Here is a 288,358-nt window from a genome sequence, read left to right on the forward strand (position 1 = left end):
ACAATGCTGATCACTTGATTACCACCAACTTTACAATTGTTTTTTCCCATTTTTGTTCCAAGTTTTAAATTTCCGAACTTTGTTCGTGGAGCTTTTAAAGTAAAAGAGAGTAATGTACTTAGCTGAGAGCTGTCTGATAGTGTCATAGTTGGTGATTTTTTTTTAAGTGGTACTAAGCGCCAATGATATAGATTAAGATATTTTAGATAAGTGAGGAAAAAAAAAAAAACACTCTAAAATTTCCAGCTGTGGACTACCTTTGTGAAGTACCTCGTGTGTCCAACGGTATTACTATACAAGACACTGAGCAATGCACTCCATTAACCAATGGTATATCCCGCTAAGACATAGTTACCACCAATTCGTTATTTTCTTTTGGATTTATATTCCTTATGTAGGCTTAGCTGTTTGTGGCTTCTACTGTCTTCACAAAAACTGAATTGATGTATAGTGCCAAGATGGGTGTGTGATTTTAGAGAGTGCAAGTTTTATAAAAGGTAGATCTTGGTGTTCTAAACTACAAATGTCAAAACTGTTGAATAACATTCCTCAAACCAAAATCTGGGCTCACAAAATGTTTCTACAGTTAAATTGTTAAGCAGGATAGATGAAAAATTGAGTGAAAACTATAATTATCATGAATGTTTCCGTTTGATTCCCCAGAAAATAAACTTTGAGACGGAAATTCGAATGTAGGAAGTTTGTTAGAAAGTATTCCTGGGATCAACACCTGTTGAGAGCAAAGGAAGCAGGATCGAGCAGGAGACGAACTGCTGCATTTGCAACAAAGGCCTCAGCCAATCCCCGCAGAGGTTCTGGAGCTGGGATGACACTTCAAGGTTTCTCTGACCTGGGATGGGAAGGTTGGGCCTTTGCAAAGCTCATCAACCCGTCATTAATGTGCGCTGCTCCTGGTAAAGTGGTGGGACATTAGGCAAAGTGGTTCTCTTCAGCTCAGTCCTGGAGAAGGACTTAGCTGAGAATTGCCAGCCATCTACTCTCCCAGAACCTGGGGCGTGAAGGACCTGGAGGGGGATGATCTGGGCAGCACACCACAGAAGCCACTAGAGGGTGAAATTGGCATGGGAAAACATAACGATAGACATTTTGTGCAATAAAAATAGCTATTATATCCCATATCATAAACATCACAAACCTGCCCAACACCCTACAGTAGCTCGCCACTGCTTCCATGTCTATTCTAAGCCTCAACTAGTTATATAAGTTGATTGGTAAGGTAAGCCTTAGGCTACCTATCTAAAACCTTACTTCCCACGAATTCCCAACTGAGATCTTCAAGTTCAGTCAGGTAAGTGAACTCACACCTTTATTTCTGCCCACGTTATTCTTCTCTGTCTAAATCTAGCTCAGGTCCACTCTCTTCCTCCACGAAGCTTCTATACACATATTATCACAACTTCCTTCTCTGGATTGCAGCCCACAGGCTATGCCAGAAAATTCAACCCTTAATTATAAATGATCTCCATCTCCAGTGGGTTTTGTTTGTTCACTTTTTGTTTTGTTTTGTTTCAGTAGCTGTGTATAGACTAAGCTCCCCAGTAGACTGAAAATTCTCCTAACCAGGCATGGTTATGCATGTGTGTAACCCCCAGCTACTTGGGAGGCTGAAGTGGAAGGATCACTTAAGCTCAGGAGTTCAAGGCTTCAGTGAGCTAGGATTGCACCACTGCCCTCCAGCGTGGGTGATAGAGCAAGACTCTGTCTCTTAAAATAAACAAAAAGCTAAAAAAAAGAAAGTTCTTCTAAAGTAGGGGTTGTGCCTTTCTTTCCACAGCATCTACCACATTAATGGGCACATCGTAGATATTGAACAGATTCAAAGGTTTACAGACAAATGTGACTTCAGAGATCACTTAGTCCAACCTAATTTTACAGATGAGTTAACAGAGACTCGGAAAGTTTAAGTTGTAATCCTCCTCTGAACTCCCACATTACTTTGTTTGTACCTTTTTTATGGTATTTATTGCTTTCTGTTTAGCATTTTAATTATCTTCCTACCTGTTCCCCGCCTCCCCATCTTTCTCTGTACTTTTATGGGCTATTTCTCTTCTTCTGTCCATTGCTTGAATGCTGGTGTTCCCTAAGGCTCTGTTTTGGGCCAGCTAATCTGAGCAATCCATTCCCATAGCCTTTAATTACCACCGATGAAGTGGATGGCTCACTAATCTGTATCTTTAGCCATATCTCTCTCCCCAGCAGTATTGCAACTGACAGCTCCACCTGGATGCTCTGCAAGATTCTCAGACTTGACTTGTTGTCCTTGACTCTTCTCTAATCCTTACATCCAACTGGTCACCAAATCCTATTCATTTACTTTGGAAATGGCACACTAATCCTGATCTCTGTATTCACTGCCACCTGTCGTGAATTCAGGTCCTCCTCATCTCTGAATCATGGGAATAGTCTCTTCCTTGTTCTCCTTGTAAACTTTCTTTTTCTACAAGTTAATCCTCAAAGCTGGTAGCAAAGTAATCTTCCCCAATAATTAATCTAAAAGTCATTCTTTTGCTTAAAAATCATTGGCTCTTTGTTCCTAAATTATTTTTCTTTTGAGACGGAGTATTGTCCTTTAGCCCAGACTGGAGTGCAGTGGTGCGATCTCGGCTCACTGCAACCTCTGCCTCCCGGGTTCAAGTGATTCTCCTGTCCCAGCCTCCTGAGTAGCTGGGATTACAGGCACCTACCACCACGCCTGGCTAATTTTTTGTATTTTTAGTAGAGACAGGATTTCACCATGTTCGCTAAGCGGATCTCAAATCCCTGGCCTCATGATTCACCCACCTCAGCCTCTCAAAATGCTAGGATTACAGGTGTGAGTCACTGCAGCCAGTCATCTTTATACAAATTTTTTAAGTTTCAGACATTTATCTCAAAATAGACTAGGCTGGGCATGGTTACTCACACCTGTAATCACAACCCTTGGGAGGCTGAGGCAGATGAACTGCTTGAGCCCAGGGGTTCAAGACCAGCCTGGGCAACATGGCGAGATCCTGTCTCTACAAAAATAGAAATATTAGCCAGGCCTGGTGGTATGTGCCAGTAATCCCAGTTACCTGGGAGGCTGAGATAGGAGGATTGCTTGAGCCTGAGAGGTCAAGGCTGCAGTGAGCCATGATTGTGCCACTGTACTCCAGAGATGCTCTCTCTCAAAAAAAAGAGAGAGAGACGGCCGGGCGCGGTGGCTCAAGCCTATAATCCCAGCACTTTGGGAGGCCGAGGCGGGTGGATCACGAGGTCAAGAGATCGAGACCATCCCGGTCAACATGGTGAAACCCTGTCTCTACTAAAAATACAAAAAATTAGCTGGGCATGGTGGCACGTGCCTGTAATCCCAGCTACTCAGGAGGCTGAGGCAGGAGAATTGCCTGAACCCAGGAGGCGGAGGTTGCGGTGAGCCGAGATCGCGCCATTGCACTCCAGCCTGGGTAACAAGAGCGAAACTCCGTCTCAAAAAAAAAAAAAAAAAAAAAAAAAAAAAAAAAAAAAAAAAAGAGAGAGAGACAGAGTATTACCAAAACAAAAACAAAAACAAACAAACAAACAAAATTTGAGATATATGCTAGTAACAGAAAGATTTGTGGTAGGCAGTTTCTACAATGGCTCCCAGTTCCTGCCTCTGATATTCACACCCTTGTGTCATCTGTGTGTGTGGGGGCCAGACCTAGTGACTTGCATCTAACAAATAGAATATGGCAAAAGTGATGGAGAGTCACTTCTAAAAGTTAATGATAAAAGAATGACTTTCACTCTGCTCTCACTCTCTCTCTGACTCATGTGCTGCTTCTGATGAAGCAAGCTGCCACGTTGTGAACTGCCCTATGGAGAAGTCCATGTGGCAAGGAACTGAGGGTGACCTCCAGCAAGCAGCCAGAGCAACACTGCACCCTTGGTCAAACAGCCTGGAAGCGAATGAATCCGGCCAACAACATGAGCAAGCCACGAGTCTACGGAAGTCCCAAGCAACACATTTTCTTCTTTTTCTCCCCTCCTCTCCTTTCCTTTCTGCCCTGCCCTTCCCAGCCTCCTCTCATCTCACCCTCCCTCCATCCCTCCCTCCCTCCCTCCCTCTCTCTCTCTTTCTTTCTTTCTTTTTCTTTTCTTTTGAGACACAGTTTTACTCTGTCACCCAGGCTAGAGTGCAGTGGCATAATCTCAGCTCAGTGTAACCTAATCCTCCCAGGTTTCGAGTGATTCTCTTGCCTCAGCTTCCCAAGTAGCTGGGATTACAGGTACCCGCCACCACACCTGGTTATTTTTTTTTTAAGATGGAGTCTCTCACTCTTGTCGCCCAGGCTGGAGTGTAGTGGCACGATCTCAGCTCACTGCAAATTTCACCTCCCAGGGTCAAGCAATTCTTCTGCCTCAGCTTCCCAAGTAACTGGGATTCCAGGTGCGCACCACCACTCCCAGCTAATTTTTGTATTTTTAGTAGAGATGGGTTTTCCCCATGTTGGCCAGTCTGGTCTCGAACCCCTGATCTCAAGTGATCCAACCACCTCAACCTCCCAAAATGCTGGGATTACAGGCATAAGCTACCACACCTGGCCTAACTTTTATATTTTTAGTAGAGACAGGGTTTTGCCATGCTGTCCAGGTTGGTCTTGAAATCCTGGCCTCAAGTGATCCGCCCGCCTTGGCCTCCCCAAAGTGTTGAGATTACAGACAGGCATGAGCCACCATGCCTGGACTTTTTTTGTTTTTTTTTTTAAATTGACATGGGCTCTCACTTTATCACCCAGGCTAGAGTGCAGTGGCATGATCATAGTTCACTACAACCTTAAATTCCTGGTCTCAAGCAATCCGCCTGCCGTGGAACCTTTTGACTTAACAGCCTTTTGAGAGATCCCGAAATAGGAGCCCCAACAAAGCCACATCCAGATTCCTGCACCATAGAAACTATGAGCTAATAAATGTTGTTTTAAGCCACCAAAGTTTGGAGACAACAGCAAGACACTGGAGAAGATGGAATGCAGATGGAATTTTTATGCAGCATTAGGTAACCAATCATATTATATTGCTAAGTGAAGAAAATCAAATTGCAAAATAGCATATGTATGCTGCTTATATATATACACATAGCATCATCACATTTGTACATAAAAACGCAAATGTATGGTTTTTGTATATAGTCACATCTTTTATTAATTTTCACATTAACTCAGAGGATATTTGCATTTATATGAGGTCCATAGGGAAGACAAATTCATAGAGACAGAAAATGGAATGAGAGTTGTCAGGGCTGGGAGAAATGGGAAATGAGGAGTTGTTTAACAGGTAGAGAAGAGTTTTAATTAGGGATGATGAAAGTTATTTGGATGGTTGGTGGTGATAGTTGCACAATATCAATGTATTTAATGCCAGTGCACCATACACCTAAAAATGTTGAAAATGGTAAACTTTACATTATGTGTATTTGACCACAATTTTTAAAAACTACAAAATGGGGAAAACATTTAAAATGAGACAACTTAATAATTTAAAAGGTTCTTATATATTACATTTTTTTTAAAAAAGAAAAGATCCTATTTGCCCTTTTTGCACAAATTCTAGTGTCTACATTGCAAAAGTCATCCTCTGACCAACTTAAAACTTAGGCTTTTAAGAGGGATGGTATGCCTGAAAATCAACCTTCTTTTCTCAAATTCACATTCAGGAATGCCCTGGAGTTATCACCAATTATTTGCACTTAGTGAGCAGGCAGACACATAGCTACCATTTCCAGCACTGGAAGGGAACCAAAGCTAACCCACCCCCTCCCAAAAAAACCCTAAGAGAACGGCAAGAGAGCCTCTGGAAAGATCTGATGGTGTCTCAGCCCTTATCAGGTAAATTCAGCAAAAGCCATCTGACCTCGGGGGCAACCTGTGCAGTAGGGAAGCCGACCTCTCTGAATACGCCGCTGTGTCCTCTGTGTCTTCAAGCTGTTAAAATTCTTGGTGTTTACCTACATTAGAGGAACTTGTATCGTTGGCTTGACTCTCTTGATGTCTTTTAGGTTAATCATACTGCCATTGCTTTTTTTTTTTTTTTTTTTTTTTTTTTTTTTTTTTTTTTTCCTTGAGAAATGGTCTTGCTCTGTCACCCAGGCTGGAGTGCAGTGGTGTGGTCTTGGCTCACTGCAACCTCTGCTTCCCAGCTCAAGCAATCCTCCAGCCTCAGCCTCCTGAGTAGCTGGGATCATAGGGGCAAGCCACCATACCTGGCTCATTTTTTCATTTTTTTGTAGAGACGGGGTTTTGCCACATTGCCCAGGCTGGTCTCCAACTCCTGAGCTCAAAGCTATTGGCCAGCCTTGGCCTTTCAGAGTACCAGGATTACAGGCAAGCCACCATGCCCAGTCCATCATTACTTGTTTACATCTATACATACTGGTATCAGAAATGAAATTGGCTCAAAGTCCTAGCTCCTAAAGTAATTTGGAAGAATTTTTTTTTTTTTTTTTTTTTTTTTTTTTGAGGCGGAGTTTCGCTCTTGTTACCCAGGCTGGAGTGCAATGGCGCGATCTCGGCTCACCGCAACCTCCGCCTCCTGGGTTCAGGCAATTCTCCTGCCTCAGCCTCCTGAGTAGCTGGGATTACAGGCATGCACCACCACGCCCAGCTAATTTTTTGTATTTTTAGTAGAGACGGGGTTTCACCACGTTGACCAGGATGGTCTCGATCTCTCGACCTCGTGATCCACCCGCCTCGGCCTCCCAAAGTGCTGGGATTACAGGCTTGAGCCACCGCGCCCGGCAATTTGGAAGAATTTTTATGAAATGCAAGCAGAGATGGATGCTGCATGATTTCTAGAATAGTTCCCAGATCATCCCTGGAGCAGGATCCCAACATGTTATGACTGTTTATAGTGGAGAGGTATCAATTCACTGTCCCATGAGACCGAAAACAATCCATGGGTGCTTCTTTCAGTTTTTGCCAGAGTAGCCCAGGTTCTTGGGGTTTTCTTGAGTTCCCAAGGTTTTCTAGACAGGCTTATAAGAGAATGAAATTATTGGCTGGGCATGGTGGCATGTGCCTGTAATGCCAGCTACTTGGGAGGCTGAGAGGCAAGAGAATTGCTTGAACCCAGAAGGCGGAGGTTGCAGTGAGCCAATATTGTGCCATTTCACTCCGGCCTGGGCAACAGAACAAGACTCCATCCCTCCACCGTCCCCCCCCGCCTCAAAAAGAAAGAACAAAATTTAAACCAGTGCACACTGTTATCTGGGACAAAAATACCTGAGTTGAAATACTAGTAATTTAAAGAAAGACTGAAGATGCATTCAAGCCACAACTAACACCAGATTGAGCAACTTCTCAGGGTAACTGCTGACGCTGTGGAATTGAGAGGGGATGAGGGTGAAGCCAAAGTATGCTGATTCTCACTGGCCCCACCTTCCCTGGCAGAGTAGAGAACACCAAGCAGGAAGGAAAGTGAGTAAGTTATAGCTAAGGGGAAAATATGAAGTTAGAACAGCAATGGGACATTTGGGGGACTCTCAGGTACATAATTTACATAATATTGCATTGATTTCTTATTTCATGGATAAGATAAAGGTATTGTGGTTAATGTTCTTCAAAGATATGTGCTGGAGTTTTTTAAGGATGAAGTGTTATGATGTTTCGGACTTATTTTCAGTGGTTTCAGCAAGAAAAAATATGCATAAATAGAAAGATAGATATTAGATGATAAACATATACACACACACACACATACACATAAATGTAGCACAATACTAACAACTGGATAAATGTAAATGAAAAGTATGTGAGTATTCATTATACTATCCTTTCATCTTTGCCGGAGGTTTAAATTTGTTCAAAAATAAACGTTTTTAAAAAATTAGGCCGGGCGCGGTGGTTCAAGCCTGTAATCCCAACACTTTGGGAGGCCAAGGCGGGTGGATCACGAGGTCAAGAGATCAAGACCATCCTGGTCAACATGGTGAAACCGCATCTCTACTAAAAATACAAAACATTAGCTGGGCATGGTGGCACGTGCCTGTAATCCCAGCTACTCAGGAGGCTGAGGCAGGAGAATTGCCTGAACCCAGGAGGCGGAGGTTGCGGTGAGCCGAGATCGTGCCATTGCACTTCGTTCGGCCTAGGTAACAAGAGTGAAACTCTGTCTCAAAAAAAAACAAAAACAAAAACAAAAATGAGCTGGGCATGGTGGTGCTCACCTGTAGTACTAACTACTCAGGAGGCTGAGGCACGAGAATCACTTGAACTTGGGAGGTGGAAGTTGCAGTGCGCCAATATTGCGCCACCGCACTCCAGCCTGGGCAACAAGGCGAGACTCCATCTCAAAAAACTAAAAAATAAAAAAAATAGTGGAAAGCTTCAAGTTAAAGAAAGTGAAGTGAATGTTTACATTTATTTCTACTCCCTCCCAAAATCACATTACGACATTTAGTAAACATTTCTTGTTTGTTTTAAGGCATAAATTCACAAAGACAAAGAAAATGGGAAACGAGGCAACAGCAAGAAATTGGAGAAGATGAAATGCAGATGGAAGACGGGTAACTGGTTTAACAGATGCAAAGAAGCTGCACCCTAAACAGTGGGAAAGCAAACTACGAAGTTACAGAGCAGTTTTGTTTATGCACACAGCCCCTCTGGACCCAGGATTTGGTAGCACCAGTGACCTCCGGGAGCTGGGGTAAATGTGAGGTGAAATATGAAATTAGGCCAGGCGTGGTGGCTCACACATGTAATCCTATCACTTTGGGAGGCCGAGGTGGGTAGATTACTTGAGTTCAGGAGTTTGGGACTAGCATGGCGAAACCCTGTCTCTGCTAAAAATACAAAAATTAGCCTGGCGTGGTGGCTCACTCCTGTAGTCCCGGCTACTCCAAAGGCTGAGGCTGAAGAGTTCAAACAATTCTCCTTGAGAGTGAGCTGGGATCGTGCCACTGCACTCCAGTCGAGGTGACAGAGCAAGACTCTGTCTCAAAAAAAAAAAAAAAAAAAAAAAAAAAAATTAAACCCTGATATAATATTATTTCAATGTATTGTCTCAATGTCCCCCAGATATCTTTATGGCTGTTGTAATTTAACTTTAAGAAAGAGTTAGACCCTGTTCTACCTTAACTTTAAGGAAGCAGCGAAAAGCTCAAATCCTCATCTTCAATCCCAGCTGGCTGGGCTGACAGAAGGCAGAAAGTATGTTTTCCAAAGAGAGGGAAAACAGAGAATTGCTTAATGGGGAACACCTAGTACCATCAAGGGCAAGGATTCAATATTAAAAGAAGGAAGATTAAGTGAGAGCTCATACACTTAGAAAGAATCCCTCAGCCATCTTTCCCCATTCTGCTAGCAGCCTCCTTCCGGAAGGAGATTAAGAGTTTTTGCTGTCAAAATCTGTTCTGGCCAAGAGAAAAGATCTAAAGATATCATTGAAATGACCCAGCCAGATTACCTTACGGTGAAAGGCAGAGCTGACAGGCCCCATGCACATGCACAGGGATTTCTAGAAATGTTTTTGTGCTCCCTCTCTAAAAGTTGAATAAAGAATATGTATTATTAGATGGCCAGGCACTGTGTCTCATTCCTGTAATCCCAGCCCTTTGGGAGGCCTAGATGGGAGGCCAGGAGTTTAAGACCAGATTAGGCAAAATAGCAAGATCTTGTTTCTACAATAAATAAATAAATAAATAAATAAATAAATAAATAAATAAAGTGTATTATCTACAGTATTGTATCAATGTTAAATTATCAGAATGTGAAATTATAACATGTTTGCCTCAATTCCTAGCCAACCAGGAAGTCAGAGGGAATCGTATCTATGAAAGACCACTCTCACTTCTGACACCAACTGCAAGTCTGGAAGTTCCCAAAACCATCCTCAGGTTGATAACCCTCCAGAAGGACTCACAGAACTCACTGAAAACTACTATATTCACGGTTACAGTTTGTAACAGGAAAAACGAACAGTACACATTAAATTCAGCTAAGGGAAGAAGCACATGGGGCCAAGTCAGGGACGTACCCAATGTGGAGCTTCCCTCATCCTCTCTTCATAGAGTCAGAACACATTATTCCGTGAAAGGATAAGATAGTAAACACCCACATACTTTTCACTGAGATTTATCCAGTTGCTAGTACTGTGCTACATTTGCCATGTCTCTCTCTCTCTCTCTCTACATATGTATATATACAAAATCTATCATCTACCTGTTATCTATCATCCTATCTATCTATGCATGTCTGTTTTTTTCTTGCTGATACTATCTTCCAGTGTTGACGTGCACAGTATGCACCAAGTATTGCTAACCAGGGCAGCTCACCCAGGCGTAAGTGTTGAGAGTTTTACTGGGACTTCATTACATAGGCATGATTGACTAATTGTCCATGTAGTTGATCTCAAACTCCAGGTCAACTGATACCACGTGACCCAAAGCCCCCACCCTTCAGATGACAATATGGCCTAGAGAAAAAATAAAAATATAAGAAAAAAACTAAAAACTAAAAACCAAAGCCCCTAACCTAAGTAACATGTTGGTCTTTCTGGTATGGCCAACCCTGCCCTAAATCACATTGTTAGACTCTCCAGTCTGACACAATGCACCCTGACACTCTCCCATCAGGCATAACATTCCAAGTACCCAGAGATTACATCCTTGAAGCCTAGGGCAAAGGCCACAACTTCTACTTGGGCAAAGCCAAATTCTTTACTGCATAGTGTTTATAGAAGGTAACATCCTTGTTATTAGAAATGTGCTCAAGTTTTTCAGGTGAACCACCGTATTGTCTACAGCTAATTTCCAAATACTTGAGCAAAAATGTGTGTGTGTGTGTGTGTTTATGCATGTGCATGGGTTGATGGAAAGAGAAAGAAAATGTGTCAAAATGTGAGCAATTCAAGAATCTAGGTCAGGGGTATATGGATATTTATTGTACCATTACAACTCTTCTGTAGGTTTTTAATTTTTTCAAAATGAATATTGGGGAGGGATTTTAGTAGGTTTTTCAGTTTAATGGAGGGTACCTTTAATCTGTCGGAATAAGAGATAGAAAGGTCTCACCTTTAATCTGATCTCTGCTCTGAAGGCTTTATTCAAATGACAGGTTTTACTGGGCGTTACACCTTTGATCTGAATTTGCCCTGAGGCATGTTAGAGCACTAAGGAGCTTTAATAATAGGTATGAAACCACCTCCTTCATGTGATCTTTGCCTGGAGACATTTTAGTCAAGTGATAGGTTTTATGGGGTACTTTTTTTTTTTACTCAAAACCTTTACAAAATCTCATCTTTTTCGGTTTAGGATCTAGAAGCTCAAATGCTGGTGAGGATGTGGGGCAAAAGAAAGTCTTATTCATTGATGGAAGGAATGCAAAATGGTACAACCACCATGGAAGACAGTTTTTAACAAAACTAAACATACTCTTTTAATGCCATCCAGCAATTGCATTTCTTAGTATTTACCTAAACAAGTTGAAAATGTATGTCCTCACAAAAACCTGCAAATAGATGTTTATGACAGCTTTAATTATGATTGACAGAACTTTAAGGCAACCAAGCTGTCCTTCAAGTGAATGGATAAATTAACTCGGATATATCCAAAAAATGGAACAGTATCCCATGCTAAAGAGATATGAGTTACCATGTTGTAAAAAGACATGGAGGAAACTTAAATATGTATTACTATGTGAAAAAACAGCCCGTAAAGGCTATATACATATTGTACTGTATGATTCCAACTACGTGACATTCTGGAAAAGGAAAAACTATGAAGATAGTAAAAAATTAGTAATTTCCAGGATTTGGGAGGAGGAAGAGATGAATAGGTACAGAACAGAGGATTTTTAGAGCAGCGAAACCATTCTGTACAATACTATAATGATGGACACGTCCTTATACATTTGTAAAAACCCATAAAATGTATAACGCCAAAGTGAACTCTAATGTAAACTTTGGATTTTAGATGATAATGAGGAGTTAGTGTAGGTTCATTGATTGTCACAAATATACCACTCTGGTGTGGCATGGCGGTAAAGGGGGATGCTGTTCATATTTGGGGGTAAAGGGCATACAAAAAGTCTCTGTACTTTCCACTCAGTTCCTTGGTGAACCTAAAACTGCTCTAAAACATAAAGTTCATTTAAGAAAAAGTTTTCTGGGCCAGGTTCAGTGGCTCATGTCTGCAATCTTAGCGCTTGGGAAGCCGAGGTGGTAGGATCATTTACGGTCAGGAGTTCAAAACCAGCTTGGCCAACATAATGAAACCTCCTTTTTACTAAAAATACAAAAAAAAAAAAAATTAGCTGTGTGTTACCCGGCTGCTTGGGAGGCTGAGGCAGTAGAATCACTTGAACCCAGGAGGTGGAGACTGCAGTGAACCGAGACCATGCCACTGCACTCCAGCCTAGGTGACAGAGCAGGACTCTGTCTCAAAAAAAAAAAAAAAAAAAAAAAAAAAAGAATTTTCTGAACGCTAAACCCTTAAATGGGAAAGCATACTGTACCCTATTCCAAGGCAAACTGAGCTTGAGAAATCAAGGCATTTTCAGTTTCTTACTCTGGGAGACAATCTAGACCCTTTAGAAGTAGTCTCTTCCTTGTGGGTTAATGTAATTCAGAAGCTAATTAAGTCTCTACTGTCCATCCTGGTGGCCACTAATGTTATGTGGCTATTGAATATTTGAAATATGGCTAGTATGAATTGAGATGTGGTTCAACTGTAATGCACACTGGGTTTTGAAGGCTTAGTAAAAAAAGGAATGTAAAATACCTCATTAATATATTTTTGTATTAATTACATATCAGAATGATAACATTTTGGGTTTACTGGATTAAATATAGCCAATTGAACAAAATATGTAATTACAATTAATTAATTGATCTCACTTTTTTTGGCAGGGGGATGGAGTCTCACTCTCTTGCCCAGGCTGGAGTGCAGTGGCACGATCTCAGCTCACTGCAACATCTGCGTCCCGGGTTCAAGCGACTCTTGTGCCTCAGCCTTCCAAGTAGCTGGGATTACAGGTGCCCACCACCACATCTGGCTAATTTTTGTGTTTTAGTAGAGATGGGGTTTTGCCATGTTGACCAGGCTGGTCTGGAACTCCTGACCTTAAGTGATCTGCCCCACTTGGCCTCCCAAAGTGCTAGGATTACAGGTGTGAGCCATTGCACCTGGCCTGATCTCACCTCTTTAAGAACTTTTTTTTTTTTTTTTTTTTTTTTTTTTTTTTTTTTTTAAGGTGGAGTCTCTCCCTGTCTCCCAGGCTGGAGTGCAGTGGTGTGATCTTGGCTCACACAACTTTTGCCTCCCAGGTTCAAGTGATTCTCCTGCCTCAGCCTCTCGAGTAGCTGGGACTACAGGTGCATGCCACCAGGCCCTGCTAATTTTTTGTATTTTTAGTAGAGATGGGGTTTCACCATGTTAGCCAGGATATTCTGACCTCGTGATCTGCCCGCCTCAGCCTCCCAAAGTGCTGGGATTACAAGCGTAAGCCATGGCACCTGGCCAATTTAAAAAACTTTTTAGATGGTCCGAAGGTAGTGAGTTATCTCAACTGATTGTTCTCAGTCAGTTACAGATCGAACTCCTTGTTTGACTCTTTCCCCCTTCTCACTACTGCACTTGACTAGTCTTAAAAAATAAAATAAAATAAAAACTTTAAATGTGGCAACTAGAAAATTTTAAATTATAGATGTAGTGCATATTATCTTCTATTGGACAGTGCTGTTCTATGCAGAAAATTCCTGCTGATTACTTGGCAAGAGCAATTCACTAACAAACTTGGGCAGCTAAAAACGTGTTATGACAAATAAAAAGGTGTCACTAACCTTGGCAGAATGAAGGTTCTGGAGGATAACGATTGTTTGATACCTACTTATATTTTGGAAGAACAGTATTGCACCCAGGGGAATCTTCCTGGACCCTTTCCATCAAGTTATTTAGAAGAAATGTATTTTTTTTTTCTATTCTAGTGACTACAGTGTAGTTGCCCCAGATAATAAAATTGGGATTATAGGCAGAGCATGTATTTAATCCATGCAAGGATGGATTTTTTTTTTTTTTTTTTTTTTTTTTTTTTTTTTTTTTTTTTTTGAGACAGAGTGTCGCTCTTGTTACCCAGGCTGGAGTGCAATGGCACGATCTCGGCTCACCGCAACCTCCGCCTCCTGGGTTCAAGCAATTCTCCTGCCTCAGCCTCCTGAGTAGCTGGGACTACAGGCACGCACCACAATGCCCAGCTAATTTTTTGTGTTTTTAGTAGAGACGGGGTTTCAACACGTTGACCAGGATGGTCTCGATCTCTCGACCTCGTGATCCACCCGCCTCGGCCTCCCAATTTTTTTTTTTTTTTTTTTTTTTTTTTTGCGACTGAGTTTCGCTCTTGTTACCCAGGCTGGAGTGCAATGGCGCGATCTCTGCTCACCGCAATCTCCGCCTCCTGGGTTCAGGCAATTCTCCTGCCTCAGCCTCCTGAGTAGCTGGGATTACAGGCACGTGCCACCATGCCCAGCTAATTTTTTGTGTTTTTAGTAGAGACGGGGTTTCACCATGTTGACCAGGATGGTCTTGATCTGTTGACCTCATGATCCACCCGCCTCGGCCTCCCAAAGTGCTGGGATTACAGGCGTGAGCCACCGCGCCCAGCCCGGATGGATGTTTTATGAAAGGATAAAAACCTCTGGAAGTTAGTAAAAAAAAAAAAAAAAAAAAATCTGGAAACTACTTATAAATATATTGGGGAATATCTACATCTAATGTGAAATGAAATTGTAACTTAAATAGACTGTAATCTATAAATGCTGTGGCTTTTACTAGCCGATTTTTCAGAACCTAGACAACATTATAAAAATATAAATCTAGGCCCGTTGTGGTTGCAGTGAGTGGAGATTGCACCACTGCATTCCAGCCTGGGCCACAGAGTGAGACTTTGTGTCAAAAAAAAAATCATATCTATATCTATATAGATAGATATATAGATAGATTTATAGATGTACAATTTTAAAGAACTATGATGATTCTTTTATCATGGTGGTAGACTGTATCTTCTAAGTTCTCATAGAGCTTTTCAAATGTTGAACTATATAATTATACAAGAATTAATAACATATGATAACATATGTATTAGTAATAAGATGCTATTTATCCAAACACTTACAGTAAAGAAATTGGATTGCAAAAGAAAGGTGTTTGGGATGAAATGTAAGCAGAGACACTAGCGCCAAGAAAAACAAAGACTTTAAACAGAGTTTTCATTTTTTTTTTTTTGGAGGTGGAGTCTCACTCTGTTGCCCAGGCTGAAGTGCAGTGGTGCAGTCTCAGCTCACTGCCACCTCAACCTCCCAGGGTCAAGAGATCCTCCCATCCCAGCCTTCCAAATAGCTGAGACTGCAGGTGCACACTACCAGCTAATTTTTGTATTTTCAGTAGAGACAGGTTTCTCCACCAGGCTGGTCTTCTGACTTCAGGTGATCTGCCCACTCGACCTCCCAAAGTGCTGGGATTACAGGCATGAGCCACCGCACCCAGCCTGTTTTTTTCTTTCATGTCGCTGCCTAGTGAAGGTCTATAAAATAGAGTTAATGGGGGCAGGATGATTTTGAACCAGGTTGACAATACGCTTAAAAGGTCAGTGTGAAAATCTTTGGCCTCTGTCTTTATTCTTGGCAAAGCTCCTTTCCAGTAATTTCAGTGCCATGTAGGGCAAAGGAAACAGAACAGTCATCAAAAGAACTCCTAGAACCAATAGTTAGTAAATAAATTCAAGGAAAAAGTAAATTTATACAAATTTCAAGGAATAATTATTTGGTAAGCCAGGTAGAAAGACGGACCCTTTATTTATTTTATTTACTTTTTTTGAGACCAAGTCTCACTCTGTTGCCTAGGCTGGAGTGCAATGACACGATCTTGGCTCACTGCAACCTCCACCTCCGGGGTTCAAGTGATTCTCCTGCCTCAGCCTCCCAAGTAGCTGGGACTACAGGTGTGTGGCACCACATGTGGCTAATTTTTTACAATTTTGATTAAGATAGTGTTTCACCATGTTGGCCAGGCTGGTCTTGAACTCCTGACTTCAAGCGATTAGTCCGCCTTGGCCTTCCAAAGTGCTGGGATTACAGGCATGAGCCACTGTGCCCAGCCTAAGATGGGTCATTTAAAATGGAAATTAATACATTTCCCAGCAGTGAAATTGAATACCAGAACACAGAAGAGTAATACCTTCACTATACTCAAGGAAATAAACTGAGGCAAAGATTTTTTATTCATGCAAACTGTCCTTCTAACATAAAAGTTACAGACAACCACTTTTAACCTAGCAAAAACCCACAGAATATTGACTATATAAACAATACTCTTGAAGAAACTACCAGCAAACTACAACCAGCCAAGAGAAAATGGGCAAACTTTAGCCACAGGACTAAAGATTGAGACTAAGAATCGAATATTTTTAACCCAGATCTAAAACAAACAAAAATAAAGTTAGAATCAAGAAAAAATAAAGGTGAGAATGAGGATGGTAGAATGCTACATACTATGACAATGTAGGAAAATTTGAACGGCCAAAAAAAAAAAAAATGTGAGAAAGGAGAGGTAATTTGGAAGTAGCATAAGTTTTGAAAGCTTCATCTATAATCGCTCAGAATCTAAATGTATCTTTAAGGGCGACAAGTCAAGTAGAAGGATAAATGTATTTAATGGCACAAAGGTAAGCCCTGAGTCAGTGTTATTTACTAAAACTGGATGGAGAAAGAGAAGGAGGCGAGACAGGAGGAAGAGGATACAAATTCATGTTGCACATGGCAGGGAAGCAAAAAATATTGCCTAAGAGACAGACACTTTACAAAAGAAGACATATATGAGGCCAACAAACATGTGAAAAAATGCTCATCATCACTGGCCATTAGAGAAATGCAAATCAAAACTACATTGAGATACCATCTCACGCCAGTTAGAATGGCGATCATTAAAACATCTGGAGACGACAGATGCTGGAGAGGATGTGGAGAAATAGGAACACTCTTACACTGTTAGTGGGAGTGTAAACTAGTTCAACCATTGTGGAAGACAGTGTGGCGATTCCTCAAGGGGCTAGACATAGAAATTCCATTTGACCCAGCAATCCCATTTCCGGATATATCTCCAAAGGATTATAAATGGTTCTACTATAAGGACACATGCACATGAATGTTCATTGCAGCACTGTTTACAATAGACGTGGAACCAACCCAAATGCCTATCGATGATAGACTGGACAGGGAAAATGTGACACATATACACAATGGAATACTATGCAGCCATAAAAAATGATAAGTTCATGTTCTTTGTAGGGACGTGGATGAACATGGAAACTGACACAAGAGCAGAAAATCAAACACTGCATGTTCTCACTCATAGGCGGGTGTTGAACAGTGAGAACACATGGACACAGGGAGGGAAGCATCACATACTGGGGTCTGTAGGGGGGAAATAGGGGAGGGACAGCAGCGGGTGGGGAGTTGGGGAGAGAGAACATGGGGAGAAATGCCAGATACAGGTGAGGGGAGGAAGGCAGCAAATCACACTGCCATGTGTGTACCTATGCAACAATCTTGCATGTTCTTCACATGTACCCCAAAACCTAAAATGCTATGAAAAAATAATAATAATTAAAAAAAAAACAAAAAACAAATATTGTCTAAGAGGAAATATAATATGTAAAGGTGTCATTGTAAAAATAACCATGAGAAAAATACAACAGAGCATTTAAATAGCGGAATGACAGAAACAATAGCAAAAAAAAGCAAAATCAAACTTCTTCATTATTAACTACAACAGACAGATAAAAATCATAAAATGTGAATTACAGAATAATCAATAATTACACAGCACATACGTATTAAGCACTACTCACATCAGGAAATACATTACTAGCATTCCTTTCTGATCATAATCTCTTCCCCTATACCAGGTGTCCCCAAACTTTTTACACAGTGGGCCAGTTCACTGTCCCTCAGATCGTTGGAAAGCCACCACATACTGTGCTCCTCTCACTGACCACCAATGAAAGAGGTGCCCCTTCCTGAAGTGCGGCGGGGGCTGGATAAATGACCTCAGGGGGCCGCATGCGGCACGTGGGCTGTAGTTTGGGGCACCTGTCCTATACAGATAGCCACTATCCTGACTTTTATAGTATTACATGCTTTTTATTTGTTTATAGTTTTATAATCTATTCATGCATTTCAAGTTTTGCCTATTTTTGGACTTTATATAATAAAATCATACTGTATTTATTCTTTTTTGTTTTATTTGTTTTATTTAAAAATTTGTTTCAAGGTTTATGCACTATATGGTGTGTATCTTTAGTTCCTTTTCTTGGAAGGATAGTATTCTGTTGTTTGAACCTAACAACAGTTTACAAGACTATACTTTTTGTAAAAAAATTTATTTATTTTACTTTAGGTTCATACTATATCTGGCATTTCTCCCTATGTTATCCCTCCCCACTGCCCCTCCCTCCCCACCCCCCGCTGTCTCTCCCCTCCTCCCCAACTGCCCCCAGTGTGTGATGCTCCTCTCCCTGAACCCATGTGTTCTAGTTGTTCAACACCCACCTATGAGTGAGAACATATGGTGTTTGGATTTCTCTTCTTGTGTCAGTTTGCTGAGAATGATGGTTTCCAGATTCATCCAAGTCCCTACAAAGGACATGAACTCATCTTTTTTTATGGCTGCATAGTATTCCATGGTGTATATGTATCACATTTTCTTTGTCCAGTCTATCATTGATGGGCATTTGAATTGGTTCCAGGTCTTTGCTATTGTACACAGGGCTGCAATGAACATATGTGTACATGTGTTTATATAGTAGAATAATTTATAGTTCTTTGGGTATATACCAGTAATGGGATTGCTAGGTCAAATGGAATTTCTGTTTCTAGATCCTTGAGAAATTGCCACACTGTCTTCCACAATGGTTGAACTAATTTACACTCCCACTAACTGTGTAAGAGTGTTCCTATTTCTCCACATCCTCTCCAGCATTTGTTGTCTCCAGATTTTTTAATGATCGCCATTCTAACTGGTGTGAGATGGTATCTCAGTGTGGTTTTTTTTTTAATTGCATTTTAGGTTTTGGGGTACATGTGAAGAACATGCAAGATTGTTGCATAGGTACACACATGGCAGTGTGATTTGCTGCCTTCCTTCCCCTCACCTATATCTGTCATTTCTCCCCATGCTATCTCTCCCCACCTCCCCAAACCCCATCCCTCCCCCATTTCCCCCCAGTGGACCCCAGTGTGTAGTGCTCCCCTCCCCGTGTCCATGTGTTCTCATTGTTCAACACCCGCCTGTGAGTGAGAACATGCAGGGTTTGATTTTCTGTTCTTGTGTCAGTTTGCTGAGAATGATGGTTTCCAGGTTCATCCATGTCCCTACAAAGGACACGAACTCATCGTTTTTGATGGCTGCATAATATTCCATGGTGTATATGTACCACATTTTCCCTGTCCAGTCTATCATCGATGGGCATTTGGGGTGGTTCCAGGTCTTTGCTATTGTAAACAGTGCTGCAATGAACATTTGTGTGCATGTGTCCTTATAGTAGAATGATTTATAATCCTTTGGATATATACCCAGTAATGGGATTGCTGGGTCAAATGGGATTTCTATTTTTAGGTCATTGAGGAATCGCCACACTGTCTTCCACAATGGTTGAACTAATTTACCCTCCCACCAACAGTGTAAAAGTGTTCCTATTTCTCCACACTCTCTCCAGCATCTGTTGTCTCCAGATTTTTTAATGATCGCCATTCTAACTGGTGTGAGATGGTATCTCAATGTAGTTTTGATTTGCATTTCTCTAATGACCAGTGATGATGAGCATTTTTTCATATGTTTGTTGACCTCCTGTATGTCTTCTTTTGTAAAGTGTCTGTTCATATCCTTTGCCCACTTCTGAATGGGCTTGTTTGTTTTTTTCTTGTAGATCTGTTTTAGTTCTTTGTAAATTCTGGATATCAGCGCCTTGTCAGATGGGTAGACTGCAAAAATTGTTTCCCAATCTGTTGGTTGCCGATTCACTCTAATGACTGTTTCTTTTGTCGTGCAGAAGCCATGGAGTTTGATTAGGTCCCATTTGTCTATTTTGGCTTTTGTTGCCAATGCTTTTTGTGTTTTGGTCATGAAGTCCTTGCCTACACCTATGTCCTGAATGGTTTTGCCTAGATTTTCTTCTAGGGTTTTTATGGTGTTAGGTCTTATGTTTAAGTATTTAATCCATCTGGAGTTAATTTTAGTGAAAGGTGTCAGGAAGGGGTCCAGTTTCTGCTTTCTGCACATGGTTAGCCAGTTTTCCGAACACCATTTATTAAACAAGGAATCCTTTCCCCATTGTTTGTTTTTGTCAGGTTTGTCAAAGATTGGATGGTCGTAGATATGTTGTGTTTCCTCTGAGGCCTCTGTTCTGTTCCATTGGTCTATATCTCTGTTTTGGTACCAGTACCATGCTGTTTTGATTACTGTAGCCTTGTAGTATAGTTTGAAGTCCAGTAGTGTTATGCCTCCTGCTTTGCTCTTTTTGCTTACAATTGACTTGGCTATGCGGGCTCTCTTTTGGTTCCATATGAAGTTTAAGGTGTTTTTTCCAGTTCTGCGAAGGTCATTAGTAGCTTGATGGGAATAGCGTTGAATCTGTAAATTACTTTGGGCAGTATGGCCATTTTCTGATGTTGATTCTTCCTAAGCATGAACATGAAATGTTTCTCCATCTGTTTGTGTCCTCTCTTATTTCGTTGAGCAATGGCTTGTAGTTCTCCTTGAAGAGGTCCTTTACGTTCCTTGTTAGTTGTATTCCTAGGTATTTTATTCTCTTTGTAGCAATTGTGAATGGCAGTTCGTTCTTGATTTGGCTCTCTTTAAGTCTGTTACTGGTGTATAGGAATGCTTGTGATTTTTGTATGTTGATTTTGTATCCTGAGACTTTGCTGAAGTTGTTTATCAGTTTCAGGAGATTTTGGGCTGAGACGATGGGGTCTTCTAGATATACAATCATGTCATCTGCAAATACAGACAGTTTGATTTCCTCCTTTCCTATTTGAATACCCTTTATTTCTTTTTCTTGCATGATTGCTCTGGCTAGAACTTCCAGTACTATATTGAATAAAAGTGGTGAGAAAGGGCATCCTTGTCTAGTGCCAGATTTTAAAAGGAATGCTTCCAGTTTTTGCCCATTCAGTATGATATTGGCTGTTGGTTTGTTGTAAATAGCTTTTATTATTTTGAGATACGTTCCATCAATACCTAGTTTATTGAGAGTTTTTAGCAAAGAAAGCTATTGAATTTTGTCAAAGGCTTTCTCTGTATCAGTTGAGATAATCATGTGGTTTTTGTCTTTGGTTCTGTTTATGTGGTGAATTATGTTTATGGACTTGCGTATGTTGAACCAGCCTTGCATCCCTGGGATGAATCCTACTTGATCATGGTGGATAAGCTTTTTGATGTGCTGTTGCAATCAGCTTGCCAGTATTTTATTGAAGACTTTTGCATCTATGTTCATCATGGATATTGGCCTGAAGTTTTCTTTTCTTGTTGAGTCTCTGCCGGGTTTTGGTATCAGGATGATGTTTGTCTCATAAAATGATTTGGGAAGGATTCCCTCCTTTTGGATTATCTGAAATAGTTTCAGAAGGAATGGTACCCACTCCTCTTTGTATGTCTGGTAGAATTCGGCTGTAAACCCATCTGAACCTGGGCTCTTTTTGGGTGGTAGGCTCTTAATTGCTGCCTCAACTTCAGACCTTGTTATTGGTCTATTCAGGGTTTCGATTTCTTCCTAGTTTAGGCTTGGGAGGATGCAGGTGTCCAGGAATTTATCCATTTCTTCCAGGTTTACTTGTTTATGTGCATAGAGTTGTTTGTAATAATCTCTGATGATGGTTTGGATTTCTGTGGAATCTGTGGTGATATCCCCTTTATCATTTTTTATTGCATCAATTTGGTTATCCTCTTTTTTCTTTTTTATTAATCTGGCTAGTGGTCTATTTTGTTGAACTTTTTGAAAAAACAGCTCCTGGATTTACTGATTTTTTGAAGAATTATTTTGTGTCTCTATTTCCTTCAGTTCTGCTCTAATCTTAGTTATTTCCTGTCTTCTGCTAGGTTTTGAGTTTTTTTGATCTTGCTCCTCTAGCTCTTTCAATTTTGATGATAGGGTGTCAATTTTAGATCTCTCCTTTCTTCTCATGTGGGCACTCGTTGCTATATATTTTCCTCTAGAGACTGCTTTAAATGTGTCCCAGAGATTCTGGTATGTTGTGTCTTCGTTCTCGTTGGTTTCGAAGAACATCTTTATTTCTGCCTTCATTTCATTGTTTATCCAGTCAACATTCAAGAGCAAGTTGTTCAGTTTCCATGAAGCTGTGCGGTTCTGAGTCAGTTTCTGCATTCTGAGTTCTAACTCGATTGCACTGTGGTCTGAGAAAGTGTTATGATTTCTGTTCTTTTGCATTTGCTGAGGAGTGATTTATTGCCAATTATGTGGTCAATTTTAGAGTAGGTGTGATGTGGTGCTGAAAAGAATTTATATTCTGTGGATTTGGGGTGGAGAGTTCTGTAAATGTCTATTAGGTTTGCTTGTTCCAGGTCTGAGTTCAGGTCCTGGATATCCTTGTTAATTTTCTGTCTGGATGATCTGTCTGATATTGACAATGGGGTGTTAAAATTTCCCACTATTATTGTGTGGGAGTCTAAGTCTCTTCGTAAGTCATTAAGAACTTGCCTTATGTATCTGGGTGCTCCTGTATTGTGTGCATATATATTTAGGATCGTTAGCTCTTCTTGCTGCAGTGATCCTTTTACCATTATGTAATGTCCTTCTTTGTCTCTTTTGATCTTTGTTGCTTTAAAGTCTATTTTATCAGAGATGAGAATTGCAACTCCTGCTTTTTTTTTTTGCTCTCCATTTGCTTGGTAGGTCTTCCTCCATCCCTTTATTTTGAGCCTTTGTGTATCCTTGCATGTAAGATGGGTTTCCTGGATACAGCACACTGATGGGTTTTGGCTTTTTATCCAATTTGCCAGTCTGTGTCTTTTGATTGGGGCATTTAGTCCATTTACATTTAGGGATAGTATTGTTATGTGTGAATTTGATACTGTCATTTTGATGCTAGCTGGCTGTTTTGTTGGTTAGTTAGTTGATCAACACTTGATTGTGTTGATGCTCTTTACTATTTGGTATGTTTTTGGAGTGGCTGATACTGGTTGTTCCTTTATATGTGTAGAGCCTCTTTCAGGAGTTCTTGTAGAGCAGGTTTGGTGGTGATGAAATCGCTGAGTACTTGCTTGTTTGCAAAGGATTTTATTTTTCCTTCACTTATGAAGCTTAGTTTGGCTGGATAGGGGATTCTGGGTTGAAAGTTCTTTTCTTTAAGGATGTTGAATATTGGCCCCCAATCTCTTTTGGCTTGTAGGGTTTCTGCTGAGAGATCTGCTGTGAGTCTAATGGGCTTCCGTTTGTGGGTAACCTGACCTTTCTCTCTGGCTGCGCTTAGCATTTTCGCTTTCATTTCAACCCTGGTGAATCTGACAATTATGTACTTTGGGGTTGCTTTTTTTGAGGAATATCTTTGTGGTGTTCTCTGTATTTCCTGGACTTGAATATTGGCCTGCCTTGCTAGGCTCGGGAAGTTTTCCTGGATAATATACTGAAGAGTATTTTCTAGCTTGGATTCATTCTCTTCGTCACATTCAAGTACACCTATCAAACATAGATTAGGTCTTTTCACATAGTCCCACATTTCTTGAAGATTTTGTTCATTCCTTTTTGCCCTTTTTTCTCTGTTCTTGCCTTCTCTTTTTATTTCATTTAGTTGATCTTCGACCTCTGATATCCTTTCTTCTGCTTGGTCAATTCGGCTGTTGAATACCTTTATTTCTTTTCCTTGCCTGATTGCTCTGGCTAGGACTTCCAATACTATGTTGAATAGGAGAGGTGAGAGAGGACATCCTTGTCTAGTGCCTGATTTCAAAGGGAATTCTTCCAGCTTTTGCCCATTCAGTATGATATTGGCTGTAGGTTTGTCATATATAGCATTTATCATTTTATGATATGTTCTGTCAATACCTAGTTTATTGAGAGTTTTTAGCATGAAGCGCTGTTGAATTTTATCGAAGGCCTTCTCTGCATCTATTGAGATAATCATGTGGTTTTTGTCTTTGGTTGGATTACATTTATGGATTTGCATATGTTGAACCAGTCTTGCATTCCCAAGGTGAAGCCTACTTGGTCATGATGGATAAGCCTCTTGATGTGCTGTTGCAGTGGGTTTGCCAGTATTTTATTGAAGATTTTTGTGTCTATGCTCATCATGGATATTGGCCTGAAGTTTTCTTTTTTAGTTGAGTCTCTGCCTGGTTTTGGTGTTGTACTGGCCTGAGCATAGAAAGTCAACACCAAGATAAAAGTATGCCAAATTGCAGGGTCTTTATTGCCAGCGGCCATGGAGGACTCGCATCTCTCCAACCCATGGCCCCAAAAGGAGGGTGTCAAGACCTTTTATGCCCGTAAAACCACCTCGGGAGTGAGGGTGAGGGGCAGGGGTGGGGTGAAGGGGCTTCAGACGTTCTGAGGGCTAGTGGATTCTGTAAATCACCTCCTGGGCAGAGATGAGGGTGAGGGGTTCCGGACTCTCCGAGGGTCAGGGGACTTTTTGACATTCTGTTTGTTACTTAAGTTGTTTGCAAAAGTCAAGATTAGCATTTGTTTACACATTGTCTGGGTTGGGTGGAAATTACAGCCTTTAATTACTTATTCACATTTATAAGTAATTAAATTATAGAGAGCAATTTCAACAGAAAGCCGAAGTGTGGTTGAGGTATGCAGTTTTATGGGGCTTTTACCATGTTTGTCACATTGGTATCAGGATGATGTTGGTCTCATGTAATGAGTTAGAGAGGATTCCCTCTCTTTAGATTGTTTGATACAGTTTCAGAAGGAATGGAACCAGCTCCTCTTTGTATGTCTGGTAGAATTCGACCGTGAACCCATCCGGACCTGGGCTTTTTTTGGTTGGTAGGCTATTGATTGCTGCCTCTATTTCAGCCCTTGTTATTATTGGTCTATTTAGGGGTTTCAACTTCTTCCTGGTTTAGTCTTGGTATAGTACAAGTGTCTAGGAATTTATCAATTTCTTCCTGGTTTACTGGTTTATGTGAATAGAGCTGTTCATAGTAATCTCTGATTGTAGTTTGTATTTCTGTGGAATCTGTGGTGATATCCCCTTTATCATTTTTTATTGCATCTATTTGATTCTTCTCCCTTTTCTTTTTTATTAATCTGGCTAGTGGTCTATTTTGTTGATCTTTTCAAAAAAACAGCTCCTGGATTTACTGATTTTTTGAAGGGTTTTTTGTGTCTCTATCTCCTTCAATTCTGCTCTGATCTTAGTTATTTCTTGTCTTCTGCTACCTTTTGAGTTTTTTTGATCTTGCTCCTCTAGTTCTTTCAATTTTGACGATAGGGTGTCAATTTTAGATCTTTTCTCTCTTCTCTGGTGGACACTTATTGCTATAAATTTCCCTCTCGACACTGCTTTTAAAGGTGTTCCAGAGATTCTGGTAAGTTGTGTCTTCATTCTGGTTGGTTTCAAAGAACATCTTTATTTCTGCCTTCATTTTATTGTTTATCCAGTCCACCCTCAGAAGCAAGTTGTTCAGTTTCCAAGTGGTTGTGCAGGTTTGAGTGTGTTTCTTGATCCTGAGTTCTAGTCTGATTGCACTGTGGTCTGGTAGACTGTTATGATTTCTGTTCTTTTGCATTTGCTGAGCAGTGATTTGCTTCCAATGATGTGGTCAATTTTAGAGTAAGTGCAATGTGGTGCTGAGAAAAATGTATAATCTGTGGATTTGGGGTAGAGCATTCTGTATATGTCTATTAGGTCCGCTTGGTCCAGCTCTGCATTCAAGTCCTTGATATCCTTGTTAATTGTCTGTATCATTGATCTGTCTAATATTGACAGTGGAGTGTTGAAGTCTCCCACTATTATTGTGTGGGAGTCTAAATCTTGTTTTAGGTTGTTAAGAACTTGCTTTATGTATCTGGGTGCTCCTGTGTTGGGGGTATATATATTTAGGATACTTAGCTCTTCCTGTTGGATTGATCCTTTTACCATTATGTAGTGTCCTTCTTTGTCTCTTTTGCACTTTGTTGGTTTGAAGTCCATTTTATCAGAGACTAGGATTGCAACCCCTGCTTTTTTGTGTTCTTCATTTGCTTGGTAAATCTTCTTTCATCCCTTCATTTTGAGTCTATGTGTGTCTTTGTATGTGAGATTGGTTTCCTGAATATAGCGCACCAATGCGTTCTGACTTTTTAATCCAGTTTGCCAGTCTGTGTCTTTTGATTGGGGCGTTTAGGTCATTTACATTCAATGTTAATGTTGTTATGTGTGAATTTGATCCTGCCATTTTGTTACTGGCTGGTTTTCTTTCCCATTAGTTGACTCATTTTCTTCATTGCATTTTTTGGTCTTTGCCAACTGCTTTGCTTTTGCAGTGACTGGTACTTGTTCCTTTCCATGCTTAGTGTTTTTTTCAGGAGCTCTTGTAGGGCCGGTCTGGTGGTGACAAAATCTCTCAATAATTCCTTGTCTGTAAAGGACGTTATTTCTCCTTCACTTACAAAGCTTAGTTTGGCTGGATATGAGATTCTAGGTTGAAAGTTATTTTCTTTAAGGCTGTTGAATACTGGCCCCCATTCTCTTCTGGCTTGTAGGATTTCTGCCAAGAGATCTGCTATAAGTCTGATAGGCTTCACTCTGTGGGTGACCTGACCTTTCTCTCTGGTTGCCCTTAGCATTTTTTCCTTCATTTTAACACTGGTGAATCTGACGATTATGTGCCTTGTGGTTGCTCTTCTTCAGGAATATCTTTGTGGAGTTCTCTGTATTTCTTGAATTTGAAATTTGGACTTCCTTGCTAGGCTTGGGAAGTTCTCCTGGATAATTTCCTGGAGTGTGTTTTCCAGCTTGGATTCATTCTCCCCATCATATTCAGGTACACCTATCAAGCATAGATTAGGTCTTTTCACATAATCCCATATTCCTTAGAGGCTTCGTTCATTTCTTTTCACTCTTTTTTCTCTTGTCTTGACTTCTCTTTTTATTTCATTGAGTTGATCTTCTATCTCTGATAGCCTTTCCTCTGCTTGATTGATTCAGCTATTAAAACTTGTGTTTGCTTCATGTAGTTCTTGTGCTGTGTTTTTCAACTCCATCAAGTCGTTTATGTTCTTCTCTAAGCTGGTTATTCTAGTTAGCATTTTGTCTAACCTTTCTTCAGGGTGTTTGGTTTCTTTGCATTGAGTTAGAATGTGTTCCTTTAGCTCAGAAAAGTTTGTTATTATCCACCTTCTGAAGCCTGTTTCTGCCAATTCGTCACACTCCTCAGTCAACTTGTGATCCTGTGTTGTAGAGGAGTCGTGATCTCTTGAAGGAGAAGAAGTGTTCTGGTCTTTGATGGTTTCATCTTTTTTGCGCTGTTGTTTTCCCGTCTTTGTGGATTTACCTGGCTGTGGTGTCAGGGAGCTGCTTGATGAGGTCACTTTCCTGTCTGTGGAGGTGCTACTGGGTTTCTAGGGACTCCTTCAGGTTACTAGGGAAGCTTTCTGTGTCTTTTTTGTTTATGCTGGGAGATTAGGCCCTCCTCTTCCATTGATCTGTAGGTGCTGCTGGGTTGTCAAGAACGCCTCCCCGTTGCTACGTAGGCCTCCTGTGTTTTCTGTTAAAACATGTAGCCCAGTCCCACCCCTCTAGTGGTGGGCTGTGCCCTTCCTCCACTGGGCTGGACCATTCAAGGTTCATCTCAGACTGTGGCACTGGCTGTGCAACCCACTAGAGTCAGAGCTTCAGCCCTCTGGGGTTTGTGGGGGAGGGTAGGGACCCGCCCAGCTGCACCCAGCCATCTCCCCCATTCAGCTTTCTCTCTCTCTGGTCTTGGGGTAGGTACCCGCCCAGCTGCTCCTGCTTACAGCTCCCTCTCCCTCCAGGCGGTGGGAGGAGGCGATAGCTAGTCCGCAGGCTCTTATTCACCTCCACGCTTGTAATTCTCAGCGCTTGGCTTTGGGGGAAGTGCTCTATCTGGACTGGAGTGCCAGAGGGGAGCCTCTGACTCACGAGTCAGATGCACTTTCTGGGTGAAGCAGCACCCCTCCCTGCCTCGGTCTGCCCTGAGTGGGCTTTGCTCACCATGGGACCAGACCCATTAAAATGCACCTGGTACCTTGGTTGGAGCTAGGAGATCTGTGGATTTCTGCATCTCTCTTGCTGGGTGTTGTGCCCTGGAGTTGTGTCTAATTGTCCATTTTGGATCAAAAAGCCAAGACTATACTTTCAGAGATCATTTCTTATTTTATTTTATTTTATTTGAGGCAGAATCTCGCTGTGTCACCCAGGCTGGAGTGTACTAGTACAATCTTGGCTCTCTGCAGCCTCTGCCTCCCAGGTTCAAGTGATTCTTGTGCCTCAGCTTCCTGAGTAGCTAGGACTACAGGCACACACCACCATACCTGGCTATTTTTTGTAGTTTTAGTAGAGACAGGGTTTTGCCAATCTGGCCATGCTAGTCTCAAACTGCTGACCTTAAGTGATCCACCTGCCTTGGCCTCCCAGAGTTGGAATTACAGGCGTGAGCCACAATGCCTGGCCTGTACTCTTTTAATAATGTTTTCAGATAAACAAAAGTTCTTATATTTAATGTAAACTAATTTATCTTTTTTTTTTTATAACTAATGAGTTTTGAAAGTAGATTAAGAAATCTTTCTCCTTCCTGAGGTCATAAAGGTATGCTTTTTATTATCCCCTATAAGTTTTATAGCTTTCTCTTTCATGGTAGATCCATATCTTCTGGAGTTATTCTTGTGAGTAGCACTGGTTACTTTAAAAGGTGAGAACAAGAATTTAGGTTTAAAACAAGAAAAATTATTGAAAATGGTATATACAAAGCAGTTAGACTCATCAGGTCTCTTTTGCAGCTGGGCATAACCAGGCAACAACCTCTCCAGATAAATAATCCCGGAAGGGCTTCAGACTTAGGCACATCAGGTGCACCAGATGACGGGGATTTGTAAGGGGGATAAAAAGAAAAGAATGTTTAAAAGTTTGGTTCTCTTCTCTAGCTCTGGACCCTGAACTCATGCAGCCAGGCATATGCTACCTGGGAGATTGGAAAGTTCTTTTCTGAAGAAATTGAATGACTCTGGAGAAAAGACCTTCAGATAAAAATATTTGTGGATACCCAATACATAGGTCTACCAGATCACCTTATATTGTAGCCCAGTGTGTAACAAATTACCTCAAATGTAGAGGCTTAAAACAACAAGCATTTATTATCTTTTTTTTTTTTTTTTTTTTTTTTTTGAGACGGAGTTTCGCTCTTGTTACCCAGCTGGAGTGCAATGGCGCAATCTTGGCTCACTGCAACCTCCACCTCCTGGGTTCAGGCAGTTCTCCTGCCTCAGCCTCCTGAGCAGCTGGGATTACAGGCACATGCCACCATGCCCAGCTAATTTTTTGTATTTTTAGTAGAGGCGGGGTTTCACCATGTTGACTAAGATGGTCTCGATCTCTCGACCTCGTGATCCACCCGCCTCGGCCTCCCAAAGTGCTGGGATTACAGGCTTGAGCCACCGCGCCCGGCCTAAGCATTTATTATCTTACAGTTTTCTGGGTCAAGAATCAGGGCATGGCTTAGCTGGGCACCTGTGGCTCAAGGTCTCTCACGAGATTACAATCAAGCCATCCACCAGGGCTGCAGTCTTGTGTGAGGATTCAACTGGGGTAAGGATCCACTTTCAAGCTCAATTATGTGGTTATTGGTCCCAGGATGAGTGGGCATCTCCACAGGGCCACCTCAGGAAATGAATGCTGTCATCTCCCAGGACAAGCAACACAAAAAAGAGCACCCACAGGGGAAGACTAGGCTTCTTTATAAACTTATCTCAAAATGGACATCCCGTCACTTCTGTCACATTTTATTTGGTACAGGTAGGTCACTAAGTCCAGCCCATACTCAAGGAGACATGAATATATAAAGGTATTGCAAATGTTGAGAATCCCTGAGACCACCGTCATTTTTGACACCAACTGCAAACTTGGGGTCCCTGAGACACTGTCATGTTTGGCCATTTGTTAGGACTCACAGAACTCACTGAAGAGGCACGTAGGACAGTGTCCAGGAGAGTTCTAAATGCAGAGCATCTAGTTGTCCTCTCCCAGTGGAGTTATGCAGACAATTCTTACTTCTAACAGTAATAATGTGTGATAATACACATGCAATATTCCCAGCCAGGGAGGCACTGCTGGGACTTGGTGTCCAGACTTTTTATTGGTCATGTAGACATGGCTGACTGCCTGTGTAGCTGGCCTTCATGTCCAGCCCCATCCTGAGGTTGAGCTGACACTGCATGGTTCAAGCCCCCACCATATATCACATTGTTAGCATAGACCAACTGGCATGGTCCAAAACCCCCAGGAAAACAAAGAACATTCCAAGAATGTAGAGATTACCTCCCAGAAAGTGAGGGTAAAGGCCAGATACTACTTGAGGCAAGTTAATCCTTTGTTGCACAGCCATGAATACCAGGAGGTGAGGATCACTGGGTGCCGTCTTTCAGGTTTCCTACCACACTCACCATTTAGAAAACTTCCCAACCTGAGCTTTTGATTAGCTTTTAAGTGCTTCATTCTTATTTTTAAATTAGTTTATTTTACTTTTTTTTTTTTTTTAGAGACAGGGTCTCGCTAGAATGCAGCGGTGTAATCATAGCTTGCTGCAGCCTCCAACTCCTGGGCTCAAGTGATCCTCCCACGTTAGTCTCCCAAGTAGCTAGAACTATAGGCATGTGCTACCATGCCCAGCTTTGATGCGCCCTTCTTAAATATGGTTGGATGGTCACCCATTTTAGGAAAGCCTCCAATATAAGAGAGAGGCCAAAACAAACCGTGAGGAAAAAGGAACTTAAAAGAAACAGAGACAATTGACAAAATAAAACTAAACTAAAAAATGAACCAACCAGCTGGGCAGGTGGCTCATGCCTGTAATCCCAGCACTGTGGGAGGCTGAGGTGGGCAGATCATGAGGTCAGGAGTTTGAGGCCAGCCTGACCAACATGACTTGACAAGATGGTAAGTAGATCTCTCCACTGAACAGGTATATCTCCTTGTAATCATTCAGTAATCTGTAGGGTAATACTTTGAGACCATGTGAATATCTCGTTCCCCATAAACCTTTCACTCAGTGATTTTAGCATAAAATTAATGGCCCTTGCGAAAATCCATTTTTACACTGGGGTTGTAAAATGGCCATGTTCCTAATTCTCTCATTTCTTTGTATATATTAGTTGGCATTTGTCTATAAGAGGACTTCAGCCTTTCTTCTTTTCCTGATGTTCTTTAACTTTTTCAGTTTTGATGTCCCCACACCAAAGCAAACCCTGACACAAGAAACCTGGGTGTGAGTAGGGCATATGGGAGATGATACCAGAAAGCACAGAATTAGCAGGGCAAGTGACACAGGGCAGAGAGAAAATCCAATAAAGGGTATATTGACAGACATTTTTGCTATGGGCAACTGGGTCTCAGTCTCAATGAGGCCATGCTAAGAAACCATGTGAAATGCTTCCAAATCTTCCCGATTCCGTCACCCCTTGGTTGACTGCTAGGAATACCTATACACCAGCTTTCAAACTTTATGTTGTGCAGCAGCCATGTGCTGGAGGTGGTTCTTTAGAAAGACTCCAGACAGAGAAGGAGAGAAACACGGGCACTTGAGGTCAGGGTGCTGGGAACTGTTGACAACTGTGAGAGAATTCAAGAAGGCTGAGGGACATGGAGAGGGGCCTCGCGACATCTGCTTCTTTCTCCTTTTAATATTATGATGAATCCACGGAATTAGAAGTTTTCAAAAGCAGTGTGTCATAATCCTTTACCATCATTATGCTTTTTGATCCTCATATTGACCTTTGACCCTGGCTCCTTTGTCTTTTCGCTATGTTCCCAAGAGTCTTTAACATTTGTTTTCTGGCACAACCAGACATTCCAGGCTCACCTTGTACTTTTTCTACGCCTGACCTGGACTCACCCATTCCTCTAAAGAGTTCTGGTTCTGCAGCTCTATTTTCCATGGTGATGAGATGTCGCCTCCCCTTAATATACCATCCCTTCTCATGAGATGAGGGTTTGTTTATGCTTCAAGCATTGGGCAAAGAAAACTGAGGTGGCTTAATGTTGCTGTATTTCAGCAAATGAATGTTTTCATTATTTATGTGCCCTTTTTGGTGGTTTTTTTTTTATTTTTTTTACATATTTGGTACCATGTAGATATTTGGTACTGTCTTCTCTCAAAAGAATATGTATATAACTTTTTTTTTTTTTGAGATGGAGTCTTACTCTGTTGCCCAGGCTGGAGTGCAGTGCTGTGATCTCAGCTCACTGCAACTTCCGCCTCCTGGGTTTAAGTGATTCTTTTGCCTCAGCCTCCTGAGTAGCTAGTCTAGGCTGTTACTTTTGCTATATATGGAATTAAATAAAATGCAGGATGTACTATTTTTAAAAGATAGTTCTGGTTCTTGAGAATGAAGAATGGTGGCCGAGGCGGGTGGATCACAAGGTCAAGAAATCGAGACCATCCTGGTCAACATGGTGAAACCCTGTCTCTACTAAAAATCCAAAAAGTTAGCTGGGCATGGTGGCGCGTGCCTGTAATCCCAGCTACTCAGGAGGCTGAGGCAGGAGAATTGCCTGAACCCAGGAGGCAGAGGTTGCCGTGAGCCGAGATCATGCCATTGCACTCCAGCCTGGGTAACAAGCTGCATATGTAATCCCTGAGTAGCTGGGATTACAGGCACATGCCACCATGCCCAGCTAATTTTTTGTATTTTTAGTAGAGACGGGGTTTCACCATGTTGACCAGGATGGTCTCGATCTCTTGACCTCGTGATCCACCCGCCTCGGCCTCCCAAAGTGCTGGGATTACAGGCTTGAGCCACCGTGCCCGGCCCAGCAGCTGACTTCTAATTAAGACTCATTAAGACAGAATTGAGTCACATGGTCACACTTAGCTACAGGAGAGTCTGGGAACATACTTCTCCATATTAGAGTAAAACAAGCAAAAAAAAAAAAAAGGGATTGGAATGAAGGCTGACTGAGCCAGTCTACTGTATCTGCCGTTACTTATGCAAACAGACAAGAATTTAAAGAGCTAGCAACAACATTTTTCCAAGTTGTTGAAGTAGTTGTAATAAAATCAGCCTATTTATGAAGCAGAAGCTAGATAAGAAGAAAATTTGATATACTATATTTACTATACAATGGATATCTATTAAAATTATTGTGACATGTCTCAAATCTTACACAAATCGATCAACATCTGTCTTTCTAGCTATGTAGTTATTTATCTGATTCATGCTTCAATTTATAACTACTATTATTGATATCAGGTAGACCTGTTTTTCTCCCTCGAGCATGTTAAAAGCATATGGTATGCATAGATGACTGCTTGTCCTGATTTTCCTAGGACAATTCCAGTGTAATTATTAAGTGTTTTTAAATTCTCAGGTGTTTTTATTTAGGTAATACATTACATGGTTTTCCTCCATATAAAGAACAAGGGCAAATAAACTGGTCCAGGTAGAGCTGTTACTTATGACCTGAAAGGCTGGGTGTAGTGGCTCACAGCTATAATCCCAAAACTTTGGGAAGCCAAGGTGGGAGAATCACTTGAGGCCAGGAGTTCAAGAACAGTCTGGTCAACATAATGACACCCCTATGTCTTTAAAAAAAATGTAATTATGATTTGAAATGGTTCAGTAGTCTGTTCTCCCAAAATGTGTAAATCATCTATTTGCATTTCATCTGGAGCCCACAAGGATGCCCCTTGTGCGTTACAGAAGATCAAGAGGAATTCTTTCATGTGGGCACTCCTTAGGGCCATAAAAAAGGTCAAAATTTCTGTAGACTGAGAAATCCCACTTCTTCTCTTTGCTTTCTTTCTTCTTGTTCAACTTCGATACTACTTTCTTTTGTACTTGTTAAGAATAGCTAACCAAGGCTGGGCACATTGACTTAAGCCTGTAATCCCAGCACTTTGGGAGGCCAAGGCAGAAAGATCACTTGAGGTCACCAGCCTGACCAACATAGCAAAACCTGGCTCCACTAAAAATACAAAAATTAGCCGGGCATGGTGGCACATGCCTGTAATCCCAGCTACTAGCGAAGCTGAGGCAGGAGAATTGCTTGAACCCAGGGGGCGGAGGTTGTAGCCACTGATACAACAGCCAAGATTGCACCTCTGCTTTTCAGCCTGGGCAACAGAGTGAGACTTTGTCTCAAAAAAAAAAAGAAAAGAAAGAAAGAGAGAATAGCTAACCAAATTTCCTGCAACTGAGGCATAGTTGGGGGTGGAAGTGGGTGTTAGGGGGCAGTGAATGACCTAACAATATAGGCGTTAAACAAAGAGGCAGTCTTAGAACTCCCATAAATGTGGAAGGCATAGTTAATCCACTGTATACGTGAATCATACACATTTTTTAACAATACTGTAACAAATGTTTTCATAGTTGGGAATTTGCCCAATTATTTTCTTATTTTTGTATTTTTTGATAGAGACAGGGTTTCACCATGTTTGCCAGGCTGGTCTCAAATATTTGACCTCAAGTGATCTGCCCACCTTGGCCTCCCAAAGTGCTGGGATTACAGGCATGAGCCACCACACCCAGCCTGTCTATTTTCTTAAATTAAACAAATACACATATTAAGTTTGTATACATAATGCCAATTTGTTTTCTGTCTTATAGAATATGGAACTACAAGTTTTCTCACATCTTCTGCAACAATCAATAATGTTATCTTTGATCATCTGATCTATGACAAATGATAGCTCATTTTATTTGTATAGTGTTTTTGATTACTAATGCATTTTAAACATTCTAAATATATTTAATGGTCATTTATTTTTATTATTCTGTATTTGGTTAGTCATATCCTTTGCCCATTTTGTATTGAATGCTAGTTTTCTTCTTGACTTTTTAAAGAGTTCTTTCTATACTAGTGTAGCTACTATGATCTGCTCCACAAACTTAAGAAACAAATGTGGTCGGTTACAGCTGTTAACTTTCTCAATTATAGTTTAAGCTTCCCACATGCCCTATCAGAAGTCATTGTGGTTTGCCCTCTGAATGTCCAAGAATCCTAGTTGCAGGGGGTGGGGCTGGGGCTTACTCAGCCCAAAGGGCAGCAGGGTCCTCTTCTAAATGCAGAGAGAACTAAAACTGGTGTCTCCTCAGTCCTCCTTTGCCACTGGGCCTTAAAGATAAGATAAAGTCTCCTTAACTTCGGATCTGGGTGAGCAGAAACTGGATTCTTGGTCCCCCTTATCCTATAAGATTGAGCCTCCTAAGGCAACTGATCCACTGCCTCTCTAGTGACTAACAAGACCAAAGGATGAGGCAGGTTTTTTTTCTTTTTCTTTTTTGAGACGGAGTTTCACTCTTGTTGCCCAGTCTGGAGTGCAATGGTGCAATCTTGGCTCACCACAACCTCCACCTTCTGAGTTCAAGGGATTCTCCTGCCTCAGCCTCCCAAGTAGCTGGGATTACAAGCATGTGCCACCATGCCCAGCTAATTTTGCATTTTTACTAGAGACGGGATTTCTCCATGTTGGTCAGGCTGAGTCTAAAGCTCCAGACCTCAGGTGATCCACTCACCTTGGCCTCCCAAAGTGCTGGGATTACAGGCATGAGCCTCTTCACCCAGTGGGATGAGGCAGTCTTTACTAATCAAGAAAGAAACACTCAGCTGGTTATGGTTCATGACTGTAATTCCTGCACTTTAGGAGGTCCGTCAAGGTAGGAGGATTGCTTAGGGGCAGGAGTTCTAGACCAGCCTGAGCAACAAAGCAAGATACACCTCCCGCCACCCATCATCTCTTAAACAAAAAATTTTAGCCAAGTGTGTTGGTGTGTGCCTGTAGTCCCAGCTACCCAGGAGTATAAGGTGGGAGAATCACCTTGAGTCCAGGAGTTTGAGGCTGCAGTGAGCTATGATCATGCCACTGCACTCCAGCCTGGGCAACAAAGTGATATCCCAACTTCAAAAAAGAGAGAGAGAAACACACACGCTCTACAAAAGGTTTTATTATTACAGAATCTTTCTGCAGAACCACAGTGCCTTCATAAATTATATTTGCATAACCAAGATAGTCATTCAATTGACTATGGAGCAAAGAATATCAACTTCATTTGATTTTTTTTTTTTTTTTGAGATGGAGTTTCACTATTCTTGCCCAGGCTGGAGTACAATGGAGCGATCTCTGCTCACTGCAACCTGCGCCTCCCAGGTTCAAGCCATTCTCATGCCTCAACCTCCCGAGTAACTAAGATTACAGGCATGTGCCACCATACCCAGCTAATTTTGTATTTGTAGTAGAGACAGGGTTTCTCCATGTTGGTCAGGCTGGTCCTGAACTCCTGACCTCAGATGATCCACCGCCTTGGCCTCTCAAAGTGCTGGGATTACAGGTGTGAGCCATTGCACCTGGCCCTGTAAAAAAAAAACTTTTAAATAAACAAAAATATATACTGTTATATTAGAGATGTAACCGTTGATCATGTGTGTTGTAATTTTTTCCCCACCTGTTGACTGCTTTTTAGCATTGCTCTTGTTGTTGTTGTTGTTAGTTTTTAAGAGGAGATTATTATACCAGGTTTTGTTTTTGGTTTTGTTTTTGAGCACAGAGTTTCACTCCATCACTATAGCTGGAGTGCAGGCACAATTGCAGCTCATTGCAACCTCTATCTCCCAGGGTCAAGCAGTTCTCTGCCTCAGCCTCTCAAGTAGCTGGGATTGCAAGCGCACACCACCACACCGTTTAATTTTTGTATTTTTAGTGGAGACGGGGTTTCACCAGGTTGGGCAGGTTGGTCTCCAACTCCTAACCTCAAGAGATCTGCCTGCCTTGGCTTCCCAAAGTGCTGGGATTGCAGGAGTGAGCCACCACACCCAGCCCAGTTTTACCTTTTTAGAAAGTCAAATCTAGAATCTCAGGTTTTGTTTCTTAGTTCTTCATGAAGTTTAAAGACATTTTCCATTCCAAAATAAAAAGATATATATTTACCCAAACTTTCTTTTGTTCCTTCTTTCTTTCTTTCTTTTTATTTTTTGAAACAGGCTGGAATGCAGTGGTGCGATCTTGGCTCACTGCAACCTTCACCTCCTGGGCTGAAGCCATCCTCCCACTTTAGCCTCCGAAGTAGCTGGGACTACAGGTGTGTGCCATCATGTCCAGCTAAAATTTTTGTATTTTTAGTAGAAGAGGGATTTTGCCATGTTGCCCAGGCTGGTCTTGAGCTCTGGACTCAAGTGATTCGCCCATTCCAGCCTCCAAAAGTGCTGGGATTACAGTTGTGAACAATCTCACCCAGCTTCTTTTGGTGTTTTAATGTTTCTGTTCTTTCACTGTTAAATTTTTCAACTATTCAAAGTTTATTTGGCAAAGGAACAAGGTAATGATCTACATTTCTTCTTGCTGTATATGACTAGCCCATTTATTTAATAATTTAACTCTTTCCATGATTAGAACTGTCCCTTTATCAGATACAGGCTGTTCCCACAGCAGTTATTTCGGAGCTTTACAATTCTTCAGCCACGGTCAGCCACTTTTCCAACATCCTCAGAAGACAATTCTTTACAAGTCATTGTCTATCAAGAAGTCCTTTAACTTTTGCCATTTCTCCATTTTGGACCATCGCCTGCTTCTAGACCAGAGTTTGGCAAACTTTTTCTGTAAAGGACCATATAATAGATTGTTTAGACTTTGCGGGTCAAAGGCAAAATCAAGGATATTGTATAGGTATTTATGCAAAGGAGGGAAATCAAATTTCTACCAAATTTTTGTTGACAAATAACTGTGTACAATGTTTTTTGTACAAAAATGTCTACTAATGTGAGAAGATTTGGTTTCTTTTTTGGTTTTGTCTTTTTATTTCTGGAATAATATTTTACTTAATTGGGGCTCAAGTTAGTGTTCCCTATCATATTGCAAATATTCATCCATTAAAACAATTTTTGGCTGGGTGTGGTAGCTCACATCTGTAATCCCAGCACTTCAGGAGGCTGAGGCAGCTGGATCACTTGAACTCAGGAGGAGTTCAAGACCAGCTGGCTAACTTGGTGAAAGACCGTCTCTACAAAAAATACAGAAGTTAGCCAGGTGTGGTAGCCCATGCCTGTAATTCCAGCTACTTGGGAGGCTGAGGCAGGATGATTGCTTGAGCCCAGGTGGCAGAGGATGCAGTGAGCTGAGGTTGTCCCACTTCACTCCAGCCTGGGTGAGAAAGTGAAACCCTGTGTCTAAAAAAACAAAGGCTAGGCTTGGTGGCTCACACCTGTAATCCTAGTACTTTAAGAGGGTGAGGTGGGAGGATCACCTGAGGTCAGGAGTTTGAGACCAGCCTGACCAACATGGTGAAATCCCACTTCTACTAAAAATACAAAAATTAGCTGGGCATAGTGGTGGATAGCTGTAGTTCTAGCTACTCGGGAGGCTGAGGCAGGACAGTTTCTCTTCAACCTGGGAGGCAGAGGTTGCAGTGAGTCAGGATCATGCCACTGCACTCCAGCCTAGGTGACAGAGCAAGATTCCATCTCAAAAAATAAATGAATTAATAATAAATAAATAAACCAAAATGAACAAACAAAAATATAAACCATTCTTTCCTCCCAGAACCATGAAAAAATAGGCAGCAGCCCGAATTTGGCCTGTGAGCTGTAGTTTATTGCCCCTTAACCTTTGACATCTTCCCTTGGCCCCATTAAATGGGGAAAGGATTCCCTGTTTAATAAATGGTGTTGGGAAAACTGGCTAGCCATGTGCAGAAAGCAGAAACTGAACCCCTACCTGTCACCTTACACTAAAATTAAATCTTTGATGGATCAAAGACTTAAACATAAGGCCTAACACCATAAAAACCCTAGAAGAAAACCTAGGCAAAACCATTCAGGGCAAAGGCATAGGCAAGGACTTCATGACTAAAACACCAAAAGCATTGGCAACAAAAGCCAAAATAGACAAATGAGATCTAATCAAACTCCAGAGCTTCTGTACAGCAAAAGAACCAATCATTAGAGTAAATCAGCAACCAACAGAATGGGAAAAAATTTTTGCAGTCTACCCATCTGACAAAGGTCTAATATCCAGGATCTACAAAGAACTAAAACAGATTTACAAGAAAAAAACAAACAAACCCATTCAAAAGTGAGCAAAGGATATGAACAGACACTTTTCAAAAGAAGACATATATGAGGCCAATAAATATATGAAAAATGCTCATCATCACTGGTCATTAGAGAAATGCAAATCAAAACCACATTGAGATACCATCTCACGCCAGTTAGAATGGTGATCGTTAAAAACTCTGGAAACAACAGATGCTGGAGAGGATGTGGAGAAATAGGTACACTTTTACATTGTTGGTGGGAGTGTAAATTAGTTCGACCACTGTGGAAGACAGTGTGGCGATTCCTCAAGGACCTAGAAACAGAAATTCCATTTGACCCAGCAGTCCCGTTACTGGGTATATATCCATAGGATTATAAATTGTTCTATTATGAAGACACATGCACGTATATGTTCATTGTGGCACTGTTTACAATAGCAAAGACCTGGAACCAACCCAAATGCCCATTGATGATAGACTAGACAAGGAAAATGTGGCACATATACCCCATGGAATACTATGCAACCATAAAAAAACAATGATTTTGTGTCTTTTGTAGGGTTGTGGATGAATCTGGAAACAATCATTTTCAGCAAACTGACACAAGAACAGAAAATCAAACACCACATGTTCTCACTCACAGGTGAGTGTTGAACAATGAGAACACATGAACACAGGGAGGGGAGCATCACACACTGGGGTCTGTTGTCGGGGAATAGGGGAGGGACAGCGGGGGGTAGGGAGGTTGGAGAGGGATAACATGGGGATAAATGCCAGATACAGGTGACAGGGGGATGGAGGCCGCAAACCACAATTCCATGTACGTACCTATGCAACAATCCTGCATGTTCTGCACATGTACCCCAGAACCTAAAGTGCAATAAAATATGTATTAAAAAAATTGTGAGGAACTGCTCCAGCACTGTCTCTTTTACTGCTGAGGCCAGCTCTGAATCTCAGTTCTTCCCTTCTCTTCAGGGTCATTAGCCCTAAACCTGCTCAGCAGTTCTATTCCAATCCCAAACCCACTTCCTGGACCGTTCTTTTCAGTGATTAATTTGTCTATTTACATAATAAAAAGACAATATTATATGGCCAAATAAAACATAAAAGTCATCTTAAAAAGACAGGCTGAGCCGGGCGCGGTGGCTCAAGTCTGTAATCCCAGCACTTTGGGAGGCTGAGGCGGGTGGATCACAAGGTCAAGAGGTCGAGACCATCCTGGTCAACTTGGTGAAATCCCGTCTCTACTAAAAATACAAAAAATTAGCTGGGCATGGTGGCGTGTGCCTGTAATCCCAGCTACTCAGGAGGCTGAGGCAGGAGAATTGCCTGAACCCAGGAGGCGGCGGAGGTTGTGGTGAGCCGAGATCGCGCCATTGCACTCCAGCCTGGGTAACAGGAGCGAAACTCCATCTCAAAAAAAAAAAAAAAAAAAAAAAAAAAAAGACAGGCTGGATGCAGTGGCTCCTGCTTGGAATCCTAACAGTTTGGGAAGCCAAGGCAGGAGGATCACTTGAGCCCAGGAGTTTGAGACCAGCCCAGGCAACATAGAGAGACTTTGTGTCTACTGAAAAAAAAAATTACTCAGACATGGTAGCTCATGCGTGTAGTCCTAGCTACTTGGGAGACTGAAACAGGAGAATCCCTTGAGCCTGGAAGGTTCGAGGGTTCAAGGGATTCTACAGTGAGCTGTGATCATGCCATTGCACTCTGGCCTGGGTGACCGAGTGAGACCCTGCCTCAAAAAAAAAAAAGTCAGGCAGCCTTTCCTGTTTGACCGTAGTATATTTCCAACTAAAATAAATTATAATACATATCCTCGGGCCGGGCGCGGTGGCTCAAGCCTGTAATCCCAGCACTTTGGGAGGCCGAGACGGGTGGATCACGAGGTCAAGAGATCGAGACCATCCTGGTCGACATGGTGAAACCCCGTCTCTACTAAAAATACAAAAAATTAGCTGGGCATGGTGGCGTGTGCCTGTAATCCCAGCTACTCAGGAGGCTGAGGCAGGAGAATTGCCTGAACCCAGGAGGCGGAGGTTGCGGTGAGCCGAGATCGCGCCATTGCACTCCAGCCTGGGCAACAAGAGCGAAACTCCGTCTCAAAAAAAAAAAAAAAAAAAAAAAAAAAATACATATCCTCTAGCATATCTACACATCTTTCTGACAAACATAATAGAAAATATTTTAAAAATTAAAAGGAAAACTTGTAATTAGTTTCAAAATGCAGAGACACATTTTATTTTTCTTTTTTGGAGACACTTTTTTATCCATCAGACTTGCTTTCTTATTTCCATTCTCTTTGCCTGTTAATTTATAGCTATTTTTCCTAAGGATACATGGTCTGGAGGATGGTAATTTATAACACAATAATGTTCTAGGTAATTATTAATAGACAAAGCCAGCCTTTAGCAAAGAAAATCCCATGTATCTAAAATACGTAATGTACCACAATGAAGTGTTTATTATATTAGCATTGCATTGATTACATGGGAAAGTGCTCCAGGTTGTAATCCAGGTGACCTGTGCTCAAATCCCAACGCTAACACTATCCCAGGATTCAGTTTTCTCAACTGTTTAACAGCTGACTGTTAATTTCCATTTTTTATTTTACCTTAAACATTTTTTTGGAAACAATCTCAATCCTGCCGAAGAGTTAAAAGCACAGCACAAAAGTGTTTTTTTTCCCAGGGTCATTTCAGAACAAATGCAGATATGATGCCTTGTTATTGCTGAACATTCCCATGTATTTCCTACAAATAAGAATATTCTCCTGGCCTGGTGTGGTGGCTCATGCCTTTAATCCCAGCACTTTGGGAGGCCAAGGTGGGCAGATCACTTGAGGTGGAGTTCAAGACCAGCCTGGCCAACACAGCCAACCCCTGTCTCTGCTGAAAACATAAAATTAACCAGGTGTGGTGGCACATGCCTGTAATCTCAGCTACTCAGGAGGCTGAGACAAGAGAAATGCTTGAACCCAGGAGGTGGAGATTGCAGTGAGCCAATACTGTGACATTGCACTACACTCTGGGTGACAAGAGTGAAACTCTGTCTCAAAAAAAGAATATTCTCGGCCGGGTACGGTGGCTCAAGCCTGTAATCCCAGCACTTTGGGAGGCTGAGGTGGGTGGATCACAAGGTCAAGAGATCGAGACCATCCTTGGTCAACATGGTGAAACCCTGTCTCTACTAAAAATACAAAAAATTAGCTGGGCATGGTGGTGCGTGCCTGTAATCCCAGCTACTCAGGAGGCTGAGGCAGGAGAATTGCCTGAACCCAGGAGGCGGAGGTTGTGGTGAGCCGAGATCGCGCCATTGCACTCCAGCCTGGGTAACAGGAGCGAAACTCCGTCTCAAAAAAAAAAAAAAAAAAAAAAAAAAAAAGAATATTCTCCTGTGTAGTCACAGGTCACAGTATGACCATCAAAATCAGGAAATTATCCTCAAGATATTACTGCCACCTAACTCTCAGACTGTTTAAGTTTTACCAATTGTGCCAGAAATGTCCTTTGTATCAAAACAAATTTGCCATTTTAAGCATTTTAAAGTATACAGTTCAGTGGCACACAGTACATTCACATTGTTGCGCAACCGTCACTACCATCTGTTTCTGGAACCTTTGTATCTTCCCAAACGGAAACTCCGGACCCATTAAACAATAATTTTCTATTTTTCCTTCTCTGAACTCCTGTCGGTCACCTTTCTATTCTATCACTCTGAATTTCTACTCTAGGTAGCTAATTTAAATAGATCCATACAATATTTGATTTTTTGTGCCTGGCTTATTTCACTTACTATAATGTCTCCAACTTCATCCATGCTGTAACATGTATCACAATTTCCTTTCTTCTTAAGACTCAATAATATTCCATTGTATATATATACCACATTTCATTTATCCATTCATTCATCAATGGTCATTTGGGTTGTTTCTACCTTTTGGCAAGTGTGAATAATGCTGCTATAAACATAGGTATACAAATGTAATGTATGTTTGAGTTCCAGCTTTCAATTCTTTTGGGTATGCACCCAGAAGTGGAATTGCTGGATCATATGGTAATTCTCCTTTTAATTTTTTGACAGACTTTGATACTGTCTTCCACAACAGCTGCAATGCACAAGGGTTCTAACTTCTCTACATCATGGCCGACGCTTGGTATTTCCTATATTTGTTATTATAGTAGCAATATTTTGCTACTATTTTGTTATTAGAATATGTATAAAGTTGTATATTACTGTTTCTTTTTTTCTGAGATGGAGTCTCATTCTGTCACCCAGGCTGGAGTGCAGTAGCACAATCTCTGCTCACCACAACCGCCGCCTACTGGGTTCAAGTGATTCTTCTGCCTCAGCCTCTTGAGTAGCTGGGAATATAGGTGTGCACCACCACGCCCAGCTAGTTTTTGTATTTTAATTTTTAAATTTTATTTATTTATTTTTTGAGACGGAGTTTCACTCTTGTTACCCAGGCTGGAGTGCAATGGTGTGATTGGCTCACCGCAACCTCCGCCTCCTGGGTTCAGGCAATTCTCCTGCCTCAGCCTCCTGAGTAGCTAGGATTGCAGGCACGCGCCACCATGCCCAGCTAATTTTTTGTATTTTTAATAGAGACGGGGTTTCACCATGTTGACCAGGATGGTCTCGATCTCTTGACCTCATGACCCACCCTCCTCGGCCTCCCAAAGTGCTGGGATTACAGACTTGAGCCACCGCGCCAGGCAGTTTTTGTATTTTTAGTAGAGATGGGCTTTCACCATGTTGGCCAGACTAGTCTCAAACTCCTGGCCTCAAGTGATCTGCTCACCTCAGCCTCCCAAAGTGCTGGGATTACAGGCATGAGCCACTGCACCCGGCCGATCTGTGTTTTTTTAATGTTAGGTTTGGTGAAGTGTATAGTCATGGAGAAGTATGATTGGATTAAAAAGCATGACCTAATAATAATAAACTAGAGAGAATTTACTGAAGCCTGCTTTGCTCAGATTCTTTTCTATGTCCCTGTGTTTTCAGAGCTAATGATGTTCCTTTTTCCAGGAATAGGAAGAGCACCTCTCAAATGAGGTTCTTATGAGCTGCTTCCGGAGAAAGGGAGACACAAGAGTGACCTACCTGCTTTTGCTGTTTTCTCAAATGCTAAGGTGCTATATTTTGGGGGTATCATGGCCTGAATTCCATTACTTTCAAATCATTCATCAGTTTGGACTCATTGTTTTCTGTTTTATTCACTGGGTTATAATCCGTTAGAATCACTATTTATTTTGATACTCAAATTATTCCAGATTTGGCTAATGGGAATCCATTCAAGCTGACTTCTCTGATCTTTTAACTTGTTGCTGTCATTCTGTAAGGACTTCCTTACTTTCTGCAACAAGATATACCGGGCTCATCCAGTATTTTCCTTGCTCCAGACTTGGAATCAGTTATTTCACCAAAAGTTTCTTTTTAAAGGAGGATGTTATTCAAAAGCCAAGATCTGGGTACTAGGTGTATTTGTTGCTATTGGGATATTGTTGCCCCTAAGCCACTCAGTGGACAAGCCTAAGGAATACATGTATTTATGTACATACAAACATATACATACATACATGTACATCGATATTATTTATTTCTATAACTATCTATGTATTGACAGCCACAAGGATGCAGAGATACCAAAACTCCACTCCAGCATTACAAGATTCATTCTAATTTTCTCTTTCTACATTTGTAGTTAAGGAGAATATTTTTTTTCTTTTTTGAGTTGGAGTCTTGCTCGTCGCCCAGGCTGGAGTGCAATGACACGATCTTAGCTCACTGCAACCTCTGTCCCCCGGGTTCAAGTGATTCTCCTGTCTCAACCCCCTGAGCAGCTGGGATTACAGGCACCCACCACCATACCTGGCTAATTTTTCTTGTATTTTTAGTAGAGACGGGTTTTCATCATGTTGCCCAGCCTGGTCTTGAACTCCTGACCTCAGGTGATCCACCGGCCTCAGTCTCCCAAAGTGCTGGGATTATAGGCGTGAGCCACCGTGCCTGTCTAGGAGAATATTTTTTAAAAATTATTCGCTTATTTGATCAATCTGCCTGTATGTAAACAATCTCTCCTTGTCGCTGCTACATCTGCCCCTTTGCGGATGTCCTTTTCACTGTACTGGGACTCTGATGTGTAATGAAGGGTCACACGCCTGCACTGATGCCCTGTTTAACCTTCTTGGGCTATCCGTGCTGGGATAATCCTTCCCACAAAAGGCTGTTTCGCTGGGCCTCTTCCTTACCCTATTCTGGCTTGAACACCCTGCACTGGCCTCCCTCCCACAAAGATGCCCTCTTGGCTGCTGCTACTCGGGACCAGGCTATCCCTCTGTTTGGGCTACATTTCTCACCCTGTACTCTGATGTCCCATGCTGGAGGGTTTCTGCCCCCACCTCATGTTGACCCCATGCCCTCACCCTGCTCTGGCTTTCACTGCCTCTGCTAGGTAATAGCCCCTGCACAAATCCCCTCCTCACCCTGCTTATGCTGCAATACCCTGTGATGGACACCCCCATGCCCTTCTCCTCACCCCACATAGACTTGGGCACCCTGTCCTAGACTGACCCTTCTCTTCCCAGGGATGCCCTGCTCAGTCTCTGACTCTCCACTCTGGATCACAGTGACCCTCCACGACAGGCCCTGATACCTATATTTTTGATCCTATGTTATTGCTTTAGGATCGAATTGTTGGGGAAGGGAAAAGGAAAGGGAAGGAAGAAGAGCTCAGTGGCTATTTTAAATATTTATCAGCCATAGCAGATAATGTTCATTGCCTTCTCAATAATTGTTTCTCCCACAAATTTTGCTTCTTGCAGCCAAAATAATTCTCATGCCAAGCTAACCCTATTGGTGTCCACTCTCCCAGCACACTGCCTTGCATCTATCACAGAGGTTATGCAGCCTCTTCCTATTCTTCTTCCCCTCATCTGCCAAGCCACAGAATTCTTCGCATCACTACAGTGCTCCTCTGTCTTCTTTGCCTTCATTGGGAAGCAGTGATATTCTTCCTATTACTCAAGGCAAATTGACTCATCTGTGTTCTACACCCTATTTTCTCCCAGATTCCTAGGGTATATGCTTTGTTAAAAGTTTCCTTTCTTTATTTTCAAACTCTGCATTATTCCTCGTTCTTTTTCCTTAAGCAGAAACATGATCAAATTTCTCCTATCTTTTAAACAAAATAAACTCTCTTCAGAGGACTTGCATAACGTGTATCAGAAAACATTTAATATGTGCAAACTCTTTTATTCACCTTTAAGAGTCTTCATTGTAACTTGGCACGGTGGCTCATGCTTGTAATCCTAGCACTTTGGGAGGCTGAGGTGGGCCGATTGCTTGAGCCCGGTAGCTCCAGACCAGCCTGGGTAACATAGGGAGACCTTGTATCTACAAAAAATAAAAAAAAATTAGCTGAACATGGTGGAGTGCACCTGTAGTCCCAGCCACTTGGGAGGCTGAGGTGGAAGAATTATCCGAGCCTGGGTAGGTCAAGGCTGTAGTGAGCTGTAATCTCACCACTGCACTCCAGCCTGGGTGACAGAGTAAGACCCTGTCTCTGGCTGGGCAGGCTGGCTCACACCTGTAATCCGAGCACTTTTGGAAGCCGAGGCTGGTGGGACACCTGAGGTCAGGAGTTCGAGACCAGCCTGAGTAATATGAAGAAACTGCCTCTCTACTAAAAATTAGAGAGAAAATTAGCCAGGCCTGGTGTCTCACGCCTGTAATCCCAGCTACCTGGGAGGCTGAGGCAGGAGAATCACTTGTACCTAGGACGTGGAGATTGCAGCAAGCCAAAATCACACCATTGCACTCCAGCCTAGGCAATAAGAGTGAAGCTCTGTCTCAAAAAAAAAAAAAAAAAAAAGACCCCCATCTCAAGAAAAAAGAATTGATTAATTTTTTGAATATTTAATAAGCACCTGTGTGCCCAACACTGTGAATTATATTCACAGTAAAAATAGATTTCGTCCCTGCTTTCATGGAGTTTAATGAGACAGATAACTATAAATCAGATAATAACACTTATCAATGCATTATTACAAATCTAGACATTAATGATAAAAAATATTATGTGCTTCTGTGTGTAAGACCTTTTTCTAAATATTCCCCATGTATTAATTTAATCACTAACAACTTACATGCATTATAATATGAGTATAGTTGGTAACTATTATACACACTTACAGATGATGAAACTGAGGCAGAAAGAGGTTAAGCTGTCCAAGGTCATGAAGCCAGTAGGTAACAGAGCTGGAATTCAAACTCAGACAGTCTTGCCCCTACTTTTAACCACTAAACGTTACTGCTTCTCACAAATAGCTCTGAAGGAGAAAAACGGGGATCCATGAAAACATCTAACAAAGAAAAGTGATTTAGAAAGGAGTTTTTTTGAGTACTACTTGAACTGAGACTCAAAGTTTGAGTAGGCATTAATTCTGTGAAGTAGGTGGTGGGGAGAGGGGAGGGGGTGGAGAAATGATCATTCCAACTAGAGAATAGCATGTGCAAAAGGGCTGAGGGAAGGGGGAGCATGGCACAGAGAAGAAATGGAAGGCCAGTGTGTCTAGAATGTAGAGAGCGAGTGGACAGTAGGGCATGGTGTGGTTGAAGAGGCAGTCCAGGTCAGATGATCGTCATAAACCCTTAAGGATTTGTTCTTCGTCCCAAGTGGAAGACAGGGGAATGGTGGCTGGGGGAGCAGGAATCAGTTCCTTTTTGAAAAGATTACTCTCATTACAGTTTCACAATGGATTGCAGGGGAGTCACAGTGCACTCAGAGATAAGGGGGTGCTACCCTGAGGGTGTTAAGTTGACATAGGGTGGTGACATTGGAAATGGAGACAAATGTGGAGGGATTTGGACCAATATTTAGGAAGTCAAATTGACAGGACTGGGTAATAGGTTAGATACAAGGAATCAGAAGTTGTAGGTTTCAAGGATGACGCATCCTATATTCAATCTGCCAGTGAAAATCAGTTGTTTTTTTTCTTTTTTTGAGACAGAGTCTCACTCTGTTGCCCAGGCTGGAGTGCGGTAGCATGATCTCAGCTCACTGTAACCTCTGTCTCCCAGATTCAAGCAATTCTACTGGCTCAGCTTCCCTTGTACATGGGATTACACGCCTGGTTAATTTTTGTATTTTTAGTAGAGCTGGGTTTTTGCCATGTTGACCAGGCTGGTCTCGAACTCCTGACCTCAGGTGATTGCCCACCTCAGCCTCCCAAAGTGCTGGGATTACAGGCGTGAGCCACTGCATCCTGCCCAGTTGATATATTTTCTAAACATTTTTCTTTCTAGTGCAACTAAGTGAATATACTACCATTCACTGAGATAGGGAATGTGGAAGAAGATCAGGAGGTTTGGGGGAAGGTTACTGAGTCTTGGACCTGCTGAGTTTGAGGTGCCTTTAAGACATTCACATGGAAACATTAAATAGGCAATTGTCAAGATGGGTCTGGACCTCAAAGAACAGACCTGGGCTGAAGATAACACACTTGGGAGTTATCATTGCATAGACGGTAAATCAACCTGTGGCAAGGATGAATTTGCCTTGGGAAAGAAAATTGATTAAGAGAAGGGAATCTAATGTTGGAACCTGAGAAAGTCCAACATATTATAATTCTGTGCTCAGGAAAGGGTTAACTGAATTGCTCAAATCCTGCATAGTCCAAAGAAAGGCTTGTCTTTAAACCTGACTTTAACTCCTGGGAAATAACTTCCAAGTCCTTGGAATACTCCATCTAATGAGTATTTTTATACGTCTGATGCCTTGGTCCACACTGTATCAGTTTGACCTCTGAGGGCATGGAGTCTGAAGAGTTGAGGTGAATCATGTGGGTGTTGCATGTGTATGTGACTGAACCCCAGTTAAAAAACTCTGGACACTAGGTCTTAGGTAAGCTTCCCTGGCTGGCAATGCTTCACACATGTAGTCACACTTCATTGATGGGAGAATTAATGCTCATGCAGCTCTAATGGGAAGGGACGTTTGAGTTCGTTTTTTCCTGAATTTTGCTTCGTGTGTTTTTTCCCTTTGTTGATTTTAATCTGTATCCTCATACTTTAATAAATCATAAACACAGCAGCTATTCTGAGTCCTGCGAGTTCTTCTAGCAAACCATTGAAACTAAGTGTGATTTTGTGACCACTGACAGTGTGTAAAAGAGAAACAGCAGTCCAAGGGGCAGGAGGAAAACCAGGAGACAGTGGTATGAGAACCAAGGAAGTATTTCTAGAAGGGGGAGTGGCCAACAGTGAGGTTAAGAAAACAAGTAAGGTTAAGGATAAAATATGTTCACTGGATGTAAAATTATGGAAGTAATTAGTGACCTTAGCAAAAGCTGCTTTGGTAAAGTGATGGGAGTGGAAGCCAGGCCAGAGTGGATTGAGGGATGAGTGGGATGGGAAGAAAGAGACTTTTATTATTATTTTTAGAGATAGGGTCTTAGTCTTTCACTCAGGTTGGAGTACAGTGGCACGGTCACAGCTCACTGCAGGCTCAAACTCTTCAGCTCAAGGGATCCTCCGATCTCAACTTCCCAAGTAGCTAGGACTACAGATGTGATGACACACCTGTCTAATTTTTTAAACATTGTTTTGTAGAGATGGGACTCTTGCTATATTGCCCAGGCTGGTTGCAACCTCCTGGCCTCAAGTAAACCTCGGCCCCCCAAAGCACTGGGATTACAGGCATGAGCCACAGCACCTGGTCATGGAAATAGAGATCTTTAAAAAAATAATAATAAATTGAAAAAAACTGCACGTTAATTTCACTTTTTTATTAATAGTAGCAAAATACATCAAAACAATTTAATAATCCATATGGAATACTTTAAATTTACATATTAAAAACTTTTACAATGGGCATATTCTTTGAATTAGCAATTCTACTTTTAGGAATATTCAGAAGAAATAATTATAGACATGCAAATAATTATGCATCACAATGCTTATCATTGTATTGTTTATAATAGTAAAAAATTGAAAACAACTTTGTCTGTAAATAATACATTACAGTACATTCATATAAAGAAGTCTATTTATTGTTGAGCTATATTTTACTGGTTGCAAAAATTAAGAGATAATGTGTGTGAAAGCACTTTGTCAACTGTAAACTGCTGTTCAAGTGTGGTTTATTACCAGAATTACACTGTGCCCCTGAAAGGTCCTAGAGACATAGAAAAACCAATAGATAGTAATTAGACTCAGAACTCTGCTATTCGTCTTGCTTTTCTTGGTACTAACAGTTCTCAAACTCATTCAGACCACAGAGTACCTAGAAGTCAAAGTATACTTGGTATAACATGGAATGATGAGAAGTAAACTTTATATTATTATTATTATTATTTTTGAGACGGAGTTTCGCTCTTGTTACCTAGGCTGGAGTGCAATGGCTCGATCTCGGCTCACCGCAACCTCCGCCTCCCGGGTTCAGGCAATTCTCCTGCCTCAGCCTCCTGAGTAGCTGGGATTACAGGCACCATGCCCAGCTAATTTTTTGTATTTTTAGTAGAGACGGGGTTTCACCATGTTGACCAGGATGGTCTCGATCTCTCGACCTCGTGATCCACCCGCCTCGGCCTCCCAAAGTGCTGGGATTACAGGCTTGAGCCACCGCGCCCGGCCTATTTTTAAAATTTTTTTTTTTTTTTTTTTTTTTTTTGAGACGGAGTTTCGCTCTTGTTACCCAGGCTGGAGTGCAATGGCGCGATCTCGGCTCACCGCAACCTCCGCCTCCTGGGTTCAGGCAATTCTCCTGCCTCAGCCTCCTGAGTAGCTGGGGTTACAGGCATGTGCCGCCATGCCCAGCTAATTTTTTGTATTTTCAGTAGAGACGGGGTTTCACCATGTTGACCAGGATGGTCTCGATCTCTCGACCTCGTGATCCACCCACCTCGGCCTCCCAAAGTGCTGGGATTACAGGCTTGAGCCACCGCGCCCGGCCTTATTTTTAAAATTTTTATTAAACAATTTTTTTTTTTGTAGAGATGGCAATCTTGCTATGTTGCCCAGGCTCGTCTTGAACTACTGGCCTCTAGTGATTTTCCTGTTTTCCTCCAAAGTGCTGGGATTACAGTTGTAAAGCACCACACCCACTGAGAAGTGAGCTTTAAAAGATAAAATGTCACCTTCAGATCTCCCGGCCTCAACCATTGGTCAGTGCGAGTAGTGCACATTTTTTTTTTTTTTTTTTTTTTGAGATGGAGTTTCGCTCTTGTTACCCAGGCTGGAGTGCGATGGCGCGATCTCGGCTCACCGCAACCTCCGCCTCCTGGATTCAGGCAATTCTCCTGCCTCAGCCTCCTGAGTAGCTGGGATTACAGGCACACGCCACCATGCCCAGCTAATTTTTTTGTATTTTTAGTAAAGACGGGCTTTCACCATGTTGACCAGGATGGTCTCGATCTCTTGACCTTGTGATCCGCCCGCCTCGGCCTCCCAAAGTGCTGGGATTACAGGCTTGAGCCACCGCGCCCGACCGCGAGTAGTGTACATTTACAGAAATGTCCTAGATTTCAACTGCAGCTCAGCATCCTTTTGCTGGTTCTCGTGTACTCTTCTGTTCCTGCTGTTCAGCATGGCTGCTCTGTCCAGAAGGCGCAGAACAGCCTTTGCAAAACTTCACTCTACCCTTGGGCTACTGTCTTGCTTTTGCCAACCTCCTGTGCCCAGCCAATGGACACACCATGTACTCGCCATTGCTTACCTACCTGGGTGACAGACTAAGACAGACTAAGACTCACCTCCAATGCCCTTTCTCTTTTCTGGAAAACTGGAAAACTCCTTCCACTATTGTTTACCAGCAACTTAGAGGAGTTTTCTTCATAGCAGAATTGCTATGAACCTACGAAGACCTCTTTCCTTTATTTCAGAACTGTGTTTTTCTGATGATGCTCAGACCGGAGGAACAAGGGATAGTAGCCTAGGTCAGGAAAATGGCTGGACACAGCCTCTACCTCAGCAATTATGCTGCTCAGTTCAGGCCACAGCATAATTCCTCTTCTTGAAATTTTCTCTCAGTGGCATGTGTTTTTCCTGCCGGTTCTGTTTTCTTCAGGGATTTTTGGGTCTACTTTAACAATCATGTTTACCATGTGCTGAGTGCTGTTATTAACATTTTACAAATATTGTTTGTGAGACAACCTTGAAGTAGGTCCTACCAGTAGCAAACACCCTTTTATGACTGAGGAAACTGAGGCAAGCTAAGTAAGTTCCCTTAACTCACATAGCTAGTAGGTGGTGGAACCAGATTCAATCCAAGCATTTTGTTCCAGGGCATACTGAACCCCATGGTATGCAGTCTATTAGACAGCGTTGTGCAATATCATATCTCAGCCTCATCTGTGGACTTACAGTTTCTCCTGCAAGATTTCTGAGCCTCCACAGAAAATCAAGGATGTAGCTGTGTCTGTTTCAATGATCTTAAATATTCCATGACTTATACTCCAGGTACTATCTTCTCAGAGCACATAGTGAACTTTGTGGGGGCTGCTCCTTCCTATAAAAATTACCTAGTTTTCAAAAAACAATTTTATTCCAGATTTTAATAAACGCAAGCAGTAGCAGGCATCAAAAGGTTAAGGAAAAAAAAAACTCATGAAAGTAAAACTTTTCATTGAGAAATTCAGTTGATTAGTGAATTTGAAGAAAAGTGTTTATGATTTAAACTCCGTATTTTTCACCACCTTTACAGATTCCAACCTGGTCCAACCAACCGAGTTATTACCCTATTAACCCCCTTAAAGTGGTCTTCCTTATTCCACTGACCCTCTACAGGTTATTCCTCTAGGAAGTAGCTACAGTGACTCTTCACAATTCTGCTGTCTTTGCTCAAAACCCATCCAAGACTTCCTGTCTGACTCAGTGGTGCTAAGGTTAGGGTATGAGTACTCCTGGGTACTTCAGTGAAGGAAAATTTTCCAAGGGGTAAATAAGTAAGGTTAGTTTTAAGGGGATTAATCCATCATATATGTGAGTGTGTAGATACACACATGTATACGTATATATATATATAGTTTATAATGCAGTAGTTCAGTCTGTAACAGTGAAAAATGGAGTTGACACAGGGCCTTGTCTTATTCTAGCGTTATATGCATTCATGTCTACTCAAACTAATTGGGAGATGGGGAAAGACTCCTAGCCATCTCATTAAGACATTCCCAATGCTTTTTCATGTTTAACAAAAGACAACATTTTAAAATACTTTTATTTATTTATTTTTGAGACCCAGTTTCGCTTTTGTTGCCCGGGCTGGAGTGCAATGGCACGATCTCAGCTCACTGAAACCCCCCACCTCCCAGGTTCAAGCGATTCTCCTACCTCACCTCCCGAGCAGCTACAATTACAGGCATGCACCACCACACCCAGATAATTTTTTTGTATTTTTAGTGGAGACAGGGTTTCTTCATGTTGATCAGGCTGGTCTCGAACTCCTGACCTCAGGTGATCCACCTGCCTCGGCCTCCCAGAGTGCTTAGATTACAGGCATGAGTCACCGTGCCCAGCCTTAATATACTTTTAAAAATGGATAGTATTAAGCCACATTAGTGTTTCCTATTAGATTTAAAATAACAATTTTTAAATGTCAGTATTACAGTATGTCACAAATTACACTTTGCAACTATTTAAACTTCGGAAAAAATTTAGTCAACTTACAATGTTTGAAGGAAGAAAACAGTTTTCTAAAATTATTTTAAAGGGCAAAAAAGTAAAAAAAAAAAAAAAATTGAAGACCATTTCTGTACATGACCTGGCCCCCTTCATAACCCTCTTATCTCATGTGCTACTATTGCTCAAGCCACTGGAGCCACACTGACTCTTCCTCTAACAAGCCAAGCATCTATTTCGCTCAGGCCCTTTGCACTTGCCATGTGTTCCTCTACCTGCTCTTCTCCAAGACAGGTTCCTTCATCTGATCAACAGTGGCCTTCTTAATCACCTCTAATTCAAAAGTAGCTCGATTACAGCTTTTACCCCGCTTATTTTTTCTTCACAGAACTTACCACTCCTTGGCATTTATTTGTCCTCAATCTTTCTCTATCGGACCGTAAACTCCTTGAATGCATGGAGCTCCTGTTTTGTAATCCCAGCATGTATCTAAAACACTATGACAATAAAGAGGTCAGAAAAAAAAAAAAAAAAAAAAAATATATATATATATATATATATATATATATATATATATATATATATATTTTTGAGACGGAGTTTCGCTCTTGTTACCCAGGCTGGAGTGCAATGGCGCGATCTCGGCTCACCGCAACCTCCGCCTCCTGGGTTCAGGCAATTCTCCTGCCTCAGCCTCCTGAGTAGCTGGGATTACAGGCACGCGCCACCATGCCCAGCTAATTTTTTTGTATTTTTGGTAGAGACAGGGTTTCACCATGTTGACCAGGATGGTCTCGATCTCTTGACCTCGTGATCCACCCGCCTCGGCCTTCCAAAGTGCTGGGATTACAGGCGTGAGCCACCGCGCCCGGCCCAGAAAATATTTTTGAATAAATTTTAAAAAAGTTTTCAGGAGGCTGGGCGCGGTGGCTCATGCCTGTAATCCCAGCACTTCCAGCGGCTGAGGCGGGCCAATCGCTCGGGCCCAGGAGTTCCAGCCTGGGCAGTATAGTGAGAGCCCAGGCTCTTCAAGGCAAGGGTGAAAAAAAAATTAGATGGGTGTGGTGGCGCACACCTACGGTCCCAGCTACTCGAGAGGAGCATGGCCTAAGACTGGGAGGTTGAAGCTGCAGTGAAATGTGATTGCCCCACTGCACTCCAGCCAGGGCAACAGGGCGAGGTGGTCTAAAAAAAAATAATAGTACGTTTTCACATGGTTTAAGGACTTACAGCACCTCACAAATAACACTTTTTTGGGAACACTAACAGGAGACCAAAGCATTTTATGATCTTAACACTAAAACAGTTGTTGCACTACATAAAATCACCCCAATTTTTTTTTTTTTTTTTTTTTAAATAAAAAGGCAACACTCTGAAAGCTGCTTTTTTTTTTTTTTTTTTTTTTGAGAGGGAGTTTGGCTCTGTTGCCCAGGCTGAAGTGCAGTGGGGCAACCTCAGCCCACTGGGGCCTCTGCCTCCCGGGTTCAAGCCATTCTTCTGCCTCAGCCTCCTAAGTAGCTCCGATTACAGGCACGCCGCACAACACCTGGCTAATTTGTGTATTTTTAGTAGACACTGGGTTTTGCCATGTTGGCCAAGCTAGTCACGAACTCCTGACCTCAGGTGATCTGCCCGCCTCGGAGGCTGAAAGTGCTGGGATAACAGTCGTAAGCTACAGCCCCCAACCTGAAACCTTCGATTACCGCTGTTGTTAGGGCATCTGATACCCAGCTCAACCCAGGACACTTAAAGTGGGACCTCGGAAGGACGCAGTATTGGTTATACCCGTGGCTCTCCAAACTGACATACATTAAAACGAGCTGAAGGAACTTTTCCTCCCTCTGTCAACCCTCTCCTTCACTTCCTGATTCAGCTCTGGGGACTGGCCCTGGCATCTATCTCTGCTTTGAAAAACTCCTCCGTTTATTCTGATAGTAGCAACTCTTGAGAATCACATTAAGAAGATAAAAATAGCTGTTAAGAGTTTCTTCCTCAATCGGTCTTTTCAGCCTATTTCTGGTAGATCCTCAGTTCAAAAATAAAAAGCAAAAAAAACCCCAACAACAACAACAACAAAATACAAAGCCCCGCTTTACTGCTCCACGGGTACCCGAAGGAACGCAGCTGGTCTATGCACAGCAGAGACCCAGGAGGCCCCGGCGCCCCAGCGCGCGGCGGAGACGCCCGATACACGCTCGATGGGGACGGAACCGGTGCGGTTCCTACCCTTCTGCGTGCAACCCTGCTGTGTAGGAGCTCATAACCAACCCCAGCCAAAAGCTACCCAGCGTCAACAGCCTCCGGCTTTGAAACCTCCTTTCCAGCTAAAGAGCCGCGATACTGACGCAACGAACTGGCTCCGGCCCGGGACCCCTCCGCGCCCGCGCCCCGAGTTCCCGCCTCCCTCGGGACGACGTCCGTGCGTACGTGCGCGTGCCGCACCCGCCCTCCTTCAAACGCGCGACGCGAGGGCGGGGGCGCCGTGTGCGCGCGCGCTCTCGTTGCTTCGCTCTCTCGCTCGCTCTCGGCTGCCGCTCTTGCTGCGGCTGCGGCTGGGGCTGGGGGCGGCGGCGGCGACGCGGGCGGCGGGCGGCGCGGGGCGGTCCGGCGGGTTCAAAGAGGAAAACATGGCGGAAAACAAAGGCGGCGGCGAGGCTGAGAGCGGCGGCGGGGGCAGCGGCAGCGCGCCGGTAACTGCCGGGACCGCCGGGCCCGCGGCGCAGGAGGCGGAGCCGCCTCTCGCCGCGGTGCTGGTGGAGGAGGAGGAGGAGGAAGGCGGCAGGGCCGGCGCGGAGGGCGGCGCGGCCGGGCCCGACGACGGGGGGGTGGCCGCGGCCTCCTCGGGCTCGGCCCAGGCTGCTTCATCCCCTGCGGCCTCAGTGGCCCCCGGAGTTCCCGGGGGCGCGGTATCGACGCCGGCTCCAGCTCCAGCTTCGGCTCCCGCTCCGGGTCCCTCCGCAGGGCCGCCTTCTGGACCGCCAGCCTCGCTCCTGGACACCTGCGCCGTGTGTCAGCAGAGCTTGCAGAGCCGGCGTGAGGCGGAGCCCAAGCTGCTGCCCTGTCTTCACTCCTTCTGCCTGCGCTGCCTGCCGGAGCCGGAGCGCCAGCTCAGCGTGCCCATCCCGGGGGGTAGCAACGGCGACATCCAGCAAGGTGAGCCAGAGGCCCTGCTCCGCGTCTGGGCCGCACGGGATTTGCGCAACCCTACAGGAGCTGGGGACGGAGGTGCTGGGTCCTGGGGCTGCTCAGACAGCTGCGATCTCGGGGGGTCTCTGAGGTGAAAGACTCGCCCCTGGGACACTTTCCAGAGAAGCTGGACCGCAGGAGATAAGGGGAGCATGAAGGGAGGGGTGCCGGCTGCAAGAGGCTGGGGGAGGGGACACTGGCTGCGAGGAAGGTTTGTGATGTGCGGAACCCAGCCGAGCACTGGTTCTGGAGCTGGTAGACCCGCACAGTGAGAGAAGGGGGATTTGGGAAACACGTTGTGAGAAGCGTTTTGGCTGGAAGCGCCCTGGCCAGAGAGGTGTTGAGGGAGTAGGTAAGAGGTAAGGGCAGTAAAGATGGATTGCTTTGGAGGGAGGGGACTTGGCCTGTTCGCAGACAGGAGAAAGGAGGACTGTGGATTAAATGGAGGTGGTTAAAAGATGTTGGAGAGCTTGGGGTACAGAGAAGGCGCCTGTGAGAAAATTGTAAGATGACATTGGGAAGGAGAAACTTAGAAAGTGGACTGCATGGTTAGGGAAAATTCTAAGGTTTGGGAATGAAGGAGAAATTAACTTAGAAGGAAATTGAGTTAGGGAAAGCTGGGCATGAATTTTAGTTCATTGTACGTTCATGAGCCCCTAGTGTTGGGGCATTGTGCTAGGATTGAATAAAGTACTCAACGAAGACTTCATTCACAGTCGAGCAGGGGAAACATATATAACTTGCAGCAGTGGAGGTGGGTATTCAGTACAGTGGCTGTGGCACAATAGAGGAAAGGTCAGGGAAACTTCACAAGAAAGAAAATCCGTGAGCCGGTTTCTTGAAGAGTACCACTGGGTTGGAGGGTATTCAGGGCCCAGGGCACCCTTCTTCATCCCTGGAACTAAAGAATGTGTAAGGTGATTGGTGGAAATTAGATTGGATTGATGGACTGAATTGATAAGGGTTTCACAATCTCTTTTGTCAAACTCTTGGGATCCAGATGTATTTTGGACTTCAGAATATTTTGGGATTTTTCTTTTTATTGGCAAGGTCTCTTAGGTAAGACTTTATCAGGGTCTGAGTTAACTTTTTATCAAACACGATAATGTTCTGCATTGACACACATGAATATCACACTAATGGGATAAAGAGACTAAATAGCCTCCCATCATTCACAGTGGGTTCCGTTGCAGATTTAGGAAAAAAATTAAAATTTCGAAGCTTTTGAATTTCAGACCTGTAGGTAAGGGATTGTGGATCTGTACTAAAGGGCTTGGAATTCATCCTGTAGAGTATATCCTGGACATTGTGGACTAAAGGATGTTTCTGGAACACTTTTATGCCAAGGTGATAAAAGGATCAGATTTCTGATCCAGATTGATTTAGGGCACTTGAGGGATGAGGGAAAACAAGGCTGGAGACAGGGAGACCAGTTAGGAGAATCCTGGCAGTTATCTAGGTAAGAAATTATCATTTGGAATGGGTATTAAAGGAATGATAGCACAGGTATGACAGAATGAAGCATTTTGGTTTGGGGGAACTGTAGGGTTTGGAAATCTACTTTGCCTTCTCCTGCTTATGACTTGGACAGATGACCTTTTCTTAGCCTCAGTTTTCTCATTTGTGAAATGGGAAAAAAGTACGTAACCTCATAGGGTTATTGAGAGAATGAAGTAAGATAAAATGCGTAAAGTGATTAGTACTTGGTAGTTACTAATGAAATGGTAGTGTATTATTAATAGTAACTAATAGTAAGTGGCCATGGGAATGGAGGTGAGGGGAGTGTATTGAGATTGGTGTGAGGGAGACAAAGTTGTAGAATTCCACATCTTTTTGTTTGGTGGATGGCAATGCTATTAATACATATTCAGACCCAGAAGCAGGGCTGGGGTGAGGGCTAGGGTGAGGGTGAGGGCTGGGCTGGAGGGAGGATAAAATGATTTCAGTTTGGGATATTTTGGGTTTGTAGCATTATTGGAACATGCAGGTAAGAATACTAAGAATAAGGTTTTGGTTGTTGGAGAAACTACCAAGTGTTAATATGTGTTTAGAGAATAACTGCTCCTGGTCTGTGTACCCATGAGTATAGTAAGACACATAGGATTCAGTGTTCTTGTGGGAACCTGGGTTAGGTGAGAGATTTAAAGGGAACCCAAAGATGCAGATTATATTTGAGTGATGTTGCTGAGGGACTAAGGTTATGAAACTAGTTACCTGAAATTTATGTAGGAGAGAGAATAATATGTAAATCTCCTCTTCATTTCTTTATCCTTTCATTTTGAAGGAGGAGGAAGTGGAAGGGACTAACTTAAATGCTGTCAGTTTTAAATAATAGTGCTTTCTAACCAATATCTAAAACAAATTGAGTCTGGAATCCACCATGTTTTTTATTAAAAATTTTATTTTGAGACAGTCACTTTGTCGCCCAGGCCAGAGTTCTGCCTCCCAGGTTCAAGCAGTTCTTCTGCCTCAGTCACCCGAGTAACTGAGATTACAGGTGCACGCCACCCTTGTGGCTAATTTTTAGTAGAGATGAGGTTTTGCCATATTGACCAGACTGGTCTCGAACTCCTGGCTTCAAATGATCTGCGTGCCTCAGCTTCCCAAAGTGCTGGGGTTATAGAGGTGAACCACTGTGCCAAGCCATCCACCTTGTTTTTAGATAGTCTAGAAAATAATTTGTCAATATTAACTCCTATATGTACCCTTTGCTTTGCTCTTCAAAAAGATCAAGCTGTGCTGGAAAGAACACTATTAGATTGGGTGTTAGAGGAAATAGTTCAACTCCTTAACTGTTTTACTTTAAAGGAAGTTCATACTGTTTTTGTCCCTCGGGTTACCTCTAAAATGTAGCTAGTAGTTATTTACTTATATCTCACTAAGGTAAATAATAAATGTAAAAACGCTTTGTAACTGAGAAATGCTTCAACAATACAGGATATTATTGATCAACCTCAGATTTTATCTTCTCTGCTCTGGAGATCATAGCTATTGGTTTTAATTCACCATCTTTTTCAAGTGATTTTGAAACAGTCATGAGTATCATGCCCTCTTTTCTAACTGACCTTTCCCCTGTTTCTCTTAATACATTTATTCACACTCTCTTGGTGTTCTCTCTAGATCAGCAGCTCTCAGAGTGTGGTTCCTGGACCAGCAGCATCAGCATCATCTGTGACCTTGTTAGGAATACAGATTCTTGGGCCCCATTCCAGACCTTCTGACCAGTAGTCTCATTTAACAAGTTCTCTAGGTGATTCTGATACACGCTTAATTTTTGAGAACCACTGTCTTGAATGAACGGCTCCTCACTTTAGATGTCTCCTCAGAAAGACTTTGACATCTCATTTTAAAGTAGTCCTCCAGGTCGTTCTCTGAAACATCTTTTTTTCTTTGTAGCACAGCTGAAATCCAAAATGTTTATTTTTGTCTGCTTACCTGTCTCATTTTGCACTAGGATATTGTAGGCCAGGCATCCCCCAACTGCGGCCCACGGGCCGCATGCGGCCCCCTGAGGCCATTTATCCGGCCCCCCGCCGCACTTCAGGAAGGGGCACCTCTTTCATTGGTGGTCAGTGAGAGGAGCACAGTATGTGGCCGCCCTCCAGCTGTCTGAGGGACAGTGAACAGGCCCCCTGTGTAAAAAGTTTGGGGACGCCTGTTGTAGACTGTTCAATAAATAAGTTTTGAGTAAGAAAGTATCACTAGAGAGCTTATTAAAATGCTCACTTGGGAGTTTATTTAGAGACTGGTTCTATTGATTTGGTGATGACTCCATGTGCCTGCATTTTTAACAAGTGCCCCGTGATTTTGATACTGGTGGTACCACCACATTTTGAGGAACATGTATTTAAGTATTTGAGGAGAAAGTATGATCTATTTACCATTGGAGTATCTGCAAAATGAAAATATATAAATTAGTTAATATTGCATCTTGATAGCATTTTAAAGTGCTTTTGTGATTTTTTGGGGGTCCTTTTTCAGGCTGAGGCAGAATAGCTGTCAGTACTGTATATAAATAAATTTATACTTTATCAATAAAAATACAGCTACTCAGAAGGCTGAGGCAAGAGAATTTGCTTGAGGCCAAGAGTTCAAGATCAGCCTGAGATACATAGCAAGACCCTGTCTCTAAAAAAATATTTAAAAAAATAGGAATCATATTGATTCATCTGAACAAACTCTCAGATGAACTCTAGAAGGAGATGAGGCTGTCTCTGAGATGGACGCAGTATTGGTTATCCCAGCACTTTGCGCCTCCGAGGTGGGCGGATCACTTGAGGTCAGGAGTTCGTGACCAGCCTGGCCAACATGGCAAAACCCAGTACCTAGTGAAAATATAAAATTAGCTGGGTGTGGTGGGGCGTGCCTGTAGTCCAAGCTACTCAAGAGGCTGAGGCAGGAGAATGGCTTGAACCTGGGAGGCAGAGGCCGCAGTGAGCTGAGATTGCACCACTGCACTCCAGCCTGGCCAACAGAGCAAGACTCCATCTCAAAAATGAAACAACTTAATATGAAAAGTCTGAGATGGCAACAGTCACGTGTAAGTGGGAGGGGAAACCTCTGAGTGTAGTGTGAAGAACACTTCCTCATAGTGTTTCTGTTTATTACAAACCATGCTGAGCTACTCTGAGAGTCTTCTGTTTGAGCCCTTGGAATTTCTTGTCACTGGAGTGTGTATACCATATGACAATTCTAGCCTCTGTGTGTCTTAACTGTTTGGGGACTTTTTAGGCTTTACTTTCTCTGACCTGATTCAACAGAAACAAGCTTGAGTGTTCGAATGATCATGTGGTACCACACCAATAGCCAGTCATTAAATATGTGTCCAAGATTGCTGAAACAGTTCTTAGCAACTTCTGTCTAGCATGTGGTCAAACTACCTGAATTCATTTTTGAGTACTACTGGAATGACATGGATAAGTTACTTAACATCTGTAAGTTGGGAGTAATAATTATACCTACGTTGTAGCATTTTTGTGAGAATTAAGAGAGTTAATGTATTACAAGGTACGTTTATTGGAAGCATACATGGGAAGCCCCCAATAAATTGCAGTAGTGTTATTTCAGTAATTTTTCATTTGTCCCCCCCATTGTCTTTGTGACTGTATCTCACAGTAAACAGAAAGAAGAGGCAGGGGGATAAATTGTGGTTTTACAGACTTTCCTGATATCTACTGATATGTACAGCATGCTGATAAATCATTTGAGTTCCAAATCTCTCTAGCTACCTAGAACCTTAAATGTAAAAACTTATAAACTAATGTCCTAAATCCTAAGTCTTTGTAATATCTAGTATCTTTACATGAAAAGTTCTAGTTAGGGGACTCTAATTACTTTCACTTTTCTCATATAAACAGCTCTCAGTGGTTCCTAAGTGACAGTACCTTAAAGCAGTGATTCTCAAAGTGTGGTCCACAGAATGCTGGGATGGGGGTGTTGGTGGTGACTGTGTCACTGAGACCCTTTTAGAGGTGCATGAGTTTAAAACTATTTCCATAATTACACTAATTTGACATTTGCCTTATTCTCTATACTGACATTTATATTAATGGTGCAAAAGCAGTGATAAAACTGCGGTCAACTTGGCGTGAATTAAGATGGTGAGTGACTGACTACATTTGGGAGGCTGACGTGGGTGGATTGCTTGAGTCCAGGTGTAGGAGACTAGCCTGGGCAACATGATGAAATCTTGTCTCTACAAAAACATACACAAAAATTAACCAGGCATGGTGGTGCATGCCTGTAGTCCCAGCTACTCAGGAGGCTGAAGTGGGAGAATCACCTGAGCCAGGGAGTGTTAAGGCTGCAGTGAGCCGTGATTGCACCATTCTACTCCAGCCTGGGCAACAGAGCGAGACCCTGTCTTAAAAAAAAAAAAAAGACAGTGGCTTCAAGTTATACTAAAAATCATTGCATATTTACTTTCACACACTTAGAGAAAAAAACAAAAATAAACTTATGCCATTGTCTCTTAATGTGATTGATGGAACAGTAAAAATTACTCTGTTGAATTTTGATCTTTAAAGTTCTGTGTGATGAAATGGGAAATGTGCATAAAATGCTTCTGCTGCAGACGGAAGTGCAAGAAGAAAAGTACTTGTGTAGTTGTTTGAGTTCCAAGCTGAATTTGCTTTTTTTCATAGAAAACTATTTTTACTTGAAATAATGATTGACAAACTGTGGTTTTTAGGCATGGGTACTTGGCAGCCATTTTCTTGAAAGTGAATGAATTGAGCCTGTCACTCCTAGAAAAACAACTGACATATGTTGCCAGTGATAAAAATTGAGATTTTTGCCAGGCGCGGTGGCTCAAGCCTGTAATCCTAGCACTTTGGGAGGCCGAGGCGGGTGGATCACGAGGTCGAGAGATCGAGACCATTCTGGTCAACACGGTGAAACCCCGTCTCTACTAAAGATACAAAAAAATTAGCTGGGCATGGTGGCACGTGCCTGTAATCCCAGCTACTCAGGAGGCTGAGGCAGGAGAATTGCTTGAACCCAGGAGGCGGAGGTTGCGGTGAGCCGAGATCGCGCCATTGCACTCCAGCCTGGGTAACGAGCAAAACTCCGTCTCAAAAAAAAAAAAAAAAAAAAAAAAAAAAAAATTGAGATTTTTAAATGAAAATTCGAATTTTGGAAAATTTGTATTTGTTGCCATTAGCTAGTGAATTTCTCAATATTTAAAGACGTTCCTGAAGAGATTGGTAGTGATATTAATGAATGTGAGTTTTTTTGATATTGTGTAATGAAATGTCAGCATTTCAAAGATGCATAGCTTATTGCAATATATTCTAATTGACCAATGCATGATGTTAAATGCAAAACAGAGCAATAATAAATAGTTTGTATTTTATTTATTTTATTTACTTTTCAAGATACAGTCTTGCTCTGTTGCCAGAGCTAGAGTGTAGTGGCGCAGTCTCAGCTCACCACAACCTCTGCCTCTTGGGTTCAAACAATTCTCCTTCCTCAGCCTCCCAAGTAGCTGGGATTACAGGTGCATGCCACCATTCCTGGCTAATTTTTTAGTAGAGATGGGGTTTCTCCATGTTGACCAGGCTGGTCTTGAATTACTGACCTCAGTTGATAACCCACTTCAGTCTCCCAAAGTGTTGGGATTACAGGTGTGAGCCACCACGCCCAGCCAATGATTAGATTTTAATGCAAGAGAGTAGTAAAGTTTATTTTTAAGGTTTGAGAGACCACATTGCAAATGATGTTTAAAAAATAAATGTACTTCTTTAGTTTTTGTGTTATGTCAAAGAAAAATATCCACACAATCTAAAAAAGCTATTAAAATCTGCTCTTCCCTTTTCTTAGCTGTATGAGGCCAGATTTTCTTTATATTCTCCAAAGAAACAACATACCAAAACATTAAATGCAAAAGCATATATACAGCCATATTATATTAAACAACATGTTAAAGAGGTCTTTAAAATATAGCACAATGACTCTTTATTTTTTTGAGGTGGGGGTGGGGGCGAACAGAGTCTTGCTCTGCCACCCAGGCTGGAGTGCAATGGCATGATCTCGGCTCACTGCACCCTCTGCCTCCCGGGTTCAATAGATTCTCCTGCCTCAGCCTCGCCAGTATCTGGGATTATGGGCATGTACCGCCACACCCAGCTAATTTTTGTATTTTTAGTAGAGTTGGGGGTTTCACCATGTTGGCCAGTCTAGTCTCGGACTCCTGACCTCAGTTGATCCACTGGTCTCTGCCTCTCAGAGTGCTGGAATTACAGGTGTGAGTGACCATGCCTGGCTCTATTAATTTTTTTTTTTTTTTTAAGGAAATAGAGTTATTTCTGATTTTTAAAAATGTTGTTTAAACATGTCATGCTGGCATGGTGATTCATGCCTGTAACCCCAGCACTTTTGAAGGCTGAGGTGGGAGGATCACTTGAACCTAGGAGTTCAAGACCAGCCTGGGCAATATGGTGAGACTTCAACTCTACAAAAAATAAAAAAATTAGTCAAGTGTGGTGGTCTGTGCGTATAATTCCAGCTACTCAGGATGGATGGGACCTACCTTCCACCTCCTGCTCAAGTGGGAGGATCACTTGAGTCTGGGAGGTTGAGGCTACAGTGAGCTGTGATCATGTCGCTGCACTCCAGTTTGGGTGACAGAGTGAGAGCGTGTCTCAGGAAACAACAGAACTAATAATAAAATAAATGTCATTTAAACATTTTAAAATTTAAGATTCATTTTTAATTCATTATGTAATGAATTAAAATATATTTAAAATACCAATTTTTATGACATTTGATGGTCATACCCCATCTAAACAAAAGCTCTTTATGTTCCTCAGTGACTAAGAATGTAAGAGAGATCCTGAGACCAAAAAGTTTGAGCCCTGATCTGTTAAAGGATATTAAGATGATAATGTAGAGTCATTGTGCTAGTGGGAAGAATGTCAGATCATAAAATAGTAGGTGGCAGATTTACACATTTATAGTCCTTCATTTTGGAGTACCCATAACAGTTCAGAAAGAGTCTGGCCTCAATAAAATGTAAAAATGAAGAAAGTACTTACTAACTGAAGTTAAACTTTTAAAAATAGCTCACTGTAGATCTACTGATTTTTTTCATGTTTATGACAGTGAGTTCTATTGCTGTACTTTCCTAAGCCAACTTCAGAGATTGGGCTCAGGATGCTAGATAAGTTAACCTCTGTCTCTTCTTTGGCCACAAATTGCACCTCTATCCTTAGCCATTGGACTCAAGGGGAAGTGGGAAAAAGAACAAGGATGAATAAACAGAAATATACCATTTTTAGAAAAATATTTAAAGCCTATGGTCCAGTGTTGAGTAAATAGCATACACTGTGTGGTACTATTGAGTACGTATGAATGCTTATTATATGCAGTTTATGTTCCATTTGTGAATTATTTGTCCATTTGTTTTATGTTTTTCTTTAGATTGCTTACATTTCCTGCTGTGGAATTCTTTGATTTACAAGAATTCTTGACAAATTTTGTATACTAATCCTTTGTTGATATAAGTTGAAGCTTTATTCTGAGCCTATGGCTTGGTGTGGTAGCCATCCTCTAAGATGGCCCCTTGTTCCTTGTTTCCTGTTATTCACACTGATCTATGATTTCTGTCCTGTTGCTCAGGGCTGGTCTCCAGGACCAAGAGAATAGAATAGAATTAATAGTGACTTCTGAGCCCAGGTTATTAAAGGCATATATACAGCTTTTTCCTTGCTCTTTGGATCTCTTGTTTTGGGTGAAAAACAGCTGCCATTCTGTGAAAGATATTCTAGTAGTCCTTATTTAAAGAGGCTATATGGAGAAAAATTGAGGTCTTCTGCAGAGATCCAGCACCAACTTGCCAGCCATGTGAAAGCTACTTTTGAGGTAGAGTCCCTATCCTAATCAAGCTTTCAGATGACTGCAGTCCTGGCTGATATGTATGCTTCATGACTGTATGCTTCTTAGAGGCACTGAGCCAGAACTGCCTGCCAAGTCCCTCCCAAATTCTTGTTTCAAGAAAGCTATGAGAAGTAGTTATTGTTGTTTTAAGTTATTAATTTTGGAGGTAATTTGTTACATAGCAATAGATAACTGATACACTTTTACTTTTTAGAGAGCTGTCTTTTCCTTCTTTTTTTTTTTTTTTACTGTTCACAATAGCTTTATAATAAGCAGTAATTTTGCTCGCTAAGGTAATTTCACTGCCCTCCCTCTATAAACCTTGGTCATCTTCAAGATTATCTTGACTGATCTTGACCTTTTGCTCCTTTTTTTTGTTTAATTAAAAAATTTCCTTTTTCCAAGACAAACCTTGGCATTCACCTTTTGCTCACTCTTACACTAAAATGTATCATCTTGTGAAAGTTCATCTTGTGAAACTTCATTTTAAAAACTTACTAAGCTGTGTGTGGTGGTGTGTACCTGTAGTCCCAGCTACTCAGGAGGCTTAGGCAGGAAGAAGGCTTGAGCCTAGGAGTTTGAGGCTGTAATGTGCCGTGATTGCACTTGTGAAAAGCAGCTGTACTCCAGCCTGGACAACACAGAGAGATGCCACCATCTCTTTAAAAAAGAACAGAAAAACAGAGAAAAAAAATTGTCAGTGTTTTTGTTGGAATTGTGTTGAATATATAAATCAATTTGTGAGAAAATGTCTTTATGGTGTCTGCCTGTTTATAAACATGGTACGCCTCCACATTTGCTTAAATCTTCTGTGAATGTTTTGAGTTATATCTTTTGAGATGGAGTCTTGCTTTGTCACCCAGGCTGGAGTGTAGTGGCACAATTTTGGCTCACTGCAATCTCTTAACTCCCGGGTTGAAGCAGTTCTCCTGCCTCAGCCTCCCAAGTAGCTGGGATTACAGGTGCATGCACCATGTCTGGCTCGTTTTTGTGTTTTTAGTAGAGACAAGGTTTCACTGTGTTGGCCAGGCTGGTCTTGAACTTCTGAACTCAAAAATGATCTGCCTGCTGCGGCCTCCCAGGTGCTGGGATTACAGGTGTGACCCACTGCGCCAGACCTATTTTTTAAGTGTCTCAGAAATACAGATTTCACATACATGTTTGATAATTCCATTATCTGACGTTCTTGATGTCTTATTTTACTACTTGCTTCAGCCTGCTCTTGTTTGTTGTAGGTGATGTCCTCCTGTGTTTTATAGTTTTAGATCGTGAGCCTTTTCACCAGGGCTCTATGAAGTCTGACAGACTGGTCTTAGGAAACAGGCTTCCAAAGGATATTTTGTATTTGCCTCTGTCACATGCCTCCAATACAGAAATTACTAAAGTGGATGTTTAGTTAACTGTATCATGGAATTGTCAGATGTTGATTTAGCATTTACCTTATAGGCTGGCTTGTTTTTTTTTTTTTTTTTTTTGAGGAGGAGTTTCGCTCTTGTTACCCAGGCTGGAGTGCAATGGCGCGATCTCGGCTCACCGCAACCTCCGCCTCCTGGGTTCAGGCAATTCTCCTGCCTCAGCCTCCTGAGTAGCTGGGATTACAGGCACACGCCACCATGCCCAGCTAATTTTTGTATTTTTAGTAGAGACGGGGTTTCACCATGTTGACCAGGATGGTCTTGATCTCTTGACCTCATGATCCACCCGCCTCGGCCTCCCAAAGTGCTGGGATTACAGGCTTGAGCCACCGTGCCCGGCCTTAGGCTGGCTTGTTTTAAAAATTCTCAGAATTATACACAATGCGGATGTGGACAAAAAAAGGAATTTCTCAGGAGAAAAATTTTTTCCTTACCCTGAACCCAGACAGTGACAGATTTCTTCATTTCCATGCTGTTGCTCAGATTTATATATTTAAATTTCACTGTTCTTTGCTTAATGCGCCCCAATAACTGAGGTTGTAATTGTTCAAGTAATTTTTATGAAGGTGAGTCTTGAATCTGATTAATACTTCACACAGGCCCTGGGCTCCATGTCTTCTCCATTCTTTGTTTACTACCTTGTTTGTATATCCTAAAGAAGAGTCACTAAGATAATAATTTCTGAGCCTTTGCATTTTTGAAGTTCTCTTTATTCTGTTCTCTTCTTAAATGATAGCTTGGCTAGTTATGAAATTCTGGGTAAAAACTTTTTTCCTCAGAACTTTTAAGGCATCTCTTCCAGCATTTTAAATCAGTGCTCCTGATGCTAGTCTGATTTGCTCCTTTGTACAACCCCCGTTGGGTTTCGTTTGTTTATTTATGTCTTCTTGGGATCTTTTTATGTCTTGGATCTCTTCGTCTATTTATCATTATTTTGAAATATAGTGTTGTGCTTCTGTTGATTTTTTTTTCCTGAAAGTTTCTAAAAATTCATTGTGCTTTTTCATTTAGTCTTATAATTTCATTTATAGTAAAAGAACTTTACAGTTTTTTCATAAGGTCCTTCGCCACCTCCCACTCTGAACTGTTAGTATTTGAATGTTGGCTCTCCTAAGTTCATATTCTTCCCTATCTTTTGTGTTTTCCTTCTCTTTGTTTTCTTGCTCAGCTGACATTTTGAAAGATCTTCTTTGTCTTTATCTGTAACCCTTTTGTCCAATTTATTAATCAATTCCTTCTTTCCTTCCTTCCTTCCCTCCCTCCCTCCCTGCTCCCTTGCCCCCTTCCCCTCCCCCTCCCCCTTCCCTCCCTCCTCCCTTGTCCCCTTCCCCTCTCCTCCCCATTTCCTCCCTCTCCTCTCTTTTCTTGCTTTTCTTTCTTTTTGATACGGAGTCTCACTCCCACCCAGGCTGGAGTATAGTGGTGTGATCTCAGCTTACTGCAACCTCTGTCTTCCAGATTCAAGTGATTCTTGTGCCTCAGCCTCCCAAGTAGCTGGGACTACAGGCGTGTGCCACCATGCCTGGTTAAGTTTTTATATTTTTAGTAGAGATGGTGTTTCATCATGTTGGCCAGGGTGGTCTTGAATTCCTGACCTCAGGTGATCTGCCCGCCTTGGCCTCCCAAAGTGTTGGGATTACAGGTGTGAGACTGCGCCTGGCCTACATGGTACATTTCTAAGAGCTTCCTTGCTTAGGTTACATTTTCTATAAGATTCTGTTCTTTTTCTGTGGACTTAATATCTTCATTCTCTGAGGATACAAATGTTTTTCTTTAGGCAAAATATTTTAGTTTTCATTTTATTTTTTACTTTTGAAACATTTCAGGTAAGCCGATTCTATATTTATATTTGATAATTCCATTATATAACTTTTTTTTTGTTTTGAGATGGAATCTTGGTCCGTTGCCCAGGCTGGAGTGCAGTGGTGTGGCTCGGCTCACTGCAGTCACCATATCCTGGGTTCAAGCGATTGTCCTGCCTCAGCCTCCCTAGTAGCTAGAATTATAGATGTGCATCACCATGCCCAGCTATCATTACATAACATTTTTGACATCTTATTTTACTGCTTCTTGCTTCTGCCTACTCTTGTTAATCTTATATTCCATTATCTGTTTTACTTTTTTTTTTTTTTTTTCTCTTTTGATCTTCGTGTTTCATAGGCTTCCTCAAGCAATAGATGATCCTTGGCTTTCTTCCCATTTGAATGAAGTAGTACAGTTCTGTGCTTGTTGTGGGGTATGTTAAGTGCTGGGCCTTGCTTTAGATCAGGGATTGGCAAACTGGCATGAACTAAATACAACCAACTGCATGCTTTTTATATGACCAGTGAGCCAAGAATGATTTTTACATTTTAAATGGCTGGGAAAAAAGAATGTTTTGTCATTTGAAAATTATTTGAGGTCGGGTGCGGTGGCTCATGCCTATAATCCGAGCGCTGTGGGAGGCCAAGGCAAGCAGATCATCTGAGGTCAGGAGTTCGAGACCAGTTGGGCCAACATGGTAAAACCTCATCTTTACTAAAAATACAAAAAAAAAAAATTAGCTGGGCATGGTAGTGGGTGCCTGTAATCTCAGCTACTTGGGAGGCTGAGGCAGGAGAAGCTATTGAACTGGGAGGCAGAGGCTGCAGTGAGCCGAGATCATGCCATTGCACTCCAGCCTGGGCAAAAAGAGTGAAAACTCCATCTCAAAAAAAAAAAAAAAAAAAGAAATAAAATTATTTTAAATGTAAATTTGTGTTTAGAAATCTTTATTTGAACACAGCCATGCACATTCATTTATGTGTGGTCTGTGACTCCTTTCATGCTACAGTGGCAAAATTGAGTAATTGTGACAGACTGTGCACTCTTTTGGTGCATTACAAATTGCAGCAATGCAGCCATAACTTGATAGGGATATGTGTGGGCTGTAGCACAACATTTAAAATTTAAAGTTTCCAAAATGTTGCATACCTATCATTTCAAAGAAGAAGAGTGAATAGCAAATGGATTTTAAATGTCATGCTTTTAAAGCAGACTACATTCTGTTTTGAGTTAGATGGCAAAGCATGGTGTTTATTATGTGCTTATACTATAGCTGTGCTGAGAGAGTACAATGTTATGTTGACAACACCAGACTAAGTACTGATTACATTATTTCCAACTCACAGAAAGGAAAAATCAGAATTAAGAAAGTTCAAAGTGGAATATCTGATCACAGCAGAATTTCTTAAAAATAAAAAGTGAAAATGAGGCACTTTAAACAAGCGAAGCTTTTGAGTGGCTCATTCGTTAGATAAACAGTGATAGCTCTTCACCTATGGTGAGTTAATTAAAAATTTCTCAATTAAACAAAATACTATCTTCCAAAAAGAATTGCATTCTTCTCATTAGTAGACCTGTATTACCAAAAAACTACTAAATTATTCTTAATTTTTGGATTTGTAGATAAAAGTTGTGGAAATTTTTCTTTTATTATGTAAATACCTACATAATATCCTTGTTACTGTCTTTTCCTAAACAACCTAAGATATTTACTCTGCCTCCTGACACCATGTTCCGCATTTGCGTTTGGTGGGACCTGTTAGGCATTGGTTATGAGTCAGAGTTCAAGCACTGTGGTGTGTACAGCCTGACCTGTTGTCCACAATAGATCTGGAAGAATGAGAATTTCGGGGGTTCTACTTCTGTATCACAACTGATTGCCAGAATGAATTCCCCAAATGAATTTTGGGACAGTCTGGCCTGTCATCCATTTGTAGTTTATTAATAGAATGCTAAAGTTCAAATTAATACAGCTTATTTCTTTCCCATCACTGAGGATTGGCTTAAATACTAACCCTCACAAAGCAAATACTTACGCGAAAAGCTAATGTCAGTCAAAAGATCCCCATCAGTTTTTTTTTGTCTGCATTAGAGCAGATATGAGGGTAGGATATTGAGAATCATTTCACTGTATTACTATGCTTATGAATCAGAAGTATTGAAAGTAGTAAGTTAGAGCACTGCATTTCAGCTGTCCTTCATACATTAAATTTTCTGCTTGTGTTGAACATTACCTTCATGTGTTGTTAGGCATATAAAAGGAATATATGTAATGAACCTTGGACCCATTGAATCTTGCTGAAGAAGTAAGACATTGTATTAAAGAATAAGACATTTTATAATAAATTTGGTTACAATAAACTAGATGCTTATTGAAATATGGTTCAAAAGGAGGTTGGTCATAGCTGAAATTTACTGTTTCTGCTCTTAATGTTGGTTTGGAGGTGATTCCCTGTTTTTCGCTTGTGTATTATATGATTTTTGTCCTTAAGCTTTTGGCTGTAATTTAGGCTACTCTTGACATCCATCCAATTTTCCCTTCTCTGTTTTCCTTCTTTAGTTTATGTTGAATACTTTCAAAGTAGATTATCTCAGTTAATAATGGCAGGAAAGAATTGGCTGTGGATATGTTTATTTGAATCTGTCTAGACTTCTGTTACTTGTCTGTAAAATAACATAAGTTTCAAGGTAAAACTTTTTCATGTTATCTTACTTGCTTGTAAAAATCCTCTCAGAGGGAGCACTCATTCTGTTTTGCAGAATGAAGTTTTGCCCAGTTAAAAGGAATTATCTCAGGGTGATAATATTATCCTTTTTTTTTTAAAATGAGGCCACCAAGATAGTGTGGTAAAATTACACCTAAATGTGGCTTTTCTATGTGGAGCTGATAGCACAAACTCCGATGCCTTCAGGAACTAGGCAAGTAACTAGTGTAAGATATTGAGAGTAATGAAACCTGCCTAGCCCTTTTGCATTTAAAAAATATTCTATTCTGGCAGGCATGATGGCTCATGCCTGTAATCCCAGCACTTTGGGAGGCCAAGGTGGGCAGATCACCTGAGGTCAGGAGTTCAAGACCAGCCTGGCCAACATGGTGAAATCCCATCTCTACTACAAATACAAAATTAGCCAGGTGTGGTAGTGCACACCTGTAATCCCAGCTACTCGGGAGGCTGAGGCATGATAATCGCTTGAACCCGGGAGGCGGAGGTTGCAATGAGCCGGGATGGTGCCATTGCATTCCAACCACGGCAACAAAGTGAGACTGCCCCCCACCAAAAAAACCCCAAACAAACAGAATCTGTATTCTGGCCAAATATAATACCAGTTAGGTTGTCAGGTTTTTTTTGTTTGTTTGTTTTGTTTTTTTGAGATGGAGTTTCCCTCTTTTTTTTTTTTTTTTTTTTGGAGACGCAGTTTTGCTCTTATTGCCCAGGCTGGAATGCAATGGCATGATCTTGGCTCACTGCAACCTTCACCTCCTGGATTCAAGTGCTCCTCCTGCCTCAGCCTCCTGAGTAGCTGGGATTACAGGCATGCGCTACTACACCCAGCTAATTTTGTACTTTTTAGTAGAGACTGGGTTTCTCCATGTTGGCCAGGCTGGTCTCAAGCTCCTGACCTCAGGTGATCTGCCTGCCTCAGCCTCTCAAAGTGCTGGGATTACAGGTGTGAGCCACTGAGCCTGGCTAGGCTGCCAGTTTTCTGCCTTTGTCCTGACTCAGTAGAATCTGATTAGTCACTTTTAAGGTGGATATAATTAATTTATAATTAGTTTGATTTATAATTTTAGAAGTTAAGTTTATTTAAGTACTTAGGTAAGCTAGCATTATAGTTTAATTTGCATGTCTGTGAGAACCAGTAAAGTCCAACATCTTTTTATGTGACTATTGGCCTTTGAATATCATTTTTTGTAGTTGCCTGTTGAGGTTGTGCTCACATTTTCCCCTTTTTTCCCAGTGCTTTTGTAGGATTCTTTTTTTAAATGTCTTTTTTTTTTCTTTTTGTAGTATCCTTTATATATTACAGTTGTGAGTCCTTCGTCAGATATATGTTCTATTCTGTGGCTTGCCTGGCAATTGTATTTTAAAATTTTAAATTTATTTTAGCTTTTGGGTAAGCAGTACTTTCACACTGGTTCAAAAGTTAAATAAGCATACAAAGCTGAATAGTGAGAAGCCTTCCTCCCACTCCTTATGCTCATCCAGTTCCTGTCTCCTCCAATACATAACCTGTGTTAATACTTTATCTGCCCTTCCAGTATATCCCAGTGATACTGGACAATGGTGCCAAATCCATTTAGTGGCAGAAAGATTGATATCTTCAAAAAATGACATTGGGCCTGGCACGGTGGTTCGTATCTGTAATCCCAGCACTTTGGGAGGCTGAGGCAGGAGGATCACTTGAACTCTGAGGTTCAAGGCTAGCTTGGGTAACATAGTGAGGCCCCATCTCTAAATAAAGTTAAAAATAAAAATAGCCAGCTGAGTGTGATGGCTCATGCCTATAATCCCAGTACTTTGGGAGGGTGAGGTGGGCAGATCATGAGGTCAGGAGATCGAGACCATCTTGGACAACATGCTGAAACCCCGTCTCTACTAAAAATACAAAAATTAGCTGGGTGTGTTGGTACCCGCTTATAATCCCAGCTACTTGGGAGGCTGAAGCAGGAGAATTGCTTGAACCTGGGAAGCGGAGATTACAGTGAGCTGAGATGGCACCACTGCACTCCAGCCTGGCGACAGAGTGAGAGTCAGTCTCAAAAGCCAGATGTGATTCACATATGTGGTCCCAGTTCTTGGGAGGTTGAGGCAGGAGGAGTGTTTGAACCTGGGGAGGTTGAGGCTGCATTGAGCTGTGATTGTGTCACTGCACTGCAGTGCACTGACAGAGCGAGACCCTCTCTCAAAACAAGAAAAAAGGTTGTTGGTACAACTGGATTTTCACATGCAAAGGAATAAAGTCATACTTCTGCTTCACACTGTGTACAAAAGTTAACTCAAAATATGTGGACAGGTTGGGCATGGTGGCTTATGCATGTAATCATAGCACTTTGGTAGGCTGAGGTGGGGGAATTGCTGGGGGCCAGGTGTTTGAGAACAGCTTGGGCAGCATGGTGAGGCCCTGTTTCTACAAAACCAGAACCAAACCAAAACAAAGACAAGTAAAGCATGAGCAACTAAAGAAAAAATAGTAAATCGAACTCGAACAAAATTCAAAACTTTTGTACATCGAAGGCCATTATTCAGAAAGTGAAAAGAAAACCTGCAGAATGGGAGAAAGTATTTGTAAGTCTCATATTGGATAAGAATGCTGTATCCAGAATATATAAAGAACTCTTACAACCTAATAATAAAGACAAATAACCCAGTGAAAGGTTAAAAGATTTGAATAGACAGTTCCTTAAAGAAGATATATATGGCCAATAAACAAATGAGAAGATACACTTGATCATTTGTTATTAAGAGAAATATAAACAAAACTACAAGGAGATAACACTTCACACCTGCTAGGATGGCTCCAGTTAAACGACTAAGTGTTGGCAAGGATGTAGAGAAATTAGAGTCCTTCTGTATTGCTGGTGAAGTGTAAAATGGTGCTGCCACTGTGGGAAACAGTTTGGTGGTTCCTCAGAAAGTTAAACATAAACTTAGCATGTGACCTAGCAAATCCATTCTTACATATCTGTGTACCCAAAAGAATTGAACATTGGAACTCAAACAGATACTTGCCAGTATTCATTGCAGCATTATTTACAGTAGCCAAAAGGTGGAAATAATGTTAAATGTTCAACAGATGAATTAATAACAGATGAATTACTGCAACATGGATATTATTTGGTCCTAAAAAGGAATGAAATTCTGATACATGCTGCAATAATGAGTGAACCTTGCAAACATAAGTGAAATAAGACAGACACAAGAGGGAAAATATATGATTACACTTATATGAAATGACTAGAATAGGTGCATTCGTAGAGACAGAAAACAGAATAGAGGTTACCAAGGGCTTGCAGGCAGAACAGAGAGGGAATAGAGAGTTATTTAGGATGAGAGTGGGGGAGGAATGGGCAGTTGTTGCTTAATGGATATAGTTTCTGTTTGGGATGATAAAAGGTTTTGAAAATTATGGTGATGGTTGGATGATTATACAACATGCTGAATGTAATTAATACCATACAACATACCTAATAATTGTATATGTATATATAGTACATACACATAATAGTTCAAATGGCAAATTTTATGTTACATGTATATACCACAACAAAAGTGTTAAAAATATGTTAAAAATGTTTTTCCTTCGAGAGATTTTCAGTCGTGTATTTTAAAGTACATTTTATTATATATTTAAAAAATTGATTCTCATTATTTATGGATTCAGTTTTGTAGAATTCACCCAAACACTAAAATTTATTTGTAACCCCAATATTAATAATTGCAGTGCTTTCACAGTCATTCTCGGACATGGGCAGAGCAGCAAAATATTTGACTCACTCTACTCATATATTTTCAGCTGAGGTCAAACTAGGAGATGCTATGCCTTCTTTCAGCACTCGTAGTATAAATATGTGTCCTTGTTGCAGTCTGTTTAGTGCCATCGTTGTGCTTTTTGTTGACTTCACTGCTTAAAATGGCCCTAAATTAAAGCTGAAGTGCCCTGTAGTGTTCCTAAGTGCATGAAGGTTGTGTGTGCTTTATGGAGAAAAAACGTGTTAGATAAGCTTCATTTATGTATGAGTTACAGTGTTTGGCTGTGAATTCAGTATTAATGAACCGACAATGTATTTTTTTTATTTATTTTTTTGAGACAAGGTCTTGCTCTATTACCCAGGCTGGAATGCAGTGGCCCAATTTTGGCTTACTGCAACCTCTGCCTCCTGGGCTCCGGTGATCCTTCCTCCTCAGCCTTCTGAGTGGCTGGGACTCCAGGCCCATGCCACCACACCCAGCTAATTTTTTGTATTTTTTGTAGAGACAATTTCATCGTGTTGCCCAGGCTAGTCTTGAAGTCCTAGACTCAAGCTCTCTGCCCACTAGCCTCCCAAAAGTGCTGGGATTACAGGCTTGAGCCACTGCATCCAACCCTCAGCAATGTATTTCAAAGTGGCTTTAAATATAAATGTGCATAATGTTATGTATTGACTGGTTGATGAAAATTCTGTGACCAGAGGCTTGCAGGAACCGAATCCTGCATTTCCTCTAGGAGCAGTGATTTTTTATTTGGTAATTTATTGTTTGGAGCAGCTTTATAGAATATAACTACTCTAAATGATGAGAGTCAACCCTATGTCATGCAAATAAAATCATTTATATAAATGACAACACTTCAGAATCTTTCTCTGAAAGTACATAGTTTCCTTACTTTGTTTTTTGTTTTGAAGTCTATTTGATCTTATATTAAAGAGCCAGTCATTAAAACTTAATTCACAAATGATATATTAATAATTCACACATTTGAAGTATATGGTTCAGTAGTTTTTAGTATATTCAGAGTTGTGTAACCATCACCATAATCAATTTTAGAGCATTTTTATTACTCCCAAAAGAAACCCTGTACCAATTAGCAGTTACTACCCACTTACCATCAAGCCATTCCCCAAGACTTAGGCAACCATTAATCTATTTTATGTCTCTATAGATTTACCTATTCTGGACATTTCTTACAAATCTAATTATACAGTGTGTGGTCTTATGTGGCTGACTTTCACCTTCATCTGTTCTGTACCATGTATCTGTGCTTCATTCTTTTTTTAAAATACTTTTTAAAAAAAACTAGTCAAGTGCAGTAGTGATAAGAGGAGAGAGTAGAACAAAGACTTAGATCTGTAACTGACTGAAAAATCAGTTGAGATAACTCATTACTTTCAAGTCAGCCGGTATGGTTTTAGGCCTGAATATTATACCCTTTTATGGCTGTACAACATTTTGTTTAACCATTCATTAGTAAATGGACACTTGAGTTGTTTCTCCTTTTTGGCTATTATTAACAGTGCTGCTATGAACATTTGTGGATAACTTTTTACATGAACATATGTTTTCTTTCTCTTGGGTGTATACTGGAGAGTGCATTTGCTGAGTTGTATGGTAAGTTATATTTAATCTTTTGAGGATCGGCCAACTGTTGTCTGAAGTGGCTTTAGCATTTTTCTTTACTGTCAGCAATATATATGAGGGTTTTGATTTCTTATAATTTTGCCAACAATTTTTGTTAATCTTTTTTATTATAGCCATCCTGGTGGGTGTGACATAGTATTTCATTGTGGTTTTGAGTTGCGTTTCTCTTGTGGCTAATGATGTTGAGTATCTTCTTAGACGCTTTTTGACCATTAGTATATCTTATTTCTTTGGATATTCTACCGCTTTTTTTTTCTTAATTTTTTTTTTTTTTTTTTTTTTTAAAGAGACAAGGCCTTGCTGTGTTGCCCAGGCTGGTCTTGAACTTCTTGGCTCTAATAGTCCTCCCATTTTGGCCTCCCAAAGTGCTCAGATTACAGATGTGAGCCGCCATGCCCAGCCCTGGGCGCTGCATTCTTATATCTGATTTATCTATAGAAGACTATTTGTGGGTTATCCTTTACTTTCTTTCTGGAATTATTTGCAGCATAAAAGTTTTGTGTACATGGAAAAATACATGTAACAAAATTTAACCGTTTTATCCATTGTTAGTGTGTTTATTAGTTGTAGTTATATTCACAGTGATGGCAGCACAAAAATTTTTATTTTTTACTTATTTATTTTTTGAGACAGGGTCTTGCTTTGTTGCCCAGGCTGGAGTGCAGTGATGCAATCACTGCACCTTCAACTTTGTGGGCTCAGGTAATCCTCCCTCCTCCCACCTTAGCCTACCAAGTAGCTGGGGCTAAAGGTACACCACTGCACCTGGCAAATTCTTTTTTTTTTTTTTTTTTTTTTTTTAAAGAAAGAGGGTTTCACTGTGTTGCTAGGCTGGTCTCAAACTTCTGGGTTCAAGCACTTCTCTTGCCTCAGCCCTCCAAAGTACTGGGATTACAGGTATGAGTCACTGCACTTGGCCACAAAAGTTTTTAAGTTTGATGAGGTCCAATCTATTTTGTGCTTTTGTTTTTGGCACCATATCTGAAAAATCATTTCATAACTCAAGGACATGAAGATGTAGTCTTATAGGAACTTTACAGTTTTAGGTTATAGATTCAGATTCTGTGATAAAGTTGAGTTAATTTTTGTATGTGAAATTTGTGTGTGAGGTAAAGATCTAGTTTCATTCTTTTGCACAAGGATATCCATTGTCCCTGTATCATTTATTGAAAAGACTACTCTTTCCTCCATTTAATTGTCTTAGCACACTGTCTAAAATCAGTTCACTTAGCACCCTGTCTAAAATCAGTTGACTCTAAATGTGGTGGTTTTTTCCTGGACTGAATTTCATCCCATTGATCTGTATGTCTGTCCTTATGCCAATAACAAGTTGTTCTTAAAACTACAACAACAAAACAAAAACAGCATCTCAGTTCCTCACCCAGGCTGTAGTGCAGTGGTACAGTCAGGGCTCACTGCAGCCTCCACCTCCTGGGCGCAAGCGATTCCCTCACCTCAGCTTCCCCAGCTAAGACTACAGATGTGTGCCACCACACCCAGCTAATTTTTTATTTTTTGTAGAGATGGGCTCTTGCTGTGCTGCTGGGGTGGGTTGTTCTTTTTCAAGACCATTTTGGCCCTTCTGGATCCCTTGAGTTTTTTTTTTTTAATTTTTTTTTTTTTTTGAGATGGAGTTTCACTTTTGTTACCCAGGCTGGAGTGCAATGGCGCAATCTCGGCTCACCGCAACCTCCGCCTCCTGGGTTCAGGCAGTTCTCCTACCTCAACCTCCTGAGTAGCTGGGATTACAGGCATGTACCACCATGCCCAGCTGATTTTTTGTATTTTTAGTAGAGATGGGGTTTCACCATGTTGACCGGGATGGTCTCGATCTGTTGACCTCGTGATCTACCTGCCTCGGCCTTCCAAAGTGCTGGGATTACAGGCTTGAGCCACCGCGCCCGGCGAGTTTTTTTTTTTTTTTTTTTTTAAGAGATAGCTCTTACTCTGTTGTCCAGGTTGGAGTATGGTGATGCGATCATAGCTCACTGCAGCCTTGACCTCTTGGGCTCAAGCAGTTCTTTCACCTCAGCCTCTTAATAGCTGGGACTACAGGCACATGCCCCACCGTGCCCGGCTAATTTTTAAATATTTTGTAGGGATGGGGTCTTGATTTGTTGCCCAGGTTGGTCTTGAACTCCTGGGCTCAAGCAGTCCTCCTGCCTCAGCCTCAAAGTGCTGGGATTACAGGTGTGAGCCACTGTGCCTGACCTCCATCTTCTTTTAATCTATTAATATCATTGTGTTTGAAGCTTCCTGTATTAATAGATAGCATTACTGATGGATTATGGTTTAAGTTTATCCACTCTGCTGGTCTTCCATTTAATTCATGTATTTAGGAGTATTTAAGGTATGTAGATTTATTTAAGATAATTATTGATGTGTTTTGGCTTAAATATGTTATTGTTTTCTGTTTGTTTTCTTTGTTTTTCTTGCCTTCTTTTGAGTTACCTTAAGTTCTTTTTAAGATTCCATCTTTATGGTGGTTTTTTTGTAGTTTAATAGTTTTTTGGAGTGCTTTGAATAGCTTCTTAGTGGGTGCTCTAGATATCGCAACATTCGTTTGTAACTTAAAGTCTTTGTTTGTATTGATGTTTTACCATTTAGGTCCCTTTACTTTTCCTAGTTTTAAAATGATTATCTTTAATTTTCTGCCTACATAGTACCAGATAGTGTATGATCTTTTTTTTTTTTTTTTTTGTAAACTCTCACATAGTATTTAAGAAATCCATGAGAAGAAGTCTGTTTACTCTCATTTTAATCATTCCAGTGTTCTTTTCCAAAGATTCAAGGCTCCTTCTATGAACATTTTTTTTTCTGTTACGGTGAATTTCCTTTAACCATACTTTTAGGTGTATTGGTGACAAATTTTTAAGTTTTCTTCCTCTGAGAATATCTTTAGTTGTCCTTCATTCCTGAAGTTTGTTGAATATAGAATTTGCATTTCAAGTTACTTTCAGCCTCTGAACAATGTTGAGCCAGGTTTTTTTTTTTTTTGGCCTGCATGGTCTTACATGAGAAATCACTGTCATTTGAATAGATGTTCCTCTGCATGTAAAGTGGTTATTGTCTGCTTTCAGGATTTTTTTCTTTACTTTATGATGTATCTTGGTATGAATTTATTTGGGTTTTTGTTATTTGGCATTAACTCAGTTTTTAAATATGTAGGTTTATGTCTTTTGTCCGATTTGGGACATTTTCAGTCATTATTTAAGTAATTATTTTGTTTTTGTTGAGTCTTGCTCTGTTGCCCAGGCTGGTGTGCAGTGGCGTGATCTTGGCTCACTGTGGCCTCCACTTACTGGATTCAAGTGATTCTCCTGCTTCAGCCTCCAAAGTGGCTGGGACTACAAGTGTGCACCACCATGCCTGGCTAATTTTCTGTATTTTTAGTAGAGAGGGGGTTTCACTGTGTTGGCCAGGCTGGTCTCAAGCCTTGGCCTCCCAAAGTGCTGGGTTACAGGTGTGAGCCACTGCACCCGGCCTGTTTAAGTAACTTTTAAGTTTTATGTACTCAGTCTTCTCCTTCTGGAACTCTGCAGCTCTGGTGATAGGAATGTTAGCTAGCTAGTTTTTTATTGTTCTACAGGTTCTTGAGACTGTATTCTGTTTTTCTTTTCTTTTTTTTTTCTGGTCTCTTGATTTTGCCTGAATATCAGTTATTCTCTGTCATCTTCTCTTGTCTATTGAGCCCATTTACAAGTTTTAAATTTTTGGTTATTTTTTGTTTGTTTGTTTTTGAGACAGGGTCTCACTGTGTTGCCCAGGCAGGAGTGCAGTGGTGTAATCTCAGTGCCATGAGACTGGCCAATTTTTGTGTATTTTAAAATATATTGTATATATTTTATATTTTATATACATTTTGTATATTTCTGTGTAAATATATTTCTATACTATGTATAATATATAAATTAAATATATAAATATAAAATATACTATATATTATATATATATAAATTTAATGTAATTTTTGTATATTTTTTGTTTTACCGTGTTGGTCAGGCTGACCTCGAACTTTTGACCTCAAGTGATCTGCCCTTCTCCACTTCTGAAAGTGTATTTTTTAATCCTATAATTTCCACTTGTCTTTTTTCTATAACTTTGTTTCTATTTTCTATTTTCCATTTGTTTTAAGGACATTTGTATTCCTTTTTTTTTTAAGACAAGGTTTTTACTCTGTCACCCAGGCTGGGGTACAGTGGCACAATCTTTGCTCATTGCAATCTCCTTTTCCTCCCAGGTTCAAGCAATTCTCCTGCCTCAGCCTCCCAAACTGGGACTACAGGCGTGTGCCACCACACCCAGCTAATTTTTGTATTTTTAGTAGAGATGGGGTTTCACCATGTTGGCCAGACTGGTCTTGAACTTTGCACCTCAAGTGTTCCACCTGCCTCAGCTTCCTAAAGTGCTGGGATTACAGATATGAACCACTGTGCCTGGCGTTTATTGCTTTTTGAAGTATTTTTATAATGATTCCTTTAAAGACTTTGTCAGATAATTTCTAATACCTGATCATCTTGTTTTGGGCATGTACTGATTGTCTTTTGTCAGTTAAGTTATGCTTTTCCTGGTATTTGACATACAGTTTTTTGAGTGTGTTGCAGATATTTTGAACATCATATTCTGACACTTGAGACTATTGAATCTTCATTTTTTTCCAGCAGTCTTTCTACTGAGATGTAACATAATGGCCAGGTAGGTGTGTATGCTCCCCTTACTCTTGGGCCCTCCTGACACCACCCTGGCAAAAGTGGAGTGCTGACTTTCTCTGCCTTGTTGCAGAGGAGTAAGATGAAAGTTCAGTTTCTCCCCTGGTCCTTCTCGATGAAGTAGGGGTACCAACTCATACCATCTTGACACCACTGAGTTAGGGTTTAAGTTTGGTTCCACTGAGCCCTTGTGACACCAGGGAGGGAGGAAGTATAGGGCTAACTCATCCCACCTGATTGCTGCATAAAGGAAAGCAGTCTCAGCTTTCCACTGAGATTTTATCATACTAGGGAAGGGGATAGGAAGTGATGACTTGCCTGGCCTCTTACCCGCTTATTCCTTGTTATTGCCAGGTGGAAGTAGAAGGTTAGCTCCCTGCTATTCCCTACTGGTATTGAGGAGTAGGAGATTTTTTTTTCAGTAGTTTTTAGTTTTTTTAAAAAAAATGGGGGCTTCAATTAAAGTCTATTTAAGATCTTAGCGGTGGAAATACAGAGTTCTTTGGGTCCTAACATGTTACAGGTTATAGGCATGTAATTATAGAATCATAACTCACTAAATTCATGCTTTTAATTCCTATTCTGTGTAAGGCAGTGTTAGATTATCTCCTTATCTCCGCCTTCAGGAGTTTGGAGTTTGGGAGACTTGAATAAACACATCCCCCCCAGTCCCCGCTCTTTTTTTTTTTTTTTTTTTAAAAAGAGTCTTGCTGTGTTGCCCAGCCTGGAGTGCAATGGCACAGTCTCAGCTCATTGCAACCTCTGCCTCCCAGGTTCAAGTGATTTTTATGCCTCAGCCTCCTAGGTAGCTGGGATTACAGGCATGTGCCACCATTCCCAGCTAATTTTTTTTGTGTGTGTGGAGATGGAGCCTTGCTCTGTTGCCCAGACTAAAGTGCAGTGGCATGATCTAGGCTCACTGCAACCTCTGCCTCCTGGGTTCAGGCAATTCTCCTGCCTCAACCTCCTGAATAGCTGGGACTACAGTCGTATGCAGATTTGTTTGTATTTTTAGTAGAGATGGGATTTCACTGTGTTGCCCAGACTGGTTTCAAAACTCCTGAGGTCAGGCAATTCACCCGCCTCGGCTTTCCAGAATGCTAGGATTACAGGCATGAGCCACTGTGCCCAGCCTAATTTTTGTATTTTTAATAGAGATGGGGGTTTCACTATGTTGGCCAGACTGGTCTTGAACTCCTGATCTCATCTGATGCACCCGCCTTAGCCTCCCAAAATGCTGGGATTACAGCTGTGAGCCACTGTGCCCAGCCTACACATATGCTTTTAAAGATGAAAAGGATGACCAATATAATTCTTGCAAATTAAACAGTTTGCAGGTCAGAGTCTTGATGGTTACTTAGTCAAGATTTTTTTTTTTTACCAGTTCAATTAAAAAATAGTATTTAGAAAAAGTAAAACATGGACATGTTTAGAATTTAAAACAATATAAAATAATGTAAAATAATTCATTTAAGTCCATAAGTTTCCGAAGTATGAAATGCTGACTATGACTATATCATCTTTATTATAACATTTTAAACAACCCACTGACTAGCAAGCCCTGAAGAGGCTCTTTGAATCTTGTCTGGTAGACCATTACTTCAAAATAAGACATCTTTATGCAAACTCAGTTATATACATTTTTATTTAGCACAACTGCCTCCTTAACATCTTTTCTTGAGTGACCCAGATGCATCTCAAATTTACTGTCTCTAAACTTGAACTAATTGTAGTTTTGAAACCTCCACTTACAAACTGGAACAATCATCTCATTGCTCCAGTTTCCTAAACCAGAAATTTGGGCATCATTCTCATCTCCTCTTCTGATACTCCTCTACTCGGTCTATAGTTTTCTAGTGATATTTTATCTGTGGTATCTTTGTCTTATGTCTTTTGTAACAGGGTAATACTGGCCTCTTAAAATACATTATTTTCTTCTCTGTTTTCTAAAGAGTTTGTTTGAGGTTTGTATTATTTCTTCCTTGACAGAATTCACCATTAAAATCAACTGGGACTGGGTGCAGTGGCTCACGTCTGTAATCTCAGCACTTTGGAATGCCAACGTGGGCAGATTGCCTTAGCTCAGGAGTTCAAAACCAGCCTCAGCAACATGATGAAACCCCATCTCTACTAAAAATAAAAAAAAATTAGCCAGGCGTGGTGTTGAGCACCTGTAGTCGCAGCTACTTGGGAGGCTGAGGCAGGAGAATCACTTGAACCCAGGAGGTGGAGGGTGCAGTGAACCAAGATCGTACCACTGCACTCCAGCCTGGGCAACAGAGGGAGACTCTGTCTCAAAAAAACAAAACAAAACAAAACAAAAAACCGAGTCTAGGCTTTCCTTTTGTAGAAGACTTAAAGTTACTAATCCAGTATTCAGACTCAGTTTTTCTATTTCTTCTTCAGTGTGTTTTGGTCAAAAAAAATTTTTTTTTAGACAGAGTCTTGCTTTGTGCAGTGGTGCAATCACAGCTTGCTGCATTCTTCACTTCCTAGGCTCAAGCAGTCCTCCTGCCTCAGCTTCCTGAGTAGCTGGGACTGCAAGTGTATACCATCGTATCTAGCTAATTAAAAAATTATTTTTCTAGAGACAGGGTCCCACTTTGTTACCCAGGCTGGTCTTGAACTCCTGGGCTCAAGTGATCCTTCCGTCTCAGCCTCCCAAAGTGCTGGGCCACCATGCCTAACTGGTAATTTGTATTTTTAAAGAATTTGACCTATTTTATTTAAGTGGTGTAACTTGGCATAAGAGGTTCATAGTTGTATTAGTCTGTTCTGACACTGCTATAAGGACATACCTGAGACTAGGTAGTTTATAAAGAAAAGAGGTTTCTCTGGTTCTGCTTGCTGTACAGACTTCTGCTTCTGGGGAGGCCTCAAGAAACTTACAATCATGGGAAGGGGAAGTAAGGGAAGTAAGAAGTAAAGAAGGGGAAGGGGAAGTAAGGACATCTTCACACGGCTGACAGGAAGAAGAGACAGTGAAGGGGGAGGTGCTGTACACTTTCAAACAACCAGATCTCTTGAGAACTCACTCACTTTAATGAGAACAGCAAAGGGGAAATTCATCCCCGTGATCCAGTCACCTCCTTCTAGGGCCATCCTCCAACATTGGGGATTACAATTCAACATAAGATGTGAGTGGGACACAAATTCAAACCATATCAGTTACGTTTTTTGCAGGGTCTCTTGTTAAGTCTTATGTTTCATTTTTAGATCAATGTCAGTTTGTTTCCTTTATCTCCCCCCATCTCCCTCCCTGCACCCTCTTTCCCATCTAGGTAATTGGTTTTTTTTTTTTTTTAATAAATTCTTGCCTGCTTACCACTGATCTGGGTAATTGTTTATCAGTTCTTTGAGTTTCATTCCCCTTTCCCCCTATTCATAGCTACTCTGATCTTTATTTCATCCTACTTAATGTTTTAATTTGCTCTTCTTTTTCAAGATTAACGAGGGGCATGTTGAGATGATTGTTTTTTTTCCCTTTCTAGTATATAGAAAGCTATAAATTTCTCTTTAAAGCTATAAATTTCTCTGTAAGCTCATGCTGTTAAATGTGATACCTAATAGCCACATGTGACAAATAAAATTGATGATTTACATCCTCAGTCACTATAGTCATATTTCAGGTATTCACTAATGTGTCTGGTGGCACCATGTTAGACAGTGCAGATAAGGAACATTTTGTCATGGCAGAAAGTTCTATTGGACTCATGCCTGTAATCTCAGCATTTTGGGAGGCCAAGGTGGGCACATCACCTGAGGTTAGGAGTTCAAGACCAGCCTGCCAACATGGTGAAACGCCATCTCTACTGAAAATACAAAAATGTTAGCTGGGCATGGTGGCGCACCTCTGTAACCTCAGCCACTTGGGGGTTGAAGCAGGAGAATCACTTTAACTGGGGAGGTAGAGGTTGCAGTGAGCTGAGATTAATGTCGCTGCACTCCAGCCTGGGTGGTAGAGTGAGATTCCATCTAAAAAAAAAGTTCTGTTAGAGTCTAAGCACTCTAGTGTATCCCATGGGGAGGAAAACACACACACACACACACACACACACACACACACACACACACACACACAGAGAGATTTAATTTTGTGTTTGGTTCATATACATGTATAATTGTTACCTATTTCTGATATATTCTTTAACATATAAAATGCTTCATTTTACTTAGTGATATGCTTTGAGAATCTTTTTCTTTTTTCTTTTCCTTTTTTTTTGAGACAGAGTCTCGCTCTGTTGTCCAGGCTAGAGTACAGTGAACCAATCTTTGATCTTTGCCCACTGCAACCTCCACCTCCCAGGATCAAGCTGTTCTCCTGTCTCAGCCACCTGAGTAGCTGGGATTATAGGCATGGTCCACCACACCTGGTTAATTTTTCTATTTTTTAGTAGAGATAGGGTTTCACCATATTGGGCAGGCTGGTCTTGAATTCCTGACCTTAGGTGATCCACCATCCACCAGGAATCCTTTTTTTTCCTGATGTTAACATAGGTACTCTAGCTCTCTTAGAGCAACTGGTTTCATGATTTATCTTCTCCTCTCCTTTTTCTTTCACCGTATTTATGTCTTTGAATCTAAAAATGTTTCAGGGATGTATAGTTGGATTTTGTTTCTTATCCAGTCTGTCAATCTCTTCTTTTCATTGAAGTATTTACTCAGTGACATAGTTGGATTTAGGTATGCCATTTTGCTAATTGTTGTCTATATGTCATGTCATTTTTGTTCTTCTTTACTGAGACTTTTGCGTTAACCAGTATTTTTAGTGGACTTTAAAATTTTCTTTGATTTAGTTTTTGTTTTAGTTGTAACTCTTGCAATTATGATATATCTTTAACATCACAGTTCACTTTAGGACAACGTTCTGTTTCTATCTTTTGTACTGTTATTGTCATATAATTATGACATGTAAATTACATTTACATGATTTAGGAAACCATCAATACAGTGTTGTTATTACTTTAAGTAATCTTTTTTTTTTTTTTTCCCGAGATGGAGATTTGCTCTTATTGCCCAGGCTGAAGTGCAATAGCACGATCTTGGCTTACTTCAACTTCCGCTTCCTGGGTTCAAGTTACTCTCCCACCTCAGGCTTTCGAGTAGCTGGGATTACAGGCAGACAACACCAAGCCTGACTAATTTTTGTATTTTTAGTAGAGACGGGGTTTCTCCACGTTGGTCAGGCAGGTCTTGAACTCCCAACATCAGGTGATTTATCCGCCTTGACCTCCCAAAGTGCTAGGATTAGAGACGTGAGTCACTGTGGCTGGCCTTAAATAATCTTTTTTTTAAAGGGAGAGAAGAAATTTTTTATGTCTTCCTCACATATTTACTATTTCTCATGTTTATTATTTCCTTCTTAGGATCTGAGTGATAGTCTGGTTTTATTTCCTTTCAGCCTGACAGACATCCTTTAGAATTTTTTGTGATACAAATGTGCTAAGTGTAACATTCTCTCAAATTTTGTTTACCTGTGTATGTCTTTATTTTGCTTTAATTTTTGAAGACTATTTTTGTTGCATATGTAATTCCTGGTTTATAGTCTGTACTTTGAATATGTTATTTTATTGCTTCCATTATTTTTAATGAAAAGTCAGATGTTGATGGTATTGGTTCCCTTGATGAATTGTTTCTCTACTGGTTTTCAGCAATTTGACTGTGATGTGTTTGTTTTGATTCATTTTGTGTTTGTGATTCTCTCCCCTTTTTGAATCTGCAGATTAATGTATTTCATCAGGTTTTGACATTTTCCCCCATTATTTCTTGAAACATTTTTTCCTATTTCTTTGTTCCTATCTCCTGTGACTTTTATTACATTTATGTTTGGAGCTTGACATTGTTCTACTGGTTTCTGAAGATCTGTTCTTTTCAGTGTTTTTTCCTCTCTGATTTTTTTTTTTGATTGGATTGAAATTAAATTTTAATTTATGCATCTACAAGTTCACTCAAATCTTTTTTTTTGACATGGAGTTTTGCTCTTGTTGCCCAGGCTGTGCAACCTCTGCCTACCAGGTTCCAGCTTCAGTGTCCGAAGTAACTGGGATTACAGGTGCCCACCACCAAACCTGGGTAATTTTTTTTTGTATATTTAGTAGAGACAGCGTTTCACATGTTGGCCAGACTAATCTCAAACACTTGACCTCAGGCAATCCATCCACCTGGGCCTCCCAAAGTGCTGGGATTATAGGAGTGAGCCACCGTGCCCGGCCTCAAGTGTATTATTGAAGCCTAGATATGTAGTGAACTTTTGCATGTATTTTAAATCTGTGTGGGTTCTTTTTATAGGTTACTCTTGAGACTTCTTATTTATTGAGACTTTGCCATAGCATATTTTATTATTTGAACACTGGTTTATTTTTATCCTTGGAAAATATTTATAATAGATGCTTTGAAATCTTTGTTTTTATTCTCACTTGGCCTTTAGTTTTTTAGGGCTTTCTTGGGTCTCCATTTTGTATGTGTGGTGTCCCAGTTAGCCATGTCTGTATAGAGAGTTGATCTTAGCCCTTCTATGACTCTCTCATTTCAAGTTTCTTTGTATTAATTTCGTGTATTAATATTAATTATTTGTATTAATTTCTTTGTATTAACTTTGTATGAATTCTGGTGCTTGCTTTGTGACCCCAACCCAGCTATAGCAAAATCTGTTCTTTCCAAACCGATACCAATTTATAGCTGGCAAATCTCATGTTTTTGCATTCAACTCTCTCCCCAACTGTGCCCTGTATGACAGCAAAGCTGCTGTTTTTGGTCAGCCCCATTCTAGTAAAACTACTGATTTTCAGACCGGATGTTTGGAGTGAATGGGGGTCATGGGAGCATCCTCAAACAAAAGGACCAGTGTCTTCCATTGTTTTCACCTGAAACTTTAGCAGTGTTTGTAGAGTAAGTGTGTCTCATTTTGCCTGACAGTAGTTGATTCCCAGTGGTCTGAGTTAGTTGTTGCTTTTTTTGTTTTTGACGGTTTTGCACAATTTTATACTTTGTCTTTGAAGAGAGAATTTGCTTTCTATTGTGCCATTATTGAAAGTAGGACAGCTGTTAATTTTTTCTTTTGTACCTTCATTTTGTTGTAAATTATCTTTTTAATTTTAGTAGTCTTAAAAAGTAAGTAACATCTCAGGTATTCTGCATTTTGTAGAACTGCAGTGCCCTGTACATAGCAGCTAGTCACTGGTGGTGATTTAGTTTTTAGTTATCTAAAATGAAATTTTAAAATTTAGTTTGTTCTACTAGCCATTTTCTAAGTGCTCAGTGGCCAGTGATATTGAGTACTGCATTGAACAGTGCACATACAGCATATATCCATCCATTATTGCAGAAAATTCTGTTATACAGTGACACTCTACTTTGAGACAAATAGTAACTTGTAATAATATCTTACCTTATCTGAGTACTTACTGTGTGTCACATTTTATATGTATAAACGTCTTCCCAACAACCTTTGAGGTAAGTATATTATCTCTATTTTGCAAATGGGAAACTAAGACTCAAAGATTAAGGAATTAACAGCTCTGAAGGGGTAGAGGTTTAAATCTGTGTAGTCTGGCTCCAGAATCTGTGCCATTAACAATTTTATATATTGTCTTTTTGATAAATGATGCCTTGTTTCTGCCTTAAATAGAGAAGTTTTTTGTTTTTTATGTTTTGCTAGCTTTAAATGCTATTTTTTGGTAAGTGATTCTTTTCATATTTAAGTTGTTTGCTTCTCTTTTTTAGTGTTCTTACTAAAAATGTCTGAATTTTATCATATGCCACCTTAGTGTCTGTTCATATAACCATATAGTTTTCTCCTTCTGTTGTTTTGATATGATTATTTTGTTAAATTTCTTTCTCTTGAATAATCCTTGAATTCCTGGTAAACCTTATTGATCATAACAACTATTCTTTTGACAGATTGACAGAATGTTTGCTAATATTTCATTTAGAAATACAGAGTCAGTATGCTAGAGTGGTCTGCAGTTTTCTTCTTTTGCATTGTCTTTGGTAGGTTTTAATAGTAAATCAATGTTGGGCTCTGTAAAATGAATTTGGATTTTCACTGTTTTGTTCTAGATTGGTTCAGATATTAATGGCCTGCTGGTTTGTTCTTTAAGCATTACTCTACTGTATAACTATCGGATATTGTATTTTTTTTAATTGGCAACTTCTTCTAATATTTGTATGCTAATATGTCTGTTAGAGTTTAATTCTTGTTTTGCTTTTGATGAATAATATTTTACTAGAAAATTTTCCATTTATGCCAGATTTTAATATTGCTTGCTCTGGAATTACATGGAGTATTTTCGATTTAGGCTTGATAATCTTTTAAAATTTTTTTGCTTTCTCTGTTTTCATTCTGGCTTCTTTATGTTTTTTTCTTCTTCATTAGATTCCTAAAGATTTATTTTACTTTTTCCTCAAAAAATTATCATTAGGTTATCAATTTTGTTTTCAGTAATACATGTATTTCAGCTTTCATATTTAATTCTGTTCCTATGCTTAGTTTTTTTTTTTTTTTTAATTTAGCAAGGAAATAACTTATTTTTAGTTTTACTTTTAAACATTTAAGGCTACAGATAGAAATAATACAGTCAAATATGAACTGTTTCTGCTGCATTTTTTTCTAGATAACTTGTAATTTTAGTTTTGATTTCCAGCTGGAATCCATTTTCCTTTTGGGTTGTATGTAGTCATGTTTTTATTTACTTTTACTTTGTAAAGTTTTAAACTTTTACAGGATGTGGATGGTAAAAATCGATACCTTTTTCATTGAAAGAGTTTTTTTTTTTTTTTTTTTTCTTTTTCTTTTCTTTCTTTTTTTTTTTTTTTTGAGACAGAGTTTTGCTCTTTATTGCCTAGGCTGCAGTGCAATGGCTCGATCTCTGCTCACTGCAGCCTCTGCCTCCCAGGTTCTGGTGATTCTTCTGCCTCAGTCTACCGAGTAGCTGGGATTACAGACGCGTGCCACCATGCCCAGCTAGTTTTTTTTTGTATTTTTAGTAGAGACAGGGTTTCACTGTGTTGGCCAGACTGGTCTTAAACTCCTGGCCTCAGGCTATCCACCTCCCTCAGCCTCCCAAAGTGCTGGAATTACAGGCTTGAGCCACCACCCCTGGCCCATTTTTTTTTTTTTTTTCTTATTTGTTTTTGGTAGCTGAATACAAGATCAAATTTTTGGAAATATTTCACAGGCATACCCAAAATGTATATATTCTGTTCCAGGAATATATAATAAATAGCTCTTAAATTATATCATCCATTCTTTCATGTTTTGTTTTTTTACCTCACTTGAAAACTGTACTTCTGTTTTTGCGTGATCTCCTTTCATTTTAAAAATTTTTCTTTAGTTAATATCATTTTGAGACAGAGCCTCTCTCTGTCACCCTAGCTGGAGTGCAGTGATACGAACGTGGCTTACTGCAGCCCTGATCTCCTGGGCTCAGGCAATCCTGCCTCAGCCTTCCATGTAGCTGGGACCACAGATGAATGCCTACATGCTGAGCTAGTTTTTAAAGTTTTTGGAGAGATGAGCTCTTGCTTTGTTGCCCAGGCTGAATCCTTTTATTTAACCATTGTTTTTGTTTATAGATTTCTTTTGAAATTATTTTCATGCTGGTCTTTTTTTGGTCATACTAAGTGGCATTCTCGTTTGCTTTATTAAACGTTTATGTTTAATGCATTTTATATCTGAAATGTATTTTTATTTTTTTCCAGTCATTTGTGACTGTGGTTGGTTGGTTTGTTCTCATATGTTTTCCTTGTTTGCACTGCTTTAAAGGTTGTCGCTCTACTAACATCTGGTACATGTAGTTTCTAATGAGAGGTCTGCTGTCTTTGTTATCATTGTTCCTACGTATGTAATGTGTCTATTTCTCACCTCTGCCTTTTTTTTTTTTTTTTTTAAAGATGGAGTCAAGCTCTGTTGCCCAGGCTGGAGTGCAGTGGCACAATCCTGGTTCACTGCAATCTCCATCTCCTGGGTTCAAGTGATTCTGCTGCCTCAGCTTCCTGAGTAGCTGAGATTACAGGCACATGCCACCACATCTGGCTAATTTTTGTAGTTTTAGTAGAGACGAAGTTTTCACCTTGTTGGCCAGGCTGGTCTCGAACTCCTGACCTCAGGTGATCCGCCCACCTCGGCCTCTCAAAGTGCTGGGATTACAGGCGTGAGCCACTGTGCCCAGCTGCCTCTGCCTTTAAGACTTATTCATTACTGTTTTTTGTTTATTTGTTTGTTTGTTTTAAGAGATAGGGTTTTACTGTGTTAGCCAGGATGGTCTCTGTATGCTAACCTGGGGATCCACCCACCTTGGCCTCCTAAAGTGCTGGGATTACAGGTGTGAGCCACCACGCCCAGCCTTCTTTATTACTGTTGTTGTTGTTTTAGCAATTTGTTTATGATATGCTTTTGCATGACTTAGAAGTGCTATCCTCAGGAATTATTGTGATTCTTACATCTTTGGCTTACAGTTTTTATTAAAGTTGGAAAACTTGATCATTAGTTCTTAGAATATTTTCTGATTGTTTTTATTTCTTCTCCTGGGAATTCAGTTATACGTGATGAGACCACTTGATAATTGTCCTTCCTGCAGGTAGTGAGCCTCTGTTTTGTTTGGGAGGAGGGCATATTTTTTTATTCATCTTCATGTTCATTTTTGTTTGTCTCCCTTCAGTTTTGCCAGATTTTTCTTCATGTATTTTGAAGCAGTCTTGTTAGCTACATGTATGCTTATAATTGTATCTTCTTGGGAATTGATATTTTTATTATTATAAAAATTTTGCTCTTGTCTCTAATGATTATTTTTGTGTAAGCGTTTATTTTATCTGATATTAGAATAGCCACTCCTGCTCATTTTTTGAGACAAAGTTTTCACTCTTGTTGCCTAGGCTGGAGGGTAGTGGCGCTATCTCTGCTGACTGCAACCTCTGCCTCCTGGGTTCAAATGATTCTCCTGCCTCAGACTCCTGAGTAGCTGGGATTACAGGGATGCACCACCACACCCAGCTAATTTTTGTATTTTTAGTAGAGATGGTATTTCTCCACTGCAGTCTTTGAGACCGGTTGGTCATGCCGGTCTCAAAACTCCCAGCCTCAGCTGATCTGCCTGTCTTGGCCTCTCAAACTGCTGGGATTATAGGCATGAGCCACTGCCTAGCCTTTTTTTTTTTTTTTTTTTTTTTTTTTTAATAGAGACAAGGCCGGGCGCGGTGGCTCAAGCCTGTAATCCCAGCACTTTGGGAGGCCGAGGTGGGTGGATCACAAGGTCTAGAGATCGAGACCATCCTGGTCAACATGGTGAAACCCCGTCTCTACTAAAAATACAAAAAATTAGCTGGGCATGGTGGCGTGTGCCTGTAATCCCAGCTACTCAGGAGGCTGAGGCAGGAGAATTGCCTGAACCCAGGAGGCGGAGGTTGCGGTGAGCCGAGATCGCGCCATTGCACTCCAGCCTGGGCAACAAGAGCGAAACTCCGTCTCAATAAAAAAAAAAAATAGAGACAAGATTTTGTTCAGCTCTGCAGGCTGCAATAGAGTGGCATGATCCTAGCTCGATGCAGGCTTGAATTCCCGGGCTCAAGATCCTCCTGTTTCAGCCTCTTAAGTAGCTGGGCCTGCAGACAAATGCCATCACACCTGGCTTAAATTTTTTTTTTTTTTTGGGTAGGAATGGGGCCTTGCTATTTTACCCAGGCTGGTCTTGAACTTTGGCCTCAGGTGATCCTTCCACCTCAGCCTCCCAAAGTGCTGGGATTAGAGGTATAAGCCACCGGACCCAGACTCCTGCTCTTACCTAATTACTGTTAAGGTGACTTGACTTTCTGTCTTTTTTCTTTTATCCTGCTTTGATTTATGGTGTATTTCTGGGCTGGGTGCAGTGGCTTATGCTTGTAATCCCAGCACTTTGAGAGGCTGAAGCGGGAGGATCTCTTGAGGCTGGGAGATTCAGATACCTTCTGGTTGACATAGACCCTATCTCTACAAAAATTTTAAACAAATTAGCTGAGTGTGATGGTGTATGCCTGTATTCCTAGCTACTTGGGAGGCTGAGGCAGGAGAATTGCTTAAGCCCAGGAGGTTGAGGCTGCAATGAGCTATGATTGTGCCACTGCTCTCCAGCCTGGGCTACAGAGATCATAACTGGAAAGAATAAATAAAGTGTGTCTCTGGTAAACAGTTTATACTTGATCTTACCTGCTCATTGGCAGATAGGGTGTTTAATTAATTCTCATTTACTGTCATTATTGATATGGTCAGATATATGTTGATTGTTTTGCTCTTTGTTTTCTGTATAGTTCATCTATTTGTTGTTTTTCATTGATTCTTCTTTATTTGGCTTCTTTTGCATTATATACATATTTCCTGGTATATCATTTTAATTCGTTCGTTGATCTTTTTAACCATGATTTTTGAGTTAATTTCTTAGTGATTACAGTATGCATATTAATTTATCACAGTCTACTTCAAATTATGCTAACTTCAGTAAAACCCAGAACCTTTGCTCTGTGTGGCTCTCCCTTCTCCAGTCCTTTGTGTAATTGTTGTGTGTTATAAACCCAGCAATACTGTGCTAGAGTTACAGTTCTATACACTTTTATGGTTTTTGAAGAAGTTAAGAAAGGAAAAAATATATTTGTAGAGTTTCTTATATTAATTAGCCTGCATGTATTTACCATTTCTAGTACTCTTTAATTGCTGTGGATTCCAGTTACTGTTTTGTGGCGTGTCCTTGTTCTAGTATACCTCCATTCCCTCTCCTGTTCTTTTTGCTGTTAATTGTCTTAAGCAATTTTCATTTTAATAATTTAAGAAAGAGAAAAAGTAGGTTCCTATGTGTTTTTTTCTTATATTTATTGGCATTTTCACTTAGTCTAAGTTACTAAAGTGATATAGGCAGAATTTTTAAAACTACTTTGAATTACGTAATTCCACTGCCTTCTGAACTTTTTTTGTTTCTGCTCAGCTCATTGTTAATCATAATGTTCCTGTGTATGTCATCAGTTTTTCTCCAGTTTTTTTTGTCTTTGACTTTTAATAGTTTAGTTGTAATCATGTATATCTTTAAAGTTAAGTTCATGCTTGTGAATTTTTATAAGAGCCACAAAGGCCAAATCATTTCCTCTGTGTTTTGTTTTGGTTTTGTTTCTGTTTTTGAGACAGGCTGTCACTCTGTCTCTCAGTGGCCCAGTCAATGCTCACTGCAGCTTGATCTCCCAGCCTCAGGAGATCCTCCCACCTCAGCCTCCTGAGTAGCTGGATTTACAGGTGGGTGCCACCACGTCCTGCTAATTTTTATTTTTGTAGAGACAGGGTCTTGCCATGTTGCCCATGCTGGTCTCAAATTCCTAGACTAAAGCGATCCGCCCACCTTGGGCTCCCAAAGTGTTGGTATTGCAGGCATGAGCCACGGTGCCTGGCCACCTCTGTATTTTGTTTTCAATGTTTTCAACGGTGCCTGGCCACCTCTGTGTTTTGTTTTCAATTACTTTATTATGAAATGAGATACATGGTTATAAAATATTTTCCATTTTGATAATTCTTAAACATTGCACTTAAATATCCTGCTTGAACCACATTATTGTTCCTTAATTAGCAATTATTTCACTTTGTGTGGGGAGCTTGTCATTTTAAAAATTTTATTTCTTAGAGTTATTTGGATTATGCACATATATGTTGTCAGTAAAATCATTTAATTTTTGGAATTTAAAAAAGCAGCCAGGTTACATGATTGATGTGGACATAGGAAAACAAAATATTTTTCTGTTTTTAAGTTTAAAAGCTTTATCCATATATTCAGTGTTTGCAATACATAAGTGTTCACATTTTAGAAAGGCAAGATGGTATTTAGGTTTCCAGCATGGTCTGTGGTCGTACTCTGTAATCAAATGCCTTAATATTTCTGTAGCAGTATTTACACTAAATAGGGTAACTAAAGATAGCTTTATGCCAGTTCAGGTCAGGTTTTTTTTCACTAAATGTGTTTTGTAGCTAAACATACCATAATTTTCTGTATTTCAAAAACTGGGTAAGGAAATGTGATCTTGACAACCCCTAAATTTTTTGTTTTAATAACATGTTTTGCCTTTTTGTTTTGCCTTTTGTTTGTGGCTACTATCCTGTTTGCATAAATTATTTTGACAGTTTGTGGACTGTGTCCTTCATTGTTGCGCAGTCCTATTTAATGCTTTTTTTTAACTTTTACTTTGGTTTATCTAATGCTAATATTCTTCCTGGTTTCTTTTGTTTGTTTTGCCTTTTTGTTTTGTTTTGTTTTGTTTTGCATTTGCTGCTATATGTTTGTTTATCTTTTTCTTTTTCAATAGGTATGTCTTAAAGTTTTATTAGTAGCAGACTACTAATTTGCTTCTTAGGATTACTGATCTTCAGGTTTTCTAATTTTTTAAATGTGGAAATTGTGTTTATTTAAATCTAACAGGGCACATTTCTTTTTTTGAGACGAGTCTTGCTCTGTTGCCATGCTGGAGTGCAGTGGTGCAATCTCGGCTCACTGCAACTTCCGCCTCCCGGGTTCAAGCGATTCTCATGCCTCAGCCTCCCTAGTAGTGGGGACTTCTGGCATGTGATACCATGTCCAACTAATTTTGTATTTTTAGTAGAGACGGGGTTTCACTGTGTTGGCCAGGATGGTCGCGATCTCTTGACTTTGTGATCTGCCTGCCTTGACCTCCCAAAGTGCTGGGATTACAGGTGTGAACCACCATGCTCAGCCTGATTTGCTTTCTTATTCATAGGTTCACTGGACTAGCACTTTTAATTTCCTTCAGGATCTTTCCAGGCTGGGTGCAGTGGCTCATGCCAGTAATACCAACACTTTGAGAGGCTGATGCAGGAGGATTGCTTGAGCTCAGGAGTTAGATAACAGCCTGGACAACAATATGGGACCCTGTCTTTACCCAAAAAAATAAAAAATTAGCTGGGCATGGTGTCATGAGCCTGTGGTCCAAAGTACATGGGAGGCTGAGGTAGGAATATCACTTGAGCCCAGGAAGTCGAAACTTCAGCAAGCATTCTTCATGCCATTGCACTCCAGCCTGGTTGACAGAGCAAGACCCTGTCTCAAACAAAACAAAACAGAACTTTTCCTTTGCATTCACAACTATGCTAACTTGCACAAGATGCCTGTGTTGGCTTCTGACATGGCTTCTCACTAAGCTTAATAATTTCTAACTTTTAAAAATGTAATGTGGGAAGATGTTTAACTTCGTTGTTGCTGTTATTGACCAAGTCCTCCTGAGCTGATTTGTCTTTCAGCTGGACACTTAGAGGCCGTTGTAGGGTCATTAATTGGTCCAGTTTTAATATTGTTGGGTCTCAGGGATTAGGGTAGCTTGCAAGAGGGAGAGATAGAGGGAATGGCCAGTCAGTGAAGCACCCAGAGTACGTTTATTAAGTTTGCTTTGTTCATGGGGCACAGTTTGTGGGGCCTCAAAACAATAACAGTAGTAACATGAAAGATCACAAATCACAGGTCACCATAATAGATAAATAATAATTTATAAGTTAGGAATATTGCAAAAATCAACAAAATGTAGCAGAAAGATGCCCAGTGAGCACCCTCTACTGATTTGGTTAATGCAGGGTTGCTATAAACCTTCAATTTGTAAAAACTCATCTGTGAAGTGGTATAAAGCTAAATGCAGTAAAACAAGGTATTCTTATATAACTTCAAGAATATAAGAAGCCCTAAGAATAGCAACAAGCTTTATGATAATACTTGTTATTATATTATACTTAATTTATTATAACAGACATTAGTGTTCTTCATATATGATTGTATGTGCACATATATGGCCATATATGACTATGACTTCAGCTTAAGCCATCTGCATTCTTAAGTGATAAAATTAACTTTGGAAATATTTACATAATCTAAATATATTTTAGTCTATGATAACTGTTTTATAGAATTTAAGCCATTTTATAAATTATTTCAGTAATTTTTTTGTATCATATCTCCAAGTTTTCCCTGTATAAAGCAGTCTTCTTCTTTATTCTCCCTCTATTGACAGGTCATTTTGTCTCTTTTCTTCATTGCCAAGCTTTTTTTTTTTTAAATTGCATTTTAGGTTTTGGGGTACATATGAAGAACATGCAAGATTGTTGCATAGGTACACACATGGCAGTGTGATTTACTGCCTTCCTCCCTATCACCTATATCTGGCATTTCTCCTCATGCTCTCTCCCCAACTCCCCACACCCCGCTGTCTTTCCCCTATTTCTCCCTGACAGACCCCAGTGTGTGATGCTGCCCTCCCTGTGTCCATGTGTTCTCATTGTTCAACATCCACTTATGAGTTAGAACATGCAGTGTTTGATTTTCTGTTCTTGAGTCAGTTTGCTGAGAATGATGGTTTCCAGGTTCATCCATGTCCCTACAAAGGACACGAACTCATCGTTTTTCATGGCTGCATAGTATTCCATGGTGTATATGTGCCACATTTTCCCTATGCAGGCTATCATCAGTGAGCATTTGGGTTGGTTCCAGGTCTTTGCTATTGTTAACAGTGCTGCAGTGAACATTTGTGTGCATGTGTCCTTATAGTAGAACGATTAATAATCCTTTGGATATATACCCAGTAATGGGATTGCTGGGTCAAATGGAATTTCTATTTCTAGGTCCTTGAGGAATCACCACACTGTCTTCCACAATGGTTGACCTAATTTACCTTCCCACCAACAGTGTAAAAGTGTTCCTATTTCTCCACATCCTCTCCAGCATCTGTTATCTCCAGATTTTTTAATGATCACCATTCTAACTGGCGTGAGATGGTATCTCAATGTACTTTTGATTTACATTTCTCTAATGACCCGTGATGATGAGCGTTTTTTCATATGTTTGTTGGCCTCATATATGTCTTCTTTTGAAAAGTGTCTGTTCATATCCTTTGTCCACTTTTGAATGGGGTGTTTATTTTTTTCTTTTATGTCTGTTTTAGTTCTTTGTAGATTCTGGATATTAGCCCTTGGTCAGATGGGTAGTTTGCAAAAATCGTTTCCCATTCTGTTGGTTGTTGATTCACTCTACTGATTGTTTCTTTTGCTGCGTAGAAGCTGTGGAGTTGGATTAGGCCCCATTTGTCTATTTTGGCTTTTGTTGCCAATGCTTTTGGTGTTTTAGTCATGAAGTCCTTGCCTATGCCTAAGTCCTGGATGGTTTTGCCTAGATTTTCTTCTAGGGTTTTTATGTTATTAGGTCTTAATGCTTAAGTCTTTAATCCATCTGGAGTTAATTTTAGTATAAGGTGTCAGGAAGGGGACCAGTTTCTGCTTTTTGCATGTGACTGGCCAGTTTTCCCAACACTGTTTATTAAACAGGAAATCCTTTCCCTATTGCTTGTTTTTGTCAGGTTTGTCAAAGATCAGATGGTTGTAGATATGTGCTGTTGCCTTCGAGGCCTCTGTTCTGTTCCATTGGTCTATGTCTCTGTTTTGGTACCAGTACTGTGCTGTTTTGATTACTGTAATCTTGTAGTATAGTTTGAAGTTCGGTAGTGTGATGCCACCCGCTGTGTTCTTTTTGCTTAGAATTGACTTGGCTATGTGGCTCTCTTTTGGTTCCATATGAAGTTTAAGGTGGTTTTTTTCAGTTCTGTGAAGAAGGTCATTGGTAGCTTGATGGGGATAGCGTTGAATCTGTAAATTACTTTAGGCAGTATGGGCATTTTCACGTTAACTGATTCTTCCTAACCATGAGCATGGGATGTTTCTCCATCTGTTTGTGTCCTCTCTTATTCGTTGAGCAGTGGTTTGTAGTTCTCCTTGAAGAGGTCCTTTACATCCTTTGTTAGTTGTATTCCTGGTTATGTTATTCTCTTTGTAGCAACTGTGAATGGCAGTTTGTTCTTGATGTGGCTCTCTTTAAGTCTGTTACTGGTGTATAGGAATGCTTGTGATTTTTGCACATTGATTTTATATCCTGAGACTTTGCTGAAGTTGCTTATCAGTTTCAGGAGATCTGGGGCTGAGACGATGGGGTTTTCTAAATATACAATCATGTTGTCTGCAAATAGAGACAGTTTGACTTCCTCCTTTCCTAATTGAATACCTTTATTTCTTTTTCTTGCCTGATTGCTCTGGCTAGAACTTACAGTACTATATTGAATAAGAGTGGTGAGAGAGGGCATCCTTTTCTAGTGCCAGATTTCAAAGGGAATGCTTCCAGGTTTTGCCCATTTGGTAGATATTGGCTGTTGGTTTGTTGTAAATAGTTTTTATTGTTTAGAGATACGTTCCATCAATACCTAATTTATTGAGGGTTTTTAGCATAAACAGCTGTTGAATTTTGTCAAAGGCCTTCTCTGCATCAATTGAGATAATCATGTGGTTTTTGTCTTTGGTTCTGTTTATGTGGTGAATTACATTTATAGACTTGTGTATGTTGAACCAGCCTTGCATCCGCGGGATGAAGCCTACTTGATCATGGTGGATAAGCTTTTTGATGTGCTGATGCAATCAGCTTGCCAGTATTTTATTGAAGATTTTTGCATCTGTGTTCATCATGGATATTGACCTGAAGTTTTTTTTTCTTGCTGAGTCTCTGCTGGGTTTTGGTATCAGGATGATGTTTGTCTCATAAAATGATTTGGGAAGGATTCCCTCTTTTTGGATTATTTGGAATAGTTTCAGAAGGAATGATACCAGCTCCTCTTTGTATGTCTGGTAGAATGCCAAGGTTTTTGTAAGAGTGGGCAACATACTCAGCATTTCACATCTTCAGCTCCCCATATTCATACTAATGTCTGTCTGCCACTGCCTCTATTGCTGTAAAATTTCTTTAGTAAAGATCAGTGACTTGTTGCTCTGGAATGTAATTATTAATTTTTGCCTTCATTCCTTTCAGCAAATACATACTGTTTTCTAGGACTCTCTTTTAAAATTTAATTTTCTTAACACTGTTATAAGAACTGATTTGTCTTACAGATGCCAATGAACAATTTCGAAAACAACTCCTTACCCCATATCACATTTCTCTGACAAAGAGAGAGGAGGCAGTCATTATGTCAACAGTTTGAACAGTGGCATTTTGCAAGGATTTCAGACCAACTGGCCAGTCATCAAAGAACTTGGCAGCTTTTTAATCTTGTTTTTTATTACAATAGTATATCCATTCTGATGACAAACCTGTCCTGCCAAATCTCTACAACACACTTCGTAAAGTCAGTGCTGAGCACATTAGTTAGCTTTGGCACAGAGCTGTGCTGGCTTTCCTGTGACAGCCTGGAAACTTGTTTTGTACTTGCAACAGAATATTGAGAATAAGTTTGTCACTGTAAGACGTAGAGTGTCCTTCAGGTTTGTGTCTGGTGATCAACATGTGTGACAAGTAAAGTGTTTCCTCATATATCTTTTGAAGACTTTTTCTGTTTCTGTTGGAATCTTCTTTGATTACAAGTTGGTTATTACCATCTATAGAACCACTTGTACCCAATTAAGCCAACAAAAATGCAAGGAGATGTTTGGGCTGATGATGTAATAGTTTACAGATATCTGTAAAGTTGACAAAATAAGTTTTCTTAGTTCCTACTCGAATGACCTGTGGAGGTTTGATGACAAATTTCCTTTTCTCTTCTGCAAACATGTCTGGCTTCTTTTCCCTCATGGTGTTGAACACTTTCTTCAGTAGCTCCTCATGTGTAATCTCTTTCTGAGCCCACCCTAGCAGGGACTGTATTGTTACTGAATGAGATACCGTCATCTTTTTTGCTGTCTTCATCTGCTAGAGCTTTGTCTTTCTATAGTATTTCATACTTACCTGGGAACTTGGTATTCTTATTTTTCTTCTTTTTATTGCCTAGCATAATAATTAAGGTCATACTCCAGTTCAGCTGGTTCTTGAATATCACTTTCAATCTTAAGATCCTTTATACCTTCTTCTGCTTCATCAGTATCAAATATCTTTATGTTTTCCTTTTTTTTCTTTTGATTAAAGAAGTTCAAGTCATCTAGATCATCAGAAGCATCTTTTTCTCTACTGTTGTCTTTATCACCTTCCAAGTCTTTGTCCCCAGTTTTGTTTCTGAGGGCTGGGTCTCCTCTGTTTGGGTATCCCCTTCATCTAACTAAAGGACTGCTGCTGCTTATTTTTCTTCTTGCTCATAGTAGGATAAAAAATCATCTTTTCCCCAGACATGGCTGCAGCTGGAATGGGCTAGGCACAGCCAGGAAGTCAGATCAGTCCTAGGCCCTAGCAGCAGCAGCAGCAGCGCGGCTCCTGCTGTTTGTTACCTCTCCCACGACTGCACTCTCGAGGTCTTTATTAATGTGTGCACATAGGGTGGGAATAGAGATGAGTAGGAGACAGGTGCATGGTGGAGAGAGGAATTAAACTTAGGCATGGTTATACTTCTTTAGTTTGAGGCTTTTGGCACCACTTGACAATCTTCCTCCAGTGTCTTTCTCCCATTCCTTGGGTAATTCATTCCAGTCTTTCAACACTTAGCTTACAGGACTCATCATTTAGACTGGGCTCTGACTTAAGTAATTAGAGGCTATAGGTATAAATTCTCTCAACTGCCATCTGTACCTGAAAACATATCTGTAATTTTTCATTCATAATTATTTTCTAAGGGAAAGGAGAGCAGTGTTGATGACTGAAGCTTTTGAGTGACTGCTTGAGAGTATTGGAAAGAGAAGCTAGGGCTGAATGAAAAGACTGTTAGGTCATGCTAAGAGTCAGCTGGCTTTAAGCATGTTATGTAATTTAAAAAGTAAGTTGGTACAGTAGTAGCAAGTTAATCATAAATGGTTAATGGAAAAGTAGTTGACCCCTGTTTTACTCGTGTTTGTTCAGTTAGACAGGTATGTATTTGTGTCCTGGCCTTTGATGTAAAATGTACTTCTTGTGGTTTGCAGATGAAAATGTTTGAAAGCCGTCTCCTAAATTTGAGAGCTCTTTTTCTTGTTTGACTTGTAAATTTGGTGTAACAAGCATTACTGTCCTTGATAATATTCTCCTTAGCAGTTATAACTGCACTTGACATTTGAGTTATTTACATGCTGGTGACTCCATCCACACCCTTCAGTTCCAGAACTATGCTACGTAAACACTATCTATTCTGGCTAAAATAGTTTTTCCTCATTTTGAGTAGTTATGTAGGAACTTGGGAATCATCTAGAATTTCTAATTTGTTCCCTCATTGTAACTTCAAACTTCTCTGAAATTTTTTTCAGCAAGTAAGTCTTACTCAGGTGTATCCTGTCCTTCCTATGTTACTATGGACTGGGTTTCTTCTGCACTGTTGAGTTATTCTTTTTCATCTAAATTCGCTAAAGTCGCTTGTGTACTGATTTATGTGCCTTGCTCTATCCTCTACCCTCATTTTTTGGATGTTGTGTTAATTCTCTAAATTCTTTAATATAATTTTAGTGGGGATTTAGACTGAGAAAGACATAAATTTTTGTCGCCATCAGCTGTGATGTTGGCCTGCTAGATTGAGGTAGAAATTTATAAGAACCTAAGAATTAACTTCTTGTGCTTCAGAAAGTGTAACATCCGATGGTTCCAGATATGTAAGGAAACATTCATTTACACAGAACAGACACTTTTAGAATATTGAGTCTTTCTTGCTTAGAACACAGAATGTCTCCATCTTTGATGTCTTTCAACAAATATACTCCTTCATTTAGATGTTGCACATTTCTCATTAATTTTCTCAGTATTTTACGTAGATGTAATTATATACATATAGATAGAAGGAAAGCTAAATATATTTTCTGCTATCTTTTGTAGCCTCCTATTCTTTTTTCTTTTAATTGGTAAACTTTGTACTTGCTATTGTCAGTTTCCTTATTTCTTGGTTGAGTTGGGGGTCCCCAAGATTAGCCTCAGGAACAGCAATTAACCAGAAGGACCCATAGGACTGAGAAAATTTGTTATATTGTGGTTGCATTTTATTATAGTTGAAGACATTGTAGTTGAAAGATACAGATTAAAATCAGCAAAGAGGAAAGGTACATGGTGCAGAGTCCAAAAGAAAGTGGACCCATGCTTCCAGATGTCCCAGCATCAATATGGGACAATACACTGGGTGTATTACCAAGCAGGGAATCTCATCTGAGCCTTGGTGTCTAGGTTTTGGAGATCAGTCTTACTGCCTTGCAGCCCCCACAGGACTGATAATCAGCTACCTGGACTTCAGTGCACCCAGAAGTCAAACTGAACATAGTATGGCCTAAAGCCCCAGGTCTACAAAATACTCTTATCAGGCAGAATTTTTCACATGCTCAGAGGTCATCTCCCAGGAGCCTGTAAAGGGCCAGTTCTGAAGACAGGCCTTTCTTAGGAATGTGTAGCATTTGAGCAACTCAGGCCTGCCAGGTAAACCCTTTCTTGCACACTAGTATATTCGTGTTCATTCTTCAAGACTCTATTAAAAGTGTTATCTTTTTGGTGAAAACTTAACTGATTCACTCTAAGAAGAGTTAGTTGCTCCCATATCTTTGTCCCTACAGTTACTTAAACTTAATTCTTTGTAGTTTTACATTATACACTTTCTCAAGAGGTTTTTAATTCATGCTTTCCTAAATTTGAAAATATTTTTCCTTTTCCCCTTTCTTTTTACTTTACTATTTCTTCCTTTGGTTTGCAAAATTGTTTTTATGTGTTTTCTTTGACCAAGATATTTTTATTTATTTTTATACAGTGTTTTCGATAAAATAAAGAGAAAACCTGTGATTAGAACAATATTTTAAATATCTAACACTAGTTATTTTAAAGCTTTATTTTATTTTAAAATTAGAGATGGAGTCTCACTATGTTGTCCAGGCTGGCCTCAAACTCCTGGGCTCAACTGATTGTCCCACTCCTTTGCAAAGTGTTGGGATTACAAGCATGAGCCACTTCACCCTTCTTTTAGAATGACATGCTTTATTTGTTTTCATTTTCCATCAGAATGACTATATATGGTGCTAGAGTTTGTGTGCTATGTGGGGACTCAGTTTATATCCCAGTCTTTGGTGCTTTCTGTAGTTGTGTACATTATAAAAAATTTTATACTAATCTAGAACCCTTCATGAAGGCATGGATTGTTCATTTATGCTGTATACTCAATTTCAGGGCTGACATATTAGTCAATTTATTTTGTTGACTCTGGTGCTATTTTTAGATCTTAAGCCTCTGTGTGTTATGTCAACAGTTTGTCCATTCTGATAGATTCTAGAACACTAGCAGGTGAAGGCACAGATGATCTTTCTTCTCATATTAGCATAAATTCAAGTGTCTGTATACCAAAAGTCAGAATTTATAAGATGATAGATTGTATATTTGTGTTCTGTTGCTGCTGTGACAAAATTATCACAAACTTGGTGTCTTAAAACAGCATGTGTCCAAAAAAAAAGACATTCAATTTTGGGGGAGGGAAAATAAAGGAAAAACAGCATGTGTCTTACTGTTTTACCATTATGGAGGCTAGCAGTTTGAAATCCCTTTCACTGGGCTCAAGTCAAAAGTGTTGGCAGAACCGGTTCCTTCTGGTGGCTCTGGGAGAGAATCCATTTCCTTGTCTGTTTAAGTTTTTTGTGGTTTTGGCTACTGGCTTCTTCATCTTCAAAGCACATCAGTCCAGTCCCTGTGTCCATTATTATTATAATTGCCTTCCAGTCTTCTATAGTCTTATCTTCCTCTTCCTCCCTCTGATAAGGTCACTTGATCACCTTTAGGACCCGCTGGACAAACCTTCTCAAAAGCCTTAATCCCATCTGTAAAATCCCTTTTGCCATGTAAAGTAATATTCATAGTTTCCAAAGATTAGGATCTGGATTTCTTTTGGGGCAATTATGCAGCTAACCACATATTGTAATAAGGAAGCACTTTTTGGGAGGCATCATAATACTTGTTTTCTTTTCCTAAATTGCGTTATCACTTTTACCCCAAAGAACTAACCCACTGGGTTATTTTACTGAGCTCTTGATGCTCATTTCTTTGGTCTTCTCTGTGATGAATGAATGTTTTCATATGGACATCATGCACAATTTCTTTGTTTGTTCCTGAAGAATATTTTAAAATGTTGTTATTTTATGTTGTAGTTGGTGTAATACGGTGCCCAGTATGCCGCCAAGAATGCAGACAGATAGACCTTGTGGATAATTATTTTGTGAAAGACACATCTGAAGCTCCTAGCAGTTCTGATGAAAAATCAGAACAGGTATGCTTCTCAGTTTTTCTTTATATTCCTATCTTGATATCAAAGTATGAATTTTAAGAAAAGCATGTTTGGTTAGTTAAGTAATTTAGGGTGGTTCTGGTAATGGATTCCTGTTTCAAATAGAAAGTTAAAGATAACTTTCTTACACATTTTCAATCTTAGTTAAATGAGACTAAGGTCATTACTTAATATGTCAAATCTGGGCCAGGCATGGTGGCTCACGCCTGTTATAGCACTTTGGGAGGCTGAGGTGTGAGGATTACTTGAGCCCTGGAGTTGGAGACCGGCCTGGGCAACATAGCAAGATCCCATCTCTACAAAAAATAAAAAAAATTAGCCGGGCGTGGTGGTGTGCACCTTTAATCCCAGCTACTCGGGAGGCTGAGGTGGGAGGATTGCTTGAGTCCAGGAAGTTGAGGCTGCAGTGAGCCATGGTGGAACTACTGCCGTTCCAGCCTGGGTGACAGAGCCAGAGCCTGCCTCAAAAAATAAATTAAAAAAAAAAAAAAAAAAAGTCAAATCTGCACAGACTTTGTGTTCTGAGCCTTAGATTTTTTTTTTTTTTAAAGACGGAGTTTCGCTCTTGTTACCCAGGATGGAGTGCAATGGGGAGATCTCGGCTCACCGCAACCTCCGCCTCCTGGGTTCAGACATTTCTCCTGCCTCAGCCTCCTGAGTAGCTGGGATTACAGGCATGCACCACCATGCCCGGCTAATTTTTTGTATTTTTAGTAGAGACGGGGTTTCACCATGTTGACCAGGATGGTCTCGATCTCTTGACCTCGTGATCCACCCACCTCGGCCTCCCAAAGTGCTGGGATTACAGGCTTGAGCCACCGCGCCCGGCCCCTGAGCCTTAGATTTTTACCTACATGAATGATCTGTAAGGAAAAGGATTTTGTTGAAGATAAATGGATAATAAAATTATTTTATTCTGTATACAGTGAAATAGACAGTATATTTAAGAACAAGTTTTTTCTTTTTATTTTTTGGACCTACATTTTATATATTTAATTTAGATTAGTGCTTATTTCCTTTTTTAGGTATGTACTAGTTGTGAAGACAATGCAAGTGCAGTTGGCTTTTGTGTAGAATGTGGAGAGTGGCTGTGTAAGACATGTATTGAAGCACATCAAAGAGTAAAATTTACTAAAGATCACTTGATCAGGAAGAAAGAAGATGTCTCAGGTAAGATAGATGCAGTTGTAATAATTACAGTTTTTTTTGCCCCTGTAGCATTTTCTGCTTATTCTTTATAAGCTTTGGATGTCAACATCAATAGCAATTTAGAAAACTAGACAAAAATTTCATGTTTAGTTAAAAAATATTTGTTTTATTTTGCTACAGAGTCTGTTGGAGCATCTGGTCAACGCCCTGTTTTCTGCCCTGTACACAAACAAGAGCAGTTGAAACTTTTCTGTGAAACATGTGATAGACTGACATGTAGAGACTGTCAGCTATTGGAACACAAAGAACATAGGTACAGAAATCCTAATTGCTTACCAAGAAATACTATAAGTGCTTGTAAAATCATTCTTCTTCTTAAAACAGATATTGATTTTATAAGTTTGTCTCTTAATCTTTTAAATCTAAATTTTATATATTTTAATTTCTCGAAGCAGTATATGTTTTGGTATTTAATGATTTCCATATTTATATCTAATTGTCTTATGAATATTTGTTAAAATATGTCAGTTTGGGCTTACAAGAATGGAGTTGTATTATTCATTTGTTTCCTATTCCTGTGATTTAAATAAGCTTTTACTTAGTGTCCTATAGTATTTTGGCTGCAGTCTACAAAAGCAGTATTCCCATGGGTATAGCTGATACTCTTAACATCAAAGTATAAATACACTGATTTCATGTTACATGTAAAATTTGTGGAAAAACTAGAGACTTACGAACAACTAAGCAGAGTTACTGACCCTTTAATTACTGACCTTTGTATTTTAACCTTGTACCCTCAGAATTCAGTAATATTCATTTATTGTCAGTGTGTTTGAACTGTTTGGGAACTGTACTAAAATTTCTAGTCAGTTGTGTAACAGTGTTCTTCAGCTTCCATAGCATCTATTTATTACACGTAAAAGATGGTCTTGCTTACCCCTAGTTCAGAATTTTCCAACTGTTTCTCAAACAACCGTTTGTATGGATGAATGGGAGTAGATCTTATTAATCTATTGCCAAAAAACTTTAAGAGAACTTGAGTTAAGCACACTTAAATGTATTTCTTAACTGTATGATTTCTTAGAGTTTTTAATTTACTAGAATTCATTGAAGTTTATTAGAGTCTTCTTAAAGTGGGGATACAGTAATCCTAATTGCCAACAATTATTGCATCCTTCCTTTGTGCCAGGTACTTTTCTGATTGCTGAATATGTATTTAATTCATACCAATTACCCATGGAGTTTAGGTATTGGTATTATGACTGTTTTAAATGTGAGAGAGCCTATTCACAGAAACCCATAGTAATCTGTACAAAGTCTCATACTAAGTGGTAGAACTAGAATTTGAACACAGGTAGTCAGACTCCAGATCTCTTCTTAACACATATGCTCATTTTCTTCCATAGGGTATAGAGAATATAGAATGTAGAATGTCTCAAATTTGACTGTATGAAGGTAGTGCTTTTTGTTCTTTTTCAAGGCATCTCTCACAGCTTTACAATATATTTATAAAATTTTTGTACTCTTAATTTGTTCAGAAATGTCTTAACCTATAACTTGGCTGAAATTTTAGATTGTCTTCTAACAGTTTCAGTAAGACATTAGATTACCTTTTTCACAGCTGCAGTCAGATCTTTTTTTGAGTGTTAGATTTCTTATAGCATTTTAAGTTGACAGTGAGAGGCAAAAAGAAAAGGAAGATGTCATACTTTTCCTCATTAAAAAATAGCTTCAGCTGCATTGCCACTTCAAAGTGTAACCATTATTCTTCCCTTATTTCACCATCTTCCTTTACCACTTATATCTGAGTCCCTATTATCTCTTGTATAATAAAAAACAACAGTTTTTTTCTCTTCCTATATTCACACAACACAGAGCACTTCTGTGACCATGTTCCCTCATACTGACTGATTCTCTGATGCCAGCTTGGTGTCCAGTAATTCCTTACAATTCTGTCACTATCTATCTGGAGTTAGAGTCAGGTCCCACAAATTAAGGGCTCAGTCCTGCAGACCACTATTCCACTTCAAATACCAGTCATAAGTCCCACCTTCTGGTAATTAAAAACAAACAAAAAAGAAATATATATATATGTATATGTATAATAATTATTATTATTTTTTAAAGGACAGAATTCTTGCTCTTTCTCCCAGGCTGGAATGCAATGACAGGATCATAGCTCACTGCAGCCTCAAATCCCTGGCCTAGAGTTGTCCTCCCTCCTCAGCCTCCCAAAGTGCTGAGATTACAGTTGTGAGCCTTTGAGCTTGACCCTTGGCCTCTGGTATTCTGACTAACTTACTGTAAATTGGGGGTGGGATGGGGAGGGTTCTCATCACCCCTTCCTTGAGTTTGATCATTTTCTGGAATGGGTCACAGAGCTCAAGGAGTCATTTAACTTACTACTGCCAATTTATTACAAATTACAGCAGTTACAACAATTTAGTTTACAGGTCTTAATTGGTTTTATTTGTGATTTTAGATTTGAGCAATACTTCATTTCATAAAATAAAACAGGTATTTCAGTGAACTGAGCAGAGGAGGTTGATTTTATAGACAGAGAGAGACTGAATAAAGCAAAAACAAAGAATAAAATAGATTGGTCATTTCAAAGTTACCTTCCTAGTAAGGCTGGAGCAGGGCAGAATAGAGAAATAAGTGATTGTTTAACATCAGATTACCTCAGGTTACCTTTTGTTGTAAGGATTAAAGACATCAGCACCTTAGGAGAGGTTTACCAAAAAAAATAAAAAAGTTAAAGACAGGAAATCTCATTATCATGCCAATTGAAACTGCCTTATTTGGGAAATTAGATTGTTATCTCTCTCCTGATACCTTGAATGGTCTGATAACTCATTTTTAGTTTGATGAACTCAGCATGAGAGACTCCATTTTGATTTTTTTTTTTTCCATTTCAGCAGTTTCAGCGAAAGTTTGTATATAAGATTACTTTATTCCTGCATCTTCTCAATTGTTTCTTTCGTGTATTTGGCCTTTTCCTTTCTTTCTTGGTGAGATTTGACTTCCTGTTCAAAGATCTTTTTGTGGTCTTTGTCCAGTTTTAGCTTGGTGATAACCACCATGCTGGGGTGAATGCCATTAGCTTTTCCACTCTACCTGTTCAGTGTTGATGATATATTTCTTCCTGTAAACCTAGATTAAACCACCAGTTTGCTGACCTTTATAGTGTCCTCACACAACGTGAACTTTATCATCCTTTTGGATGGGCATGGATTGAACCTTGTACTTCTGTCTCAGCTCTTTGGAAAGAGGGAAGACAAAATCTTCCTATGAAAGTGGGAAGGTGCTTTGAAACAACTTTTGTGGTTCTTGCTTCAGTCAGAAGTCACAAAGGGATTAAACTTCATTTTGGCCACTCTTGCTTCAGCAATGTCCACAAAAGGGAAGAGAACTATATCCTGCTTCTGGTTCTGTCTCTCTTTTGATTTTTAGTCTGATCTGTTTGGAGCTTAGTCCAAAACAATGTTCTCTTGTAATTTTTCTTTATATATAAGTATGGAGAGAGAGAGAGAGAGAGCGCGCGCACGAGAGTGTTAGCGAGTTTTTCTTATTTTTTGAAGAGATGGGGTCTCTGTTGCTTAGGCTTGACTCAAGCTCTTGGGCTCAAGTGATTCTCCCACCTCAGTGTCTCTCGCATAGTTGGGACTAGGGATGTGTAATGCTGTGTCCCACTGTCTCCCACTTGACAATATTTTATTTAATTTTTAAAAAGAGAGTAGGTCTTGCTGTGTGGTCCAGGCTGGATTTAAGTCTTGGGATCAAATATCGTCTTGCCTAAGCCTCCGCAGTAACTGAGATTACAGATGTGCCTCACCATGCCCAGCTCAACAACAATGAAGCAGCAATCCTTGCTGTTCTATAGCCCCCATGGGTGATTCCCAGACAAACAGGATCTGGAGTGGCCCTCCAGCAGTCCTGCAGCAGAGGGACCTATTAGAAGGAAAACTAAAAAACAGAAATAGCTTCAACATCAGCAGAAAGGATGTCCACTCAGAGACCCCATCCGAAAGTTACCAGACCAAAGGTAGATAAATCCAAGAAGATGGGAAGAAAGCAGTGCAAAAAGGCTGAAGTCACCAAAAACCAGAATGCAGTTTCTCCTCCAAGGGATCACAACTCCTCACCAGCAAGGGAACAAAACTAGATGGAGAATGAGTTTGACAAATTGACAGAAGCAGCCTTCAGAAGGTGGGTAATAACAAACTTCTCTGAGCTAAAGGACAGTGTTCTAACCCTATGCAAAGAAACTAAGAACCTTGAAAAAAGGTTAGACAAAATGCTAACTAGAATAACCAGCTTTGAGAAGAACATAAACGACTTGATGGAGCTGAAAACCACAGCACAAAAACTTCTTGAAGCATACACAAGTTTCAATAGCCAAGTTGATCAAGTAGAAGAAAGGATATTAGAGATTGAAGATCAACTCAATGAAATAAAATGAGAAGGCAAGATTAGAGAAAAAAGAGTGAAAAGAAGTGAACAAAGCCTCCAAGAAATATGAGGTTTTGTGAAAAGACCTAATCTGTGTTTTATTGGTGTACCTAAATGTGATGGGGAGAATGAAACCAAGTTGGAAAACACTCTTCAAGATGTTATCCAGGAGAACTTCCCCAACCTAGCAGAGCAGGCCAACATTCAAATCCAGGAAATACAGAGAGATACTCCTCAAGAAGAGCAACCCCAAGGCACATAATCATCAGATTTACCAGGGTTGAAACTAAGGAAAAAACGCTAAGAGCAGCCAGAGAGAAAGGTTGACTTACCCACAAAGGGAAGCCCATCAGTCTCAGGGTACAAAATCAATGTGCAAAAATCACAAACATTCCTGTACACCAGCAACAGACAGCCAGCCAAATCATGAGCAAACTCCCATTCACAATTGCTACAAAGAGAATAAAATACCTAGGAATACAACTAACAAGGAAGGTGAAGGACCTCTTCAAGGAGGACTACAAACCACTGCTCAAGGAAATAAGAGAGGACACAAACAGATGGAAAAACATTCCATGCTCATGCTTAGGAAGAATCAATCATGAAAATGGCCACACTGCCCAAAGTAATTTATAGATTCAGTGCTATCCCCATCAAGCTACCATTCACCTTCACAGAACTGGAAAAAAACCACCTGAAACTTCACATGGATCCAAAAAAGAGCCCACATAGTCAAGACAATCCTAAGGAAAAAAAAAAACAAATTGAGGCACCACGCTATCTGACCTCAAAGTATACTACAAGGCTACAGTAATCAAATCAGCATGGTAGTGGTACCAAAACAGATACAGACCAATGGAACAGAGCAGAGGCCTTGGAAGTAATGCCACACATCTGCAACTATCTGATCTTTGACAAACCTGACAAAAACAAGCAATGGGGAAAGGATTCCCTCTATAATAAATGGTGTTGGGAAAACTGGCTAGCCATATGCATAATTCTTCTGGAACTCCTTGACCTCTAGTTTTTCTCTTCCAGTGTCAGCTTTATAGCAGAAAGCTGAATCTGGACCTCTTCCTTACACTTCATACAGAAATTAACTCCAGATGGATTAAAGATTTAAACATAAGACCTAACACCATAAAAACCTTACAATTAAACCTAGGCAATACCATTCAGGACATAGGCATAGTCAAGGACTTCATGGCTAAAATGCCAAAGGCAATGGCAACAGAAGCTGAAATAGAGAACTGGGATCTAATTAAACTTAAGAGCTTCTGCACAGCAAAAGAAACAATCATTAGAGTGAAGCAGCAGCCAACAGAATGGGAACAGATATTTGCAATCTACCCATCTGATAAAGGGCTAATATCCAGAATCTACGAAGAACTTAAATTTGCAAGAAAAACCCCATCAAAAAGTGGGGAACGTATATGAACAGCTACTTTTCAAAAGAAGACATTCATGCAGTCAACAAACATGAGAAAATGCTCATTGTAACTGGTCAATAGAGAAATGCAAATCAAAACTACATTGTGATACCATCTCATGCCAGTTAGAATGGCGATCAATGTAAAATCTTCAGACAACAGATGCTGGAGAGGATATGGAGAAATAGGAATGCTTTTACACTTTTGGTGGGAGTGTAAATTAGTTCAACCATTGTGGAAGACGGTGTGGCGATTCCTCAAGAAAGTAGAAGTCAAAATATCATTTGACCCAACAATCTCATTGGTATATACCCAAGGGATTATAAATTGTTTTATTATTAAGACACGTGCACGTATGTTCATTGTGACACTGTTTACAATAGCAAAGACCTGGAACCAACCCAAATGCCCATCAGTGATAGGCTGGATAAAGAAAATGTGGCACATATATACCATGGAATACTATGCAACCATAAAAAAGGATGAGTCCATGTCCTTTGCAGGGACATGGATGAATCTGGAAACCATCATTCTCAGCAAACTGACACAAGAACAGAAAACCAAATGCCACATGTTCTCACTCATAGGTGGGTGTTGAACAATGAGAACACATGGACACAGGGAGGGGAACATCACACATTTGGGCCTGTTGGGGGGTGGGGAGACTAGCGGAGAGATAGCAGGGGGTGGGGATTGGGGAGGGATGACATTAGAGAAATACCTAATGTAGGTGATGGGGGATGGATGCAGCAAACCACAGTGGCATGTGTATACCTGTGTAACCTGAATGATCTGCACATGTGCCCTAGAACTTAAAGTATACTAAAAAAAAAAAAAGTGCAAATGAATAACTGGATGAAGAGATACATAGGGTGAAGTATGTAGGAAGGGGTGCAGCAAGAGTTTCCACACACTCGCTGGTGGATGCCTTATCCTCCATGTGCTAAGTAACCTGGAAGCTCTCCAACCCTTGCCCTTTTATGGTTTTTACAGAGGTTCATTATGTAGGCATGCTTGATTAAATCATTGGTCGTTTGTGATCATCTCAGCCTTCAGACCTTCCCTCCTCTTCCTAGGTTAAGGAGTAGGGCTAAAAGTTCCACCTCTCTAGCTGATTGATTCCCCTGGCAACCAGTACCCATTTTGAGGTTGTCTGGGAGCCCCCAGCAACTGGTCATTTCATTAACATACAAGAAGATACTTATCATTTCAGAGTTTCTGGGAGTTTTAGGAGTTGTGTGCCAGGAATAGGGAGAAGACCAAAACAATTATATACTAAAATATTACACATTTCTTTTTTGTTCATGCTTTCATTTTATTTTCTCTGGATGGACTGTTAGAGAAGCTATGTCACTGGACTCAAAGCCAGCCTCCCATTACTACAACATATTGACAACTATTCACCCTACTTTGAGGTTTACTCTTGCATTGCTGCCAGGGTTATTCTGCTAAAGTATAGTTGAGCCCCCATTAAAAGAAATAGTTAACAGTAGTCAAAGTTTAAGTGTTCAGTATGTTATCACCCAGCCAAATTCTCCTTTCCTCCTGTCCAGAAAAATTCAGTACACTGAGACAGCAGAAGTTGCAGCAGAGAAAGAATTTAATAATTGCAGAGTGGCTAAGTGAGGATGAGAGATATTTCTCAAATCCAGCTCCTTCAGAATTTGGAGATGAGGGTTTTAAAAGGATAGTTTGGTGGGCAGGGGCTAGGATACTGCTGATTGGTTGGGTCAGGGATGAAATTATAGAGGTGTCAAAACTGTGTGCAGTGAGTTATGCTGAGTCACTTCCTGAATAGGGGTCACAGGACCAGCTGAATTAGTTTCTAGGTATGGGTCACCAGCCTAGGTGGTATCAGTTAGTCCACCAGAATGCAAAGTCTTGAAAAATATCTCAAATATTAGTCTTAGGTTTCACAATAGTGATGTTATCTGTAGGGGAAGTTAGAAATCTTGTGACCACCTGCTAGTGACTCCTGAGCAATAAGCAATTATAAAAAACAAGCCAGGGAACAATGACTGATTTCTGTTTATGCCTAAGTCTTAGCAGAATTTAGAACCCCACCATGATTCTAACCTTATAGCCTTCCATTAACTTTACCAGAGGTGGTTCAGTCCCTGAACAAGGAGGGTATTTGTTTCAGGAAGAGACTATTATCATCTTTGCTTTAAACTGTAAAATAAATTCCTCTCATAGTTGGGTTGGCCCATGTATGGGAATGAGCAAAGACAGCTTATGAGGTTAGAAGCAAGGTGGAGTCAGTTGTGTTAGATTTCTCTCAGTTATAATTTTGCAGAGGCAGTTGCAAGTATAACATACATTATCAAATTTTACCAGTGTCTTTCTCTTCATCATCTGTTCAGAGTCACGAAACAGTCCGCAAGTCACCATTACTTCTCACATCAACTGCAGAGTTCGGTGAAAACCCAAACGTAGGAGAAAATTGGATGCCCACTGAGTTAACTGTTTTATTCTCCGTAATCAGAGTGATGGCTTTCCAATCAAGATGCTGTCCGTTCACCTTGGAATTGTCCGTAAACCAAGCTACTCTTTGCTGATTAAGGGAGAAAAATTTATAGTGTAGCACTCGTCTGATCGGAGGATCAGCAGCTCCTCAGGTAGTTTCAGAGTCAGCCTTAGGGAAAAAGAAGCTACCTGCTTATAAGTATAATGAGGGCCTCTCTGCATTCTTCTGGTTGTATGTTCCTACACAAACAATTTCTATTTTACAGGGAACTCTTCTGGACACTGCCTTCCTTATTAGAATGTTTCTCTCACATCACTTAAGATATTACGGCTATTTTATAGCCATAGCAGAAATTGACTCTGAGGGCTTAGGCAGTTCTAGTGGTTCCTATAGCATTGTTGATTAGCATTTCTAAACAACACTTGCCTTAAGGTAAACTTTCTGCTGTTTTACAATATTAGACAGGTATACTTTTCAGTCAGACATACTGTCTATTCCAATAGTACATGTAGGTGATGAAGACGTAACCACTTCACATAAAGGCAACTGAGACATTCCAGTTTTAATCTAAACTTTTATCTTAATCCCATCAGCCATCACCTCCTCCCAATTTAACCTTAACACCTGTTAGGACTTCAACAAGATTTAGAATTATAGTGCCTTGGGTCTCCCTGTCAAGGAGTTCTAGTAATGTCTCTTATCTACCCCTGGCATTTGTACCCACACATGTATATTGCTTTAGTTCCCCAGCTGCTGGTTCCCTGGCCTCTCTGTCTTCATCTTGAGTAATCTGCTAGACTATTGCCCCAGGCAATTTGAGGTCAAGTTTCTTATTGTCATCTTTGTCCCCTGGCTTTTAAATCTTTTCAAATTGGGGTAAAATACAGCATAATTAGTTTAAGGCCCTATAATGTTGCAGACTAGCCAGGGCTCTCATTGGTCTACCCAGTCCTGTGGTAACGCTACATTAAGACTTTTGTTTCAACTCCATCAGTGTTCGGCTTATCCCATTTTAAAACAACCATCTATACATGTCCATCTTTCTAGGATAAATTTCTTTACCTCTACTCTACTGTTTTCCCTGTTTTCTTATGACTTAACTCTGATTTTCTTAGCATCTCTTAAGACCCATAAAGGAAAGCTTAGACAATACATCTGATAAGGCTTCTCAGATGATTGTTATATTTTACAGCAGTAAAGTTACATGTGGGTACCCATGCAAAAGGGGCCTCCTCAATCACAGTATTTACCATATACCATGATGCATACTGAATCATAGTCATGTCACTCATAGTCATCTACTGACTATCCCATCATTATGCCAGTTCATTGTGGCTTGCGTAAGAAACATATCAGCTACTTATTCTGGGGGGTTCCATTTGGCATTTATAGGAGGAGGAGGAGGAGGATGGTTGCCCTTTTCAAGGTAAACACACTTGACAGTGACTTTTCTATCTAGTCCACTGGGCTAGCTCTCTCCTTGGGAATAACCTGCTTGTGTGTCTGGATCATGTATAGACATACCTGGTTGTACAGTAGTATGCTGTGGGTCTCACATCAACCCAGACACACACTTCCATTGTACAGCATTCAAAACCAAAGATACCGTGCCTCTAAATCAATCACTGTCACAGTCCATTTTAGTAAAGGTTTTTCTTCCACAAGCAGTGTTGATCCAATAAAATGAGAAAATTTGTACTATAATCCCTGGTTTCAGTAGTTTCTTGGTTTTGTCTTTCCCATACCTAGACTACCTCCTTGTAACTGGAGGTCATAGAGATGCTGTCTAATGTCCCAGCATAAACTTTGCTTTTGGAGTGACCCTGAGACTAGTGATTGTAGCCCAGACTGGCTGAAATCTGAGTTTGGCCCAGTGTCAGGATTTGTCCTGACATTATCTTGTATTTTCATTTTAGCTAGTATAGATAAAAGTTAACAAAAGGATTGTTTCATTAACTTTTTTTTTTTTTTAGATGGGGTCTTACACTATTGCCCAGGCTAGAGTGCAGTGGCTCATTGAAGGCTTGAACTCCGGACTCAAGCAGTTCTCCCACTTCAGGCACCTGAATAGTTGGGACTACAAGCATATGACATCACACCTGGCTAATTTTTTATTTTTTGTAGGGATGAAGACTTCCTATGTTGCCTAGGCTGATCTTGAACTCCTGGGCTCAAGCAGTCCTTCCGCCAAGACCTCCCAAAGTGCTTGGTATATAGGCATGAGCCACCATGCCTGGCCTACTTTTTATCTTATTAGTTTTCATTTCCTTATTTATCTGGTGGTTCAACTCCTCGGGAATTGGGTCTATCATTTCTACATTTCATTGGTAATTTTTACCTCTAGTAACTGCATGACTGGGTACCCACCTAAGAATTAAAGACTTACCAGTTTCCACCTTCTCATCCTCCCTCTTCACAAATCACCTGTTTTAGTAAGTTTGGGTTATTCAGGTGATCCCACTTCTGATGCTAACTATAAAATTAAGGAGTAATTCATGAGATTTAAATTCTGACACCATTTGTAAAATCAAGATTCCCTAAAACTATATTCAGGTTCGGTAATTAGCTGGAATCCATAGAACTCACTGCAAGTTGTTATACTCACAGTTATGTGTATTACAGTGAAAGGATTCAGACTAACATCACCCAAGGGAAAGATTCACAGGGCAGAGTCCAGGAGAGTTTCCGTTGTCTTCTCCCAGTGGAGCCATGGACATCATTAACACCTTATGACAGTGTGTATAGAATGTTGCCAGCCATGGAATCTCACCTAAACCTTGATGTCCATAATTTTTAGTGGGTCTCTGCCACATAGACATGGTTCACTGGTCACATGGCAGACCTCAGTCTCTAGGACAGCCCCTCCTGAGATTGATCTGAGACTGTGACCCAGAGCTCCCACTGTGAATCAGATTGTTGACACAGACTATCTGGCTTGGCTCAAGGTCCCCAGGCAAACAAAGATAATTTTATCAGGCAGGACATTTCGGGGGGCTTAGAGATTACCTTCCAGGAACTGAAGGCAAAGGCTAGACCTCTCTTTTGGCAAGGTTATCTTCTTTACTGAACAATCTCTTTATCTTTTACTCGTACTCTGGTAGCAGGAACCCTCTACCTAACCTTCCAACTTTGTACATGGAATTTTTGTAGACCTGTATCTGTTAGGAGAGCTATTTAACCTTAAAACTAGTTCCCCTCTGTGTATCCTCTTTTTTTTTTTTTTTTTTTTTTTTTTTGAGACGGAGTTTCGCCCTTGTTACCCAGGCTGGAGTGCAATGGCGCGATCTCGGCTCACCGCAACCTCCGCCTTCTGGGCTCAGGCAATTCTCCTGCCTCAGCCTCCTGAGTAGCTGGGATTACAGGCACGTGCCACCATGCCCAGCTAATTTTTTTTTTTTGCACTTTTAGTAGAGACGGGGTTTCACCATGTTGACCAGGATGGTCTCGATCTCTCGACCTCGTGATCCACCCGCCTCGGCCTCCCAAAGTGCTGGGATTACAGGCTTGAGCCACCGCGCCCGGCCTCTTTTTTTTTTTTTTTGGGAGGCAAAGTTTCTCTCTGTTGCCCAGGCTGCAATACAGTGGCATGATGTCAGCTCACTGCAGCCTCTGCCTCCCGGATTCAAGTGATTTTCATTCCTCAGCTTCCTCAGTAACTGGGATTGCAGGTACACATCACCATGCCTAGCTAATTTTTGTATTTTTAGTAGAGATGGGATTTTGCCATGTTAGCCAGGCTGATCTTGAATTTCTGGCCTTAAGTGATTCGCCCACCTTGGCCTCCCATAGCGCTGGGATTACAGGCGTGAGCCACTGTGCCCAGCCACTTCTGTGTATCTTAAGTAACACTTTCTGCTCTATCCTTTTCCCTCCCCACCAACACCACCTGCTCCTCTCTCTGGACTTAAGGACTTTTAGGGCTAGTTCTTGGTAAGAATCTCAATTTCTTGTATGCTATTGATGGAGTCAGGTTTCCTATCTCTTCTGGGTTTTTTGTTTGTTTTAGGAGACAGGATGTCTTGCTCTTGTCACCCAGGCTGGAGTACAGCGAGTGGCGTGATCATAGCTCATTGTAACCTTGAACCTCCTGGGCTCAAGTGATCCTCTTGCCTCAGCCTTCCAAATTGTTAGGACTACAGGTATGTGCTACCGTACCTGGCTAATTTTTATTTTTTATTTTTAGAGATGGGGACTTGCCCATGTTGCCGAGGTTGGTCTTGAACTCCTCGCCTCAAGCAGTCCTCCTGCTTTGGCCTCACAAAGTGTTGAGATTACAGGTATAAGCCACTGCACCCAGCTCCTGTCTCTTCTTGAGTCAACTTTGCAATTGTGATAAATTATATTTTCTTAGAAAATTATTTAGTAGAGGTTAAAAACATTAGCTTTGAATTAAAGAGCATTGAAGTTTTATGAAGATCTATAGTTATATCTTTTGGTGATTTATGATGTTTTATAGCTGAGTTTATTTCCTTTTCTTTATTAGCTTGGCCATAGGTTTGTGGTCTTTATTTGTCATTTTAATGACCCAGTTTTAAATTCATTTATTCTGTTCTAAGTGTTCTGACTCTGGCTGGGTGCAGTGGCTCATGCCTGTAATCCCAGCACTTTGGGAGGCCAAGGCAGGTGGATCACATGGTCAGCAGTTTGAGACCAGCCTGGCCAATATGGTGAAACCCCGTCTCTACTAAAAATACAAAAATCAGCTGGGCATGGTAGCATATGCCTGTAGTCCCAGCTACTCGGGAGGCTGAGGCAGGAGAATTGTTTGAACCTAGGAGGCGGAGGTTGCAGTGAGCTGAAATTGTGCCACCGCACTCCAGCCTGGGTGACAGAGTGAGACTCCGTCTCAAAAAAAAAAAGTGTTCTGATTCTTAAAATTTTCTTTTAATTTTTTGCTTAGTCTGATTTTGCTGTATTTTTAGAATCTTATGTTGAAACCTCAGTTTATCAAAAAGATGTGAATTTTCCTCTGAATTTAGCTTCATTCCATAATTACCCCCGTAGTCTGCAACTGTATTTTGTTTTTTTCTTGCCTCTCTCCTCTGCTTTTTAAATTTTTCATTTAAATTTTTAAAAATTACTGCATAGTGAAAAGCATGATGAGCTATGTTTTGTGTGTGTACCTTTTAAGTGAAAATATACTACCAACTTTATAAGGTTGTTATGAGGATTACAAGTACTGAGAATTGTACCTATAAAGTGCTTAGCATAGTAAGCACTCAGTAACAATTTAGTTATTATTGACTGTTATTACAGTTGCAGCCCACGTTTTATTTTTTTCTATTTCTTTTTTTTTCTTTATCACATCAAAGGACACTTCAGTGCTATTTTTTCTCTTTTTTAAAAAAAAAAATTTATTGAAGTCTTTGCTTTACTTTGTGACTTTGGAAGTTGTCTTGATAAAGGAAAGCAACTAAAGAACTGCATTAAATTTTGTGCCTGAGAACATTACTAGGTTTCTAGATAAACCATGGAGTTTTTCCATCTCCCTCTAAAAATTCTATTCACATTAAAGGAATAAAAAAATCTATAGACTTATAAAGACTAAAAATTAAAGAGGAGACACCAATGGGGATTTCAGTCCTTTTTTTAAAAGCAGGGTAATGAATGGAAGATTTGTTGGATCTGATATTTGACCTAATGGGTTGAATGATCTAAGGCCATCCAAAGGAGATACGAAGGAAGCCAATCAGTATATTTCTCAGGAACCTGTAATACTCAGCACCTAGAGATGACGGGTGTCACAAAAGTTGGACCTCGTCTCTGGAGAAATAAAATCAGAGAGGCACTGAACTTGGGATAGTAGGTCCACATGGGGAGGAAGTACCGGGCTGAAATCAGAGAGATTAAGTGTAAATCTGCCGACTAAAGTCTGGGGACCTTTGTTCTCCCTGACTTGCTTCCATATTGCCAGTAATGATGCTTCCTACCTCTCTTTTAGGATTTCGAGACCTTTTCACCCTCACAAGAAAATTTAAAAGAAAAAGAAGTATGAGTTCTTGAGCAGACAACCAGTATAAATTACAGAAAAAAGAAAACAAAATGTTGGGACTTTATTAGAAAACTATTGCAAGAAATTCATGTAAGAATGTAGAGTCACCAGAATAAAATGTCCCATTTCGTGTCCAGGACAATGGTTTTAAAAAAGACCCATATCAAGGTGTATAGTATCATAAAATGATAGTATGCTGTGGATTAAAATTAAGATCAACAAAGTTTCTAATGATTCCAATGAAATAGGTATCAAAATAGGATCGTTAGGGCTGGGTTTGGTGGCTTGCACCTGTAATTCTAGCACTCTGAGAGGCTGAGGCAGTCAGATCACTTGAGCTCAGGAGTTCAAGACCAGCCTGAGCAACATGGTGAAGCCTCATCTGTATTAAAAATATAAAAAATTAAGTGGCCTGGTGGCACGTGCTTATAGTCCCAGCTACTCGGGAGGCTGAGGCATGAGAATCACTTGAACTCGGGAGGTGTAGGTTGCAGTAAGCTGAGATTGTACCACTGCACCAGCTTGGCGACAGAGTGAGACGCTGTCTCCAAAAAAAAAAATCAAAATAGCATTGTTAAAAGAAAGTTGGGAAATGAAGGGCAAAGATTTTCAATCTAGAATTTTTTATTTATTTTTTATTTTTGAGATGGATTTTTGCTCTTGTTGCCCAGGCTGGAGTGCAATGGTGCGGTCTTGACTCACTGCAACTTTGCCTTCCTGGTGCAAGAGATTCTCCTGCCCCAGCCTCCTGAGTAGCTGGGATTGCAGGCACCTGCCACCACGCCTGGCCAATTTTTGTATTTTTTTAGTAGAGATGGGGTTTTGCTGTGTTGGCCAGGCTGCTCTCGAACTCCTCACCTCAGGTGATCCACTCACCTCAGCCTCTCAAAGTGCTGGGATTACAGGCATGAGTCACCACGCCCAGCCTCGATCTAAAACTCTATAGCTAAAGTATAAATCAATGTGAGAATAAAATGTAGACATGTTTCATCATCCAGGTATTGAGGAGCTTTGCCTCTTATGTACCTCTTTTTGGCAAGCAATTACAGAATATGATCCACCAAAATAAGTTAGTAAACCAAGAAAGGAAAAGATAAGGGAATGCCTAAAATGACAGCCATGCGGTAGATAGTTTAGACTGAGGATCCTGTGAAGGAGGTCTCCAGGGAAAAATGGAACCATTTCTATTAAATTTCTTATATTGGGTCATTTGAAAAATAATGTTTACAAGTTTGACGTGTGGTAGTTCATGAGAAACGTTAGCAATTGCAGCATGGGGCAAGGGAATAAATTTGGAGAGAATCTATTTTAGAGAAATGTATTTCTTTCTCCTGAAATGAATAGTCACTTTAAGACCACACCATCTTATTCTTCAGTCCTCATTTGAGGTGAAGATGGAGTTGACTCACTGGAACTAGAATTTCTTTTCAATTGACTAAGTTTCACAGGAGGAAGACCCAAACTGCATCCTTCGTTACCACCACCATTTGCAGCCTCTCCATCATTATCAGCCTTATATCTAACTAGACTAATATTGTTGCATCTTTTATCCTTGTCAGTTACCCGAGAGAGTGCCACAAGTGCCACACTCCCAGGTATCCCTTATATTTCATACTTTAATTTCATAGGCTCTACGTGTACTCAATTCTCCCACTTTCTGCTTTGGAATTCTTGGCATTGTCATCAGAATCTGTATATCCCCAGCCTCTTTTTGACCCATTTCTGTGCTTGCTTTGGCGTAATGGACACTGTTTCTCTTGGAACTGTCATGACTGGTGACTTGTGTTTTTTTTTTCACATCTCATGTGTGACTGAGCCTGGAGATAATGAGATAGGTCTTCTATTTACTGTTTTTTTGGACTGTTCTTTCTCTTTCCTCTCTAAAATCTTCAGATTTTAATTTTATGCCATCATCCATAGCTTCTGATTGCTGCTGTCATCTAAAAACCCTTGGGTCATTCCACTTCGTCTCTCAGAGGTTTTTGTTCCTAACTCAGTGGCAAACTGTAGAATGTTACAATTAAGTTCTAGCAATTTTAATATACATAGATTTGGTTCTTCAGACACTCTAGTTGTTGTGTTCTTTGACCTCCTTTCCAGTGTTCTTGTCCTTTATGCTGCCGTAGCCACTCACATGCATGGTCATATACTAGAACTTGTCATTTGTAATAATTCTATTCAGTTTTAAGCATTCCTCTCTCTGACGACATCTCTCATCATTCCAGCTCATTCTGCTTGGTACGAAACTTCTACAATTATTCAACCACACAGTGACTTTTATTTTAATCCATTGATCCTACTACCCTTTCATTTTGCCTCATCCCTTTGTGTTCTTATTTAACTCTTTCCTTATTTAATGTCATGGCTAATTAGTTTAATCACTCCCTTGTATTGAGCCTTGACTCCCATATCCCACTTTTTGAATTCACTTGGCATAACTATGGCCCTGGTTAAACTCGACTTCCTTTCTATCATATTTTGTTTATCTAGCTGAACGTCACAGGAGAAAAACACATTCTAGCATAATGATACCAATAGGTCACATTCTCAATTCCTGACCACTTCCTTCAAGTAGACCCTTAATGTTGTCTGGAAGTCATGTTGTATATCCACACTTTTTCGTCTTTTAAATGTCAGATACTTCATCCTCACTCTGAGTTATTGGCATTTGCTTACAGCTTCACTGAGAAAATTGAAGCTATCAAAAGAGAACTACAGACTCCCTCTACCACATCTACTTTCCCAACAAGCACTTGTACCCATATTTCTGCAATTTCAGTTATCTTAGCTGAACTTTGTTCCTTTAGAAAGCTAGTTTTTCTCCTTATATACTGAGTTCCATCCCCCTCATATAGCCAGTGACATTGCTTCAGAAATTTGCCCTTCTCTCTGCTAAACTATCAGTTTTTCAGCCTCTGACAATTACTCCTGTATTTCAGTATGCTGCTACTTTTCTACCACTTTTAAAAACGAAACACAAATCTTTAGCTTTCTTTCTCTGCCATCAGAGCTGTCCCTGAAAAACTTCTTGAAAGAATTGCCTATAATCATGGTCTCTAATTCCTTCTGTACCATTCTATCTATACATACTTTTGACTGTCAGCATTGTGCCAAAATTGCTTACTGTTTTCAAGGTCATGAATAACCACTACATTACTAAATTTAGAGGTGATTTCTCAGTTGTCATCTTAATACCTTATCGAACTAGCAGCATTTGACGTGTTTAATGTTTCTTTTACACATTTATGTACTTGGCTACCAGAACACATTGTTTTCATTTTCTTCCTACTAATTACTGATTACTTCTTCTCAGTCTCATTTGCTCATTTTCTTTGTTCTTCCAGGTTGGATGTGCCAGGGCTTACACCGTTATCTATACCTATAATCTTAGGGCTTGGAATACTATCTATATGTTATTGATTTCCACATTTATATTTCTATCTCAATGTTCATTCCTAAACTCTCAGATTTGTCTGTCCTATACAGACTCTGACATCTCCCACTTGAATGTCTACTTTTTCAAACATAACACATCTAAAACTCAACTACTGATCACCTTCTCTAAATCTTTTTTCACTGGCAGCCTTTCCCCTTCTCAGTTTGGCAGTTACATTTTTTTTTCAGTTGCATGGGCCAAAAATCTTGGCACCATCTTTGACTCTACTCCTTTCTCATACACAAAACCAAACTTATCAGGAAATCCTTTTGGCTCCACCTTCAAAATATATCACCAAATCCTACTACTTACTACCTCTGTTGCCTTTAGCCTGGTCTCTACTACCATCATTTCTTGCCTAGATTACTGCGGTGGTCTCTATGCTTCTAATACTGCCTTCTTTCATTTATTCTTAATACAACTGCTAGAGTTAATCCTGAGTTGGGCTGTATTACTCCCCTGCTCAAAACCTGCAGTGAGTCTTCTGTCAGTCTTCATACTGGCTTATAAGAGCCTGTACATGCATTTTATCTACTACTCTGCCTTTTCCTCCATCTCTGCTACAGCTACACTGGCTTTCTTGCTATTCTCAAACGTTTCAAGGGTGCCTGCCTATTTGCTCTCCAGTTTCTTGCTCTACTTGTTTACATAGCTAACATCTTCATGCCTATCAAGTCCCTGTTCTAATCTAACTTTGTCAATGAGACCTACTCTGATAACTCTATTTAAAATTGCAAGTTGTACCAGAAGTATCAGAAAATAAAAAGTAAATAAAATTACAGTTTACTCCTTCACTCCTGATCTTCCTTATCTTGCTTTTTTTTCTTATACAGCAATTATCACTGTCTAAACATAACCTATGAAAGAGTTGTTTTTGCATTCTTCCCATTCAAATGCAGACTTTAGGAAGGAAACTTTCTTTTGTTTAGTTATGACTCTCAAGGATGTAGAACAATGTTAGACATAAATTTACACATTTCATCTATTCAACAAATACTAAGATACAGAAAAAAAAAACAACAAGTAGTGGAGCTGCCTAAATATATATTTTCTTTTCTTTGTTTTTTTTTTTTTTTTTTTTTTTTTTGAGACAGAGTTTCGCTCTTGTTACCCAGGCTGGAGTGCAATGGTGCCATCTCGGCTCACCCCAACCTCCGCCTCCTGGGTTCAGGCAATTCTGCCTCAGCCTCCTGAGTAGCTGGGATTACAGGCATGCACCACCATGCCCAGCTAATTTTTTTTGTATTTTTAGTAGAGACGGGATTTCAGCATGTTGACCAGGACGGTCTCGATCTCTTAACCTCGTGATCCACCTGCCTCGGCCTCCCAAAGTGCTGGGATTACAGGCTTGAGCCACCGCACCTGGCCCTATATTTTCAATTATGTTTGCGTTTTTATAGAAAATCAGTTTTAAGTTGTATAAATAGTTGAGGGCTTTTTGTTCTGTCTTATAATTAGAGGCTTTCTTGCTTGTGCATTCTCTCTCTCTCTCTCTCTCTCTCTCTCTCTCTCTCGACAGGGTCTTGTTCTGTCACTCAGGCTGGAATTCGGTGGTATGATCACAGTTCGCTGCAGCCTCAAACTTTGGGCTTAAGTAATCGTTCTGCCTAAGCCTCCCGAGTAGCTGTGACTACACTCAGCTAACTTTTGTCATTTTTGGGGTCTTGCCATCTTGCCTGGCTGGTCTTGAACTCCTGGACTCAAGTGTGATCCTCCCACCTCTGCTTTCCAAAGTGTTGGGATGACAGGCATGAGCCACCATGCCAGGCTCCTTTCTTTGTTTTTAATTGGATTGTATAAACTTGTTATATTTAATATAACTTGTGATATGGTTAGGTTAAGTCTGCCATTTACTATTTGTTTTTTATTTTTCTTTTTTGTGTTTTGTTCTTTTGTTGTCTATTTCCTGCATGATTTTTAGTTTATAAATATTTTTTTGGTATTCCATTTTATATCTACTTTTGGCTTTTTAGGCTGTACTTTATTATTTTTAGCAATTGCTGTAGGGATAGTGATACACGGCTTTAACTTAATGTCTACTTAAAATATTGTATGCTTTTAGTAACTTTACAAAAGAATTATTCTTTATTCAATTATTATCCTTTGTACTATTGCCACATCATTTATTCATGCTTTATGTACCTTAACATACAATACTTAAAAAGAAAGCAAGCAAGCTGTGTTTCAAGGAAGTTACGAGAAGGGAAAAGGAAGTTACCAGAAGGGAAAATAAAAGCTGGTGTTTCATATTTACCGATTTATTACCTTTTCTGTTTGACTTTATTTCTTCTAGCATATGAGTTTCTATCTGTTATATTCCTTTGGCCTAAAGAATATTCTCCAGCATTTCTTGTTTGCAGGTTTGCTGTCAGTGAATTATCTTCTTGTCATATGAAAATCCTCAATTTAAGCTGGGCGTGGTGGCTCACACTTGTAATTCTAGCACTTCGGGAGGCCGAGGTGGTGGGATTGACTGAGCTGAGGAGTTCAAGACAACACTGTGAAACTCTGTCTCTACTAAAATATAAAAAATTAGCCAGGCATGGCAGCATGTGCCTGTAGTCCCAGCTACTCGGGAGGCTGAGGCAGGAAAATTGCTTGAACCCAGGAGGCAGAGGTTGCAGTGAGCTGAGATCATCCCACTGCACTCCAGCATAGGTGGCAGAGCAAGACTCTGTCTCAAAAAAAAAACAAAAAACAAAAACAAAACAAAAAAAACCACCTCGATTTAGAAGGATAGTTTGCTCTAGAATTGACAGTTTTTTTTTCTTTCTGCATTAAAAAGATACTGATATTGCTACTTTGTATCTGGCTTCCGTTGTTTTGGATGTCATTCATATTGTTCCTTCCTGAATGTTTTATGACTTTTCTCTGACTACTTTCGGGATTTCCTCTTTTTCTTTGGCCTTTCCTGTTTGACTGTGAAATTTTTAGATATGTTCATTTTCTCTGAAGTTCATTGAGTTGATTTTCATCAAATTTGGGAAATTGGCCATAATTCTCCAAACAGACTTTGCAGGCAGTTGTGGTGGCTTACGCCTCTAATCCCAAAAATTTGGGAGGCTGAGGTGAGAGGATCACTTGAGCCCAGGGAGTAAAGATCAGCCTGAGCAACTTAGTAAGACCCTATCTCTACCAAAAATTTTTAAAAATTAGTCAGGCACGGTAATGCGTGCTTATATTCCCAGCTACTTGGGAGGCTGAGGTCGCAGAATTGCTTGAGGCCAGGAGGTTGAGGCTGCAGGGAGCTGTGATCGTGCCACGGTGCTCACTTCAGTGGGCAACAGAGTGAGAGCTATCTCAAAAAAACAGAAAACACACCAGTCCAGGACTTCAGTTACACATGTTAGACTATTTGATTTTGTCACAAGGGTCCCTGATGATTGTTCATTTTTCTTCAGTTGATTATCTCCCTCTGTTTTTCAAACTGGATACTTTTTATTAATGTGTGTTCATGTTCACGTACCCTTTTTCAAACGTCTCCCATTTGCTATTAAGTCCATCCAGTGAATTTTTTCATTTCAATTATTGTACTTTTCTAGAATTTCCTTTTTTTCTTTTAGTAGTTTTCATCTATCTATTTAGGTTTCCTGTCAGTTGTTCACTAAGAACCTATGTTCATTTAAAGGTGTGAATAAATGTACAATAGCCCATTTAAAGTTTTAGTTTGTTAGAACATCTATATCATCTTGGTGTCAGTTTCTATAGGGTACTTTTTTCTTTGCTATGAGTTAGGCTTTCCTATTTCTTTGAATGCCTGGTAATCTTTTATTGTGACTTGGACATTGTGGACAATATAGCAGAAATTCTGGAAATTTTATCTTCCTCTGAAGACTTAGGATTGTTTTGGAAGGCATTTAAATTACTGTAAGCTTGTGTAACCTTGGTTTTATGCTTCGTTAGGGAAGATCTGTGGAAAGGCCAAGTCATTTCCCAAGCCTTTCTAAGTTGGTGTTACCCAGTTTCTGAACCTTGTTTCTTAGAAGATCTTGTCAAGGGTTGGTTTTATTTAGGTTTTGTTAGGAAAGGACAGGCCTAAAGTGTAGTCATTTAAGGGTGACCTTTCTGGTTTATCAGGTAGATGCCAGGGAGATTAACAAAGTTTTCCTTCATTCAAGCAGAATTCTTCTGGAACTCCTTGACCTCTAGTTTTTCTCTTCCAGTGTCAACTTTATAGCAACTGCTGTCTGCTAAACTTTGTGTGATCTCACCCTGTCATGTATAGCCCAGACTCTGACCAAGGACTTTTGAGGAATTCACACATGTTCTGTGTCTTCTCTTCCCTTTATCTACCCTGTATTCCCCATCCTTACCCTGTATCATTCCTTTCATTCCAGCGCCCTGCCCCATGGATTGCAGTCACTCTTGAGCCCAAACCCTGATTTCTGCCTGTGCTGTACTTGGTCTCTAGCTCTCTATATTAGTTATCATAAAATTGTCTACAGACAGAGAGGTAGGATGATTATGATGCTCTCTAAAGGAATCTAGATTTTGTCTACATGTGGTTCAGTGACTGAATACCTTGTTGCCTCATGTATTTCTGTCTTATTTTATAGTTTTTGGTGACAAGGGCTAGTTTGGTACCAGTCACTGTGTCCTGGATGAAAGTGAAAGTCACCTTTGTTCTACTTTAATAGGTTAAGGGTTTTTTTATTTGCTTGTTTGTTTGCTTGTTTTTTAAAGAAACAGAGTCTCACTGCGTTGCCCAGCCTGGTCTTGAACTCCTGGCCTCAAGTGATCCTCCAGCCTTGGCCTCCCAGTGTTGAGGTTACAGGCACAAGCCACCACACCTGGCTCCACCTTAATATTTCTTATACCCTATTGCAGTTTTGTGTGTAGTTAGAGAACAGTAATTTTGGATTGTTTTTGAGGATACTGTTTAAGAGGGAGTAGCTACTTAAAACCTAATATCAGATATTTTTATTAAAGAGTAAGACAGTTAATGATGGTAGTCACTTGAATGATATAAGTTAAGCTTCTCTAAAATATTTTCCTAAAGAAATAGCTTTTCATCAGGGTGTGGTGGCTCACACTTGTTGTTGGAGCACTTTGGAAGGGCGAGGCTAGAGGATCGCTTGAGTCCAGGAGTTGGAGACAAGCCTGGACAACATGGTGATACCCCATCTCATTCTATTGATTGATTGATTGAGATGGAGTCTCACTTTTATTTATTAGTTGAGATAGGGTCTCACTCTGTCACCCGGGCTGGAATGCAATGGCATGGTCTTGGCCTACTGCAACCTCCGCCTTCCGTGTTCGGGTGATTCTCCCACCTCAGCCTCCTGAGTAGCTGGGACTACAGGCATGTGCCACCACACTTAGCTATTTTTTTTTTTTTTATATTTTTAGCAGAGATGGGGTTTCACTATGTTGGCCAGGCGGGTCTTGAACTCCTGACCTCGTGATCTGTCTGCCAGAGCCTCCCAAAGTGCTGGGATTACAGACTTGAGCCACTGTGTCCAGCCTCCATCTCTACTATTTAAAAAAGAGCGAGAGAGAGAGAAAGAAAAGAAGGAATAGCTTTTCTTGGAATTAGGCTTTTGAATTAAGATTTTTTATGGATAAACTTTAGAGCAGATATTCACAATTCTAAATTCATATTAAAACTACCTAGAGAGATTTAAAAAATATATTGATGCCTCATTCCTATTCTAGACTAGTTAGATAAGAATCTTATATTATGGTCTGGGTATAAAAAATTGTTTTTATAATCTTTTAAGAATACTGGTAAATCATCCCAGGTGGTTTGCATTACTCATAGCTTTAGAAGAACCTCTGCTGAAACTCATTTTTTAGTTCTTCTGTAAATTCTTCTAAAAATTCTTTTTAAATTTTTATTTATTTATTTATTTATTTATTGTTTTTGAGATGGAGTCTTGCTCTATTGCCAAGGCTGGAGTGCAGTGGCTTGATCTTGGCTTATTACAACCTCTGCTTCCTGGGTTCAAGTTATTCTCCTGCCTCTGTCTCCTGAGTAGCTGGGATTATAGGTGTTCACCTACCATGCCTGGCTAATTTTTGTATTTTTAGTAGAGATAGGGTTTCACCATGTTGGCCAGGCTGGTCTTGAACTCCTGACCTCAGGTGACTTACCTACCTCAGCATCCCAAAGTGCTGGGGTTACAGGTGTGAGTCACCATACCTGGCCCTAAAAATTCTTTCACATGCAATCTAAGTAGTTTAAGAATCCCAATACATTTTTGGTAGAAGTGATGTATAAATACATATCTACTATCAGTCCTCTTAGGGTGCTAGATTCAGAGCTATGGCAACAAATAAAGATTTCCTATCTAATTTTTTCATGGGGTACATTTATTGTCAGACAAAAGGGTTTATTTATTGAACTTCACTCAGCAAATGAGTATTCATTGGTCTCATTTGTTCAGTAGATATGGAGTACACCGTATACCAGGTACCTTGCTAGGTGATAACTTCATAATAATGAAAAAAATGTATGCTGTCCTTGCTATCTTGGAGTTGTGTAGTCTGTATGAGATTGAGATAGAATACATGGTTCCATAATAGTTTATCTTAGTGCCTTTAAAATTTGAATTAATTCATTTAGATATTGCTGAAACATAGCTTCATTAATTTTAATATTCTAGTTTATGAGCCTATCAGGATATCAAACTATCTGAAGAGCTCATAGGTTCAATGAGTCAGTTACCCAGCAGAATCATTGCTATGGCTAGAAAGAGAATAATTCTTTATGGCTAAGAGTTAACTTGAAAGAGAAGAATATCAGGAGAGAAGACTTGAGGAAGAAATAGATTCAGTGTTGTTAGTTCCACAGATAAAAGTTACCCATTTGGCAGGGCGGGCAGATGGGGTGAGAAGTATCCCATGTGAAATTTTATTAATTGGTGAAATTATTGCAAAGAGTAAGACTGATTGGTCATTTTCCTTTGCAAAAATGCAGATTTACCTCTGATCATTTACAGCTCATCTCTGATCTCTCTGCATGCCTAGTTCCTATCTTTGAGATAACTGTATGTGTCATCACATCTTAAAGAGCTCCCTTGTATGCGTATACCCAGTGTAGAATGTTTAGCCACTTACGTCCTCTGTGGCTACGTCCTCACATCACCCTATTCAAATTTTTGTTTTCTCCTTAATTAAAATGTAAGGAAAGAAAGAATGGGACCTAATTTTATCTTATTTACTGTGGTTCCCTACCCTTTGAAGACTTCCTGGCAAATAGGCAAATTTAGTGTATATTAATAAAGATGACATACTTTTTTATTTTTATTTATTTATTTTTGAGATGGAGTTTCGCCCAAGCTGGAGTGCAGTGGCGTTATCTCGGCTCACTGCAACCTCCACCTCCCAGGTTCAAGCGATTCTCCTGGCTCAGCCTCCTGAGTAGCTGGGATTACAGATGTGCGCTATCACACCTGGCTAATTTTTGTATTTTTAGTAGAGACAGGTTTTCACCATGTTGGTCAGGCTTGTCTCGAACACCTGACCTTGCAATCCACCCACCTCAGCCTCCCAAAATGTTGGGTTTGTAGACGTGAGCCACCATGCCTGGTCACCTTTTTATTTTTAAAGGGATGAGGTCTCACTCTGTCACCTAGGCTGGAGAGCAGTGGTGTGATCATAGCTCACTGCAGCCCCAAACTCTTGGACTAAGGTGATCCTCTCAAGTAAGTGGAAGCACAGGCATGTGCCACCACCCCCAATATTTTTTTTTAATTTTTTTGCCTAGACAGGGTCTCGCTTTTTTATCCCAGCTGCTCTTGCACTCCTGGCCACAAGTGATCCTCCCACTTTAGCCTCCCAAAGTGTTGTGGATTACAGGCATGAGCCACCATGCCTGACCTATGTACTTAAGAGTCTTAAAAATCTTTAAGAACCACAAGATACGTACTTTATACACAGAAGTATACCTAAAGAAACTGTGTAAAGAATAACAAGATGTCTTTTAAAATGTGCATTATGATTGTGTCTTTCAATCAGTAATCTCTTCATATATGGCATTCTTTGTTGGCCCTTCTTCTGGAATTCCAGTTAGATATATGTTAGACCTCCCTCAGTCCATTCTCCATTTCTCTTAATGTTTGTATTTCCCACCTTTTTTACATTGAAAATGCAAAACAGGGAGACACTTTTCTCTGAACAATCTCAGATCACAAATACTCTTTAGCTATGTCTAAACTGCCATTCAAACCTATTCATTATATTTTAAATCAGTCAGCTCTTCCCCCTTTTTAAAATTTTAGATAGCAAAAAAAGTTCAAAAAGGTCTTTTGTCTTCTTCTTCTAAAATTTTAGATAGTTACCTAAACATTTTACCTTGTGTTTTATTCTTTCAATAGAGTATATATAGTTATTTTGCCTCTGTTAGTGGGTCTGTTCTTCCTGTTATTTCTGTTGATTTTTGCTTAGGGTGCCATATTTCCTTATATATGTATAGTCTTTTTAAACCGTGAACTTTCTGCTTTCCTTGAAACATTATGCAATTTTTTTGGCTAAAATTATGATGCTTTCCACAATAAAGGATTGAATTTCCTGTTGCTATTACCTGGAAGCACTACCAGTTTTGGATAGGTAAATTTTGAGCCACCAAGATGTGCTCTTGGTCTAAAAATTCACAAGTCTGAAGTGCTTTGCGGATACAGCTTCTAAGAGTCTCCCCTCTCCTCTTCCACAGCATCATTGTAATTTTCATTCAGTCTTTTTGAGGTGATAGAGGGGCAGGTTACTCTTACTATATATACCCTATGGTAAGGTCACAACACTTTTGGATCTCTTGCTTTATAGTGATACAGGTTTTTGATCTCTTCTTTGTGGTAACAGACTATGTGAATCCATCATCACGGTCAAAATCATGAACATCTTTATCACTCCCAAGAGTTTCACCTTCATATTAACTTTTCTGGATAAATAATTCTAGGCTGAAAGTTTTCTTTGAGTAATTTAAAGATGTTGCTCCACTCTCATTGTTCCCATCAAGAAATCTGTTTTATCTTTGTTCATTTGTTCACACTGTATCATTTTTCTCTTCTGGTTGCTTTTGATATTTTTTCTTTATCACTGATATTAAGCAGTTTGGAAATTATAAACCTTAGTGTAGTTTTCTGAATGTTGCTTGTACTTGGGGGGATGTTGAGTTTCTTTGAGCTGTAGATCATCATATCTGAAAAACTTTTGTCCGTAACTGTTTTTTCTAATACAATTTTTCATTCTGTTTTTCTCCTTTGGGGATACCAGTTATACATATGTTAGTATATTTATGACTTTTCATTGCTCACTTTTTTTTTTTTTTGATGGGGGATTTGTTTTTGGATAGGATTAACAGAAGGTTAGCTATTAACAGAAGAAAAGATAAGTGATTTTGAAGACAGCAATAAAAAGTGACATCCTGTTCTACTGATGAAATCTTAGGTAATTGAAATATCAGGTGATGTCAGTGTGACCTTTGAGATTCATTAAAGTTTAGCTTTTGGTCCCTGTTCTATTTATGTGAGGATTTTAATGTTTTTCCCTTACTTCATAGAAATTTCTGCCCTTTTAGGTTTTCCTCATGGTTGCTCATTGCTCGCATTTGCTACTCTCTGTCAGTTTCCTGAACGGTTACAGTTGTTATCATCTCCCTTTCACATATAGCTTAAATAGGAACAATGTAAGTTTGCATCAATATAAATTCTAACAATTTAAATCCTTTAACATTACTGCTAAGAATAACAGTGATGTTAAATCCTTAGTATGCATTAAATCTTTGTATGCCTTAAGTACTTTGTGTGTTTTGACCAGTTTAATTCTTTTTTTTTTTTTTTTTTTTTTTTTTTTTTTTTTTTTTTTTTTGAGACGGAGTTTCACTCTTGTTACCCAGGTTGGAGTGCAATGGCGCGATCTCGGCTCACCGCAACCTCCGCCTCCTGGGTTCAGGCAATTCTCCTGCCTCAGCCTCCTGAGTAGCTGGGATTACAGGCACGTGCCACCATGCCCAGCTAATTTTTTGTATTTTTAGTAGAGACGGGGTTTCACTATGTTGACCAGGATGGTCTCGATCTCTTGACCTCGTGATCCACCCGCCTCAGTCTCCCAAAGTGCTGGGATTACAGGCTTGAGCCACTGCGCCCGGCCCAGTTTAATTCTTAGGACAGCCCTGTGCATGTATAAATGATGATTGTTGTATGTTTTACTGGAGAAGAACTGAGACACAGAGGGTTGTCCAAGTCATCCAACTTTAAGTGTGAAAATAGGAGTAGTAGTATCTAAGTCATTAAGTTTTTCTAAAGGTTAAATGAGATAATCCATGTTAAGATACTTAGCACAGTGCCTGAAAATGTAGTAAGTTATAGAATAGCCTAACTGTTGCTATCTGTAGATGGATAAATGTTTAGATAAAGTATGATGTTTGGAATTTTCTTCACAGTAATCTAGGGGATGGAGCGGGTGGGTATATAGATAAAATCAGCTATGAAAGGACACTTTTTGAAAATGGGTGATCAATTCAGTGGAATTAGATTTCTAATATATGTTTGAATTATTATTGTTATGATTTTGGAGACAGAGTGTCACTCTGCTGCCAGGCTGGAGTGCAGTGGCACCATCTCAACTCACTGCAACCTCCGACTCCCTGGTTCAAGAGATTCTCCTGCCTCAGCCTCCCGAGTAGCTGGGACTGCAGGCATGTACCACCACACCCAGCTAATTTTTGTATTTTTAGTAGAGATGGGGTTTCACCATATTGGTCTGGTTGGTCTTAATCTCCTGACCCTCGTGATCAGCCTGCCTCGGCCTCCCAAAGTGATTACAGGTGTGAGCCACCGCGCCTGGCCTATATGTTTGAAATTTAATGTAATTTTAAAAAATGGAATAACTGAAGAAAAATGAAACTGAGTCAGTTTTATTAAAAAGGTTCTCTTAGATATTCAGATGAAGTGCTTTTGGATATAATAGTACTTTGGATACATAAAAATGTATTGTAGTGCTTTTGGATATAAAGCACTACGATACATTTTCCCCTAGATGTGCCAAAAGCAAAACTTATTATATACAGTGACTGTTACTAAGTATAGTACTGTTATCACTTGGCAAGTAGAGTAGTAGAGCATAGGACTTAGTAAGACCATAATGTACTTTCAGAAGTTTGAAGTTATTAGCTAAGTGATTCTCAACCTTTTAAAAAGCACCCAACCTAGATGAGCATGGCGGCTCATGCCTGTAATCCCAGCTCCTCGGGAGGCTAAGACAGGAAAATTGCTTGAACCCGGGAGGCGGAGGTTGCGGTGAGCTGAGATTGCACCACTGCACTCCAGCCTGGGCAACAGAGTGAGACTCTGTCTCAAAAAGAAAACAAAACAAAAAAAGCTGGAACATTTTAGAAAGAATGAGTAATTAGGAAGATATTGTCCTACCAGATATTTAAAAAAAATAGAAAAGTAAAAAATCTCAAAACACTGTTATACTAGTGAAATCAACAAGAAATAGGAAAAATAAACATACTAGACCAGGCGTCCCCAAACTACGGCCCGCGTCCGCATGCGGCCCACTGAGGCCATTTATCCGGCCCTCTGCCGCACTTCAGGAAGGGGCATCTCTTTTCATTGGTGGTCAGTGAGAGGAGCACAGTATGTGGCAGCCCTCCAACGGTCTGAGGGACAGTGAACTGGCCCCCTGTGTAAAAAGTTTGGAGACGCCTGTACTAGACTATCCAGAAACTGAACTTAAGATATATTTTATTTTATACGTAATGGGTTATATTTTGTTGAATATAAAATACATTATTGATTGTATGACCCAGTATTATACTATGCACCAATAACAGAGGAAAAACTCCCAAGATGGAATTTAATAGAAGTACTGTGACAAGGGCCATCTCCTCGGTCTAATGGTCCATAAGAAAGACAAGCACCACACAGAAACAGATCACAAAGAAATGCATTTGCATCTTAACCTTTGCACTGGGTGGAGGGAAGAACATATGTCTCCCCTGAGTGCCAGTGCCCACACACTGTTGCAGTGTGAAGTCCAAAAGATCTTCAGGCTGGAAACCTGAAGTGGTCTCAGGTCCATAGTGTTCGCAGATGATAGCATAAGCAAATCCAAAACTTCCCTGGAAGAAGTGGCCTGCACACCAAGCCAACAAAGATCTTTAGGCACTGGAGACTGAAAGGTGACCCAGATCTCAGAGATGCTAACAAAAAAATTTTCATTTTAGAAGCTGTGGAGTATGGTAATGGCACCAGATATTTATGGCTAAAGATGAAGGGTCATTCAGTAAATGAGAATGGAAACACAGCTTAGCAACTTGGGATATTAAATAACTACCACCTAGCCTAAGGATAGAACTGAAAACAAGAATCCTTATGAGCACTAGAAGAAAATAGGAACTGAGACTGAGAATCACCCTTCTGGCCATGGAAGAAAAAAGTGATAGAGAAGCATTTATCTCCTGGAATAAGACAAAATGCAAAATTTCCGTACGTCAAAAGGGACCCTGAATAAATTAAAGGCAGGCAAAACTAGGAAAAAATAATAGTAACCTTATTACATCCTAACAGTTTGATATGTGCATGAATTTTCTCCTTGACCATTTTTATACTAGTGAAAAAATTAGAAACGTTAAAAAGGGGAGGAATTGAAGAAATTGTAACTCATCTATACTATAAAACGTGTTTTTGAAGAAAACTTATTGGCACCAAAAAATTCTTTAAAAATGTTGAATGAAATAAAATGAATCTAAATTATTAAAAATAAAAAGCACCCAGCATGTATGTATGTTGCCCAGGCTGGCCTTGAACTCCTGGGCTCAATTGGTCCTCTTACCTCAGCCTTCCAAGTGCCTGGGACTTACAGGTGTGGGCCACTGTGCCCAGCAAAAAACACCCTTTTATCTCCCACCCTTTACTCAAGAGCACCATATTTTTATAAACTTCTTATGAAACTGAAATAAATATATTTTTTCAATAATTAAAAAAAACTGAGCATGCTGATTAATTCTGATCAGAATCAGATAATTATACCAAGTTTATATAATTTTAGCCAGAAGCACAAAAAGTTTTACTTAGCCTGTCCTACATAATTTTTACTTTATTTTACTCATTTGAAATATGGAGAATAGTTCACTGGGACTAAGAAAGCCCACATTAAGAATTACTGCTTTAGGCTGGGTACAGTGGCTCACGCCTATAATTCCAGCACTTTGAGAAGGTGAGGCAGGCAGATTATAAGGTCAAGAGATCGAGCCCATCCTGGCCAACATAGTGAAACCCCCGTCTCTACTTAAAATATAAAAATTAGCTGGGCGTGGTGGCGAGCATCTGTAGTCCCAGCTCCTCAGGAGGCTGAGGCAGGAGAATAGCTCAAACTCAGGAGGTGGAGGTTGCAGTGAGCCGAAATCACACCACCGCATTCCAACCTGGTGATAAAGTAAGATTTTTGTCTGTGGGGTGGGGGGCAGGGGGAGGAAATTACTACTTTAAAATGCAAGATTAAAATCTAAGAAATTACTTTGAGATATTTACATATTAATCAAAACAACATTTAATTCATTTGTTGGTTATTCCTCCTCATTTCAGCTGTAATTTTGATTACGTAAAGAAAAATCAGTTTACCTAGGTATATCATATTTAGGAAAATGATGTGTTTGCTTGTTTCTTGTTCATATGAATGTAATTAGATATATTTAGAAATAGGACTTTGAAAAATACTTATTTTAGGATAAGAAGAATTTATACAAGGTTAAATTTTTATGAGTTAGAATTTTGTGAATTTTGATACTAGTTAACCTTTCTACCAAATGTCTATTTGTTGACATAATCAAATTCTCCTTCAAAAAGGTTGCTTTTTCATCACAATGTAAATAAAGATTAAGTCAAAAGGGTTAGCATGGAATCCTCATATTTCTGCTTTATTTGTTCAGATTCAACATAGGAATAGTTTTTATTGGATGTAGAGAAATCATAGTGTATGGGATGAATCAAATGTTACTCTTTAATGAAGGAAAAAATTTTGGTTCCCCTATCCAATAGTAAAGCCTCTTTAAAAGTTTCTTGCTAGGTGTGATGACTCACACTTGTAATCCCAGCACTTTGGGAGGCCAAGGCCAGCGGACCACCTGAGGTCAGGAGTTCAAGATCCGCCTGGCCAACATGGTGAAATCCCGTCTCTACTAAAAATACAAAAATTAGCCAGGTGTGGTGGTGTAGGTCTGTAGTCCCAGCTAATCAGGAGGCTGAGGAGGAGAATTGCTTGAACCCGGGAGCGGAGGTTGCATGACCCAGGATCATGCCACTGCACTTCAGCCCGGGCAATAGAGGGAGGTTCCATCTCAAAAAAAAAAAAAAAAAAAGAATTTTAAAATACTCACGTGCTTTTTTGTGCTGTTAATATTATACAAGTTAGAATGTTGCTCTGCTTTGTAGACAGTTGAGCTTTAAAAATATTCTTTAAAATGGTACAATTGGGCTGGACGTGGTAGCTCATGTCTGTAATCCCAGCACTTTGGCCGAGGCAGGAGAACTACTTTTAAAACCAGTAGTTCAAGACCAGCTTAGGCAATATGGCAAGACTTCATCTCTACAAAAAAGTGAAAAAAAAAAAAAAAAAAAAAAAAAGCATGTGTCTGTAGTCCCAGCTACCCAGGAGAATGATGCAGGAGGATTGCATGAGCCCATGAGTTTGAGGCTGCAGTGAGCTGTGATGGTTCCAGTGCACTCCATCCTGGGCGATAGAGAGAGACCCTGTCTCAAAAGAAAAGTTCAGACTGGTAAATTTTATTATGTGTATTTTACCTCAATAAAATCAGTGCACCAGCTGTTTTCTCTAAGAGAAATTCCCATATTGCTATACATTTTCTCTCCTACTGTCCTCCATTCTTCCTGTGCCTTTTGTATCCCACTACTAAGAACACTTCCCTTTATCTTAACAAACTTTTCTTTATGTTAACAGTTTCATAGTCTTCCCTCTTGTCTGCCTTAGCTGAGACTTCCACTGAAGAAACAGCGAACATCTAGATGTTCGTAGTATTTCTGCCTTTACTTTTGTGATTTCAGTGCCCATATAGTCAATTACACAGTAATTGTGAACTTCTCATTTCCAGTGATTTGTTTTTTGACTGTGCCTTAGCTAGGCATTCAGTTTTCAGGCTGTACCATGGACCTTGGTATAACTGACACATAACCTCTCAAATCAGCTGATCTCACTGTCAAAGTCGTTTCCAGCTTGTTTGGCTGTACCAACCAGTACTGTACCCTGATCTCTGATATAAGCTACTGTCTTAGAGTTTTAGCTGGTCTTTCCCTTCTATTCCCTTCTTTGGGTCTTTTATATTTCTGTGTGATGATTTTCCTAGAATGTAAGTGTGATTATTACATTCTAGTTAGAATTCTTCAGAGGTTTTCCATTACTTAGAGAATGAAATGCACAAATAGCATGGTATACTTGGCCTTTCACAGTTTGCCTCTGGATTTTATCAGTTATTGTCTCGTATTCTGACTTTTGTGTATTTTCCTTTGGCCATATTGAAGTATTTATGTGCCTCAAACATGTCTATGTACCTAGCATAAGATGCTATTCTTTCTTCTCTGTGATGCTTTGCTTTGCTTTCCTTGTTATTGAGGCCGATTTAGGCAGTGGTTTCTTGTAGATTATATATGCCTGAATTATATCTCTTGTCACAGTATGGTACCATTTTATATTTGTACCTTTTTTTTTTTTTTGAGATGGAGTCTTGCTCCATTGCCCAGGCTGGCTGGAGTGCAGTGCAGTGGTGTGATCTTGGCTCACTGCAACCTCTGTCTCCTGGGTTCAAACAATTCTCCCATCTCAGCCTCCCAAGTAGCTGGGATCACAGGCATGCACCACCATGCCAACTAATTTTTGTATTTTTAGTAGAGATGGGGTTTCACCTTGTTGGTCAGGTTGGTCTCAAACTCCTGACCTCAGGCGATCTACCTTGGCCTCCCAAATTGCTGGGATTACAGGTGTGAGCCACCACACCCGGCCTTTATTTACAAAATGAAATAGAACTAACAAACAAAACTATTATTCTAGCTTTCTAGAATCCAAAGAAATGTTACTGGAGTCTGTATTTTTACTATTATAATTAGAAAATTTTAACATATAGCACCCATGCTGACAAAGTTAAAGTAAAACTGGTGTTGGTGATGTTTTATACTGATATAACCCTTGTGGAAAGTTCGACAGTACATGGCATTCAGAACTGAAAAATTATTTTAATGTAATTATAAAGACAAGATAAAGAATAAAAGCCAGATGTATATTTGCATGTTTATTATTATAATTGCATTTTAAAATGCATAGTTAGGCCACATGTGGTAGCCCACTCTTGTAATCCCAGCACTTTGAAAGGCCAAGGCCGGAGGATCACTTGAGACCAGGAATTTGAGATCAGCTTGGGCAACATAGTGAGACCTTGTCTCCATTAAATTGCATTACTGCACTCCAGCTTGGACAACAGAGTGCAGTAGTGCAGCCTGTCTCAAAAAAAAAAAAAAAAAAAAAAAAGTAAATAAGTAAATGCATAATTAAAAGATTAAGGAACTATATATTACAGTGGTATGCAGTGGTATTTTGTGATTCTGTGATGTTGGAACTATGGGCGATTTCTCTTTCCTTTATAGCATTTTCTATAATGTGGTTATGTTTTATGATTTAAAATGTATATAACTTAGCCAGTATTTGAATTTTTAAAAAGATGTAATGCTGAATCAAAACTCTAATATGAAAGCAACTCAACCATTGTATGAGAAATTTTTTCTTTCGTTATGGCCTTTCAGGGTCAGAGTTGGAGGTTGCCAACTAAAAGTTACTATTGAGATAAGGTATGAGTGGCCAGCATAGAGAGTTGATCACTTAATTAAGGTTTCAGGGTTGACTTATGTAGCTGTTCTTCATAAATGTTTTGTTTTAAATGTACTTTTGTTCTGGTTTTAAGGTACCAGTTTTTGGAAGAAGCTTTTCAAAATCAGAAAGGTGCAATTGAGAATCTACTGGCTAAACTTCTTGAGAAGAAGAATTATGTTCATTTTGCAGCTACTCAGGTGCAGAATAGGTGAGTTTGTTGCCTTAAAGCCATAATTTTATTTTAGAATTATTAAAGAGAAGTTGGTCCAGTTTAAATCTGTTCTCCTGTTAATACATTAAGCATATAAAGAAATTTTTTTTGAGGGAAAAATGATATGAATTTGGGATTATAATTGTTAATTAAGCAAAATTTAATTGACCAAACTTTTGTGTACCCTTTTAGGACACATCTTTGACTATTTTATAATTAATAAGACTCTAGTCTATGTTAAACCTTAAATTTGGAAAAAAAATTAATATGGAAAGAGTTGAATTATACAATTTAAAGTGGAGATTGTGTGGAAGATACGATATAGAGAAGAGAGTATCACTGATGGATAAATTATTTCCCCACCTGTAAAACAAGCATTAAAAACAGTGCTTATCTTATGAATAGCATTATAAGATGAATGCATGATACAGTTCCTTGCACATAATAAGCACTTAGATTTCAGCTGCTGCTGTTATATTTATAATTACCATCACCATTATTAAAAAAGTATTCTATTTTGGTATATTTCTAAATAAATTTATTGATAAGTGAGAGTAGGTTCCCTGAGAGAGCAATTTAACAAAGTTATGACTCTTAAACACCAGAAAGGCAAACGCTTTGAGCTGGCATAATTAAAACTAAAATTCCTGGGAGTTATTAGGGTTAATATGTGTTTATTGTATAGACTCACAAATATTAAGACTTATAATGAATATTAAAATTAATTTAATTATTTAAATGACACATAGTATTTGCTCAAAAGTATTGAATAATTGAATGAATTAGTGAGAAAAGTACTTTACACATGGTAGAAGTTTTTATGTTAAGAACTAACACCAAAAGAAAGTAAAAAGCTCCTCAGAGCTTTTCGATTGTACATACAAACACACACACACACACACACACACACGCACACACATGCACGATGGTGGGTTTTTGTTTTTGGTGTTTTGGAAATGTTCAGTTGTTTTAGGTTAAACTGGTGATAACGATTGATTTGGAGAGGATGACTTTTTCTCAGAAATGGTAGATGGTGTGTCTTTCAAAGGAAGTATGGTCAGTTGATTCATATGGCAGTCCCATATTTTTATAAAGATGTTTTGTATGTACATTGTATTTTTTAAATACGTTTTGTATATGTCTTCTAGAATCTGTTCAGGAGGTTTACCTGTTACAAGATTGCACAGGGTTGAGGACATTGATTTCATCTGTAGAAAGGTTTTTAGGGAACAGTATTAAAATGTCTAATGATAACTTCATCTTTTAGACCCATTTTTCACTGACCTATCTCCATTATTTTTTAATGTGCATTTTTTTCTTCAAAATCGAACACAGAGTAGACTTGGTTAAGTTCAGTAGAGTCTGACTGAGGCTAACTGCTCTTTGCTTTCAGCAGAGATGCTAAATGCTAACTGATTTCTGTCTTTGGCTCAGCCATTTTACATTTGAAACCTATATTTCTTATCACTAGTTATTAGTACCTTTATATGTTTTTAAAAATATCTTCCACTCACCTTAGTAAGATAAGGACCGAACTCAAAATTTTCAAGTAAGTGCCAAATGATGTACAGAGGAGGGAAAAATTACACGATTGCTTGGAGTGTACTAAATTCAAACTTGGCAGATGAAAGGTAGTTTAGGGCCTGAAAGCATGGTTATAGTTTTTACAGAATTAGAATGTATAAAAACTGAAGGCTGCGTCTTATGGTTAGTGGTTGACATTTTATATATTTACATTGGTGGGATTCTCCACTTCCTGTTTTGTAAATACCAACATATCAACCACTTCATATTTGCACCTAAAATTTCCATAACTGCTTTGAGTGCTTACACCTATTTCTAAAACATCTAATAGCTACTCTTAAAAATGGATTGAAAATGTTTTATGCCCTTTATTGTATACAACAGGAAACCGCTTTGAGAGTAATTTTCAAGGGAGTATATCAGAACCCACGTTTGAAGCGGCTAAGTTATAAATGAAAGTAAATGCTTCTAAGTTTAACTCTTACCCTTTCAAAAGATAATTATTGCGTGTGACATTGTCTTTTTGCACATTGTTCTTGGAAAGCATCAAGATTAAACAGAACCAATGTGCCACATTGGACACTAACCAGCAGTCCCTGGTGTTTGGTGTTTGTGCATCATATTTATGTCATAGTTACTTAAGGAGATTGCCATCCAGCAAAAACTGGCCTTTATGAGCATAATTTAAAATTACTAAATATTAATTTCATTCTTTGTTTGTATACATAAATTGTTTGGAACAAATTGAGTGGTCAGGTTTGCTGAAACATAAGTTGTACATTTTGACAAAGCTTTCATTTTAATTACTCAGTTAAGTGCCCAGTTGGATGAATTTCTGTAACAGTTGATGATTCAGAGACCTAGGATAAGTTGATAACCTAATGATGCATTTCTCTTATTCAGGATAAAAGAAGTAAATGAGACTAACAAACGAGTAGAACAGGAAATTAAAGTGGCCATTTTCACCCTTATCAATGAAATTAATAAGAAAGGAAAATCTCTGTTACAGCAGCTAGAGGTATGGTTCAAAGCCAAAATAAAACAAAAACTGCTTCTCTTGCTCATTAGCTGTTTTTAATGTTTATTGAAAACTCTTTTAGATGGGTTGGGGGGTATGGAAATAAAAAATTAAAAATAAGGTTTTTAAAATTTATTTTTGGAAAAGAGACCTTTTCTAGTTAGTTACTCGTGGAGCCCAATTTAATAACACTGACTTTAGCTGTATACCTTAGGAGATAGTGGTATCCTCTTAGAAATCTAATAATTGTTACTAAGGACTGGGCACGGTGACTCACGCCTGTAATCCCAACACTATGGGAGTCCAAGGCAGACAGATTGCTTCAGCCCTGGGTTCCAGACCCACCCGGGCAACATGGTGAAACCTGCCTCTACAAGAAAATAAAAAATTAGCCAGGGTGGTAGCATGTGCCTGTAGTCATAGCTACTTGGGAAACTGAGGTGGGAGGATCGACTGAGCCCAGGAGGTCGAGGCTGCAATAAGCCGTGATTGTGTCACTGCACTCCAGCCTGGGCAACAGAGTGCAACCCTGTCTCCAAAATGAAAAAAAAAGAAAAAGAAATGTTACTAAAATGTGATGTACATGAAGGCAAAGCAGTCCCACCACATTTCTTCCCCACCTCCTTAAGATGGGGCCTCAATTTAACTTTTCCATTTAGATGCATGTTGGGCTTCTGCTTGAGTCATTTGTGTGTTTCACCTTATTTTAAAAACATTTCCATAGTTTTGCAGAAAATGCTGCTTATTTTGAAATTTGTAAACCTTAAACTTAGTGATAATTTTGTGATATTAGGTATTTATGTTGCATATTTTGATGTTAATTTGTAGATGTAAGTTTCTAGATGAAAATCTAATCAGTTTGTGAAATCCAAATTTTTAATCAAAGATTCTACTGCCCATTTGATTTGTTTTTAGCAAATTTCAAATGTGAGTTTTCTGGGAAATTGAAGTTTTAGAAAGAAAAATGTTTCCTGATTAAAAATTTCATTCTCTTAACTAGGCTTAGATGATAAGGGGATTATTTTTTCTGCAGCATTGAATAGTAATAATGAAATGATGTATTTGACTACTTTACTTCCATTAACTTCAAATTGTTGATTTTTTTTTATGTCCCATCTCTTCATAGAACCCTTTAAAAATATTAGTCACATAGTTGCATACACATCAAATTATGTCAGCAGAATGTTATCTCTGAATGGAATACATCTTTCTAGTGAAACACGGTTTGTGAGATTAAAAGTATTCTTGGCCAGGCATGGTGGCACATGCCTGTAATCCCAATACTTTGGGAAGCTGAGGCAGGCGGATCACAAGGTCAGGAGTTCGTCTGGCCAACATGGTGAAAGCCTGTCTCTACTAAAAAAATACAAAAATTAGCCCAGGCATGATGGTGTGTGCCTGTAATCCCACCTACTTGGGAGGCTGAGGCAGGAGAATTGCTTGAACCTGGGAGTCGGAGGTTACAGTGAGCCAAAATCACACCATTGCATTCCAGCCTGGGTGATAGAGCAAGACTCTGTCTCAAAAAAAAAAAAAAAAAAAAAGAAAAGAAAAGAACTCTTGTGCAGATTGTTAAAGTTGTGGGGTTCCTTTCCTACTGCACACCAGTCTGTTGCATTTAACCCTAATAGATTTTTTCCCCCCAGAAGGACCCATGTGAGTAGAGAGCACATAGTAACTATTTTTGATACACTTAAACTTACGTAAATTCATTTTAGCTGTATGTCTAAAGTAGTATTTGTAAAACCCTTTCAAGAGTTTCTGAATTAAAGGATGCCTCTTAAGATTCCTTGAGCCTGGCTAGTGGACTTTGCAGTGAACCAAGATTGCACCACTGCTCTTCAGCCTGGGGGACAGAGTGAGAACCTGTCTCAAAAAAAAAAAAAAAAAAAAACCCTCTTAAGGCTAACTTGTATACAAATAACTGATGATAAATACACCACGTACTACTAACATGATAATTTAAAAAATAGATGTTTTCTAGTGTAGTATGTCCATAAAATGTAGAAGAGACATTTTCCTAAGCTTTACAAAAGGAGTGTAATAAACCAGACTTCTGTCATTTGAATACTTTTATCCATTGATTTACATTATAAAATGAACAACTTCTTTCCTTAGGAAAAATATTGTCCAGAAAACCAACTTGAGTTGTTTTTGGGAGAAAGTTCTTAAGAAACAAGTAGATGAGTTGTTTAGCATTCTGAATGTCAAAAGTATGTAGGACATTACCCATCCCTCCTGGGGTGATTTTAGTTCCCATAAAGGAGTTTATTTTTCCTTTGCATTGTTTCTCTGAAATTGGTTTTTCCAGTTTGGTCAGTCCTCACTTCTTTGTTCTTTATGAACTTCTGTCATATCAAAAGTTTCCTTAATTCTGCTTTTAGAACTCTGGAAGTTATGTTTTTTATTTGTTTTGGATATTTAAGAGAGATTTTAACTTGATTATGCCACACCAGGAGGTGGCACTGGTGTCACAAAATTTTTTGACCTATAAAGTATAGAGTTAAGATTACATAAATTTATTTCTAAAGTTAGCTCCTTATGCTATAAATACCATATTTTTAGATTAACCTAATAGGAGGACACTATTTTTAACAGACATATATTGATAGAAAAGAGACAGTAACTAACATTAATTTCTGTATGTGGAATATCCTTTTTAGCTTAGAGAACTAAGTTTTAGTTCCACTTTTGTTAGTGGCTTTTCCTCTGATTGATGATAGGCTAGCTAAATAATCATGGAGCTTATTCACTTATCCCATTTTTTAAAGGAAGTATAGGTATTGTGCCTATTTGTAGTAGAAATTTGGGGTTGATTTTTTTTCATATAGAATTCTTCAGTGAAGCTCTTGTTCTGTTTCAGAATGTTACAAAAGAAAGACAGATGAAGTTACTACAGCAGCAGAATGACATCACAGGCCTTTCCCGGCAGGTGAAGCATGTTATGAACTTCACAAATTGGGCAATTGCAAGTGGCAGCAGCACAGCACTACTGTACAGCAAGCGACTGGTGAGACACGCACTATTTTTCTTTAATGGATTTTATTAAGATATTATTTATATTCAGTGAACTGCTCCTGTTTAAAGTATACATTTTAATTTTGGCAGATGTACCACCACCACATCAAGACACAGAAAACTTCCATCACCCCCCAAAGTTTCCTTGTTCCCCTAGGCAACCACTAATCTGGTTTCTATCATTTTTTAGAATTTCATATAAGTGGAATATGTACTCTTTTGAAGATACCTAGTATCTTAATGAAATTTATTACCCGAAATTGCAAAAATTCAAGCATGTACATTTGAGTTGATTGCTAACTTAAATATTGACACTGCCTAATCTGAGGCTGACATTGTGAGAATATATGTGCTTTTTTTCCTAATGTCTTTATCTTATGTTTTCCCAATTGATATTTAATTTTGAGACTAATGTGGATATTTTTCTCTTTTAAGATTACTTTTCAGTTGCGTCATATTTTGAAAGCACGGTGTGATCCTGTCCCTGCTGCTAATGGAGCAATACGTTTCCATTGCGATCCTACCTTCTGGGCAAAGAATGTAGTCAATTTAGGTGAGAAATAATGGGTTTTATGAATATAACTTGGAACACTGAATTAGGAGGAGAAGACATCTCAAGCAAATTTAGATAAAATTTTTAACTTTAAAATGTAAAACTACTTAGAAAGTATGTTATTCATTGGAAACTCACTTTAGCTATGGTTTATGGCTATCATTACATCTTAAGAAAGTTGAGAGTCTACTCTGTATATTGTTTTTTAATGTGTACTGTTTCTAGACCCCTGACCCTCCATCTTTTAAATTTATATTGACTGTTTTATATAGAAATCTTAGCAAATGGTTCATTGTCTGGAGAATTTCATAGATGTTTAGTTGTTTAAGCCGTATTGTGCATTAGCAGTGGACTTTTGGGATGCTGATGTGTCCAATAGTTTGTCTCAAGGAATGTCTGAAAGATAAGAATAGCTCTTCACATGGAAGAGAAATGGATTTTGCTTTTATTACAGCATAGTAGAGAGCTAAAGACCATAGGTGAAAGTTACAGAGAGCTCAATTAAAACACATACACACAAACTTCCTAGCAATTAGAGAGCTCTCTGCAGATTGAGTAAACTCACTTTCAGGACAGTTAAGTCCTAAACAGTGGGAATTATAAAAGCAGAGGCTGGTTGGCCTCCTGTTTAGAGACAAAAAACAACGTAATCTTTGTATAAAAGAAAAACATTATATTCAAATTTAGCTATAGCCTTAGTTCTGGCATTAGCCACCTGTTTTTGTGTGACATGATAGCTAAGAATGGTTTTTACATTTTCAACTGGTTGTAAAAACAAACAAAAATCAAGGACTGTGAGAGAGAGCTTATGTAGCCTGCCAAGCATAAAATACTTACACTATGGCCCATTACAGGGAAAGCCTGTCAACCTGTACTTTAAATCACATCTTCCTAAAATGTGGTTTCTATCCCTAGAAAGCAGTGGCTTTGTAAAAAGCAAGGAAAATAATCGTCACTTCTAAGGATATAAATTGTTTAAAGCATTCAGTATTTCCACAGAAGACGATTTTGTGGCATTGTAATGTTCCGCCTTGCACATTTTGGAATCAGAATTAGCAGTCTTGAGTATCCTTCAGTATGTCTTGTCATGGGAGAATTGATTTAGATTGATTAGACAGGCCTCATCTAATACCTCTTATAATCTCTTAATTTTCTGTACATCTGTGTAAAAAAGAGTAAGGACAGAAAATATATTTTTCTGAATAACCAAAAGTCATTTATTCAGCTTTGGAATGTATTAAGTTTCTGATCATCATCATGTTTAAACGGACTCCATTTCCTGCTGTACTGTTGGAGCTTTGAGGTGTTGATAGTTGTCAGAGAAAAGAGGAAAACATGGTGATTACTCAGCAAAATAGATGATTTAGTTGATTATATGCAAATTCTTCTCATGTTTTAAATTTTTCAGGTAATCTAGTAATAGAGAGTAAACCAGCTCCTGGTTATACTCCTAATGTTGTAGTTGGGCAAGTTCCTCCAGGGACAAACCACATTAGTAAAACCCCTGGACAGATTAACTTAGCACAGCTTCGACTTCAGCACATGCAACAACAAGTGTATGCACAGAAACATCAGCAGTTACAACAGATGAGGTTGCAGCAACCACCAGCACCTGTACCTACTACAACAACAACAACACAACAGCATCCTAGACAAGCAGCCCCTCAGATGTTACAACAACAGGTAAGTATGCATTACTGCATTATTGATAGAAATTATGAAGCCCCCAGCACTATACTTTTTTCTATATTAGTTAAGTTACACATTTCTAGGTTACTAGCAGGACTTTGAGCAGAGCTCAAACGTCAGCGTTTAAATATTTGCTCTGGTTATGATGGTGATGTAAGGGAGGTGTGAAGAAAGGAAGTAAGTAAATAACTTGTCTTGGGAAACAATTAATTAACTAGTACTCTGGAAGGATATAACTTCTCATCCTTTCACATCAGATCTTTTTTGTTTTCCGCTTACAATTGTGTGAACCAAAGAACCAGATTGTTTCTGCCTAGGATCTGATGTGTTCCTTAGGCGTTTGTTCAAGTCATTCCTATCCCTGGGTATCTTTTGCTGTCTCCACTGCCATCCCAATTAAAACCAGTACTCCAGGATGGGATAAGTTAATGTTGATACGCTTTAAACACACATACAGAGAAAAAGGCAGCGGGAAAGAGAGAGAAAAGGGAAATTTGGGAGTGATACACAAACTAGTCATTATCAGTTCTCTGGGGGCTGGGGCTAGCGATAAGAATTATTTATACTTTTTACTTTATACCCTTTTATCTTGACTCAGTTATTTTTATAATTGAAAGATAAATTTATTTTAAAATTATTACATAAATTGCAATTTCTGCTTTTTGTAGCCTCCTCGATTGATCAGTGTGCAAACAATGCAGAGAGGCAACATGAACTGTGGAGCTTTTCAAGCCCATCAAATGAGACTGGCTCAGAATGCTGCCAGAATACCAGGGATACCCAGGCACAGCGGCCCTCAGTATTCCATGATGCAGCCACACCTCCAAAGACAAGTATGCCTAGAGTTACATTTGTAAGAATCCTACAATTTTAAAACTAAAAGACACCATTTTTCTTAAGCACTTTTTGGGAGTAGGTCATTGATATGTTTGAGAATTTGATTAATGCCATATATCTTCTTGTCCCAGGAAAGTAAACATACCCATAAGATTTTGTATTTAATTTAAAGAGCTTTTAAAAATCCCTTTAAGTGCATCATATACTATGGCTTAATAAACCCTGATGTAGTTAACACATTCAGTTTACAGAAGTGAAAAGCAAATCTAATGAGCTGATGATTTTACCTACAATCACAAGAGGTAATGATAAAATAGCAAGAAACTTAGTTTCCTGAAAATGCTCCTCTGCTCTATTAATGTGACTTTTGATCCTAATATATAAAAAGGGCTTTCAGAGTAGTAGAGCTAACTATATACATATATATACATATATATATATATATGTGTATATATATATATATATAATTTTTTAGCTTTAATATTGTTCATTTTAGTATGTAAATATTCTTTAATAAGTGTATTTAGAGACATGTTTTATAATTTTTGCCCAAATAGCAAGTTATATTTATGTGGGAGATGAATTTATAAAGTGAGGTTACTTTTTAATAGAATTTCTAGTTACAAGATAATAGAGGTTTTTTTTTTTTTTTTTTAACTCTTAGAATTATGTTTCTTAAAACGTGTTCTAAAGACCATGAGAATTACCAGTCAGCTTGGGTGGGTTAAGGACCTTGTCAGAATAGATTCTTAGCCGTAATCACTGAATCAGAGTTTATACAAGGGAGTACTCAGTAATATTGAAATTTGTACAGAGTCTCTCAGGTCAATCTTCATACTAAAGTTGGAGAAATGCTTTTCTTTAACAGTGGTCCTTCAGCTTTTTGTCCATGTACCCCTAAAAAGTGCTTTTTAAAATACACTCTTCTTGGCTGGGAGTGGTGGCTCATGCCTATAATCCCAGCTCATTGGGAGGCCTAGGCAGGAGGGTTGCTCGAGCCCAGGAGTTCGAGACCAGCCTGGGCAACATAGTAAGACCGTGCTTCTATTTAAAAAAAAAGAAGAGAGAGAGAAAGAAAGAAAGAAAAATATATACTCTCCCACATTGAAGGCTTTCATTTAAAATTTCTATTATAAGTTTAATAGTTTCAAAAGCTATACTTTATAGCATATAATAAATATTGATGGTATAAAGTTAAAAAACCTCTACATTATTTTAGATGAATTCACCAGAATTCCAAATACCCTAGCAGGCTCTCCTTGGACTTGATTTTCACTTCTACTTCCTCAGCAGAGTTTAATCTTACTGTAATACAATTTTGTTTGATAGATATAGATTAGCCTATTGTAATTTTCTGCCAGAAAAAATGTTTATTGGAATAAATTGTTAAATTTCCCGTGACAATAAGGTTATCATTAAGCTTTGGAACTTTTTCTGTGGACCAAATTAACATTATATTATACAATTGTTGAAACAAAATGCGTGTATTTACATGGTTTAAGAATATTAGAAGATACGAAAGTCTTCTGGATAGACATTTCTTTGAGCTAGATGGAGACTTTTTACCTCCTGCTTTTGGTTACGTATGTTTGTATGCTGTTAATTATTTCTAAAATAAGTCAGAATTTGACATTGGTTTTTATTACTAGTTTTTTTGGATTTGTTTTTATGTAATGCTCAGGAAACTTGTTTACAAAATTATATATTTGAGAATTAAAATAATTTTATTATAGTAATATCCCTCAATTCTTTGAATTTTTTTCTAGATTATAAGCTGAGAAAACAATCTATCAAAACTATTTAAAAACTTCAGTGACAACTTCCTCAGGTTCTCATTTTTGTTAAACATCAGATATTTGAACCCATTTGAAGATTTGTTACTCAGGTTTTGGAGTCAGACACCCAACATCATTCTTTCCAATTGTACTGTTAATTATTTCTGCAGCTTTTTTTCCTTTCTAGTGCAGTGTTCCTAGAATAAGATTTTAGGACTGGTCAAAGGGACGGTGTTCTTGTGTCAAGGGTGGAGGAAGGGCAGTTGTGAAAGTGGTGGAAAAGAAGATCTAACAAACAGAGCGTGGCACATTCTTAGGCAAATCAGATTTTTTTTTTTTCTTTTAAAGAGTGCATACAAAAGGTTGAGGATCTGAACATTTATTGCCTTCACTCTTTTCCCATAATCATGTATCCCTTAGTTCATGGAAGGTCTTCAAGTATTTCCAGGGGCCAAGTACACCTTGTCAGAACACAGAAGCTACACAATCAGACCAATGAATCATCTCAGAACATTTTCCTTAGACTTTGGGTATACCCCTACAGAAATCACTTAATGTTATTAAGCATTTTTAGTTTTTAAATACTTCAAATAATTTATTTGTATGTGTATAATTTGTTTTCTAAATATTTTTTTCTGTATTGTCTTAAATGATCTTCATGACAGCCTTCACGATGAAACAAGTGAGGTATTGTTATCCACTTTTCTAAATAGCTGAGATTATGTGATTTGTCTAAGGTCACACAGTATTAGAGTCAGGACTTGATGCCATTTTTCCTTTCTGTAAATTCATTGTTCTTTCTGCCACATCAAGCTGCATTACATAATTGTTTTTATTAGAAAAATGACTAAGGGTGGAAGAGGAAGGTAGACAGAATCTTACCCTGGTGTTTGAAAACTTGGAGGCTTACAGATCCTCTGTTAAATATTTTCTTGTTCTGAAATAGCATCATATCACCAGGCTGACATGTTGGGAAATCGTCGGCATGTCTGTCTTTCCCTAGGTACTACACAAAAATGAATAGAAAAATGAAAAGGCTGAGTTTGAACTGTTCTTCTCCTGAATAAGTTTGAAAAAGCCCATTTTGTTTCTTCTGTTTCCTTCCTAAACTAAAAATTGTAAAGGTGTAGTTGATATTCAGCTATTCTGGCAGATCAAGTAATGACAGTGTCTTTTTTCTTACTAGCACTCAAACCCAGGGCATGCTGGACCCTTTCCCGTAGTATCGGTACACAACACCACAATCAACCCAACGAGCCCTACTACAGCAACTATGGCAAATGCAAACCGAGGTCCCACCAGCCCATCTGTTACAGCACTAGAGCTAATTCCCTCGGTTACCAATCCAGAAAACCTTCCATCGCTGCCAGATATTCCACCCATACAGGTTTGTATTTAAGTTGAATGAAGCTTCATTAAACTTAATGTTAATTAGAGAGTTAGAGTATTTATTTTATTTCAGGTGTTTTTTTTAAATTCAGAATCAACATTTCCTAGAAATTTCTAAAGTGTAAAGTCTGAATCACTAAAAGTCTCCAGTCTAAGTGAAACTTTGTACTTTTCATCAACATCCTCTCTTTCCCCATTCCCCACCTGCCTTCTCCTCAAGCCTCCGGTTAACCACCTTTCTATTCTCTGTTTATATGAGATGGAGATTTTTAGTTTCCACATGTAAGTGAGATTAGTCAGTATTTGTCTTTCTCTGCCTGGCTTATTATTATACGTAGCATTCCTTTGGTTCCATTCATGTTGTTGCAATATGACAGAATTGCCTTCTTTTTAGAGGCTATGTGATTAATTCCATTGTATATGTATACCACATTTTTAAAAATCCATTCACCCATTGATGGACACTTAGATTGCTTACATATCTTGGCTATTGTGAATAATGCTGAAGTGAACATAGGAGTGCAGATAATTTCTCTGATGTACCAATTTCAGTTCTTTTGGATATAAATTTTAGTGATCTCCTACATTTCACAGTGACCACAGTTGACTGATAGTGTGTTATGTATTTAAAAATTGCTAAAATGGATTTTTAATATTCTTACCACAAAAAAATGATGTGTTAGTGGGATTAGATATCATCATTAGCTTGATTCAATCTTTCTATAACACAGATCAGAACATTACATTGTACACCATAAGTGGACACAATTGTTATTTGTCAGTTAAACAAAGTTAAATCTAAATATTTGAGCCTTGAAAAGTTCGTTTGCTAAAACTAGCATTTCTCAATATTTTAAAGTTCTGGGGAAATGAATGTCATATGAATAGCAAATTATGAGACTGTCTAAACAGAAGTACAATAATTGTAGATTAATACCAGCTTTGCTAAAAGGCTAGTTCCTCCCTTTCTTCCACCTGCCACAGGCAAACGTTATGTCAGATGATGCACTCCTGGAGCCAGATCTTTGTTGTTTTTCTGTTAGGTCCAAAAGGGGTAGTCAGTTGGGAAAAGGATGGGGTTGGAAGGCCAAGACGTTAGACACTTTGAGGCTTCTACTGAGAGGGGAAATGATGGAGAAGAGGAATAGATGGAATGTGAAGGACCTTTGAGTGAAGCCTTTTGCCCCTTTCAACTGAAGACAAGTATCCTTTGGATCCTTCTGAAATTTCAGCAATTTGTTTCAGTTAAAAGCATTTTTTAAATGTAAATATAATCTGCCAGCGTTATACTGAATTATTTTATGCATTGTATGAGTTACTTTCATATCTTGGAGTCCAGGGTCACCATAGGAACAAGGAGCAATGAAACTGTTATTGACAGTAGCACCCATGATTGTTTCTGTGGCTGCAGTTCAATGTTTTGTTTTAGTGGGTTTTAATGGGCTTATGTAAGAGTTTTAAAGATATTTCTATAGCTTCAAACTTTTTAAAAAATTTTATTTAAAGTTAGTTTTGTGTATATTTAAGGTAACAACATGTTGTTATACATACATAGAGTAAATTGGTTACTATGATGAAACAAATTAAAATATCCATCATCTCACATAATTACCCATCCCCTTGCTCCTATAAGAGCGGCTATAATTTACTCATTTAGCAAAAATTCTGAATACAGTGCACTATAACAAAATCAGTTGTGTTCAGAAATCACTAACATACTGTGAATTCTCTTAATCTGATTGCTTCCCTAATGTTAGGAGAAGCCTTTTTTGGCTGAGGAAATGGTAGTTTTGTTGATGATGAGATTATATAGAATGGAAAGTTTTATAATATAAATTAAAAAGTAACATTTCTAAGTTAAGAGCTTATATTTTGTGAAGCGCTTTCACAGGCAGTATGTAAGTTTAATACTTAAAATCACCTGATGTGTAATGTCCCTATTTTATGGATAAGAGTAAGAGAGGTTAGTATAACTGCCTGACAGGTTTATTCGGCTCACTGCAAAAACAAAATCAATTCACAGAGACCATGGCATTACAGTAAAGAAAGAGTTTAATTGACACGAGGCCATCCACACCACACAGGAGATGGAGTTATTACTCAAATCAATCTCTTTGAAGACTTGTGGTTTAGAGGGGTTTTGTTTGTTTGTTTTGAGATGGGGTCTAGCTCTGTCACCCAGGCTGGAGTGCAGTGGCACGATCTTGACTCACTGCAACCTCCGCCTCCCAGACTCAAGCAATTCTCCTGCAGCCTCCTGAGTAGCTGGGATTAAAAGCGCATGGCACCACGCCTGGCTAATTTTTATATTTTACTAGAGACAGGGTTTCACCATGTTGTCCAGGCTGGTCTCAAACTTCGGACTTCAGGTGATCACCCTCCTTGGCCTCCCAAAGTGCTGGGATTACAGGCGTGAGCCACTATGCCTGGCAGTTTAGGGGTTTTTCAAAGGTAGTTTGGAGGAAGGGGTAGGGACAGCTAGGCAATGGGTGCTTGCTGCTGATTGGCTGGGGGATGCAGTCATATGGTGTGGGAAATGATCCCCTTTACTTGCGGAATCACTTTTGGGTGGGGCCACAGGAGGGCTCGTTGGGTCCAGCTGGAACCATCGTCTGTGTCAGACAATGTGAGAAACCTCAAAAAATATCTAAAAAGGTCATTCTTAGGTTCAGCAATAGTGATTGTTATCTGCAGGAGTAATTGAGGAAGTTATCTATCTTATGACCTCCAGGATAATGGCTGGCAGTCCTTTATGCCAACACCTTAGCAGAATTCAGGCTCCTTTCCTCCTCCTCATCTGGTGGTATCTCCTTAACTTTACAAAGGCAGTGGAGTTTTGGGGAAGGGCTATCATCATGTAAACTATAAACTAAATGTCTTCCTAAATCAGCTTGTCTCAAGCCCAGGAATCATTAATGTCAGCATGAAGGCTAAAGGCAAGAAAGCGGGAGGCTTGTTAGATCAGATCCTCCTGACTCTTTCACTGATACAGTTTTTGCAAAGGCAGTCATACAGCTTGGCTCTGTGTCCTCACTCAGATCTCACCTCGAATTGTAATCTCCACTTGTGGAAGGAAGGACCTGGTAGGAAGTGATTGGATCATGGGGTCAGTTTCTCTCATGCTGTTCTCACAAAATGTGACGGTTTTTAAAGTGTCAGTTTCCTCTGCACACCCTCTCTCCTGCCACCTTGTGAAGAAGATGCCTTCTTCCCCTTTTCCTTCTGCCATGATTGTAGGTTTCCTGAGGCCTCCCCAGCCATACAGAACTGTGAGTCAATTAAACCCTGTTGTTTATAAATTAACCAACCTCAGGTAGTATCTTTATAGCAGTGTGAAAATGAACTAAGGCAGGCAGTTTCATTAGTGACTTTCCTGGAGTCACATGATAGATAGAAAAGATGGAATTTTAAGTCCAGACTACTAATCCTAAGTGCAGTTCTTTCTCCACACTGCCTGTAAAAATACCAGGGAGGTAGTTTGGGATTGTAGTCCTGGAAAGACACAGTATAATAGTGTCATTTAGTTTTTACTAAGCACTTACTATATGCTAAAGTACTCAAGCATTGAGAATAAGGAGGTAAACAAGACTTGGTTCCAGTTCTTAACCTTACAAAGGTAGAAGCAAGTATCATCTGCTTTTTTATTGAAATGCGATTCATATGCTATGAGATCCACTCTAAAAATGTACAATTCAGTGGTTTTTCAGTACATTCACAGGATTGTACAACCATTACCACTAATTCAAGAATATTTTTATTACCTCAAAAAAAAAACAAACTGTACTCATTAGTAGTGACTCATATTCTTCTCTTCCAGCCCCTGGAAACCACTAATCTACTTTGTCTCCGTGGACATTCCACATATGAATGGAGTTATATCTGGCCTTTGATGTCTGGCTTCTTTTACTTAAGTTAATATTTTTCAGGTCTATCCATGTTTTAGCACGTATTAGGACTTCATTTTTTTTATGGCTGAATAATATTTTAATGTATACATACATTTGTTCATCAGTCGGTGAACATTTGCTTTTTTACTCTTTGGCTGTTAGGAATAATGCTGTTGTGAGCTTTCATGTACAAGTTCATACAGGTATGAATGTAGTATACTAGACTATTGTTGCATTGCTATTTATAAAGGAAAGAGGTTTAATTGTCTAACTTCTGCAGGTTTTACAGGAAGCATATTCAGGTTAAGCACATTTATGGATTATTTTTAACTATTCTTCTACTTAATTTGGCTAGATTAAGAATTCACATGGAGAAAATGTAGCATTAGCATTAATTTAAGCTGCTAAAATAGCCAAGATAGCTAAGTTTAAGATTGAAATGTAGAGGCGAAGTCTCAATTTTCTTTTGCCTAATAAGAAAACTTCCTCAAGGACTGAATTGTACTTTAGTGTAGATATGAGATATGGTTTGTTGGTCAAGATAGAGATGTCGTTTTACACTTGGGAAATGGTATATGCAAAGGCTTGAGGGAGTGAGAAGGCACAACCAGGGTAAGATAGAAGTGACTCAGTGTCGCCACTGACCTACCAAGTCAGATGTATTAATGGTGGTATAGTCAGGTAACTAAAAGAAATATATTAAAATGAAGATTTTTTTTTTTTTTTAAGACGGAGTTTCGCTCTTGTTACCCAGGCTGGAGTGCAATGGCGCGATCTTGGCTCACCGCAACCTCCGCCTCCTGGGTTCAGGCAATTCTCCTGCCTCAGCCTCCTGAGTAGCTGGGATTACAGGCACGCGCCACCATGCCCAGCTAACTTTTTGTATTTTTAGTAGAGACGGGGTTTCACCTTGTTGACCAGGATGGTCTTGATCTCTTGACCTCGTGATCCGCCCGCCTCGGCCTTCCAAAGTGCTGGGATTACAGGCTTGAGCCACCGCGCCCGGCAAAATGAAGAATTTTAACATTTACATTTTGGTTATGCAAGAAGGTAATAGTAGATAGTAAATGGAAAACGGAATGTTTTGTAGTATCATATTTTGTTTCACTTATGGACAGTACATATATCTCATTAATCGGATATAGAACATTTTTGTTTATTGATAAAATGTAGTATTTTCCTGATAATCAGTAGAATAGCACCTAAATATGGAATCCTTTTATTAGGTTCAAGGCCAAGTCTTCAACACAGCATAACACTAGAACAGGCATCCCCAAACTATCAACACAGCATAACACTAGAACAGGCATCCCCAAACTATAGCCCACGGGCTGCATGCGGCCCCCTGAGGCCATTTATCCAGCCCCCCGCTGCACTTCAGGAAGGGGCACCTCTTTCATTGGTGGTCAGTGAGAGGAGCACAGTATGTGGCTGCCCTCCAACAGTCTGAGGGACAGTGAACTGGCCCCCTGTGTAAAAAGTTTGGGGAAGCCTGCACTAGAACATTTCTGGAAACATGGATCACTGTTATTAATGCACTTGTATATTTTCTTTAACAAATATTTGAGAACATGTATTAGACCCTAGTTACTGATTCTATAAGGATCAAAAGGAAATGGTTCTTGACCTTAAGGAGTTTCCTATCTAATAGGGGGACAGTTTTCTTTCTTTTTTTTTCTCGAGACGGAGTCTTTCTCGGTTGCTCAGGCTGGAGTACAGTGGCGCAATCTCATCTTCTTGCAACCTCCGCCTTCGTGGCTCAAGTGATTCTTCTGCCTCAGCCTCCCGAGTAGCTAGGACTACAGGCGCACGCCACCATACCCAGCTCATGTTTTGGATTTTTAGTAGAGGCGGGGTTTCACCATTTTGGCCAGGCTGGTCTCAAACTCCTGACTACAGGTGATCTGCCCACCTCGGCCTCCCAAAGTGTTGGGATTATAGGTGTGAGCCACCGCACCTGGCCAGGCGACAGTTTTCTAAACAGGATCAAAACAGTGAGCTTATTGGTACAAATGGATGTGTATACATGATGGTGAAAGAATAGAGGCAAAAGATTCTACATCTGTCTCTGGAAGTCAGAATAGGCTTTATATGAGATAATCTTAAATTTGGACTTGAAAGATAAGTAGGTGAGTGTTAACTAGTCAAGATTAGTTAGAAGGCAGATAATCGGGATAGGAATTACGTATGCAGAAGCAACAAAAGCCATGAAAGGAGTATGAGATTCAAAGCAATTGGGTATACTACAGATGATGAAGTGAAGTCTGAGGTCAGATTTTGTGATTTTTTTTTTTTTTAATGCTGACTTTGTCACTTTTTTATTTTAAGCTCTCTTTAAATCTGGGTGCAGTGGCTCTGCCTGTAGTCCCAGCACTTTTGAGAAGGCCAAGACAGGAAGAGAACTTGAGGCCAGGTTTGAAACTAGCCTGGGCAACGTAGCATGACCCAGTCTCTACAAAAAAAAAAATTTTAAATGAGCCAGGCATCTTGGCATGGACCCTGTAGTCCTAGCTGCTCGGGAAGCTGAGGTAGGAGGATCCCTTGAGCCCAGGAGTTCAAGGTTGCAGTGAGCTGTGATTGTGCTACTGCACTCCAGCCTGGGCAGCAGAATGAGACCCTGTCTCAAGAAAAAAAAAAAAGAATCTGTCTCATGGATATGTTGGTAAAATTAAGTTTGGTACATGACATGCAAGTATTCAATAAATGTCAATTGTTATGATTATTTTTCTTTCTTTTCTTTTCTTTTTCACCAGCCCTCATTATTATAAAGTAAGCTTTGGGAGGAAGGACCCCTATTATGCTTCATAGGAAAATTATAACCATTCATCCAAGTGTGTTTAGCACATTGTATTTATCTTGAGGAACAGTGGGAATAAGTGAAACCTGCTGTCATGGAGTTTACAGGCCAGGAGAAGGTAGACATTTATAGATTTTTTTTTAAACCCTACTTATAATAAGTTGTATAGCATTACTCAAAGGGGGAAATTACAAGACATCAACCTAAGTTGAGTATATACCAAGAGAACCCAATAATACCTAGTGGGTTGCTAAAACCTCTTTGAAACCTGGAAGCTGAGTACGAGTTAGCAAGGAGATGTCAGCAGTAAATTTTATTAGGTAAAAAAGAGAACAATTTCAAATCCTACAAGGTCGAAGGGGCTGAGCACTTTTGAAGAACAGAGAAAAGGTCAGTGAAGAACAGGAAAGAGAGAAGGGCCTAGATAGAAATGACATGAAATGAGTCTGTAGAGGAAAACAGAAACCAGATCAGGTAGCCTTCTTAAGCTACATAAAGGATTTTGGATTTTTATCCTAAACTCGGTGAGAAACTATTTTTGAAGGGTTTTGGTGGGGTAGAAGCAGTGTACATGAGCTATCAGATTTGCCTACTTTTTAAAGGCCTTTGTGGGCCATGCAAAACCATTGTAGCTTTTTAAAAAGAAAAAGGAAAACAAACAAAAATACCTGTCTAGCCCATTCTTTGACCTGAGTAAATCCCAACACTCTAGCCAGTTGGTGTACATCCTTTCAGATTTTTCCCTAGAAATATACAAACATGAATTTAAAAATATGTGTGTGTGTAGGGGGGTAATTTATTTTGGTTTATTTTGTTTTGTTTTGAGACAGGGTCTCACTCTGTTGCCCAGGCTGGAGTGCAGTGGTACCATCTTTGGCTCATTGCAGACTTGAACTCTCGGGCTCAAGGGATCCTTCTGTCTCAGCTTCCCCAGTAACTGGGACTACAGGCACATGCTACCATGCCTGGCTAATTTTTAAATTTTTTGTAGGATAGGGTCTTGCTATTAATAGTTGACCAGGCTGGTTTTGACCTCCTAGTCTCAAGTGATCCTCTCACCTTGGTGTGATTACAGATATGAGCTGCCATGTCCATCTTGTAATTTGTTTAAGTAACAGAAAATGAGATTATACCATGTGTACACACCTAGTGTTATAAATACTGTGTTGCAAGTTTTATGTTTTTGGACTTTTTCTGTCAGTTCTTAGTTTTCTTGTGTTTTGATCCTTATGGTAGTCCATTTCATGAGGGTTTTTTAGTCCTTTCTTGGTGAACTTTTGGTTTCTCTCTGATATGTTAGTATTAAAAACAAAGCTGCATTTGTGAAAGGATGTTAATGTCTCATTAGGAAGATGCAAGTTAAAACCACAGTGAGACGTATCATGACAACCTACTAGGATGGCTAAAATTAAATAGACTTAACATTAACCATAGCAAGTATTGGTGAAAATGTGGAGGAACTAGAACCTTCAAACACTGTTGGGGCTATAAAATGGCACAATCACTTTGAAAAAAGTTCAGCAGTAAGTTAAATGCGTATTTGTCATAATGTGAAGTTTCATTTTGCTTTTATTTATTTGCTAAAAGAAAAATGGAAATACTCTATACAAAGATCTGTACTCAGATGTTTATAGCAGCTTTATTTGTAGTTAAGCAAAAACTGGAAACAACTCAAATATCCACCTGCAAATAAATGGATAAACAAATTATGTGTTCATATAATAGAGTATTAACTCAACAGTGAAAAGGAGTGCACTTAATCGAACAGCATGGATAAATGTCAGAATAATTATGCTGAGTGAAAAAAACAGATGAAAAAAGTATGTAGTATATACTTCAAATTATATAAAACTCTAGGGGAAAAAAACCTAAAGCTGAAGAAAACAGATGAGTGGTTGGTTGAGGACAGGTTGTTTAAGAGAGGGATTGATTACCGTGGGGCATGAGGAATCTTGGGAATGATAGATAAAAACTGTTTACTGTTCTTGATTTTGGTTTCCCAGTTGTATACTCTGTGAAAATACTTTAAACTTTCACATTAAATCCTACACTTTGAGTATGTTTAGTTTATTGGATGTCATTTAAACCTTAATGTCATTAGAAAAAAGCTGCATTGAGGCACGATGTGTGTGTAATTCTAAACACACATATTTCTGTAACCTAAGTTGGTAGAAGTGTCATTACTGTGCCAAAAGTGATTATACATTTAAATTTCACATAGATATTGACAGATTGTTCTACAAAAAAATATTGTGCCAGCTTATATATTTGAAAATGCCCATTTTTGCACTATCTTCCCAATACGAGTAATCATTCTTCCATCTTTTCCAATCTGATGGATTAAAATGACATTATCATTAATTTTATTTTCATTTCTTTGATAAGTGAAATTGGTTTTCTTACATTCATTGATTATTTTTATTTCTTCTGTAAATTATCTTTGTCTTTTGTGAAATGTCTTTGCTCATTTTCCTATTGGACTATGGTTTGTTTTTTTTTTTAATTATTGAAATTATAAAGTATCTGTCATATTCCATGTACTTACTCAGGGATGCTCACAAAACATTGCTTTAGTGAGTAAATGAATTAATATCTTTCCAGTTAGACTTTTAACTTTATTTATGGAGACTCTCTATTCATGTCTAGTGAAACCCAGAGGTGAATGCTTCAGTTAGTACCTCCCTGTTGGAGGCTATAATGACAGGGATGCCCTTTAATGTACTTCCTTTTAGCCTCTTCCTGACCTGTCCGTTCTCTAGTCTTAGAGTTACTAGCAAGAGATGCAAATTGCAAGTTTGGAGTATAAAGAGGAATGGAAATGGGTAACATGGGATTTTCATGTCTGTTTTGAATCATCTTCCCCCTTCTTTGTTTTTAGGTGGGATGCAGCCCCATTTTCATCTCTGGCCCACATTAGGTACTCCCTCATAACAGATCTTCCAGTTGACTTGAGTTGCAGCTAGGGATTCACCTGTAGTTACAGCTTTACAAGTGCATCCTTGGCCAACAGCTATGACCACAGGGTAACACAACTGCTACTGTCCTTTAATTATCCCTCTAACTAACTCACTGCCTGCTCTCACCTTCAGCCTTTCATGCCTTTGGCATGGGTTTTGTTTTGTTTGTAATCCCAGTACTTTGGGAGGCTAAGAAGTTCAGATTGCTTGAGTTCAGGAGTTGGACACCAACCTGGGCAATGTGGCAAAATCTCATCTCTACAAAAAATACAAAAATTAGCCAGACATGGTGACTCATGCTTGTAGTTCTAGTTACTCAGGAGGCTGAGTTGGGGGACATGGCTTGAGCTCAGAAGGTAGAGGTTACGGTGAGTCCAGGTGATGCCACTGTTACTCCAGCCTGGACAGCAGATCCAGACCCTGTCTCAAAATTAGAAAGAACAATATGACCATTTCTTACATGAAGTAGTATAAGATTTAAGGTAATATTAATAAATAATATCTTTATTTATTATTCTCTCGTTTAATCATCACAGTTCTACAATATAGGTGGCATGTTTTAAAGATAGGAAACTGACATTCAGGTTGAGAACCGGCCCAGAATCATAGTTCTGGGTCTTCTGGCTTTATTTTACTGCCTCTAAGTAAGGAAAGGGCTCATACTTACTGTTGACTGTGCCCTTTTGTATGTAGTAAGGGGCTTTATTTGTCAAACTAAGGGCTTTCTGTGGACTATAAGAATTTTTCTGAGCCTTAGAGTTGGGTACTAATATGCTGACATTTCTATTTAAGTGAATAATTGTGGACATTGAAATGGAGGGATACTGGGGACAAGAATACTGATAAATAGGTCCTGCAGCAATTTCGAGAAACCGTGGAAGTGTCAGAGCATGTCACCTATTTTCATAATAGAACATAGAGGATTTAGTATATCATTATGTTTTGCTCTGAGCACCTAGCTGTTTGTTGAATAATACAATTTTATCCACATAAACTATACTGTGTTAGGTCCTCAGGGCAGCCTAAGGAAGCAGTAATTAAACTCAGCTTAATATTGGATAATCTGTTAGGTAATTAATAAACTGAGTATAAACAGTGACACAAAGTTAATAACTTATCTGCTTTAATCAAAGCAAATTTGTCTTTATCTTCTTTCTCTTCAGTTGGAAGATGCTGGCTCAAGTAGTTTAGATAATCTACTAAGTAGATACATCTCAGGCAGTCACCTACCCCCACAGCCTACAAGCACCATGAATCCTTCCCCAGGACCCTCTGCCCTTTCTCCAGGATCATCAGGTAAAGCAAACAGGGGTATTACCTTATTTTTTTAACACCTTAAAAAGAGTCTCAGTGTCTTAGTCAGAATTCTCCAGAAAAACAGAGTAAGTAGGAGGTCTACATGGAGAGAGAAAGGGAGATTAGAGATATATTGTAAGGAATTGGCCCATGTGATTGTGGGTGTTGACAGGGCAGGTCAGGCAGGCTGGAGACCCAGGTAAGAATATTGTTACAGTCTTGAGACAAAGTTTCTTCCCTGGGTCATGAGGTAGGGGAGAGAACAGGGCTCCGTCTTCTCTTCTCTCTTCTCTCTTAAAAGGGCGTCACCTGGTTGTGTGAGGCCCACCTACATTATGGAAGATAATTCCTTTTCTCAAAGCCTAAGGATTTAAATATTAATTCCATCTAAAAATGCCTTCACAATACCATTTATGTGGTTTGACCAAATAGTTGAGTGTCATATCCTAGCCAAGTTGACGTAGTAACAGATTTTTTTTTTTCCTTGATCTTTGTAATCATTTTTGTTCAAATACTGTTGGTACTCTTTTGCCAGCTGAAGCTATATTAATATATATCTGTAATCTATACCGTTCAGAACTCCAAAGTACTCAACCTTTACTATATTCACAGTCTTTGATGGGTTTAATCTTATATTTGATAATAAAAGGGGTCAGTTGAAGAGTTCTTTGGTTTCAAGTCAACTTTAAAACACTTTGTAAAATAATGAAACATTCAAAAATGATTTTAAAAAGCTGAAGAAGGGCAGGTTAAGTTTCAAAACTGTAATTTTAAAATAAAAAATTTGCTGAGAACTATTAAAATAGCCATGATATGTAACTCTCTTCCAAAATCCTAGTGGTTTTATTAACCATATTACTCAGCGATTTAATTGGGACTCTTGAATGCATGATCGAAGCAACTCCAAACAGGTTAACAGTCTAGAAGTGTTACTGAATGTATTTTTCTGATGTGAATTAAATGTTGCTTATTTCTTACTGAAACAGACCGCCTCCTTATTTCTAGAGGAAGAACAGTTCAAATGTAAATGGTTTTTCCATGAGCTGCAACATTCACATATTTTTAAATCACATAATTTTTAAGGTTTATTAAGAATGATTTCAGGACTTCTGAAAATAATTAATGGGAACTTAAGTAGAATAATATATTATCAGATAACTTGTTCGAGGGTGGCAGATCATGTTTTCTTGGTCTGTTTTGTTGACTGGATAGTGGTGCTCTGAGGAGGATTCTGAGGTGATGTCTGGACATAGCTGAGAGAAACTGGTTGATACCTGCTAATGGTTAACATGCATCCATCCCTGACTTTGTGACTAGGTCTGATTTCCAGGAATTTTTTAGCTGGGTTGTAATAGTCTTGAGTTCTGTAACCAGTAGGTAGAATTCCAAATATTCTGTATACCTTGATACTCATTGTGACTTACTGCTTTTTAGGTTTATCCAATTCTCACACACCTGTGAGACCCCCTAGTACTTCTAGTACTGGCAGTCGAGGCAGGTGAGTATTATGTTATGAATAATTTATTTTTTTCCTTTTTGTTAAGAATATCAAATATATATAATAAAAGTTTAATATTACAATGAACCATAACTGTTTCAATATATCTCACTTAATGAAAAGAATTTTAACAATTTATAACCACAGAACCATTATCACACGTAAAACAATTTAACAGCTCATTCTTTAATATCAGTAGAGATCCAGTGAATGTTTTGTGTTCCCAATTTTTGCCACAAATGCCTTTATTAAAAAAAAAAAAAAAAGGTGATTTCTTTGAATCAGATACAGTTAAGCTCTATAAGTTGCCATCAGTTTGTTTACATCATTATCAATTTATTTGTTGTAAAAATGTGGTTTCTCCATCTTGTCATTTAAGTACACTGCCTCCTGTTTTTTGTCTATGTTGGTATTTAGGTCAAAGGGTCGATCAAATTTAGGTTTGATTTGGGGGAAGGGAGGGCAAGAAGACATGGTAGTGTATACTTCCATCAGGGGCAAATTACGCCTGCTTGGGTTTTTTTTTTGTGATAGCAATTGTTAATAATTAGTGTTTAGCTCTGTTATTTTTCTGCTGGTTGAAATATGATATTTTAATTATTGTATCATTATTTCTTTATAATACTTCTGTAAAGAGAAACTTTCTGTCATCAACTATTGGGTTATAGGAAAGATAGGATAAATTTTTTCTTGTTTATTTCTCTGCTTTCAGAGTATTGAATTTATTTCCAACACCCTCTAACAGTGACAGTTTTATTATTACCTTTATGGACTCATCTATTTAAACATACTTTATATGTTTTAATCCATTATATATGTTATTTATGTATTGAATGCTTAAATTATTCCATCTTTGGCCTGTCAGAGCTTTTTCAGGTTTGCTCCTTAGTCCTTTTGCTGTAATCACTGTAGTCTTTGAAAGCTTTCGTGGTTCATTTTGTACAATTTCTTGCATCAGACCTTGAATCAACCACTTTCCCTGGAAATTCTGTTAGTGTTAATAGGAAAGCAGGAACATAGTGTTTGGGAATAATATTCTAGTGCCAGTAGCACTCGTTGCTCCTGAATCGTTCTTTGTTTCTTAGGCCTTTTCAGGGGTTAGAGCTAAGAAATAGGAATATGTGTATGTGTGAGTGTTAAGATAGAAGCGCTTGAAACCATAAAATGTGTTTTTAGGGTCTTCTGAAAGTTTGCTGCATAATTTTAAAGAGTTTGAAGCTAGGCTTTATACCACATTCCCCTTACCTACATTATGAGGTATACTTATCTTTTATAAAGTTAGTCATCTATTGTCTTCACTTTAGTGAACATTGCTTTTCATATAATTGTTTTTATTTATACCATATCGTCAAATGTATGTGATCTTTATTTGTTGTGTCTTATTAGCTGTGGGTCATCAGGAAGAACTGCTGAGAAGACAAGTCTTAGTTTCAAATCTGATCAAGTGAAGGTCAAGCAAGAACCTGGGACTGAGGATGAAATATGTAGCTTTTCAGGAGGTGTGAAACAAGAAAAAACAGAGGATGGCAGGAGGAGTGCTTGCATGGTAAGCACCCACTGGGGTCTGACAGGGATTAAGGACATCACTTCATTGATTCTTTCAGTTCTGAGTATATTAAGACTGAGTAGTGGTTCTAGGAACATTTATTTATTTTTGAAATTTCATGCCTGGCGCAAGCCAGATACCTTTTTCTAACTCAACTTTCTTTCAATATTTTTGCCATGATGCTAAATCAGATTGTATCTTCTTCTGAAATTATTAATTATTTCAGTAGTCACATTGAATCTCAGGCCATAAAAGATCTTTGGCATTCTCCTGGACCTGTGAGGTCCGTGTTAAGATTGCTGACACAAAAGAAGTTTATTGATAGAGTTTTGTGATAGGAAGATTTGTCTTTTGGCTTGAGTGGAACATTTTATAAAATTTATCATATAGAATGAAGGAAGGCTAAGCCCCTCTTGGTTTAGATATTTTTATTTTTGTTTTCTCTTTCTAATTGGGTTTCTTCTTTCTTTTTTATATGGTTGGCACATAGGAATTCATCTGAGGGTATTAGTATATTAAACACAGTGTATGTAGATTCAAAGAGCAAGAGATTCAGCCTTGGGTTTGAAGTACTGTTACCCCTTCATCCAGAACTTGGTTTAGAAAGTACCCCCATAAAAAAATGAGTGCAAAGGGTGGGGAACAATTTATTTTACATTGTTGCAATCTTCCTACAATATAGTAAAATGATAGGTCAGCAGAAGAATATTATAGAGTGCTTCTCAAATGCTGTGCAAAAGATTCTGGTTGTGAAAAGGAGTGTGCCATAATTAGCTCTCTCAAGAAAAAGTATAACCCTGTGCTCACTTCCAAATCAGTAGTTTAACAGTTTAATTAATTTACTTATTATCTGCATGAGACATTATTAGAGGGGCAGACCCCTTAAAATCACATGTTAGCATGCCTGACTAATTTTGGGGTTATTGTCATTTCTTTATGGCACTATAGTGATTTATAAAATAAATTTGAATTATGTCAGTGTATCTTTATGCATATTCACATAACTTTTAAATACACATACAGCATTCAATAAAGATTAAATAATTCTTCAAGAATTTGTCATTGTTTTGTTTTAGTTGAGCAGTCCTGAGAGTAGCTTGACACCACCTCTCTCAACCAACCTGCATCTAGAAAGTGAGTTGGATACATTGGCAAGCCTGGAAAACCATGTGAAAACTGAACCTACAGATATGAATGAAAGCTGCAAACAGTCAGGGCTCAGCAGCCTTGTTAATGGAAAGTCCCCAATTCGAAGCCTCATGCACAGGTCAGCAAGGATTGGAGGAGATGGCAACAGCAAAGATGATGACCCAAATGAAGACTGGTGTGCTGTCTGCCAAAATGGAGGGGATCTCTTGTGCTGCGAAAAATGTCCAAAGGTCTTTCATCTAACTTGTCATGTTCCAACACTACTTAGCTTTCCAAGGTACCAGTGAAATAATTGACTTTTGGTGTTTATTTTCATAAGCTAAAAAAAAAAAAATAACAAAGTTGTTCAGGGCAGATGGACTTCTGTGCAAAGTATTTCTATAAAACTGGGAGCCTATTATTCTTTTGGTATTACCTTCCAGGGAAACTAACAACAGAACAATAAAATATCTAAGATCTAAGTGGTATATTAATGTTAAAGAGTAGATTTCATCTCCTGGCCTTTCATTTATATTTGTATAAGGAAAACAGATAAAATTCTAAATTAATTGGGGACTATGGTTACAAAACTTGTAGTCTTGTTTTAATTCTGTAGTAAGTGTCGGCAATTCACTAATTATCAGGGATCAGTTTTTGCATCTACAAGTGGCAGGTTTTGGTTTAGAAGAGCTGTAGTTCTTCCCTTCCATTTAATATTTTATGTTCATGCAGTGTCTTGTCTCTGATGTCATAGACCATAAAATAGTAGGATCATGCTGTTTTTTTTCACTCTTCTTTTTTCTCTTATCTCCAAATTCCTTTTTAGTGAAAGAAAATCCATATTCTTGAGGGTAAACCCAGCTTTTTTCTAGCTATAAATTTAAAAAAAAAAAAAATCTTAAATACCCTTGAAGCAGTAACAGTAACTTTAATTGAATAATACTGCCTTCTTTGAAAGAGTTAACCTTTTGGATTAGAAAACTACTAGATAATTAAACAGTGTCAGAATGTTTTTTAGGTAAGAGTTGTAATTTCTTATCTGTCTTCAGAGGTGTAGTTATTTGCAAGAGGTTTAATAAGGGCCTTCTTTTTCTTTACTCTTACTTAGAAAAGAAAAGCGTTGGCACCTTGATCTTGAAATTAAGAGTTTTCTTTCCTTTGGGCAGTAATATTTACTGGAATGTCATGATTTTGCCACTTAATGCTTTCTTTCAATGGCATGCTTTGGAAGGATTGTAAAATGTTGACACAAATTAGCCAGACGCTGTGGCTCACACCTGTAATCCCAGCACCTTGGGAGGTCGAGGCAGGCAGAGCACTTGAGTTCAGGAGTTTGAGACCAGCTGGCCAGCATGGTGAAACCCCATCTCTACTAAAAATAGCTCCCCCCCCCCCCCCCCGCCCAAAAAAAAAAAACTTCTTTGGGCGTGGTGGCACACAACTTGTAGTCCCAGTTACTCGGGAGGCTGAGCAAGGAGAATCGCTTGAACCTGGGAAGCAAGGGTTGCCATGAGCCAAGATTGCACCACTGCACTCCAGCCTGGGTGACAGTGTGAGACTCCATCTCAAAAAAAGAAAAACAAACAAATAGATTGGTTAGTACAATCCTGAGATTTAGAATCTGTGTATATACCTCTCTATATATCTCTTTATATATAGAGAGGGAGTGAATATAAATAAATCATTTTAGATTTCATAGTTTGATAAGAAATCCTGATAAAAACAAAGTGTATACTTGGCAGGGTTAAAAGATAGGAGGTGGCTGGGCACAGTGGCTCATGCCTATAATCCCAGCACTTTGGGATACCGAGGCCGGTGGATCACTTGAGGTCAGAAGTTTAAGACCAGCCTTGCCAATATGGTTGAAACGCTGTCTCTACTAAAAATACAGAAATTAGCTGGGCGTGGTGGTGGGCACCTGTAATCTTAATCTCAGCAGTTTTGGAGGCTGAGACAGGTAGATCACCTGAGGTCAGGAGTTACCTGGTCAACATGGTGAAAACGCATGTCTACTGATAATACAAAAATTAGCTGGGCATGGTAGCAGGCACCTGTAATCCCAGCTACTAGGGTGGCTGAGGCATCAGAATCACTTGAACCCGGGAGGCAGAGGTTGCAGTGAGCCAAGATCATGCCACTGTACTTCATCCTGGATGGCAGAGTGAAACGGTGTCTCAAAGAAAACAAAAAAAGTAACCATTCATGATGGTGCACACCTGTAATCCCAGCTGCTAGGGAGGCTGAGGCACAAGAATCGCTTGAACCCATGAAGCAGAGGTTGCAGTGAGCTGAGACTGTGCCACTGCACTCCAGCCTGGGCAAGAGGGAGACTCTGTCTCAAAAAAAATAAAGGAGGTATATATACATATGCTTGTGTCTGCAGGTATGTATATGTGTGTTTGAGGTTTTGACTGACCATGAAAAAATAACTGATTTACTTTTGGCATATTAGTACATGCCAAAACAATACAAGATACCTGAGAAACTCTGTAACTTTTCCTCTTCTTATTCATAAATACTGAGTCCACATAATGGTAATACTGGGACCTGAGAGAATTGGTCTTAGGCCTTGTGCTGTAAGTACTGCTCATCAGCTTTATGCTACTAAGAGACCCCTTTTAATGCAGAGATACCATTTTTATAATGTATTCCAGAAAGTAGTCAATTAATCGGTGACTAGGAAAGTTTAGAGGAGTTTTTAATCACATGACTTCACCTGATGAGATTTCACAACTATTAAACCTCCCCTTTTCCAGAAAATTATTAAGAAAATAAACTAGGCACTGTGTCTAAGGAAGTAGCTTTTCTAGAGCAGGATTTCTTATAATTACTTGGACTAATTGCCTATTTCCCTGTTTAGTGGGGACTGGATATGCACATTTTGTAGAGATATTGGAAAGCCAGAAGTTGAATATGATTGTGATAATTTGCAACATAGTAAGAAGGGGAAAACTGCACAGGGGTTAAGCCCCGTGGACCAAAGGGTAAGTGTCAAATAAGTTGATTTGTTATTGGGATTCAGTAGTTGTCTGCCTAAATATACATCTTTTTTTGTGTGTGTGTAGCATACACAAAACCTGATATCATTTCATTTTTAATGCTGTCATCTTATAGTATATTGATGATTTCTGAAGTCGTCTTTTCTCTAACCCTGAACTATATATAGACTCTTCTATCCAGATTCCTCAAACTTAACATGTCCCAACTAAAAATCTTAATTTCTAATCCTCTTTCTCAAAGCACAAAACCAAGCAAATAACAACGTAAAAAACTGTATTCGTCTCCCCAGTATTCCCCTTAATTGAATGATTCCACCATTTGTTTCTGTTGCTCAGGCTAGAAACCTATTAGGAATGAAATAATAATAAAATACCATTTTCTTCTCCCCACCATTACCACTCTAGACAGACGTCATAATTTCTCATCTGGACTATTGTAATCATCTCTTAACTGCTCTGTCTGCTTCTGCTCTTGCATTTTATAGTCTCTTTTCTGTATTAAACAGTGTTCTTTTTTAAAAAGTAAATAAGTCTATCATCTATCATTTCCTTGCTTAAAATCCTCTGATAGCTTCTCATCATATTAAAAATGGAAACTCTCTCCTTAGTTTACTCAGATTTTTACCAATCTGTCCTTTAGTCTCATTTCCAAAGACAGAATCTTTTGCATTGTTGTGCAGTCATTAGAGTTAAGTTTGGCTCTAGTCTGCTGTATATACTTGCAAAAACCCTCATCTACTCTCTGTAAAGACAAGATAACGTGTATAGGATATACAAACTTATGTTAAAAGAAGTTTAGGTAAGTGGCAGACCGTGAATCTAAAATGCATGTCAGTTTACTGATGATTGGGTGAAAAAATATTTTTGGAATTGGATTGAGAAGACCATTTTTATTTTGAAACTGACTAGAGTCATTTAAAGAAGGGAATAATAACATTTAACGTTTGTCTTGCCTGCCTAAGGAATTACCATAAGGAGCAAGAGTGATTATTTATTTATTTATTACCAAGTAATTTATAAATTTTTGCACAAAATGCCAGATGTTGCTTTTGTTACTCCCTTCCGTAAATTACCTTAGTTATGTCCCATTCTTACTTATTTAAAGTAGAGCAAAAGGTAGTCTGAAAACAAAATGAGATGTGAGGGAGTTTTTTTTGGGTGCTTACGTTTAGTTGAATATCTAGTAAATAGGGGGTTTGTGTTCAGTTTCTTGTAATCACACTTTGTTGTGATACAGTTCTTATTCTCAGGAATTTCTTATTAGGAGAAAAATATTTCATGTGCTTTCTTTTCCTTGTTTGGGCCAGAAATGCGAACGTCTTCTGCTTTACCTCTATTGCCATGAATTAAGTATTGAATTCCAGGAGCCTGTTCCTGCTTCGGTGAGTTGCCTACCTTAGTAGCTCGGTGGGGAAGTCTCATAATACATAAGAGTATGGGCTCTGGCCTTAGATAGTTTGTGTTACATGTCAGCCTTCTGGAATAAGCTCCTCAACCTCTCTAAGGCTCAAAGTTTCTTTTCTGACACAATTTCTTACCTCACTGGGTTGTTCTGAGGATTATATTAAGATAACTTATGTAAAGTGTTTACCATAGTCTGTAGTCATTGACTTTTGTAGGGAATAAAGGCTCTAAAATGCTCTAAAAGGAAGATTAGAGTGTTCGGTGCCTAATAAGTGGGGTAAGAATTATGCTACACATTTTATTGCTAGCCATCAGTTGTTGAATACTACATTATGGCACACCAGGCCTGTTACAGAGTATTAAATAGTAGTTGACTTGTTTACTGGGTAGCCAGAGAAATGAATTTTAAATCACAAAAGGTCTAGACCGAAGGAAGGTGTTTTGTACAGGCAGTAATGATCTGTTTCTAGAAAGTTTGTCTCATCTTCAAGTGCAGGGATTTTGAAGTAGAAAATTACTTTCAAATGTTTTCTTTTTATGGACTATTAAAATAGCTTCTCAGCTGGCTGTGGTGGCTCATGCCTGTAATCCCAGTACTTTAGGAGGCTTAGGTGGGTGGATCACTTGAGGTTAGGAGTTCAAGACTAGCCTGGCCAACATGGTGAAACCCCCTCTTTACTAAAAATATGAAAATTAGCCGGGTGTGGTAGTACACACCGGTAATCCCAGCTACTAGGGAGGCCGTGGCAGGATAATTGTTTGAATGGGGCAGGGGGAAAAAGGGGGGCGGTGAAGGTTGCTGTGAGCCAAAATCATGCTACTGCACTCCAGCCTGAGCAACAAAGCAAGACTCTGTCTCAAAATAAATACATAAAATAGCTTCTCTAACTTTACTTTTATCCCAAGGGCAGAAATTTTTGGCCAGGGTTGGGGGCCAGAATTCCCTAGCATGAACACTAAATGGTTAAAAAACTTAATAAATTTTTCTTACATTCTGGTAGTCTTGCTTTCTCTGTTACTAAGTCAAGACTTCTCCATGATGTAAATGATATTCTCTGTCATGTCTTCTGAAAGACGTCATATTTTAATTGTAACATTAATACATGTTGTAAATTTTTTCCTTTCTTTTTTTTTTTTAAAAGAAAAACTCTTGAGGAGTCATAAAATTCTGATAAGCCAAATGTTGCCTTCAGGCTACTGGTTGGTTACCCTTGCTGATTGCTTTCTTTCCAAATCTTATTATTAAAGGTAGGGCTTTGGGGACGGGGACTTGGACTAATCATGAAGATTGGCACATATTCTGCATAAGATCTGGTTTTCGTGAAGACGTAAAGTACATACGTCTATACTCAAAATTTCCAAGCCACTGGCTCTGTAATAAATGGTTTTTTTCCCCCTAAAATTAATATGCCATGCATTTTTAGACAGTTTGTCATTTTTGGAGAATTCTTATTTTCCATTATTTATTTGCTTATTTTAGATACCAAACTACTATAAAATTATAAAGAAACCAATGGATTTATCCACCGTGAAAAAGAAGCTTCAGAAAAAACATTCCCAACACTACCAAATCCCAGATGACTTTGTGGCTGATGTCCGTTTGATCTTCAAGAACTGTGAAAGGTTTAATGAAGTATGTTAACTTCCAACCTATAGAGTCTTGGTTTGTTTTCGTTTGTTTCCTTGTTTTGTTTTTTCTGCTGAAAGACTTTAATTTTATTAAATTGTTTTTTCTGCTAAAGACCTGTCAAAAGTAACATCTGATTGTATTAACAGCTCCAGTGAAGAAAATTCATTGTATATAATTTGGAGTATATACTTAAATATAATAAAGAATATTATCAAATATTCTTTTCTAAATGAGTTGAGGATTGGCACAAGTATGGAAAGTAATGTCAGTAGTTAAGTATGTTTTGTGGGATATGATTATAAACAGTTTACATTTTGGGTACTGTTAGGAAAGTATCTGTACCCACGTCCTTGCATTTTATTATTGACAACATAAATGTAGAACCTTAAAATAATAAACTGTATCTCTGGTGACCCATCTTGAATAGTAGCCCAGAGTATATAATATTAAGTTTTCTTATTTTAGCAGTGTGACTTTCATTAACTTTGGTTATGTTTTTTGTTTTTTTGGAGTTTTTGTTTTGTTTTGATTTTGTTTTTGTTTGTTTTGTTTTTGTTTTTGTTTTGAAGGTAAGGTTGAGTTAGCTGTGCCTTGAGAAGAAATGTGATATATACCTCTTTCAGGGAAATTGTTTCTATTATCTTAGGGATAAAATCAATTCTGTTATTGTTATGGAAGGTTTTCATTATAGGAAAAGAAAATGAAATTTAATTAGAATCCATAAAATCTTTTAAAGGATTAATACTAAAATCTCTTTATTGCTGATGTAATTTGGGTGCCATATGATTATTACTAAAATAAATCACATTGAATACTGTAAAGTATTCCCATAGCTGCCTCTGGAAGCATCTAGATGGCATTTTAAAATTAAAAACAAAACAAAATCCTCATAAGGTGAAAATTCTAAGTCACCTTTATGGTAGTATGGCACAGAGTATATTAGTAAAATCTCATTAATTTGAAGTTAGAAATGATAGTCCCAAATTTTGTCTTATTTTTCAATGCAGTTAAATTATTTTCATATAAATATGCTTTCATGAACTATAGTTGATAAGAAGACCCATGTTACGTTCCTCAGAAATAGTTAATTTATGATTAACATATTGCTATACAGATAGAATTTTTAAAAGTGGTTTGTTAAAAGTTTGTCAGTTTTTTAAAGCAACGTTTCTTATATAATTTGCTTCACAAATATTTTTCTCTTCAGTAGTTTGATGTATTCAGACCAATTCCTATTCAGATTGACCTTGATCATTCAAATTAAGACAATTATTGAGATTTCACAGTAGCTTTAGTAACAGGGCTTTGTAAAGAAAATGGTTCCATGTTCTGTAGAATTTTAGAAAAGCACTTTATTTGGTTATAGCAATTTGTTCTCCCTAGTATGGCTGACTTTTTGTCGCCAATCCTATACAGTCTCATAACTTTAGAAAGGATTATAATTTCCCTTTTTTTTTTTTGACTCTGGTATCCTTTTTAGATGATGAAAGTTGTTCAAGTTTATGCAGACACACAAGAGATTAATTTGAAGGTAAGCTTTTCAGACCACGCAAACTTGGTGAAGGAATATGCATTACCAATAGGTGAATATTCCTATCTTTTGCTTGCAGGCTGATTCAGAAGTAGCTCAGGCAGGGAAAGCAGTTGCATTGTACTTTGAAGATAAACTCACAGAGATCTACTCAGACAGGACCTTCGCACCTTTACCAGAGTTTGAGCAGGAAGAGGATGATGGTGAGGTAACTGAGGACTCTGATGAAGACTTTATACAGCCCCGCAGAAAACGCCTAAAGTCAGATGAGAGACCAGTACATATAAAGTAAAATGACATGGATTAAAATCAATTGTTTTTAAAAAAAAAAAAAAAAAAAAAGAAATAAAACAGAAAACTTTTAAGTGTTGCTGGAATATCCTGCCTATAGTGGGCACCTCCTTGAAGAAGCTGATAGCTTTTTACACAGTATTAGATTGAAATAATGGACAGAAACACATTCTTGTCAAGGAAGGGGGAGAGAACTCTGTTTGCAACTTTAAAAGCAAAAAACAGAAGTGAAATGATTCAAGGATTTCTGTTTTAATGAAGATGATTCTCTGATTGTTAGAAATAGCAAATGTTCCCAGGAGGTGGAGGTTGCAGTGAGCCAAGATCACGCCACTGCACTCCAGCCTGGTGAAAGAACGAGACTCTGTCTCCAAAAAAAAAAAAAAAAGAAATAGCAAATGTTGATAATTGTGTGGTCATGATTGGTGCAGGATATTTGGTGTACAAGTAAATACTTGAGGCTCATGTCACTTAATAAATGTTCTTTTTGGACTAGGTCGCACAGTTACTAAAACAACTTTTAAGCCTCCCCCTTCACACACATACATATCAGGTTGTTTTCTAGTTAAAAATCCAAGTAGCTCAGATTCTACTTTAATGTCAGTGCAGATGTGCGTTGAATCATGCCATTATATTTTTTTCTCATTTCGTTGCTGTTGGGTTTTAGTTTTTAAATTGATAAGAAGAACTCAGCAGTAGTTTTATGTTCTGCTCATATTTAGGGTTTAGGAAACACGACCACTAGTTATTTAATCACCTTCAGTGGTCTACTGAAATAAACATGGTAACTTTTCATTAGTGGATTATTTAGAGTTACAGTAATTGTTTCCAGAAAACACTTCCTCACAATTGCACTTCCCAGTCAAATCATGTGATGATACAGTTATTCCCATGAAAGGCAGAATGTTTGTTTCAAAATTAATCTAGTTTTCTGTACATTTAAATTTGATTGAGAAGGTGACAACTGGCCCTTTTCCAGTCTTCCTTCATGTCAGTTTTCTGATAGACCACTATTGGCAAACAGTATCTGTCAACTACCAAATGTGTAAAATTTTCTGTATTTCACTTTGTCTTATTTGTAAATAGTGAACTAAAACTTTTGGCAGATCAGCAACATTTGCTGAGCCTGTTTTTTAAGCTAATGTGTATTCTTACTAATGTTCCTATCAAGAATGGATTTGTAATATATGCTGTCTATTTCTAATGTTCACATTCATATTTTGAGGTTCTATCTTATTTTAATAGAGAACAGACTTCTCAAAAGATCTTCAGAAGCAGCTTATTGAAATATCAAAATATTGAAATAAACCCGGTGGGGTTAGATTACTCATCTGTCCACCAAGTGGGACATTTGCATGGACTAGGGGCTTAAAGGACTTAGAAGAGACCTGTAAGTATATCCTGAAAAATGAGCCAATCCCCACTTGAATGGTTACTGGAGTAAACCCACCTTTACAACCCCAATTACAGCACCCGAGGCAGATAAACCAACTTGACTGGTTCATTTTTCTTCTCTTCATCTGTGATGCTCAGATTGAAAATGTGTGTTCTACACTGTTACAGGCTTCTCTTTTGTTTGCTTAAAAATTTTAGTCCTACTTTTGTATGGACACATTAGAATACACAGAGACCAAAATAGAAGAAGAATTTGCCATTAGATGTTTTTAAGATGTCAGCAGATTTGTGGCAAATGATTTATTTGCCTTTTTGAAAATTCAGTTCGAGCAGTTCAGAGATTAGACTACTCAGAAAATTATTTGACGTAATTGTCTAAGAGGTCGATATTTTTTAGTGCATATTGAATCAAATAAAGTGCTCTAAAAATTATTATACAAATTCCTTTGGGTTGTTTTTCTTTTCTTAACAAGGGATGGGGGTAAACAGGAATATAAATAGTATTGATTTTATTATTGCTATTGATTTACTTTAATCCTGGCTTTTCACTTTTTTTTTTCAATTTTTAAAAAATAATTTAAACCATTGAAAATATACCAAACTGTTTAAATGTTTTACTCAAATTTTAAATTCCTAAGAAAAATTTTTTAATAAGAGGGAGAAAATCATTTTAAAATACTTATGCCTATGCCTGTTTCCCTCTTTTTTCACAACATCCATGATTTTAGTTTATAAGTAGACATATCTCCAAGGGCACATTTTTGGAAAGTAAGGAATAGCAGCAGTATAACTTCATTGTGTGAGACCTTTGAGTTTCAATACTTTGTTTTGCTCTTCAGAGGATCCTTTTCAAAAAAAATTTGTAGATAATGAGTCATAAATAGATTCTGCCAACTGTGGGGAGAAATACACTTTAAGTAAATATTTTTTATTGTTTGGGGCCTTAAAAAATAATTGTGTTCCTTTAAAAAAAAAAAAAATGACATGTTAGTTTTTAGGTGGTTTTTTTTTTTTTTTTTTAGTATTTTAAGATTGGTTAAATCCATTTAAGAACCACTTTTTGTCAATGTTTAATAGCTTCCATTTCTTTAAAGATAATTTATACTGCTGAGGAAATACTATTAATAGCTATCGACATTGCCACCATTAAATTAAGATATTTACTTTAGATTTTTTTACCAAAGCTTTTTTCTTGCACACTGATCATTGTATTTCTAAGCGATTTTCTTCAGCTCTAACATACCTATGGTTAAACAGTATAAAAACTTGATATTTAAATATGTATTTCCCTGTTAATTTATATTTTAAAAATACAAAATTGAATATCTGTCAGTCCCTGAAGGCAGTTTGTTTTTATACGCTCTCACATTTGTATTTGTTGTTTAAATGGCAGTATTTTAGAAGATTTGGAGAAAAGATCACATAATAATGTTTTCTTAAAAGCTTTCAGAGTTTTTACTGTACATCAATTTACCTCTTCCATCAGAAAACTAATAACAAAGTGTTGCTCAGTCTGTTCCACTGACCTAAATTTTTGTTTTCAGCACTTGCCCCAGCTGATTCACTGAGTGAAGGAGTTGCTTTATAAAGCAAAGCATGTGAAAGTTCTAAAGTATGGTTAGATTGTAGGTTGTGCTCTATATGGAAACATCAAACCATTACTGCAGAGAAATGGTAAGGCATTGGATCCACTATTGAAATTACTATTTTTGGATCAACAAGTTGCTACTTTCTGACTTCTGTATCTTAACATAAGGGAATTTTAGGTAATGCTAATAAGTCAGTTGTCTCATTTTTTTTGTTGTAACAAGCTTTGGAATTTTTAGTTAATTGAAAGAAATAATGATTTCAAATAGAAGTAAAAGGTTTATAAGTGTGCAAGTTTTAGATTTATCAATTACCTCAGCAGGTATCCTGCCATGTAATTATTAGTGATTAGTATTAATAAGCTAATAGATTCAGGTCTTCCAACTATGCCCTTGGATTGTGGCCTACCATACATTATTAAATGGTCTCTTATTATTCAAAATGGGAGTAGATGCTGTGGCCCTGTCTCCCTTGGCTTTTACATCCCATTCCCACCCCCGTTCATGTACAACATGTGAAATAGAAAAATGTCACTTCTTGTCAGCGTCAGCACTGCTTATTTGCATACTCAGCATTGGATCACTGAATAGTTTTATAAAAAATCCACGCACCTAACTCCCTTAGTTAAGACAGATTCTTAATTCATACCATGAATTTTTAATATCTGTTTCATCTATGTTAGTGATCTGCTGAAGGTGACTCAAGATTTTCAAGGTGTAATACAGTTTGATCATGTACCGGACCTGGATATTTAATTTTTTTTCTCACAGTTATCTCTTCCTTGATAAAGCAATAACACTGCTTTAAGTCTGTTGCCTAATAGCATGTCAGAATCCTTTCCTGGATGGTGATTTTATAGGAAAGTTTGTATGCATATCACCCAGTCTATCTTTTAAAAATTAAGAAATTTAAATGTATGCTGGAAGTAATGACAATATATTGTGGCATTTTATTTTAAAAATTGGGGAAAGTTGCATATTTTTTTAAAAGTAAGTGTTTGAGTAAAAAAAAAAATTGAAGGTACTTTTTTAAGGAAAAAAATTTATATGCCACAGTTTACATAGACATTTCAGATTCAACATGTACTCTTGAATATAATGGTTTCTTTTACTTGGTCAGAATGCATGTATAGCATTTCTTTCATCTTAGTTCCTTGTGTTTGCCTACGTGGTCCTTTATATATTTTTTATTGTATCGGAGAAACAAAACTATCTTCAAAAATAAGTTAATTTGGACATATATGTCATATCAGATTGCAAAATGTACAAAATTAAGTTTAGCCCTTTTCTAGAAAGTGATCTTTAAAATTGAAAATGCTCTTCTTTTACATTCACCAAGTTTATATGTGTGGGAAGGCACCGAAATGATTTTGTAAGTGCCACTGTAATATTCCCTTTCAAGTGTGGCCTAAATTTCAATCTTAAGGATAGAATGCATGTCTGCTCCTGGTCTAAAAAATGTAGGTATTTACTACATTTTAAAATCAGTGAAACATATACATAAGCCTATTAAAGAAGATTTGTGCAATTTGAAATCCTGTTAATTTTTTATGTAGACATACCTACACACGAAAGGGTTAAATTCACAGCCTTACTAGTTCCTTGCTTCCAGTATTTCAATTGGTCTCCTCCCCTCCTTATTATTATTACTACTACTACTACTACTACTATTTTTGCACATAGTTAACTGCCCTTCAATATGATTCTTAAAAAGTGCTGTTTCTGTGGTATCGTATTCTCTAAATAATCATATTTAATTTTTTAAAACAAGGTTGCAGTTTCTAATTGTTTCGTTCCTGTGTTTTTGCTGATGTGTAATAAAAGCAAGTTTTTTTCTTTTCATGGTTATTTAATACATTAGCTGCCTGTAAATAATTATTGTTATAATGCTCTGGAATGTGTTGTAGCAGTTGTATTAGATTAGTTTTAAACCCTTGTTTGAAAGCCACATTGTTTTGGTTATTTCTATTAAATTAGAAAATTGAAAAAGTTTTCAAATGAATTTCTTTTTTTTCCCTCTTCTGTGAGTTGAAAAGTATAATTTTAAATCACTTTAAAAATGTACACTATGTGCCAAGCACCAAAGATACAGTAGTGAACAAGACATAGTCCTTGCCTTCACAGACTTCAGACTCTATGATAATCAGTGTTATGATAGGGATTAACAGAATATAATTGTAATGCATAGTAAAGGATCTAACCCAAACTTTGTTGCCAGGAAAGCAATTTCATTCACTCATAAAAGGACAGTGGACAAGGCAAAGAGAGAGTGAAAAGAGAATACAATATGCAGAAGACTGTGAGTGAGAAAGAACATGTATAATTAACGGAAAGCTACTTGTAACAGTATACGTTGGAGTGGTAAAATACTAAACTCAAGAATTGAACAGAGTCCTCTTCAAGCAGAGTCTTGTAAGTTATATAAAAGGGTTTGGAAATTATACTGAGGCCAACAAGGAGTCCTTGAAGAATTTTAAGCAAGATGGGGACTGGGCCGGTGAAATAATCAGATTTGCCTTTTTGAAAGATAATTATAGCAGTGAAGAATAAGCTGTGCAGAGTATTAGAGGCAGAGACCCAATTTTATGCTGTAAGTAATACAGGCGAGCCCTAAAGTAGCTATCTGGCAGTAGAAGAGAATAGCAGTCAGACTTGAGAGACTGGTTTTATTCATCACTGAATATGTCTAGCACATGGTGGCCATTTATAAACATCTGAGTTGAACTACTAGTGTAACGGTAACTAAAACACTATAAGAGTATGATATCGTCTAGGAAATTTATAGAATGGGAAGAGCAGAATAGTTACAACAGCAAAGGAAACAATATTTAAGAACTAGGAAAAGAAAAAGGATTCCTATGGATTAGTCATACAGGAAGGAGGAAAGCCAGTAGAGTGATAACAGAAGATGAGAAAGAGGTTTCAAAACAGGGTGTGGGGGTGTTGCTGATGTCAAGTGTTGAAGTAAAAATAAAGTGGCCATTGAATTTGACAATATAGAAGCCATAGGTGGCCTTGATAAAAGCCGTTCCAGTTTGAGCAGCAACAAGTGTACAGTGGGTTAAGTGAATGAGACTTGGAAGGAATGATTGAGAACAGACTTTTTTTTTCAAGAAATCATTTTTTTAAAAGATTATTCAGAACTTAAGGCCTTAAAGAATCAAGTAAAATATCAGAATGGAAGTTCCTAATTGTTAGCCTTCTAGATGCATGTTATATAGTGGAAAAAATGCAGCCTCTGCCATTTGCCAGATTTGGGATTGAATGTTTGTTTTACCAATATGATTTCTCCAAGTTTTACTTGGCTTATTTGTGAAAATGAGGATACTCTAATACAGCTCATGAAATTAATATGGAGATGAATTAAGATCATTTATAGCACAAGGTTGATACACAAGTTCTCAACATTTTTTCGTATTTTCTGTTGCCACAGAAGGGCAGTTTCAAAATGTAATTTCTGCCTTTTTACTGACTTACAAGAAAAGGCTTTCATACTGGAACTCAAGTCTGTCAAGTCTGTCCTCAGCCCTTAAATATGAATGTAATTCTATGTTGATTGATCCTTAGACTCCAAAACTCAACAAACAACCATATCAGACTCTGGACTTTTAGAGAACACTAAGTGTAAACATAAATTAGTAGGATAGAACATCTAATGGAAGATTTTTGTCTCAAGCATCCCCTTTTCATCTTGCTTTGCCTCAGTTGCTGGTAAATGTATCAGCAGTCTTTCATTTGTGAACACATTATTGTTAGAGACCTGGAAAGGCAATGCTACATACAGGCATGTGTTTCTGACAGTATGACAGACTGCATGCCCTGGGGAACCCTCCTATTGGTACAAAACGCCTGAAATGCTGGATGAAATTTCTTTAAAAAATGAAAATCTTTAAACTCATTGTAGAGCTAGCAAGGAAGGTACCCCCAAAAGCCCCACTTCACCTGTGTAGCATTTTTGCCAAGAACATTTGACCTTGGCATATGTTGGCCCGATTAAACAAAATCAGAATGTAGGACAGTTACAAGACCCCTGGTTTGGATTCTTTTTTAAAAAAAAAAAAAGTACAAAACAAGTAAGGAGGCTGTTCTATATAAAACAATGCAATATCATCAATATGCAGTGAAATGCAGTATAATCAAATGCACTACATCAACTTTGATTTCATATCGAATTAAACCCAGCCATTAAGCATATTTTAGGAACATTTCAGAAAATTTGTATAAGAATTCTTATATGGTATGGAATAGTTTTCTTAGGTGTGACAGTGGTTTGTGCCTGAATAGAAGAATGTCCCTTTTCTTCAGAGATGCATGCTGGAATAATGAGGGATGAAGTATTCTTTTTGCTGTTTTCCAGTAGGTAAAACTGTTATGGGTCTATAAAGCATTTGTGAGATAGTGCAAATGCAGCAGAGTAACAGCTGGTGAATCTTAGTTTAAGGTAAACGTGTGTTTTGCTGTTGTTTTAACTTCTTTATAGACTTGGGAAATTTAAAAATAAAAGGCTTCGTGTGGAATTGAACAAAAAAGCGTGAATCCAGAGAAATAACAATATTAAAGGAGACATTTTCCCTAACAGTTATCCCAGTCTTTTTGTTCTTGATGATGTTGGAATGGGCTAAGCTCTAAAAGAGCCTAGTGGCCAACATTAATATGAACTCAGAGTGAGACACTTTTCCAAAACCTGGAACCTCAGAAGACGATACACTGAGTGAAAGAGTGCACTAGAGTATGCTACCTCAGAAAGGAAAGTAAGAACACTGGATGAAGAGAAGGAAAAAAAAAAAAAAAAATCACCTGATGGTTTGTACCCAGAAGCTGGCAAATCAGTTTAGAGCCAAACTCATACTACCCATATGGTTTCAAAAATTAAGGCAAGAACTTTAGGAGGCCAACACAAGAGGATCACTTGAGCCTACGAGTTGGAGACTAGCCTGGGCAACATAGTGAGACCATGTCTCTACAAAAAAAAATTCTTTTAATTAGGCCAGTCATACCATTTTTGACAAAGAAAGTGCACACCTGTAGCCCTAGCTACTTGGGATGCTGAGGTGGGAGGATTGCTTGAGCCTGGGGAGTCAATGCTGCAGTGAGCCATAATCACACCACCGTACTCCAGCTTGGGTAACACAGCAAGACCCTGTTGCAAAAAAAGAAGAAAAATTTAAGAATTTAACATGGTCAGGTTTGAAGTTATTCTGGGCATTTAACAGAAGCAAGTGTTAATGCATTCTTAAGATACTTTAAACAATCTCAAATAACTTTCATAGGTAGTGTTCTAATGATTTTGGACTCAAATTTACAAAGTTTTGAAAAGTCATTGTGAATAAATTAAGAACAGAATCTGACCTGCAAAGACTGCAGATATTGGAATTATTATTGGATTAGAGTATTTGAAAATACACAAAATTTCTTTTAACATCTCTAAAATTTGGATGGCAGTACAGCGTTAAATTGGCACAAAATGATGTGTTTTTCAGTACTTGATGGCTTAGAATTATTGAAATACAGTATGTATAAGGAATTAAAGATTATCCAAAAATTGAGAAGGAATAAGACAAAAAAATGAGGGTGGAGGCACTTGTCAGAGCCTATGACAAGAAAAATAAGATTTGAAAACAGTGAAACATCTAGACATGAAAAGCAAAATGGAAAAAATGAACCAGAAGACCAAGATGAAATTATTTGGAAAGTATGAAAACTCAACACCAGGGACATTCTGAAAGGACAATGAACATCTAATAGACTACCAGAAATAGATGATACAGTGGTTTGGGATGATATTTGAGGGTATTTTAGCAGATAAATTTTCCAATTTGATTAAAGTCATCCTTTCATTTGGAGAATCAAGGAAACAAATCAATCTCTAGACTCATTCAGCTAATTTGTAGATTAATAGACAAAGTGGGAAACCAGAGTGAAACTTGATGAGCAAACCACCAAAAATAATCTCTCAAAGAGCAAGAGAAAGAAAGCATTATCTGCAAAGTAACAGCAGTTAGTGTGACAGCTACTTGATAATAACAATGAAAAACAGAAGAGAGTGGTATATATTTTATGTGCTGAAGTGTCAATCTAGAATTCTGTATTGAACAAAACTATCAGGAAAATAGGCCAATAACATTTTGGTTAAAAAGACCTTACTACCAACATGTCCTCATTAAATGAACCTCTGAAAGTTTATTCCAGGAAACAGAAAATAAGATCAGAAATAAAATGTAAGACCTAAGAAGAGATGGCGAGCAAAGAAAGTGGCAAATGAGGCCAGTCACAGTGACTCATATCTGTAATCCCAGCATTTGGGGAGGCCAAGGCAGGTGGTTACCTTCAGGATAGGAGTTCAAGACCAGCCTGGCCAATATGGTGAAACCCCACCTCTACTAAAGGAACAAAAATTAGGCATAGTGGTGCTTGCCTGTAATCCCAGCTACTTGTGAGGCTGAGGCAGAAGGATCGCTTGAACCCAGGAGGCAGAGTTCAAGCTGAGATTGTACCACTGCACTCCAGCCTAAGCAACAAGAGCAAAACCCCATCTCCCAAAAAAAAAAAAAAGTGGCAAAGGACAGTAAATTAAAGTAATAATGAGGCTGGTTGTGGCGACTCACCTGTAATCCCATCACTTTAGGAGTGTCGAGGTGGGAGGATACCTTGATGCCAGGAGTTCAAGACCAGCCTGGGCAACATAGTGAGACCCCCATCTCTGAAAGACAAAAATTTTAAAGTAACAATGATACCAATTTTTATGAGTTAGAAAGAAAACTGGGCCAGGTGCGGTGGCTCACGCCTGTAATCCCAGCACTTTGGGAGGCCAAGATGGGCAGATCACTTGAGGTCAGGAGTTCAGGGCCAGCCTGGCCAACATGGTGAACCTCCATCTCCCCTAAAAATACAAAAATTAACCAGGCATGGTGGTGGGCGCCTGTGGTCCCAGCTACTCAGGAGGCTGAGGCAGGAGACTCGCTTGAACTCAGGAGGCAGGGTTGCAGTGAGCAAAGATCATACCACTGCACTCCAGCCTGGTGACAGAGCAAGACTCTATCTCAAAAAAAAAAAAAAAAAAAAAAAGAAAATACTATATTAGAACATAGTCATAAAAAAAAACATAAAACATGGAAAACAAAAAAGGACATAAATCCAACAAATCAGTAATGTTTAATATGAAAAATCCAATCAAAAGACAGAGGCTGAATTTTTTGAAAACCTTTTTTCTGTTTTTTAAATTTCCATAGGTTACTGGAGAACAGGTGGTATTTGGTTACGAGAGTAAGTTTTTTAGTGGTTATTTGTGAAATTTTGGTGTACCCATTTTTACCAAGCAGTATACACTGAACCCAATTTGTAGTCTTTTACCCTTCACCCTCCCACCCTTTCCCCCCGAGTCCCCTAAAGTTCATTGTATCATTCTTATGCCTTTGCATCCTCATAGCTTAGCTCTCACGAGTGAGAATATACAATGTTTGGTTTTCCATTCCTGAATTACTTCACTTAGAATAATAGTCTTCAGTTCCATCCACATTACTGTGAATGCCATTAATTTATACCTTTTTATGGCTGAGTAGTATTTCATCATATATATGTCACAATTGCTTCATCCACTTGTTTACTGATAGGCATTTGCACTGGTTCCATATTTTTGCTGTTGAGAATTGTGCTGCTGTAAACATGCTTGTGCAACTATCTTTTTTGATAATAATTTCTTTTCCTCTGGGTAGATCCCAGTAGTGGGATTGCTAGATCAAATGGTAGTTCTACTTTAGTTCTTTAAGGAATCACCACACTGTTTTCCATAGTGGCTGTACCAGTTGACGTTCCCACCAGCAGTGTACAAGTGTTCCCTTTTCACTGCTCCCTTTTCACTGCATCCATGCCAATATCATTTTTTTTATTATAGTCATTCTTGCAGGAGTAAGGTGGTATTGCATTGTGGTTTTGATTTGTATTTCCCTGGTCATTAATGATGTTGAAATCCTGATCCAACTGTATACTATGTACAAGAGACACAGTTTAGATTCAAAATAGTAACAGATTAATGAAAGTAAAAGGATAGAATAAAATATGCAAATAGCAACTATAGAAAACTAGAGTGACTATACTTAGAAAATGGACTATAGAACAAAAAAATTATGTGAAGGGACATTTTATGATAAGGTTAATCCCTCAGGGAGATATAATAATTATAAACATGCACCTAATAAAGGAACACCAAAATACATGAAGCAGAAACAGAGAGAAATTGACACTTCAGCAGTAATGGTTGGAGACTTCAGTACTCTGCTTTCAATAATGGATAGAACAGACAGAAGATCAGTAAGGAAACAGAAGACTTGAACTACACAGTAAACCAACTTACCTAACAGACATCTGTAGAATACTATCAACAAACAAGAGGATACACAGTCTTTTCAAGTCCTAGTGGAATGTTCTCTAGGATAGGTTTATATGTTAGGCTGTGAAACGTCAAGTTGAAAAATACAGAAATAATACAAAGTATGTTCTCCAAGTACAATGGAATTGAAATGAGAAATCAATAGCAGGAAGAAGTTTGGGAAACGGAAATACATGAAATTATTAAAATATTCCTAAGTAAGTAATGAGTCAGAGAAGAAATGAAGGAAAATCAGAAAATACAGTTAGATGAATGAAAATGAAGACACAGTGTAACAGAATTTCAGCTAAAGCCCAGCTTATAGGGACATTTATAGCCATAAATACCTATGTTAGAAAAGAGTTAAAATAACCTAACATTCCTTCTTAAGATAATGGAAGAAGAAGGAAGGAAATACAAATAGGGGCTGAAATTAATGAAACAGAGAAAACCAAGAAAACCAAAACTGGTTCTTTGAAAAGATCAACAAATGTGACAAACGTTTAGCTAGACCAAGAAAAAGAAGACTCAAATTACTATAATCAGAAATGAATGGTAAGACATTATAGAAATAAAAGTGTTATGAGAATAAAATGAACAATTGTATGACAATATATGAGATAACCTAGATGACATGTACAAATTCTTAGAAACACACAAACTATTGAAAGTGACTTGAGATAGACAATCTGAATATACTTAAGTAAAGAAGTTCATAAAACAGTCTGGGTGCAGTGGCTCATGCCTGTAATTCCAACACTTTGAGAGGTCAAAGCAGGCAGATACCGTAGTTTGAGACCAGCCTGGGCAACATGACGAGACCCCATCTCTACTAAAAATTAAGTAGTCAGATGTAGTGCCACGTTCTTGTAATCCCAGCTGCTGAGTGGCTGAGGCATGAGAATCACTTGAGCCCGGGGGCAGAGGTTGCAATGAGCCAAGATTGCACCAGTGTACTCCAGCCTGAGTGACAGAGCAAGACTTTGTCTCAAAAAAAGGAGAAAGGAAAATATAAAGCTATGTATTTGCAGACATGGTCTTATGTCTAGAGAGTTTCAAAGAATCCACTAAAAACTATTAGAACTAATAAATGAATTTGAGATTTAGGATACAAGATCAATTGTATTTCTACACACTTGCAATAAACCAACTGAAAATGGAATTAGAAAAATCATTTCATTTATAATGTTATCAAAAAGATTAGAATAGAAATAGTTTAACAAAAGAGGTGTAAAATTTATACTCTGAAAACTGCAAAGCATTACTGAAAGAAGTTAAGAAAAGATAAATATTTGGAAAAATATCTTGTGTTCATGATCAGTACTCAAACTGATACACAGATTCAGTGTAATCCCTATCCAAATCCCAGCGGACTTTGTAGAAATTAACAAGCTGATTCAAAAGTCCATATGGAATTGTAAGAGACCCAGAATAGTAAAACATTCTTAAAAAAAAATAAGACTCACACTTTCTTCCCAGTGTTAAAATTTACTACACAACAACAATTAAGACAATGTAACAGTGGCACAAGGACAGAAATAGATGAATGGAATAGAGTGGAAAGTCCAGAAATACTCATCCCACAGAAAGGAAGAAAATATTTGGAAGTCATATATCTGATAAGGACTTGTATCCAGAATATATAAAGAACTCTTAAAACTCAATAATTAAAAGTCAAATAACCCCATTAAAAATGCACAAGAGATCTGAATAGACATTTCTCCAAGGAAGACTCAACTTTCCAAACAAAACCCAATAAAGACAGCATGAGGCCAACTGAATCTGTCTCTACTGTCTTCCCCCTACCCCCTTTTTTTTTCTGTCAGTTGTTCAAAAGGCAAATAAAAACCTTTTTTAATCCTTTAATATTACATGAAAATCCTGTTCAAAAGAGAAAGCTGACTGGGTGCAGGGCTCACACTTGTAATCCCAGCACTTTGGAAGGTGGAGAAGGGCAGATCACTTATAGCCAGGAGTTTGAGATCAGCCTGGCCAATATGGCAAAACTTTGTGTGAACTCTGAATATCTGAGACAGGCCTCAGTAAATTTCAAAAGTTTACTTTGCTAAGGTTGAGGATGTGTACCCATAACACAGCCTGAGGGTCCTGATGCCATGTGCCCAAGGTGGTCAGGAACAGCTTGGTTTTGTACATTTTAGGAAGACATGAGACATCAATCAATATATGTAAGATGTACATTGGTTCCATCCAGAAGGTGGGACAACTCAAGCAGAGAGGAGGCTTCCAGGTCACAGGTAGGTGAGAGACAAATGATGGCATTCTTTTGAGTTTTGGATTGGCCTTTCCAAAGGAGACAATGAGATATGCATTTATCTCAATGACCAGAGGGATGACTTTGAATATTAAACAAAATGGGAGGCAAATTTGCCCTAAGCAGTTCCCAGCTTGACTTTCCCTTTAGCGTAATGATTTTGGCGTCCCAAGATTTATTTTCCTTTCACATTTTCCACCTTTTTAAAAATATTTTGGAGAAAACATTTTATAAGAAAATGAACCTTTGGTCTCAGGTTTTGTATGATATCTCATGGCTAGGATGGTTTATTCTTAGAGTCATTAGGAAAGCTCATTTTTAGCAGGTTGAGAAGTCTCATGTCATATGAAGAGAAAATAGGGGCAAGAAAGAAGAAAACAACAAACAAAAGAACAATCCTGGAAAATCAATATAGGCCACATTACTCTGAAGTCCATATATCACTAGGCAGGTATGAAAGTGGCTTATGCATGTAAATAGGTGCTGTTATTTTCTTTTGAAGTTTAAGTTGTCTAGATTTGGTCTGCAGGGATTTAAGAAAGCATAGCTTAGTTATCAGAGATTTAAAATTGGGAAAAATGGGAGGAGGTCAAGGAAAAGAAAAAAATTGAAAACGTTGTTTTGGAGACTTGTATCCAGGAAAAATTAGAATTCAGTCCATACTGTGAAAAATAATAAAAACTGAAAAACATTAGGCAAGACTATAATCTAACAATAGTTGTATTACAGTTTTTGAATCATAATATTTCTCTCTCCAGTTTCCAATTTTTACTAAAGAGAAATCATAGTAAGACCAATTTGCTTTATTATGGTTGGCCAGATTATTTGTATAAAATGCAGCAAGAATAATTTTTTTCTGAGACGGAATTTTGCTCTGTCAACCAGGCTGGAAAGCAATGGCATGGTCTCGGCTCACTGCAACCTCTGCCTCCCAGGTTCAAGTGACTCTTCTGCCTCAGCCTCCCAAGTAGCTGGTACTGCCGGCACATGCCACCATGCCTGGCTAATTTTTTGTATTTTTAGTAGAGAGGGGGTTTCACTATGTTGGCCAGGCTGGTCTTTAACTCCTGACCTTGTGATCCACCCACCTCAGCCTCCCAAAATGCTGGGATTACAGGCGTGAGCCACTGCACCCGGCCAAGAATAATTATTTTTTATATAGGCTTTTAAAATTGGCTTTGATGGAACTTTGTTCCATGTAATCTCAGATAAGACTTTTTAAAGCCAATCCCAGCCATGGATTTGTACCATCAAATCCATGAGTTGGATGAATTCTTCTCTTCTTGAGGTCCCAAGATAACTTGGGGCTCCTAGGCCTATCAGAAAGTAACATTCTTTACCTACCACAGGCCAGGAACCCTCTACAGGGACTGTGCAGACAAGATATGAGGCCAGATTTCCCAAAGGCAATTTTATTGGCTCTATAAGTCAAGTTTGATTCCTTACAGGAAAGTACACCATTCCAGTCAAAGCCTTGTTAAAATAACCAATTTCTCCAATTGTGTCCTATTTCATTTACAAATGAAAAGATTCCTATTGCACTTACGCAAATAACTATATTGCCATCAGTTAAGAATGCTGACAAATAGTTTCCAAATTCTGAAGAAATCAGGTAGAGAGAAACAAATATGCTTCAATTCTTTTTCATAGGAGTATAATTGTTAAAAGCTGTAAAAAAACGTTTCCTTGACTCTGAAAAAAGGATCAGCAACGTTTTAAGCAAAGTCAAAAAGATTGCTTCAGTTTTCTTTTACCTCAATCCGTGCAGTTAATTCCTGTTCTGCTTGATATTCATGAACATTTCAGCTCTCCATCAGTCCAGAAGTTTTTCATCTAATCTGATGTCACAATCTTCAAAGTTGTCAGAAATCTGCATTCAAGATCTCCTGTTAGAGTTTTAGAGCTGATTATAAAACTGCCTTCTAAAGAGGACCCAAACAAGGTAACAATTGTTTGTGGATGACAAAAAGTTTTAGGGCAGCCATAATCAAAGACACAATTGACAACAAAATTTTTTTTGCCTCTGTGACACACAATAATTTAACATAATTATAATAATTGATAATGTACACTAAGTCATATCAGAATTATAGGAGTTTCCCATAATTTTGGAACATATACCAATAATATATATACAAATATGGCCCAAAGAAAACCAAACACCATTTCAAATTTAACAATGCTTTCTCTATAATTTTTATACCACATAAGCCAAATATATCACTTTTGGGCTTAAAGGATTAATTAGGTCAGAAAAAGATATAATTTATAATTTGATTTTGGAAAGTTTGTCAAATATCAAATGTTTAAAACACTTGATATCACAAAATAGGATCAGAGATCATTGTAAAAGAAGTCATTCATTTAATCAAAGAGATAAGGATTTCAAAAAAAGACAAAAACTTTCATTCTTTCAGAGAGGAGACTTAATTTTCCAAACAAGCCGTAATAAAGACAGCATGAAACCAATTAAATTTTCTTTCCAAAATTTTATGAACAATCTATAAATTTAATCTTGACCATAAGATATAACTTCCATAAGCCTTTTATAAACTTTATAACCTTTATTAAGGAGTTGGTTAATGCTTCAAGGAAACTTTGTTAATATTACACAGGAGCCCATCTGCTGGTCTTGCATCAGTGTGCCTTTGACATTAATCATTAATTTATAGAGAAACTGAACTTACTTTATATCTCAAATTGGCCCTCATAAGCTCTCATGCCCACCTCTTCTGCAATAGTCCCTGAGACCTGAGGAGTTAAATAGCTTTAATTTCTGACCCTGTGTTGCAGGAATGCAGTTTATATTGATTGGCATCTTCTACCATGCCTAGAGATGAGGCTTTAATTATTGTCAGGGTTTAAGATTTAGCAGAACTTACTGTTCTTTTTAGATCCAGAAGTCAGAGCCCTGTCATTGAATGTCACAACAAGTTTAAAAGTATACAAAGATACATGGATGCAATAACCTTAATTTTAAAAAAATGATCTCAGTTTTTTTCTAAGTAAACCAAAACTTAATAATAATGGCATAGAAAATATTTTGATACAATATAAAATCTGTTAGGCCAGTTGCCAAAAGGCAAATGAAAAGACCTTCTGCAATGTACAGAATATTATATGTTGGAAGAAAATATTTCCTTTAGACCTTTAAGAAAACATTGTTAATATCAGGCCACAACAAACATAACTTGAGGAAAAAAAATTTGTATGAGCTGAAAATGAATTGAAAGAGAGCATTTCTATTTCACGCCTTTTAAAAGGAGAGAGAAAACCAAAAATGGTGAGATGTAATAAAAGTCAAACTTTAAGTTTACAAAAACTAAAATCACTTATAATTTAAGAGTAAATCAATCTCTTAAGAAAATTTTATTGTTCTAATCAATTCTTTAGTTTATAAGTGGTTTTTTAACATCAAACCCAATCTCTAGAAAGACCATTGTAATTTGCCTTTAATTATAGACAACTTGATCATATGGTTTTTTTTGTTTGATAAATCCTCTTATTGTGACTTACACAGACCATTCATAACATACTTGGACGTAATTGTCATAAACATCCCTCTTTCCTAAACAGTCATTTTATTCTAGGACTGAATTTACCATGCAAGATTCTTTCTCATATAAAATTATTTCTTTTTAAGTTTTCTTACCAAAAAATACCTCTTTATTTCCATAAGTTTCTTTACGTCTCAGGTTCCTTTTACCTTGTTTTATACATACCTTTAAATAAACTTGGAATTAGACACAAATAGTTCACCTTTTGAAAAAAGATACCTTTTTGTTTTTGAGACAGAGTCTTACTCTGTCACCCAGGCTAGAGTGCAATGGTGTGGTCTCAGCTTACTGCAACCTCCACCTACCAAGTTCAAGTGATTTTCCTGCCTCAGCCTCTCGAGTAGCTGGGATTACAGGAGAGTGCCACCACATCTGGCTAACTTTTGTATTTTTAGTAGTGATGGGGTTTCACTATGTTGGCCAGGCTGCTCTCAAACTCCTGACCTCATGATCTGCCTGCCTCAGCCTCCCAAAGTGCTGGAATTACAGGCTTGCACCTGGCCAAAAGGGCACTTTTTTTTTTTTTTAAAGAAAGAATGTTTTCCTACAATATATATTTGTATGAAATAGCTATTATTTAATTTAATATACCTTTAGATTCAAAATTATGAGGTTGTCTACAAGTATTTATCCCATTACATTTACTTATTTTATTTTAATTATTTACCTAGATTATTTATGAAAACTGTGATAGTCATCATTTAAAGTTCTGAAACTTGAGGCTGGGCTTGGTGGCTCACGCCTGTAATCCCAGCATTTTGGGAGGCCAAGGCACGCAGATCATGAGGTCAGGAGTTTGAGGCCAGCCTGACCAACATAGTTAAACCCCATCTCTACTAAAAATACAAAAATTAGCTGGGCATGGTGGCACATGCCTGTAATCCCAGTTGCTCGGTAGGCTGAGGCAGGAGAATCACTTGAACCTGGAGGTGGAGGTTGCAATGAACCAAGATCGCGCCACTGCACTCCAGCCTCGGCAACAGAGTGAGACTCCATCAAAAAAAAGTTGTTAAACTTGCCATTGCAAAATTATAACTGAGTCAGTGAAAAAGACATGACCTAACTGAGTCCATCTTGCTTCTAACCTTCAAGCTGTCCTTGTTCATTCCTGAGCATATGTCAAATTTACTTTGGGAGAAACATAGTTTATAGTTTAGGTTTTTTAAAACAAAGGTGATAGCAGTCCCTCCCCAAACAAACCACCTTACTGCCTGTGGACTAGATTGCCTAAAACCATTAGATTAGAAGTTATGATAATTTTATTAAATAATTCAAGATGTAGCTGTGTTGATTAAACCAATATCAGTGTCTTATTTATTAAAAATTACACAAGGATCCAGGTGCAGTAGCTCATGCCCATAATCCCAGCACTTTGGGAGGCCAAGGTGGGCAGATCATCTGAGAAACCCCATCTCTACCAAAAATACAAAATTAACTGAGTGTGGTTATGCATGCCTGTAATCCCAGGTATTTGGGAGGCTGAGGCAGGAGAACTGCTTTAATCTGGGAGGTTGAGGTTGCAGTGAGCTGAGATCATGCCATTGTACTCCAGCCTGGGCAACAAAAGTGAAACTGTCTCAAAAAAAAAAAAAAATTACACAAGCAAAGATCATTCTGTTTTGGGATGGACTTACAGTTTCATAACCCCTGTGCTAAATTTTGACACCTTATGATATTTGCCAGGGATAAGTATGGTATTGCTTGATCAATAAATGCAAACAAAAATGTATGCTGGCAATTTTTAAGACATTTCTAACATTACCAATAATTTTAAAGCTAGCTTAATTATTAAAGATTTAAGTCACATAAACTTGAAAGAGCATTTGATTAGTCTTTCCTTTTTTTGATAAAGTATTTGATTTAAGCACTTTTATTTTCTTTGAGTCAATTAATTAGACCTCTATTTTTAGAAGTGAAGCATTGTGCACACAATACATAAATACATAGCCATATTTAGACATATTGATAGAAATACATCTTATAGATTCCTAAGACCACTTTTTTTCCTACCTTAGACTTGCAAACTCTTGATAACCTGTTTCATTACCCTGGCAGTTGTCAGCAAAATAGCTGTAAATCTCTATATTGGAGGAAACAACTCTTAGATGAAAAATCAGATAGCAAAATTTACATTTCAAGGTACAGAGAGAAAAAATCTGGTGGTGCTAGAGGGAGATTAAAGATGGATGCCAATCGAACATTAAATTATAGACCTCTATCATAAGATTGTATGAGAAGACCAGTTTTATTTAGATAGGGACTACCTGTCTTCTTTTTTTTTTTTTTGAGACAGAGTTTCGCTCTCGTTACCCAGGCTGGAGTGCAATGGCGCGATCTCAGCTCACCGCAACCTCCGCCTCCTGGGTTCAGGCAATTCTCCTGCCTCAGCCTCCTGAGTAGCTGGGATTACAGGCACGCGCCACCATGCCCGGCTAACTTTCTGTATTTTTAGTAGAGACGGGGTTTCACCTTGCTGACCAGGATGGTCTCGATCTCTTGACTTCGTGATCCACCCGCCTCAGCCTCCCAAAGTGCTGGGATTACAGGCTTGAGCCACCGCGCCCAGCTGGGACTACCTGTCTTCTAACTGGTTCTCTGAGCTCTGGGCAGAGTTTACATTGAATCCTTGGTCTCCAAAAAGGGAGAATCCTTGGTCTCCAAAAAGGGAGAGTTACTATGAGGCTAAACCGCATGATGCTTTCACAGTGCATTAAAAAAATTTTTTTTAACAAAGACATTTCTAAGTGTCTAAATTATACTCCTCCTTAAAAATCCAAGAGTAGTTTCTGTTGAATAACTATTTTAGTCATAAATCAGGTAACACAATACAAAAGCAAGCAGTTTAAGAGCTGAGATAAACCTGTCTGTTTACACTCCTGGAGTTTCATAAGGAAAAACAGGTTTCTCCCTCAAAGGGAGTCTGGCACTTTGTCCATTTTCTTTAAGGAACTTCAGGCTATTATAAGTTATTTTAGGTCCCACATGCAGCAGAAGAGAAAGGAGAGACAGCAGAAGTAAATGAAGAAAACAGAATTCAATCAACTAAGAAAAACTTTTGCTCGAAAAAGAAAAAAAGAAAAGGTCCTAGAAGAAAAAAAAAACAAAACCATGAAGACCTTTTAAATACAAACACACACACACGTACACATATACACACACATCTTGGATGTTAGCTTTTAATCAAACTGACTTTTTACCACTGAGCTCCTTTAAAAAATATTTTAAAATCTCATCACTATATTTCAGCTAGGACAAATTGCTGCTGTTAATATTTAAGAAATACCAAGTATCTTGATTTGCAGTAGCTTTGAAAAAAGAGAAAAAAACAAATATCAAGTATCAAAGTAGCAAGGGTTTGATTTAGGATCCAATCCCAGGTTTTCATGGTGGGAAAAAAGACAGAACTCTTAGCTATGGAACTTTAGTGTGGGGCAAATGCCATTGCTCTTTCAGTTTGGCTTGGCTAACAGAAACGTGGCCTTGTTATGTAACTAAAGCCCCCTTAAGAAGTCAAAAGCAAAAATCTTTCCTTTTTTCCCGCCCTTTTGCTGGCTGTTTTTCTCCCCCTACCACATCACCTTTGCGTGGGGGCCGGGGGCCAGGGACATGGGCTTTAGCCACTTCAGAGGCCTCATTCCTCATAATTTGGAAATTTCCTTCAGATTTGATCAAGTTAAATAGAGTTGATCAAACACAATGGGAAAAAGACTGAAACAACAACAAAAACAGAAACAACCACCAGCAGCAACAAAAAAACAGTTAAGCAAAACAAATGATGGCACCACTTATATGATCACTGAGTGCTCTAATGGTAAGGAGAAATTAACACCTGCTGGTTAATCTTAATCTTAGCCAAGACAAACTCCAATTCAGTTACTTACCTAGGGTTGGGTCTCAGGCTGAAGACTGCATTCTACCATCCTAGAAGCAGGAAAAAAACTCAGATTCACCTTTCCTGTTGGAAGCGAACTCAGACTCCATAAAGGAGTCCTTCCTTGTGTTGGAAGCAAATACAATTCCCGTCCCCGCTCCCCCAAAAAGGAATTGTACAGCAAAATAAAGTTTAGATTTTGGGAGATCAGGGATTCTCTGGAGCTGATGTTTCCCGGCCTCAGCAAATTGTCCTATTGGTTTAAGCCAAAAAGATAGCTCAAGCTGCCACCAAGTACTGATAGGAGACTTGTCAAGGGGCGCTTCCTCTCAGAATCTCTGTGGTTGTCAAAATGTGAACCCCAAATATCTGAGACAGGTCTCAGTTAATTTAGAAAGTTTAGTTTGCCAAGGTCGAGGATATGCACCCATAACACAGCCTCAGAAGTTTCTGATGACATGTGCCCAAGGTAGTCGGGCACAGCTTGGTTTTATACATTTTAGGGAGATAGGAGATATCAACCAATATACATAAGATGTACATTGATTCCATCTAGAAACATGGGACAACTCAAGCAGGGAGGAGGCTTCCAGGTTACAGGGAGGTGAGAGACAAATGGCTGCATTCTTTTGAATTTCTTATTAGCCTTTCCAAAGGAGGCAGTAAGATATGCATTTATCTCAGTGAGCAGAGGGATGACTTTGAATATTAAATAAATCGGGAGGCAAGTTTGCCCTAAGCAGTTCCCCAGATTGACTGATTCCCTTTAGCTTAGTGATTTGGGGGCCCCAAGATTTATTTTCCTTTCACATCCATCTTTACTAAAAATAAAAAATTATCTGGGTCTTGTGGCACATGCCTGTAATCTCAACTACTTGGGTGACTGAGGCCTGAGAACCACTGGAACCCAGGACGTGGAGGTTGCAGTGAGCTGAGATCACACTAGCCTGCGCTCCAGCCTGGGCTAGTGAGACTCTGTCTCAAAAACAAAAACAAAAACAAAAACAAATAAACAAACAAAAACGAGAGAGAGAAAGCAAGCCAAATTTCACCTTTGCATTAGTATCCTGCTAATGTTAAACCCAATTTTTATTAAAACCTTATTCCAAAACAGCTCAAGTAGCAAAGAAGAAAAAGAAATTAAAAACTGAAAAAAAAAAAAGAAAAAAGTGATAAAAAGAAAAAAAAAACACCTTATATTGTAAAATTTTTATAAGCCTTCTATAATCCTTTTCAATTCTCTAGGCCGACTCTCAACTACACATTGTTATTTGAACACCTTGGCCCAGGTCCTGGCCCTGCATCAGTGTGCTTTTATGTATAAATTATGGAGGAAATATGTAATCCCCTTCAAATCTTAGCCAACTTGCTCATACCCACAGAACTGTTTTATAAGATCAATCTTTCACAAATCTTTTACAACTTGTTTAAACCTTTAAGTTTGTCTTATTACCCTTTTAGATTAGGACAGTTCTTAACCTCTGAACTAGAAAAAATTATATTTCTACAACAAAAACCACATTTTCATGCCTTCTTACAGCCTTTTGCCAAAAGCACATTCTACTTTCCTTATACACTGTGCCTGTAAAACTTCCTCCAGTAATCGGAAGTACATGTTACAATGTTAACCCTTAGCAACTCTTATTTTTGGTTAAAGATCTGATATGTAAGCAATTCAGGACAGAAAATCAACAGCTCTCCATGGAGGGGCAAATAATCGATAAATGGCAAACATCCCACAACTATCAGCACAGAAAGGGCTTATTCCCAAAGCCAGGAATGAAACCGAGGCCCCTAATGTGGAAGTGTAAAACCTTAGCTACTGAACTATAGCACAAAGTAACTCCTATTGCTTTTCCCAGAACGAGTCTAGAGCAGTTATTTTAAGCTTGCAAAAGATTTTAAGTATTCAAGAGAATTAAGTCTAGACATGGGATTATCATATGCCCTTTTTAGGATAAGTGGCTTTCTAAACTAATTCTAGGCCGGATGCTGTGGCTCACACCTGTAATCCCAGCACTTTGGAAGGCCAAGGCGAGCAGATCACCTGAGGTCACGGGTTCAAGACTAGCCTGGCCAACACGGTGAAACCCCGTCTCTACTAAAAATACAAAAATTAGCCGGGCATGGTGGCAGGTGCCTATAATTCCAGCTACTCAGGAGGCTGAGACAAGAGAATCGCTTGAATTCTGGAGGCAGAGGTTACAATGAGCTGAGATTGCGTCACTGCACTTTAGCCTGGGTGACAGAGTGATACTCCGTCTCAAAAAAAAAAAAAAAAAAAAAAAAAGCCTAAAAAACTAATTCTACTTACATGAGGAAGAAATAATACTTTACCCAATCCCTTCCAAAGAAAGTAAGAGGGAATATTTACCAAATCATTTTCTATTCCCCCTTTTCCAAGGCAAGAAAACCCAACTGATGAAGTGACTTAAAACTTTCACTATTTGCTGGTTTCGTAGACGCATGGACCTTTCTTTCACACACAGTCTCTCCATTCACCAGGTCTCATCCGCTAGTGCCTCATTAGATTGTGTTTCCATTCCTCCACTTCCATATGCAGGAAGTTTTTGCCACATTTCTTTTCTCTCAAATCAGACCAGAACAGGCGTTTCGGTCAGCGCATAACTTTTCGTGTGTTAATTTGCACAAGTGGTCATGTAACTGCTGCGTCCCAGTCCTACAAGATGCCTACCCAGTTTTGGTGGGGACATATACAGTGGAGGTCAGAAGCTACCCATCATGACTGAAAGGCTGATTCCTTTTCAATTCACCCAATAAACTGCTACCTGCATTTATTTTTGTTTTTTATTTTGACACAAGGTCTCACTCTGTCACCCAGGCTGGAGTGCAGTGGCATGATCATGGCTCACTGCAGCCTCAATCTCATGGGCTCAAGGGATTCTCCCACCTCAGCCTCTCGAGTAGCTGGGACCACAGGCATACATCACCACTCCTGGGTAATTTTTTATTTTTATTTTTGTAGAGATAGGGTGTCACTATGTTGCCCAGGCTGGTCTCAAACTCCTGGGCTTAAGTGACCTGCCCACCTTGACCTCCCAAAGTGCTGAGATTACAGATGTAAGCCACCACATCTTGGCAGCTTCCCTTCTCCTGAGCATCAGGACTCTATCACTCTAGCTTTCTCTAATGTCTTCATCCATCTATTAAACTCTTCAGCTGGCCCACATCTGGAGGATTTCATGAAAGTCTTAAACCATACATTTTGTGGATTCAGCCATGTTGAATTGTAGTACCTGGCAGGAGAATTTCTGACTGTGATAAGCAAACTGTTATGACTACTTCTCCCGGAATTATAAAAGGAGACTGAGCTTGAGGCAACCTGAGTGATTTCAGAGACATGCACTATCTCAAGGTGGCGAGGAGGGAAAAGGCTCAGTTGTCTATGACAGACACTTTCCTGGGTTTGAGGCTGCAATAGCAGCCAGCCCCCATCCTGAAGTGTGAGTAGTGAGAGGATGCCTAGTGTTGCTTGGCCATTGAATGTTTCTGTTCCACTGAAATGGCTGCTGAAGTATACAGTGGTACCTCCTCTTCATTCTCTTCCAAATCTGAGAGGTGAAAGATAGCAGTCCCAGGTGTTTGGGTAAAACTTTCTGTGACAATACCAGATTGCGGGGTCAAGAACAGTTCTCAAGTTTGGTTAAACAAGCCATTGAAATGATGCAGTTTGTGATCCTTTGAGGGGCTTGACAATTTGGAATTTTTCTGTCCTGAAATCTGGACGGGATCAGTACTACTGAGGCCTGTGATCCCTGACTGGTCAGTGCAGAGAAAGGCAAGGCTGTCTGTGTCCAGGCCCTTCTTTCCGACCATTCAGAACGTGCATCTTCTGCTCCCATTCTTCAGCAACAAAGGCAGCAGCAGAACTAAGTCTCAGACAATATAGACCATGTTCTAAAGATACTTAGCTATAAGAAGGAAGAGAGAAAGAAGAAGGAAGTATGAAGGGAGATAGTTTGTTTTTTAATGAGATAGTTGATCCCATTCGAAGATGCCATGAGGGACCAACAGAGGAGAAATTTGAGACTGAAGAGAGCAGGGATAATCAGCGAAGTAGGTGTCCCAGGGTGGGGTCAGCCAGGAGATGTGTGGGAGACGGGATCCAGAGCACAGTGGCAGGATTTGCTTCTTACTTACCCCTGTGTTCTATTTTGGATGAAGAAAGCTTCCCTTAAGCAACCCAGACTAAAGGAAAACCACAGATGGCCTTGCACATCTTAATATTTCTTTATATTTCAGGCTGGCTTTTGTTCGTTCATGCAAACTGACTCACATGATCAGAAGGCCTTACCTCCTCCACGTGAACGCGGAGAGTTTCTGCATGCTGCTGCCTTCCCCAAGCCCTCCCATCTTCCGTCCCCTCCCAGTTCCAGGAGCCTCCTCCTCCCCAGCATCAGGCCCACTGCCCACCTGTACTGTGTACTGTCTGCCTGGAGGCTGAGGTCTTGCCTGCTCTACTCCCTTACTGAGCTTCTTCCCCTGCAGGGCAGAGAGGTCCTCCTCACCTAGTGTCCTACTGAGGGCCTGCCGCCGAGTAGGTATTTAATGAATGCTTCCCAATTCAGATGAAAAGAAATCTCATTCCATTAAATTACTGATTTCAAATGGAAATTTTATCATGAGTTGTGGGCGGCAACCCTGACTTCTTAGGCCCATTCCTCTCCTGTAGGTCTCCTAGAGAAAGACACGATTGGGAAGAAGAAGGGGGTTGATAGCTCAGCCTTCCCCCTCTCCCCTTGGCTGCTCAGTGAAGCTGCCTCTTGAGAACTGCTGAGCTGCCTGCCAGCCCGTGCAGCCTGTAGCTCCCATCTGCCAACCCCATCTGCTCTTCCCCAGTCACACTGCTGTTCAGTGCTGCTGCCGGGCCCTCTCCCATCATCTCTGGCCCAGCCTCTACCTTGCTGCCTCTCAGCCTCTTCCCAGGGAGCTGGTTGCCCTGACTTCCTTTGCACCTATTCTCCTCCTCCTGCCAGTTTCAGCTCCCCACACCGACTCATTCCTCTTGCAAGGGGTCTGAGGCTCCACTGTCAAGCAGTCCAAAGGAAAGAAACATGGAGCCCTGCCCTTCCCCCATACATGCCATCTCCAACTAAGGCAGGCAGTCTCCCTGCTGAGGCAGAGGAGGGCAAGACCTGAGGGTCTCACCACAAGATGGTCTCCTTAGGTGTGCAGCAACCTCCTAGGCTGGGAACAGAATCTTATTGCTCAACGGAATCTCAGATATCAAAGTCCAGAGGCAGATGAGGAAACAGCAATCCTGGGGGAGAGGCATACTGACCAGGGGACCCTGCTGGCTCCCTACAGAGCAGGACTGGGATACAGGTTTCCTGACTGCATCCAGCCAACATTTACTGAGCATCATCTGTGTGCCAGGCAATCAGCTAGATCCACACCTACCTCAAGAAGCTTATGGTCTTGTTTGCACCCTCAACAAAGGGCTCTTCCCAGTCACAGCTAGGCATTACTATAAACATAAATGACTGCAATTTTCCTAACCTCATGCATAGCAAGGGCTTAAATGTCCTCACACCTTTAGCCAACAAATTGGTCTCACTTTTCCCACCCCAGGTTTACATCAGCAGGGTCCACACAACCATCCTTGTTGCTTGTGGGGTGGGACTGTCACAGGAGAGCTGGAGAGTAACAGGGCTTCACGCAGCGGTGGTCAGGAGACCTTGTCTCTGCAGGCTGCACACCTCTGACATGTTAACAGCAGCCAGCCTGATTTTGACCTAGTTTTTCTGACTTCACAGTCCCAGGGAAGTCCTCTTCTACATTGGACAGTTCCCTGTGGGCAACACCAGCTTTCCTGATTCCCTAAAACTGTGTTCCCCACTTCGACGACTTGATGTGTGGGAGACCACCATTAGTGTCTTTCCACAAGGTCATGTATTGTCATTATGATTCACTGAATCCAAACACTTCTAGAAGGGTAACAATAGCCAACATTTATAAAATGTTCATTTTGTGCTAGGTACTGTTTTAAGCACTTTTAGTGTAAGAATTCTTTTAATCTTCTCTGATGATTATAAAGTGGGCTACCATTATTAGTCTCATTTTAGAAATGAAGAAACTGAGGTTTAGTGGAGTTAAGTAATTTGCTGAAGGTCCCAGTTGCCGGGAAGTGGTAGACCTCAGATTTAAATGTAGTTGACTTCAAGTCTAGGCATTTAAGTGCTATGCCTGCCTGCCGTTTGGTACATGAAGTCACTACGACGTTGGTATGAATTCCTTCTTCTGGGGCATTCCTTCAGGACAACTTCAGAACAAGCTTTCGGGTGGGCTGTCTACCATAATTGTGTAGGTGGGGAGGGGGTGATCCATCTTGTCCATCAGTTCCCATTGCCTTTGTGCCTGGCCTGACATGAGTTGGGACAGCATCCACCACATCAGAGATGTGGCACTTGCTGGGGCCCAGGAGCCGGTGGCTGTGGGTGAGTGTGCACCTGGGAGCTCAGAGATGCCGGGACGCGTGGGCTCCTGCTGGTACTGTTGGCCTGTCTTCTACTGCTTTGCTCTGGACACGTTAGAAAACAGTGTCCCTGGCCTGGCCAGTCAACAAGCCAAGAGAGTGGCACAGGTGGGTGGCTGTGGATGGAGGGTGCTGGGTGTTGAGATTCACTTTGGGTGGCTGGCAAAATATTAGCAAAATATTAGGGAAAGTTATAAATTAGTCTCAAACCTTTTGGAAGGCCAAAAGGTTTTAATGGACCGAAAATGGCTGGTCTATTACTAGGGAAGAGATAGAGGCAATAAAAGGCTTTCCCAGTTTAAATCTGTTTACCCCACATCCTTTTGTCTCCACTCTGTTTACTCATGCAAACTTTGTGCTGGATGGTCCTCTCATGGGGAAATCAAAGGGGAATTACTCGTTAATAGTGTTTACCCGGGGCCGGGACCCTAAGCTTTTATCATTTGTAAAGCCACTCTTCTAACCATGTTAATTATCCACAAGCATGTTGACTTAGAACCTCCGTTATGAAATCTTCCCTGAATAAATGTGTGGATGTACAGGGGGTCTTGGTTGATTGGCTGCATTTCATCCTCTGAAAGCAGCCAGTGGCCATCCCTAGCCCACTTGAATCACTGAACCAGGTGTGAGAGTGCATTTATTTATCCGTTGTTGAGTCAGGGACTGCAGGACAGATCTCTGCAGGTGATGGTCAATGTCGCAGATGGTGACCCTGATGTGATTTGAGCATGAAACCTTCTGTTCCGGGCACAAAGGTCAGCACAACCTCAGTATCCTCCACCCTCGACTGCTGCCACCCCTTTTAGCCCCAAGGGAGGGAGAAGAGAACATGCTGTTTGAAGGAGGTTGGGAAGAGCCCTGGCGGCACCCGGCTGGCCTCAGGATACTCCCATGCTCCTGGGGCCCTGGAGCAGTGCCTCCTCTACCTACGAAAGCTCTTTGGAGCAAGGCAGGGGATGGGCAGGCATCTGAAACAGCACCAAATGACACGGTTGGGCAAGAAGGCTGGGTGGTGAAGGGCGCTGCAGGGAGGTCTCTGGTGAGCAAGGTCGGCGGACAATGTCTCCTTGCCATCAGCATGGAGACCCCTGCCAGGATCTGCAGCTCTGTCCCCACTGGTCTGTATGCAGTGGAGGCTCAGGTGTTAACATCTCTGGTTCTTTGAGAGACTAGGACAGGACAAAGGAAGAAAGGAAGCCTTTGCCTGTGGATGGAAGAGGCTAGCCAACAAGAAAGGCACTGTCTCTAAGTGGTGAGCTAGGAGAGGGCTGACAGCTCCTGCATGTGGCCACTGAGCCAAGTGTCTTTCTCAGCCTCCCTTACCTAAGAGCAAGTCCTGCCGACAAGAAATGAGCTGAAATCATACACTCTAGTTTCCAGGAGGTTGCATTTTTGCATTTAAGAGGGCTGAGTGTGTGCTCCCCTGTGTCTTTCCCTGGCCTGCTAGCTGGGCATTGGCAAGGACTGTACTAACCATTTGCACCTGTGAATGGAAGCCATTCCTGAGGATGGCAGAGCCACACAGCACTAGCCCCACTTGTCTACCTCTGGACTGCCACCTGGAGAGAAAATTCCTTCTTCTGTCTTGTTTAAGCAGTTTATCCTGTACCTGAGGACACAGGCTTCCACATGGAAAGGCAGAGTGGAGCAAGGAGTGGTGGGTGGGGATTGCACGATGCTCCCACCCCAACCAGGTAGACTTAGTGAGGGACTTTTTCCAGCTTTGGAGCTGGAGCTCCCATTTTCATGTGGAATTCATTCAGCAGGACCCCGGCTTCTGTCCACAGCTCCCACAGGAGAGTGGCGAGCCTGGAGTCAGAGCCTCCTCCAAACAGCCCATTCTTTTCTCCCTCCCTTGGGGCTAAAAGGGGTGAGGACAGAGACCTCCCTGCAGTGCTCTTCACTGATAAGACTGGGGCTGGGGGAAAGTACAACCCAAGGTTGTGTGGCTGCAACTCAGACACCCAGCGCTTGAGCTGCAAAGATAGGCTGGGCTGAGCAGATGCTCTTTTTTTTTTTTTTTTTTTTTTTTCTTTTTGAGCTGGAGTCTTGCTCTATCACTCAGGAGTGCAGTGCAGTGGTGCAGTCTCAGTTCACTGCAACCTCCTCCTCCTGAGGTCAAGCGATTCTCTTGTCTCAGCTTCCTGAGTAACTGGGATTACAGGCACTTGCCAACAGGCCCAGCTAATTTTTGTATTTTTAGTAGAAACAGGGTTTCACCATGTTGGTCAGGCTGGTCTCGAACTCCTAACCTCACGATCTGCTTGCCTTGGCCTTCCAAAGTACTGGGATTACAGGCATGAGCCACCTTGCCCAGCCTCAGATGCTCCTCTTTTTTTTAGCATGAGAAAGAAAGAATTTGCCAGCCGACTATTGTGTTGGAATAACCACATGGATGAAGTGAGCTGCAAAGTTCACAGAAAACATTATGTTCCCCAAGGACATGGTGCAGCTGTAAAATGCCAGAACTCCCTTCTTTGAGTGACGACTGTTTTCTCACTTACTGAGAAACTTTGTTCTCTAAAATATAGACTATCCGAAGTTTCACTGTTTGAAATGACATCTGTAAGAATAAAGCACCTTGCTGTTGCTTGGAGGATCTCAGTCACCGACACAGGGAAGTAGCCTTAATTTACCGTCCATGTGCAGAGAGCCTCAGGTAAGGGGTTTCTGGACACAACATTTTACATATATCCTAACGTTCGATTTTCAAGGTCAGAGGTCCTTGGATTCACTTTGTGTTCCAGACCGGACATTGCCCCTTCACATTCAGCTTTGCCTTGCTGTGAGCCTAGTAAGACACTGACCATTTAAATGTCACCAGAACTTCACCTTCCCCAACATTGTATAATAATCAGTCTCCTGCAGTTGGTAAGATGCCTCATGGTTCCTCTGGTGTGTGGCTCTTTCATTGCAACAAGTCAATAAACCTGGTTTTGTCAGGTCACCCCACATTTGTCCCTGGGAGCCTGAGGCTGTTTGTTCTAAGATGGGTATTGGAATTTGTAAACACGGAGAAAATCACACAGCCTGGAACTGAAGCTGAAGGATCCTGCTGTGGGGCAAGACCAGGAAGTTGAGTGAGGGTCTTGACAGGCTGAAGTTACAAGGAGATAGAAACTATCTAGAGGCCGCAGCTATAGGACGGAGAAAAGTAAATAAGGGAGAGTGAAGGAAGCGGCAGCGAGTCTGAGTCTGAGGAACGGAGTAGACGTGCAGGGAGGGGCTGGTCCCTGAGCACGGTGGGGTGCTTTGCTGGTCCCAAGAGCCACTCCTCCCGACCCAACTCCAGGACTTGGAACGTTATGGTCATGGTTTAGTCTATAATTCTCTATGCTCTGTCAAGCAGCTTAACTGAAACCTATCACCTAGCCTATGCCACCAAAAATCTTAGGTTGTTGCAAGTCAGCACTGGGCGGATTCAGAATGGTTGGGCCTGGGGGCGGAGAGCAGGCACTGCTCCTGTGGCTGGCAGCACCTCTGGAATGGCGGCCACGCAGATCCTCATTTGGCCAGGATCCCAGTGCTCAGCCTGTCTTGTTTTGGTCTGGTGGGGACACTCGGTGCCCAGCCCGCAAGACGGGCCTCCCACTCAAGGCAGTCAGGCATGGCCTGAGGGCACCCCAACCTTTCCCACAGGAGCCTGGGAGCCTGCTGAAGACTGGCCAGCTGACCTGTGTCTGCCCAACCCATCCTCCCACCTTGCCGCGTCTGCCCCGCCCCCAGCCTTCAGGCTCTGAGCCTCCTGACCTTCAAGTCCACCTTCATCCTGAGTTTTCAGGAGAGACAAGTCTCAGTTGTCGGCACAGGCGAACCATCCCTGAAGGACAAACAGAACCAAAGCAACTTTGACAAACGGCACTCAGGAATCAGAGTGGAAGAACATTTGAGATGGCGGATGAAAGACTATGTGATTGCAACACATTAGAGTGGCTACAGTTGTCAGAAAAAAACAATAAATGAGCACATCTGAAAGCCCTCTGACTGAAGCCTTTGAACTACACCCACATGTACCAGTAAAATGCAAATAGTATTGGATCTTGAAATAGATACTCTTTTCTTTAGCGGGGAGTCTATTATCAGGTAGAACTTCCCAGAAATTCCATAGGGTCTTCTCTATTTCTTTAGTAAAATGGCCATTTTGTAATTAATCTGGTAATGACAATGGATTCATTTATTCTATTTACAAGTCCTCAGATGTGGCATCTGGGGAGAAGTCAAACAAAGGAAGCTGGGAGCTCCCCCACGGTGTGAGGCTCTGCTGAGAGAGAGGCTGATGTAATACTGGTGGAGCTGGCAAATCAGGGCACCATCAGGAATATACTCAGGGCCTGAGGCTGAGTGGCTGCCTGCAGACTCTGCTTTGGGGTTCGCATGGTGGGTCATTCAAAGATGACATTCTCTTAAGAAATCATCAGACCACACCTCTGAGTTTTGGGCTTGGAGAATGCGGCTCCCGAGATGGGACGTTCAGGCCGTGATGGGGAGAGGAGTGGGATGGAGCTCAGAGCTGGTTTGGGTGCAAGCTCGGTGCCCAGGCTGCCCGTTCACGGCAACGCTCACACCCTGTCAACCCCAACACAGCACATGGTGTCTTCTTCCTGCCGGCAGCACTTCTGCTTTATGCACAATCGCAGTCCACAAACATCAGAGCTGTGCAAGACCCCAGAGACGTGGTCAGTCGCCTCCTCAGGAGAGGTGCCCAGGGCTAGTGCCTTGCCAGGGTTGCACAGGTGGTGGCAGGCCCAGGCCCAGAACATACATCTCCAGATGCTGGTCTGAAGCGCTTGCCACCAAGCCCCCTCCTTCTATGCCTGCTGGGACCCCAGTGCTGTGGGGAAAGGATCTGGTGCTATCCGTGCCCATCCATGTGTACATGTTGTGTGACTGGTACACTATAGCAAGCAAAGTGCCAAAGAAAGGAAGTGCAAATGGCCTGTGAAGCATCAGCAAGCCCGGAAGCAAAGAACTTGGGAGGCGTGTGAGCTCTCTCTCTCTCTCTCTCTCTCTCTCTCACACACACACACACACACACACACAGAGCAAATTTGGGGAGACAAAAAGCTGGGGGAATTGGAATTTGAGAGCCCAAGTTCAAATTTGGGGAGACAAAAAGCTGGGGGAATTGGAATTTGAGAGCCCAAGTTCAAGTGCTATTTCCAACAACAGTAATAATGTCCTCTCCAAATCTATTTATCCTTAAAAAGTTAATTTCTGTGAGATCTAAATGAGATGGTTCTGAAAATCTAAACTAGGCCATTACCAGACATTAGCAATTAAAGTTTTGCGAATACCTGCGGGAGAGTATGAGCTCAGGCCCTCAAAAGGTCATCACCTGTCCTGAGCAGCCAGGACAGATGGTCCTGGGCCTGAAGACCCTCGGGGCAAGGGGCCATAACCAAGAAGCTCATGACGGTGATGATCATTATGACTGTTATCCTCGGAGAGCAGCTGCCTGCCCCAGGGGATGTGCGACGGTTTCAATCTAAAAACAATCCCTGAGCTGCAAGTTCAGGTAAATCCACGTTCTTTTTTTTTAAATTTAAATTTAAATTTTTTAAATTAAATTAAATTAAATTAATTTATTTATTTATTTTGAGACGGAGTTTCGCTCTTGTTACCCAGGCTGGAGTGCAATGGCGCGATCTCGGCTCACCGCAACCTCCGCCTCCTGGGTTCAGGCAATTCTCCTTCGTCAGCCTCCCGAGTAGCTGGGATTACAGGCACGAGCCACCATGCCCAGCTAATTTTTTGTATTTTTAGTAGAGACGGGGTTTCACCATGTTGACCAGGATGGTCTCGATCTCTCGACCTCGTGATCCACCCGCCTCGGCCTCCCAAAGTGCTGGGATTACAGGCTTGAGCCACCGCGCCCGGCAATTTTATTTTTTTATTGCATTTTAGGTTTTGGGGTACATGTGAAGAACATGCAAGATTGTTGCATAGGTACACACATGGCAGTGTGGTTTTCTGCCTTCCGTCCCCTCGCCTGTATCTGTCATTTCTCCCCATGCTGATCCACGCCCTTGAAGTGAGGCGCTGGCGCGCACGTGGCTGGCGCGGCCTTCCGCAGCTACAGTGCAAGTCCGGGCTGCACCCGCGAGCGCCGGCGTCACCCTCCCTCTTCCGAGGGGCGCTGGCGCCCTCTGGTGGACACTGCCGAGCGGGACGCCGCGGCGCCGCCGAGGCGCGATGGCTGCGAGGCCGCTGGGGGCGCTGCGGGAGGCACGGACCGGTGGAGTCGAGTGACGCCTTCGCCAGAGGTTCGGGCCGGTTTGGGAGGCCGGTGATTAGGTTTCTTTCTGCCTGGTTCACTCCTGCTAAGTTAAAACGTGCCATAATCCCCTACGGCCATGGCACATGTTTCTCTTTGTTTCAGGGGTATCGAAAGCATTTGTGAAAGTCAAACCCGTCGTTCTTCGGTCTATGCGCTCAGTGCCCGGAGAGGAATCTGGAAGAAGGAGGTGGAGAAGGAAGGGCGGGCGTGGAGGGCGGCCCGGCCCTCTTCCCAGCGCTCTTCCCGCTCCGCCGCCGTCATCCCTGGGGGCCCTGGGCCAGGAGGGAGGGGGGAGGGGGGAGGGGGAGGGGGGAGGGGGAGGGGGGAGGGGGGAGGGGGGAGGGAGGTGGGGAGGGGGGAGGGAGGTGGGGAGGGGCGAGGGAGGTGGGGAGGGGCGAGGGAGGTGGGGAGGGGGGAGGGAGGTGGGGAGGGGGGAGGTGGGGAGGGGGGAGGTGGGGAGGGGGGAGGTGGGGAGGGGGGAGGTGGGGAGGGGGGAGGTGGGGAGGGGGGAGGGGGGAGGGAGCCCAGGGAAGGGGGAGGAGGGAGGGAGCCCAGGGAAGGGGGAGGAGGGAGGGAGCCCAGGGAAGGGGGAGGAGGGAGGGAGCCCAGGGAGGGTCTGGCTGCGCGTCCCGCCGGCGGGGCAGGTGGCTTCGGAGGCGCGGGAGCCAGCGGAGCGCAGGCGTCTCCTGCAGGCCGCCCCTGCGCGGGGAGGAAGAGTGTGCGGAGGGGGAGGGGGGAGGGGGGAGGGGGGAGGGAGGTGGGGAGGGGGGAGGGAGGTGGGGAGGGGCGAGGGAGGTGGGGAGGGGCGAGGGAGGTGGGGAGGGGGGAGGGAGGTGGGGAGGGGGGAGGTGGGGAGGGGGGAGGTGGGGAGGGGGGAGGTGGGGAGGGGGGAGGGGGGAGGGAGCCCAGGGAAGGGGGAGGAGGGAGGGAGCCCAGGGAAGGGGGAGGAGGGAGGGAGCCCAGGGAAGGGGGAGGAGGGAGGGAGCCCAGGGAGGGTCTGGCTGCGCGTCCCGCCGGCGGGGCAGGTGGCTTCGGAGGCGCGGGAGCCAGCGGAGCGCAGGCGTCTCCTGCAGGCCGCCCCTGCGCGGGGAGGAAGAGTGTGCTCGGGGCAGGCTCCGCCTTGATCTGCTCACTGGGCTCTCGGGCAATAAGGTGCCCTTGGTAGGCGACTTTCCAGGGGTCAGGACCACACTGAGCCAGCCCTGGTTTACTCCCCACAGGCGTCTCGGTCCATCACTCCGGTGGGTCGTACTTGCTCGGAGGCCCCGGCTCATCCTGTGCAGGCCTCATCTAGTAGCTCAACATCTGCCTCCATGCGCTCTGTTCTTTCCGCAGAACCTCCCACCACCAGCGCTGGTCTCCTATTGCTTTCGCAGTAGGTCTTGATGGCCCAGAAGACCCGAGCCCAAATCTCTGGCATCCAAGAATGGGTTCCCTGTTACCCCAGGGAGGGGAGGGCTGGGTCTTTAAACACCCTGGAGGTGAGGAGCATGCACGTGTGCCTTCCTGCCTTAGCGTGGGCAGAATCCTGACATAAGAAAACAGGACAGTTATTTCTGCATTAAACGGGAGTAAAATTCATACTAAGCTGCTCTATTAATTTAGAAAGCTCTTATTTATGCCAGCTAGACACTGGACACTTTATATGCAATTAATTCTTTCTCTTCCTTTTTTTTTTTAATTTTTGTTTTTTTTGAGATGGAGTCTCACTCTGTTTCCCAGGCTGGAGTGCACTGGTGCGATCTCGGTTCACTGCAGCCTCCACCTCCCGGGTTCAAGAGGTTCCCTGGGTAGCTGGCATTACAAGCATGTGCCACTATGCCTGGCTAATTTTTTTTTTTTTTTGTATTTTTTGTAGAGATGGGGTTTCGCCATGTTGCCCAGGCTGCTCTCGAACTCCTGACCGCAAGTGATCCACCCTCCTTGGCCTCCCAAGGTACTGAGATTACACACGTGAGCTATAGTGCCCAGCCTAAATTTAATAAATTCTGACAACAAGCAAGTTAAGTACTGTTTTCTCTATTTTCTACATGAGAAAACCGGTAATCAGAGAGGTTAAAGACTTGAGCAAAGACACACAGCTCTCGATAACAATTGAAATAAGTAGGTTATGCTGCTATTATAAATAGCCCCCATATTCCAGTGGCTTGTGTTAAACCAGTCATGGTTTATTTCCTATAAACATGGAAGATGTGTATCACTCTGCTCTGTGCTGTACTTGCTTGGAGGCCCAGACTAATGGGGCCGCCAGTTGTGGGACGTTGCTGGGTGCTGGGTGCTGGCTCAGAGACCAGAGAGCTCTGGAGGGTCCCATTAGCAACTAAAGGCTCTGGCCCAGGGGGCAGGTAGTCTTGGCTCACAGCTCCCTGCCTGAGCAAGGGTCTCCACCCTTTCAGCCTCTGGCCGCCCAGAGATGCAACTCTACCAAGTGCCCAAGCAGAGACTCCTAATGCTGGTGGTTAAATACTTGGTAATTAAAGACAGGACAGAGAGGGCCGTCCCCTCCTACCTCTGGGTCTCACTCGACTTCCCCTCTCGTTTCCTCCCTTCCCCTCCCTGTTCCTGTTTCTCCTGTCTCTGCTTCTCTCTGTATCATAAAACCATTCACAGTTTTGTCACGGTTTAACCAAGGAATAAATACAAATAGATGCAAATTATCAGGGCGTATTCAATTCATGCTAAATATCACTAAATGAAACTGACAGTGGTGGAAATTGCACTGGATAAAATTTGTCACTGAGTAAAAATTAACGGAATAAATCTACTTGACCAAATTTACAAAACTTGATTCAAAAAAAAAAAATAGTTACAAAAGAAAATTCCCAATTATAGATACTGTAATTGGTAGAATCCATAGGCCAAAAACTGATGATGAATCATCTTAGAGTTTAAATGAAAAAAATTATTGCCAATGAGAATAATTTCAATAATATAAAAATGAAAAAATGAAGAAAATTGGAAATGGTTTAATCCACAGTATGGAAAATGGATTAAAAAATTAAATTGGGGCCAGGCACGGTGGCTCATGCCTGTAATCCCAGCACTTTGGGAGCCTGAGGAGGGTGGATCATGAGATCAGGAGTTCAAGACCAGCCTGGCCAACATAGTGAAACCTCATCTCTACTAAAAATACAAAAATTAGCTGGATGTGATGGTGCATGCCTGTAATCCCAGCTACTCAGGAGGCTGAGGCAGGAGAACTGCTTGAACCTGGAGGCGGAGTTTGCAGTGAGCAGAGATCGTGTCACTGCACTCCAGCCTGGGCCACAGAGTGAGACTCCATCTCAAAAAAAAAAAAAAAAAAGTAAAGGAAATTAAACTGGGGATAGGTGTGGTGGCTCATGTCTGTAATCCCAGCACTTTCGGAGGCCAAGGTGGACAGATCACTTGAGGTTAGGAGTTTGAGGCCAGCATGGCCAACATGGTGAAACCCTTTCCCTACTAAAAATACAAAAATTAGCCAGGTGTGGTAGTGCATGCCTGTAATCCCAGCTACTAGGGAGGCTGAGGCAGGAGAATTGTTTGAACCCAGGGGGCAGAAGTTACAGTGAGCCGAGATTTCGCCACTGTACTCCAGCCTGGAAGACAGAGAAAGGCTCCATCTCAAACTATAAAATAAAATAAAGAAATTAAATTGGGCTAGGCACAGTGGCTCATGCGTGTAATCCCCGCACTTTGGGGGCTGAGACTGGAGGATCCCTTGATCCCAGGAGTTAGAGGCTGTAGTGAGCCATGATTGCGCCATTGCACTCCAGCCTGAGTGGAACAGTGAGATCCTGTCTCTAAAAAAATTACAAATAAATAGGGCCAGGAGCGGTGGCTCATGCCTGTGATCCTAGTACTTTGGGAGGCTGAGGTGGGGGAAATCACTTGAGGCCAGAAGTTCAAGACTAGCCTGGGCAACATGGCAAAACTCCATCTCTACAAAAAATATAAAAATTAGCTGGGCATGGTGGCATTCGCCTGTGATCCCAGCTGCTCAGGAGGCCCAGGCAGGAGAGTCTCTTGAGCCTGGGAGGTGGAGGTTGCAGTGAGCCGAGTTTGTGCCACTGTACTCTAGCCTGGGCAGCAGAGAGAGACTCTGTCTCAAACAGATTAATAAATTACTTAAATTGGATTAAAGAAGTTCACTCTGAAAAATGTGACCTCCATGTTCATGTCAATGACCCTTTAATGGCTTATAGCTCTTGGTGGTATCTGTGAATGTCACCAACCCACGTTGTGTCTTATTTACATGTAGAACAACTCCCACTCCACGGACTGAACTTGGAAGTCGGTGTCTGTACAGCTCTCTTCACTTGTTCCATTCTCTACCGCTCCCCTTTTGTGGATCACTTTCTCTCCCTCCCTTAAATGTTTCTGTTCCCAGAGATTCCACCTCCGGTTTGTTTTTCTTTCTCTCGTTGAGAGCAGTTTCAAACCATCTCACAGATTTAGCTACTACTTTTGTGGTGGTGGCCACAGACAGTTATCTGTAACTAACAATCATGCTTCTTGGCTTCAAACAGCAGCAGGAAGAATGGCAGAAGACTGATGAGCTTAAGCAGGAAGCAGAATTTATTGGAAAGATATTAGGTTTCTCATGAGTGGACAAGAAAGCCGACGAGAAAATGCGCCAGAGTGCGGGGGAGCCGTGGTCCTCCGGGGTCACACCGCAGAGCAACCTGACTGAGACCTACTGAACCCTCTGAGGGCACAGACGCTGCTGCTGGCACCATTGCCGCGGGGCACAGGCCACACCACTGAGCTGCCTGAGGGCATTCTAACTTCCCTGCTTCTTGGTTTTACTTGCCCAAGAGCCAGGTCACATGTAGGTCCCCTGCCCATGCCGTGGGTGCCAGGGGGACCTACATTTGTAAGCATTTGTCTTAGTGGAGGAAGGGGCCCTCTTCTCACCATGATTCACACAATGACAGGTACAAACATAGGAAGTGGGTTCAGAGGCATGGCGCCCACAAAGCCCAAGATAGTTACTAGCTGCCCCTTTCAACAGAGCCGTCCCAACCCCCTTTTAAGTAAAAGGGTTGAATGGCCACAGACTTGGTGGTTGATGTCACAAGAGTTTTCAGGCCAGGCTGTGTATCTTTGGCCATCTGTTTATTAATTTTTTTTTTTTTTTTTTTTTGCTTCTGGTCAGTTCTAAGTGCCAGTAACAATGGCAAACCGTCTTGTCTAAACATAGATTTTTAAGCCTGAAGCCTCTGGCCACTTGCTCACTGACCTCTGTGCTCCACTCATTCCTCCCCCCACTCCCAATTGAACAGGGGTTACCTCAAGGCCAGCTGAAACAACAGGCTTGGAAGGGAAGTCAACACCCTTGATCCATTCTTGGCTACTGGGAAGGTTGAGAAACGGTTAGCGCCACAGCCACAGACTTATTTCCTGCTACAAGCCTGGCTCTTAACTTACAAATGCTTAGTTTAGTGACTAGAAGCAGTTAGTTTAGCTTTTTTGACCCGCAAAGCCCCATCTTTGACTCTTCGGCAACTTAGATTGTGGGTTGCAGGCAGGGGAAGGAACGTCTCGGCAGAGTTGTTTCCCCTGCCACCCGCCTTCGCAGACTGGCTGGTTCTCCCCAGCATCTTCTCTTCCTGGGGTTATTACTAATGATGACAATTATTATCATTGTTTACTGAAACGGGGTCTTACTCTGTTCCCAGGCTGGTCTTGAACTCCTGGGCTCAAGCAATCCTCCTGCCTCAGCCTTCCAAGTAGCTGAGATTACAATCACACACCACCACGCTCAGCTCACTGGGTTTTTCTAAAGGGAGCAGAGAGCACCCGAAATATGCCAGTGTTCTTATTTTTGTCTTAATCATTTCCTGCACAACCTCAGGCTTGGTTCATACCTCCCAATGTGCTGTAGACGACTCTGTGACCAAATGTTTTGCCATGGGAAACAAGCGTCGCCATTTTCTAGCCCGCAATGATTCTTTTCTGCCATCTGCCACCTCAGCGCCACACTTTGAGCTGCCAACATCTGGATAACTTAGATTTTGTTGGGAATAACAAAGACCCCAAACAGCAATGACTTAGAGAGAAGAGACCCAGCTTTCATGTCATGGTCTGAAGGAGGACAGTCTAAGGCTGGTGCGGCAGCTTCGCGCTCCAAAACTGTCCAGGAACCCGGACTCTGTCTGGTTGCTCTGCTATCCCTCAGGTGTCCCCACACCAGATATGACTTTCCCCCATGTTCCTATTCCACATAGTAGGATGGAGGAAGGGAGTGAAAATGGTATTCTCCCCACTCGCTTTAAGGGCACGTCCTGGAGAGGACCATGTTACGGTTTGAGTGATGGTGTCTCCTCCAACGTGTATATTGAAACTCAGTCCTCATCGTGGTGGTATCAAGAGGCGGGGCCTCGAGGGAGCTGCTTAGACCATGAGGGCTCCTGCTCTGTGAATAGGATTAAGGCCTTCACAAAAGAGCCTCCAAAGAGAGTCTGGCTCCTCTTTGCTCTTCTGTCCTGTGAGGACATAGCATTTGGCCCCTCTGGAGGATGGCACCACAAGGCACCATCCTGGAAACAGAGAGTAGCCCTCACCGACAGCAAACCTGCTGGTGCCTTGATCTTGAGCTTCCAGCCTCCAAAACTGTGATAAATAAATTCCTGTTCTTTACAAGTTACCCAGTCTCAGGTATTTTGTCATAGCAGCACAGCGGGAGAAGAGAGCTCACGTTTCTTCTTTCATCTCATTGGCCAGAGCTAGTCATCTAACTATATCAGCTGAAAGGCGACTGGGATAGGCAGCATTGATCAGAGGGAACAAGATCGTGGATATTCATGGAGAACTTCCATTTCTGCCCAGACTTTTCAACATCAGTTAGCCCCTACCAAGTCAGGTCCGACCATTTTCATTACCATTCTAGCTCTCTTGTCTATTGCGACTACCATGATCATCTTGTCCTTTGCAGTAAAGTGCCTGAAATCAGCTTCTGCTCTTCTGGTATCTTTCCTTTTCCATTAAAATCAGGGATCCCATTTCAACTGCTTATAATTGCATCGTCAGTTTATGGAAATCAGTCACAAGACCGCTTCTCAGAGATGGAGGTGCTTCCTCACCAGTCTGGGCCCTCCTGAGAATTAGCAGACTTACGGGCAGGTGACACACGATAAATCCTCTCCAGCATTTCTATATCCCAAAAGTTTTGGATTATTTCTTCCATTGTTTTCATGGCATTTCATTTCACATGAGCCATTGTTGAGTCCAAATTTCAAAACAACAACTGACACAGCAATTAGGGCCACTTACAATGGCTGAGGATAGCACACTGCCTCCTGATTCCTGGTGAGCATACTCCTGATTAATTTCGGGCTGATTTAAAATAATACACGGTGTTATGCACCGTGGCATGCACTGGCTCCCTCTCAGGAATGAAGGACTTACTCTCCCAGCTGCTGGGAGTGGGCCCTCAGCCATGTCATGTCCCCTTCATGAAGCAGCCGCATCCAACAACTGGACAAAGTTGGGTTAACAAACCCTGGCTCCTGGGCTCCAACTCAGAAGAGCTCTAAATGGCCGTCTAGTTCTAGAGCTGTGCTAGTGGTGCGCACAGCACAACTGTGCCCTTGCCCAAGGCTGCGTCTGTCCCTTCTGCTCCACAGGCATGGTCTCAAGCTCACTTCCTGATAGAGGTCTTGCATGCTAATCTCCACCTTAGAATCTGCTTATCTGAAAGTCTTTTGATGGGGATTTAACTTTTTAAGTAATCAAAAGCTCCACTTCCTGCTTCCAGGTCATTCGAGAATCTGACTCTATTTATAGACCTATGAGCAACGAACCATGGGGTGGAGGAAAAAGGCCTGAGCAGAGCTGGCTTCTTTCTGTGAAGAAGTCTATGCACAGAGTTAGAGCATCTTCAAACCACGCAGGAGCAGCCTCATCAGATAAGGGAGGGGCATGCATTTCAGCTGGTAAGAGAGACCCAAAGGGTTCCATGCGTGGTGTTCCACAAGGCTCCCAGATCTTCCCAAATGTCCTTATTACAATTTTGGGGGTCGCGGTCTTCTTTTTGATGGGGGGCAGGATTTTTCTCTGTCATCCAGGATGGAGTGCGTGGTGCAATCTTGGCTCACTGCAGCCTCTACCTCCCAGGCTATGCAATCCTCCCACTTCAGCTTTCTAAATAGCTGAGACTACAGGTGTGCATCACCATGCTCAGTTAATTGTTCTGTGGGGACAAGGTCTCCGTATATTGCCCAGGCTTGCCTTAGACTCCTGAGCTCAAGTGATTCTCTTGCCTCGACCTCCCAAAGTGTGATATTACAGGTGCGAGCCATCATGCCCCACTAGGGGCCACAGTCCTTCCTGAACAATGCCCTAACCTTTATAAAACATACTTAGGGAGCTTTGATACAGGGCTTAGGCAGATAGTGATGGTGGAGAGGTCCTCAGTAAGGTTTTCCTTTTAATGAAAAGCAGCCCCAAATCGTTTTCCCTTCAAACAAAGAACAGCCTATAAAATCGTGCTGATAGATGCCAGCCACTGTGCAATCATGGTCAGAATGGCGACCCCATCTTCCCTTCTCTTTATCAGCCATTTGTACCGTAAAAAGCAGACAAGATGGCACCGATCAGCAGGAGAGTTCATTTACATAATTAAATTAGGGCAGGGTGGCCAGCCTTCCCCAGGGCTGTGTAAACACCATACTTGATCCAACCAGTCTGTGAACCCTAGGTAAATCAGACGCCATCTCCTCAAGCTGTACTATAACATCCAGTGCATCCTCCGCCAGCTGGTCGTTTCCCACTGGGAGCTCTCTCCCTGTCTCTCTCTCTCTCTGTCTCTCTCTCTCTCTCTCTCTCTCTCTCACTGTTTCTCTTTCTCTTCTCTTCTGCTTATTAAACCTCTGCTCCTAAACTCCTCATGGATGTCCCTGTCCTAAATTTTCCTGATGCGAGATGATGAACCCCAGGGTATATATCCCAGATGATGTAGCTGCTTCAATATGTCAACTCAGCATACGTTGAAATTTGGCAATGCACTTCTGTGCTTGGCTTTCAACTATGTTAGCCTTAAAAGACTATAAATAATATATCATTTTAACAGACTATTGCAAAGTCTTTGTGTCGGATATTTAGAGATTTAAGCTTGCCATTTCTTTCTTTCTTTTTTTTTTTTTTCCTTACTGTCCAGTTCTCTTGGGAAGAGCTACATTTACAACAGCCTGTACGACTCAAGCTTTTCATTTCATTCTATGCAAGTAGCAATATGGTCTTCAAAGTTTGCCTTAATGAGTTCTTCGCTCCGGGTGACTATAAGTGAGCATTTAATTTCATCAGTTTACCGCTGTGAACCACAGACGGCTAGATTACCTGAACATTAACTGGATTTTAGTATTCTGACTGGATTATAACTAATCCACCAGCAAACCCTCCGTTTCGCTGCACCTCTGTCCTGTTGTAAATTTCTTTACTAATTGGGGTTCTTGAGTGCAAACATCAGTAACCCATTTTGGATGACTTAATCAGAAAAGGAATTGATTTAGGGAGGATATTGGATAGCTCACAAAGCCTGCAGCAGGGCTGGAGAACCAGGTTTAGAAAATGAGCGGGAGCCAGGGTAGGATGGGGTGGGGTATACTCTCACCACCCCCACAGGATGCAGACACCCCTGCTTGGACCAACATGGGACGCTGGATGTTACCACTGGAGTTATTTGAATGACATTTCAACTATCCCCTGCTTTTTTGTTTCACAAATGAAACAAAGCATTGAGCAGAACTAGCTGTTTGGCAATACCTGGGTCATGTGACTCATGACCTCAGGTGTCATGGAGAGTAAGTACCTGACCTCTTGGACTTTTGGAGAATTAGTGGGAATGTTGTCTCCCACCAAATTCATACAGTTGGGAGAGTCTCCGACATATAAAGCAGGTTCATAAGACGCAGAGCAGAAACCAAACCAAACCGAGCTCATTACATTCCTCTCCCTCTTTTCTAATTGACTTCCAGCCATCTCCACTTGGATACCTGACAGGCTGCTCAAGCTCCCCATATCAAAATTAGAGTCATGTCTTCTAACCGGAGATGCTCCTTCTTCATCCCTCTTACATCCCTCAACTCATCTGGTGACATTTCTCTCCTTCCATTCCATTGTCTCCGTGAGGATCCCATGAGGCTTCCTTGACTTACTTTCCATATCCAATCAGTTACCCTGTCTTTTATTATTTATTTATTTATTTTTTCCCAAGACAGAGTCTTGGTCTGTCACCAGGCTGGAGTGCAGTGGCGCAATCTCAGCTCACTGAGACCTCCGCCTCCTGGGGTCAAGCAATTCTCCTGCCTCAGCCTCCCAAGAAGCTGGGATTACAGGTATGCACCACCATGCCCAGCTAATTTTTGTATTTTTAGTGGAGACAGGGTTTCACCATGTTGGTGAGGCTGGTCTCGAACTCCTGACCTCATGATCCACTTGCCACAGCCTCCCAAAGTGCTGGGATTACAGGCGCGAACCACCTCGCCCAGCCCACCTTGTCTTTTATTCTACCTCTTAAGTGTTTCATCAATTTACTTCTTTCTTATCTTTATTGCCATTACACTATTTCAAGTACTCATCATCTTCTTATTGAGTTCTTTCAATCCCCCCACTTTTTTTTTTAGAGGCAGGGTTTCACCATGTTGGCCAGGCTGGTCTTGAACTCCTGACCTCAGGTGATCCGCCTGCCTCTGCCTCCTGAAGTGCTGGGATCACAGACGTGAGCCCCCGCACCTGGCCAATCCCTTCTTCTTCTTTTTTTTTTTTCTTTTTGTTTCTCTTTCACTACTTTCTAAACTGGTATGTAAATTAGTTATTGAAGCAATAATTCTTGAAACCAACCAACCCCAAACCCAGGAATTTACAATGACAAACATTTATTTCTCATCTGAGTCCCTACAAGTTGGCTGTGGTTCAGTGACCTTGGATTGGGCTTGGCTAGAGTTGCTTCAAGTCCCAACTGCATGTTGGGTTTAAGTTTGCCCCATTTGTTTGCATTCCTTCTGGAACTATTGACGCCAGAGGCATGCAGAGACATGTTCTTCTCATTGTGGAGGGCAGGGGCAGAAGTGCGTTTGCTCAAACGTGCAGGCACGTTTCAAATCTCTGCTTGTGCCATGCCTGCTAAGATCCTACTGGCCAAATTGAGTCCAAAGTCAACATGTGGCAAATGCATGGCACCCACCATGAGGCCATGGAAGAGGAGTGGATGTGTAATGTTACTATAGTGAAGAATTAGGACTAATAATTCAATCTATCAAGCACGGTTTCCCTGCCTCCAGTCTTGTTCACCTCACCCTGCTTCACAGAGGTATCTATCCAAAATGCCACTATGAATTTGTAATTTTATTGCTTAAAACTTTGGTTTTTGTAAGAAAATTGCAAGGGTGTCTCAATAGGTCCTTCACAATTTGGCCACCAGCTGCTTCATCAGTCTCACTTCCCGCCACCTTCACGTTGCCACATCGTCCACTCCACAACCTGATCTTTAAGGTTCAGAAATATGCTGCCATCATGATTTTGCCTTCATGCCTTTGCTCATGCTGCTTCTTTGTGTAGGGTGCTTTCATGCCTCCGTTCAGCAGGCTAATTCCTATCCTGCCTTCAGCCCTTAACGGAAGCATCACTTCCTTCAGGTTATGGAAGCTTTCTCTGTAGCTCAGTTGCTGGCACCCCAAATCTACTTGTGGATTTACTGGTCATTCTCTATGGTCATAAGCCTTTTGGATTTTCATGCCTGATATGATGTCCGGCCCATAGAAGGCATTTCTCATGTTTACCTACTTCTCGTCCACTCACAACCTGTCCCTCAGACCTCCTGCTTTCTTATTGTTGGGGGATATACTAGACTGGGAAAGGAAGAAATGGAGCTTTGTGGCTTCTTCAGCGAGAAAGAAGGAGGGGAGTCCTATTGTGACCGAAAAAATGATAATTCACTGAATAAATTAGGGCTTATTAGTGTGATCATTAGAAGTGATAATGAATTTTGTTTTGGAAAGTTAGTATATTAACCAGAGTTATCTAGATAAACAGAACCAATGGGATGATGGATGGATAGATAGATAGATAGAAGATTTATTATGGCTTATGTGATTACAGCAGCAAAGAGGTCCCAAGATATGTGATCTGCAAGCCGCAGAACCAGGAAAGCTGGTGGTGTAATTCAGTCCAAGGCTAAAGACCTGAGAACCCAGAGGGACCACTAATCTAAGTCCCAAAATCTGAAGGCCTGAGAACCAGGAGCTCTGCTCTCTGGTGGTAGAAGGAGATGGATGTCCTAACTAAGGAGAGAGAGCGGATTCACCCCTCCTCCCTGTTTTTGTACTATTAGGGCTCCCCATGGATTGGATGACGTTTACCCACATTGGTGAGGGCCACCTTCTTTACTCAGTCTGCCAATTCAAATGCAAATGTTCTCTAGAAACGCCCTTAGAAACACACCCAGAAATAATGTTTCACCAGCTATCTGGGTATCTTTTAGCCCAGTCAAGTTGACACAGAATTAACCATTGCAGTTAGGTTCCAGCTAACTGTAGCTCAGTAAGAATAACCATCTGGAAGCCAGAGATGGGAATGCATTATTTAGAAAAGGAGACCAGGCCTGGAAATGTATATTTGGCATTTTCATATTTTCTGTTTTGTGGTGAGAATGAAAACCACAGAGGTACCTAGAGAAAAGAGCAAAGCACTAAAGAGAGGAGTTTACAGGCAAAAATTCTTTGCAGTGTGATGGGGACCCAAGCATAGGGAACCACGAACTGATCAGATAGACAAACATTCCATTATATTAGTACATTTTAATGTTACTTGTGCAGAGGTGGCAGGTGAGCTGTAACAGGAGCCTTCTGAGGAAAATGTCTTACTCAAAAGAGTAACTGATGAGGGACAGTTTGCTTCTGTGTTAGGGCTTTTGTGGCCCTCTCAAATGCCATCATCTAGGTAGCTGCCTGTCATAAATATTCATGAAAGTACCTGTGAGGATGGGATATGATAAAGTCCATGCCATGTGGAAATTGGTTTGGATTTATTTTTAATGACATTAGGCGTCCAGTATTGGCATTGGAGATTTTCAAGAAGATTGAAAACAATCTAAGGGTAGCAGTAGGTTCCTCCAGCAATCAAACCATTGTATTTAGTGAAAAAAATAAAACCCCCAAGTTTTCATTAACCAGAATGTTTAGGGGAACTTTTGTGAGTCTTCTATGTTATCATCTAAAAATTGATATTGCCAGCTGTTTCTCATAACAGGAATAGGAGATGTTCTGAAAAGTTCAAACAGAAGAAAAATCACAGTTAACCTTCCACCTGATTTCCTCAGAGTGCTACAAAAATCTCCCTGGAATCTATACTAGACTGAAATGCTTGTTAAAGTTGCATCGATTGTGTTCACGGTTAGATGCTCTAGTCAAAAAGTTTGTCTTCCAACTGCTTTAGTAGCCATGAAATAATTTGCTTTTCATGCATTATTGAAAGCCCCAAGTTCAATAAAGTCAAACACATAAAAATGTTAGAAATGGGTAGAGTTGCTTTTCGTGATCCATGGGAAAAACTTTCAGAGGAAAGCCTGGGGAATAGGGATGGTGTGCAGTTTCTCTCTTTGGGGAGTGATGGCTGCATCAGAGATGAAAATGGGAGCTGGACCAGCCTCTTGGCTACACCCTCCTTTCAGTATTAGAGACAATAATCTTTTTGGTTCATGCCACATTTCTAATTTATTTCAGCTCAGCACTGAGATTAGAAAATAAGATAGAGGCAAAAATTGAGGGAGAAATGTAGAAAAGCTGGAGTTTAAATGGTGCTATTTTACATCAGCTTAAGAGAGAAGAACATAATAACAAACTTTAAGACAAAAGATATTACCAGAGATAAAAAAGAGACATTTCATAATGATCAGATCGATTCACTAGGAAGACACAACAAATGTGAATGTGTATGTGCCTAATAACAGAGCTTCAAAATATATGAAGTACAAATCCCTCTCTCAGCGACTGATAGAACAATTAGACAGAAAAGCAATAAAGCTGAAAATGATCTGAACAATACAATCAACCACCTTGATCTAATGATATGGAACATTACATCTTACAACCACAGAATCTATATTCTTTTCAGGTGTGTATGCTGTGTTCACCAATACAGCCCATATGCTGGGCCATAAAACATAAAACGAGTCTCAATAAATGTCAAATAACTGAAATTATATGTAGTATGTTCTCTGACCACCATGTGTTTATGTTAGAAATCAACAACAATATAAAATTTAGAAACTCAATATATTGAAATTAAACCATATACCTCGAAATAATCTATGTAGTGCTAAGGAAGTCAAGAGTGAAGTTAGAAAGTATTTAAACTGAAATGATAATGCAAATACAATTTATCAACCTATCAACATTCATAGAATGCAGCGAAAGCAGTGCTTAGAGGGAATTTTGTCGCTTTAAACGCATACTTTAGAAAGAAAGAAAGGTCAAAAAGAGTACTAGTTATAACCCTATTCTCCGTAAGTTTTAAAATAAGTGATTATTGAGCACTTCTTTGTTGGGTATGTAGCGCTGAGCAGAACACACATGGGCCTGCCCTCCTGCTGGGTGACTGTGATCTACTGAGAGAGACAAATAATAAACAAACACAGATACATATGAAATTAAAATGATAAATGCTATCTATGAAGGGAAAGGACAGGGTAGTGTAGCAGGGGAGGTGATCTCATTTAGATTGAAACATGGAAGAAAACCTCTATAAGAAAGTGGCTTTTAAGCTCAACAGGATTTCAGTTAAAAGCAGGAGATAGTTAAGCAGGAGACAGTCAAGTGAGGGGAATGTTTTAGGTAGGAGGCAGATCCACAGTAGGCTGGATGTGGGTCAGGGGCTGAGAGGAGCATCCACAGACCATCTGAGCAGTCAGCCAGGGTTCATCTGAACAGTCAGGTTTCTGAATCACAAGTGCAGCTAAGTGTTATGTGAAATACTGATCTACTTTCTGTGCATTTTCCTACCCTTCTGCTTTTGGGTCCCATGTAGTGGTTTCTCTTCCTCCAACCCATCCCGAATAGAAACAGTAACTCAAAGATGCAGCAAAGCTTAAGCCTAAATAAGGATGTTTGATGAGTGCCTGCAGAGTGAGGTTTACTGCTCTCAAGAGCTAGTTAGGACCAGTGTCAGGAAGGGTGAGCAAAAGGTGAAAAGGCAACTTAGATGGGAGGAGCAGGAGTAGTGGAAAACACAGAACTGTCTATGGTGTGGGCCCTCACTGAGCCAGGGCGCTGCCCACGGCCCACAGTAATGGAGACTCGTAAGCTCTGTGAACAGATGCTGGGGGCCTTGGGTAGAATGTGAGGCAGCAGCACTCACATTTTTTGTGTATTTACGAGTCAAAATGTAATAAAATTAATATTCCTTACTGTTTCAAAAAGGATATTCCTAAACAAAACTGGCTTTTTTTTTCCCCCAAGGGCACGATGCTGAAGAATGGGATGCTGTGGTTACAGCTCCACGCCACGGCCTCACACTACTGTTTGTACCCTTGCTGAAAATTCAATACTATGAAAAAGACAAATCATGTCTTAGTAATTTTATGAATTTAATGATAATCATTGACTTTGCAGACCTCCTGAAAGTGCCTCAGCAACCCCCAGGTGCCTGGGGACCTGCTATTGAAATGTCCCTCACAAAACTTCTGTGGAAATCTAATTGCCAATGTAATAATATTAGAAGGTAGGGACTTTAAGAGGTGATTGGGCCAGGAGGGCTCTGCCCTCATGCATAGATTAATGCCATTATCATGGGACGGGGTTAGTTATTGCAGGAGTGGGCTCTGGGTAAAAGGATGAACTCTGCTCCTATTTCTCTCTCTCTCAGAGTGTGTCATGCACTTTCTCCCTCCCTTGCCTTTTCTCATGGGAGGCCTTCGGCCACGCTGTGAGGAAACATGAAGGTCCTCGCCAGATGTAGCCCTTTGATCTTGGACTTGCCAGCCTCCAGAACCTTGAGTCAAGTAAATCTCTCTTCTTTATAAAAGAAATCTCCTTATACCCAGAGAATTTTTTCCTTTTCTTTATAAAAGAAATATCTTTTCTTTATAGCCAGTCTGTGGTACTCTGGCATAGTAGTAGAAAATGGAATAAGATGGGACTACATCTTAAAAACAACTGACGTAGGGTAACTGGGCGTGAAGATGGAACAGAACAGAGCCAGCTGGAAACTTCTCTGAGTTGGGCCACCATCACTAGAATGGATGCTGATTTTGGCTTATTTAAGCATAATAGGGATTTACTGAACAGATACTGGGTAGCTCACTGAATTACCAGGGGGCCTATAGGGCCACGCTTGTAAAGTGGGCAGGAAGAATCAAAAGGAGGCTGTGTGTCCAGCACCTGAGCCAATAGCCTGCCTTGGAAGCAGCCAGGTGACAGGAAGACACTGCTATTTCCTCTGCAGCTGCTGTTGAACACAGGATATGGCATCTTACATCACAGACACCTCAGCACTGGTCTGTGGGGGCTGCGGTCCCAGCTGTCATCCTTACTTTGTCACCTGGACAGATTTAGACTGAGTCTCTAAATTAACCTTTGATTGGCTGAGCCTGGGTTTCTTGCTTATGTCCGAGCTGCACTGTGTGCTGTGGAAGCTATTATTGCACAACACCCCCAGCTCCTATTGTGGACTGAGCTCTGCTCCCTGTGAAGACTTGCAAGAAGAGGAATTCTCTGTGAATAGAAAGGAGTTTGGCTGCTAAGCAGCCAAAACATGACAACTGCCTGAGTCTTCTTCAGCTGGAGCTACACATTTGATAGTGATCAGCCATGAGCCGATCACTGGAAAGATGGGGTTTAAGAAATTTCCAAGGAAGAAAACATTGAGTGAAACAAGAAGGTGATCTGGGAAGGAGCCTTGAGACCTCCTAGCATTTGAAGGCCTAGTGGAAGAAGATGAACCTTCAAAGACGGCTGATAAGGAGCAGCAAGAGGAGGCATAGAAGGGTGTTGTATTTCAGAAGCCAAGAGGGAAGGGTGCTTTGAGGAGGAAGGAGTGGTTTGGATGTTGAATCCTGCCCAGAGACCTAGAAAACTGAGATCTGAGCAATGTCCATCAATGAATTATTAAATGCCCACCAATCAACTCCTTTCCGTTTCTTCTCTATTGCACTAAAGTGTGAATTACTGCTACCTCCCTAAAAGTCAGGGGAGATGGGAATATCCTTTCTTCAAGACAGAGTTATTCCAGAACAAAGGATGTGGCCACCATTTGGACATCATTCTCTAAGCACAAGATAGTTGCTTCTGCAACCAGGTACCCAGGCTGAGTCCTTTGCTGCCAGGCAGACTGACAGACAGCACATGGGTAGCTATAGAAAGATTGCCCTGCCTCAACAAGTTAGCAAATAGCTGTAATGTATTCAGCAACATGTTATGGAGCATTACCTGTGCTTACTAAGCTCTGCGTTGAGAATTGGCTCTTGTATGGAGTATTAAACAACATATGAGATAGAATGCAGGCAAATTCAAAACCACACACAAAACAAAATGAAAAAAGACATGCACTAGTAGAGCCCCACCTCCCCTCTGGAGCTTGTTCTAGTTTGCTGGAATATGATCTCTGGAGCCCCTGGCCTCCCTAAGGTCGACTTCCTACTCAAACCCACCCTCACCATGTTACTCGGGACCTGCCTAAGGCCCACTCACCTTTTAGGCTTCAGTTTAGACAGTAGCTCTTCCGTGAAGCCTGTCTGACTTTCAAGTCTGCCAAAGAATCTTACTGTGTTCCACTGTAACATCTTCACCTCTTTCTCTTTCCCCTTATGTGTCTGTTTACCGATCTTCCTGATTAGATCGACAGTTTTAAACGCAGGACCTTGTTTATCTTATTTACCATTGTAAGGCTTTCTCACCGTTGCCTCACCAGCACCTGGCATATAGTAGATGCTCAGTAAATATTTATGGAATGAATGTGTGAATCAATGTCAATGGCTGATTGAATAAATCAAAGAGCCTGTGAGTACTGACAAGCCACAGTGTAGAAGAATATTATGAGCTGTGCGGAGAAGCCAGAAAGGCTTGCTGGAAGCTGAAGTTCTGTGCAGGATTAGGAAGGCAGACAATCCAGATTGGCAGAAGTCAGAGGTGCCAGATTAGACAGTTGATACCTTTTGTGTGGGATGGGGAAGGATTTGCATTGCAGGAGGGAAGTGTCTATTCTCGGTAGTAACTAAGAGTGTTCTAAGTATTGTAGGTGCTGCTGGGGGTGCATGCTCCTTCCAAGACCATGTCATAGCTTGTTGCAGTAAATGCAGGGGCACAAGAAGCCTGACCTCCTGTACCCTTCTCTGCCACCATGCCTGTGTCAGCATCACAGCCTTGGGTGGCAGTGGCAGTGGATGGAGTGGGATGCAGGTGCTCTACAGGAAGGGCCCATTCCTGCTGGCTGAGGGGCTCTGTGATGTGAAGGATCCAGCCAACCCTTGGCCACGTGACAGGAACACCATCTGCACCCTGGGCGCCTAGATTTTGCAGCTGCCACAGCCTACTCAGACATATTTGACACAAGCTTAGCAAATAGCTTTTCCAGGAGGTTTGCAAATTTCCAATCTGCTGTGCCACCAACCAAATGTTAAATTGGACCCAAGACCTGCGGGGTAATCAGCAAACGTATGGGCTCATTGCAGAATTGGAAAGGAGACTGGGGCTCAGGTGGCCCTCTGAACGGACTCTTCCTAGAAATTATACTGTTATTATGGCAAAAATTATGATGCCATATACAGGAGTAATTGTTGAATCTTTACTAGTGTGTCTGTCTTTACATGTCAATGTATCCTTAAGACATTGCATATAAATTGGACTTTTGCTACTTTAATACAAAATAAATGCAATTTTTAATGTTATTTCAAGGAATTCTCCAGAAAGCATTCCTTTTGCCAAAGCAAAAAAAATGACCCTCAATTGGTTTTTACAAATTGTCTCTAAATGCGGATGTATTTATGTGTGTGTTTGTATCTTCTGTGTGCCTATTGAGGATCATCAGTCTCTTTTGAGAAATGCAGAAAAAGTTGGTGTTAGCACTTCCATGATTAATTTAAAAGAGAGAGGAAAAGATTGTTATATATACAAAGTTTTGGCACTAGGATTTCATCTTCATTGTTACCCACACAACATCATGCACTCGACAAAAGACATAAATGCAAAATTGCACAGCATGCTGGGATGAATACATTATAGCTCAGATCTGCATTTCAAATTCAGCTTTTTGATATCTTAATATCCATGGGGGTTAAAAGTACTAACTAAATGAAGAAATAGGGGACTTCATTGCTGTTACCGAACAAATCTAATTATAGAAAAGACAAAATTATAAATGTACAATAGAAATTATCTGGGATGATTAGAGTGTCTCCAGCTCCCGTTCCATTCAGCTGAAATGACCATTTCTCCTCTCATTTCCGTATCAGTTAACAAGCAAGAATTAGTTTTCCAAATGCTATTGAGTGTGACTTTGGAAGTTAGAGTAATAGTACCCCACAGCAGCAGTCCCCACCTTTCTGGCACCAGGGACTGGTTTCTTGGAAGACAATTTTTTTTACTAATTGGAGTAAGAGGAATACTTTTGGGATGATTCAAGTGCATTACCTTTATGGTTAACTTTATTTCTATTTTTATTATTACATTATAATATATAATGAAAGAATTATACAACTCACCATAATGTAGAGTCAGTGGGAGGCCTGAACTTATTTTCCTGCAACTGGATGGTCCCATCTAGGGGTGACAGGAGACAGCGGCAGATCATCAGGCATTAGATTGTCATAAGGAGCATTCAACTTAGATCCTGTGCATGTGTCGTTACCATACAGTTCATGCTCCTATGAGAATACAATGCAGCCACTGATGTGACAGGAGGCAGAGCTTAGGCAGTAATATGGGTGATGGGGAGCAGCTGTAAATACAGATGAAGCTTTATTTTAATTTGATTTTTGAGTATCAAACCGATTTTGCATTCCTGGGATAAGCTCCATGGTCATGGTGTATTATCCTTTTTTATTGTTGGATTAGATTGAATTTATTTTATTTGATTTTATTTTAAGATAGGGTCTCTCTCTGTTGCCCAGGCTGGAATTCAGTGGCATGCCATCTAGGCTCACTGTAACCTCTGCCTCCTGGGTTCAAACAATTCTCCTGCCTCAGCCTCCTGAGTAGCTAGTACTACAAGCATGCACCACCATGCCTGGCTGATTTTTTTTTTTTTTTTTGTAGTAGAGACGAGGTTTCACCATGTTGGCCAGGCTGGTCTTGAACTCCTGACCTCAGGTGGTCAGTCCCCCTCAGCCTCCCAAAGTGCTGGGATTATAGGCATGAGCCACTGCGTCCAGCCTAGATTGGATTTTATTAAGAATTTTGGATGGATATTGGTGTATGGTTTTATTTATGGTCTTTTTCTGTTTCTAATATATCAAGGTAATGTTGGCGTCAAAAAATAAGAACTGAGCCAGGTGCGGTGGCTCACCCCTGTAATCTCAGCACTTTGGGAGGCCAAGGTGGGCAGATCATGAGGTCAGGAAATCGAGACAATCCTGGCTAAACCTCCTCTTTACTAAAAATACAAAAAATTAGACAGGTAGTGCGTGACTGTAGTCCCAGCTACTCAGGAAGCTGAGGCAGTAGAATCGCTTGAACCCGGGAGGCGGAGGTTGCAGTGAGCAGAGATCACCCACTGTACTCCAACCTGGGTGACAGAGTGATACTCTGTCTCAAAAGTTCAAATAAAAAAGAACTATTTCTACCCCCTTTTCTTGTGTGCATAGGCATAATTTCTTTCTCAAGTATTTGAAAGAATTCACCATCTGGACCTTCATTGCAAGAAGATTTAAAATTATGAGTTATATTCTTTAAGTTCATATAGATATTTTCACATTTTCTATTTTTCCTTGTGTCATTTTGATAACTTGTATCTCTCAAGAATTTTTTTTCCATTTTGTCTAAGTAATCAAATTTATCAGCAAAAGTTATTCATAATATTTCCTTATTATCTTTTAATGCCTTTGGATCTATAGTGATGTTACCTCTTTCATTCCTGTTAATGGCAATCCTCCCTCTCTCCGTCTCCCTCTGCCTGGGTTATTAGAGTGGATGATCTGGGAACACAGGAAGCAGAAAGCATACTGTTCAACATAAAGTGTTCAACATTGTACTGGAGTTCCAAATCAGGCAATAAAAAAAGAAAAATAACTAAGAGGCATATAGATTGGAAAGGAAGAAATAAATTATTTTTATTCACAGATGACATGTTTATGTTCGTGGAAAATGCTAAGGCAAAGGATGAGAATGCTTGCAATCATGAGCATGGAGGGGTGCAATCATCAGTCACTACAAGGACTGCAGCCAGGGGCATGGGCAGCTGCAGTGTGGCAGAGGAGGCCAGTGCAGGAGAGGAGGCCAAAGAGCTGAGAGGCCAGGGTTTAGAAGGGAATCTCTAAGAATAGCGATGGGAAGAGTGGGTGAAGAGAAAGACTGTGAGCCCAGTGCTGAGCTCTTTAAAGAATGGAGCAACTGGGAAGTCTGGGTGGGAGGAGTCACTGGATGGTTCATCCCGCATGGCAGTCACAGGAACTGGGAGTTTTAGGCAGGGATTGGGGAACAGTGATTTGGAAATTTTGGCAAGGAGTGAGGAGGACTCCTGCTTCTCTCATACGCCCAGTTGGAGGATTGCTGGGGAGGCCGGGTCCCCAAGAGAAAGCCAGGTGCCCATCGCAGTGGGAAGGTGAGGGGGCTGTTCAGGGAAGAGGGTCAGGAACTAGGGTTGTTTGCTGACGGGAGACCCAGATGGGGAGTGAAGGGAGGGAATGAAAGAGTGTTGCATGCGCCACGGGGGAGATGAGAGCTGGGTGCTTAGGGTGACCCCAGGGCTCTGGTCTTGGGTGATGGCTGAAGCAGACAGGGATGGGGCTTGGTGGGCTCAGTCCTGCTGAGCACCATGATGATGAGGTGTTGAGGGGTGCTCTCAGGCCCTCCCGCGGGCGTTGGAGTTGGTAAACATTTGGGTGCCAGGGCACATTGCTAGGGAAGATTTTTCTCTTTACATCCCCATTTGTTTCAACATCAGCTGAAGCTGTGGTTGATTTTCTCAAGTCGGTGCCCCAGGGCCCGTGACCATGTGAGTCTGGCCCAGTGAGTCCACACCTGGACATCCCAGTGCTCTGGGCCACACAGGGCCTCATCTTCAATCCCATCTTTCCCCAGAGTTGGCATGTTACGGCATTTCTGCTCCACATTTTTAAATAGAGGTGCGATCTGCTGTTGCTGTCTCATTTGCTTTTCTGTTCTCCCACTCCTCTCAGGAAGGCTCAGTGAGTTTCTAGCAGTTTAACCTGCATCCCGAGCATGTGCTGTACTGGCCCGAGCATAGAAAGTCCACACCAAGACAAAAGTAGGCCAAATTGCAGGGTCTTTATTGCCGGCGGCCACAGGGGACTCGCGTCTCTCCAACCCGTGGCCCCGAAAGGAGGGTGTCAAGACCCCTTTATGCCCGTAAAAATCACCTTGGGCGTGAGGGAGAGGGGCGGGGGTGGCAGTGAGAGGGTTCCGAACATTCTGGTGGATTTCTGGGTGAAGATGGGGTGAGGGGCTCCGGACATTCCGAGGGCCAGGGGCCTTTTTGACATTCTGGTTGTTACTTAAGTGATTCGCGAAAGTCAAGATTAGCATTTGTTTACACATTGTCTGGGTAAGGTGGCGATTATAGTCCTTAATTACTTATTCACATTTGGGTTATAGAGAGCAGTTTCAACAGAAAGCTGAGGTATGGTTGAGGTATGCAGTTTTATGGGGCTTTTTACCATGTCACACATGTACTTCCCTCTCTAACCATCTAGGGCTTACACTCACTGCTGCAGTTAAATATTTTCCTCCCTTTTCCTTTTTTTTTTTTTTTGGTTTCTGTCACAGACATTTAAAAGTACTCATTTCCCTTGATCTTTGTCTCTTAGAGGAAATTAATGAGGTTTGAATGTGCCCAAAGAGTCCATTGAACATCAGTCATCACCATCCCGTTTCCTGTGTCACATCATCCCTGCTAGAAGACAGCTCCCATCACACCAGCATCCAATGCAGGGCTGGTCTCTGTCTGTTATTGACCTCTATCACGCTCCTGTTGTTGGTCTCTCTCTGCAGCTATTCATGGGACTCTCCTTCCCATAGAGTCCCATGAATAGTGATTCCATAAATTGATAAATGCACTCTCTCAGGACACGAGCCCTATCATATCTCACCCCATAATGACAGAATCATCCTGGAACTCAGTACTTTACATGAATTCATAGTCTTCCACTCTTATATCAATCCAGATTTGCCTGGCTCCTTGGTGACAGTGGTTCCAGTCAACAAGGGTGGTTCACCCAACTGTCTTCACTATAGACCTTTTATCTCCAAGTTTAAGAGGGCACTTCCCAGGCATTTCCTAGATTACAGATATTTCTGAGAAGTCTTTCCAGCCATCTTTCTTCAGTCTTACCTTGCTTTTTCTGTTAGATTTCACTGGGCCCAATTCCTTCTTTCGGATGTAGTAAGATACAAAACATTATCCTTTCCATCACCGTCTTCTAAATCAGCCCATCCTGTCATCTGAGATCTCAATGTTCCTTCGAAGGAAATCTGTCTCCTTCTACAGATTAATTGATTTTTACTTTTCTTTATATTCTTCAACTGCTCACATCAAGAATGAGTCATATTTTTCAAATTACTCCAGTTTTTTCTTGATTTCCTGAGCAAATATAATTCCTAAAGTCAGACTATTTCATGCACAGGCCTTATATTACGTTTCTGTTTGGGAGGTTTGTAATAGTTTCACTATTTTTTTTAAACCTAACCCAAGAAAATGCTTCATTATCTTTAAAATATGGTCCCCCATTCCTCTTGGTTCCTTCATTAATAAACTCTATTATCCTTTTAAGGGTGAAACCATAGTTTTATTCTCTGAAATCCCAAGCCATAGTTGGAGTTTATGTCACCAAGAAAGCAGACCCAGCTTGAGATCACAATGAGCCTTTTGAGCCTGTGGTGAGGCCACAGGAAGTTAAGTTTGGTGCTTTCATAATGCAGTCTCTTGGCATGGAGGGCAATTTGAGACAATCTAAGAGGGGAACCCAATGCAGGTCGGCTGATCTTGTGCTGCCTATGTCTGGTACAAAGATTTAAAGCTGGAATCACATGGGTGCTCTATGATAACATGAGATCAGCCACGTCAGGGCATATGGGGAAATGAGAACCCTTGGGTATGACTGGCTTGGGTATAAATTGGCTTGGCCATTCTGGAAAGCAAAGTTGCAGTATGTGTGCATATTAACCGTACATCTCTCCTTTGACAAAGTAGTTACAATCCACAGAAGTTCTCAAATAAGGAAACATTAAAGCATTGTTCCTGGTAAGGCGTTGGAAGCAACCAAGAGTCTTCTTTTAAGGGACGGATAAATCAAATACAGCCTTAAAAAAAATTATACCTCAGCTAGATGCTACATGCCAAAACTAGATAGTTATGCTGCAACGTGGCTGGATCTGCAAAAGTGTTGCATGCAAAAAGTAAGAAATAGAATGAGCTATATAGCATAATACTACTTACACAAATTAAAATCACATACATGCATAAAACTCACCTCATATCCTCATATTTTGCAAAGATGTTTATATTTCCAAGTATATATATTTACATTTTCAAATATATATATATACACACACATACATATATATATATATACACACATATATATATACACACGTATACACACACACACATTTTAGAATGGGCTTGTATTGTGGGAAGGAGCATGAGAGTGGAAATTAGGAATTGTATTAAGCATATCTTTTTATTCTTGTAGATTTTGACATCTGAGGCTTGCTGAACCCAGAGAGATGGCCTCTCCCAGGGCTGGCTAACCCCCATAGATAGCAAATAACTTGCCAGAGAGTGCACCTTTCATATGTAAGCCAAGTAACTCGGAGCCCATAGTCCAAACTACCTCCTTTCTTGAGCACTCCTAGGGAACTTACTCCTCGGGCCACTGTCCACCTGCCCTAATCACCCCACCGTCACCTATAGCTCCTAAGCCATGGAGCCAACTGAAATAACTCAAACTGGCCAATCTTAAACCCATTTACCTTGTCTTGCCTTCCTTTCCTGCAGGAACCTTGATAAAGCCTTACACCTACATTCCCTCACCCCCATTCTCTCTGCCTCCCCACCAGCCCTACTGCCTCCCCATGTGGCCATGGATTTGTGAGAGTAAGAACTCCCTCCTTATGATGGTCATTTCTGTGTCTATCTGTCTCACCATATCTGATGAAGACAAATTCATGTATATTTTAAAACAGGGCTGAATTTTAAAAAATAGCAGAGAGGAGCCTTGCTTTGACCATTGTGAAAATGGGTCATGAACTGAGAAGTATGAGAAACCCAATCTCTGCACCTAAGAACCAAACTAGAACAACTCCACCGCAGAAAATATCCTCACCTCCTCCTACATGCAGGTTCTAACTCTATTCTCTGCAATGTCTTATCCTCATTGTAAGGCTGGTTGCCTTGCCGGGAGTTCGAACACTCCCATCTCCCTCCCTGCTCGAGAATTACTTATCAGAATATGTCCATCACCTAGCTCCACCTTGGAAATCCCCTCTGCACTCGGCACCTAACCCCACCCTTGCAAATCCCCTCTGCACTCAGCACCTAACCCCAACCTTGGAAATCCCCTCTGCACTCAGCACTTAGCCTGCGCACCAGAAATCCCACCTATCTACCAACAGCAGCTCACCCCATCCACATCCTGTTTCTCCAAATCCAATCGAACGCCTTCACTCCCTATAAAACCCCACTCCTAAGAGAAGTCAGGCACAACTTCCCTGGCCCCTCTCCCTGGTACCACAGAACCTCACCCGGGAGCTCAATAAATTGGCATCTAATTTTCTTGTGCTGGCCTCAGTTTCCTCGTTTTTAACTCGGCAATAAACCTACAGAGAATAAACTTTACACTCATATCATGAAGCAGACTATCCAGAGTTCATGAGATAAACCAGTGGTTCAGCCACATTCTCAGAACACTAAGGCTAGGCTAAATAAATCATGCAAGGCCATTTATTGCAGGGCTTCTCAGAGCCTAACTGCATGTGCATCTCCAAGGGGACCACATAATATGAAGCATTTCTGAATCGTGCGTATCTTGGAATGCTTTATTTCTGTGTAAATCTAGCATTCCATGAATCGCACTTTGGGGAACGCTGTGCTAGATGAGGTTACACTGATGCATGAGATGAGTGGTAAGATGTTAGATCATACTGCAGAAACTCCAGGGATTCTTCTGCCAAGCCCCGAACTTTCATTAAGGGAGATGTTATTATCTCTATCTCTGTATTTAAGTGACACAACTTAAAAATATGTATTTAAAAGACACATAGGCATTTAAAAGACAAATTTTTAAATATGTATTAAAAAGGCACATATAAGAACTTGAAAGATCAAATTAGGACTTTGGTCTTCTTTTTTTTTTTTTTTTTGAGACGGAGTTTCGCTCTTGTTACCCAGGCTGGAGTGCCATGGCGCGATCTTGGCTCACCGCAACCTCCGCCTCCTGGGTTCAGGCAATTCTCCTACCTCAGCCTCCTGAGTAGCTGGGATTACAGGCACACGCCACCATGCCCAGCTAATTTTTAGTATTTTTAGTAGAGACGGGGTTTCACCATGTTGACCAGGATGGTCTCGATCTCTTGACCCCGTGATCCACCCGCCTCGGCCTCCCAAAGTGCTGGGATTACAGGCTTGAGCCACTGCGCCCGGCGGGGACTTTGGTCTTCTATCATGTAGGGCAGTATTCTATGACATGGTGATATTTTCTCTAAATGCTTTAATAAGCATTGTGAAAACAGTATTAATTCCACTCTATTAACTGTAGTATACGATCTGTAGCATTGCCTTTCATGGTATATTTGTGACAAAAGTTTCTGAAGTTTTCCTACAATAAATGCCAGCTGGTTAGCTTATATGGTTGAGAGTTAGTCTGTTTTTATATAAATTCCTGAAACTACAAGTGCTATTAAAGTTAAATATTTCCTTTTTTAGATGCTTTGGTCTGTTATTTCTCTACTGACATTGATCCCCAAATCATATTTTAGAGGTTTGCTCTACTTTTCTTCATTTCTATCTGCTTGGGATAATTCTAAAAGACAAAAAGGCTTAAATTAAATCGCAGTCCTAACCAGAGCAAACAAATACTGCTACCTTGAATTTTGGGAAAAAGAAGAAATTAGCAAGAAAATCTCATCTGAGTATTCTAAGAATTAATGGAGTTCATAAGTGTAAACTGCTTGGTGTAGAACCTATATATAAATGTTTGCTAAATAAAAAGAATTTAAAAACAAGCTAGATTTTGGTGTAGGAATGCAAATTTCTTTCTACATGAATACAAGTTCCACAGAGGACTCAGGAAGAATAAGCAGTTTTCTTCTTTTTATAGTAAAGAAAGAAGTAAGAGTCTTTCATTGCTGACTTCTTTTTAGCCTAGAAAACAAGAAAAACAATCTCAAAGCTTTAAATAAAACTAGTTTCCTTGAACAAGACTTGTTATTACTTGGACAGAAAAACCAAAAGGCTTTCATTACTCACCAGCAGAGAAACCACACGATTCAAGGGTATAAAATATGCCTATGAATAGTGAGTCGCTGGCTGTCTCTCCTGCTTTGAAGATGTTGGCTCAGCTAGCTTTACAAATCACATCTTCTTCTTCCAAGGAACCTATATTTTCTTCATTTGTCAGGAATGACATTGGGTGGAGAGCTTCTGGGATTTACTCTATGAAATCTTGCAAGCTATATCCTAAACTACTCTCTGCAGTGAATTCTAGTCCAAGACTCATCAGTTCTTGAATATTGTGTGCTTATGGCATAAATAGTAATTGAGAAGGAAGAAAACTCCAGAGGTCATTTTCTATACAAACATAAAGATTTGTGGAATGTTTAAGGGCTGGACTGGGAATATAAAATTATAATATAAATCAGTTATTTGTGCTGTCACCTTGGAATTTTTTTCTGGTCACCGTAAGGCATTTTAATGGCAAGTTTTCATAAATAGATGTTGGGAAATCAGGAGGCAGGGTTTGATGAATATTTTATTCTGTGCCCAAAAAAGGGTGTATTTTTAAACCACCAACTCTTTCTGTGAGAAAAAAATTCCACTCTGCCAAAGAGAACATATTTCAGAGAGAATAATTTAGAGAGTCCAGGGACCTCAGAAACCATAAAAAGAGGCAAAACAGAGTTCTGTAGTGGCCACAAAACTCCTCGTTGCTTTACAGAGAAAACAGCCATTGCATTTTATAAGGAAAATTAATTTTAAGATGTCAAGTCTTCCCTCAGTACATCTTGCTTATTTTTTTATGTTTAATGTTTTATGGAACTCATTCTGCAAAAAGAAAGCTTTTCTTAAGTGCATAATATTTCTAAAACCTTCAAAAAAGAGATAAGTCATTTCCAATCCATGAATCTAGGTCTAACATTCCAGTTCTTATATGATGCTAAATGTGCTCATAATTTTAAAAAGTTTATTGAAAGTGGAAAGTTTGACAACACACAAGAAGGTAAGAATATGGTAGTTCTTCTTAAACCTGAATAAAATACAGCGTTAAAAATAGGCATTCTCAATTTTTTTGGAGATGGTACATCCAGTTGGTTGATTTCTTATCTCTGTCTAATGCCTTGCCACTTAACTCCTTCTTAGAACAGATTTCTAATATTTTTCAAGTTAATTTTGTTTTGATAGTCCTCTTAATATAATAATATTTTTCCATATTTATTATAATTGTTGAATATACTCTGAGTAGTTTACAAGGTTAAACCTGGATGCATGGCTGGGTGCAGTGGCTCACGCCCGTAATCCCAGCTCTTTGGGAGGCCAAGGCGGGCAGATCACAAGGTCGAAAGATTGAGACCATCCTGGCCAACATGGTGAAACCCTGTTTCTACTAAAAATACAAAAAATAGCTGGTCCTGGTGGCACTCGCTTGTAATCCCAGCTGCTCAGGAGGCTGAGGCAGGAGAATCACTTGAACCTGGGAAGAGGCGGAGGTTGCAGTGAGCCAAGATCGCACCACTGTACTCCAGCCTGGTGACAGAGTGACACTCTGTCTCAAAACAAACAAACAAAAAACAAAATCTGGATGCAATTGCTTGCTTCTATACCAATGCTTTCCTTGCTTATTTAGATTGAGTATCTCAGAGACTTATTTAGTCTCAGCACTTTTAATTGTGAGCATCCTGCTCCTTCATTAGCTTGTATATTAAGTGAAGTGCTGTCTTTTCTGAACATTCATGCTATACTGCAGAGTTTTCCTTTTCCTTTAAATCTGGTGGTACTATTTTGATTTTTAACAGCAACAATAAATTTATATTATTTTTAAGGCCCTACAAATAATATTTGCGATATTTTCTTGATTCTGAGATGACTCAATCATTTAATGGAAACTTTTTGGCAACCATACTTCTCAAATATGATATATCTCCTAATTTCAGAAAAGTTAAATTGTAGGGAAAAATCATATCTTATGAGAAATACAGGATAGCTACTGACATAGAAAAACGTTCCAGATATATTTTTAAGTGAAAGAAACAAGTTGCAGAGCAATATTGCTAGCTCGTACATAAATGTACAGAGTAGAAGTACATTTGTTGTTCATATTACAATCTAGAGCCAGTAAACAGGTTCTGGGGGCTACTTTCCCCCAAGCGATCATGCAGAGCTCAGGCTGAAGGACGCTCCATCATCTTCGACATGTACCATCTTCATCCCAATGAGCTAGAAAGAGAAAAGATCTTAGAGCAGCATGTATAGGAGGTTTTCATAACCAGGTATAGAAGAAATGTATGTTACTTCTACTTATGCTCTATGGGCTAGACTTAGTCACATGATCATATCTAACTGCAAGGCAGGATGGGAAATATATTCTAGATGTGTTCTCAGGACGAAGAGAACACGAATTTTACTCTAGCAGTCTCTGATATATATACACAGATATATTTGTGTATGTATATAGGTCAATTAAAAATAGAAATGCTAGGACATGCAGAGAAACAAATATGGAATAATATAAACAAAATTACCTATCATGACTTTCTCAGGAAGATGGAACATAGAAAACACTTTATTTTCTATTTTTTTTTTTTTGGTTGGTTTTCTTTGAGATGGTCTTGCTCTGTCACCCAGGTTGCAGTCTAATGGTGCAATCCCAGCTCACTGCAACCTTCTCCTCCCGGGTTCAAGCAATTCTCCTGCCTCAGCCTTCCAAGTAGCTGGGATTACAGGCACGCCCGGCTAATTTTGTGTTTTTAGTAGAGACGGGGTTTCACCATGTTGGCCAGACTGGTCTCAAACTCCGGACCTCAAATAATCCACCTGCCTTGGCCTCCCAATGTGCTGGGATTACATGCATGAGCCACTGTGCCTGGCGTATTTTCTATTTTTCTATTAATGTCTTAAAAATGACAAATGTATTACTTTTGGAAGCAGAAAATATTGCTAGCTTTTTGTTTTGCTCATGTAAAAAGCTACAAGGACCCTAGCAGTGAGATGAAAATACCTTCTCCCTAAATGAGGTTTCTAAGGCCTGACATCTTGTTGGGACTGCAAACATGTTTACTAACTTTCTTTTTTTTTTCTTTAAGACAGGGTTTCACCATGTTGGTCAGGCTGGTCATGAACTCCCAACCTCAGGTGATCCACCCGCCTTGGCCTCCAAAATGCTTGGATTAAAGGCGTGAGCCACTGTGCCTGGCCGCTAACTTCAAACAATGTTCTTGTCTCTGTTAAATCAGTAGGAAAAATCAGTGTCAGTTTTCACATTGTTATAAAGAACTGCCCAAGATTGGGTAGTTTATAAAGACAAGAGGTTTAATTTACTCACAGTTCCACATGGCTAGGGAGGCCTGAGGAAACTTACAATCATGATGGAAGGCGGAGGGGAAGCAAGGCACCTTCTGTACATGGCAGCAGAAGAGAGAAGTGCAAGCAGGGAAAATGTCAGAGGCTTATAAATCCATTAGATCTTGTGAGAACTCACTATCACAAGAACAGCATGGGGGAAACCATCTCATGATCCAATTACCTCCCCTTGGTTTCTCCTTTAACATGTGGGGATTATGGGGATTACAATTCAAGATGAGATTTGGGTGGGGACAGAAAGCCTAATTCTATCAATCAGTCTTCCCTGAAACTTACTAAAACTTGTATATATGTGCATTTATTATTTCTTGACTTGATTCTTTTGGCCCCAGAAGGGGAATCCCCCTACCAGAAGTGACATGGGGGTGTGAGCACTGTCACACGGCAGCTTACTTACAAGTTTCCAAACCAAGAGAACCTAATACAAAGAAAGAACTAAGTTTATGAGCCACCTACCAGTTCTAGTTCAGTGGCTTTAGAAAAATCTTTGAATCCTCAACCCCACTGGGTTTCTCAACTTCAGCAATGTTAATGTTTTAGATTGGAAAATTCTTTGTTTAGGGTCTGATCCTGTACACTGGAGGATTTAGTAGCATTTCTGGCCTCTACATACCAGCAGCAACACTTCCCCTTTGGTTGTGACAATCAAAAATGTCTCCAAATGTTGCCAAATGTCCCTTGGGGAGCAAAATTTATCCCGGTTGAGAATGACTAACTGTACCCCTGTAAGCTTTAATTTTCACATTTGAAGTTTGGGAAATAATAATGCTTTTCTGGTATAATAGGGAAGGTTAGCAGCACTAACTTTTATAATACACAATTCCAGAATCTCAGTAAATTTCTTTGCTTTCATTCCACCAATGTGGGTATTTCTGGTCTGGTCATTTTCCATGTAGAAAATTCAGGTGCTAGGCCAGGTGTGGTGGCTCATACCTGTAATCCCAGCACTAAGGGAGGCAGAAGTGGAAGGATAGCTTGAGCCCAGGGATTTAATAATAATCATGATAATAGTAGAAAATTTTGGTGTTAAGCTACATCCAGAATCTTTTGGCTCTGACCTCCTTAAGTTCCTAGGAGTCCTCTCCATTCAGCTCAAGGATGAAAACAGGGATAGGTGGTAACACGTGAGAGATTATTATGAACCTGCCTTGGAAGAGGCACATATTCTTCCTGCTTTTACATTCCATTTGTCAGGGCTCGGTCACACAGGTCACACAGACACACCTGACTGCAAGGGATGCTGGGTCATGTAGTCCCAGAGACATGTAGCATTCCCAGGAGCCATTGAGCCTATCTCAGCAGCACAGAGGGGTCTGTGTGTGTGTGTGTGTGTGTGTGTGTGTGTGTGTGAGCATAGTAATAATTTATTTACTGATTATGGAGTGTGTACATCTGAATATTTCCATTTCACTAGTCTGATGGAACAAAAGAGATACTATTGACATTGATATTGAATCCTCTCATGGAGAAAATAGGATGTCAACCACCAGCTATTCAGTTTTCCTGTAATATTTCTGTGAGTCTCCAGGGACTCCTGAGTACTCAGGAATGAGTCTCCTTAAGTTCTTTTGCTTGATATTCTTATGAAAACCCACGGCGCACAAGCCCTCGGGGGAGGCCACTGACCTCTGCTGCTGCTGCTGGTGACCCCCATGAGACAAGGTCCTCTGTCACTGTTCCAGGAGAATCATACCAGTCATACTACAGCTGCTCTTTGTGGTCTTACAGACCCTGTCGGACCCTGCTGCTACATTGTGGCACCAAAGCAAGAGCAATGACCTCTCTTCCAGTCGCAGTGGTGCCCAGAATCTCACTTAGACTTTCACGAAAGCTGTTCCTTTGGCTTTCCATCCGAATCCCCTATCCATAGGAGGTCAAATGTAATTGATTAGCCTGCGCAGTGGGCAAAGCCAGCCAAGGAGAAGTGATTGTGACAGGGACAGAAACTGCACCTTTCCTTCCTTTTCTCTGCTCTGTTAGTACATCTGGCCCCAGGGAACCACCCCCTACCATGCATATCAGCTTGTGTAAAAGATACCCACAGGGTTATCAGCCCCTAAGTCTGCAATAGCAACCCGGTTGAGCTCACCCAGGATTGCTATGCATCTACTAGTTTAAGCAGCATCCCTCCTGAGATTCCAAGAGCATGTGGTCATACAGCACAGTTGCCACTATAAAAAGCAACTAAGTGGAGTGGAAGACATTACGGAGTGATACGGTTTGGCTGTGTCCCCACCCAAATCTCATCTTGAACTGTAGCTCCCACAATTCCCACGTATTGTGAGAGGGACTTGTTGGGAGTTAACTGAATCTTGGGCCGGGTCTTTCTTTTGCTGTTCTCGTGAAGTGAATGTCTCATGAGATCTAATGTTTTTGTAAAGGGGAGTTTCCCTGCACAGGCTTTCATTCCCTCTTGCCTGCTGCCATGTAAGATGTGCCTTTTGCCTTCCACTATGATTGTGAGACCTCTCCAGCCACATGGAACTGTGAGTCCATTAAACCTCTTTTTCCTTATAAATTACCCAGTCTCGGGTATGTCGTTATCAGCAGTGTGAAAACGGACTAATATGTGGAGTAAGAAGGCAACACCTAGTGTGTCCGCCAAGTGACATAGACTCATTGCCATTTAGTTCACAGAACTTTAGGGCTCTTTGAGCACAGTGATACTTGATTACAGCAGGTTAGGCACACATAATAAATCATATGTTATTCATACTTAAAGATGCAGCTTTCAAAATAAATCACCACCAGCGGCAGATCGCAGGGAATCTAAGCCACCTACCCCCACCTGTCTGCTCACTCACAGTATTCCAACTTAGAATGTGTAGTTAACTCAGTCACCTAACTAGGTTAACAAGCATTTTTAGTGAACTCAGCTTCTACTAGCTGAGAAAAAGATCATTTTTGAGACTTGCAAAGCTGAAATAAAAAATTTGGGATTTGGCTTTGTACTGATTCAAATATTTTCAGTAGACTGTAGTTTTAGTTGTTTTGGTAAGAAAGGATGAATGCAATCAGTTACTCTCCTCACCCCTTGGTTTGTTTTGACCTCTGGAGTTGGCAGTCTCTGCATTTAAATTTGATTGGCTACTTTCCAGGTCACTGTTAAAACAAATAAGATAACATTGCAGAGTATTTCTATGGCTTTGGAAATATCATTTCTTTTTTTTTTTTCTTGAGACAGAGTCTCACTCTGTTGCCCAGGCTGGAGTGCAGTGGCATGATCTCGGCTCACTGCAACCTCTGCCTCTTAGGTTCAAGTGATTCTCCTGCCACAACCTCCCAAGTAGCTGGGATTACAGGTACCCATCATCACACCCAGCTAATTTTTGTATTTTTAAGTAGAGACAGGGTTTCACCATGTTGGCCAGGCTCGTCTTAAACTCCTGACCTCAAGTGATCTGCCTGCCTCGGCCTTCCAAAGTGCTGGGATTATAGGCATGAGCCACCACACCCAATCTTGGAGATATTATTTCTTGATGCCAAAGAATGGGGATAATTTTTTTCTTTTAATAAAGAAAAGAGTTTAACAGGAATGTGTATATGAGTTAGTGAGGGTAAGCATGTGTGTGGATGCATGTGTGTATGTTACATGAAAGGGCTGTATATGCAAAGCAACTCCCAAACACAGAAGGAGCCCAGCAATCAAAGAACAAGGCAGACAAATTCAGTTTGTTGGAACAGGGTGATTTATTTGGGGAACTTAACTGATGGAAGTGTGGTCCTGGGCAGCAATAAGACAGGTGGATCTCTGCACTGTTATTCCCCAGATCCAAGACTCATGTACACACAGGGAAAGATGTCAGTGGTCCAGCAAGATAATCAAAGGCAATCCTCCACAACAGGCAAGAAGACCCTATGTGCTATAGTCTATAACACCAAGGCTGACATGTTCTTACACTAAGGACAGTAAATAAAGCAGGAATCAGGAGGCATCCATGGGCCTGGGGTAATCAGAAGTTAACATGGCAGATTGGCATCCAAGATGGAGTCACTTTTTTCTCCACTATGTGCAAGTGTAAGGATGTGCCTCTGATGAGTATGCACGTGAATATATGTGTACATGTGCAAATGTGTGTATGTCTGGGAGGATGTGTGTAGATGTGTGTGTGTGCACACATGTGAAAGTAAGTGTGAACATGTATATTTGTGTGTATGTTTGTGAGGGCTTATATGTGTGTGTACATTTGTGTGTGAATGTGTGTATATGTGTAAGAGTATGTGTGTGTTTGTCTTAGAGAACTTAATTAAAGAGCTGATTTTTTTTTCCTTATTTGGTCTTGAGGTCTGTCTCAGGAGATTTCCTATAAACTCTAGCCCTGTGCTGATAGAGCTCCAGAGGACTTGGTCATGGGTGCTTACAACTGACTTTTCACAGGACACTCCTTTATCCTGGTACACAGCCTAATGACTGCATGTCCAATTTGTGACCAGGTGTCCCCCTCACAGGAAACTTGTCTATACTGGCAGATACCTTTGTAGTTCTTGTCTGACTGTGTCTAGTTTGCTTTTATCAAGACAGCCACTCTCTAGGCTAGCCCTGACCAGGAAAGAAGGTACGTTCAGGTGTGTCAGTCTGGTAACAAACAGAAGTGACACAACAAAACACATGAAATATCACAAGCAGTTTATTATTTAGAGATCCCAGAAAGAAAAGAGCAGCACCCCTCACAGGACCAACAGGAAGGGAGCAGACGAAGACACACACACTCAACCAGTAGGCAGGAAGCAAGAGAAAGGACACACAGGACCTGAGGGCCAAAGACTTTATTGGAGTCCGCAACACTACCGAAGCAGGTTTCCCATGAGAAGTTCTAACTGATGGGTTTAGAGTAAGCAGGCACGAGTTCCACGCACCATGCTGTGACTGAGAGTGGCCACTGTGGCACATCTGTGAAATCCCTTTGGGGTGTGGGGGTCAGTGGGGTGTGGGGCTCAGTGAGGTTCATCAAGCAGGTTATGCCTAACTGTGTCAAAAGGGGTTGGTCACCAGGAGGCAGTTGTATAAAGCAGGTATCTGGTCAGTCACATTGAGGAACTGGGAATAGGTGGGTAACTGGAAACTGACGAGGATAACTAACAAGGATCACCCTGTTTCTGGAGTGAGAAAGTCCAACTTATATTCAGAATGGATGCCTTGGTAACATAAAATCACAGGAATTCACTGAAGCTGACTAGCTGCAGCAGGATCTGTCACCCCTGCCTTGGAATGACTCCAAATCAAAGGCTTTAGATATCTTTCACATGCCTTTGACTCAGTTTCCTCATTAGATGGTCCTCTCTGGACAAAAGTTGACTTAGAGAGTGAAGAGCAGAGCTCAGTGGAGACAGAGAGACCCCAAGTTTAGCTATGTGATCTTTCTAGCCTGAGAGAAAAATGGAGAGAGAACTCAGGACAGTCATAACCACAGACAGCTAGTTCTCTCCAGCAAGGAATAGGAACTTAACATTACTGAGGGCAAAAGAGAAAATAAATAAGACAAGATGCAGCGGGGATCAGGAAGCCAGACAGAAGAGGCACTGGGAAACTGAGGCCACGTTCATTTCCCTCATGTGTGAACTATTAACAACAGGGCCACCTCACAGGCACCCTTACCTGCTTCCTCTCCTGTCTTCTCACCTGGCAGGGGATGGAAAGAGATGGTTGGGAAGACAGGTTAGTGAAGTGGGGAAGTGAGTAATTTGGGGTTGACCTTGAAGTGTAGGTCCTAGGATTCCCCCAACCAGTGCTAGGATCCACCAGCTGGGTGGACTGCAGGTGTGGTCGCGCTTTTTAAATGAAATCTCTAAATAGAGGTCAGAGTCTGGATGCTTTAACAAGATAAAGAACAGTTTTTCCTAAAGGCCATGGATTCATGTATTACAGACTTAATTTTTGACGTATTTAAGTGCTACTTGTTCTATTTATTACATAAGTAACATTTTCTTTAAGTTAGCTTGCTTTTTTAATCTAAGAAACTTATTTCAAAGGGAAACTTTGTATCAGCAGTTCATGGAAAACCAATATAACTTGTCAAAAATAGAATAAAAATAAATATAATAAAAATAAATTATTTTCTTATTTCCTTCATTCTAGAGAAAATAAATTAATGCTATTAAATTTTAGCTATACATTATTGCCTGTGAAAGGCACTAAACCTTTAAGCCTACTCTCTTTTTGTTAAAAAGGAGAATTAGATAAGATGCTGACGATATTCTAGCACCAAATTGAGACTTTCTCCTTTATTTAAACAGAACTGAGGGAGAGTGGAAAGGAAGCGACTTTCTCATATGTGATTCAATATTATTTAATTCTATCTGCATGTACCAACTGGGAAAAGTTGACAGAAAGGGAAGACTTGAGATAACAGTAAATGAAAAAAAAAAAAAAGACGAGATCAAAACAATTAGAGAAGCAATATTTGATCTGGAGAATAAAGCAAAGTGAGCTAATAAATGCGTAAATTTGTGTCTCTGAAGTAGCAAACCCAAGAAATGGAACAAGATCATATAAATAAAGGAATAAATAAAGCTGGAGACTGAAAAGGCTTCTCTGTTTCAGGGAAGGTAATGTAAATATAACATTCACCTTAGATCTATCCTGACTGCATTGTTGAATTCAAAAGATAAAGGAAAACAAACAAACATCAGGCGGCTAGGTAGATAAAGCAAATCAATTCAAGAGAAAGAAAATCAGGTTGGCCTCAGTCCTCTTCAAACAACATAAGAATACCAATGACAAAGAAGCAATAATTGCTGAAGAAAATTGTGACTCAAGAATATTACAGTCAACCTGGGCAACATGGAGGGAAATTTAAAAATATTAGCCACATGCGGTGGTGTGCACCTGTGGTCCAGCTACTTGGGAGGTGGAGGTGGGAGAATCGCTTGAGCCCAGGAGGTTGAGGCCGTGGTGAGTTGCGTTCATGTCACTGCACTCCAGCCTGGTGGGCAACAGAGCAAAACCATGCCTTAAAAAAAAAAAAAAAAAAAAAAAAAAAAAAAAAAAAAGACCTGAGGTTAAAAGCCATTAACCAAGTGACGAAACCAAATTAATAGAAATCAGGAATTAAGAAGACGTGATGAAAAATCTCCTGGCTGGTAAATATTTTACCATTTAAATATGAAATGAAGACTAAGACTAAATAACCCTGGGATTTTGTATCAGAACATAACATAAAGATTGCAAAACATGTAAACTTGTCAATGTAATAGTATACAGGGAGAGCAATGATAGGAAGAATAAAAGTATTTTAGCTGGGCCCAGAGGAGCCACTCCCAAGATGGCTTACTCATACGGCCGGCAAAGTTGATGATGGCTGTTGTTTGGGAGTTCAGCTGTGACTGTTGGCCAGGGGCCTCAATTCTCCCCCATTGTCGGAATTTCTGTGGAGTTACTTTGTATTAGTTTTTTTTTTTTTTTCCACTGTTATAAAAAAATACCTGAGGCTGGGTAATTTATAAAGAAAAGAGGCTTCATTGGCTCATGGTTCTGCAGGCGGTACAAGACGTGTGGTGCCAGCATCTGCTTCTGGTGAGGGCCTCAGGAAGCTTATAATCATGGCAGAAGGCAAAAGAAGAGCATGCGTCTCACATGGCGAGAGTCAGAGCAAGAGATGGAGGAGGTGCAACAGACTTTTAAACGATCTCAAGGACAGCATCAAGCCATTCATGAAGGATCTGCCTCCATGACCCGAACGGCTCTCACCAGGCCCCACCTCCAACATTGGGGATCACATTTCAACATGAAATTTGAAGAGGACAAACATCCAAAGCATATCAGTCTTCCTTGCAGCATGGTGGCTGGCTTTCACGAGGAAGAAAGGAAGTGGAAGCCGCCAGTTTTCTTGAAGTCTAGATGCAGAATTGAAACAGCATCACTTCTGCGGTATTCTGTTGGCTAAAGCAATGACAGGCACAGCCTAGATTCAAGAGTCTAGAGAAATGGAGTCCATCTCTCAGTTGAAGGAATGGCAATGAATTTGTGAACAAATTTTGCAACTACATCTGTCACTACCTGTTTTTTTGTGATAGAATATTTTCAGTGTTACTTCAATTTCTTCTTTATATTAAGTTCAAAATAATATTAAATTTGATAATTGCCAAAAATAACATATAGAGTATTTTCCAATTAAAAAAAAATTAGCTCCATCCATCTATCCACCTTTGTGACTGAATATATGCATAAGGAGACATCTAGAATGATGTTTAACTAATATTAATTGTGATTTCTTCTAGATAATGGTATTTAAGATTTTTTTCAAAAAACTTGCTTTGTGTACTCTTCTATTTTATGTGAATTTATTTGCATCATTTTAATAAAACTAATACAGTTATTATTTTATTAAAACCTAGAAGGAAGAAAGTTGTTTGAACCCTAAATTTTCTCCTAGTCACATAGGCAACACTCACAATGCCAGTGGGTTGAAAGTGCTCTGGGAACCACAAATGCCACTTACTGTGTGGAGGAAGAAAGTGAGGTCCAGAGAGGGACTTACTCAAGCTCATGTCTAGTCTCATTCAGTCCCACAGGAAGAAGAGGCATCAATTACCTGGTCAATGCCTTGTTGCTGGGGAAACACTCAGGGAGCTGTGTGATTGGCTGATCAAGAGACAGTGGGTTGTGTGTCACAACTTCTTCCACAATATGAAGGAGGGAATTGCCTTGGATTTATCTAATATGAATCTATGCATTTGGATGTAACATGTGGAGCCATATATGTGGAGAGAAAATTCAGTTACCAGCTTGATTTCTGGGCACCTTAGCAGAAGCTTAGATTTTTCCTGGTCCTTTAAATTTAAATTCCTTTTCTGAATCTCTCCCTTATGCATGACCTGCCCAGAGGGGTGGTCTTGTCTATCTGTGGCCTAAAACCTCTGTGACACATGGATATTCCTGGTGTAAGGATTTAAAAGTCCCTTTGAAAACGGAAAGTTCTGAGGTGGAAGGTCTGGCTTTCCAGACAAAGGAAAACTATATTTCAGAGGAATTACTTACGCAGAGCAGAATCTATTTCAGATTATGCTCCATGTTGCAAATTGCCACCGCTCCTCTCCCATCACCGAATAAATTACAATTGGGTTTTGTGGGTAATTTCTGGGGCACAAACAGAATGGCTGGGGCTCCTGCTGTCACTGGGGAGCTGGTTATAGGGGTGGTCACAAGATGGACTCTCACTGCCTCTCTCACTTGGTGGAGCTCCCAGGAGACTATTACTTGACCGGAGGACTTGGTCTTCCAGGACTGGGGCAGCCGGCCCTTGCCTTTCTGATCGAGCCCCCAGTGCCGTGTGTGTGGTCTTGGCCAGCTCTGCTCCTCACCGAGGGGCAGATTGTGGAGTTCATTTTCACTAAATCTTCCCTGACATTTTGCCGAAGTTACTATGTCCCAGCGTTCAGCTGCTCTCTGATGACCTTCATGGGAAAGGAGCCAGCTTCCAGCAGATCTCTTTTTTGAGGAGAGAGAAACACGTCCAGGAAGCCGGCAGTAAAGAAAGACCCAGTGCAGTGAGTGCCGCAAGGATGGAAACCTGCTGTTTTGTCCAGCTGCATCAGGAAAAAACAAAACATCCAGGAATCGATCTGGTCTGATTTGCTTTGCCGGTTCTTTTAGAGGACATTTCCCTGAGAGGCGAATTCTCCTGTTTTCATTCTTGCTTTCTCTGCTGCCACAAGAGGGCTGGAGAGCTTTGTGTCCGTAATCCTTGTGCCTCTTCCTGTCTCCCATCAGGAACAACAGAGAGTGCTTCAGGAATTAATGTACTGTCTTTCGAAAAGTCAAAAAGTCATGTCTCACTTGGAACATTTTTGAGAAGGATGACAAGGAAATGAGATTAGGAGGGTTTTGTACAGTTCAGGAAACAAGCCATCCTTTTAACAACCGGCATGCCCAGCACCTTAACTGAGCACACTCTGTGTACCAGGTATTGTGTTCAGCTCAGGGTGACAGCGCAGAACCAGGCAAGGAGGCCTGGAGGGCTTATTGCATTTGGCAAATCATAAGTAGTTCTGAATAGCTAGAGTGAGGGATGCGTAGGATTTCTGTTTTCAGAGATGAAAAAGAGAAAATCTTACCGAGTTCTCATTTTAATGAAAAGGACGGTAAAGAAACAACCATTATACTCGATGCTTTAATGAAAGGATGTGTGTCATGGGCTCTGGGAGCTGAAAAGAAAGAAGGAAGGAGTTAAAACAGCCAGGGGTTATTGAGGGAGATGGAGGCTGGAGGGGAGGTCAAGGAGGAGGGTTCGCAGCACAGGAGAAGCTTGGGCTGAGTGTTGAAGGGTAAGTAGGTTTTTCTCAAGTCCACGATGGATAAGCCGGAACGCTGGACAGTGAAGACAGGAGAAACAAATGCTTCAAGGCCTGAGGACATGTATTTCAGTAGAGAAATTACAAATGAAATGCTTCTGACCAGTCAGCATACAGAATATGGAACGGTTGGAGTCCAGGGAGACCAAGACGAGGCTGGCTGACACCTTCTGCCTTGGGCTTCTAGGAGATTGGATTGGCCAGGACTCAAGGCCACTCCAAGCACTGACATCTCAGCTCCAGATACTTAGATGCTTAGGATAACCCAGAGGAGATGCTGACAGCGTTTTCAACATTTTGAAGGGTAGAGGCTTTTCTGAAAATCTAATGAAGCCCCAGATTAAGATCACTCTTAAGACAGGATCCCATAGCTTTACAAGCAAACCAAGCATCACCTCCAGGGAATGCAGACAGGTCTGTCCTGACAGCGACACGACACCATCCCCTGGTTGCAATTGTCCTTCTAACCTCCTATTTTCTTCGACTCAGTCACCCAAGAAATGCAGCCCCGAAGAGCACCACTTCTCTCAGGGCCTCTCAGGCTGCTGCTTCTTTGCCTCTTCATTCAGTTTTCTGCGTGGCAGAAGTGTCCATTAGGTCATCTGAAATGATTTCATTTGTGCACAGCAAGTGACGGGCAGGAAATCACTGAGCCCGAGGCAGCAGCCCAGCGCAAGTGGCCGGCACAGCAGATCGATGCAGAAGAGTGGGGTGGAATTGACCTCCCTTCCTGGACTAAGGCGGCTTCACTGGAAGGAGTTTTAATTACAACGCTGAAGTGTTTTTGTCATATAAAGCCCATCAGGGATAAAATATTAAAAGGGCACATACTCTTTTCCAGGAGAATGAGTTTTCCTGCCAGTGTATTTTATTGGAACAATAATCCTGACGAAATTGGAGTAACACCGAGCCCCTGCCAGGGAGAGCTGATGAAAGCAAAGGCATCTTCTCATGAAAATACCTACCCTTTTTCCAGCACCGACTCTGCCCAGCCTTATTCTACATTCATCAGTTTATTTGACTCTCTTGCTGAGCCATCAGGACCCATCTGACACATGGGGAAACTGAGGCTCAGAGAGATGTAAGGGTCACAGCCAGTAAGGGCAAGGATGGAATTTAAACCAAGGCCTCTTGATTATAAAGCATATCATCTTTTTCCTTTTAATTGTCTTTTAAATTCAGTCTTTTTTTTTTTTTTTTTTGCAAAGTAACAAATACACATAGACTAGAAGACCGAAAACTATGACCAGGTTCATAACAAAACCCTGGTGCCTCAGCCCCTTTCCCCCTCAGGGTGCCCTCCACCGTATTAGCCGGGGTTCTCTAGAAAAGCAGAACCAAGAGGTGGTGGTGGGGGGTGTATACGGAAGGCAAAGGAGAGAGAGGTGTTTATTTTGAGGAATTGGCTAATGTGATTATGGAGGTTGGCAAGTCCACAGTCTGCAGGGCAGGTGGGCAGGCCGGAGACCCAGGAAAGAGCCAGCCTCGCAGCTCAAAACCGGAGGCCTTCCGCTGGCAGGATGGCAGAATTCCTTCTTGCTGCGGGGAGGTCAGTCTTTGTTCTCTGAGGCTTTCAAGAGATTGGATGGGGCCCACCCACATTATGGAAAGCAATCTGCTTTACTCCAAGTTCGCCAATTTAAATGTTAATCTCATTTTAAAAACACCCTCACAAAAACATTCGGAATAATGTTTGACCAGATATCTGGGCACGGTGGCCCAGCCACGTTGCTGCATAAAACTAACCATCACACTCACTTTCAACTCCATTAAGTGTTTAATCTAGTACTTACTTCCACGTCCACAATTTTTAAAAACATACTTTTATTGTTGTTGGTTTTTTTCTGTTTTAAGTGTTAGCTATTGACTTTTTATGACACTTGCAGAGTTAGCTTTCTCATGCTCCTTCTCATAAGTACTGTCTCTGCACCATCTTCTCAACACAGTTAAATCATCCTTTAAACAAATTTCAGAGTTCTCATTATTATGACTGCTGAATCATATGGTGTACTTCAATTATGTTTCCTTTCTCACTCATATTTTTATTCCTTTTGGTAATTAAAAATTATCCCATGTTTTGTTTGCTTAGTTTACTGCCTAGTGGCTATTACTGATTAATCCCCAAACTCTGACAGCACTGAAAAGTGTCTCAATACACTGACCTGTCTTGGGTGGGTATTCTGTCTGTTCCTCCAGCCTGCTCTCTTTTTTCTCCTTCCTCCTCACTGAGCTCTGTTGCTCAGATCTGGATTGGCTTTTCCTTAGGCCTGCAAAGGTGCGATTCCCAATATTCCCATGACCATACCCTGGGAATTCAATTGCCTCTCTCACTTTTCTTTCTTTCTTTCTTTCTTTCTTTCTTTCTTTCTTTCTTTCTTTCTTTTTTTCTTTCTTTCTTTCTTTCTTTCTTTCTTTTTCTTTCTTTCTTTCTCTTTCTTTCTTTCTTTCTTTTTCTTCTTTCTTTCTTTTCTTCTTTCTTTTTCTTCTTTGTTTTTCTTTCTTTTTTCTTTCTTGCTTTTTCTTTCTCTCTCTTTCTTTCTCTCTCCTTCCTTCCTTCCTTCCTTCCTCTTTCTTTCTCTTTTTGAATTTCTTCACTACCATGATTTTTAAAGCACCTATTATGTTTCCCAGCACAGTGGTGGGAAGCAGGAATCCTAAGGGATCCTAAGTTAAAAAATCTTTTTGGGCCAGGCGCAGTGGCTCAAGCCTGTAATCTCAGCACTTTGGGAGGCCAAGGCGGGTGGATCACGAGGTCAAGAGATCGAGACCACCCTGGTCAACATAGTGAAACCCCGTCTCTACTAAAAATACAAAAAATTAGCTGGGCATGGTGGCGCGTGCCTGTAATCCCAGCTACTAAGGAGGCTGAGGCAGGAGAATTGCCTGAACCCAGGAGGCGGAGGTTGGCGTGAGCCGAGATGGTGCCATTGCACTCCAGCCTGGGTAACAAGAGCGAAACTCCATCTCAAAAAAAAAAAAAAATCGTTTTGGCCTTCCAAAAATTTAGGACCTGCTAGTATAAAAGTCAAGGGATGCTGTGAATCAGAAACTTGGTGAGTGGGCAACAGCCAAGCAGATGAACATAGCCAAATCCAGCAGAAATAGAGAGGCCCCAGGAATCAAAGAAGGGGATTAGGAGCATACAGAAGGAAGTGAGAATTCAGGACAGCCGCCAGGGCAGCGAGTGCTGAATGCCCCAGCAAGTCAGGACGACACCTGGAATCCAGGCCGTTCTTACTGATCTCGGGCCTGCCCGGCCCTTTCATGCCTCTGTGCAGTCGTCCATGCTGTGCCTTCAGCATAAAATGGCCCCAGGGCCCCCTTTGTGTCTGGCAAGCTTCCCTTCATCCTTAAAATTTCCTAGAGATTGAGCTTGCTCAGTGCCACATTCTTTGCAGGTTTGGCTGCTCCTAGCTCTGTACCCTCCACCTCTGTTCTGTTGTCACTGGGTTAATTGCCTCCTTTCTGTGTGTTCATCCCCGACTACTTGAATCCTATGTTTTCTTCTTTCTTGATTTCTTCTCCTTTTTTAAATTTATATTTTGGTGGAACACATTTTCTAGTAGCTTCCTGAGAAACACTGCCTGCAAGTGAATTTTTTTGGCCTTGCATGTCTGAAAATGTCTTTCTTCCACCCTCACACTTCATTGATAGAATGAAGATAGAATCTATACTTGAATAAGCATGGAATTCTATGTTGAAAATAATTTGCCTTCAGAATTTTGAGGGCTTTGTTCTATTACTTTCTGGCTTTCACTGTTGTTGAGATGACTGTTACCATTCTGATTCCTGATCAGCTTCAGAAGTTTGTATTTGATCTTTTAAAATTTCCCCTCTGGAAACTTTTAGAAGCTTTTCTTTATCCTTAGTGTACTGAGATTTTATAATTATGAGCCTTGGTGCCGGTTTTTCTTTTTTCATTCGCTAGACACTTTTCAGAGGCCCTTCCCTTTCTGTTTGGTAACATTTTTCTTGTATTGTTTCTTCAGTAATTTCTTCTCCTCTATTGTCTTTTCTTTCTCTTTCTGGAATGTCTACTATTTAAATGTTGATTTTCTTTGTTGGATCCTTTAGTTGTCTAATCTTTTCTTTTTCTATTTATTTTTTATTCAACTTTCTAGGAAATTTCCTCAGTTTAATCTTCCAAGCTTCCTATTGAGTTTACAATTTTTTGTTATATTTTTAACTTCTGAGAACTCCTCATTATTTTCTGAATGTTTATTTTTTAGAGTCTCTTAGTCTCAAATTCATGGATGCAATTATCTTGCCCCACTCTAAGGATAACATTTACAGATTTCCAAATGTTTTCTTGTGTCCTTTACCGTCTCTTCTTCCTCTAAGTTTCTTTTATCTACTGGTCTGTTGTGATCTCTTTCACATTCTAGGTACTCTCCAAATGTCTGCTAATCTTTGTTTATTTCTAAGATGTGAAGGCATTATCAGCATTGTACGGCACTAAAAAGCTGATGCAAAGCTCTGTGCGTATATTAGGTGCTTATTGTCCAGTGACAGTAATCTGTGGTGATCAGATGGGAACCAGGCTGTTTCATTAGAGATCTCCCAAAGCAGCATCTTTAGACATTTCTCTTGAGCTGGCCAGTTTCCCTAGTGAAGAATCTTTGAGGAATATAAGGTTGGCTTCTGGTGTTCTGGAGCAGAGCAGGATAAGGGGGTTAGGGTTCTAAGCATTGACACAATCCCTGCTTTCAGTAGGGAGGCCAATAATCATCCTCAGCTGGACCCACTCTCGCCAAGTTCCCCAAAAAGCCTGACTGGTTTACTTCTCCAGAGAGCTAATCACTGGTCCTGCTAAGCATGGGAAAAAAAGGAGCCAGACGCCCCCCCCCCAAAAAAAAAAAGACTGAGTGGATAGAGTCTGAATGGGCAAGGCAAGAGGAGGGATAGATGGGTCTCATTGCTTCTTTCAGTCTTTTGAATACTTATCTTTTTTCCAGCCCCAATATGTACTTCTATTTTTTGAGGCACGTAGCATCTTCAGTTCCTGAACCTTTCCAGAGATCCGAAGTATAGAAAGGCTTGCTTCCTCTTGACGTCCTCCCTGTCTTACTGGTTTTGTTCCAAATTATCTCATCATCTGCTTCTCAGCTTCCAAATTTTTGTAGACATTTATTATCTGCTGAATTTCCTCCCTGGTCTCTTGTCTTTGTAGTCTGTTTGTTTGTTTTTAAAATACTATCCTATTATCTTAGTGGACTTTTGGTAGGAAACAGATAAAAGCATGCGTCTATCCAGAAGCTCCCCAGAGCAGTCACTGTTAATTCCTGGGCTTAGAAGAGACTGATGGGAAAAGCCTCCTGATTGTGGAACTTGGGTCACTGTATCCCAGGCTAGCCACTGCTGCTTCGGTTCACAGCACACACGAGGAATCTCTACAAACTAACCTTTAAGTAATGCTCTTTATGGCTGTCTCCCTGGAGAGCTTCAAGAAGTCAGGCATTATGCACCAGGTAAGCATCCTTAGTGGGATAGGAGTCATTTGGCCATGTTGGCTGTAAAGTAAATCCCTTCCTTCATTATTCTGTTGCCAGCTGCTTCATTTACCAAACATGCGGACAAGTAGTTAAAGTGGCCAGGAGACTATGAACAGCCAGCAGTCAGCCTCCTAGGGCTTCTTGGTGACCTCAGAACCACCACAATGGTTTGGTTGCTGGGGAAATTCAGGTTTTGGTTTGGCTAAGTACAGCTTTCTCTCTGACAATGTGAAGTCATCTTGAAATGCCCGTGTAAAGACTACTCTCTCCTTTACCACTTGTCATCTGAAAAACGTATCACTTTTAAGGCCCAGATGAAATGCCAATTCTTCAGTTACTCTTCCAGTCCTCATCTCCATGTTCTCAGGGTGCTTTCGATGGGACTCTGGAATTACCTTTTCTAAGAATTGCATTCACTTGTTTAACAGTTGACCTCTGTTGTTGGAGAGGGAGCTCATCGAGGCCAGCAACTCTGTCTCCCTCTACTCCAGTGCCCAGCAGGATGACTCACACATACATGGGAGCAGCCCATGCGTATTCATTAACTGACTGAGTGAAGAGTCTTCTGTTAGTAGAACTATGTGTCCTTTTACCAGGATGGTAAACGGACATCCCAGTGATGAGTTTCTAGCGAGCTACCTTTTGGCTTCACATTGTAATCTCTAGAGACAACTCAAGGCTTTCCTTGACAGTACCCCTTCTCCTAAACCCCCTGCCAGGAGAAGGGGCTCAAGTGTGAGTCAAGAACAAAGTAGAACGACAAGACAGAGTTAGCCTCTGCCTTGGGGATGCACTTCTGGAGGAAGGATGTGAGACTGGGGTCCACACTCTTGGCTCTCCCCTTGGGTCCTGCTGCTTCTTTGGGGTGGCTGCTGGAGTGATGCAAAGGGCCCATGGCATCTGGTTTTCCTTATCCTTGTCCCTCCTGTGGTCAGCAGGGTTAGACTGTGCCCTACAAACATTCTGTGCAAGTTTTAACCCAGCGGAGGTCATCAGCCCCATGTATCTACTCCAGCTGGAAAATTTCTTTATTTCAAGGCATCAAGTACTGGAAAGTGAATGATTCTCCTAGTTTAACATTTGGGTTAAACACAGGCTGTGTTCTCACAGGGACCCTGCAGAATGTGTTTCTCGGCTCTCATAACAAAAGACTACTGCTGGTAAGGATGAACAAAGAATGTCTTTAAATAATAATCAAGTAAAATAAATAGATAAATTCCAAATAAAATTCCATAATAATGAAATACCATGTAGTAATGGAAAGGAACTGCCACTGGTATATGCAGAAAGATCATGCGGAGTGAAAGGAGCCAGATACAAAAGATTGTGTGGTGTACGATTCCATTTATATGAAAGTTATGGAAAGACAAGTCTATGGAGATGGAAGGCAGATTGGCGCTAGCCTGGGGCTAGAGTGGGAGTGAAAATTGACACAGACACAGGGTTTCTGTCTGGAGTAAGGAACTTTCTAAACTGGATTGTGATGACAGTTGCAGTATTCTATAAATTAACTAAAAGTCATCAAAATGTGCATTTATATTGGCAAATTGTATGGTATGTAAATTATACATCTATGAAGCTGCCGTAAGTATGGCAAAAAAAAGAAGCCAGACCCACCTCCGACACACACAAAAAAGACTGAAACACACTTCCTTCAACTTAGGAAATTGATGGAAAAGAATTGCTAGGGTTCTATAGCTCTCTATTGACGTAGATTTTTAGGCATGCATCGACCTTAAAGTCTTTTTCCTCTTAATGTAACAATTTTGTCTTCTTGTCCTTGGAGGGATGGAAATGGCACAGAATCCCCCTACTGCTAAAGACAGTGAAACCAGAAACCCAGGCGCGAGGAATGTATTTGGCTCCCCTGAGCTGCCTCCCCGACATGTAACCTCTTTAGCCCGGCCCAGCAGCTTCTTCATCTCCTCTTTTAGCTATTACTTTAGTCATCCAAGCATAGAGCACAAAGGCACACAGCCTCGTCAAGGCCCCATGTGCTTCTTTGCAAAACAGTCCTGAAGAGGCAGCTTGGAACAAAGACATGAGGATCCAGGTTGGGCGCTGGCCGGCCCAAGGCAAGCAGCTTTGCTGGTGGGTCAAGGGCCTAGGTCTGTGAAACCCAAACCACCCAGAAAGAATCAGACCCGCCAGAATGGAGAGGTGAAAAATAAGAAAAGAATAGTAGGATAGAAAACATCCTTACCATAATAGGTCACACTTGTCTAGACTTTTTAATACTTTGCAGAATCCTTTCACACTACCTTATTTAATCCTCACAAGCTCCAGGCAAGATTGCCATTAACATCCCCAGGAAACTGGGAGAGACAGGCAAGATCATCAGTGACAGAGTTGGGGACTAAAAATCAGTTCTTTTGACTTAAATTAATTATACGCATCATACTATGTACATGTGAGTCCCTATATTCACTTATATATATATGTGATATGTATATATAATATAGATACCATATTTATGTATACATCTATATACATAAATGTGTGCGTGTGTGTGTGCACATTGAATATCTACTGTGTATTAGGCCCCTTTTAAGCCTTTGACATTATACCCTCACCACAACTTCATGAAGTAGCTACTTTTTAACAGATGAGGAAACTGAGGCACAGAGAGACTTTTATCCCCCCACTTGCCAAAGGTCACACAGTATCCAAGAGGCTGAGCTGGGATTTGAACCCACATCATCCAGTGTGCTTTCAGGACACCACACAGCCTACCTCTTGGTCCACCACATGGGTGAGTTTTGGCTTTGATTTCAAGGTACAGATCGGACTAAAATTCTGGCTTTCTCAGCTCAAGCCCATCAGGCCTTTGCTGCCTTCACCTGCAAGGACTTCATTTCCTGCATCATGGCAGCTCTGTCTCATCAGTGTTCCAACCGCTTGGTGTCTGTCTCACTCTCAGGCCTGGCTTCTGTTTCTGCTGCCACAAGCCTCATGGTACAGGCCCTGAGGAACTGCAAAAGCATGTGGATTTTATGGGCCTATGGATTTTTGAAGTGTTATAAATGTTGATTTATTATCTTCTCTGCATGTACAAAATGGCCTTCTAAAAACTTTATGGATATATTTATGTGGGAATTTCCAACTAAAGAATGTACTGTAATAGAAAGAAATTTTTTGCCAATATTATTGGTTCATTTCAAAGTGATATTGAATCAGGTCTAAGTAAATATTTATGATTTATCTTGAAATGTGACAGAATCATGACACAGTAATTAATTTTACTGTAGGCTGCATTCAGAATGGCTTTGGTAATATATGAGTAGGTGTGTAAAATGTTTACAGGGCTTTCAAAAATAAGCCCAAGGCTTAAATGAAACCTTAATCAGACAACTGAGGAGGAACACAATTGCAATTCTAATTTTGCTGATAGAATTTCTGTGTGAAACGGGGTTTCAGAGATTGATGTTTATGGCAGAGAATCAGCACACATCATATATTTTATGTACTGTAAAACGATTCGGAAACTTCAAATACACTTATTTTTTAAGAAATGCATGCTTTGAGCAATGATTACAAAGAAAGGTCTAAATTTAGAAAATTGGCTTTGGTTTAGGGCAAAGGCAGAGAGGAACAGATATTTCAGAACTCTGCAAGAGGCTAAAGGGTAGTGTTCTCATCTGAGGCCTTCATTTTGGGGTGCTTCTTTCTCTCATCCCCACATTTAATCAGTTAACACATCCTGCGTTTTCTACCTTAAAAACATATTCAGAATCTGACTGTGTCTCGCCACCTCCACTATAACCACGTGGCCCATCATCTCTTACCTGGGTTACTGTGAAAGCCCCTGGCCTGGCCTCCTTGTGTCCAGGCATCTTCCCTTCCCCATGGGGTCCGGCATGATCCCTGTTAGGTCACGAGTGAGTCCACACCACTTCTCTATTTCCACTGGCTCCCAGTCCCACTCAGACTCCAAGCCAAATACATCAAGTATGTATGGAGCCTACAGGCCTGACAGGACTGTATTAGGACACACACATGCATAAGGGGAGTTTACTAAGTATTAACTTACATGATCACAAGGTCCCACAATAGGCTGTCTGCAAGCTGAGGACAAGGAGAGCCAGTCCGACTCTCAAAACCGAAGAACTTGGACTCTGATGTTTGAGGGCAGAAAGCGTCCAGCACAAGAGAAAAATGTAGACTGGGAGGCGAGGCCATGCTTTTCTGCCTGCTTTATATTCGCTGGCAGCTGATTAGATGGTGCCCACCCAGACTGAGGGTGGGTCTGCCTTTCCCAGCCCACTGACTCAAGTGTTAATCTCCTTTGGCAACACCCTCACAGACATACCCAGGATCAATACTTTGCATCCTTCAATCTAATTAAGTTGACACTCAGTATTCACCATCACAAATCCACCTCTTGTCAACTTGAACCCATACACATCTCCTGAGATCACACATTATCTCCAAATAAAGACAATAAATACGGTAATAATTATGCCTAACATAGTACAACTATCCTTTGTACAACCAGAATGCACCAATCCAAAACCCAAATACTATTACATAAAGTTAACAATACTTAAATGCTGATATTAAGTCAATACATTTTATGTCATATGATAAAGAAAAAAAGGAAATAAAATGAAGATCTTTTCTTGGTACAAGTGCATACATGCACAAACGTGTTTTTAACAAAAGAACGAGGGAATACTTATAACAATACAGTCCTCATTTCTGCAGCTGGTCATGTGGTCATAGCTGGTATTGATGGCTTCCTTCTATCCATTCTGTTTTCCCTTTGCCTTCAGCAACACCTCAGCAGCTTGTGCTGTTTTTTTTTTTTTTTCCTTGGTGGAGTGACCCAAACCTTCATTCCTGAGGGGTCTGGGTCATTTGTAGTCCTGCCTGGACTGGGTAGTTGTAGTTTCCCATTGACGTTAATCACAGGGCGTGGTAATACTAAGAGATGCCAGTGGGATCTCCTGTGCTCCATGCATGCTCTTCCTTACCTCTGCTATAGAATAGTAGACTGATTTCATCTTGATAGTCCGGGTCAATCACCCCAGCCAACGCTGTAGCTGCCTTCTTAGCCTATTGACTTAAAGGTAGGAGGATCCCAAAGTGTTCAGGTGGCAATCTTAACTTCTAGTTTAATGGAATAATTATTGTGTCTCTTGGTGGCAGCATTCCTTCCTCTGGAACTAAGACATTCAATGATTCCATGGATGGTATTCTTGGCAGAAGAATTGCATGGAGGATAGGCAAACCCGTATCTAGAGTAAGTGTCTATTCCAGTGAGGACAAACTTCTGCCCTTTCCATGATGGAAGAGGTCCAATATAAGCAACCTGCCACCACCTCACACCCCGAGGAAAGATGCTATATCGAGGGCTTAGTGTTGGTCTCTGCTGCTGGCAAATTGGGCACTCAGGAGTGTCTGTACCCAGTTCAGTCTTGGTGAGTGGAAGTCCATGTTGCTGAGCCCATGCGTAACCTCCATTCCTGCCAACATGGCCACTTTTTTCATAGGCCCATTGGATGATGATGGGCTGGGAAAAGAGGCTGAGTGTTGTCCACAGAACAGGTCATCCTAGCCACTTGGTTATTAAAATCCTCCTCTGCTGAGGTCACCCATTGGTAACACTCACATGGGATACAAATATCTTCACAGTCTTTGACCACTCAGAGAGGTCCCTCCACATACCTCTTCCCCAAATTTCTTTGTCACCAATTTCCCAATCATGCTTCTTCCAAGTCTCTGACCAACCAGCCAAACCATTGGCAACAGCCCATGAATTGATATATAATCGCATATCTGGCCATTTCTCTTTTCATGCAAAGTGCACAACCAGGTGCACTGCACGAAATTCTGCCCACTGGGAAGATTTCCCTTCACCACTGTCCTTCAAGAATGTCCTAGAAAGGGGCTGTAGTGCTGCAGCTGTCCTCTTTAGGGTGGTGCTGCGTATGGTGCAGAACCATCAGTGACCCAGGGCCTAGTCTTTTCTTTCTCTGTCAACTGCCATAAGGAACTCACCATGAGGCCACCAGTGCAGATTGGGGAAGAGAAGGCAGGTGACAGGAGTGGAGACCACGGGCATTTGAGCCACTTCCTCATGTAATTCACTGTGCCTTCAGGACCTACTCAAGCCCGATCACATATTTACCACTTCCATTTGATGATGGAACGCTGCTGTGCACGGCCCACTTTATGGCTAGATGAGTGAGAAAGCACCCAGTTCATGATAGGCAGTTCAGGTCACATGGCGATCTGATGACCCATAATGAAATGTTCGGTTTCCACCAAAGCCCAGTAACAGGCCAAGAGCTGTCTCTTAAAAGGAGAGTAGTTATCTGCAGAAGATGGCAGGGCCTTGCTCCAAAACCCCAGAGGCCTCCACTGTGATTCACCTATGGGGGCCTGCTAGAGGCTCCAAGCAGCATCCCTATCTGCCACTGACACCTCACCCACCATTGGATCTTCTGGGTCTTATGGCCCAAGCAAAGCAGGTTGCACAGCAGCCTGGACCTGCTGCAGAGCCTTCCCCACCTTCTAGACCGCACTCAAAACTGGCAACCTTTCACATCACTCAGTAAATTGGATGGAATAACACATCCAGATGAGGAATGTGTTGCCACCAAAATCCAAATAGGTCCAGGAGGCATTGTGCCTCTTTCTTGGTTGTAGGCAGGGCCAAATGCAGTAACTTATCCTTCACCTTAGAAGGAATAGCTCAACAGGCCCCACACCACAGGACCCTTAGAAATGTTACTGAGGTAGGAGGTCCCTGAATGTTAGTTAGTTGGATTTATTTCCCATTCTCAGCACACAAATGTCTCACCAATAAGTCCTGTGTGTTTGCTACTTCTTGCTCACTGGATCCAGTCAGCATAATGTCATCAGTGTAATGGACCAGTGTGATACCTTGTGGAAGCAAAAAGTGATCAAGGTCTCTCTGAGTAAGACTATGACACAAAGCCAGAGTTGATATATCCTTGACGTAGGACAGTAAAGTTATATTGCTGGCCTTGCCAGCTGAAGGCAAATTGCTTCTGGTGGGCTTTATGGACAGGAATGGAGAAAAACGCATTTGCCAAGTCAGTGGCTGCATACCAGGTACCAGGAGATCTGCTAAGGAATGAAACCAGATCTGGTACAGCAGTTACAATTGGAGTCACCACTTGGTGAAGCTTATGATAATCAACTGTCATTCTCCAAGAGCCGTCTGTCTTCCACACAGGTCAAATGGGGGAGTTCAACAGGGCTGTGGTGAGACTCACCACCCCTGCATCTTTCATGTCCTTGATGGCACTAATCTCTGCAATCCTTCCGAGGATGCAATACTGTTTCTGATTTACTATTTTTCTAGGTAGAGGCAGCTCTAATGGCTTCCACTTGGCTTTTCCCCCTATAAATAGGTCTCACCCTACCAGTCGGGGAGCCAACGGGGGCATTCTGCCAGCTGCTAAGTATGTCTATGCCAATTATGCATTCTGGCACTGGGGAAATGACCACAGGATGAGTCTGGGGACCCACTAGACCCACTGTGATTTGGAACTGAGCTAAAACTCCATTAATTACTTGACCTTCATAAGCCCCTACAATAGGAGGACCACAATGACATTTTGGGTCCCCTGGAATCAATGTCAATTCCTCTGAGTCAGTGTCCAGTAGTCCCCAAAATATCTGATCACTTCCCTTTCCCCAGTGCACAGTTACCCTGGTAAAAGGCCAGAGTCTCCTTGGGGAAGAATGAAAGAAAAATTCACTGCATAAATTGTCAGTAATGTAATGCGATCCTTCTTCAAGGCGACTAGCCTCCCCTTCATTCAAGGGGTTCTGAATCTGTAAACTGGCTCAAATCTGGAAATTGATTGAGGGCCATGATTCTCTGTTTTTATAATTCAAAGTAGTCTTTTGTCCATTCTACCTAGAAATTTTTCCTTATATAAATTAAGTAGGAATGCAGTAGGCTTCCTATCAATTTCACTTCTTGGAACACCATGATTAATTACCCAATGCCAGAGTGCTACATGAGTCAGACTATTCTAATTGCTCCTTTGTCTCTGCTGTCCATTCTGGTAGCTATGCCCACCTTGTCTTTGATGGTTGAGTGCTGCCACTTGGTTCCTGCTCCCTCGGGATCCAATTATTCCCATTGGATTTAAATTTTGTAGTTGAGTGACTGTGGTTCCCACTGTTAGATCTGACATACAGAGAAGAGCAAATACAGGATCTTCAAAGAGCAGATGCTACCCTCACAAATCTATTTTGCATGGCATTGGTTAAGGGTGTAGCTTCTGGACCCTCCCAGCTGGGATGAGTAAAGTGATTAATCCGCTCCACCATCCCAATCTCCCTAAGCCTTTGGATTCCTTCCTCTACATTAAACCAAGGGCGATCAGGCATTTCCAGCTCACTCGTGGTGGGCCATCTTTTAATCCATAGTTCAGCTAGCCAAGCAAATAAACTATCAGAACCCTGCTTAACTCTCTGAGCTAAAAGCAGAGTACCTACTTAGTGGGCCCAAATTAGTAAATTCTGTCTGATTTAACTCTATTTTCCTTCCACCACTATCCCATACACCCTTAATATCCATTCCCATGCCTGCTCTCCAGATTTCTATTTATATAAATTAGAGAACTCAAGCAGTTCTCGAATGTAGTGCAGTTCCTTATGGGTCACACTCTCAACCTCACCTCTAGGGGCCTGCAGGGACTTTAATCTAGTTTTAGTTCTAGAAGCAAACAGAGGTGTTAGGGGTGGCTCCTGAGGAGAATCAACATTATTTTGCCTGGCACCTGCCTCAGGAGAGGTCATCACTGTTGTCTCAGGCAGCACAGGGTTTATATCCTCAGATAAAGGTGGAAAGGCTGGTGGCATGGGTCAGGGAGGCGATGTTGCCACTACTAGGGATGAGGAAGCTGTTCCTTCTGGCAAAAAAGATTTATCAGAGTTTACTAATTCAGTGTCCCCAGCTTCATCAGGGTCCATCCACACATCCCCATTCACCTCTCACGAGTGGTGAATCAGGAATGTCAAATGTAGTTATTTTGGATAACTCTCTAAACAGTTCATGCTAAGGACTATCAGTCTTCTCCATACTATTAGAAGTAAAGTCCTTAGCATTTTTGGGTCTAATCGTATTAAGCAACCAACTTCAGAGACCCCAAAACCAACAAAAAACTCCATCCTTAATATTCTGTTCCTCTAGGGCCACTCCTGGTACCAAAATCTGTACTGGTCAGGGTTCCCTGGAGGGACAGAACTAATAGGATACACACACACACACACACACACACACACACACACACACACACACACATGCACACACACACAAAGGGGAATTTATTAAGTATTAACTTACATGATCACAAGTCCCGTAATAGGCTGTCTGCAAGCCTAAGGGCCAAAGAGAGCCAGTCCTGCTCTCAACACTGAAGAACCTGGAGTCTGACGTTTGAGAGCAGGAAGCATCCAGCACGGAAGACAGATGTAGTCTGGGGGGCTAGGCCAGCCTGGCCTTTTCACGTTTTTCTGCCTTCTTTATATTCGCCGACAGCTGATTAGATGGTGCCCACCAGAGTAAGGGTGGGTCTGCCTTTCCCAGCCCACTGACTCAAGTGTTAGTCTCCTTTGGCAACACACTCACAGACACACCCAGGATCAATACCTTGCATCCTTCAATCCAATCAAGTTGACACTCAGTATTCACCATCACAAGGACAGCTCTGTCCTCCCAGCTCACTCCTCCATGTCTCAGGTCTTTGCATGTTCTCTTCCCTCTGTCTGGTGAGCACCTCCTCCAGTATCTGCCCCTCTCTATCCCTCTCCTCTTTCAGGTTTTATGCACATATCACCTTCACCATAAAATGTCAGCTGACCACCCTTTTAACATGTGCACACTAGTAAGTTCTAACTACTGAGGGCTGAGGCGGGAGGATGGCTTGAGTCCGGGAGTTTGAGGCTGCAGTGCGCCATGATCATGCCACTGTACTGCACTCCGGACTGGGTGACAGGGCAAGATCCTGTCTCGGAAAAAAAAATCCTACTTTCCTCTTCCTCAATCTTGTAAGGCTCTTTGTCAATTTCCTCTTTTGTCTGATGAATGGACTTTTCCAGGGAAGTCATTTAGTCTACAGACACTATTTTTATTTACAATGACCAGAAATCAGGTTAGGTTAGAGGCTATCCTGGGGTTGGTTCAGGGGAGGCATGATGGAAAATCTTGTGTATCATTCTTTTTCCTTTGGGAGTCTTTCCAAAGAAGGCATGATGCAAGATTTGAAGTCTCTTTGCAGGGGGATCAAAACCCCAGAAGTCTACCTACACACATAGACCCTAAGATACTGCCTCTGATATCTCAGAGGAGGAAGTGGGCAGCCCAGAGAATGCAGAGTGACATGCTGGCGAAATGGGAAGCAAATATTGGGATGTCTGCTAATGTTTTATCTAAAAATGAGAAAGGAATTAAGCCTCACTTAAATTTAATATACAGGTTGATGCATGCATGCTTGCTTGGTCTGTCTGTCTGTTGCTCCCATGTCACATACAGACCTCAAGGGGTATCCTAAGGAACACTGAGTATTAACACAGTTTGACGAGCCACTCATTGGCTTTCAGAGCTTATTCATGCCACTTGAGAGGATAGGCAAATTGTATTATGTGGTCTTAACGAAATGAATCCTGACAAAACGGAGTGGTTTAAGAAGGCCTCCACAAAGAAAGGAGTATGATGATAACACCCACAATGCACATGCAAATAAACAGCAAGAACAGGGCACCGTCCCTAATTCAAAATAAGCTCATTGTCAGACTATTGTGAGGTCAGAAACCACAACAATCGAATCAGATCAGACAAGAAGTTGACAAAAACAAGTTTCAAAATTATCAAGAGTACAGTGCCTTTACCTCTGCGGGCATTTGTGATAAACCTCATCCTAAGTGTGTATTAAGCCTTGAGATATTAGCTAATAATAGAAATGCATCAATATAATTTAGAGATAAGTAAATACACTCTATTGGAGTATATGTGGAACATTTTTACTGCTAGGGTTATGTGATTTAAAAAAATTGAAGACCTCCATTTCAGGGACCACACACTGCTTTAACAAGTCTCAGACCGTTAAGATAATATCCATCGTCATTTGAGCAGAACTGAGGTAGGAGGTGGGACTAGGCTCTAGAGGTGGCACTCAGACACAGGACCAAATTGAGGACTACCTAAAACAGGTCCAGCGTGGAAGCACTTCCCCACAAGACAAACAAACCAGTATGCTGTGTCAGTTTGCCATTGTCATGGCAACACCTGACAATTATCATACCTTTCTATGGCAACAACTCCACAGAGGTTACTGTCTTCGTCCTAGAAATTTCTGCAGAAACTGCCTCTTACTTTGCATATAATTAAAAGTGGGTATGGATATGATGGCAGAACTGCCTCTGAGCTGCGACTCTGGCCACACTGCCCGACCAGAGGCTTCCCTGCCTCTGCTGTATGCTATTGCTTCGTTAAAAGCTACTTTTTCACGCCACCAGCTCACCCTTGAATTCTTTCCGGGGTGAAACCAAAAACCTTGGGCTATGCCCCAGTTTTGAGGCTTGCCTGTCCTGCATCAGAACCAGGTGGCTAGTCTGTGTAGACAGACCTAAGATCAAGGACTTGTTGCTTATCCACTTGCAAGCTGTATTTCTTAAACAACGCTATCAGAATGCTGATGTTCCCTGAAAAACTGTCCTGTGTGCTGTGAGCCTTTGCAAAAATAAATCATATTTTATAACAAATAACCATTTTATACTGTACAATAATAGAAAATACTGAAATGTAGTTTTATAAAATCTTTTCTTCATACCGCGAAATTTAACTTATAAACGTTCCTGTCTCCTATATGTATTATTTGTGTTTTTGTCGTATCTTAATCTGACAATGATTTTTCTTTTGGTGAAAGAGAATTTGCATAGCTACTCCACATGTAACAGTGTTTGCTTGGTGAGTCATGGTCACAGAAAGTTTAAGAAATGTTCTTTTAGAGCATGTGAATCAATCTTGCCTCAATCAGATTCTTTTTCCTGCAGCCTCTCCTGCTGGGCTACCTTCCTTGACCTCTGAGCTTGACCCCAAGTTCAGAGGCTCCCGCTGACCCAGCCCCTTGCTGTCCTTCTAAGGCCAAGCTCAGGGATAAGCCTCTTCCTCACAGGTTAGGGGCTTTCACCACCACCTCCAGGTCTCAGAAAGTGAGAACTGAGAACAGACCTCTGAGAACAGACACCCCCCGGACTTTGTGAACAGGTGCTGCTTAGCTCCTAGAGGAATTCAGAGGAATAACTGCATGGCAGGCTGCCAGCTCCTTGCCTTAAGATGTATCTTTCCAGGGGTGGTGGGTAGTTCAGCGGTGAGTCGCTCAAACTAGGCTCTGCTGTTTGGACACATCACTTAGCTTCAGTGTATGTCTGTTTTCTCATTTGTAAAATGAGGATAATAATAACACCCACTTCTTGGACTTGTGAAAATGACATGAGAATCATATAATCTAATGCACTTGGCCTGATACATAGTAAGTCATCAAAAAATGTGAGCTACTGTTATTGTCAGGCATTATATACTTAGATACAGTTTCCAATCGAATAATTGAAAAAAATTTCATTGCTAATGTAAAATTGGACTTTGACCACACCTACCTGGAGGGTTGACACTTTTCCTTCCAGAAAATAACAGGACCTCATACTATTTAGTCTATGTAGAACAATTTAAATATGGTTTACAAAGACGGGATTTGGGAGCAGACAGATCTGGACTCAAACACCAGCTCCGTCACATGTTGCTGTGATCTTGGGCAAGCCACTCAGCTGTTGTGGGTCTCTGTGCAATGGGCATTTATGCAGTAATACTGAGTTGTGAGAACCTGATGTAAGCATAGGATTCAGGACCCCACTAAGTCTGGCACTTAGTGGGATCTCGGCATTTTGTCCCTCTCCTCTTTTCTTAACAGCCGTAATAGACACTGACAGAGGAATTAACATTTGTTTAACCCCTACTACGTGCCATGTCCTGGTTAGGATTTTACATAATCTCCCATATTCTTTAAAATGGTGTAAAATAAAGTATATATTAATAACACAATTTTGTGGATGAAAGATCTAAGTTCAGGGAATTTAAGACCTTGTTCAAAGGCAATAACTTGACTGCAAAGTCCATGCTATTCCACCTTCACACTGGCTGCAACCCCCCAGATCTCTGGACCATCAAACACTATATATAATGTTCATTGCAGCACTGTTTACAATAGCAAAGATGTGGAACCAACTCAAATGCCCATCAATGATAGACTGGACAGGGAAAATGTGGCACATATACACCATGGAATACTATGCAGCCATAAAAAACAATGAGTTCATGTCCTTTGTAGGGACATGGATGAACCTGGAAACCATCATTCTCAGCAAACTGACTCAAGAACAGAAAATCAAACACCGTATGTTCTCACTCATAGGCGGGTGTTGAACAATGAGAACACATGGACACAGGGAGGGGAACATCACACACTGGGGTCTGTCGGGGGGAAATAGGGGAGGGACAGCGGGGGCTGGGGAGTTGGGGAGAGATAGCATGGGGAGAAATGCCAGATATAGGTGATGGGGATGGAGGCAGCAAACCACACTGCCATGTGTGTACCTATGCAACAATCCTGCATGTTCTTCACATGTACCCCAAAACCTAAAATGCAATAAAAAAATAAAAAAGAAAAAAACATACATATATCTCTAAAGGAAAATACCTGGTTTCACCAGTAGTTCCAAATGTTGGTGATTAAACCAGAACCAGCATGAAGGAGTAGATGTTTGGAACTTTTACCATGAGCCTGCAACACAATGTTACCAGCGCAGCCTCTGGTAAGGGGAAGATGGTTTGTTTCCCTCCAACTCTTAATAACTGTGTCTTCCAAGACGTACTCATCCCTGCCAAAGCTTGTGTCTAATTCTCCTCTTACCAGCAGTGATGGCCATGTCTATTTCATCCCTTATGGGTGGAATGTAGGGGCACAGAACCTTGCTGTCAGGACTTTAGACAATGGTTCTCAGGCTATCATTGATGAAAGTTCAGTTGGCAATCTAGGGCGGTCTTCATCAAGAAGAAAGATGGACAGGTAGACCTAGCTATTAAATTTGACCACTATCTGAAATTGATGATCCTAGACTAGCTGGATGAGTTATGGTCAACTAAAATTTGTGTCACAGAGGAGCCGCTGGGAAGGGTGCGGGGCGGCAGGTGTGGGAAGGTCATGAGCACAGGACCACATCAGAACCCAGGCAGGCGGTTCCACACTCCCAGCATGGTTGCAAGACAGAAGCCCCAGACAACGTCTTTTGAAAAATAAAAGTATTTTCTTCTGATTTTAAAATAATGCACGCATATTATTATTTTTTTAAAAACTTAGACAATATGAAAAGGCTTAAAGAAGGAAATGAAAATTCCACTTTTAATTCTGCCACCTGGTGATGACATTCTGTGTAAATCCTTTCAGACTTTTTTCTGTTCATATACCTGTAGCCCCCCACCATTGTTCTGAAAACAATTTTTCTAAAGAATATAGATTGATGTCGCTATGGAATGATGATATTCCATTATAGAGTTCTACCATTCCATTACAGAGATTCCATTATAGAGGTGTAATATTAAAGATAGTCATTCCTTTCTTTTACATTGTTTCCAATTTGTCATGATTATAAACAAAGCTGGAACAAACCTCTGGTACATTTTTGGTATTTCATCCTGTGGTAAATCTTGACCCTGAAATTCCATGAGGTTTCAGGAATCTCAATATCACTTATGTATACCTACTTAATAAATTATGGCTGAAACATTCATTCATTTACTCATTTGCTCAGTATATATATATATATATATGTATATATATATACACACACACACACACACACACACACACACACACACACACACACATATTGGATGACCGTGACGTTCCAGACACATGCCTACGTCCTGTGGATATGTGGTGAATAAAACAGGCAAACTTCCTGCCTCAGAACACTCACATTTAAAGAGGGGAGAAAATGATGAAATAAATGACAGTGTGTTAGAAGGTTGCAAGAGTTAAGGAGAAAAACAAGGCAGAAAAGGCTGGTTTTCTCTTACAGTCATTCAGTATTTGTTCCCTGTTCTCTGCCATCATCATGCTTTTCAGTTTCATTCACCAAATGCCTGTTAAGTCCCTATGCTGTGTCATCAACCATGCTAGGTATTGGGAATGGGGTGGAGAGTTGTGTGGAATATGGGCCCTAGCATGGACAAGCGACGTGTCATCATTTTCTTGGTCGTGACTTCACCATTTCATATATATTTTTTTATGAGACGGAGTTTCGCTCTTGTCACCCAGGCTGGGTTCAGGCAATTCTGCCTCAGCCTCCTGAGTAGCTGGGATTACAGGCACGCGCCACCATGCCCAGCTAATTTTTGTATTTTTAGTAGAGACAGGGTTTCACCATGTTGACCAGGATGGTCTTGATCTCTTGACCTCGTGATCCACCCGCCTCGGCCTCCCAATGTGCTGGGATTACAGGCTTGAGTCACCGCGCCCAGCCTAGTATAATATTTTTAATCAGCTTTAGTGTTCAATAAATGCTTGTTCCGTACTTGTGACATAGAAATAATGCCAGTGGTTTTGAAAGATCGAAAACTGGGTTCTGGTAAGCCAAGAAATGGGTTAAAAAAAAAAAGCACTGATTAATACTCAAGTTTAATGAGAAAGCTAGCTATTTAGCTCATAGAATTGGCATTTAAAAAAAACTTGTTCTAAATCATGTGCCATCTAATCAAATATAGTGATACAAGTATAGTTATAGTAAATACAGCAATTTTAGCAAATGTGCAAATCTGACTGAATAAGTAATACTGCTTTTTAAATAGATAAACACAAACCAAGCAGAGAAGCATGCTGGGTTTTCAGCTGGCTCTGTGGCTCATTAATGCTGCCCCCACATCCTACTAACACACACCCAACTCTGCCTGCAGGGGGAGCTCCAGCACTCGTTTGACTCTCAAGGCCTTTGTTCCTAGCGACTGTCAACCTTCCCAGCAGTACCAGGTTTTGAACTCCTTTCCATCGTCCTGGTTAGCAACTGGCTGTTCATCTGCCATTAAGACAACAACAACAACAACAACAACAACAACAACAACAACAACATCTTTGCTATCCAAATGTAGGTAACTCTAAAAGCAAGCAGTAGTGCAGAATAAGACTGGCTTTAGAGCTATCGTGATTGAATACTTTATATTTGTCAGGGGTTGTGCCCTGCATGTTACATATATTATTTTTAACTCTCAAAACAAACTTGCAGGAGGGATCCTATTATCCTTATTATTACCCTATGCAGACAAGGACTCTGCAGCTGAGAAAGGTTAAGGAACTTGCCAAAGGTCACAGTGTCAGTGTTGGAGGCAGGTCTGCCAAATTAGGGCCCAAGCACTGCTACCTTGCACTCTGCTCTCTGTAGCTGCCCTTATTTACCTGTCGATTACTTGCTTTTATCATCATCGTCATCAGATTATTGTTATAGTTGATGTCTTTCTGGCAGAAGCAGTGCAATTTTCTGTGTGACCTGGGCACACTTTGTTTTTTGAGATAGTGTCTCGCTCTGTCGCCAAGGCTGGAGGGCAGTGGTAGGATCACAGCTCACTGCAGCCATCACCTCCCCAGGCTCAGGTGATCCTCTTCAGCCTCCCGAATAGCTTGGACTACAGGTGCACACCACCACACCTGGCTAATTTTTCGTAGAGATGAGGTTTAGTCATGTTGCCCAGGCTGATCTCAAACTCCTGGGCTGAAGCTATTCCTGCAACCCCTGTGATATGGTTTGGCTGTGTCCTCACACAAATCTCATTTTGAATTGCAGCTCCCACAATCCCCACGTGGGAGATAACTGAATCATGGGGGCAGTTTTCCCCATGCTGTTCTCATGGTAGTGAATAAGTCTCACAAGATCTGATGGTTTTACAAGGGGCTTCCCCTTTCTCTTTGCTCTCATTCTCTCTTGCCTGCTGCCATTTAAGATGTGCCTTTCACCTTCCACCATGATTGTGAGGCCTCCCCAGCCATGTGGATCTGCGAGTTCATTAAATCTCTTTTTCTTTATAAATTACTGAGTCTCAGGTACATCTTTATCAGCAGTGTCAGAACAGACTAATACACCTTCCTTGGCATCCCAAAATTCTGGGATTGTAGGTGTGAACCACCGTGCCTGGCCTGTTTTTTAATTTTAAGACTAGTTTTTTAAAGAGTAGTTTTAGGTTCACAGCAAAACTTAGCGGAAGGCACAGAGATATCCCATACCTTCTTCCCTGAAACATGCACAGCCTCCCCCATTTTCCAACGTCCCCCATCAGAGTGGTACACTTGTTACAACTGACAAACCTACACTGTCATACCGTTGTCGCCTAGTGTTCACAGTTTACATTAGGGTGTACTCTTGGTGTTGCACATTCTATGGGTTTGGACAAATGCATAATGATGTGTATCCGCCATTATATCATACAGAATAGTTCCGCTGCCCTAAAAATGATCTGTGCTCCACCTATTCATCCCTCCCTCCCTATAACCCCGACAACCACTGACTTTTTATTTTAATTGTTTCCATAGTTTTACCTTTTCCAGACAGTCATATAGTTGGAATTGTACAGTATGTATAGCCTTTTTAGATTGACTTCTTTCACTTAGTAATATACATTTACATTTACCTATGTCTTTTCATGGCTTCAGAGCTCATTTCTTTTTAGCAATGAATAATATTTCATTGTCTGAATGTACTACAGTTTATTTATCTACTCACCTAATGAAGGACAGCTTTTGGCAACTGTAAATACAGCTGCTATATATATCTGTGTGCAGGTTTTTGTGTGCACATAACTTTTCAACTCCTCCAAGTAAATACCAAGAAGCATGATTGCTGGGTTGCATGGGAAGAGTATGCTTAGCTTTCTAAGGAACTGTCTTCTAAAGTGGCTGTACCATTTTGCATTCCCATCGGCAGTGAATGAGAGGTCCTTTTGCTCTATATCTTCACCAGCATGCGATGTTGTCAGCGTTCTGGATTTTGGCCACTGTAATAGGTATATAGTGGTATCTGATTGTTTTCATTTACATTTTCCCAATAACATATAATGTGGAGAGTCATTTTATATGCTGATTTGCAATCTGTATGTGTTCTTTGGTGAGATATCTGTTAAGGTCTGTGGACTGCTTTTTTCCTTTTTTTTTTTTTTTTTTTGATAGAGACAGGCTCTTGCTCTATCATTCAAGATGAAATGCAGTGGCACCATCATAGCTCACTGAAGCCTTGAAGCCTCAATCTCCAGGGCTCAAGTGATCCTCCCACCTCAGCCTCCCAAGTAACTGGGACTATAGGTGTGTGCCACCATGCTTGGCTAATTACTTTTATTTTAATAGAAACAGGCTCTTGCTATGTTGCCCAGGGTGGTCTTACACTTTTGGATTTTAGTGATCCTCCCACCTTGGCTTCCCAAAGTGCTGGGATTGCAGGCGTGAGCTGCTGCACCTGGCTTTGGCCTATTTTTGAATCAGGTACTTTGCTTACTTACAGTTAAACTTTAAGAGTTATTTATGTATTTTAGGTAACAGTCCTTTACCATATAATTCTTTTGCAAATATTTCTTCTAGTCTCTGGCTTGTTTTTCATTCTCTTCATAGCATCTTTCTTGGAGCAAAATTATTTATTTATTTTTCCTTTTTTTTTTTTTTTTTTCTTGAGACGAAGTTTCGCTCTTGTTAACCCAGGCTGGAGTGCAATGGCACAATCTCGGCTCACCGCAACCTCCGCCTCCCGGGTTCAGGCAATTCTCCTGCCTCAGCCTCCCGAGTAGCTGGGATTACAGGCGCGCGCCACCATGCCCAGCTAATTTTTTGTATTTTTAGTAGAGACGGGGTTTCACCACGTTGAACAGGATGGTCTCGATCTCTTGACCTTGTAATTCACCCGCCTCGGCCTCCTAAAGTGCTGGGATTACAGGCTTGAGCCACCGCGCCTGGCCTATTTATTTATTTTTAAATTTTTGTTAATTAAATTTATTCTTCTTCTTTTTCTTTCTCTCTCTTTTTTTTTTTCTTTGAAACAGATTCTTGCTATATTGTCCAGATTGGTTACAAGCTTCTGAGCTCAGGTGATACAGCCTCCTGAGTAGCTAGGACTGCATGTGATCACCACAAAACTTGGGTAGAATTCTTAAAATTTTAATGTAGTTCGGTGGTGAATTCTTTCTTTCATGGCTCATGGCTTTGGTGTTCAAACTAAAAAGTCATTGCCAAGCCTAAATTCATCTGGATTTTCTCTTATGTTATCTTCCAGGAATTTTATAGTTTTAAATTTTGCATTTAGGTCTGTAGTTCACTTTGAGTTAATTTTTGTGAAAGGCATAAAGTTTGTGTCTACATTCATTTTTCCGCATGTGGATATCCAGTTGTTTCAGCATCATTTGTTGAAAAGACTGTTTTTGTTTCATTGTATTGCCTTTGCTCCTTTGTCAAAGAGTAGTTGCTTATTTTATGTGGTCTATTTCTGAGCTCCCCGTTCTGTTCCATTGATCTATTCATCTATTTTTTTTTTTTTTTTTTTTGGCAAAATGCCACACTATCTTGATTTCTGCAGCTTTAAAGTACATTTTAAAGTTGAGTAGTGCCAGTTATCTGGCTTTGCTTTTTTTCCTTCAATATTGTGCTCGCTATTCTAGGCCCTTTATCTCTCTATATAAACTTTTTTTTAAAAAATTGAGATTTAAAAAACCCTCAATTTTAAAAATTGAGATTGAAAAAAGGTCTTGCTATATTGCCCAGGCTGGTCTTCAACTCCTGAGCTTAAGGGATCCACCCACCTCGGCCTCCCAAAGTGTTGAGATCATAGGTGTGAGCCACTGAACCCAGCCTCTACATATAAACTTTAGAACTAGTTTGTTAATATTCGCAAAATAACTTGTTGGGATTTTGATTGGGATTACATTGAATCTATAGATCAAGTTGGCAAGAACTGACATCCTGACAATATTGAACCATCCTACCCATGAACATGGAATATCTTTCCATTTATTCAGTTATTTAATTTCTTATATCACAGTTTCCTCACATAGATATTGTGCATCCTTTGTTAAATATATACCTAAGTATTCCATTTTGGGGGGTGCTAATGTAAATGGTATTGTTTTTCATTTCAAATTCCACTTAATAATTGCTGATATATAGGAAAATAATTTACTTTAGTGTATTATCTTGTAGCCTGAAACTTTGTTATAAATGCTTGTTGGTTCTATAGGGTTTTGCTGTTGTTGATTCTTTTGGATTTTCTACATGGATGATCATGTCATCTGTGACATTTTTCCCTTTTCAATCAGTATATCTTTTATTTTCTTGTCTGGTCTTGTCTTATTGCACTAGCTAGAACTTCAAATACAATGTTGAAAATGAATAGTGAGAGGAAACATCCTTACCTTGTTCTTTGTCTTATTTGGAAAGTTTCTAGTTGTCACCATTAAATATTATGTTAGCTATGGGGCTTTCTGTAGGTTTTTTTTTTGGTATAAATTTGAGGCAATTTCTTTATTCTTAGTTTGCTGAGAGGTTTTATCATGAATTGGTGTTGACTTTTGTCAAATTCTTTTTCTACATCTGCTGATAAGATCATGTAATTTCTCTTCTTCAACCTGTTCATATGATGAATTACATTAATTGATTTTTGAATGTTGAACCAGCCTGTATACCTGGGATAAATACCACTTGGTTGTAGTGTGTAATTATTTTTATACATTGTTGGCATTGATTTGCTGAGATTTTGTTAAAGATTTTTGCATTTATATTCATGAGAGATATTGATATGTAGTTTTTTGGTTTTGCAGTGTTTTTATCTAGTTTTGGTGTTAAGGTGATGCTGGCCTCATAGATTGAGTTAGGAAGTATTCCCTCTGCATCTATCTTCTGAAAAAGATTGTGAAGAACTGGTATTATTTATTCTTTAAAATGTCTGGTAGCGTTCACCAGTAAACCCACCTGCACCTGATGCTTTCTGTTTTGGAAGGCTATTAATTATTGACTCAATTTCTTTAATAGATATGGGCCTATTCAGACTGTCTACTTTTCCTTGTATGAATTTTGACAGATTATGTCTTTCAAGGAATTCATGTATTTCATCTAGGTTATCAAATTTATAGGCACAGAGTTGTTCATAGAATTCATTTATTTGCTTTTTAATAGACATAGATTCCGTAGTGATGTCCCTTCTTTCATTTCTGGCATGTGTCCTCTCTTTTTTTTCTTAACATGGACAGACTTACTGATTTTACTGATCTTGATATTTTCAAAGAAAAAGCTTTTGATTTCATTTATTTTCTCTACTGATTTTCTATTTTCTATTTTATTGATTACTGCTCTCCTATTTATTTCTTTCCTTCTGCTTACTTTGATTTTAATTTGCTCCTCTTTTTCTGGTTTCATGAGGTGGAAGTTTAGATAACCTATTTTAGAACTTTCTTCTTTTCTAACTCATGCATTTGATGCTATAAATTTTCCTCTAAACACTGCTTTCACTGCATCTCACAAATTTTGATAAGATACATTTTCATTTTAACTTAGCGAAAAATATTTTTAAACTTTTCTTGAGATTGCTTCTTGACCCATGTGCTATTTAGAAGTGTGTTGTTTATCTTCCTATGGATACAGGTGCCATGTCTTTGACTGCCCTCCTCTGCTACAATCACATTTCTGGTAGGCAGTGGATCAGGAAAGCACCAGCTGCTGTGGACCATGTGGAGAAACACTACTGGCCAAACAAACCCTATCTGACTGTGAGACAAGAGTGCAGCAGTGCTGAGGTGCACTTGGCAGAGGCCTTTGAGGCTGTGAAGGCAGCTGACATTTCCAAGTTGCCTCTGTGTAGATAGATTTGTTGTAGACCAGCTCAGACATCTCAATGTCAACAAGAAGTGATCCTAACCTTGAATCATCATCCTCTGACTTTATGGATTATGGAGTTGCCATTTCTTTATCTGGTCTAGTACTGAAAAACTGTAACCTCTCTAAAAATGTGAGGCTCTGTACCAGAGTCTTATTAAAGCAAACTTGAGCATAGTGGTCTGCATATGGAATATCTAGGGCCCTAAACAAATTAATACTTAAAAGTATAATCACTGTCCTATTGGTTTTCATTTCTTTAGCCTGATAGGAAGATTTCAGGGATTTCCTGGGTCACAGATGATATAAAACACATTTTGGATGAAAGCTGCAATAAAGCTACTAAATATAATTTGGGATCTTTTCTTAAGTATGAGATACTCAGTGGGGGCTTTATCATGCATTAGTTTGCTTATCTTCTGTCCAGAATAACTTGCTAAACTTAAATGGAAATGTGAGGTTTTTCAGTTACACATTTTTCTAAAAATAGCATTTTCTTCTGGGATTTGACTACTAAATGAAGACATTTAAATGAAGTAAACGTTATCGAAACTTTTAAAAAGTGTGCTGCTTAATCTCCATGTATTTAGCGATTTTCCAGAGAACTTTCTGTTATTGATTTCTAGTTCAATTCCACTGTGATCTGAGAGCAGGAACTGCATGATTTCTGTTCTTTCACATTTGTTAAGTTGTGTTTTATGACACAGATTGTGGTCTGTCTTGGTGAATGCTCATGTGAGTTTGAGAAGAATGTGTATTCTGCTGTTGTTGGATGTAGTTGCCTGAGTAGTCTGTAGATGGTTATTATATCCAGTCGATTGATGGTATTTTGTTTGTTTTTTTTTTTGTTTGTTTTGTTTTTTTTTAGAGACAGGGTCTCACTCTGTCACCCAGGCTGGAGTGCAGTGTTGTGATTATAGCTCACTGTAGCCTAGAACTCCTGGGCTCTAGTGATCCTGCTGCCTTAGCCTCCCAAATTGCTGGGATTATAGGTGATGATATTGCTGAATTCAGCTATGTCTTTATTGATTTGCTGCCTGCTAGTTATGTTCATTTCTGATAGAGGGGTGTTGAAATCTCTAATTATAATATTAGATTCCTCTATCTCTCCTTGCACTTCTGTCAGTTTTTGTCTCATGTAGTTTGATACTGTTGTTAGGCACATACACATTAACAATTGTATGCCTTGTAGGAAAATCCACCTCTTTATCAATATATAATACCTTTCTTTATCATTGATAACTTTTCTTGCTTTGAAGTCTGCTATAACTTAATATAGTTACTCCTGCTTTCTTTTAATTTATGTTATCATGATATAGGATGGATTCTCCATCCATTTACTTTTAATCTATAATTATCTTTATATTTAAAGTGGGTTTCTGGTAAAAAAATACAGTTGGATGGGTTTTTTAAATTCATTCCGATAACCTCTGTCTTTTAACTGATGTATTTAGACCATTGATGTTTAACATGATGATTGATATAGTTGTACTAATATCTAAGATATTTGTTCCTGTTCTCTTTTTGTTGCTCTTGTTCTTTGTTCCTCTGTTGTCCACTCTTTTTCTGCCTGTTGGGGTTGTAGCAGAGCTTCTTATAGGATTCTATCTTCTTTCTTAGTGTATTAGTATGCAGTCATGTTATATGTATGCAGCATGATATTTGGGTCAGTGACAGGCTGCATATATGACAGTGGTTCCATAAGATTATAATACTGTATTTTTACTGTACCTTTGCTATGTTTGTATGTGTTTAGATACACAAAACTTACCACTGTGTTACCATTGCCTACAGTATTGGGTATAGTCACATGCTGTGCAAGTTTGTAGCCTAGATAACAAAATAATTCCAACTCCTTCCCCCAATCCCTTGAATCATTGTTGTGATTCATTTCATTTCATCATACAAGCATACATAAGCATATATGCATAAGCATACCTAATCAAATGCATTGCTGCTATTAACATTTTGAACAAACTGCTGTGTTAGGTCAATTAAGAATAAGAGAAATAGGTTGGGCACCGTGGCTCACACCTGTAATCCCAGCACTTTGGCAGGCCAAGGCAGGTGAACTGCTTGAGCCCACAAGTTCAAGAACAGCATGGGCAATGTTGCAAAATGCCAACTTTACAAAAAGTACAAAAATTAGCTGGCTGTAGTGGTGTGTGCTGTAGTCCCAGCTACTCAGGAAGCTGAGGTGGGAGGATCACCTGAGCCCAGAAGGTTGAGGCTGCAGGGAGCTGAAATTGTGCCACTGCAAAAAAAAAAAAAAAAAAAAAAAAAAAAAAAAGAATAAAAATAAAAGTTTTTATTTTACCTTCATTCATTCCTTCTTCAGTGCTCTTTCTTTCTTTACATAGATCCAAGTTTCTATCTTACATTATTTTCTTTCTCTTCAAGGAACTTCTTTTTCAACATTTATTGCAAGGCAAATCTACTGGCAACAAATTCCCTCAATTTTTGTTTGTCTGAGAAAGCCTTTATTTCTCCTTCACTTTTGAAGGATAATTTCACAGAGTACAGAATTCTAGGTTGGTGGGTGTTTTTCTCTCAACACTTTAAATATTTCACTCCTCTATTCTTACATGGCTTCTGAGAAGCTGTATGCAATCTTTGTCCTTGCTTCTCTATAAAGAAGGTGTATTTTTCTCTGGTTTCTTTCAGGAGTTTTCTTTATCTTTGCTATTCTGTAGTATAAAAATATATACCTAGAAGTGTTTTGTGGTTTTTTTTTTTTTTCTTTTTTGGCTTTGTTTTTTGGCATTTATTCTACTTGATGTTCTCTGAGCTTCCTGGATCTGTGGTTTGGTATCTGACATTAATTTAAGGGAACTTCCCAGTCATTATTGTTTTAAATAATAATGTCCTGTCTGTCCCTTTCTTTCTTTCCCATTATGTGTATTTCCATTGTGTATTTACACCTTTTGTATTTGTCCCGTAGTTCTTGGATATTCTGTTCTGGTTTTTGTCAGTCTGTGTTCTCTTTGCATTTCAGTTTTGGAAGTTTCTATTAAGATAGCCTCAAGCTCAGAGATTCTTTCCTCTGCCTTGTCTGGTCTCCTAATACGTCCATCGGGGCATCCTTCATGTCTGTTACAGCGTTTCGTCATCTCTGGCATTTCTTTTTGGTTCTTTCTCAGCATTTCCATCTCTCTGCTTTCATTGCCCATCTGTTACCACATGCTGCCTACTTTATCCATTAGCTCCCTCAGCATCTTACTTACGGTTGCGTTAAATTCCTTGTCTGCTAATTCCAACTTCCCTGCCATATCTGCTTCTGAGGTTCGCTCTGTCTTTCCACAGTGTGTTTTTTGCCTTGTAACTTTTTCCAGAGAGCTGACATGATATGGTGGGTAAAGTGTACTGCTATAAATAGATCTTTAGTATTGTGGTGGCAAGGTTCTGGGGAGAGAAGAAGCATTCTCTAGTGCTGTGAGTAGGTCTCAGTCATCTAGTGAGCCTGTGCCTTGACTGTGTGAGCTGTTCCTGTGTTTCTCAGTCCCCACACCTTCCTTCAGTGTGACAGGAAGGTTGGGGTGGGCTGGAATGGAGTATTTCCCTTTCCCCAGGTCAGCTGGCCGTTGATGAAACTCCCACAACAGGTTAGGCTCTGGCTAACTAGTTTCCCCTGAAGACAAACCTTGTGAAGAGCAGAATGCTCTGGAGTGTTCCCAGTGGGTTCCATTTCTCCTCCCCGTGTCAGAAACGCAATGGCACTTTACCCTGATATGTACTGTGCAGATCTGGTAGAGCTCCTGGAGGTCAAATTGACAAATGCATGGGGCCCCTCCCCATCCATAGGGCGCCCTGGAGTTTATAACTCTCAGACTTCCAGACTGAGCTTCCAGCAGTTTGTCAATGACAGTTCGGGTTTTGCTGCCCAGCAGTGGTTCCTGCAGAGGTTTGTGCTTGTGAGTTTCTATTCTGAGGTGTGCGATTATTTGTATCTGCCGGTCTCTCTAAGTTTAGGGACAATGGTTTGCACAGTGACCTCACTTCTCTTATGGATCCAAGAAGAGATGCTGATTTTTCAATTTGTTTAGTGTTTTACTTGCTGCGGTGACTTCTAAGCTCCTTACATGCTGGACCAGAAACTGGACCAATAGTACAGTTTGACATGCCATTTCCTTCAGATTTAATTAACCCTTAGCCTTTCCCCTACTGTCTCTCCTTTCCCATGGCTCCTCTCTACAATCGGCCCATCCAGGCTTGCAAGGCTGTAGTAAGGACCCATGGGCTCTTTTCAGTACTTTCTGGCCCAGGGCCCTCTGAGCTGAGCAGGCCCTCTCACAGGCAGAATTCCCATCAGGCAGACCCTGGCTGTTAACTGGACCAAGCACAGCTTTTGATTCAATTAATTGCCATCTGACTTGAGCCTTTCATTTTGACTGAGATTCTACCACATACCCCCAGATGTGGGAGCACCTGGAAAGAAATGTATTGCTAGTTTTTCAAGCTCCCACCTACAGACTGATATAAAGACTTTAGGATGAAATGGGCCTCTCCCCAGTGCCCACCACAGTACCTGGGACCCAGTAGGTGCACATAACTTTTGAGTGAATAAATGACATTATTCACTCTAAGTGTTTTATTAACTATTGGAAACCTTTCCCACAGAATGCAATGTAAGTTTCAGAGGAGCTACAGCCTGAGCTAACATGGAAAACCATGAAGACAAAATTATTGAGTCAAATAAGCAAAGTGGCTGACTTTGTTGGTCATGAGCCTGATTAGTGGGAGAATCCTAAAAACTTATTTAGCAAAAAAGGTTATTCTCTTTGGTATAAAAACTTCTTTTGGCTGGGTGCAGTGGCTCACACCTGCAATCCTAGCACTTTGCGAGGCCAAGGTGAGTGGATCAGTTGAGGTCAGGAGTTTGAGACCAGCCTGGCCAACACGACGAAACCCCATCTCTACCAAAAAATACAAATGTTAGTCAGGTGTGGTGGCATGTGCCTGTAGTCCCAGCTACTCGGGAGGCTGAGGCAGGAGAATTGCTTGAATTCAGTAAGCAAAGGTTGCAGTGAGCAGAGATCACATCACTGCACTCCATCCTGGGCAACAGAGACGCTATTTCAAAAAAACAAAACAAAACAAAACAAAAAAACTTCTTCTGCCATGTCCCTAGAGCAGATTGTGGCACCAGGGAGAAGTCAACTCCATATTTTGTATCTTCATTGTTCTATTATCAAAACCTTCTTTCTTTAAAAAAAAACTTTAAAAATTATGTAAATAATACATGTGTATTATAAAAATAACAGAAAATGCTGATAAAATTAAGAAACAGTAAACATTACTAATAATTTCACCACCAAGAAATAATCACAACTATCACTTTGGTATATTTCCTTTTAGCATTTCCACATGCATTTATAATGTACATGAATTTCAACAGTGGGAATGCACACCCAGTTTTATATCATGCTTTTTAAACTTATTGTTAGATAGCATTTCTCCATGTCATTAAATATCCTTGAAAATCTTGATGTTGAGTGAATGTAGAAGAGTCTATTGTATGGATGTTGAATAATTTATTATGACCATCTTCTCTTATAGTTTCTACTTTTTGACTATGTAAATAATCCTACAATGCATATCTCTGTACAAATTTCTTGTATACACCTATGATTATTTCCTTATGACCTTTCGCTCATTTTTAAACTTCAGATTTGCCTAATTCTAAGGCAGTAATTTTCAAGCAGTTGAGAACAACCCTTAGAAGGGTTGGCAAAGAGAGGCGTATATGCAATTTGAGAAAACTTATTCAAACTTCCATTTTTACTTGTTTTTAAAAAGGTATTTAAGAAACATCAAGGTTTCTTGTTTTTGTTAAGATATTTAACTGTTTTAAAACTATCTAATAAAACATAGGCTTCTGTTTTACTGAAGGAGGAATGGGTTAAAAACATACATTCATTTTAAAAAAATTATTGGACACCTACTACATGTGAGGGCTCTGGGGATCTACTGTGAGCAAAGCAGGTAGGTTGAGAATTACATACTAATTGCATATAATATTTTAAAACTTCTAATGGCCTATACAAATTATTGTTTTCTTTTTTGTCCCTTTCATTTGGAGCAAATTGCATTTGCTCTGAGATTAAAGGGATTACATATATAAAGCATCTGGTGCAGTAGGTCTTTAATAACAGCAATTGCCCTCTATCTTTCTATCCCCTCAAAACCGAGTGTTCATCTATTCGCTGGCAGTGCTGGGCCACACAGCCCGCCCTGAGAGCGAGCACGCACTTACCAGCTGTTGGCCAGAGCCCTTCTCTACGGATCCAGGATCCAGGCACGGTCACCAGACTCTCAGTGAAAACCAGTATCACTCAACTTGAAGAATCCACAACTGCCAGACTTTGAGGTTCAATGCCACCTGTGAACCTGAGTGGTAGGCCTGTGTAAAATGTTCTCTTTAAAACTTAAATGGAAAAGTTTTGAGCCATCCAATGTTCCCTTTGCATTTGATTAACTGTCCTACTAAACCTCAGAGTCACTGATGCCCAGTTCTCAAGAATCACCTCTTGCTTTGAGAAATTCTCACAAACTGGAAAGAGCTTTGGCCATTTCGGAGCAATGCACAGGTGGCTAATGTGCTTAGGAGGCGGGGGGATGAAACTGTCTTCATGCAATGGGCCAGCTACCCTCCCGCCCCACAGAACTCCGGGGACAGGTACAAGATTATTTGAGGGAGTAAAGTTCTTAGGGTCCATTTTTTTCTTTTCCGTGAGCACCGACCCCGTCCGTTTTCTCAGACGGAAGCTCATCTCTTCTGTGCATTGTCCATCAGTGTGGATCTGCTGTTAGTCCAGCTGCACAGCCAGGTGCTCTGCAGAAATTCCTAGAGCAGGGAAGTGGCTTATTTTGGGGAAGTTCTAGGTGGTCCTGGTTACCCAAAAGTTCTTGACAACATTGTCCTCAAAAACTAAAACTTTAAAAAGTCAGTTTCTGGCCTTAATGAAGTAAAACAAAGACATCTGCTTGAAGCCACCGGTGGAACTCAAAGCTGGGTTATTGGTAAGGATGAATGTGGTACTAACTCTTTTCATCTTCTGTGCTACTCTCAGTGTCTTTTCTTGAATATATTTTTCTCTCTTGGGGGCATTTAAAATTTTTTAAAAATCTTTTTGAGAGCCTGTTATAATACCAAGCTTCCTAAAGTAAATGTAACCTAATGTGGGAAAATTATTAGCTAAGTTTCTTTTATCCACAGTAGAGGGTGTTTGAAACATTGATCTTCTGACCACCTTTGATAGATCGTGGCCATTGATAAGTCTCCAAGGATAGATTTACTGCTAGTGAAACACATGATGTATTCTGCTCTTCAGTGGAGCAAGGCTGACCCCACACATGTCTGTAATGGCAAATGAGGCAGCAGGATTTATATACTTAATTAAAAGTAGCAAACTCTCAAATCCAGACCCACAAATTGACTCTTAGAATTCTGGTTGCTGAAAGAGTTGCAAATCAAAGCAATGTGGGGTGAAAGTTCATTTATCCTTGAGTCCAGTGCTTTAAAAATGGAAAGCTTTCACTTGGCATTAATTTCACTTATAATAAGAACATAAATGTAATCTGAATTATATGACCACATATAAATCTGATTTATGAAAATATGTCAAGGAAGCTCTAAGGATCAGCAACAGACATAGCTTGAGAAGGAAGATCATAGAATAGCTAGTAACCCTTAGAGTATATAAGACATAGAATTTAAAATTTGTTGTATTTGGATATAATTATCAAAAATAAATGAATTTGGAAAAATGCAAAATTACAAACAAGGGTGGGAAGCTGAATTTACTGGCGTTATCCACACTAAGCCACAATCAATTTGTTTTCCCTATTATTCTGTTGTTCTGGAAATATTATCCTGAATTGATAGCTGGCTCCCATGTCCTTGTATTGCTCCGTCTTATTATCATTCTGGGCCTTTTGAAGGACATAACTGCTTTTTAATCATGCTAGCAACATAAACCGTAATTACCTATTTTTTTCTTCATAAATGCCTTAAGACTGTCAGTACCTTAATATCCTGTGAGCAGTCTGAGGACAGGGATCATGCCATTCAGCCTGTATATCCAGCTCTGGGCTCAGTGCAAGGCACAGAGGGGCTTGGTGACTGTAATGAGTTCGACTGGATTATAGGAGCCAACACATGCAGCCTTTGGTGGCCCCTGAGCCTAAGGAAACCAAGTGATTGGATTATTCCATTGTCTGGGAAGTATCAGAAACAGGGCTGGCGACAGATGTGGAATTTGCATGTCTTGTATCTTCAGTTAAGACAGAGCCTCATTTTGTGTGACTTGAAGAGAGGTAGATTCAGAGGCAGAGAAACTGAATAGGCAAAAATGTAGAACACAGGAAAGATTGCTAGAGAGCCTTTGAATGTCTTTGTCACAAAAAGAAATGTGAACCTTATCATATAGCTTGAAGTCTTCAGCTGGTCTCCTTCAAGGTTGAGCGATTCTCTGCCAGAGGGAAGAGGGATGACTAGGGGAGCTAATGATTTCCCTATTATCAGCTGTAAACGTAATGCTGTGTTAGTTTCTATAAATATTTGGCA

General features: G+C 40.4%; 2 protein-coding genes, 1 long non-coding RNA gene and 1 pseudogene across 5 annotated transcripts in view; 3 read left to right on the forward strand and 1 right to left on the reverse strand.

Annotated features, from left to right (window-relative positions):
• LOC101034025 (BCAS2 pre-mRNA processing factor) overlaps positions 1 to 3,153 on the forward strand; it is a 27,245-nt gene extending 24,092 nt beyond the window's left edge. For both annotated transcript variants that reach the window (XM_074381222.1, XM_039460952.2), the window contains one exon: positions 1 to 3,153. This exon is cut by the window's left edge and continues 8,497 nt beyond it. The gene's annotated coding sequence lies outside the window, so the exon portion shown is untranslated.
• A 76-nt stretch (positions 3,154 to 3,229) lies between these two features.
• Positions 3,230 to 8,990, forward strand: LOC141580318 (uncharacterized). Its single transcript, XR_012512520.1, has 2 exons — positions 3,230 to 5,017; positions 8,440 to 8,990. It is a non-coding gene; the product is annotated as an uncharacterized LOC141580318 (long non-coding RNA).
• A 47,355-nt stretch (positions 8,991 to 56,345) lies between these two features.
• On the forward strand, positions 56,346 to 177,715 carry TRIM33 (tripartite motif containing 33). 2 transcript variants are annotated; one of them, XM_010344112.3, is made up of 20 exons: positions 56,346 to 56,984; positions 106,465 to 106,583; positions 107,627 to 107,771; positions 107,931 to 108,063; positions 142,437 to 142,553; positions 144,984 to 145,098; positions 147,962 to 148,108; positions 148,552 to 148,669; positions 150,078 to 150,352; positions 151,027 to 151,191; positions 154,157 to 154,357; positions 165,164 to 165,296; positions 166,731 to 166,794; positions 168,181 to 168,340; positions 169,417 to 169,766; positions 172,329 to 172,452; positions 173,775 to 173,849; positions 175,352 to 175,504; positions 176,982 to 177,032; positions 177,112 to 177,715. In XM_010344112.3, the coding sequence occupies exons 1-20, from the start codon at positions 56,459 to 56,461 to the stop codon at positions 177,322 to 177,324; spliced, it is 3,384 nt and encodes a 1,127-aa protein (XP_010342414.2). In that variant the 5' UTR covers positions 56,346 to 56,458; the 3' UTR covers positions 177,325 to 177,715. The 2 variants fall into 2 exon arrangements, with proteins under 2 accessions (XP_010342414.2, XP_039316786.1); XM_039460852.2 differs by lacking the exon at positions 176,982 to 177,032.
• On the reverse strand, positions 101,614 to 102,571 carry LOC104652274 (eukaryotic translation initiation factor 2 subunit 2 pseudogene; annotated as a pseudogene).
• Positions 177,716 to 288,358: the final 110,643 nt, after the last annotated feature.

Source organism: Saimiri boliviensis, chromosome 11, assembly GCF_048565385.1.
Source record: "Saimiri boliviensis isolate mSaiBol1 chromosome 11, mSaiBol1.pri, whole genome shotgun sequence".
In the NCBI taxonomy this organism is placed as follows: domain Eukaryota; kingdom Metazoa; phylum Chordata; class Mammalia; order Primates; family Cebidae; genus Saimiri; species Saimiri boliviensis.

Bases quoted from the DNA above. Each gene is read 5' to 3' on its own strand.
- TRIM33 (XM_010344112.3), top strand. From the start codon at position 56,459: ATGGCGGAAAACAAAGGCGGCGGCGAGGCTGAGAGCGGCGGCGGGGGC. The intron at 154,358-165,163 runs GTTTGTATTTAA...CTTTCTCTTCAG, and splicing joins CAGATATTCCACCCATACAG to TTGGAAGATGCTGGCTCAAG. The intron at 177,033-177,111 runs GTAAGCTTTTCA...TTTTGCTTGCAG, and splicing joins CACAAGAGATTAATTTGAAG to GCTGATTCAGAAGTAGCTCA.